We start from the raw sequence: 271,189 nt of genomic DNA, 5'->3' as shown, positions 1-271,189 counted from the left end.
AAGACACCGAGGGCAGACAGCGACCGATCCCAGCTATCCACTAGCGCTTGGTTCTGTTGCTTTGCTGTTGAAAGGGAGCGCCAGGGCTCCACACGGCTCAGAAACAGCCCTGACAGCGAGGCAGGCTTCCTGACGGATCCTCAGACCCTGCAGCCACGTGGATGACACCGTTCTCTCCCCAAACCTCCCTTCCTCCCCCAACTCTGGCAGCAGCCAGGGCCTCAGCTGCAATCTGCCCTTGCCATCAGGTAGGACTCAAATGGCATGGGCTCCAGTCTGCCACGGAAAATGGGAACGCTTTGCTAATTGCCTGTTCGAGCCACATGCCGCTTTATGGTACGGGCTGTTCAGGGGGAGCAAGACACCGAGCCGAGGCAGCCCCTGTTACAGCAGACCACAAAGCCTTTCTTCCATGGACTGAATAGACGGTCTACAAGGAATGAATGGTCCTCCCCCCTTCTGGTGATCATCTCCCAGCCACTCTCTCTTCTCTCCACCCCATCAGCCCGCCTCCGTCCCTCCCTTCTGGCTCCATTCAGACAGGTCACCACCAGTCCCATTCACAGAAATCTTTCCCTCAACCCCTCCTGACCCTCCACTGTCTGACCTTTTCAGCCTCTTGCCTGGTTGATGCGCCTGGAGTGAGCTACTGACTCCTACAGACTTTCTCTCCTCAGTTCCACCCTTGGCCCTCCACAATCCAGGTTCACCTTTCAGCATCCCAACGAAACCGACCTTGCGCAAAACTCCAACGATCTCTTCCCCACCACATCCGAGGGTCCTACTCTCTTTCTCACACACACACACATGGATACAAAGGGCCATTCCTTCCCGAGGCGGCCGTCCTTAGTCGATTCTCTTCCTCCGTGTTTGTTCTATGTGGCAGGGCTCTCCAACCTTTTTGAACCTGCTGGCCCCTTTGGGATTTTCAGAGGGGGTGGTGAGCACTGCCCCAAAATGGTTGCTTGCAGGAGGTGGAGCCAAACCCCAAATAGCTGCTGCAGGAGGAGCAGCAAAAACTCCCTTTCCCAAAGATTTTCAAAAGGTTCACAAGAGGGGAATGGAAAGAAATGAAGGAAAGTGGGCAAGGGGGAGGGAGAAGGGGGAATGAAAAGAAAGGTAGGTCCTGCCCACATTCTGCAAAGGAAGTACTGGAGGGTGCCATGGGGCCCACTGGCACCACGTTGGGGAACGCTAACATATGGGGAGTCTCTTCCTCTGCTTTCCTTCTCTCTGTTGGATTCACCCGGGGACCTGTCCGTCTCCCTCCTTCTGCTATGCTCTCCTTTACACATTGTGTGACCTTATCAAAGGCCATGGCTTCCAGCACTACATATATGCAGGTGACAGCCGGCACTCCCTCTCTGCTCCTGAACTTCCCCCTAAACTCGACCCTGAATCTTCAACTGCCATGCTAATGTTTCCACTGGGATGTCTGTGATGGACTTGCTATGTCCCAGATGAAATTTCTCATCTGTCCCTCATAAGATCCGTTGATGACATCGCCACCATTTGCCTAGGAGAAGAAGCACGAAGCCTTGACTTTGAGTAGTTTTGAAAGACAGCTGGTGGCAATCGCTCCGAAGTGGACGGATTCTCTCACAGCCCTCTGCCGCCACTGGCATGCCGGATTGTTCCCCTTCCAGAGTTTTTACCCTACTGACCTCGCTGCTTAAAACTTTGAATTAACCAAGCCTTGGCAGGGCAAAGTATCTGGAAGGGGAGATGCCAGAGGCGGTGGAGGGCTGTGAGAGAATCTGTCTCCTCTGGAGTGATCTCTGCCGGCTCTGTCATTTAAAACTACACTTCCTGGCTAACACTGAGTCGCCCGACACATGAACATGTGTCAAAAGTGTTGTGTAGAGACAGACTCTTTGTTTCAGTGCCTTCTTGGCTGTTCTTCAGCTACGGCATCAAGCCATGCCTTACCTCCTTACACAGCACCTCCACCACAAAACTGACTTCAGCTCTACCCCTCGGTGAAAGGCCAGCTTCGTGCTCTGGCCATCTCCTAGCTGGACTATTGCCGTCACCTTCATTTTGGCCATCCTTCATCCCACCTCAGTCTGCTCCTCTACCCTGAACTCCACCTCTCTTACAGTTCTGACCGTTCCCTGGACACCCCTCTCTGTGGTGACCTTAGCTTCCAAACTTTCCTGTTTCCTCTGATGTGGCAAACACCAGCTTCCAAAACACTAGATTCCCAACAAAGCATGGATGTGATCAAAGGATTCTCCTGTGTGTCCCCCTTCTGGCCTAAGAAAGGAGGCGATCTGAGATAAGAGAAAAAAATACTCATATAATGCAGGCAAGAGTGAGCAACTTTAAGCGTTTGCTAGGGGATGGGGGGTGGGATTGTCTATGTGGCCCAGCGAAATACATGGCCTAAATGAATGCCAGCATCTGGGCCTACAACTGTGACCCAACTTCCATATGGCAGTAATTCTAAGACTGTCTCCTAGGACTGGAAAGAAGTGCAAAGACGTTGTTCAGGTGAATCAACCGTACTACCTCTTCCCCAGGAATCCAGTGAATTGCAAGTTGATTGAAGGGGTGGGGGTGACAGTTTTGTGGGAGTGCCCTTTTTGTGAAAGAAAGAAAGAAAGAAAGAAAGAAAGAGAGAGAGAAGAAGGAGAGAAAGAAGGAAAGAAAGAAAAAGAAAGAAACTGAAGCACAAGGGGAAAAGCCAGTCTCTCTGCCCAGCAGATCGCCACGAGCCCCCAGCCATAAGTTTGCCTCTCCAGTGGCAAGCGCTTCAAAATACTCTGCTAGCTCAATCCTCTTTTACCCCTTGCCTGCCCAAATCCTTTTCCCCATGCCAGCAGTGCTTTCTCCTGTGCCAAAAGAATTGCCTGTTTCTTGGCAGCCTACACACCCCTGACAGCCGCAGCTCCTTTTCCATTTGACCAAACCACCCCACCCAAGGCTGGTTTCAGCTGCTTTGTTACCCCAAACATGATACACCCATCCCCTCCTGGACCTGCACTGCCGGTAGCCAGGGCCAGGCCAAGCCCCTGTGGTGTATTGCTGCCCTCATTAGGTCACCCCAAGCAATCACGTTGGGCCAAAACAGCCCCAGCTCCACCCAGCCATGCCACACTCTTTTCCCGGGCACAGTGCAGGTCACGCTCTCTTGGCACCAGGGCTTTTTTTCAACTGGAATGCGGCAGAACGGAGTTACGGCACCTCTTAAAAATGGTCACATGGCCGGTGGCCCTGCCCCCTGATCTCCAGACAGAGGGGAGTTAAGATTGCCCTCTGCCACTCTGTCTGGAGATCAGGGGGTGGGGCCACCAGCCATGTGACCATTTCCGCAGAGGGCGATTTAAACTTTAAAAAAACTCCCCCCTTGTTCCAGCTGACCCAAAGTGACATCATTGTGCAGTCCTGGGGGCATGCGCACACTTTACACGCATGCATGTGGTACCAGGGGCACCACTTCCTGCCAGGAGTTGCCCCCTGTGCTGGCAACCCACTGAGTTCCACCACCCCTTTTCCCAGAAAAAAAAGCCTTGCTTGGCACTCTCTGCCACCAGCACTGCTAGCTGAAGTGGAGAGAGCCATGGGCTGTCCAGGCCTTTGTCCTGCTAGGGAATCATTTCCCAGCCCCAGTTCCTCATTGGTGCACTATACAAAGGCATGCCAGGCTCAAGCTGCCCCCCCAGCAGAATAGCCCTCACAGACCCAATTTCCTGCCGATGAGTGGGACATCAGGCCACATCTGAAAACACACATGCTAACAACAACTACAGCATTGCAGCTGACCTGCACCTAAGAATGGGCACCGGTGCGCACCTTCAGCACGTTGCAACAGCTGCTTCCCAAGCTTGTCAGTGTGTGAGCAGCAGTTAAGAGCAGAGAGATGTAATGCCAAGCATGTGGAATCCACAGAGCGATTCCATTCTTTCTAAACAAAACCAGTGAGACAGTCCTTGGCCAAGCCCATAGGCAAAATCAGACAGTCTTTCCCTTCCGCGCTTGAAAATGACACCAAGTCTCTTAAGGAGCGAGGAGCAGGGCTTTTTTTCAGCTGGAACGCAGTGGAACGGAGTTCTGGCACCTCTTGAAAATGGTCACATGGCCGGTGGCCCCGCCCCCTGATCTCCAGACAGAGGGGAGTTTAGACTGCCCTCTGCACCGCAGCGGCGCGGAGGGCAATCTAAACTCCCCTCTGTCTGGAGATCAGGGGGTGGGGCCACTGGCCATGTGACCATTTTCGCCAAGGGCAATTTATACTTTAAAAAACTCCCCCCTTGTTCCAGCTGACCCAAAGTGACGTCATTGTGCAGTCCTGAGTTCCACCACCTCTCTTCCCAGAAAAAAAGCCCTGGTGAGGAGCGAGACCTTCGCTGACCCTCGAAGCTTTCTACTGAGTTCCAATATGGCCCCACATAGTCCAGAACTGCCCTTACAGTCCTTACATCAGCTTGGCAAGGAGTTTTCTTTATCTGGGATCCCTGATATTCTTAACAGAAGACACCAGGGACTGAATATGGGGCCCTCTGCATTCAAAGCACGGGCTTGGCTCCCATTAACCTGTTCTGCTAGCGCTTGCATTTTTCTCTAAGGTGCCCTGGCACGAGAGGCGATGAACGCCGAGCTTTCAACATTCTGAACAGCTTCAGAATCAGGCCCACCCGCAAGCCCAGACCTGAAACACGGCACCAGCTATTCACTTTCTTCTCTCTCCCTCTCTTTCCCTTAATTTGGAGCTCTGCCTCTTGAAAGCTCACCCGCTGGAAACCTAGTTGGTCTTTAAAGTGTTACTGGACCCCAATCTTGCTCTTCTACGACAGACCATCTGACACCAGCCTTTTCTTCCTATATCTTGTCTTAAATTGCGGAGGCATTGCTAATGCAGCCAACTTTAGGTCCAGGTGCAGTTCACTCACAGGTAGCATCACCCACTGGAGAAGGACAAACATTGTCCTGGGCTAGAGATTTGCAAGGGATTCTTAAGCGAATTCTCATTTGGGACCCTGTTTGGTGCCTGTATTTTCCTTCACTCCAGGGAGCTAAGCACACAGTCCCCTCCCCACACCGCCCTGTGTAAGCTGTGGCTGTGATTCATCTAGAATTGGCAGCCGGGCTCTCTTACTTAACCGGCCTTATTCACCTTGTTAGTTTCTCTCTTTTTGTGTGCGTGGGCTGAATTACGCTGATATACACAAGAGCCAGCTTGGGGTTTGGGGTTGTAGCCGTGGACTGGAATAACAGGGTCTCCTAAAAGATTTTTACTCCATGGCTGAGACGCCTTATCTCAGTGGCAAAAGGTTTCCAGGCTCAGTCCTCAACAATTCCCACGGAGAAGGCACGGGAAAGATCTCTGCCGGCGACTTGGACGGCCACAACCAGCCAGAATAGACGGGATTGATCTGCCAAGAGCTGATTTGGTGTAGTCAGTACAGCGGCCGGGGTCACTTAGGACAGCAAAACCTTGACTGGATCTTGGCGCAGAGGACAGAGCCCTGCTTTTCAACCACTTGTAAAGTGAGAACGCTGTTAGGCAGCTTGCTACCTTGTTGTACATGTGTCTACGACTTCCCAACACGGTCCATTGATTTGTAGCCCGATGAAGTCAATTCCTTCTTAGATTTTTTTTTTCTAACCACTGGGAAAAAAATATTCCCTACACTCAGCTTTGGTGGATTTTCTGGGTATGTAAACCACCCCCCCCCTTGAATTTTGTTTTTTGCTTTGAATCTACGCCTGAAGAAGACTGCTGTGTAACTCAAAAGGCTTGCCCAGTGTTCGGAATGACAGTCAAATAAGAGGCATCCCTGAACTTGCTCTATATTTTGTTCCAGGAGAGAATGGATGCTAGAAGTGGCCAGTAACGATGCGCCTTAAAAATCACTGCCCCCAGAAAAGCCTTTGGCTGAACTCCCCCTTCTCGTCCTTCACCCCAAAATGAAGACCTGCATTTGTTCCCAACCTTCCTTTGTTACCCTGACCTCTCTCCCCCCTCCCTGCCCCCCTGTTTGATCAGATTGTAAGCTGCCAGGGGCAGAAAATTGCCTTTTTGGGTCATGTTACAATAGAGCAAGCACTGACAGTGCCCCGCAAATAAAATATAGCCCTTCCCTCCCACCCTTACTCAAGGTCACACAGGTCACGGGGCCACGGCTGCTGTAATCACCTTTTTTCAATGGTGGTGGAAGATAAGAAGCAGGAGACAACTCTGGTGGGGGAAAAGTGCTTTCCCCCCGTGGTTAAAATAATCAGCCACATTCCGTCCACAAGAACAGTCTCAGCGCCTTCTTAAAGGATGCATATGCCTATGGCACATGCCAATTTTAACCATCGCTCTCTCCTCAAAGGGAAACCCGGGAACTGTAGCATTGCAAGGGAGCGAGGGCTCTGTCCTCAGCAAGCAGACTACAGTTCCCAGGATTCTTTGGGGGAAGGCATAACAGTGTCGTCATACCCTTACAACTGCCCCTTGGCTTGGCATCCTAACAACCCCCCTTCTACCTTCGGGCTTAGGACAAGCTCAGCAGTTTCTGGAAGCCCTCAGTGTCAATTTTACATCTATATACATTTAAATAAATGGACATATGCAGTTGTTCTCTTCCCCTTGTCCCTCCGAGATACCCCAGACGTGTTGTCAATATGCCTGTATTGTCCCATGTGGTACCGTATAGCTATGCCTTGATGTTAGGGTTGCCAGCTCCAGGTTGGGAAATTTCCGGAGATTTGGGAGGAGGAGTTTGGGAAGGGCGGAGTTTGGGGAGGGGAGCGAGTTCAGGAGGGGTGGGGTGCCATGGAGTTTACCCAATGAAGTGCCGTTTCGTCCAAGAGATGTGATCTCAGTTGTAATTCTGGGAGAACTCCAGGCCCTACTTGGAGGCTATTATAGAAACAGAAAAACCTGTGATGACCTAACTAATGACTATTTTGAATAAAGTAATCCGTATGTGTTATGTGCCGTCAAGTCGCCTCTGACCTATGGCGATCCAATGAATGAGAGACCTCCAAAATGTCCTATCATTAACAGACTTGTAATCTAACAATTTAAATCAAGATGGGTAGCCGTGTTAGTCTGTCTGTAGCAGTAGAAAAGAGCAAGAGTTCAGTAGCACCTATAAGACCAACAAAATTAGTGGTAGGGTATGAGCTTTCGTGAGCCACAGCTCACTTCTTCAGATGCAACTAGAAGTCTTTATATCTTGGCTTCTGCAACCACTCCACTCTCCAAGATACAAGGACAGATGGACTCACATTCTAGCTCTATCTGAAGAAGTGAGTTGTGGCTCACCAAAGCTCTCACCCCACCACTAATTTTGTTAGTCTAATAGGTGCTACTGGACTCTTGCTCTTTTCCACTGTAACAATTTTAAATTTACTTGATTCAAAATTGTCATTATTTTTACTTTTACTTAATTCGATTTATATTCTTCTAGCTCACAGGTCTTTCTGTCTCCATAACACCACTTGCACCACGACTCTCTTTTTTCTTTTCTCACCTGGAGGTTGGCAACCCTACTTGATGCCACTTTCACGAGGCTGTGCTTGCTTAGCCTTTAAAGCCATCCGAATCCCTCAAAGTAAAGGCCGGTGTTGGGTGGGAGCACGGGGCTGTTTGGGGATGCTAAATGCGGACTCGGGTTCTATTGTTCAGCCAAGCTGGTCGCCTTCCTTTGCTTTAAGAAGCCTTCTTCCAACGGAGGTGGCCCAGAAATGCTGGCCTGGGCCAGAGAAAGGCTACCAACTTGGCTGGGCAGTAATGAAACACAAGCCAATGTCTCCCGTTTGGAAAACTGATAGCGGCATGCCCCACCCGGCAGCCCTTGTAGCCCTCCGTCCATGCCCAAGATTCCTGGCAACAGACCCCACAGTGTATTATAGTTACCAGCGTGTGTTACAGATTCTGGTCTTATAGCCACTTCCCCATGGAGTTCATCGTCCTGCAGTTAACTCTACCGCCTGCCCCATGTAGTGTCTGTAACCTCCCTTCCCCGTGCCTGGTGACCAGAGGTAACAGAATCCCTGGTCGTAAGTGACCTTGACTATCTGGGCTCAGGTAACAGGTGAGGTATTTCAGGGGAGGACTCAGCCTCCTTTAGCCCGGAGGAGGACGGGGTGGGGCGGGTCCCCTCTTTTGGGGCCTGTCGGTGATGTGGATTTGGGGGGCAGAAGCGGAGACAGCATGGCCTGCCCAAGGGGGAGGCAGCGGTGGTGGAGAACCTCAGCTCAGCATAGCCTGTACGGTGAGCTCGTAGAGGAAAAAATAGCACCAGCTGGCCTTGCTAGTCATCCCCCCCACCCATTCACACACAACAGAGGCAGGGGCCAGCACAACAGAGGGGAGGAGCGGTCAGTGCGATGGGGAGTACGAGGGACGAACCGAACTTGCTAACACGAGACGGGAGGGCCCTGCTGCTTACTGGACCTCTAGCACCTTGCCCGGGAGACGATGGGCAGGGAATACAAGGCCAGCTTGCCCTGCTGGCGGAGAGGGCCAGGCAGGGCCCTCGGGCTCTGGGGGGGCCCTTGTAGCCCCCCACTCAGGTGCTCCACAGCTCCTGGCCATGTTACACTGTGGTCTCGTATTCCAGCAGCTCCTGAGAGGCCCCTATGCTGCGGTACTGCAGACGTGGCGTCGCCGGAGAAGTGTACTCCAGTGCCAGGATGGTCTTTCGGAGGCGCCTGTCAATGAAATGGGCGTCCCACGCAGGATACTTCTTCCTAGGCAGGTCAATGCGAATGACGGGGCCCTCTGTCCGTGGGGCACGGGCAATGGGGGTCGGGGGCACGCTGGGCCGGACCTGAAAGACTGGCACACAGCTGTCTCTGTCTCCGGGCACCCCCTCCCTCTCAGCCCCTGTAGTCCTCGGCAAGGAGCGTGGGGGGCTGGTGACGACGTCCACGGGGCCTCCCGCGGCACAGGGGACGGCCGTGCGCTCCTCGCTGCAAATGCAACCTGTGTCCTGGGGCCGGAAAACGGTTCCGTTGGGGTGCAAGAGACAGTAGTAGATGAACATAAAGAAGACCCCTAAGGCGAAGCTGGAGGTGACCACGCAGACGATGATTAAGGCGTTGGATTCGGGGAACCCGTCCGTGTCCCGGTACCAGTACCAGAGCCCTGTGAGGGCAGCGTTCTCCGACAGGGTGATGACGTAGTAGATCGACATGCGGCACCTGCTGCGGCCTTCCTTGACGTTGAACCAGCAGAAGATGTAGATGATGCCGACCACCATGTTGTAGATGATCTCCTCCCACTTGGACATGCAGAAATCGGTCTCGCCTTGGATGATCCAAAAGGTCATGATGCACCAGTGGGTGACGATGAAGATGCCGAAGTAGAGCTGGAACACGGAGGCGAAGAGGGCGAAGGCGATGGCCCGGGCGGCGATGGTGAAGAGGTGCCACAGGATCTGCACCACCGCTCCCTTGTAGGACATGGGCAGCTTGTCTTCTCGGGAATCACGCAGCACCTTCTGGTAGGAAGCCAGCGTCCAGGCGAGGGAGACCAGCGAGGCCGAAGTGGAGAGGCCTGTCCGAGCAGAAAGAGAGAAAAGGGAGGCGGGGAGTTAAGGGGAGAGAAACGGCGGCGTTACTGGAGGGAGGGATCGAGGCGGAGAGAAACGGAGCGGGAGACGGAGGGAGGAAGAGGGCAGGACAAAGATGGGAAAAGGATCGAGGCAAAGGCAGAGAGGGAGGAAGACACGATGGGGTGGAGACAGGGTGGGCCAGCGGGCGTGGAGATGGGAAGGAAAATGGACGGCAGGTTGCACATGGGCATGTGTGAAAGACCCAAGATGGATGAGGAGGACATGACGGAATGTGAGCAGCGGACGTGAAGATAACCAGAAACGTGACCGGAAGGGGGGTGAGAAGGAAGAGAATAATGTCATTATTTGGGTGCATTTGTTTTTCTAGACATTTCTAGACAAGGAAAAGGTAGTGAAGCTGGAGAAGGGCTGGAGAAGGATGGTGGAAGCGCAGAAAGGGGGGGGGGAACAACAGCATTAGGGGAAAGATCTTTCCCTAGTGAAACATTTTATCTTTGGGCATGTGTGTGTGCAAAAGAGAGAGAAAGAAAGGACACAATGCATAAGCCAGTTTGGCGTAGTGGTTAAGAGCGGTGGGACTCTAATCTGGAGCCGGGTTTGATTCCCGACTCCTCTGCTTGAAACCAGCTGGGTGACCTTGAGACAGTCACAGCTCTCTCAGAGCTCTCTCAGCCCCGCCCACCTCACAGGGTGATTGTTGTGGGGATAATAATGACATACTTTGTAAACCGCTCTGAGTGGGCATTAAGTTGTCCTGAAGGGCAGCATATAAATCAAACGTTGTTGTTATGAACCTACAGAAGTTATTCCACGGGAGCCTCTGATGGGCTCCCATGGAATAGCTTTTAAAAGGTGACCAGAGTGACACGAAGATGTGAAACTGCTTTTGATCAAGGCGGAGCGTTGGTCTGTCTCTTTAAAGACGAGCCAGTTGTTACACTCTTGCGGTCCAACGCCCCCTTCGGCAGATGCACGAGGCGGACCCTCAGTTGGCAGACATACCTATGGGACGAATGGAGCGAATATGTGTGGAATGGACCTGGAAAGAATATAGGGACACCTGAACCTGCCTTGGTCTTACACGGCTGGTCTTGTCTCCTCTAACTGGCAGCTGCTCTTCACACTCTCCAGACAGAGAAAGGTAATTTGCATTGCCTGCTGCCTGACCCCTTTTTCACAAGCAATGCTTGCGATTAAATCTGCAGGCAAAGCAGATGCTCAGCTCCGTGAACCACGGCCCCAGCCCAAAGAACTAACTGATCACTCTGTACTGCTATATGAATTTCAGCCGTCTTAATCTCTGCGGCTCCTAGTCCCCTATCTTCCTCATTCATTCTCTTCAAATTTTCTTCCCCCTTCAAACTCCTCCTAGACCGTTCCTCTGGAACCACTCCCAGCCCCCCTCTCCTAGCCCCACTCCCCAATGCTTCTCACGTCCTCTGCCTTCCCCAACACTTGCTCTTCTTCCTTGCTTTTCTGAGCAGCTCAGCTGGAGAAATGTTTGGCCTGCCAGACTTTTCTGTGACCTCAGAGCAGCTCAACCAATCATTGCCAAAAAGGTTCTTCTTCACCATCTTCATCGCCACTTCTTCTCCACACTACAAAACAGATTGGACGATTCCACAGAGATTGCTCTCTCCACAGTTACTGTGGCTGTGGACTTCCTCGCATCTCCTTCTCCCGCACTGCCACTGACTGGGTCCCCAGCTCAGGTCTGGTTGTTGGGGGTGCAGGAGAAGGCAACGCATGGGCCCGCATCTATCCCCGCCCCTCTCCCCTGCAGCCTGGGTTTCTTCTGTGTAGCCAATGCCTTGGCAGACTGGATTTGGCTCGTGCCTGGCCTCCACTGGCCTTCCAAGTCAGGGCTCCTCCAGGACTTTTCCTGCCTCGTCCACCCCTGAGCTTGCAAGTGATGGAAAGAAGGAAGACAGAAAGATAAGAAAAAATAGGGGAAAGAGAATGGAGACAGTCACAAAGGTGGGAGAGAACCGTAAGACTGGAAGAAAGGGGGAGAGAAGAGATAAAAGGGGGAAGATGAAGTGGCAGGAGAGATACGACAGTTCTGAAAATCTTGAAATGGTGGCGGAACAGGGGTTTTATTTCTCTTTTATTTAAAAAAATGGAAATGTCTGCAAAATTTGAAATACTTGCTGCTTTTACTTGGTAGCTCAGAATAACCTGCCAGGACGTTAGAACAAAGATCCAAAAAGCAAGCTGGATTTATCGATGGGGAAAGAGTCCAGTAGCACCTTTAAGACTAACCAACTTTATTGTAGCATAAACTTTCGAGAATCACAGCTCTTTTCGTCAGATGCATCTGACTAACCAACTTGACTGTAGCAGAAGCTTTCGAGAATCACAGCTCTCTTCGTCAGATGCATCTGACGATGCATCTGACGAAGAGAGCTGTGGTCCTCGAAAGCTTATGCTACAATAAAGTTGCATCTGACGAAGACAGCTGTGGTCCTCTAAAGCTTATGCTACAGTAAAGTTGGTTAGTCTTAAAGGTGCTACTGGACTCTTCAGTTTTGCTACTACAGACTAACACGGCTAACTCCTCTGGACCTAGTGCCATCCTCTGCAGTGTTACCCCCTTCTAAGCCCATTGACTTAAGAACATAAAAAGAGCCCTGCTGGATCGGACCAGGGGTCCATCTAGTCCCGGAACCTGTCCTCTCACAGAGGGGCCAATCAGTTTCCCCCGAGGGCCAGCAACGGTACAGAGAGGCTAACAGCTTCCCCTGATCATAGACTCATAGAATCACAGGGTTGGAAGGGACCTCCAGGGTTATCTCTGTTGACCGTCCTGAAGCTACTGCCCATCAACCTCCTTGGGTGCCCTCAAAGTCTAGTACGTTGGGAGAGGGAGAAAAAGTTCACTCTGTCCAGTGTCTCTGCCCCGTGCAGAATTTTATAAACATCTATCAAGTCTGCCCCTCCCCCAGTCATCTCTTTTCTAAACTGAAAAGTCCCAAACGGTCCAGGCTTTCCTCATGGGAAAGGTGCCCCAATGTTTGGTGTAGTGGTTAAGAGTGTGGGACTCTAATCTGGAGAGCCGGGTTTGATTCCCCACTCCTCCACTTGAAGCCAGCTGGGTGACCTTGGGCCAGTCACAGCTCTCTCAGAGCGCTCTCAGCCCCCCACACACCTCACAGGGTGATTGTTGTTGTGGGGATAATAATGGCAGAAAAGAGAAGTTTCCCGTGTGTTATTAATGTCTCCTCCCAGTAACGGACCTTTATGGGGATCTGCACTGTCCGTTAGAAAATTCATGGTCATAGAACTACCAATGTACACCTAAAGAATACTATCAAGGTCTACATGTGATCTGTGACCTTCACAGTGTCTGGGATTACCTTGGACTGTACCCATATTGAACTGAAATATAAGGTGAAATTGACTCTACAAATGATAAATTGTGTCAGGTGACATCAGAAAGCATTTGCACTTTAATAGTAACTACTATAGGATTTGGAGCACGGGACACTTTAATTGACTGTTTTGGAGCATATATGACGCCTGTATAATTGAAGCTATTTTGCATTGTAATATGTGGTATATGTCTTGGGTATATAATAGGAAATAGGTTAACTTATTAACAGATATATTGTTGATTATAAAGAATAAATATATTGTTGATTGTAAAAATTACTGGGAGGAGACATTAATAACACACGGGAAACTTCTCTTTTCTGCCATTAATATTTACCGTGTTGCTCTGTATTTATCGGTGGGGATAATAATGACATGCTTTGTAAACCGCTCTGAGCGGGCATGAAGTTGTCCTGAAGGGCGGTATATAAATCGAATGTTGTTGTTGTTGTTGTTGTTATTTACTATGTTCGAGACTGTATCTAAAACATTTTGAGAAGACCACAAGAGGTCTTTTTAGTACTTGGTCAAGAAAATGAATGGCAGTGTCCACTGGGGTCAAAGAGGGAGGATGCACATTACGGAAAGACAAGATAACATCTCTCTTTTTTGCTGTTCCTCCAACCCTGACCCTCTGCCAGAGTTCTGGATACAGAACAATCTGGGCCAGGGTGCTGTGGGGTGGGGAGTGGAATTTGCCTCTCAGCCGCTGGAGATGAACCCAGGGCTGGGCCATCTCCTTCCTGCCCGGCTCGTGGGCTTCCCAGGGGCATCTGGCTGCGTCTGAGCCAGCCAGCCAGCTCTCGCCCTCCCACTGGGCTCCGCTCACCTTGCAGCGGCAATATGTTTCTCTGTTGCACCATGATGCTTAGCTGCAAGACCAGCTGGGGGGCGCTCTTGAGGAAGGTCTCCAGAAGCCGCAGCATGCTGATGTCTGCACTTTCAAACATCATCCTCCAGTAGAAGTGGCGCCGGCGATGCTCCGACTGCCAGCGGCTCTGGAGCCCCAAGTAGAGGGCTCTCAGGTACCTAGAAGAAAGGGCGAGAGAGAAGACAGCGGTGAAAAGCTTGGATGGGCCAGTGTGCTCTGCCATTGGCTCCTGGATCAAGAACTCCTACAGCGTGACCCAGAGTTGTTTGCACCTCCTGGACAGCTTTCCATAGTGGGGTGGGGGGGTGGGGTGGGGGTCTCCTGGACTGAGCTGTGTGGCTCTACAGTGCCACCTCTGCAGCTGGATGGAAAGGGTACTGCAACTTTCCAACTAGCAGGGAGTTCCAATGGGCCATACACAACTGCTGCCTCTGGGCTGGCTCCTCAGTCTAAGCAATGCTTGGTGCCGATTGGTCTCTTCACATAACTACTTTGGCCCTTCCTTGGAGCTCTACCGAACGGGCAGCTGCCCGCCCTTTCAAAGAGCAAATTGGCTTCTTGGTGGATCACGAATGTTGCATAATGTTTGGACAGGAGGGTCCTGGCTCGAGTCCAGCGGCATCTAAGAGACCAACAGCGCAATCCCTAGAAGAATTATTTCAGTCTAAACCCATTTAAATTAACAGGCTTAGACTGGAGTAACTCTTCTGAGGGCTGCATCGCAAGAAGATTTCTAGGATGTGCTTTCGGGAGTCAGAGCTCTACATTTGTGTCTGAAGAAGGGAGCTCTGGCTCTCAAAAGCTTGCACCCTGAAAATTTTGTTGAGTCTCTAACCTGCCACTGGATTCAAATCTTGCTAGAACAGAAAAAAAAAATCTGTCTGCCTATGAAATGCAGCAGAAGCCAAAAATTGCTTCTAAAGAGACCTCCCCCTACAAATAAGCATTGTGACTTGTGGGCCAACCTACATATCTTAGTAGAAGCCAAGCAGAGCTTCAGATTGGGGGCACTGTGTGGTTTGGAGGGAGGTCTGAATTTTTTCCACCATGTCATTTTATGGTTTGAATTGCCCTACTAGGTTGTACCTTCATTCCTTCTGCCAACAGGTAAAATAGCCAGATTTTGGTGGTGGGGCTGATCGTGAAAATGGTACGTGGGGAAAAGGACTACCTCCCTAAACACACTCTGGCCCTGATTCAAATTGCGGTCCCGGGAGTCTGCAATTAAGAACAAAAACAGACACAGGCAAAATATCCATTTCTGCTTTCGCCCTCAATCCAACAGAACCCAATAAAAGCCGTTACGACACATTTCCTTCCTATTACTTAACTTATTTAGTTGGTTTTAATGGTGTCTTAGTCAAGGCTCACAAATACCCTTAGCTGGATCAGGGCCTTAATATTAAGATAACAACTGGGAATACATTTATAAATTAAAAAGGATGGAAAATTAATCCACCCAATCTGGGCCCTGGTTCCCCCAGACTTAGTTAACAGCATTTCTAACTACTTCAACTTTGTCATGATGCAGTAAAACTTCAAATTCTTGAGTTATCAAAGGGGAAAAAGGATCCTTTAATTAAGAAAAGAGGAAAGGTACTTTGATGTCTAAGATCAATGTAGACGGCAGCTGAAAAGATAAAGAGAGAGGTTGGCAAGGCTTTTACTCTAGTGGGACATAATTGTTCATCCTAAAATCTACATTACTGGCTCTCCTTCAATGCAAATATTAATATAACTCCCCTAGATGGTTTTCTTCTCTTTGCTTTCATTATGGCTGAGGGAGGGGTGGCACGGGATCTGGACTTCAAGGATGGGAGGGGGCTAGAGGTAGGGTTGCCATTCCCCTGCGAGTGGTGGGGGACCCCCCCCCGCTCCCACCCTCCACCCCCTGCCCCTGCTTACCTGGCTGGCGGAGGAGGCATGGGCCTCCGAGGGCATGTACCCATGGGGCGCAGCTCGCTCCCACAGGCCCATTCCGGGCCAATTCAGGCCACTGCAGAGCATGGGGGCACTCCTGTGCTCCGCAGCAGCTCAATCCAGGCTGAATCTGCCTAATCCGGGCAGATTCGGGACCAAAACAGGCCGATTCGGTCCCGAATTGGCCTGCATTGGGCCAGATCAGGCAGCTGTGGAGCTCAGGAGCACTCCCACGCTCTGCAGCAGCCCGTTCTAGTCTGATATGGGCCCAATCCAGGCTGATTCAGCCCTCCCTGTGCGATGATGTCCCTTCCTGGAAGTTACGTCATTGCGCAGGCCCGGGAGTGTGCGCGCACCAGTCAGCAAAGCATGTCAGTGCCAGGGCCCCCACCTCCCGCTGGGAGGACATGGGGACCTGGTAACCCTAGGTAGAGGCAAAGGGCCCGATTGTCAGATAAGCCCTGCGTATCTGCCATGCCGTTAACTGTATCTGTCCTGCTTCTGAGTAAGTGCAGAGTGAAGCTGATTTCTAGTGTGCGATGACTATTGCTTATTTTTCATTTTGAGTTCCTGCCAAGCTGGGAACTCGACCTTGGAGAAGGTGAGCTCCCTTTGCCCTCCTCCCTCCTCCCCAGGCCTCTTCTCAGACCTTACCCACCCAAATTCCTCATGAACCGTTTCTCTGTTGGGGGTGGGGACTTCATCCTATAACTATCTATATTCTATCACCTTTGGGCATTCCAGCCAATTCCATGGTCTGAGCTGCTTGATATGGTATTAATCCTTAATAAACATTTTAACTCCTTCACTCAAGTGATGCAGGGAAGTGTTTTGGGGAACTACCTGGCAAGTCCCGACACCGATCCTAACAGTGCAATGTGTGTGTGTGTGTGTGTGTGTGTGTGTGTGTGTGTGTGTGTGTGTTTGTGTGTAGCTGTGGCTGCCCTTTCCCTCTGAATTTCCTAACAGAGCGGTCCCTCAGTGGAACAGGCTTTCTCGGGAGGTGGTGGGCTCTCCTTCTCTGGAGGTTTTTAAGCAGAGGCTAGAGGGCCATCTGACAGCAATGCTGATTTTGTGAAATCACGAGAGGGAGGGCAGGAAGGGTTACGCCAGGGCTTAGTTCTCGTGGCCCCTTCTTACATGCCCAGGGTAATGCCAATTGCCACTTTGAGGTTAGGAAGCAATTTTCCCCAGGCCAATTTGGCTAGGGATCCTGACGGTGGTTTGCCATCTTCTGGGCATGGAGCAGAGGTCACTGGAGGTGTGAGGAGGGGGGATAGTTGTGAATTTCCTGTGCAGGGGGTTGTACTAGATGACCCTGGATATCCCTTCCAACACTATGATTCTGTGAAACCATGGCACCAGAGGATTTTTTGAGTCTTTTTTTTAAAAAAAAGTAATTGCTATAGCACTGTTGCATACTAATATTCTTACAATCTCTTTCCACAATCTCTGAATTCCCAGCTCTCATTTTTTTTTAAAAAGTAAGCTTCTAGCTTCTAGCCCTTTTCATTGTTGAAATATAAGGCGTAATCTCCACAATGAAAAGGGCTAGAGACCTATTTTTAAAAATGAAAGCTGGGAATTCAGAAATCGAGGGAATTGATCATTAGAGAACAACCGTGCAATAGCAATCACCATTTTTAAAAAAAGCTAAAAAAAAACCTTCAGAGGCTCTGCAGGGGGGGAATGCCAGGCAAAAGATAGATCACTCTATGGATGCAGCCATAGACAGTCAAATCAGTCACACATCATATCAATCAGTCAAAAACGAATGCTGTCTTTTTAAAGACACCTAGCCTTCACTCATCAACCAAAAAGGAGACTACGGTCAAATCCACATTACTCATTCTAAGTCGCATGTTCCCCGCATTCCCCATGCAATCCCGAGTGCTGGTCACATTACCTCATTAAACAGACGCATTTCATTCGCATTTCTCCCGAATATGTGGTCACAGGTTTTCAACGGGAGTTTCACGGTGGCCGTGAACGGGCCAATGCACAATTTACGTGGTTTTTTTAAAAACCACCCCCCTTCCTGTCTCTCCGGCCCTTCTGAGAGTTCCTATTGGCTGATTCAACTTGCAAGTGCTCCGTAGTCTGCAAAAGACTGTTTTTGACTTCATAGCATTGGATTTATTGATTATGCTGTTTCTGAATCAAATCTGGTAGTTTGAAAAATCATTTTGGGGTGAATCCATCCTCAGAACGGACTCGCGAAACTTCATTTTTAACTGTTTTTTTTTTTTATTTTATATTACTGTAATATCGAAATTACGAAATATCGAAATAATGACACTCCAAGGAAGTGAAACTTCAGTAAAATTCAGGCACTGAACTGTCCTGCATAGGAAATGCCCACGAAAGCTTCCCACATGCTTCCAAATTTCCAAAAAAGAAATGGGAGAGAGCCATCAGTGCTGTCAGTGGGGGAAAGAAAGGCATCATTATCTTCAATGATGTTTCTTTATAAGGCAAGATCGAAATAACGGAAAAGTGCGCTCAAAAAAATAAAAAAAATGGGCGGGGAAAAAAGGTCCCCCTCAAAAAAGCGGTTTTCGAGCGGCCGTGTGACCGGAGGGACGCGCGAGAAAGACGGATTGGAAGCAGGAATGTGAACGAAGAGGGAAAAATCACGGATTGGAGGCAAATGGAAGATATCCGATCAACATGCAGGTAATGGGTGAATGTGGATTTGACCTACAATGAAGAAATCAGAAGAAGATTGAGACTCGGAAGAGCGGCTATGAGGGAACTTTAAAAGATCCCTAAGGATAAGGCTGTCCCTCTGGCGATCAAGATCAAGAAAGATAATCCAAACTATGGTATTCCCCATTACTATGTATGGATGTGAAATTTGGACAGTGAAGAGAGCTGACAGGAAGAAAATGGACTCATTTGAAATGTGGGACTGGAGGAGAGCTTTGTGGATACCATGGACAGCCAAAAAGACAAATAAGTGAGTACTAGATCAAATCAAGCCTGAATTCTCCCTAGAAGCTAAAATGACAAAATTGAGGCTATCGTACTTTGGTCACATCGTGAGAAGACAAGATTCTCTGGAAAAGTCAAGAATGCTAGGAAAAGTGAAAGGCAGGAGGAAAAGAGGAAGACCTAAAATGAGATGGCTGGACTCAATAAAAGAAGCCACGTCCTCCAGTTTGCAGGATCTGAGCAAGTCTGTTAATAATGATAGGACATTTTGGAGGTCTTTCCTTCATAGGGTCACCATAGGTCGGAGGCAACTTGATGGCACATAACACAAAGACACACACACTTCTTTCCTGCAGAGGGCCGTCACACTTGCGGTGGCCAAATATCCCTGAGCAAGTCTGTTAATGATAAGATGTTTTGGAGGTCTTTCATTCTTAGGGTTTCCATAGGTTGAAGGTGACTTGACAGCACATAACACAAACACAGCTGTCAGTTGTATTGTCGAAGGCTTTCACGGCAGGAGAACAATGGTTGTTGTGGATTTTCCGGGCTGTATCGCCATGGGCTTGGCATTGTAGTTCCTGACGTTTCACCAGCAGCTGTGGCTGGCATCTTCAGAGATGTAGCACCAGAGGTGTAGCACTGAGAGATCACTGAGAGATCTCTGTCTTTTGGTGCTACACCTCTGAAGATGCCAGCCACAGCTGCTGGCAAAACGTCAGGAACTACAACGCCAAGACCATGGCGATACAGCCCGGAAAATCCACAACAACCACAACCATCAGTGTTTGTCTGAGTAGTCCTTTGCAACATAAATGGCAACCAATCTGTTTGGATCAGCAATGTTTTTTTGCACATACAGTTTTTTTGGGGGGGGGGGGGAGCTCAGGCAGGCCTATTCAGTGGGCCCTAAAGTCGTTTGGTGGGAACTGAACAGACCAGGTGATTGTCTTACATCTGATTGTCACAGACAAACACTGCAAGGCTGAGCGCTAAAAACGTTCGATGCAAAACTTGCAGCTTCCCTGCCTTTGACTAAGGTGGACCTAGGTCAGTCCTGTCTCTCGGGTTGCCAACTCCAAGTTGGGAAATTCCTGGATATTTTAGGAGTGGAGCCTGGAGAGGGTGGGGTTTGAGGAGGGGAGCGACCTCTGATGGGGTATAATGCCATAGGGTTGCCAGGTCCAGGTTGGGAAATTCCCGGAGATTTTAGGGGTGGTGCCTGGAGACAGTGAGGTTTGGGGAGGTGAGGGGTCCTCAGAATAGTATAATGCCATAGAGTTCACTCTTCCAAGGCAGCAGTTTTCTCCAGGGGAACTGACCTCTGTCACCTGGAGATCAGTTGTAATTCCGGGAGATCTCCAGCCCCCACCTGGAGACTGGCAACCATACCTGTCTCCTTTGGCTGGCAGCATTCTAGGATCCTTCTCAGCCCTGACACATGAGTGTAGAGATCTGCCAAGTAGCTTCCCTAAAGATTCCACTGGGTTAACAAAGCTTTACTGGAAAGTTCTAGTATCACGATCTTACGACTCGGGTCATTGTCAGGAATAGATCTACTACTTTCAGCCCCCACCCCTCAAGATCTCCTGGCCTCCTGCCTGCTTGCCACCACACCTGGAACTCTTTCCCAGATAGATCCAGAGGAGTTAGCCGTGTTAGTCTGTAGCAGCAAAATCGAAAAGAGTCCAGTAGCACCTTTAAGACTAACCAACTTTACTGTAGCATAAGCTTTCGAGAATCACTTGATTCCCGAAAGCTTATGCTACAGTAAAGTTAGTTAGTCTTAAAGGTGCTACTGGACTCTTTTCGATTGTCAGGAATGAGGCACAACCAAATATCAAGAACATATATTATTTACAGGCTAACATCCCCCCCCCCTTCCTAGAGGCTGGCTAATTCTGCTGAGAACTATCTGCACAGGGGAGGACACAAGATTCAAGGTTATGTGGGATCCTTTCCCAGCAGCTAGGAGCAAGCATAGTCTAAGAGAGAGAATTCCAGGAAGAATTCACATCCTGGGAGAGTGAAGAAACGCAGCTGCAACAGACAATCATAACATCATAACCTCCAGCTCCAACCCACACCCACCCCAAGCATGGGTATGGCAGATGCTGCCAGCTTCTTGAAAATATTCGATGCAAAATTTGCAGCATTCCTGCCCTTTGACTTAGGTGGACCTAGGTCAGCCCTGTCTCCTTTGGCTGGCAGCATTCTAGGATCATTCTCAGCCCTGACACGTGAGATCCTTTTAAGGGGGATGCCAAGTCAAGGCTTGACCACTCACCCATTTGTCCCATGGTGCCTGTGGAGCCATATTTCCTGGGGGACTGCAAGAATAAAGTCCAGCAGCACCTTAAAGGCCCTGACCTGGGCAGCCTAGGAGGGCCCGATCTCGTCAGATCTCAGAAGCGAAGCAAGGTCGGCTTTGGTTAGAAATTGTATGGGAGATCTCCCATGAAGACCAGGGTTGCAGAGGCAGGCAATGGCAACCCACCTCTGTTAGTCTCTTGCCATGAAAACCCCACCAGGGGTCGCCATAAGTCAGCTATGACTTGAGGGCAGGACTTGATTCATTTCATTCAACGCCTTACAGGCCAGCAAGATTTCCACAGTGTAAGCTTTCGAGATTCAAAGCATCTGATAACAAAGGGTATCTGACAAAGGGAGCTTTGATTCGAAAGATCCACTAGAAATCCTGCTGGTTTTTAAGGTGCCGCTGGACTCACGTCTTGCTTTTCTACTGAAGACCAACACAGCTACCTACCTAAAACTATCTACATGTAGGATTATAGCCTCCACCTTAAAAAATCTCTCTTATGCATAGGATTTGTCACTTGCAGGATTTCTGCCCCCTCTCCTTGCCCGCCGCCACCAGCAGAGATTCTGTGACTCTTTGGGCAGGCTGAAATCCAACAGCTGAAGCGTATTTTCCATTACTGTCCACAAGAGGCAAAGCATCACTCAGTGGGTTCCTGCTTCTCTTGCAGCTATTAAAGCACAGAAGCCCTGCTATAAAGCCAGCAACCCTGAATGTTTGGGGTCAGAGCTGGAGAAAGGCCAGCCACGCCGGCTGCTGTCCCTTGGCCAATCGGCACTTTTCCTGTACAGTGTGCTAGGAAAAGTGGAAGGCAGTAGGAAAAGAGGAAGACCTAAAACGAGATGGCTGGACTCAATAAAAGAAGCCACATCCTCCGGTTTGCAGGATCTGAGCAAGTCTGTTAACGATGGGGTGTTTTGGAGGTCTTTCATTCATAGGGTCGCCATAGGTCGGAGGTGATTTGATGGCACATAACACAAAGACACACACACTTCTTTTCTGCAGTGGGCCGTCACACTTGCGGTGACCAAATGTCCCTTATTTGCGCAGTACATTTTTATCCCACTCTTTGCCCATGTTATCCTCTGAATAACCTTGGGAGGTAGGTTAGGCTGAGAGTGAATAACCTGCCCAAAGTTACCTACTGAGTTTCTTGGCAAGCAGGGATTTGACCCTGAGTCTCCCACATCCCTGTTCAGTGCACTAACCACTGTGTGGTATCAACACATGAGGCAGCCTTACACTAGCCCTCTATACATATGCCTTCCATGCATTGTCTGAATGCGTGGAGAGGGAGAGCATGCGCAAGTATTCTGGCCCCGCCCCCACTTCTATGTGATCTTGGCTCATGAGTATGGTGAGAACATGTGGAAGAAGTCTTTGCATGTACGCTCCCTCCTGTGAGTGGCAGTGTTGGAAAGAAGTACTTCTGATCACGGGAAGCACACTGCCTCTGCATGTTCACACCATGCTCACGATGAGATGATAATACTGCAGAGGGAAGGTGTGGCCAGCACACTTGTGCCTGCTCTCCCTCCCCACACGTTCCTTCTCTGCATAGAGGGGTCTGTGTAGAGAGGGATTTGTCAGTGACTCAGTGGAAGAGCCTCTACTTTGCATGTCGAAAGTCCCAGTGTCGTCTGCCAGCATCCATGCCATTATTGTGTTCTGCCAGCATCCATGCTATTGTTGAATTCTGCACCCATGCCATTGTTGTATTATGTTATATGCCATTATTGTGTTCTGTAAGCATCCATGCCATCGTTGTGTTGTGCCTCTTACACTACATCTTAAATCCATACTGATATAATGCCAAAGTTCGATACTGTATCTTATGCATTTTATATAAATCACCCGAGGGTGTCTTGACTGCTAAATACTAATTTCCAGAGGAGCAAGCGGCCTCTTTGTTATCTCTATGCGTTTTCATTTCTAAGTGGCCTTGCACCGAAGCTGCAGCTGTATGTTGAAAGGTATCTTTTTCACAGGAGGGAATGATTCCACTCTGTACTTTGTCTAGACTAAACTGCTTTGTTCCCATGTAACTTTTTGGGGTTTCGCGCCTGAATGCAAAGGGGCAGGAGAACGTCCCCCTATATCAGTAGTTCCTTTGTTTGACTAATCACTTCTGCCAACTTCTACCTATGAGTGCATACCTGAGCTGAATAGATCTCTAAATAAAGTTTCTTCAACCAATGCACCTGCCTGCTTGCTGTGAGGGACTTGGGGATCTAAACCGCCAGGGACTGCCACCCTAGGACTGACACCCAGGTTCAATCCCTGGCATAAAAGAACCAAGTAATGTGAAAGATCTTCACTTGAGCCCCTGGAGAGATGCTGCCAATCTGAGTAGATAATACTTTGATAGACTGAGGGCCAAGCTACACATGACGAATGACACTTGAACGGCAAGTGGATTGAGTGGAGGGCAAGTGAACAGGGAGAAATACACTTGCCGTTCAAGTGTCATTCGTCATGTGTAGCTTGGCCCACAGGATCTAAATTCAGAATAAGCCAGCTTCATGCATTCAATGCGTTCATGCGAATACTGAAACTGTCTGTCAGTCCATCAAGGTCAGTATTGTCAGCTCAGATTGGCAGTCTCTCTCTTTCTCTCTTTTGCATAATCTTTTAGAATCAAATCATACGTTATAGAGCTTACTTAAATGTACTTTTTAACATTTCATTTCTCTTTCAACACCTTTCTTCTATTGTTCCCATTTATCTTCCTATCTATTGATATGCGTTACCCAAGTCTTTCTTTCTGCCATTCTCTGTTTTAATTTAATTTTAATCTTGATTTTCAGTTATATAATAATAATAAAAAAACACTTTCCATTTTTCTTGAAATTCTGAAACCGGTCTGTGGCATATAAAAGATGCTAAAATGGAAGACATTTCACTGTCTTCCATTTTGCTGTGAATATCACTCTTGCTGCTGTCACCATCTACTTAAATAATTCCCTGTGTGTTTTTATAATATCATTTGGTAAGCCATTTAATAGCAGTGTTTTTCCAGGGGCTCAGTTAGGAGGTCTTGCCCATCCCTTACTCCCGGATCCCTTGAATTGGAGATATCAGGGATAGAACCTGAGACCTTCTGGATGCTAAGCAGGGGCTAAAACACTGAGAGTTTCACTACATGAGACGCTCGGCTCATGTTCATCAAGTGTAGGGAGACGCAATGTTAGCCAAGAAGTGTAGTTTAAAAAGACCGCCGGCAGAGATCACCCCTCAGAGGGTTTGTTAATTTCATCTTTGCCTCCTGAAGGCTCTGTCAATGTCACCTTTTCAGTCTAAAACTGGGTAGGATCGCAACCAGAGGGCAGCGAGGAATGGAAAAGGGCTGGAGCTGCTTTCCAGAGCCAGGCGTGGACCTGGAGAGGTTCTAATGGACTGAAGTTTCCCTTCGGGCATTTCACAGCCCCTTCAGACAGCTTCAGCATATAGCAAAGCCTTTGCCCTGCCACCGGCTCTGTCTTTTTAAACTACCCTTCCCAGCTACCATTGCATCTCCCGACACGTGTTCTTCATGTGTCAGATGTCTCGTGTGGAGGGACTCTGAACCACAGCCCCTCTCGATACACATCATACCAGTATTGCAGGTGAAATGCAGCTCGAAAGAGGGAGAAGGGATTCCAAGAGGACTCTGGGCCCACCCTGGCTAGCTCCAGAATCAGCCTTCATGGCCCATCTAGCAAAACACCATCAAGAGGATCGGCATGTGAGGCATTTTGCTAGACGGTGACATTCCTCGCGCCGATCCAATGTGCCGCAGAGAAAGGCAGGAACAGCTGGTCTCACGGAGCCACATGGAGCTGGAGCACTGAACTCGCAGGGCTGGATGACGGAAGACACTTGGCTCCTGCTGCCGAGGACTATGTAGGCCATCTGTCAGCCAATCTGTAGTCGATGTAGGTGTTCGGGGAGATGCAGTTCTGATTGGCAAAGGGGAAAAAACCTGCTCCTCTAGAGCCCTCTAGATGCCTCCCCCCCCCCTTTTAGCAGATCAGCCCTCTGGGGCTCTCTTTGCCCTCCCACCTGTCCCTCTCTAAGGTCCTCTGGCCTGGAACAGCCTTGTAAGACTGCTGAAGCCTAGAGGGGAGGGGGTAGCAATTCCCGGAGGTGCATCACAGATTCCTGTTTGGAAAATGAGCTGCAGATTGTGAGAAAGCCCCTTTCCCAAATCTGGTAAGGAAGGTCGTTGCCGTGTCACACAAAGCAATCACAACCCCTGGCAACTTCGCTCATCTGAACTGGGTCACCTACAGATGCCACTTTGCGCATGGGTGAAATCAACAGCAGCCCGTACACAGGCTTTCTCTGTGGTGGCCCCTACCCTGTGGAACGGCTGGCCTGAGGAAGTCAGGAGAGACCTCACTCTCCTAGCTTTCTGCAAAACCGAATTATTCAAAAAGGCTTTTTATTCAGATAGGAGAGTTGTAGTGTAGGGAGGGGGGGGGTCTCAGATGCTTCACTAATGTGTTAGGGACCATAGACTTCGCCACTATGTTGACTTACGTCCCATCTGTTGCTTTAAGTATGTGCTCCTATGTGCTACCTGTGCTTCACGTTGTCTAATGTCAGCCCTAGAATTGCTTATGTCCTGTTTCAGCATTTCTTCAATTCCGCATTGGATTCTTGCTAACACTATTTCTTTGTAAACGTGCATTTATTCACCCTATGTCCTCGAGAAATGTCCTCGATATTGACTGTACTAATCTCCCACTGTATAATCCGCCTTGAATCTCAGTGAGAAAGGCAGAGTATAAATGACATAAACAAACAAGGTGTTGGTGTTGATTTTAACCTTTAAAGCCCTAAAAGGATTGGGACCAGCATACCGGAGGGACCGTCTCTCATACGTGCCCCAGAGAGTGCTTCGTTCAGCGGGTAAGAACTTACTGGCGATCCCTAGCCCTAGGGAGGCTCGTTTGGCCTCGACCAGGGCCAGGGCCTTTTCGGTCCTGGCCCCAACCTGGCAGAACTCTCTGTCTGAGGACACTCGGGCCTGCCAGGATCTTGTATCATTTCGGCGGGCCTGCAAGACGGAGATGTTCCACCGGGCTTACGGCTGAGGCCAGCATCAGGACCACTATTGAGCCTCTCACCAGTCTCCGGTATTCGAGTACAACTCATGTGTCTGCCTGTCTCCTCTTTGTATGCTGGGGGCAGGAACGTGTAGCCAACTATATCAGGTTTTTGTATATATATAATCTTAATTTCTGAATTTTATTGTAGAATTTGCTATGCAATTGTATTTTATGACTGTTGTACCCCGTCCTGAGCCCGCTTGTGGGGGGGGGGGGGCGGGTTAAACATCGAACAAACTAAACTAAACCCCATACCAACACATTCCACAAGCACAATGTTGGGTTTTCCACGGACTATGATTAGTAAAAACCTCCCAAAGTTTTTATTCTCTGTCTTTCTGCAGTGTGAGGGATGGTGACGGGCCAACCCATCTTGAACGCCTGTGATAGCTGCGTTTGCAAACAGAAGTTGGGTGCCTTTATACTTTGCACATATTACATCAGTCTGCCCCTTGCTCCCCATGTTCAGAAGCAGTGTAGCTCTGAGCATCAGATGGTAGAGAGGAACGATGCGCTAGTCAGCCCCTTTGAGTCCTGCTTCGTAGCTTCCCAGCAGCATTCCGTGGGCTATTTGTGGAAAAAGAGTCCTGGCCTAGATTTATTTTATTTATTTATTTTTTGGCTCTTGGTTTGATTCCATTCTTGTGTACATCCAACAGTTAAAAAAAAAAGAAGTCCACGCCAATAAAAGAGGAGGGAGTAAAGAGAAGAGGAGACAAGAGGGTGGCGTAGGCAGGTTGTCTAAAGACAACCTGCCTACACCCCCTTCTTCTGTTGACTGATATGCAATAGAGCATTTTAGACTGGGGAAAACGAACAAATAAAACCAAGCCAAAAATTAATGCTCCCTATCAGTAGGAGAGCTGACAATGATTTGAACAAAATCTAGACCGCATGAAATATGAAAAAGAAAAACCAAACAGACTGAGTTTTCTATGTAGGCTGGTGCTTTTAGCGATGAAATGTTTGTGTTCTGAGACTATTGAAACACATCAAGTTTGAGCAAATACGTATTTCCAAACAAGAGCACTTTGGAGAGAGGGTGGATTTGAGTTTTTCTTCCAAGATTTTTATTCTCACTCGGCTTTCGGATGTTTTAGGGGTGGTTACTGGCCAATGCCGCTTTGCCGCTTTAGCAGGATTCCCAACAGCCTAATGTCTGTTTACCATTTCCCCCTCCATTCAAACCTCCCTCTCACAGGTATGTGTTGCATTGAAACTGAGCTGCCCCCCATGAAAAACAGCTATGCATAGCTCCCAGTTTGTGTGTGATCCTATGTGAGTGCAAAGGGTGTTTGTCTCACCAGAATTATGCATTAGACGATGCACATGGCTTGCAGACAGACACGGTGTCAGTAAACGGATATTCCCAAACACACCAAGGCCTGATTTGGCTTGGGAGCATGGGGGCGGTGTGATCAGCTTTCCCTTCTATGCCATTTACGGGTGCCTCCCTCCGGGTCAGGATAACCCCATCTTGAGTTTCACACCTGCTCTGTCTCTCCTGGACAGCCAAGGAACTCCTGGCAACCTGCAGTTTTGGAATACTTCTACTGTTACTAAACTTCTACGGTTACCAAAAGAAAAGGGGGTTTTAGTGCTTGGGAAAACACAGCTACTTCAAAGGCAAAGATCCATTGGAGTTAGCCGTGTTAGTCAGTAGCTGCAAAATAATAAAGAATCCAGTGGCACCTTTAAGACTAACCAACTTTATTGTAGCATAAGCTTTTGAGAACCACAGCTCTCTTCGTCAGATGCATCCAAAACAGAGAGCTGCGGCTCTCGAAAGCTTATGCTACAATGAAGTTGGTTAGTCTTAAAGGTGCTACTGGACTCCTCACTATTTGAAAGGCAAAGAGAGCGATACACCTCTGGTGCTCCATTCCTGCTTGCATCTGACACAGGGAGCTTTGAATCTTGAAAGCTTATACCCTGGAAATCTTGTCGGTCTTTAAGGTGCTACTGGATTTGAGCCTTGCTGTCCAATGAGGAGCCCAGTTAACCAAATTTGGGCTGATTTCCAGGTGTGCCAGAGCCAATGGGCATAAGATTGCATAAGATGTGATTCTTGAATAAGAGGTGATTCTTCACAACGGAAAACACCTGCACGCACATGCACCGCCGAAAGGCACAAAAAGCACAAGGAGCCAACACTGACCTCCTCCTCCCCGCCCCCGGCCATCCTGCCAGGCCCTCTGCCTGGCTCTGGGGCTGGCCAGTTGGCTGCATGGAGATACGACAGGTGGATTCTCAGCCCACCACATCCCTTCCTTCTCCAACACAGCTGGGGGCTGGCCGGGAACTATGATTGCTGATCTCATCCCTATGGACTTGTTCCCTCATCTGGTCATAGTGCAGGGTCAAGGGAAGGCTGGGAAGGCTGGCTCCCTTTGCAGGACCCTGCTTCTCAAAGGAAAGGTGCCGGGCTCTCCATCCGGTGTGAGAGTTTCATATTCTGGCCAAAGTACTATCAGAATCCCAGTTGAACATTGTTCAAGGCACTTTGTGCATGTTCAAGGATGCTCTCGTGTTTTCTATTACTTTGCTGAGCCCTGCTGATTTAATCTCCTGCTTTTTGATCCCATTCCTCCTGCAAAGACATCCAGGTGGCATACCTGCTTATCCTTCATTTCTTCCTCATAACAACTCTATACAGTACATACAGGTGTGTGTGTAATTTGTACAAAAAGTCCCAAAATTTTGCAACAGAAAAAACTAAATTCTGTTACTGGTATAAAATACTGGATTCTCTTTCTGCTAAAGGCCAAACTAGACATGATGCGGCGAGATCCATGACCAGACTTTCCCAGCATTTTAATTTTTTAATTTTTATTTATGTCATTTATAGTCCACCTTTCTCACTGAGACTCAAGGCGGACTACACAGTGTGAGATCCATACAGTCAATTTCAAGGACATTTCCATAAGCATCTGAGAGCCCTTCCATACAATACAAAAGCCTTTTTGAATAATTCGGTTTTGCATCGTTTGTGGAAAGCTAGGAGAGTAGAGGCTCTCCTGACCTCCTCAGGCAGGTTATTCCACAGGATAGGGGCCACCACAGAGAAAGCCTGTGTTGCCAAGTAGGCCCCCTCTCCTGCTTTAAGGCCTGACATGGACTGTGTTAAAGTTTCCTGCGTTGCTGCTTTGCTGCTACACAAAGACTGCTTTGCAGGTGTGTGCTCTAATACACGTGTCAGTTTCCTGCCTGCGTGTTAATTACCTTGCTGCTGCAATAGACTGTGTAGTTCCCTGACTCCATGTTTGGATAACTGCACAAAGGACTCTCTTTCTGGGCAGCCCTGCCCTGACCTGTATCTGGACTTCCCAGTGTGTGTTTGGACTTTGTTACAAGTGTGCCCCGTGCCTGCATTGCCATCTGCCACGGACCGTGCCTGTTCCCTGCTTTGGACTGTGTTTTAAGTGCTGTTCCCCCTGCCTCCATGGAAGCCTGCCTCATATGGGCCCAAGCCGCTGCTAGCAGCCGGGCGCCTGCCGGGGAAACCTCCAGCGAGCCTGGCTAGGCGCTCCCTGGTCAGTTCCCGCCTGGAGCCTCCCGCGGGCCGGTTCCCGAGCTTGCCCTCGCTACCGGGCAACCTGCAAACAAGCCCCAGCTATGCCCAGCCGGCATCCATGTTCTCAGGCAGCCAGAAGACCTAGGGAAGAAGACTGCTTTGAGAAGCCATTTCGGTGAAGCGGGCACACCACGTCCGCAGCGAGAGCACCTCGCCCCGCTCTGCATATCTTAGGAGCCACCCCGGAGAAGGAACTAAGTGCCGACCATCCCAAGCACTTAGAGAATGCATCTCAAAGAAACCTCCGCATTCCAGAGCTGATGACATCAGGACAAGCCCTGTCCGCTGGAACATCCATTCAGCCCACTCGGATTTCCCCCTCCCTCTTTTGTCCCCTCTTCCTGAGGTGTCACTTATCACAATCTGATTACTAAAGTGGCCCATCCAAGCCATTAGAACCTTTGTTTTAATCTGTGAGAACCACCAAGTACAGCACCCGCCCCAGGGTACGTTTTGGGGTATTTAAGCCGGCCTCTCAGACCGCATGGTGCTCGTGCCATTCCCGTCCTGTCCCAGCCAGGCGCATGCCATCCTATCCAGAACCCCTTGCTGTCCGTCTGTGGTCCCAGTGCTGGCATTGGGCCACCTTGCTGTTGTGTCTCTGCTTCGCTTCAGGATAAGTGAGTATTCCCCCCACCATCGTTGGGAACCTGCTAATGCGAAATTCTCTATATTTCTGACTCTATATTTCTTAGACCTTGTATGTTTTCTTGTATGTATGTGCAAGTTCAGGCTTACGCCACACTATTAGAAAATACACGTGTTGGAACCTATTTGTAGTCTGTCTCTTTTTCATTAGAGTGTCTGGAATCGGGACCTCCGTAGACATAGGTTAGATCCGCGCTAATAATTTTAGTTACAGACTGCTAAAGCTAACTTCCCCTTATAATAAAGAGCAGTTCTGGTAACACCCGTGTATGGGCTGCTGCTGCTTTTGCCCACGCACAGGCTGGTACCTGCAAGAGACCCTGTTCAGATGAGCAAAGCTGCCGTGGGGGAACATAGGGAGGGAGGCAGTCCCGTAGGTATGCCGGACCAAGGCCGTGAAGAGCTTTGTATGTGATAACCGAAACCTTGAACTGAGCATGGTAACTGATAGGTAGCCAATGGAGTGACTGCAGAATGGGGGTGATGTTCATGCTCCTGCTCGCTCCTGATAGCAGTTGAGCCGCAGTGTTTTGCACCAATTGGAGTCTCCTAGTTAGATGGGAGACCTACATATAGTGCATTACAATAGTCAAGCCTGGATGTTACCATAGTGTGGATCCAAGTGGCCAGGTCGGCGGTGTCGAGATAAGAAGCCGTCTTCCAGGCTAGAGTGAGGTTGTAGAAAGCAGTTTTTGCAGCTGCCTTAACTTGTTTTTCTAGTAGTAGCACTGGAACCAATATAGCCCCTAGGCTCTTAACTGCACCTGCCAGGGTCAGACGAACTCCATTTATTGATTTACTTCATTTAAACCCCACCTTTCTCCTCAATGGGGGCCCCAAAGCAGCTTACATCGTTCTACCTTTCTCCATTTTATACTCACAACAACCCTAGGAGGTAGGTTAGGTGGAAAATCTGGGATGGTTGCCCAGCAAGCTTCCAGGGCAGAGTGGGATTCAAACTTGAGTCTCCCAGATCCTAGTCTAGCACTCTAACCACTAGGCAACACCTCAAACAAGGAAGTGGCAGCTGTACAGGGTCTCAGTTCAGACCAAGGCTGGGGAGTGGGGAGATGAGGGCCTTTGACCTCCCTCTGAAGCATGATGCTGCCTGTTAAAATCACTCCCCACCAGGGGTCATTTCGTAGAAAAAGAGCTGGAGGAACTCGTTAGCATAACTCATTAGCATAACTCATTAGCATATGCCACGCCTCTTGCCATCACCAGAAGTGTGTCATTGGCATAATTGATTTGCATATGCCACACCCCCTGACGTCACCTATTCTGTCTGTTTTGGACCCAATCCTGGCCATTCAGGGCCGAAATTGGGCCCAAAATGGCAAAAAGGGGCTGAAAATGGCCGAAAGGGGGCTCAAAATGGTCAGGATCAGGCCGCTGCTAAGTGGGAGAGTGATCCAGCACCCGTCAGAGGCCTGATCCGGGCCGTTTCAGCCCCAATCCAGGCTGCGTTCGTGCGCGTTCCCCCTCAAAATGAGCCCTGCTCCCCACCATAGTTATTAGCTCAGGAGGGAAGAGAGAGAGGCAACCACTCTCGGCCTATTTTGCTTTCTTTCCCTGGATGAATAAGAGCTGTGGTGAGAAGAGCTGGTTTTCACTGGTAAAACTGCTCCATGAGGAAAGTTTTTAAATCTCCCTCCCTTAAAGCAAGTTATTATTATCCGCACAACAATCTCCCTGTGGGGTGGGTGGGGTTGAGAGAGCTCTGAGAGAGCTGTGCGACTGACCCAAGGTCAGCTGCAAAACCGAACTATTCAAAAAGGCTTTTTACTCAAATGGGAGGGCTGCATTGTAGGGAGGGGGTCTCAGGTGCTTCACTAACAAGTTGAGGATCACAGACTTCATCACCATTTTTGCCTCATATATTATCTGCTGCTTTAAATATGTACTCTTATGTACAACCAGCGCTCCATGTTGTCTAATGTTATTGATTATGTTTTGCTTCAGTATTTTCTACTCTGCCTTGGATCCTTGCTAATACTATGTCTTTAAACTTGTATATGCTTACCTTAAGGTATTGTATTGAAATGGACTTACTTGATACTGGTTGTATTAACCTCATACTGTGTAATCCTCCTTCAGTCTCGGTGAGAAAGGCGGACTATAAATGACGTTAATAAATAAAAATAAATAAATAAGTGGAGGAGCGGGGAATCAAACCCGGTTCTCCAGATTAGAGTCCTGCCGCTCTTAACCACTACATCAAACTAGCTCTCAGATCTAATCACAGGATCTGCAAAAGGTCTGCCCCCCCTCACTTTTTCAACAGATTCCCAAAAGAGAGAGAATAATAAAGTTTAAGAGAGCTGAATATGAATGAACAATTTATAGGATCAGTGAAAGTGTCATTCTATCAGGGGCCCCGTACATATCTGTAGGACATAGCAAATATACTGGATGCTTATGAAAATAATTATGTTTAACCAGATAATTAAACCATCAATATTCCAAAAATCCAAATGTGCCGTTACCAGAGTCCAAAAGATAATTGCTTGTGTGCAAGTACCCCCCACCTCTTCTCCTGAGATGCTACTTAGTGTCTTCTGACTGGTCTTAGACGCACAATTCCTAGTCTACCTTTTCAGTCCTGATTTAGAAACCTGATTTAAAAAAAAAAAATGAAAACAGAGGTTTCCAGAGGCGGGATTTGACAGTACCTAGTATGCAATCCTATGCTTGCACACATGCACATACACGTTCCATGATACCACTCTTGCATCATGGTACGTGCATGCACACACGTGCACACATGCAACCCTGGCTGCAACAGCAGCATGGGTGTGGTCCCCTGCTTCTGCTCCCATCATTGTGCAAAGGGGAGAGAGATGATCACTGCAGAAAGAGAAGGATTAAGCAAGAGGTAGAGGGGCTGTAAAGCTCCCTCTTGACCTAGTAAAGCTGTCACCTAAATGGATGGCTTTTATATCGGATCTATAAAATGCTGCCGGTCGACTCCATTAGCCACCAAGGGCCAGAAGAAAACCTGATTCCAGCACTTTCAACCCATACATCAGCTCTAAAGAGGGGAGAGGCAGCTCCCCTGTACATTGGGGATCTACCACATTTCCTCCTGACCTTCCACACTTGAGGCACCAGATGCCTCAGGCAGCTGTCGGCAAAGTTCATTTTCTCGTGTGCCGTCGTAAGTCAAGGCTCCTTAGCACGTGTGACCTGGGAGCTAGTCTCCATGCTATGACAGACGTGATGGAAGGCGTCGATGGAAATGGAGCAGCATTGAGCCAGTGAGGTCCTCGGGGGGGGGGGGGGGCAACTGGCAAGGGACAGAAAATAAAAGCCACAATGGGCAGGGAACACCGAAGCTGAAAGTCTGTGTGGCCCAGATCTTCAGAGGCACTCAGCGCGACCGCCACCTGTTCTTGACAAGACTCTCCTCCCTCCTCCTTTTTAATTCAGATCAATTAAACTTTGATTGCTTTTATAAGGGAAGTTCAAGCCGAGTGTTTCTCTGCAGCACATTTGTGTATAATTTGCGCACACACACACCCCTGCCCCGTTCCCAGTACCCCTCCCAAATGTCTTTCTGGGCAACAAGAAATTTAGAAACATAAGACATGGTCTTCCCTGTACTGAAGGAGTATTGAAGATAATAAACATGGCAAATGACAATAAAAGCTGGGGAGGGGGGGAAGAGACTACAGGGGAAAGGCAAAAGTGGTATCCCACACTCTAAAGGCACTTCTAATTCAACACATGGAGCTGCCTTATACCAGGGTTGCCAACTCTGGGTTGGGAAATTCCTGGAGATTTAGCAGATGGTGCCTGGAGAGGGCAGGGATTGGGGAGGGGAGAACCTAAGCAGGATATAATGCCATAGAGTTCACTCCATTTTCTCCAGGGGAACTGATCTCTATGATAAGCAGAGGCTCAATGGCCATCTGACCGCAACGCTGATTCTGTGGTCCTAGGCAGATCGTGAGAGAGAGGGCAGGAAGGGTTACATCAGGGCTTAGTTCTCGTGGCCCCTTCTTACATACCCAGGGTAATGCCAATCGCCACTTTGAGGTCAGGAAGCAATTTTCCCCAGGCCAGTTGGGCTAGAGATCCTGATGGTGTTTTGCCGTCTTCTGGGCATGGAGCAGGGGTCACTGTGTGTGGGTGTGGGAGAAGTAGTTGTGAATTTCCTGCATTGTGCAGTGGGTTGCACTAGATGACCCTGGAGGGATCTTCCAACCCTACGATTCTCTGCTTCTATGTTCTGTAGATCATTTGTATTCCCTGGAGATCTCCAACCCTTTTTTGGAGTGGCAGACAGGTCTTCCACCGCTCACCACGTTCTCTCCCCTGACTTTCTCTTGCTTCTGTCAATCCTCAAAGCAGACCACAGATTTTATTATTGTTGTTTATTATTATTTATAGTCTGCCTTTCTCACTGAGAGCTAAGCTACAAGAGACGAATGAGGAGCACATGAAGGGAGTCGCAATGTTAGCTGGGAAGCTAAGCTTTAAAAGAGATCAGAAGGCTTTGTCAATTCTCCTCTCTACAGCCATTTCCTCTTTGCCTCCCAGAAGGGGAGGAGAAACTGACAGAGCCTTCTAAAGGCAAAGAGGAAATGAACAAACCCTCTGAGCAGCCATCTCCCTGGCTCTGTAGAGAGGGGAATTGACAAAGCCTTCCAATCTCTTTTAAAACTCAACTTCCTGGCTAACATTGCAACTCTTTTCACATGAATGTCCTCATGTAATTTGTCTCTTGTAGCTTGGCTCAGACACCCAAGGTGAATTATGCCCTGCGAGTGAATGTAGTATAACCCATATCTAGGACATTCAATAACTAGGACATTCACAGCAAAAATACAACATTGTAATCCAACGCCACCACTCCCGTTATGTTGTGTGTTACAAGTGCCATTCAAGTTGCAGCTGACTTACGGCCACCCCCATAGGGTTTTCAAGGCACGAGACGAATAAAGGGGATTTGGCATTACCTGCCTCTGCCTAGCAACAGTGGACTTCTTTGGTGATCTCCCATCCAAATACTAACTGGGGCCGACCTTGCTTAGCTTCACAGATCTGATGAGATTAGGTTTGCCTGGAGAGGTGGTTAAACTAGGGGAGCCCAGAGTACCCCTAACCTTCCTCTTTATTCCACCCCCAGCATGTCTTTATCATGAAGACTAGAGGAGTGATTGTTGCAGGTGGTTAGCCGTGTTAGTCTGCAGTAGAACACCAGGAATTGACGCCAGTGGCGCTTTAGAGACCAACTAGATTTTCAGGGTGTAAGCTTTCGAGAGTCACAGCTCCCTTCTTCAGATTAGGTTAGAGATCTGGGAAGGTTGCCAAAAGGAAACGAAATGGACTGGGACTATATGAGCTTCAAAGGCTATGTCATGTTACAAATATTGAGAAGAAGTCATGGAATGTCCACTTTTCATTCTCCCTGCCACCACCCCATGCAAACATGCGTAACAGTAAAATCCTAAGCAGAGTTACTCCAGTCTAAACCCATTGATTTCAAAGGGCTTAGACTGGCGTAACTCTGCTTAGGATTTCACTATAAATCACTTCCCCTAAGACTCCCACTATTGGCTTGCTCAGAGCCAAGCTACAAGTGACGCCTGACATAGGTTGGACACTTGTCAGCTTCCCTCAAGTTTTGATGGGAAATGTAGGCATCCTGGTCTTGCAGCTGTAATGGAGAGCCAAGCTGTAAGACCAGGACGCCTACATTTCCCATCAAAACTTGAGGGAAGCTGACAAGTGTCCAACCTGTGTAAGGCGTCACTTGTAGCTTGGCTCTCAGAGGCTTGATGGGTACAGCAAGCCAAGCAATGTTACAGATCTGCATTGGCCAGAGTCGAACTCAACCTGGTAAGATTGCACATTCTGCCACTCCATGGCTTGTCGGAGGAGGAGTTGCACATAGCCACGCTGGTTTTGCTGTGAGCTGTCCAAAATGATCCTACTAAAGCAGTTTGAGGAATGATCTCAGAAACGCAAAAAAGTGCACAGAAGCCCCACTTCCTGGGTGGAAGTAGGAAACACTGACTTCCCATTAGCATCAGAACTGGACCAAATTCTTGGTAGAAAAGAGCATGAGTCCAGTAGCACCTATACAACTAACAACATTTGAGCTAGAGTATGAGCTCAACTCACTTTGTCAGATACCGAGTGCAGATTTGAACTCAGGCCTAGTCTAGTAGCACTCTATCCTGGCTAATGCTCCAAGAATACTTATCTGAAGAAGGGAGCTGTGACTCATGAAAGCTCATACCCTACCACAAATTTTATTAATCTTGCTCTTTTCTACTGCTACAGACAGACAAACACAGCTACCCATCTTAATCAAATTCCTGGTGTGGAAGCAACAGATTTTTTTTTTACTTTCCCTGATGCCAGTTGGGGGTATGGTTGGAACTTGGGTGTGTGAGAGAAGTGTGAGGTGCTTGATAGGGGATGGGGCCACGGGGGGCAGTGAGAATCACTAAGTTGGGAAAGACTCCACAGCCATGCCAGGCAGTCACCTGCCACGAAGTAGGGCTATCCACACACCCGCTCCACCCCAGTCAGTCCAGGCCAAAGTGAATCATATGCAGAAAGCAGGAGAGCTGCAGAAAAGCCCATATAGAGCAAAGAATGTGAGATGCTGCGCCCATGAGTCAAGCCGCTGGTCTCAGGAACAGACAGACTCAAACACATACAAACAGGGTGCAGAGGTCGAATCCTGCAGATGCATTCCATTAACAGCAGCTCTTTCCTTTGGCACAACAAGCCTATCCTACCATAAGCAGATCCAATGCACGCACCTCTCAAGTTACCGTAGTAGTAGTAGTAGTAGTAGTAGTAGTAGTAGTAGTAGTAGTAGTAGGCAGGGGGTTGGACTAGATGACCCCGGAGGTCCATTCCAACCCTGTGATTCTATGATTCCATGATTCTTGTTGTAATAGTACTAATAGTAGCAGTATTAGTACCAACAACAACTTTCGATTTATATACTATCCCTCAGGACAACTTAATGCCACACTCTGAGCAGCTTACAAAATGTGTTATTATTATCCTCAGGACAATCACCCTGTGAGGTGGGTGGGGCTGGGAGAGCTCCAAGAAGCTGTGACTGCCCCAAGGTCACCCAGCTGGCTTCAAGCAAAGGAGCGGGGAATCAAATCTGACTCTCCATATTAGAGTCCTGCCGCTCTTAACCACTACACCAAACAGGCTCTCTACAAACTGACTTACAACATGCACGTAGGGTAGGCCAGTACATTGGCTTGCCCAAGACCACCCACTGAGTTGTGGCCAAGGGGAGATTCGAACTGAGATCTTTCAACTTGCACTCTCCTATGCATGTTTGCAGAAGAGCTCAGGTGGCCCATCCAGAAGGTGCTAGGGAAGACTTTCCTCTGCCTCAGGCTTCGGAGAACCACCGCCAGTCCAAGCAGACAAGACTCAGCTATCTGGTTTGATGTCTGACTTGGCAGAAGGCCGCTTCACATGATTAGAAATGCTTCAAATTCTTGCATGGCTAAGTTACCCGATTTGCACTTTTCCTGCTAATTAGCTAACTTGCCATTCTGACCACTGAGGTTTGGTAAAACTTGGCATGAACCGAAGAGTGGGCTCAAAAACTCAAGAGCATCCCTTTGATACACTTCAGTAACACAAAACCCTTTCCCGCAGCCAGCAAACTGTAGCCTGAGGTGGAAGGAGGGAGGCAGGGGGGAGACTAAAGAAGGGCTGCCCCCCCCCAAGACAGTCAGAGCCAAGACAGGTAAAGGGTTGACAAAACAGGTTAAAACACCCTGCAGCACTGAGAATATGTGACAGCCACTCTTCCACACCTCTGAATGGCTGTGTTACCAAGGACACTGCCATGTGACAGGCACCTTTAATCCCAGACTTCAGATATTCAGCAGAGAAAGGTTGGGAGGGAGAGAGGGAGAATTTAAAGGGCTTTGGGCAGATTCCCAGCCATTGGAAGGCTTCTGGAAAGTTGCTGCTTTGTTGCTAGATCTATAAATGGAAGCAAGCAAGCAGAAAGCTTCTAGGGGAGTCAGGACCATGCACATCACCCCCACCCCCTCCAAATACTCAACAGCTATTTTTCCACTTGGCAGTTTTATTTGGGGAGTGACTGCGATAAGGACTAGTTTTCTTCCGGACAGACACCCTGATCGGCAGTCACGCCCAGCCTTCAGGGCGTCGACTTCAGAGCCAAGTATGGGAACTGTTGAGCACCTTGGCATAAACCTGAAGACATTTCAGGTAGGTAGTCACATTAGTCCACAGTAGAACAACAGGCTTTGAGTGCAGTAGTACCTTAAAGACCACAAGATTTAAAGGGTCATAGATCCAGAGGAGTTAGCCATGTTAGTCTGTAGTTGCAAAATAGGAAAGAGTAAAGAGCCTAGTAGCACCTTTAAGACTAAACAACTTTATTGTAGCATAAGCTTTCAAGAACCACAGCTCTCTTTATCAGATCAGCATCTGCATCTGACGAAGAGAGCTGCGGTTCTCGCAAGCTTACGCTACAATAAAGTTGATTAGTCTTAAAGGGGCTACTGGACTCTTTACTCTTTAAGATTTAAAGGGTATAAACTTTCAAGAAGTCAACACACCCTTCTTCAGATAGGAGGGTGCATTGACTCTCAAAAGCTTATACCCTAAAAATCTTGTGGTCTCTAAGGTCCCACTGGTCTCAAAACCTGAACAAGTGTCAGAATCACAAAGATAAGTGCTTCTGATCATATGCAGAGCGCTACTATATATATGCTTATTAAATGTTTCATTCTGTTATTGATTGCTGTGACTCAACACTATGTGAGCCACCTAGAGTCTCAGAGAGAAAGGCGGACGACGAAGTGAACACACACACATATATACAAGGTGCTGCAGCAGGTCTCGGCAGTGTCTGCCTGCTTCTCTCTGTGTGCCTTCCAGACTCTAAAATCTGTCTTTTCTTCACATACCTGGATACATATTTGGCCCCTCTCCACTCTAAGCCCTAAGTGGTGCTTGGCTTGGATGGAGCCATTTCCCTCTGAGGCCCTTAGCAACGGATAAGAAACATCGCCTTTGCTTTAAACTTAGGCTTGACCCTCCCTCTAGCATGGCACATTATACCAGCTGACAGGATACAGCAAGAGAAAGAGTTGCGGAATGAGTGACCGATATTAAATAGAAAAAACCCCAGAAACTGTTTAACTAGAAACGTAAACAGCAGTAATTCAGTAAACCAAATTCTTAAGAAAATCAAATTGAAATTATAATTTCACAAGTTCATATAGGGGTTACACAGCTTCATCCTCTAATACAGAATAAGTAGGAAATGTTGTATCATCTGAAATATATAATCTCTCAAGTCCAAACAACATGACCCTACTGATATTTCTGATGAAGGTTAAAAGAGAAAGCGCCAACGCAGGATTAACGGCTGAACATCAAGAAGACAAAAATAACGACTACTGAGGAACTACACAGTTTTACAGTTGCCAATGAGGAAACTGAAATTGTTCAAGATTTTCTGTTCCTTGGGTCAATCATCAACCTACAGGGAGGCTGCAATGACGAAATCAGAGCCGGACCAAACGAGACATTTTTCACAAGGTGGGTCGGCGCAAGTTTACCTGGGAAATGTAGGAGACTCCTTCCCCTCTCTGCTGCTGCTCATCACCTGCTGCCCTCCCTGAACGTGTGTGTTTGTGTGTTTGTGTGTGGAGGGGTGGAGCCCCGAGGTATCCCCCCCTTCTCCTGCCTGTTGCCTCACAAACTGGAAAGGAAATGAGAAAAAGTGAAATCAAAAAGAGTCCAGTAGCACCTTTAAGACTAACCAACATTATTGTAGCATAAGCTTTCGAGAATCACACCTCTATTCATCAGATGCATGGTGGGCAAGAAGAAACTGGTCAGATATATAGGTGGAGAGGGGAGGGAGGAGTACTCCCCTCTCCACCTATATATCTGACCAGTTTCTTCTTGCCCTCCATGCATCTGACGAAGAGAACTGTGATTCTCGAAAGCTTATGCTACAATAAAGTGGGTTAGTCTTAAAAGTGCTACTGGACCCTTTTTGATTTTGCTACTACAGACTAACACGGCTAACTCCTCTCGAGAAAAACTGAGAAGTTTCTTTTTGGGGAGCTCCCACAGTCCCCTCTCCAGGGTCCTGAACAAGCAGGTGAGTATGACAGCCCTCTTTCAGGATTGTTTGATCTGCACCGTAGTTATGGGGCCCACACTTGCCATTAGATAGTATAGTATTTGGTCCCAATCCCAGGAGGTCCCTGGCTGGCCTTAGCCACTGTTCTGTCTCCCAAAGAATGGTTCCTTACTCGGTATCACCCTGCAGCGTTCCAACAGGGATGCGATGCGAAGCACCTTAACTTTAATTGAGTACGTGACATGAATGGTATATTCTAAGGAAGTGCCGTCATTGAAATCTGACCCACGTAAGATGTCCTTTGCATTTGGTCTTCCAACATCTTCGCCTTTACTTGGGGAAATGGTTGCTATGTTCTCTTTTTGAGCTCTCAGCCCAAGGCCCAGAGAGAGAACCGGTCAGCACAGCTGCTGTAGGGGACAAAGAGAGGACTGCTTCTGCTCATTTCCTTCCCTTCTCTGAGATTTAAACTACAAGTGACGTCTTACACAGGTTGGACACTAGTCGGCTTCCCTCAAGTTTTGATGGGCAATGTAGGCGTCCTGGTTTTACAGCTTGGCTCTCCATTACAGCTGCAAGACCAGGATGCCTACATTTCCCATCAAAACTTGAGGGAAGCCAACTAGTGTCCAACCTGTGTAAGACGTCACTTTTAGTTTTGCTCTGAGCTCCCGCAGTCCCCTGTCCAGGGTCCTGAACAGAAACTTGTACAGAATGAACCTTCAAAGCAAACTAACCAGTGTCCGTTCAGTTTCTTCTTGAACACAACTCACAGTCATACAGTCCAAAAATCAGGTGTGTAGACAGAGCATACGGGGGCAAAAGTACCCCTCGCTGAAATCCACTTCGATGCAATAGCCACTCGATCTGCACGGTAGTTATGGGGCCCCACTTGCTATTAGATAGATGATGATTAATTTGGCACCAAACTTGAAAGTCTCCATTAGAATAGCAACTTTGTAGACATGCTGAACCTTGGATGGGAGATATTGAAAGGAAAGTCAGAGAGACTATAGAAACGCACTGATTTTCTGAAGGCAAGCGTTAAAGAAAAAGGGATCGTTTTCTTGCCCAAATGGCAGGCCTTAATTTAGAAAATTCTGCCAACATCACAATCATTGTTAAAGAACTTTAGAAGTTACAACTAAGCACACCCCTCCATTCAACATTTAACACAATCATAGGTCACTTTGTAAGCAACGAATCCCCTCTACTTGCTTCATTCATTCATTCATTCATTCATTCATTCATTCATTCATTCATTAGTTCGTTCATTTGTTCATCATTCTTCATTCATTCGTTCGTTCAATTATTCATGCTATTTATAGTCAACCCTTTTCACTGATACTTAAGGCGGATTACACAGTATAAGTCAACACAGTCAATAGCTGGGACGTTCAATAAACATTCAATAGAGAAAACAATAGAGTAATAAATTTGAAAACAAACAGTAATCTGATACAATGTTGAAAACAAAACATAACCACAGTCATTCACTGAAACAATGCATTCTGACAGCGGCCGTTCCTCTTAGCATCACCCCCCCCCTACCAAGCCCTGCTTGCCGCACCTCCAGCTACTCCTTGACCAGTTCAACCAGAAATATCCAGGGCAGCCCTGCTTGCCCCCTCCCAACACTGCACTCAAGATCATCCTTGCAGAAGCTGAATAGCAGGGAGAGATGTAGCAAAGGCGGATGCCCCCCCCCTTCCATTTCACTGCATGGCCTCCCGACAAGGGCAAAGAGATGGATGAGATCTGTTAAAAGCACACTCTGTCACACTCAGTGCGTCCTGTGTCGATGAGCTAAGGACACGTGTCAACAACCCGTCCTGTGCCTTCTGCCCTTGCTCTTTCCATCCCACCTGCCTGTCTGGGCCTGTCCTCACAACGGGACGCCTGCTAGCTGATACAGGTGCAAATCAGGAGAGCATTGAAAACCAGAGAGTTGGTGTGTGAAAGTGGAGCCCTGGAAAAGAACTGCTGTTGCTGCAGTTGGCCAAGTTCCTTGGGGAGGAGGGAATGGCCTGTTCTGAATGGAGGGCAATCAATGGAGCTGGGTCACGTTAGCCCAGAGGGGCAGTCATTCACCTTTGCAGGGATATTACATCCTCCGGTTTGGAAGCCAGACATATGGAGCTGCTTGGTGGTCACCGGGCACCTGGACGGATATCAAAGATCCATCTGAATTTTTATATCTGCAATAATCTGTTTGCACATGCAAGTCATCCCTTGATGATACAGTCATCCCATGTGAACCAATCCCAGTTCTACCATCATTAGGTGTGGAGAAATCAGGAGATGTCATTATCTGTATGAATCAGCCCCTTCCCAGCCCAGGGCATTTGTTTCTACGGGTCTCACCACACGAGAGAAAATACACTAGAATTACACAGGTAATTCAAGTGTTTTTTGTAATTTGAGTGTAATTCGAGTGTATTTTGTCTTGTGCGGTTTAACCCTACAGCTCAACCTCCATCGAGCTAGGGTCCTACAAGTGGCAGTTCCACTGGCTGTACTTTAATTCATTCATTGCAATTCTTTTAGCCGGTTTTCCTCCCAAAGAGTGGAACCCAAAGCTTCCATTGGTCCGAGAGGAGGACGGTCCATATTCCCTGAAAAAATGAAATCATGTCCTCAAGTCATAGCTGATTTATGGTGATCCCTGGTGGGGTTTTCATAGCAAGAGACAAACAGAGGTGGTTTGGCATTGCCAGCCTCTTCAACCCTTGCTGGAGGTCTCCCATCCAATTACTAACCAAGGCCGACCCTGCTTAGCTTCTGAGATCTGACGAGATCAGGTTCACCTGGGCTATCCAGGTCGGGATCCATATTCCCTAGGCCCCGATAAATCAATTTTGCTTTCCTTTTTTAAAAATCGCAATAGGAGACCCAGGTTCGAATCCCCACTCTGCCATCCAAGTTCACTGGGTGCTCTTGGGCCAGTCATGCACTCTCAGCCTAACCTACCTCACAGGGGTGTTGTGAAGTTAAAACAGAGGTGAGAAGAATGAGGTAAGCCACTTTGGAGCCCTGTTGGGGAGAAAGGTGGGACACAAATGAAGCAAATAAATAACTTAAACGTTTCAGGTAGGTGGACATGTTGGTCTGCAGGCTGTGAGTCCAGCGGCACCTTAGAAACCGGCAAGATTTCCAGGGTCTAAACTTGCCAGGGTCAGGGCTCCCGTCTTCAGATACCTCTCTTCTTCACAGCTTTGTCTCTCAAAAACCTATACCCTGAAAATCTTGTTGGTCTCTAAGGTGCCACTAGCCTCAAATAAATTGAAAGCTGCGGACAGGGGTGTAGTACCCTGAGGGCAGAATGTGGTCTTGCCCCTGGCAGTGGCTGCCTGAAGCTGCCAGCTGCCGGCCTCTCCCACCCATGACCAGGAGCCAGAACGCTTAATGCTCTGCCTCCGGGTGCATTGTCTGGGATGGCCTAGTGCGCATGTGTGGCTGGTCCTGCCGTATTTCCCGAGGAACCCCAGTCCTTGGTGGCACATGGGAAATTCCTACCTGCTCTGCAACCTGAGCAGCGCTGGTCTGAGACCTGAGACCTGAGATGCCAACTTTGCTCTCATATAGATCTGAGCAACACCATCAGCAGAGCCAGCAACATCAGCCATACCCATCTCAGGTTCTTACTCCTGCTCATCCTCCAATGTGATTTATGCCATCATGCATCAGCAATTCCCTTCCACCCTCTACACTGGACAAACTGGCCAGTCCCTTTGACAAAGAATTAATGGACATAAGTCTGACATCAGGAACCAAAACATTCAAAAACCAGTGGGGGGAATATTTTAACCTTCCAGGACATTCAGTTGCTGACCTAAAAGTAGCAGTTCTCCTGCAGAGGAATTTCAAAGGGAGATTAGAAAGAGAGACTGCTAATTTGCAACTGATAACAAAGCTCAAAATGCATCCCCCTGGGTTGAATTGAGACCTAGGCTTCCTGTCTCATTACCAATGCTTATTTCTCTACACCCACTACCCCTCTGCATACCTCATCCTATCCAATCATGCCTGCTATTGTCATTCTTCGGCTTTTGTCATTCACCAGCTATTATCATTCGGCTTCTGTAATCACTCCAATCTCCAAGATATAAGGACAGATGGACTCACATTCTAGCTGTATCTGAAGAAGTGAGCTGCGGCTCACGAAAGCTCCTACCCTACTACTAATTTTAAGACTAATCGACTTTATTGTAGCATAAGCTTTCAAGAGCCAGATGCATCTGACAAGGAGAGCTGTGGCTCTCGAAAGCTTATGCTACAATAAAGTTGATTGATCTTAAAGGTGCTATTCGACTCTACTATTTTTGCTACTGCAGACTAGCATGGCTAACTCCTCTGGATCTACTATTAATTCTGTTAGTCTTATAGGTGTTACTGGAGTCTTGCTCTTTTCTACAGCTACAGACAGACTAATAGGACTACCCATCTTGGTCTGAGACTGATTCTGCTTGCTTTTGCAGAAGTGAGGGAGATGGAGCCACTTGAATCGAGGACAGGGCGGGGCTGTGGCTGAGTGACGGAAGGCCCCAGGTTCACTTCCCCACATTTCCAGCTAAAAGGACCAGGCAACAGGTGATGTGAAAGATCTTCTCACTGAGCCCCTGGAGAGCTGCCAGTCAGAGAGAAAGCTGACCTCTGTAGGCCAATGGTGGTTAAGAGCGGCAGGACTCTAATCTGGAGAGCCAGGTTTGATTCCTCACTCCTCCGCTTGAAGCCAGCTGGGTGACCTTGGGTCAGTCACTTAAGAGCGGCAGGACTCTAATCTGGAGAGCCAGGTTTGATTCCCCACTCCTCCGCTTGAAGCCAGCTGGGTGACCTTGGGTCAGTCACTTAAGAGCGGCAGGACTCTAATCTGGAGAGCCAGGTTTGATTCCCCACTCCTCCGCTTGAAGCCAGCTGGGTGACCTTGGGTCAGTCACTTAAGAGCAGCAGGACTCTAATCTGGAGAGCCAGGTTTGATTCCTCTCTCCTCCGCTTGAAGCCAGCTGGGTGCCCTTGGGCCAGACACAGCTCTCTCAGAGCCCTCTCAGCCCCACCCACTGTCAGAGTGCCAGTTTGCTTGTCAGTTCTCTAGCCAGAGTTATGCCATTTTTATTTGCTAAAATCTGTAGTTGTTTAGTTTTCCTACCTCTAGGCCCAGGTGGTGCCCAGGCTGCATATATCCATGGGAGCGAAGAGTTCTTATCAGCCCGTTCCAGCCGAAAACCTTGACGTCCTTGGCTTCCCATGCCTTCAAAGACAGGACTAAGGGGGGAGGCTGGGAATGGATGTTTGAAGTGTTGTTGCTTTCATTTCATGGGTCATTCTCAACAAAGCTTTCGTTCAGCCAAGAGTCGCAAACTCTTGGATCATGGACCGCTGTATCCTGAGCACAATCTTCCAATAAACCTTTTGAAACCAAGAAACCTTGTGCTTCTTGCAGAGGGGGGAGACGAACTTTGGATATCTGGGATTCCATAGTCTGACACCCACCTCACAGGGTGTTTTGTTGTGGGGATAATAATAACAGACTTTGTAAACCGCTCTGAGTGGGCATCAAGTTGTCCTGAAGGGCGGTATATAAATCGAATGTTATTATTATTCAGTAAGAAGTAGCTTCATATGTGTTCCTACGAGGAGGCAGGATGAGAACTACCGCAGCTGCTGAGAAGGCGGGGGTGAGGGTGAGATGGTGGCAGAGTGTGGTAGTGTGCCGGCATTCCTGTGGGGGTGGGTGGGTGGCTGATGGAGTACGCCATTTGATATGGCCGCTGCTTTGAAATAACGCTTTTGCTTTTCACAGGGCTTTTTTTCAGCAGGAACGTGGTGGAACGGAGTTCCAGCACCTCTTGAAAATGGTCACATGGCCGGTGGCCCCGCCCCCTGATCTCCAGACAGAGGGGAGTTTAGATTGCCCTCCGTGCCCAGTGGCGCGGAGGGCAATCTAAACTCCCCTCTGTCTGGAGATCGGGGGGCGGGGCCACCGGCCATGTGATCATTTTCGCCGAGGTCGATTTAAACTTCAAAAAACTCCCTCCTTGTTCCAGCTGACCCAAAGTGACGTCATTGTGCGGTCCTGAGTTCCACCGCTGAGTTCCGCCACCTCTTTTCCCAGAAAAAAAAAGCCTTGGCTTTGCACTCATGCATGGCACAAAAAATGGGGAAAGGCAATTAAAAACCATTTATGTATTTAGTTGCTTTACAGCGTGTCGTTCTTGCTGAAACTCAAGAGTCCCCCACACTACCAATCACTTTTATCCCAATCAAATCGCCTTTACAGTTTTCCTATACTGTCCCTAACATATTTTCCCTTATAATGGACTTACCTATGTCTTAATTTCACCAAGACAATTGCTTTTTAATTCATATAATGGAACATTTTCGCAGCCCACAGCACAGTCTCTGTCCTTTTCATGAACTCCTGAAAACGCCTGGCCGCAATTCAAGAAGCGTCTCAGTTGCTTCCAAGGAAACCTTTATTGTTTCTCTTAGGTTATAAACACCAGAACATGGATTGCGTTAAACTTGGCCTGGAATGATGTTTTCCTCCGTCTTTTTCTCAAACCACGGCTGTTCCCACTCACTGTGTTCTACACTGTTTGACATAACCATCTTATGTGAAAAGGGCAACATGAACCCAACCAAGATTCACTGGGAAAACACCCAAAGGAGAAAGGGTGTCAGCTTAAAGGCAGGCTTGTTGAGCCAAACAGGCTTCGATCAGCTGACAAAAAACTGCTGGTGGTCCCTGGGCCCAGAGAAGTTTGCTTGGCATCAACTAGAGCCAGGGGCTTCTCTGTCCTGGCGCCAACCTGGTGGAACTCTCTGTCTGTTGAGACCCGTGTCCAGCGTGACTTAGTATCCTTTTGCCGGGCCTGTGAGACAGAGATGTTCCACCGGGCATATTGTCAGGCTATGGATGACAGGCTATGGCAGATAGATCCCTGTACCATTGTAGCAAGAAATTCAGGCTCTTGGTTAAACGGCTTTATTCAGAAATCAGATCATTTCCACAGATACGTCCATAGAATTACCCAGAAGCAAGGTAAGCATCTAAGCAGTAAGAAACAGGATGACAGGAATAGTGACCTGTGGGAAAATCGTTCCTCTTAACCCACACGTTTGCTCCTTCCCCCTCCCAACTGTGAAACAGGATTTTTGGTCCAAACTCATCCTGAGAACATCTCACATATTTGTACTATCAAGTTGAGACACTGAGAAAAGCAAGAGATCAAAGTTGAGACATAGCAGTGCATGGGAGTGAGCTGTGTACAAGGTCAGAAGCACTGAGAGTTTCTACAGTCTGTTAGATAAGACACCTGGAGCTTCAGTAAGCCTGTGAAAGCAAAACAGTTATGGCACTGGCAATATGACATCAAGTTATAGCATGAAACATTGGTTCAGAAGCAACAGGTCAGCATTATGTATTGGCATGGATGGGGCACAGACATGACCCATATGGCCAATGCTGGGGCAGGGATGAGCCACCCAGCCAGTCTCCTGTTTGGGAAGGGGGGTTACGCAACCCCCTGCTCTAGTTCCCACCGGTTAATCTGTCACCTTACCTGGTTACCTCCTCCACCCATGGGTTGTGTTGGTTGGGGTCAAGAAAGTTCAGCTGCCATTTTGGCATGTTTTATTGTCTTACTGAATTTGAATTGTTGTGATTTTATTGTAGTTTTAAATTTTGTTGTATCCTCCCTGAGCCCATTCTTGGGGAGGGCAGAATATAAATCAAATCAATCAATCAAGACCATTTAGTCCAACCCCCTGCCCAATGCCGGAACAGCCTAAAGCATCCGCAACAAGGATCCGCCCAGCCACTCCTTGAAGACTGTCAATGAGGGGGAACCCAGCACGTTCCTAGGCAGCCGATTCCACTGCTGGATTTCTCTTAATGTGAAGAAGTTTTTCCCAGGGCTTTTTTTCAAGGGGAATGCGGTGGAACGGAGTTCCGACACCTCTTGAAAATACTCGGCAATAGTGCTTGAAAATAATATGATTTCAAAGGATCCCATGTGTTTCTTCCTCATTTCCCTCTTGAGAGTCCCGCCCCCTCTTTTCCCAGGAAAAAAAAACCATGGTTTTTCCTAATATCCAGCCAGTACCTTCCCTCCTGGTGTTTAAAACCATTGTTTCAGTCCTGTCCTCTGCTGCCAACAGGAACAGCTCCCTTCCCTCCTCCAACAGCCTTTTAAATACGTAAAGAGAGCCAAGCTACAAGTGACGCTTGACACAGGTTCGACACTTGTCAGCTTCCCTCAAGTTTTGATGGGAAATGTAGGCGTCCTGGTCTTGCAGCTGTAATGGAGAGCCAAGATGTAAAACCAGGACGCCTACATTTCCCATCAAAACTTGAGGGAAGCTGACAAGCGTCCAACCTGTGTAAGGCGTCACTTGTAGCTTGGCTCAGAGATCAATCACATCTCCCCTCAACTTCCTCCTTGTTATATAGCCTTAATGCAACAGCATACATACAACCTATGCATTATCTCTAGTCTAACAGTGGGACTGTGGCAGAGTGGCGAAGGCCCCAGGTTCAATCCCAGCCATCGCCAGTTTAAAGAACCAGGCAATAGGTGATGTGAAAGACCTCCACCTGAGAGCCCGGAGAGAGCTGCCAGTCTGAGCAGACAACGCTGACCTCTATAGGCCAATGGCCTGACTCAGTAAGAAGCAGCTTCATGTATGTTCCAATGAGGAGGCAGGATGACAGCTACCACGTCTGCTGAGGAGGCGGGGGTGAGGGTGAGATGGTGGCAGAGGATGGTAGCATGCCAGTATTCCTACTTGGGGTAGTGGTGGATCAGTTATGCCATTGGATATGGATGCTGCTTTGAAATAACACATTTGCTTTGCACACATGTGTGGGTCTGGGTGCAAAAATGGGAAAAGGCAGTCAAAAAATGCATTTATTTAGTTTCTTGATAGCATGCCTTTCTCACTGAGACTCAAGGTGGATTACGGAGTACATACAGAAAGAGAGAGAGAATGGAATCATGCGGTACAGGACATTGAACGAACAGTGTGATAGGACTTTGTTGCAAAACTTGCATGGCAGCGCAAGCAACAATGCATAGAAATTCTACTTAATCGCTGCTTCCACCCACGTTGGATAATCCACTTTCGATACTCTTTAGTGAACATTTGAAACTGATTTTCCACGTGTGGAACAAAAAATCCACTTCTAAAGGATTGCGAAAGTGCATTGAAAGTGCATTGTTCAGCGTGTGTGGAAATGGCCAAACTGCTGGTTGCTGATTAAATATAAGAATTCCTCCCTCATGTAGACTGATTTGTCCCCTTTTATCACTGTTTTCTGCCAATGGGTTTATGCTTTTCTGATTCGTGTGGCATTCCTTCAGTGATGCTCCTCTTCCTGTTTACGCGGACACGTCTATGCGTTTGTGCTTTGTTGAATTGTTTTATAAATACGTGCATTGTAAAATTTGTGTTAATGTTTCAACTGTTCGCTGCCTTGGGAACCCTAAACTGGGTGAAAAGGCAGCATAAAAATGTACAAGAAAGTGTTTTTTTTTTAAAAAAAAACAAGGCTGGGGTTAGAAGCAGGCACCTAATAGCCTATTCCCCAGTAAATGGATGCAATTTGAGTTTCAGTGAGAACGGTGGACTGCAAACAAAGTAAGTGAAATATATAGTCGAATAGAATGGGTAGAAGGGAAAAGCCTTCAGGAAGTATTGTGGGTGGGGTGGGGAATTACTCAGCGGTGGTCTTTGATATGACAACGGAAGGTTATAAGCCCACAAGATTATTGCTGTGCAGCAACTGAATGCCATCTGATGAGCTGAGTCTGCCCCGCCCCACCTGTAACCCAGCTAGCACATATTCACACACATTCCATGTGGGCTCGTCCACTGTATGTATTCCATAATACACACATGCCTGGGGTCCAGATGGGTTCGGCCAGGGCTGCAAGCCCTTTGCCTTCAAATGTCATAAGAAACAAACATTTTTTATTCTTTGATAACTCATGATATCATGAGCACGGGATTGGGTAATGCAATGGGGGAAGGAGATGTTACAACTTCGAACCCAGCCCAGAGAAACAACACTGGGGAGGGGCTGCGGGTCAGTGGAAGAGCCTCTGCCTTGCAGGTAGAAGGACTCAGATTGAGTCCTCAGCATCCTATACATAAAAGCCAAGCTGTATTCGCGACGACTCACCTCTTATCCTGGCACAGGCACACTGCGGGTGTGCCTGCATCAGGATAAAAGGTCGGTTGTTGGCACAGCATGCCTCTAAGGGGCCGCAGAAGCAGTGAGGAGGCACAGTGTGGTGGAGCCCTGGCCTTCCCGCCATCTCCGTGCTGCCAGCAGGGCCGTCAAAAGTCCATGCTGCTGGCCCAGCCAACCTGCCTTCCCCAGCCGGGATCGGGGTGCAGGGAGGTGTCCATGCTTGGCCTGCCCGCCCTGCCTTCCCCTGGCAGGAATTGGGATGCAGGGGAGGCATACGTGCCCAGCCTGGCTGCCCTGCCTCCCCTGGCTGGAATTGGGGCATGGGGAGTTGGCCATGCCCGGCAGGGATCAGGGCATGGGGGGGTCATCCATGCCTAGCCCGGCCGCTTTCCCTCCTCCAGCTGGGATCAGGGCGCGGGAGAAGTGGCCATGCCTGGCCCGGCCACCCTGCCCTCCCTCTACCCAAATTGGGTCACAGGGGAAGAGGGAAATGACCTGCCCACCATCCTGCCCTCCCCCAGCCCAAGCCTGGCCACTCAGCCCTTTCTAGAGCCCGTTGTATTCCCCCCCCCACAATGGGCTTTGTTGCTAGCCTCTAGATAAAAGGACCAGGTAGCAGGTAAAGTGAAAGACCCAAAACTGAAACGCTGGAGAGGCGCTCCCAGTCTGAATAGCAATACTGACCTTGATGGGCCAATAGCCGGATTCCATGAAAGGCAGCTTCATGTGTTAATGACATGCTCTCGATGTCTTTCCCCTCCCTCCCAAAGATGTAAGGGAATGCATCTTATTGGGGGGGGGGGCACAGAGGAATCGCTGGAGATTTGCATCTCTGCCTTGTCATCATGGAGCCCTCCCCTTCCCCCTTTTCTCTTTTTCTCCCAGGGGACAAATCCTCTCGCCTCTCCTTGCAAGGTACCCAGCTTTTATTAAAACAAGATTTCATCCTCGATCCGCTCCCCAGAAAAGGATGCTGATACTTTCTTATGTATTTGATCAGATAGCTTGCATTTCAATCCAAAATATTATGTTCACATTCAAGCTGAATGCTGGAAGGTGGTGGCAAGAACAGCATGCAAATTAAGCAATCAGGGGCTTTCTCTTGGTTTTCTTTTCTTTCTTTCTTTTTAAAAAAGCATTTAATTCTCCTTAGCTGATGATCAAGCAGAATCCCACAGAGAAGGCTCTCGCAGCTAATTACTATCACCATATTAACTAAGGTGCATGGAGAGGGGGAAGCTAATGAGCTTTATTATAACAATTAACATAAAGGTGGCAGATCTGAAATAGATTAAACCCTGAAGCTGTGGGGAGCACTGATTCTGCCACAGGCTGGAGCCGAAGCTCCGCTTTGCTTGCTCCTTCTGGGCTACTACTTTGCCCTAACTGAGGGCCACCCTTGGAAGGATTCTGAAAAAGTCCGCGAATTATAATGGAAGCGCTGCTTCTGTGACTGCCACAGTGTATAGCTGCAAGCAGAGCAACCACATGCACAGCCATGTGTGTGTTTGTGTGTGTGTTATATGCCATCAAGCCTATGGCGACCCTATGAATGAAAGACATCCTGCAAACCGGAGGACGTGGCTTCTTTGATTGAGTCCAGCCATCTCGTTTTAGGTCTTCCTCTTTTCCTACTGCCTTCCACTTTTCCTAGCATCATTGACTTTTCCAGAGAATCTTGTCTTCTCATGATGTGACCAAAGTACGATAGCCTCAGGGCCAAGCTACAAGTGACGAATGACACTTGAACAGCAAGTGTATTTCTCCCTGTTCACTTGCCCTCCACTCAATCCACTTGCTGTTCAAGTGTCATTCGTCACTTGTAGCTTGGCCCTCAGTTTTGTCATTTTAGCTTCTAGGGAGGATTCCGGCTTGATTTGATCTAGCACCCACTTACTTGTCTTTTTGGCTGTCCATGGTACCCACAAAGCTCTCCTAGACCCTTTAGCAAGCAACTCCTGGCTCTTTAGCATTGTCTTCTACTATTGAGGTCTCAGAAACCACCAGGAAATGCCAGAGGTCATTTCCCCACCCCACCCCAATTACAGGTTAAGGCCCACTAATGTAAAAGTCTGCATATTTTGGAGTTACTTCATATAGAAGAGTCCTGTGTAACTCAAAAGTTTTTACAAACCAGACTGGCTTGACAAAATATTCCACTTTGCATTCTCTGGCTCTCCAAAGGCACACCTTAGTACTTTTTAAATATATTACATTTTTTATTCTGCCCTTCCTTGGAACTGCATACGAGGTTTCCCCCTTACAACAACCCTGCTGTGCTGGCTGATATTTTACTGGGTGGATTTGAACCAAGGCTTCCCTAGTCCTAGTATGACACTCTGCCCACTACACCACACTGACTCTCACTTAGTAAAAAGCCTCCAGGATACTTCCTCTCACCCACCCCTCTGTTTACTACAGTGCCCTTGCATAGCTCCTGTTCCTATCAATGGAAATTCTGCTTGAGAATATTTCATTGCGCTTGAAAATTTTGCAGAAATACCGAATCAATGGTGGTGGTGGGGAACCATTCATTCATTCATTCATTCATTCATTCATTCATTCATTCATTCATTCATTCATTCATTCATTCATTCATTCATTCATTCATTCAATCGTACTTATTATGTGGATTACATCAATGAACATAGTACAGAAGCTAAAAACAAGGTAGCAAGACAATAAATCTACAACAATATAATTCAGTGAAAACACAGCAGTGCACATATTGCACAAACCCATCAACACAAAAAGCCCGTAAGGCTGGGTGACCAGCTGCCAGATGCATCGCAGACCAGGGGGTAGCATCCCCCCTCGTGGCAGGAGGCTGTTTGGATGGCTCGCCCGTCTCAACCACCATAGCCTGGTGGAACATCTCCATCTGACAGGCCCAGAGAAAAGATAGTAAGTTTTGCCAGCCTGCATTTCCCCAGATTTGAGTCTACGTTTCTGCATTGCAATGTTTTTGGGGGGGGGGGGCGGTTTAAAAAGGTGGGAAAACACGTCTGCTTACTTCCCCCGCAAAATCCGATGAAGAATCAATTTTTTAAAAAATTGGGAATTAGAACGTCAACGCAAAATGACTGTGTTGATGCGGAATTAAGGTGCAGCCAATCTGTGCAGCTCAAAAGTACAGAAAGAACGGTCAAAGTCGGTCACGCGGAAAAGGTCAGAGAACTCCACCAGGTTGGTCCCAGGGTCAAGAAGGCCTTGGCTGTGATCGAGGCAAGGCGAACTTCCTCGGGGCCGGGAACCACGAGTACGTGTTTTTCTGTGAGCACAGTGCCCTCCGGGGAACATACAGTGAGCAGTTTGGGAGGAGCAGACTGAAATATATGCAATTCTTGCTTATCGAACCTAAGCGTTTTTCCACTTCAAAGACAAAAAATGTCTCTTCCACGACTTTGTAGCATGTACAAGTGTATTATATGGCACGTAAGTGGAAAAACTCTTTGAACAGCAAAGGCAGAAAACTAGGTTCTCACTCTGTTCTATGAAGCCTGCTGTATAAAACCACAGCAATCTCTCAGCCTGGCCTACCTACCAGGACTGTTATAGCAAAGTAAGCTTCAGCTGCACTGCATTCTTCTAGCTTTGGGTGGTGGAGGTGGAGACATTGGGGTGAACTGAATTCCATTTTTGACACACCCTCCCCTGTCTCACCCACAGTTCATGATTTTTCTGCTCTCTGGCCTTGCATTTCATGGACTTGGTAAACAAATGCACAAGTAAATGCACAAATCCGGAGGCACCAGACTGTACTGGCTCACTTCTCTCAGCTCCCCCCCCAAAGTATGCTATTATGATCCCCCCACCCCAGCACATTGCAGCGCCTTTCAGATAAGCCACATTTAGCACGATGCTTAAAACATTCCCACATGGAGAGGGACTCCACGTGTGGCCTTCCCTTTGCGGGTGTTGCCAAGTGAGAAATGATCCTTTCCCACTGAAAAAACTCTTTGAACAGCAAAGGCAGAAAACTAGGTTTTCACTCTATTCCGCCTCCACTCCTTAACTTCACACCTCTAATTGTTTATTTTATACGGCAAAGAGCTCTGTCTTTCACTCTGGCATTTTTGCTACCCAATCCTTTGCCCTTTCACTCAGAAGTGAGTTTGTGTGTGTTATGTACTGTCAAGTCGCCTTTGACCTATGGCGATCCTATGAATGAAAGACCTCCAAAACGTCCTATCATTAACAGACTTGCTCAGATTCTGCAAACTGGAGGACGTGGCTTCTTTGATTGAGTCCAGCCGTCTCATTGTAGGTCTTCCTCTTTTCCTGCTGCCTTCAGCTTTTCCAAGCATTATTGACATTTCCAGAGAATCTTGTCTTCTCATGATGTGACCAAAGTACAACAGCCTCAGTTTTGTCATCTAGGGAGAATTCAGGCTGGATTTGATCGAGTACCCACTTATTTTTTGGGCTGTCTACAGTATCCGCAAAACTCTCCTCCAGCACCATGGATCTGGATAGCCCAGGTGAGCCTGATCTTGTCAGATCTCAGAAGCTAAGCAGAGTCGGCCTTGGTTAGTAATCGGATGGGAGACCTCCAAGGAAGACCAGGGTTGCAGAGCCAGGCAATGGCAAACCACCTTTGTTAGTCTCTTGCCATGAAACTCCCACCGGGGGGGGGGGTTGCCATAAGTCAGCTATGACTTGTGGGCACTCTCCACCACCAAGGGTACATAGGAGGGTTCAAAGCATTAACAACACCCCGAATCTGCCCCTGGTGCAACTGCCTCGTGCCAAGGGGAGAGCCTGGGTTTGGTACCACCACTGTTTCCATAAGAACCTTTGCTGGAACACAAGAAGAGCAGGGAAACCTCTTCCAACGAGTATAGTTATGAGTTCACGCAGGTACAACACCGAGTGCTTTGAGAAGGAAGAAAGCATGATCACAAAGCTACAACAGAGGGGAAACATCGAAGGAGAAAGCTGTGCAGATTCCACTTCTGCGGACCCACTGCAGGATGCTGGGCCTGTAGTGGCATCAGAGATGGAACGCACGAAGCTACTCTCGGCTCATCTAGCCAAGTTCTGATTGGGGGGAAACGGCTGCTGGTCAGAGCAGAGGAAGGTTTTTCCCAGCACCAGCTCCATGCAACCTCTTAAGTGGATATGCCAGGGACTGAAGCCGGACATCCTACATGCAAAGCGGATGTTCTAGCCTACACAAACTGGAGGTGAGTTGGGGGTTACATGTATTGTCGAAGGCTTTCACGGCCGGAAAACGATGGTTGTTGTGGGTTTTCCAGGCTGTATTGCCGTGGTCTTGGCATTGTAGTTCCTGACATTTCGCCAGCAGCTGTGGCTGGCATCTTCAGAGGTGTAGCACCAATGAGGTGTAGCACTCAATGAGGAAATTAATCATCTAAACCACGCACTTCAGGCAAATGGCTACTCCAGAAATGAAATCCGAAGAGCAATCAAACCCAGGATGTATCAAACAACCAAGGAAAAACAGTCTCCTACAGGAAAAGTGTTTTTGCCATATATCAAAGGAATTACGGATCAGATGGGAAAGCTTATGAAAAAGCATAACCTTCAAGCAGTATTCAGACCCACTCGAAAAATACAACAGATGCTACGATCAGCAAAAGACAGTAGAGACCCCCTCACCTCTGCAGGAGTATACCGTATACCCTGCAGCTGTGGACAAGTGTACATCGGGACCACAAAGCGTAGCATCCAGACAAGAATAAAAGAACATGAAAGACACTGCAGACTTGGACAACCTGAAAAATCAGCAGTGGCTGAACATAGCCTAACGCAAACAGGGCACAGTATCTTATTCCAGGACACCAAAATACTGGACAACACTTCCAACTACTTTGTCAGACTGCACAGGGAAGCCATTGAAATTCACAAGCATAAGCAAAACTTCAACAGGAAAGAAGAAACCTTAAGAATGAACAGAGCATGGTTTCCAGTTCTGAAAAACGCCAGGCTAACAAAACACTCTACACCCGACAATAGCCCTGCGGAAAAGATTAGCACATCAAGCACCAATCCATATGCAAAAGAACAGTGATACATATGCAAAAGTGATACATATGCAAAAGAACAGTGATACATATGCAAAAGAACAGGATACAGTGAAGCCTCCCGCCATTAGCATTCCACACCCTGGGAAACTCTTACAGGAGGACTCAGCTCAACCCCACCCCTCCTGAGTAGATACAAATGACCTGCCAACACCTTTTCCACACTGTGACATTGGGGGTTACAGTTTGTCACTTCTGGGATCTGAGAGATATCAGTGCTACGCCTGCCGTGATTCACTGTGTGGAGTGTGCCTAACACATTTAAAGTCGTCAAGTGGCAGGTTGTTCCCAGGCCAGGCTGGAAAATATGAGGGCAGAATAAGCAAGCAGTATATGGGAAGAGAGACATCGGTAACGGTATCATCTTATGCGGAACAAGGAAAGGACAGAATAGAGAAAGTCCTGGAGCGCTATGGGAAACAGAAGTGTTCCAGGTAGGAAATTAGAAAAGGGTCCAGTAGCACCTTTAAGACTAACCAACTTTACTGTAGCATAAGCTTTTGAGAACCACAGTTCTCTTCGTCAGATGCATCTGACGAAGAGAGCTGTGGTTCTCAAAAGCTTATGCTACAGTAAAGTTGGTTAGTCTTAAAGGTGCTACTGGACTCTTTTTGATTTTGCTACTACAGACTAACACAGCTAACTCCTCTGGATCTATGACCAGGTGGGAAATGTTATCCCAAAGCAGAGCCGTAAATATATAATACGAGAAGTCACCAGTTCATAACAAAATAACTGTTTTATCATGAGATTGACAGTTCATTTGGCAAACACATCTGAACCAGTAGAGTGCAAACCAGCACTCTACTGGTTTGAATCCCACTTCTGCCCTAAGCTCAGCAGGTGGCCTTGGGTCAGCCACTCCTCTCAGCCCAAGCTTCCCAGCTATATTGTGGGGATAGTAATAACACTAACTTGTTCACTGCTCTGGTGAGGCACTAATCTGTCTAGAAGAGTGGTATATAAGTGCAGTTGTTATTATTATTTATTATTAGTACTATTATGCTCACAAATTAGGGTCCAAGTTTGCAGGCCTCACATGGACTTCCAGCTCGACCTTGGCCTTAGGGATACATACAGGCACAGTTCCACAGGTGCAGCTTTCCTGCACACCTAATGAATGCCTGACTGCCATGTCCATAACAACAATAACAACAGCGACAACATTCAATGTATATTCTGCCCTTCAGGACAACTTAACGGCCACTCAGAGTGGTTTACAAAGTATGCTATTATGATCCCCACAACAATCACCCTGTGAGGTGGGTGGGGCTGAGAGAGCTCCAGAGAGCCGTGACTAGCCCAAGGTCACCCAGCTGGCTTCAAGTGGAGGAGTGGGGAATCAAACCCGACTCTCCAGATTAGAGTCCCATCGCTCTTAACCACTACACCAAAAAGCAACATGTTCCTTTACCACAGCAATAACTGTAATGAATGCCCAGGCAGAAAACCAACAGGTGAATCTTCCCCAGTTATTTGCTAGTAACGCACTCAAGGAGCACTCTTAAGCAAGTCGACATAGAAGAAAATCCCACGGAGTTCAGAAGGACTTACTCTCCGGTAAGTGTGCATAAGATTGCAGCTCTAATAAATTTCTGCTTAATAAGGCAGGCAGCTCAGAAGCAGAGATACACGTGTCAGCTCAATAGGATTGCTTGCCCACTTCTTGGAGAGGGTGGAACTAGTCTTTCATCCATGTTATTCTGTAAAGTACTGATGTTGCTACATTGACAATAACTTTCTTAATTGTTATTAGCATGCAATTCTTCTAGTATCCTTGAAAGATAGTAAACTGAGATTTTTATGCTATGCATATTTACACCTAGATCCAGAGGAGTTAACTGTGTTAGTCTGTAGTTGCAAAATAGTAAGAGTCCAGTAGCACCTTTAAGACTAACCAACTTTACTGTAGCATAAGCTTTCGAGAACCACAGCTCTCTTTGTCAGATGCATCTGACGAAGAGAGCTGTGGTTCTCGAAAGCTTATGCTACAATAAAGTTGGTTAGTCTTAAAGGTGCTACTGGACTCTATTTACACCTAGTAATTAGTCAGTCCAAAAGCAGTCCATTAGTGACTGGCGGGCCACCCTTATAAGCACAGCTCCATCCCTGGGCATCTTTTTCCACGCCGGTGTGGGTGTGTGGCTTTCTGTTTTGCCACAAGTGCTATTCACTTCACCCAAGAGCCACTTTAAATGTTGAGACCCGGAATAGACCTGTTGAAAAATACGTTTTCATATTCTAGTCATTGCCTAGAGATAAGCCTCACAGCGAGCGACCAGCTAAAGACCCTCATTACGAACCTTCTTCAGAGCGATATAAATAATCCACACCAATCTTGACGTCTCTCACCAGCTCTTTTTCCCGCCAGCAAGAGTTCTTAAGCGCTTCCAATTTACTACCTCCCGTTTCTGAGAGCGGAGGAGAAAAAAGTATCTAAACTCAACCAGCCCGTTATAACCAAATTCATTAATCACCATCTCAAGATTTTATTTTATTTTTTGCAGAAGAGGAAAGAGGCAATGTTAAGAAAGAGAGAGGGTAGGAGACCCGCTAATCTAAACCTAATTGATACAGAGTAGAATTTTCCTAAAAGGTAATTTGGGGATATTAGAACATAATCCTTTACTTAAACAAAGAGGAAAAATTGCTTCCCCCCCGCCCCTCCGGTTGCGTCCATTTTGCATCTTGTGAAGTCAGATAATTAGACAGGCCTCCACGCGGTAAGTCAGTCCGTATGATGTCACATCAATGCTTTGATTAAAAACTGCTTTCTCTCAAACCCAAGGAACCAGGCCGGCTGTGCTAAGCTCTCACATGCAAAGTGCCACGAAAACAACAGTTGGTGCATCTGGAAGGGCAGGTTAAAATGGCCAAATTGAGCACAAGAGGTAGGGTCTGAGCACTTCCAGCCGGGTCCGTTTGAGAAGTCCTGCTTTCTTAATAGTTGTCCAGACAGGAGAAGGCAATTCCCAGAAGAATTGGAAAAGGACGGTCAAAGTGATCAAGGGGTTGACTTACTTGCTATGCAGGGGAAAGTAAACATGTTTGGAGCTTTTTTCATTTTTGAAAAAAAAATGAGACAATTAGAGCCAAGCTACAAGTGATGCCTGACACAGGTTGGACACTTCTCAGCTTCCCTCAAGTTTTGATGGGAAATGTAGGCGTCCTGGTTTTTCAGCTTGGCTCTCCATTACAGCTGCAAGACCAGGATGCCTACATTTCCCATCAAAACTTGAGGGAAGCTGAGAAGTGTCCAACCTGTGTCAGGCATCACTTGTAGCTCGGCTCTTAGAGGTTTGTAAAGTTATGAAAGAGGCAGAGAAAATGAATATATATTTTTTTTCTCCTTAAAACTCAAGGTCACCCAGGAATGTGGAATTGCAGTAGGTTCAGCCTAGATTGAAGGAAGTCATTTTGCATACAACACACATCTGTTTTATACAACTGGCTGCCATAAGTTGAGGAACGTAATGGCCACTAGCTAGCTTAGTTGCCAAATGGATTTATCAAGTGTGAGCAGAGCAGGTCTAGAAAAGAGCAAGAGTCCAGTAGCACCTGTAAGACTATCAAAATTTGTGGTAGGGTATGAGCTTCCTTCAGAGGAGCTGTGACTCACAAAAGCTCATTCCCTACCTCAAATTTTGCTAGTCTTACAGGTGCTACTGGACTCTTGCTCTTTTCTACTGCTACAGACAGACTAAACACGGCTACCTGTCTTGATCCCGAGTAGGTCTGTTAGCTTAATAGTGGGATAAAACCTCCATGTTCAGAAGGAGTGTATCTCTGCATATCAGACACTGGGGATCAACACAAACGATTCCCAGCCGCCGTGGCCAGATATCCATAAACCTAATTGTAGAAATTGTGGGGCTCTTCCTTTTGGTGAAAGGCACTCTCTACATGCTCAGAGAGCTGCCTTTATTACTTCATGAGATCCAGGGCTGAGCCTAGGCTTTCTCAATGGTTCCCAGACCATCTTCCACTTCCCTTGGGTTCCTTTCTTGCTTCCCTCTGTTCCTCACAAGCCTCTGTACCTTTGCTTCTCCAGGCTGGAAGCAGCCCCCTTCCTTCCATTTCAACAGTCTCTGCCTTATTCTCCAATCCACTTTCCACTTCTCATCTCCCAGATCCCTCAAGCAGGGCTTTTTTTTCAGCAGGAACGCAGTGGAACGGAGTTCCGGCACCTCTTGAAATTGGTCACATGGCCGGTGGCCCCGCCCCCTGATCTCCAGACAGAGGGGAGCTTAGATGGCCCTCCGCGCCGCTCAGCGGCGCGGAGAGCAATCTAAGCTCCCCTCTGTCTGGAGATCAGGGGGCGGGGCCATCGGCCATGTGACTACTTTCACCAAAGGCAATTTAAACTTTAACCCCCCCTTGTTCCAGCTGACCCAAAGTGATGTCATTGCGCAGTCCTGAGTGCTATCACTGAGTTCCACCACCTCTTTTCCCAGAAAAAAAGCCCTGCCCTCAAGAATCCTTACACTGCAATTTCCAGGCTCAGCTCCCATCTTTCCACCCGAGTACACTGTATACCCTCTTGCCTTGTAAGTGCCATACAGCATCGTCCATTATCAATGCCATCCTAGGCATTCTAATTTTGTGGGTTTTAAAGATGCTATCAGGGTCAGATTTTGTTCTGCTTCTATGGACTAACACAGCTACCCACCTGAAACTATCCTGAGCCGAGTCGCATGCCTCTGAGCCCATTCAAAGGACTTGGAAACTTGCAATTCTCTTTTAGACAGCACTCCGTTTGCCTAACACGCTTTCTGACCAGACCTCAAATATTGATTTAAGAGTATTCAACTGTTGTAGATCACCCCCCATAGCAGCCCAAACTGTGCAAAGACTCACACAGCAGCTGTCACCACCTCTATCTTCTATGCAAGTCATTTCTGGGCTTTCATTCCTTATTCTTTGGAAATTGCATCGTGTAAAATTTGATCCAGGTGCGTTTATTTCCCCTGAAGTCCACCAAGTATTGTGAAAAAGCCCATCTCCGGTGATCACGGTGTCTTCAGCAATTTTAATGCAACGCGTGGCTTATAAATATCCTCGCCAATAAAGGCCCTGTCAAATAACTTTAAAATAGTTACACTTTCTGTATTTCCCTGAGCCATGACAAATTCCAGGAGCAGCACTTCAGGTCTTCATTTCCTTTGGATGAGAAAGCAGCAGGGGCTCAGGGTACCTTTGTTATAATGGTTTTATTTACAGATATACCAACAGAGCCTAATGGAATCACACAGGGAAAGTAGCAGAGCAGAACCACCAAACCTGGATTAAATTCCCAGAGGCAACCCTCCAAATCCACACCCCAGAACCTCTGCTAATTCCAAATAGAAAAACCTGCTTGCCTGTGTCTATAAATTCAAATGGCAAAACATTCATTTCTGGACCAGTTTGGTGTAGTGGTTAGGAGCACGGGACTCTAATCTGGAGAGCCTGGTTTGATTCCCCACTCCTCCGCTTGAAGCCAGCTGGGCGACCTTGGGTCAGTCACAGCTTCTAGCTCTCTCAGCCCCACCCACCTCACAGGGTGTTTTGTTCTGGGGATAATAATGACATACTCTGTAAACCACTCTGAGTGGATGTTAAGTCATCCTGAAGGGCAGTATATAAATCGAATGTTGTTGTTGTTATTATAAAACAATGAAAAAACACCCCCAAAGATCCATCTATTTACTCTTTATTCTTTGTCCTGACCTGGATGGCCCAATCTTGTCAGAAGCTAAGCAGGGCTAATCCTGGTTAGTACTTGGATGGGAGACCACCAAGGTCACTGAACAGAGGCAGGCAATAATAAACCACCTCAGCTAGTCTCTTGCTTTGAAAATCCCATGAGGGACTGTCGTAAATCCTCTGCAAATCAGCAGCTCTTCCCGCCACCATTTATTTTTTCTTGTAGTAAAAACTAATGGGAATTAAAATGAACAAATCTGCTTAATTAATTTCTCTGCTGTCCAGCAGTTTGGTTAGACTTGTAGAAGTTCAAGGCGGTTAGAGACCGGGGGGGGGGGCAATCAGAAAACAGAGGGCGATATGAAACTGATACCTACATTTTCCAACCACCAATCAGACCAATCTTGCAACAGAAAAGGTTCAAAATTGGGGGGGAGGGGAGTCAGGAGCAAGCAGGAAATGAAAACGCTCGTGATACCGTAAAAAAAAAAAGGAATAACAACGAACATAATGTAGTCAGCAAAGTTATTGAACGTAAAAAAAATTACACATTCAGAAAACTAGCTCCAAACCCATTCCCTGAGCCCCCTCCTAAAGGTGTATGAGAGACAAAGCCCTCCCTTCAACCAAAGAACAGTAAATTGTTTTGCCTGCCCCTCAAACTATCTAAGGAAGAAAAAGCAGTTTGCTACGTGGATGCCATAGTAACATTGAGACTGGACTACTGTAATGCTCTCTGCCTTGGTCTCCCCTCAAAAATGACTCTGAGACTCCAGCCGGTGCCGAACCCAGCAGCGCGTTTACTCTCAGGAGCTGGATGGAGCATGTGTATCACTCCCCTCCTGCAGTCACTCAGTTGGCTTCCTGTCAGTTACTGGGCTCAAATCAAGGTCACCTTCAAAGCCCTTTATGGACTTTATTCAACATGCTGTAACAATAAACCTTCGAACATTATACATGTTCCCCATTATTTTTATTTTGCTTACATTAAGGAATCTACGGTGATATCCATGGCAGTGGAGGAACCTCCTTCCTTAAAAATACAATATTCTCTGTTTTGCCTTTCTAACTTCTAGGGAGGATTCAGGCTTGACTTGATCTAGAACCCACTTATTTGCCTTTTGGTCCTCCGTGGTATCAACAGCATTAAAACAAAACATATCAGCATTCGTCTCTGGGAGAGGCCAAAGTCCATCTTGCATAGCATCCTGTTTCTTTCAGCAGCCAGACGTAATGGAAGTCCCCAAGCAGGTCAGAAAAGTAGTGGCTGCCCCACTGTTTTTGGTGCTCAGAGATATACTGCCTTTAAATATGGAGGCTCTATTTAGCTTAATATGTATTGATTGCCCTCATGAATGCATATAATCCTGCTCCCCCCACCAAGCCACGACTCAGCTTCAGTCGGTTGACCATTATAACCGCTGAATCCTTCTCGGAAGTCCCGCTGCCTTGCCAGTTAATACTTATTCCCTGTGACGGTGACGATGCCGAAATTGCTGCCACTGTCTGACCAGAAACCAGACAAGGGCAGCTGCACGACTCTGCTAAATGCTGTCTTCAAATGCAAGGTCAGGCTGTTGGTCCCACTCACCAGCACCCCTACCTAGAAACTTTTCCCACCTGTGCTGCCTTTGAGCTTTCTTGCTGGCAATGGCAGGGACTGAACCTGAGATTTTTATCACAGAGCTACTGCACTTCCTCTTTTGCCTCTGTAAACAGGGACAGAGTCTTCATAAAAAGATGGCAACTCTAACTGTAATCTGCATTGTGCCTAGGAGACAGAACGGTCTTCAAACAGGAGTTGCCAACAGGCCTGGAGAACAATGCCCTGGCTAGAAGTTTAATGTGTGGAAGCGGGCAGCTGAAGTTTTTCACGGCATGGAGGTAAAGAACATCACCTGGTAAATAGTATCCCTAGTAGCCAGTTTGGTGTAGTGGTTAAGAACGCAGGACTCTAATCTGGAGAACTGGGTTTGATTCCCCACTTCTCCTCTGCTTGAAGCCAGCTGGGTGACCTTGGGCTAGTCACAGTTCTCTGGAGCTCTCTCAGCCCCACCCACCTCACAGGGTGATTGTTGTGGGGATAATAATGACATACTTTGTAAACCACGCTGAGTGGGTGTTAAATCTTCCTGAAGGGCGGTATATAAATCGAATGTTGTTGTTGTTGTTGTTGTTGTTATTATTATTATTATTAAAGCTCTGTTAAAGGGACAGGACACTTCATGCTGTTGGTTACCTTACCTAATAAAAATAATAATAACATTCCATGTATTTACCGCCCTTCAGGACAACTGAATGCCACACTCAGAACAGCTTACAAAGTGTGTTATTATTATCCTCACAACAATCACCCTGTGAGGTGGGTGGGGCTGAGAGAGCTCTGAGAGAGCTGTGACAGGCCCAAGGTCACCCAGCTGGCTTCAAGCAGAGGAGCGGGGAATCAAACCCAGCTTGTACTGAGCTTTGGCCTCCCTGATGGCTGATCTGCAGTATCTAGTAACCCTCATATACTGCTCTTTAGAGGTCTGTCCTTCTCTCCATTTCCTAAACATTTCCTTTTTCTCCCTTAGCTTATTCTGGAGCTCTCTGTGCATCCACATCGGCTTCTTGGAGCCCTTACCATGTTTCCGTCTTGCTGGGATAGTGAGGGCTTGAGCTTGCAAAAGCTCGTGTTTGAGAAGGGCCCACCCTTCACTCGCTCCTTTCCCTTCCAGCACACTCCCCCATGGAATGACTCTCATCAAGCCTCTGAGTTCATCGAAGTCGGCCCTACGAAAATCTAACCTACGAGTCTGGCTACGAACTTCCTTGGCTCCCCAAGTATGCCACAGCCATCCCGATATCCACCTTCCAAGATATTACAAGTATTACAAGATATTACAAGTTTCAATGTTTTGATAATACACAATAATATGCATTTGAGTTCCAATTCCCAAGAATGACTGTGGAAATCACCCCAATCAAATAGCAACAATCGGCAAGTAAGCATCAATATTAGGTTCAAATTCAGTTCGCCCGGCACCCACCCGGTACACACAGAAAGAATACAGGTAGCCTCACTCTCCAGTAGGGTAGCCCAGTAAGCTTGTCCTTGCTACCTTCACAAAATACACATTTTAAAACCCTTTGGTGCCACAAATCTCAGTCTTTTGGAGTTTGCCACACATCTTTCAAACACTATAATTTTCAGACTTTCCAAACTATACACTAACAAAGTTGTACAAGCTGGAAGCAACAAGAAAGCAGCTGATATTCCATGCACCAGATTTGATCCAAGGATACGCTCTGGCATTCACAGCCTGATTTGAGTTAGGGTTTAACGCGATGTATTTTTCAACATCAAGAAATGTGCATGAATCCTATGATATCATAACAGAGGAACTCCCGAGCCTGCGCAAAGAACCATTCTGTTACTACTGTGCAACCAGATCTTTCAAATACTATAATTTCCAGTCTTTCCTTCCCCCCATATCTGCGGTTATTAGTGGTCCAAAAGCTTGACTGGGGGTTGCATCCTCCTCTGCTACTGAATAAGCAGAAATTCAACAGGTGCAGCTTCCCCCCAGCATGAAGATGCAATGGTAGGCACTTGCACTGATGGACTTTCTGCCTGTTCTGCAGATATTTATAGGGACTGGAATTTTGCCAAAATCTATAGGGGCAACCGCAGCGTTGATTTACAATCAGGCCCGAGGCCCCACCCCTCTTGTTTTAGAACTGAATGGAGCCCCTTTTCACGTGACTGGAAATGGTGGAGTCTCTGTAGATCACATGGAAAGGGAACAGAATAATGCAAGAGCTTTTCCTCCCTCCACGCATTCAACCTATGCAATAAGATACAAATTTGGACCAAGTATTTAATTATTTGGTTAACAGTAAAGAGTCCGGTAGCACCTTTATGACTAACCAACTTTATTGTAGCATAAGCTTTCAAGAACCACAGCTCTCTTCGTCAGATGCATCTGACAAAGAGAGCTGTGGTTCTTGAAAGCTTATGCTACAATAAAGTTGGTTAGTCTTAAAGGTGCTACTGGACTCTGCTATTTTGATGCATCTGACAAAGAGAGCTGTGGTTCTTGGAAGCTTATGCTACAATATAGTTGGTTAGTCTTAAAGGCGCTACTAGACTCTTTACTATTTTTCAGGGCCGGATCGACGGGGGGGTAGTCTGCCCCCAGCACCGCTAAAGAGGGGGCGCTGGGCGTGGCTGCCGCTGGGGGCATGCCGGAGCTGGCGGCAGCAGCATGGGCGGCTGAGCAGAGGGCTGGGAGGCTGCCTGCCTGCCCTGCCGACGGGGATGGCTTGCTGCACTCACAGGACAGGGATCGTGGGGCAGGCGAACACCGGGGCAGCCGGCTTGCCACACAAGCGGCACGCCTCCAGGCTCTCCGTGATGACATCACGGAAGTGACGTCATCATTCAGGGGTGGGAGAGCACGGGGGCGAAAGCCGGACTGGGGTTGCCCTGGTGCTGGCAACCCTAGCTTCGGCCCTGCTATTTTGATGCATCTGACAAAGAGAGCTGTGGTTCTCGAAAGCTTATGCTACAATAAAGTTAGTTAGCCTTAAAGGTGCTACTAGACTCTTTACTATTTTGCAACTACAGACTAACACGGCTAACTCTTCTGGATTTATTTGGTTAGTTATTTACTTCCTGTACTGCCTGCCTCTCTCCCGAACGGGCACCCAAGGTGGCTTCCATCATTCTCCTCTCCTGCATTTTATCCTCACAACAACCCTTAGAGGTAGGTTAGGCTGAAAGCGTGTGAGTGGCCCAAAGTTATCCATCAAGCTTCCAAAGCAGAGCAGAGACTCAAACCCAAGCCATTCAGATTCTGGTCTTGCACTCTAACCACTACACCATTTGCTGACATCAGGGCCTGTGCAAAGACATTTGGGCGGCTGATATAGGAAATCCAAATTGCATCCCACCCTACAATTTAATTTAATTTAATTTAATTTAATTTAATTTATTATATTTATATTCCGCCCTCCCCGCTTTCGCAGGCTCAGGGCGGATAACAAATACAAACATCACCCAACCATTAAAAACATTTTAAAGCATTAAATAATACATTAAAAACATTTAAAAGCATTAAATATTACAGTTCATACTGCATAGTAGTTCATACATGCCTCTGTGTTTGCATAGGGGCGATGGTTTAAACCCCCCCCTCCATGGGGGGGGCACCGCCCGGCGTCAACCATATGCCTGGCGGAATACCTCTGTCTTACAGGCCTGGCGAAATGCAAGCAAATCTTGCCGGGCCCTTGTCTCGCAAGACAGAGCATTCCACCAGGCCAGGGCCTTTTCGTTCCTGGCCCCGTCGACACCAGGCGGGCCTCCCTAGGGCCAGGGACACTTAAAAGATGTTTTCCACCAGAGCGGAGAGTCCTCCGGGGCTCATAAGGTGAGAGACGGTCCCTCAGATACGTCGGTCCCAGTCCGCGTAGGGCTTTGTAGGTTAACACCAAAACCTTGAACCTGATTCGGTACTCCACTGGCAGCCAATGCAGCTGGCGTAGCACCGGTGTAATATGCTCCCATACCGGTGCTCCAGCAATGACCCACGCTGCTGCATTCTGTACCAGCTGTAACCACCGGATCAGGCCCATGGGAAGCCCAGCGTAGAGCGTGTTACAGTAATCCAACCTAGAGGTGACCGTTGCTTGGACCACTGTAGTCAAGTCAATAATAATGAAATGATATATTAACTCACTGACAAAGCGCTGCCTTCCATGACACCCAGAATGCGTTGCCCAAAGGAGAAAGAGTGCAGGAACACCGGGACTGCGTCGGGTTGCCCGAGCATCTCCCATGACCACAACAGAGGGGGTTCCCTGGACTAGCAGGACGACTATCTACACACAACCAGGGAAAATAACGGTTACAAAATGTGTGGATTTTATAAATCTGTCAAACATGCAAAGTGCAAAGTCATTTAATATGAATATACACACAATCTAATCAAACAATACATAATAATATCATATCCAACAGGTAAGGTCAAAGGTCCATCCGATGAAAATCCAACTGGTGGAGTGTCATACAAGAGTCAATATTACTTGATCCTTTCTTTCATAAACAAAATTTTTCCTCCAGTTCATTAACGAATTGTAATGTATTCACATTTTGTTTATGAAAGAAAGGATCTGTATGACTCTCCACCAGTTGGATTTTCATCGGATGGACCTTTGACTTTACCTGTTGGATATGATATTAATATGTATCGTTTGATTAGATGGTGTGTATCAACTGACTTTGCACTTTGCATGCTTAACAGACTTATGAAATCCACACATTTTGTAACTGCTATTTTCACTGGTTGTGTGTAGATAGTAGATTCTGTCCCATTGGCTGTCCCATTTAAATGCCCCAGGGAGAAGTCTGCAATGGTGCTCACGTATCTCTCGTGGCTGTGTGTTTTTGTGTGATCCCCAAACATGCACATGTTAGTTCATCCAAGGGAATGTAGATGCTGTTCAGCTGCAAACAAAGAGACAAACCCTTCAGATCTGCTCGTAAGAACATGCTGGGTCGGACCAGAGGGCCAACCAGTCCAGCGTCCTGCCCTGCACAGCTGCTATCCCGCTGCCCCAAAGGGACAGCAAACAGAGCATGGAGCCTGAGGCCTTCCCCGATGCAATGTTGCCACTCCCGATGGCTTTGGTAGCCCCCGCCTGGAACATTGTTAGCCCAAGAGGCTTCTGGGTTTGCTTTTTCGGTCAGATTGCTCCTGAGCAGGGGTGGCCAAACTGTGGCTCGGGAACCACATGTGGCTCTTCTAGACATATTATGCAGCTCCTGGAGCTCTCTGACCGTGGCCGTAGCCATACATTTCATTTAATTTTAGTTTATTTCCCTCCCTCCCTTCGCTCCCTTTCCATGTCTTTCCCTCCCTCCCTCCCTCCCTCCCTCCCTCCTTTCTTTCTTTCTTTCTTTCTTTCTTTCTTTCTTTCTTTCTTTCTTTCTTTCTTTCTTTCTTTCTTTCTTTCTTTCTTTCTTTCTTTCTTTCCCTCTCTTTTCCTTTTTCCCTTCCTTCTTTCTTTCCAATAAAAATGTTTGGTGGTTGTTGTGGGTTTTCCGGGCTGTATTGCCGTGGTCTTGGCATTGTAGTTCCTGACGTTTCGCCAGCAGCTGTGGCTGGCATCTTCAGAGGTGTAGCACCAAAAGATAGAGATCTCTCAGTGTCACAGTGTGGAAGAGATGTTGGCAGGTCATTTGTATCTACTCAGGATCTACTCAACCCCACCCCTCCTGAGTAGATACAAATGACCTGCCAACATCTCTTCCACACTGTGACACTGAGAGATCTCTGTCTTTTGGTGCTACACCTCTGAAGATGCCAGCCACAGCCGCTGGCGAAACGTCAGGAACTACAATGCCAAGACCACGGCAATACAGCCCGGAAAACCCACAACAACCATTGTTCTCCGGCCGTGAAAGCCTTCGACAATACATCAAAAATGTTTGGGTTGCCAGGTCTGACTCAGAAAATACCTGGGGACTTTGGGGGTGAAGCCTAGCAAGGATGTGATGTCACTTCCGAGTCAAAGGTCAGCTGATGGCTCTTCCCAAGCCCCACCCCTTCCGATTATGTCACTTTCAGCATACTGCACCAAAACCCCACCCCTTCCGGTGATGTCTCTTTCAGGACACTTCCCCAAACCCACCTCTTCATCTTACATCACTTCAATGCATCATATCTTGTGGCTTTCAAACACCTGATGTTTACTCCATGTGGCTCTTACATTAAGCAAGTTTGGCCGCCCCTGTTCCGGAGTATTGCTCATGCTCAGGGTGTACAGAAGACACTCCCGGGTCAGAGTTCCTTACAAACGGAAACACCCACGTGGTCACACTGATTTATCCTTTTTCTAATGTAGGTATTGCATCCTGGCAGTGCCCTCAAAGCAGCTGACAAAAATTAAAAGCATGATACAGGATACAATACAAATTCTGAAATCAGTGGAAATATCAAAAGCACGACACGCAAAGTAGCAGAGCATCGACACAAACCTAAAAGAGAATATCTAACATGATCAGCTCCTTGGTGTTCGTGTACCCCTCACGCTGTGCTACTTCTCTAGCCAACTTTTCTCCACTTTCTGCAGCTGCCCGGTCCTGACCAGTTCCTCTAGCCCCCTTTCTTCCTCTGCCCATAGACTACAATCCTTATGAAATGCAGCGACGTTCCTTCAGGGCCCCTTTTCTGATTAGCCCCTTCTCAGCTCTCCAGCCTCATTCTTCATTTTCCTTTTTTCCTGATTCCCCTTTCTGTTTTTACTTTGCTACACCCTTTCATCAGCCTCTTGCCTCGGGGCTCCTTAGCTTTCTCAGAAGCTCTTCACAGTCCTCAGCTATCCCTTAAACACAGTTTGGATTCTTGCCAAACTGACAATTTTTACTTCCCTCACAGAAGCTGGATTGCAAACTGTTTAGTTCCCTGAGCAACTGAATGTTCTGTCCCACCAACCCAGCTCAGCCAATCAGAGACAGAGGATTCACAACCACAAATAAATCACAGAAGGTGGCGGGGTGGGTGGGTAGGTGGGAGAGAATGTGCAGGACTGGTGGAAAAGTATCCCAGACACACGCAAGAAATGCGGCGGTGACTGACTTAAATCTGTCGAAGGGACTGCAGCCCCTGAAGGACTTTTCCCTCTTGGCAATTTTTGGAAGAAGGCACAAGGAATTTCCCAACTTGGACACTTTATCATCCTAAGACAGACAGTTCAGGGCTTCTCATTTTAAGGTGCTTCATGATGTCCTTACAGGTTCGACTCAAATGGCGCATATTGCACTAAGCTGGAGAAAAACTTGGGCTTACAGCTGGATGGGAACATAAGTTACATTTCTCTTTTCAACCTGCTTCTTGCGAAGTCCCTTCACAGAAGGCATGTCTGTGCAGGAGTCAACATGCAACTCACATGAGGATCGACATATGCAAAGATTATCCACGTGTCTCCATGTTGCTAATAAATGCCCTGGGAAGTTGCAGTTGTTCCAACGTGCATCCACACACAGGTCACATATTAACTCCAAAGTGTGCACAGCTGTGTTGGTCTGCTGTAGAAGAGCAAGATTTGGGTCCTGTAGCACCTTAAAGACCCACAAGATTTCCAGGGTATTGACTTTTGAGAGTCAAAGCTCCCTTTGTCAGACAGGGAACTTGGGCTCTTGAAAGCTCATCCGCTGGAAATCATGTTGGACTTTAAGGTGATACTGGAGCTCAATATGTTTAGACCTCACCTAGAGTATTGTGTTCAGTTTGGGGCACCACAATTTAAGAAGGGTATAGACAAGCTGGAACGTGTCCAGAGGAGGGCAACGAAGATGGTGAGGGGTCTGGAGACCAAGTCCTAGGAGGAAAGGTTGAAGGAAATTGGTATGTTAAGCCTGAAAAGGACATGACTGAGAGGTGATATGATAACCATCTTCAAGCACTTGAAGGGCTGCCATGTAGAGGATGGCACAGAGTTGTTTTCTGCTTCCCCAGAAGGTCGGACCAGAACCAACGGCTTGAAATTAAATGAAAAGAGTTTTCGGCTAAACATTAGGAAGAACTTCCTGACAGTTAGAGTGGTCCCTCAGTGGAACAGGCTTCCTCTGGAGGTGGTGGGATCTCCTTCTTTAGAGGTTTTTAAGCACAGGCTAGACGGCCATCTGACAGCAATGCTGATTCTGTGAACCTGGGCAGATCATGAGAGGGAGGGGCAGGAAGGGGTGCACATCAGGGCTTCGTTCTCGTGGCCCCTTCTTACATGCCCAGGGTAAGACCGATTGCCACCTTGGGGTCAGGCAGCAATTTTCCCCAGGCCAGCGTGGCCAGGTGTTTTGCAATCTTTGGGGCGTAGAGCACGGATCACTGGGGATGAGGGGAGGGGAGGTAGTTGTGAATTTCCTGCATTGTGCAGGGGTGGACTAGATGACCCTAGAGGTCCATTACAACCCCATGATTCTATGACTCAAATCTTGTTCCTCTTAAAAATGTTATACATACCATTGTCACCAAGGGCTCTCTGGGTACTTTATGCATGATTCTATAAAGACACATTCAGGGCTTTTTTTCTGGGAGAAGAGGTGGTAGAACTCAGTGGGTTGCCAGCACAGGGGGTAATTCTGGTGGGAGGTGGTGCCCCTGGTACCACATGTGTGCGTGCAAAGTGCATGCATGCTCCCAGGGCCAATGATGTCACTTTGGGTCAGCTGGAACAAGGGGGGAGTTTTTAACAGTTTAAATCGCCCTCGGCGAAAATAGTCACATGGCTGGTGGCCCCGCCCCCTGATCTCCAGACAGAGGGGAGTTTAGATTGCCCTCCGCACCGCTCCAGTGGCACAGAGGGCAATCTAAACTCCCCTCTGTCTGGAGATCAAGGCCACGTGACCATTTTCAAGAGGTTCTGGAACTCCGTTCCACTGCGTTCCTGCTGAAAAAAAGCCCTGGACACATTCAACATTTCCCAAAGTCTGCTTTCTGCCAGAACTTCTAGGCCTAACCTGTTGCCCAGTCTCTTGACACTGGGGGCACCATCTTTTTCTGGGCTGATGGCTCAGACCAGATTGTGGGATCTGTGAGGAATGCAAGCACAACTGTTTTGGGGTCCATCACAGCTGGATCTACCCATGCCTGCAACAGACATGCTCCTTACAAAGGAACATTTCTCAGCAACCAGGCCAGCATCAAGCACTCCAAGCTGGTTATGAGCACATTCCGAAGTTTTGAAAATTAACATCTCGTGCTCACAGAAGCTGCCGGTCTTTGCAGCCCAACTGGCCAAGATGAAACCTAGGAGGGTTTACGGTGTACAACAGGCAGCGTCCCTAAGATTGTGCTAAAATGGATCTAAATGCGAGGTGGGGATTACTTTCTTCCTGGGCACAGTTCAGCCAGCAATAATTCATCATTTCTTAGAAACAACCACGGACTTCCTGTGCTGAATCCAGCCTTGCTAATCGGTTTAGCCGACCGCATTTAACCGGTCAGTGGAGCAAGTGCCACAAATCCTAGGATCAGGAGTAGACTGATAGAGAGCTTGAGAGCCGTTGTGGCCAGAAGGGTTGACTTTAATTGGCTTAAAGACCTGACTTCTCCGTAGCCGATCCGTGAGAGGCCCAAACTGGTGAAGAGAAAGGGAAGCTCCGAATTGACAGCTGCAGCATTTTAATTCTCAGGGCGAAGGAAGACGAATTCAAACCACCCTTAGGTTGCAGCGTGGCTGTTTGTTTTCCAAGCTGTCTGTGCAGAAAAGAAATAAATACGAATTCTGCGCCAGGCTCAGCTGGATTCCGCAACCTCTCTGCTCTACAGATTGAACAGCCTTGCTCAATCTTTTTCCTTTTGCACCATTCCTTTTGCATTTTTTTTCTGTTTAGCATAATTTATTCTGATTAGGTTGTCATGGAAGGAAGAGGGTGCTAAAGCACAGTACTGAAGCTTTGCCCTCGACCACCGGAATACTTATTCGGATGCCCCCTCTTTCTTCTGAGATTTCACTAAGAATCGCTTATGCTCATTCGAGCAGTCATGCAGAGGATGAAACGGGTCTCAGGAAAAGGAAAAAAAGAAAGCAAAGATACTCAGGAAACGGTACTCCGTGCCCAGTGCCGCTTTCTGGACCCCTGCAGAATGACAATATCCGTTCAGCTCTGCTTTTTTTCTGTCTAAACAGGCTGGGGCGAACCTGGTAAGATATTTATCTTAACCAATTATGGGTCAAGGTAAATAGCCACCTTGTCTGCAGCGGCTGCCTTTCTTTTCTGTACCTGTGATGGGCCAAGTCATCACCGAGCCATTTATTGTTGTTGTGGTTCCTTTCCCACTGAGATCCAAGGTGGATTACACAGTGCAACTGGAAACACACTATAGTCAACAGCTATGATATTCACTGAGCAAAGTGCTTGAGTGGAAAATCCAAAGGGCGCCTGTCTTCCCACCAACCAACCTGAAGCTCGATTTACCTGCACAGGTTCTGCAGGCATAATGATTGCCACATCAATGGCCTGTGCCCCTCCCTAACAAGCAGCCCATGTATGCCACCAATCACGGTTAAGTGACAGGTCCAAACTCTTGTCTAACTTTAGGGTGGCCTCTGCAGGTGGTTTTTCTGAGCATCACTTCCTCCATGGGACTATTGGAAGAAGAAGGGCTCATAGTCCAGGCCTCAGGAGACCCTCCAAGCCCATGCTGCATATGGTGCCTGTCAAGGGCTTGATGGATCTTTGGGTTTTCCTTTTGGTCTTGAAGCTGAGATGACAAAAACCAGAGCAAGCCACAGTACGTGCCTGGTAGTCTGTTTGGCTCGGTGGGTCACAAGTTGTGCGGCTTTGGCGTACCTTGAGAATTTGTTTCAGGTGGGCAGCCATGTCAGATAGGAAGGGAGCTCTGACTCTTGAAAGCGCATACTCTGGAAATCTAGTTGGTCTTTAAAGGGCCAAAGGACCCAAATCTTGCTCTTAAGAATTTGTGTGTGCCAAATGCTGATACAGAAAGGACAGCTAAGGCCACCTAGACAGGCCCTCAAGTCAAAGTGGCTTTGCAAATGCACAAATCAAATCAGAGAATTTGTGCCATGCCACTTCTAAAATAAGCAGGCCATAACACAAACCTGCCTGAAAGGGCCACCCTCCCCCAATCTCTCCCCAATTTTTTTTGGGGGGGGCAATCAGTGGGAGGGCTTCTAGTGTCCCTTCCCCACTGGCAGACCTCCTGAGGACACCTGATTTTTTTGGCCACTGTGTGACAGAGAGTGTTGGACTGGATGGGCCATTGGCCTGATCCAACATGGCTTCTCTTATGTTCCCCCTAGGATTGCAAGACTGTAGCAGAAGTCCCTTGTGGGTACGTGGAATATGTGCAGAGGGGTGTGCGTATGGTCATGTATGCACATGTACATGAGTCCTAGGACGCTGGAAGCAATCCATAGCCAACAGAGAAGCCGTGGCTAAGGATGGTTTCTTCCAGAGAGTTTGTTGTGCCTCCCTCCCTTCGCAGAAAATGGCTAGTCCCTAGAACTAAACCCACATGTGTGAGAGCAGACTGTTGTGCATTCAACTGCAATCTCTGTTAAGTGTCTCCTCGAGCCCAATTCAGTACTGCTCTACTCAGAAGCCCCAGTGTCTTCAGTGGCCTTACTCCCAAATAGCTGCACACAGAATTGCAGTATTCGCGTGTTTCTTGGGTGGGACTGGACCTCAAAAACCATTTCCGGTCTCTGCTCAGCTGGAATCAAGCCTTTGGCCATGCATTCATTCCCAGGTTTGAATCTGCACCCGTTCAGAACTTCAACAATCGCATGCAAGTCAGCATCCAAATAATTTCCTTAAACCGGCAATTAGCAATTTCCTCCATTCACAACCGACAGGCGGTACTTCATGAATCTGCAACTGTTGAGCCGTTCTCACAGCAGCTTAATGACTGGGGCTCATCAATGTCCAAACAGCAAAGAACAAAACCACAAAATCTTCCAATGCAAACAGCACAAAAGGAAATCAGTCAGCCCCTTTCGCAAGCTTTGCACGTGGCGTTCCCAAATGGAAGGCGAATTCAGATTTACGCGATGTGGCGAGCTGATGAAATCCACTGAGGCTGCATTTTGCTGCGAAGAGCGCATTACGCTGCTTTCTCTTGTCAATTCCCCTTGTCAGCAGCTGTGATAAGAATGGGCTGGAATCATCAATGGGAGGGGAGGTGCCCTGCCTGCTTTTCAATGGGAACTGTGCAGAAACGGCCCGGGAGCCAAACGGCTGCGTTTCATTGTAGCCTATGTGATTGAGGAGTTTGTCCAGCCTAATCAGGGCTGTGATAATAGATGAGAACACATCTGCATGAAATGCCAAGGAGCAGAAGAGGCCTCACCTTACAGGGACAGGACTCTCTTCTGCAGCCCCTGTTTGCAGGATCAATGGATGTATTGCTAAGCATCTCCTTTCAGGAATTCACCATTGTCTCTGTCCCAGCTCCCAACTTCCCCAGCAGAAAGATCCATTACAGACCAGTTGCACTGCATGGAGAGAAGGGAGCTCTACGACTCAGGGAAGGGAGAGCTGTCTGGGGCGGAGAAAGCAAGAGGGCAGCTCGATAGTCTGGCCGAAGGAAACAGATTTGCCAGGAAATGATCGTCTGAGAGCTCTGGGGTGGGAGGAAGGAGTTCAATGTGTCTTCCCCATCTGTGATGTCTCTGAAGCTGCCTCCCCTGGGCCTGCCCTGCTCTTGCTCATATCTCGGCTCTTTGTGGGGGGCAGGGTTTGGAAGGGAAGGGGGAGAGGAGCCTGAAAGAGGGGCATTTCGATAGAGGAATAAATTGCCCCCTCTGGAAAACCAGAAGCCTTTCACTTCAGTGGAATCACAGACACAGGCCATGGCTGTTTGAGAGCTGACCATGATGGAGGCGCTGAGCATCAAGAAGCATCGATCTCCCATAAAAGGCTCCTGTGGGGCCATGCTTCTCCTCCCCTGAAGGAAGTAGGCATCCTCGTGGAAGGTCGGAGGCTGGGCTGGGCGCTTTTGATTTCTTAGAAAGTCAGAAGCATGTGCGGGGGGATGGGGTTCTGAATGAGCATCTCATATATATATATATTTGCATGCGAAGCCGCGCGGTGCGGTGGACACAATGTGGATCCCAAGGACAGGAGAGGCCAGCCCTGATCCCAGACTCAGCTATAAAGCCTGCTGTATAAAACCACAGCAATCTCTCAGCCTGGCCTACCTACCAGGACTGTTGTGATAGCAAAGTAAGCTTCAGCTGCACTGCATTCTTCTAGCTGGTGGTGGAGGTGGAGATATTGGGGTGAACTGAATTCCATTTTTGACACACTCTCCCCTGGTTTCACCCACAGTTCATGATTTTTCTGCTCTCTGGCTTTGCATTTCATGGACTTGGCATACAAAGGCACAAGTAAATGCACAAATCTGGAGGCACCAGACTGTACCGGCTCACTTCTCCCAGCTCCCCACCTCCCAGCACATTGCAGCGCCTTTCAGATAACCCACATGTAGCACGATGCTTAAAACATTCCCACATGGAGAGTGACTCCACGTGTGGCCTTCCCTTTGCGGGTGTTGCCAAGTGAGAAATGATCCTTTCCTATTGGAAGCTGAGCCTCGTCCCTCAGAGAAAGCCTCTAAGCATCACCAAAGCCGGCTTGTCCCGCAAATACACACCAGGGACCAAGCAGGTATCCCAAATCCCCCCGTCTCAACCCTGTCCTGGCCCAGATGCCTTGGTTCTGTTTTGTAGGGCACAAAGGGTGAGAATATCCACATGCCCCCAAAGCCCCAGACCCGAGAACAAATGAAAACTGGGAGGGCAAGTGAAGAAACGATGGAAAAGCCAGGAGTCTTGGTATGGAAGACACATTCCTTGGTGGCACGCCGGAGGAGAGGACTCAGGTGCTTGTGGGCCTAACCTGGACCCTCCATCTGGGGACTATGCCAGGCCAAAAGGGGGGCAGCCTGAGCGCCGGGGGGTGGCGTGACCGGGGTAGAGCATTGGCCATGGCTTCTTGGCCACCCATGCCCAAACTGAGGCATCCAAAGCAGGTTTGCTGGCAGTGTGCTGGCCAGACAGCCAACTCCCACTGGAGGGGCACACCCAGTGGGGAAGAGAGGGTGGGGCACCCCTTGCACCGCCCTTTGCTTTCTGGGGTGCCCCAGGGAGCCCCTCAGCCTGATATTACATCCACCTCTCCCTGGTGGGGTGCACCCAGCAGGGCCCCCCTGCATCGCCCTCTGCTTCCCGGGGTGCCCCAGGGAGCCCCTCGGCCTGGCATTACATCCACCTCTGCCCGGTGGAGCGCACCCAGCTGGCCCCCCTGCACCGCCCTCCGCTTTCCGGGCTCGCCCGGCCGGGCAGCCGAGGCTCCCGCCCCCCGGCCAGCCCGGCCGTTCTCCTACCTCCAGACCTGTCCGAGCTGCAGGAGGTGGATGAGGGACTGGAGCAGCCAGACGCAGAGGCGGCAGCAGCCGCGGGGCCCGGGCGGGCGGCCGGGGGCGGCGCGGGGCGTCGGCGGCGGCGTCGGGGGTCGGCGGGCGGCGTCCTTGGGGCCGCCGGCGCTGTCCTTGGTGCTGAAGGCGGCGGCGGCGGCGGCGGGCGCGGCGCGGGCGGGCGCCGAGAAGTCGTAGACGAACCACCTGAAGCTGAGCAGCTGCACCACCAGCGAGGGCAGCAGCACGAAGAGCAGCGTCAGGCCGAACCACCAGTACTGGCCGCGCAGGTAGTAGTCGGCCGCCAGCCACAGGTCGCTGGCGCCGTCCGAGAAGAAGACCAGCAGCGCGCCCAGCACCCAGCAGCAGTCCAGCAGGCTGTAGCGCCGCCCGGGCAGCAGCAGCGCCGCGCCCGCCCCAGCCCCAGCCGCCGCCGAGGGGCTCCCCGGGCCCGGGGCCGGCAGCGCCGCCGCGCCCCGCCGCGCGCCCCGGGCCAGGCTGCCGCCGCCGCCGCCCTCGCCGCCCTCCCGGCGCGCCAGCGCGGAGGGCGAGGCGGCGGCGGCCGCTCCTCCGTCCGACTTCGCGGCCATGTTGGAGGAGAGGCGGAGGGAGAAAGGAGGCAGAGCCCCAGACTTCCGGATGGAGGGAGCGCCCGAGCCGGAGCCGGAGGAGCCGGAGCCGGGAGGGAGACGGAGGCACGCGGGAGGAGAGGAAGAGGAGGAGGAGGAGGAGGAGGAGGGAGGCTGCGCCCTCCCCCTCCCTTCCCAGCCCCCTCCCCCTCAACCGCCTCCCCCCAAGATCAAGAGGCGGCGGGGAGGGAGGGACGAGCGCGGGGGAGAGGGGGAGGGAGGGGGGAGGAGAAAGGCTGCACCCTCCTCCTCCTCCTCCTCCCTCTCCCTCCCCACCCCAGCCCCCTCCCCTCAATCGCCTGTCCAGCTCAAGAGGCGCCCGCCCCGACCCATTCAGCCCTCCTGCCCGGCTCCTTCACGGGCTCCTCCAGCGCTGCGCCAAGGGACGGGGCGGGGGCCGCCCTCCCCAGCCCAAACCCAGCCCTCTGGCGATGCACCGGCCACGCCCCCGCCCAGCCCCTCCAGCCTTAAGAGCCCTCGGCCCTCCCCCCTCCTGGCCCGCCCGGCTGGCAGGGCGCAACTTCGGGGCTCTCCAAATCCAGGAGGGCAAAGGTCCCCCCCCCTCGCCCGCCCGCTTGCAAGGCTGCGGCGTCTCTCCCCCGCCGCGCCCCAGGCTGATTGCTTTTGGCCCTTGTGTCGCCGAGGGGCTCCCAGGTGGGGGGCGGGAGGATTTACCCGTCGCCGGAGATGTGCTCGGGGCTGCACAAAGAAGCAGTGGGGCAACTCTCGCCTCCACAGGGCACATCATGGAGGTTGGATGGAAGAGATGGGGTGAGCATTCTGGGGGGCTTCCAATTTGGCTGAGGAGGCCGCTGGACTCATTTTTGGCACCCCCAAAGAACAGCGCTGCTGGATGGGCAAGCAGTGCCCTGAGGTGGGGTATCAGAGGATGCGCAATGTCTCCAGGATAGTGCAGCCAGGGGCATCTCCCCAGCCCAGCCTGATGGCCCAGGAGTCACCTGCAGGCCCAGGTCTTTGCAGGAGATGGAAAGATGTGCTTGAAGGGCATGAAAAGGGGCACCTTTCTTTGCTGTGACTGCAGATCTCTTTTATCCCATCACAGCTGCTTGAACCCAACAGCCAATGGATTATGAAGCACCCAGCTGTCTGGGTGGCAGGGCGTGCCCCTGTTTGGAAGGCATAACTATACAGTTAGTTGGTTGTTATGGGTTTTCCGGGCTGTATTGCTGTGGTCTTGAAAGAAAACCCACAACAACCATCGTTCTCCGGCCCTGAAAGCCTTCGACTATACAGTCAGTCAGTCAGTCAGTCAGTCAGTTCGTTCGTTCGTTCTAATCCACTGTTCTCATTGGGACTCCAAACAGAACCCATTCTTGAAAAAAAGAACCATAGTAGTTGAGGATAATTTTAGGTCGGTAGCCATGCTGTTCTACAGTCAAAGAGCATGGTCTGGGTCCAGTAATTAGTAACTGAAGTAGCAAGATCCGGGTCCAATAATTAGTAATTGAAGTGCCCACATAATTATATTATGCGGGCACTACATTTCAACTGTATGTTCATGGGAAATATGCCAGTCAGGGTACATCAATGACCTAGTTATTCCGTCCTAGTAGAATCTTTATTAACAGATCACAGGAATTTTGCAGCCCAATTCTCTGTGTTTACTCAGAAGTTAACTGTACCATCCTCAGCAGCTAGTTTCAGTTGGGTAGCTATGTTGGGCTGCAATAGAAGAGAAAGATTCGTGTCCAGTAGCACATTAAAGACCAACAGGGTCTGAGCATTTGAGAGTTATGCCCCCTTTGCCTGATATCTTCTTGGAAGCTTATATCCTGGAAATCTTGTTCATCTATAAGGCAGTACTGGACTGGAATCTTGCTATCCTAAGCAGAGTTATTATACCTTTCTAAGCAGAGTTACTCCAGTCGGAGCCCATTTTTAGGATTGCACTGGTGTAATCCACTGCGTTCAGTATTTTTACATGAGTTTTTATTGTTTGTTTTCTTACAGTTTTGTAACAGAGCCATAACGGGTAAAGGTAGTCCTCTGAACAAGCACCGAGTCATTACTGAACCATGGGGGGACATCGCACCATGATGTTTTCTTGGCAGACTTTTGTCATGGGGTGGTTTGCCATTGCCTTCCCCAGTCATCTACACTTTACCCCTAGGAACCTGGGTACTCATTCTACCAACCTCGGAAGGCTGGAAGGCTGAGTCAACCTTGAGCTGGCTACCTGAACCCAGCTTCTGCCGGGATTGAACTCAGGTCGTGAGCAGAGCTTGGGCTGCAGTACTGCCGCTTACCACTCTGCGCCACGGTGCTTCATCATGACGCTAACCACCCTACACCACAGAGCCATAGCAAAGGGCAAAACAAGAAATTAAATAAAAACATGTAGAATCAGTTCTCCCACCTGCATTAATTTTCATGGGGCAGGCCTGAACATTACACACACACAGCCTGTAAGCAAGGGGGGGAGGTGTTATTCATGTCTCCTCTAGTGATCACACCCACAGAGACCCCACAGGCAACGCTTCAGGACGGAGTTCTCTAGGGCAGGGGTGGGCAAACTGTGGCCCGCGGGCCACATGCGGCCCGCTACAGAATTTTTTGTGGCCCGCCAAGACAGTCAGAAAAATCCACCTTGAACCGAGATTTCCTTCATTTCCTTCATTCCTACATTTGTAGGATGATATGAAATTAGCACAATAAATAAATTGAATAAAACTACCACTGTTTTATTTAATTTATATTTATTGATTTTTATGATACAATTTATACCTTTTCTGAAATGCAAAGTTAACTAATGAATGCAATCATTTTAAAAGGTGCGGCCCTCCGCTACCCTCCGCTCCCACAAAGTGGCCCCCGAGCCAAAACAATTGCCCACCCCTGCTCTAGGGTTTCACAACTTGGAGAAATGTTGGGGGAAATAATTTTCCCATAATGTTTCAGTCCTCCATGGAGGTTCCTCTGGGCAGAGAGGCACCACACGCAATGCACAGGATCCATTGGGTGTCTGAGAAAGAAGTTCTCTATCGGACGCAACAATAGGAAGTGAAGCAAAAGCAGTCTTTTTTTAGCTAACAGGAGGCAGAATGCACAGAGCAGACCTTGAAGGCTCCAACCGGGAAGATAAGGGCTGAATGGAAGCCGCTTCAATGAGATCCGGCTTTTGATTCGCTGTCTGTCATTCTCACTCCTCGGCAAAACTAAGCCTGCAGAGTGGCATGTCTCCTTCACCAGGATGTGAGGGAAGCTGCCGTGTGGAACCAGAGAGGTTGTCACAGCAGCATTCTTTGGACAGGACAGGCGGCACAAATTGTCAAGGGTCTTCGGCCCACATCAGCATATTACTTCCTCCAAGGTAAATAGCTTTCATAACCTTACCAGGTGCTCTGGGAATCTTAATAGCATTAGGGCCCAAGCCACCGGGGCTGTTTGTCTCTCTACACGAGACATCTGCCATGTGAAGAACACGTGTCGGGAGAGGCAATGTTAGCCAGGAAGGGTAGTTTAAAAAGACAGAGCCGGCAGCGGGGCAAAGGCTTTGCTGTACACTGGAGCTGCGTGAAGGGGCTGTGAAATACCAGAAGGGAAAGTCAGCCCATTGGAACCTCTCCAGGTCCAAGCCCAGCTCTGGAAGGCACCTCCAGCCCATTTCCATTCCTCACTGCCCTCTGGTTGCCATCCCACCCAGTTTTAGACTGGAGAGGTAAAATTGACAGAGTCTTCCAGGAGGAGAAGATGAAATTAACAAACCTTCTGAGGGGCGATCTCTGCCGGCTGTCTTTTTAAACTGCGCTTCCCAGCTAACATTGCGTCACCTTACACTTGACAAACGTGCACCGAGGCGTCTCGTGTAGAGAGACTCAAGCTAACCCCATTGCTTTTAATGAGGCCTGCACAGGAAAACGTCCTGCTGGATAGTGCTCATAGTGAATTCTTACTGGCTCTTGGTGCATATTGGGCATGTCATACGATTGCTGCTGCTCTTATGGGAGCTGCTGAAGCGTAGTGGTTAAGTGTTTGGGCTGCGAATCAGCACTCTGCTAGTTTGATTCCCACTACTACCACGAGCTCAATAGGCCTTGGGTAAGCCTCTCCTCTCAGCCCTAGCTGCATCGTCAGGAGAATAATAACACTGATTTTGTTCACCACTCTGAGTGGGGCACTAATCTGTCTAGAAAGGCGCTATATAAGCACACTGTTATTAATATGATGGTGGTGATTGGACAGGAGTTTTCCTGGGCAGATTTTGTGGATTGTGTCTATACTGGGTTATTGCAAACTGCTGGACTCTTCTTGATTTTGCTACTACAGACTAACATGGCTAACTCCTCTGAATCTTTACAGAAGCAAACTGATCTCCATATCAGAAGGAGCTGTTTGCATCTGCATATCAGAAGGAGATGTTTGCATCTACCCCGCCCCCCCTCTCCTCCTCTATATCTGACCAGTTTCTTTTGGCCCTCCATGCATCTGATGAAGAGAACTGTGATTCTCGAAAGCTTATGCTACAATAAAATTGGTTAGTCTTAAAGGTGCTACTGGACTCTTTTTGATTTTGTCGATGCATATTGTGTGTTATGTTCCATCCAGTCGCTTCCGGTTTACGGCATCTCTATGACTTAATGACCTCCAAAATGCCCTACCATTAACAGCCTTGCTCAGATCTTGCAAACTGGAGGTCGTGTCTTTCTTTATTGAGTCAACCCACCTCATTTTGGGCCTTCCTCTTTTCCTTCTGCCTTCCACTTTTCCTTGCATTATCCACTTTTCCATGCGTATTGAGGGCCCTTTATTTCCCTTGGAGGCTCTTTCCCTTCATTGAGTACTTACACTTGAAAGAGGTGTGATGGAATTCACATCAAACCTCTCTGCCTCAGCTCCTCCTCCTTCCCCTTTGAAATCTTCCCCACAAGAAGAATTCCCGGCAGGAGTCCCTTTCACAAGTGAGCTCTGAGTCTCAGAAGCTCATAGCAAAACAAATGTTGTTAGCAGGGCTTTTTTTTCTGGGAAAAGAGGTGGTGGAACTCAGTGGGTTGCCAGCACAGGGGGCAACTCTTGGCGGGAGGTGGTGCCCCTGGTACCACATGCATGTGCGCAAAGTGCACGCATGCTTCCAGGGCCAATGGCGTCACTTTGGGTCAGCTGGAACAAGGGGGAAGTTTTAAAAAGTTTAATTCACCCTTGGCAAAAATGGTCACATGGCTGGTGGCCCCGCCCCCTGATCTGGCATGGAGGGCGATCTAAACTCCCCTCTGTCTGGAGATCAGGGGGTGGGGCCACCAGCCATGTGACCATTTTCAAGAGGTGCCGGAACTCTGTTCCACCATGTTCCAGCTGAAAAAAAGCCCTAGGTGTTAGTCTTTAAGGCACTGCTGGACTTTGGTTTTATTTTGCTCCAACAGACTAACATGACTCCCCTCTGTATAGTCATTCCAGCCAGCCAGCTACCATGCTGTAGCCAGTGTGGCACAGTGGTTAGAGTGTTGGACTAAGACCTGGGAGGCCCAGGTTCGAATACCAACTCCGTCATGGAAGCTTGCTGGATGACCTTGGGCCCCTCACACACTTTTAGCCTAACCTACCTCCCAGGGTTGTTGTGGGGATAAAAATTAAGGAGTGATATAAGTCATTTTCAGCCCCCCCCGGGGGAGAAAGGTGGGGTAAAAATGAAGCAAATAAAATTGATAAATATTGGACTGGAAGAATGTGCAGGTGTAGCTGTGACGCCATCTTGGTAGATCTCAGATGCAGTGAACCACCCATTTAGAGCCACAAACCCAATTCTGTATCTCCCAGAACCTGATACTATTTATGAAGGGAAACAAATCTCTCTCAATCTAGGCCGATTCCAGACGACTAACCTGAAGGCGCTGCATGCCGCCATGTCCCAGATCACGATGGGGAAAAAGCGAAATATCGCGTTTTCTCGCGCGAATTTGGTGCGACGTCGCGCCAAACTCGCGCGAGAAAACGCGATATTTCGCGTTTTCCCCGTCGCGATCCGGAACATGGCGGCATGCAGCGCCTTCAGGTTAGTCGTCTGGAATCGGCCCTAATGTGGAGTTAAATGGACTGGAGCTCACGGACCCCTTTGAGCTTCAGACCTCTGCTCTGCACTAGACTGGGGCCGTAATCTAGATCTTATCAGAGAGACATCAACACCGCCCCCACCCCCACGTCAGGACAGTATTTTAAGTTTCAGTAGGGCTTGCCGACATCTCAGTGGACATCTGCAGCCGTGCCTTTAAAAGGATCCAATTTATCTCCATGCTGAGATTAGCGTCAGATTTTTGCACTTCCTGCCATTGTGTGTGCAGACACAACACCAGGCATGGCTGGTCCCGCTATCTCCTCTTGGTTTGCCTGGGAGCCTTCCTGCCCCTTCCTGCTCAGGCTTCTTTGTGCAGACTTCGACCTGTGATTTTCTGCTTCCGAGTGAACCTTCTTGTGGGGGGGCTACACAGCTCCTTCCTGCTTGTCCCACCTCTCTGTAGGTTTTGCCCCACTGCTTCACTCTGACCCCAGCCAGTCCTGCCGCACCTTATACTTCTGGCGCAACAGCATCTGCTGTGAAATAATAGATTTATTTACTTTACTTTTACTTTACTTTAATTGAATTTTTATACCGCCCATCTCCCGAAGGACTCAGGGCGGTGTACAGCAAAAGTAAAACATACAAATATAAAACACTAAGAATATAAAATAAACATATTAAATAATTTAACTCAAAACAGGACAGTTCAGTTAAAACACATTTAGGCCAGCCCCGCTTGTTGGAATAATAACGTCTTAAGGGCACGGCGAAAGGTGTGTAGGTCAGGGACCATACGTATCTCCGGGGGCAATTCATTCCAGAGGGCAGGTGCCCTGACAGAGAAGGCTCTCCCCCTGGGGGTCACCAGCTGACATTGTTTGACCGACGGCACCCCGAGGAGGCCCTCTCTGCGGGAGTGTACCGGCCTCAGATAAATCTATTATAAATCTATGTTATTTGTAGTCTGCCTTTCTCAAAGGGACTCCTGGTGGATTACACAGAGTAAATCAATGTGATCAAGAGAATGGGGGCATCTAATAAGCAATATGATAGAAATCTGGAACGTGCAATCGGGTCTCTTCCATAGGTGAATTTCAGCTAGACACACATACCCCTTTGGCATTCCATACATGGGCTCCAAAGCTGTCTCGCTTGTTCATTCCCTCGCTGCCTGCATCACGCAGCTCCTCCTCTTCCTCAGCCTTCCAAAATGTTCTCCCAAAGCCAAACTGACCTTTCGTTTCGTTTACAGAAGAGTTTCTCAACATGCCGTCATTAGCCCTTTTGTTCTAAATAAGAATGTTCATGAGCGTTCTGTGACATCCAAGCCACTGCACCAGTGTCTAGGGAGGCCCGTAAGTGGAAAGTGAGAGGCAGGTGAACTCCCATTTTCATGTTTATATATAGCACTTTGGATTTGCTTGCGGTTGTTTTCCTTTCATGAAAACGCTTCATTGATGCGGGTGGTGCACTTTGTCAGAACTGGCCGGAGCCCTGATTCATGATAAGCTATTTTCTTGGCCAAGGTTCAGTTGGGGCAGAAATGCCAAGTGCCGGAGCTGGTGCCAGGAGCTGGTGGAGGGGCGAGGAGACTCTCAGCCCTCTGAGGAAAGATGTCGGCAGCACTGCTGTCCAAAGAGGGAAAGAGATGAGCATAGAGTCAGAACAAAAGGATCCCCGCTTTCTGCACCTCAAAACCATCTGCAAAAGAATGGCACCTGCTTTACACAAAGAAAGCCCTTCTGCATCAATGCCCAGAACCTCTCGGTTATGCTCCCAAGCAGCAGGGCCCAGGATGGCCTGGATGCTGATACAAGTTGCATTCAGGGCTGCTCAATTACCCACCAGTTTCGTTCTTGTCCTCCTTGTGCGTAATGATCATCAGAGCTGAAATTTGACAGGCCGTTCATCTACATCTGAACAGCTCGAATGTGTCCAATTACATGCTGCTTTCACACAGCTGAAACACACACACACACCCTCACGGCTGAACCTGGTGGCACGGCCGGCTGCCTCCAGCTTCAAAGGAACATTGTTCAAAGGGAGGGGAAAGAATGCTGGACATTTTCTGTGGCGACTTACTTCTTTGGTGTTTCTGTGTGTTCCTAAGTCCCCCCACCTGGCCAAAGAGATGAATCATGTGATCATGACAGAGGCCACTGACTGGACAGATAAAAAAAGAAGGCGGGTACTCTTGTCACTCCGGGTCATTTAAATGAAGCATCGTACTGTGCAGACATAAAGGGAAGATATTCCGGGTGAGCTGTGCTGGAGAAGCAGGTCACTATAACGATTCTACAGGATATGTGCCTGCTTACTTAGAATCATAGAATCATAGGGTTGGAAGGGATCTCCAGGGTCATCTAGTCCAACCCCCTGCACAATGCAGGAAAGTCACAACTACCCCTCCACGCCATCAGTGACCCCTACTCCATGCCCAGAAGATGGCAAAACACCTCCAGGATCCCTAGCCAAAGTGGCCTGGGGGAAATTGCTTCCTGACCTCAAAGTGGAGATCAGCATTACCCTGGGCATGTAAGAAGCGGTCACGAGAACTAAGCCCTGATGTAACCCTTCCTGCTCTCCCTCTCACGATCTGCCCAAGTTCATAGAATCAGCATTGCTGTCCGATGGCCATCTAGCCTCTGCTTAAATGCCTCCAAAGAAGGAGAGCCTGCCCCCCCACCCCCACCCCCCCCGAGGAAGCCTGTTCCACTGAGGGACGGCTCTAACTGTCAAGAAGTTCTTCCTAATGTTTAGCCAAAAACTCTTTCAATTTAATTTCAACCCATTGGTTCTGGTCCAACCTTCTGGGGCAACAGAAAACAATCTCCTTTATCCATCCTCTATATGGCAGCCCTTTAAGTACTTGAAGATGGTTATCATATCACCTCTCAGTCGTCTCCTCTCCAGGCTAAACATTCCGAGCTCCTTCAAACTTTCCTCCTAGGACTTGGTCTCCAGACCCCTCACCAGCTTCATTGCCCTCCTCTGGACACGCTCCAGCTTCTCTATATCCTTCTGAAATTGTGATGCTCAAAACTGAACGCAATACTCTAACCAGAGCAGAGTAGAGCAATACCATCACTTCATGTGATCTGGACACTATGCTTCTTTTGATACTGTCCAAAATCACATTTGCCTTTTTAGCTGCTGCATCACACTGCTGCCTCACAATGCTTCTTAAAAGGGACTTTGTGGAGAGGAGTCCCAAGCTGCAAAACTGAAGCAAAGGACACTTATATAATTAGGCACGACTCCGTGGCCACAAGACAGCCCCAAAGTTGAGTCAGGCCATTCAACAGCAAGATCCGTCCAATCCAATCACAGACTCTGTTTGAGAAGTTCAGTTAAGGGAATCTTGGCTAGCACTGACATTCACATCAACAGCCTAACCAGCAGTACTCAGAAGGCCTGTTTTATTCAGTGACATTTACTCCTGGGAAAGTCTTAGGACTGTAATCCAAGTCTGCAAATAACAGTATCTCACTGAGAAATATATTTAAACTTAAAAACATCCAGCCAGTCTTGTGTAACTTGAAAGCTTGCGCACCATGGTGAGATCTTCCTTGGATCCTGATAAAATTATTATCCTACCAAGTCTGTGCATGCAGTTCTGCCAAAGGGACTGGTGGGCTGATTTTAATCTTCTGGAAATCCACACAGGTGGCAGAGGTCCCAGGGCGCACTGGCAGAGCGCATGCTCAGGGTGCATAAGACCGCAGCTTCAGTCTCCAGGTAAAAACACACAGCATCAGGAAGAGAAAAATTCTTGCAATTAGATAAGTGCCAGTCAAAGCAGGCAGCGTGTGGCTGCATGGCCTGATCCAGTATCAGGCAGCTTCAACAGGATGGAGACCAGTTTCTTCAGAGCACGCTGAGGTTTTATTTGGGGGATGAATTGGGAACAGCCCAAATTGCCACGAATGAGGCCATGGATGTTTCTAGTGGTTAAGTGGTTGGGCTGCGAATCAGCACTCTACTGGTTCGAATCCCACTCCTGCCATGAGCTCTGCAGGTGGCCTTGGGTCAGCCACTCCTCTCAGCCCAGCTCATCAGCTGTATTGTGGGGATAATAATAACACTAACTTGTTCACCGCTCTGGGTGAGGCACTCATCTGTTTAGAAGAGCAGTATATAAGTGCAGTTATTATTATTCCCAGTCTCTCAACATGCACGTTGATAACTGTGGAGCGATCGGAATTCAAAGCTGTCGGCTTTAAGGCAAGATATTATTAGGGAATGAGTAATAATTTGCTTAAAAGCTTGTCTCCATGCTAAATGTGTGTGTCAAGGGCTTCTGGCCATCATGATTAACTAGCCCAGCGGCCGTCATTGAGGCAGGCAGAGTACGTGCCGGGGAGGGGAGGGCACGTGTACTGCAGGGACCGCAGAGTTCAGAGCAGAAGACCGATTTTGCTCTCATCCCAGCAGCATTTCACATGCAGTTTGTTACTTTGTCTACAAAAAAGCAAACGAATCCCAGAGGACTCTGTTTTCAAAATATACAATGCAATGAAGTATTGCAAGGGTCATTTCGTAGAAAAAGAGCTGGAGGAACTCATTAGCATAACTCATTCGCATATGCTGCACCCCTTGCCATCACCGGAAGTGTGTCATTAGCATAATTGGTTTGCATATGCCACACCCCCTATCCTGGCTGTTTTGGACCCAATCCTGGCCATTCAGGGCCGAAATTGGGCCCAAGATGGCAAAAAGGGACTGAAAATGGCTGAAAAGGGGCCCAAAATGGTCAGGATTGGGCCGCTGCTGAGCGGGAGAGTGATCCACCACCTGTCAGAGACCCAATCTGGGCCGTTTTGGCCCCAATCCAAGCTGAAACGGGCCCAAAATGGCTGAGGGTCAGGTGGGTGGGGCCACCTGACATGTGACCTCTTTGGGGAACTGCCGGAACTGTGTTCCGGCACGTTCCCCCTCAAAATGAGCCCTGCTTCATTGCATTGTATATTTTCAAAATAGAGTCCTCTGGGATTGGGATTGTTGTGGATTTTCCGGGCTGTATAGCCATGGTTTTGGCCTATAGTTCCTGACATTTCGCCAGCAGCTGTGACTGGCATCTTCAGAGGTGTAGCACCAAAAGACAGAGATCTCTGAGAAATTCCACAACAACCTGGAAAATCCACAACAACCATTGTTCCCCAGCCGTGAAAGCCTTCGGCAATACATCCTCTGGGATTAGTTTGCTTTTTTGTCAGTTTCCAGTCCCAGGGAGCACCCTTGGTTTCGATTAGAAGTTTGTCTACAAATGCAATAAAATGTTATGCTCCACCATAACAGCTTTACTCATCTGGGCAAAGCCGTCTGAAGGTGCCACCTTGCAAATGGGTAAGATTGCCAACTGCCAGTCGTTCGTGTGCATTCACTGTGGTGGCTCTCACGTTGCCAAACGGCCTGCCTGAGGAGGTCAGGAAAGCCACCGGGATCCTATCATTCCACAGAATGTACAAACCGGTAATGTTTAAGAGGGGATTTCTGTAAAGAAAATAGGGCTGTAGAATAATGGAATGGCTCAGGACATTTTATGAGGAGAACAGGATTATAGACTATTTGCCCATTTATTGTGTGTATTATCAAATTGCAATGTTTTCTACTTTGAAAATTCCATTTTTGGCATTTGTTTATGATATAATCTTGTTTGATGCTTTTTGCATTATTTTGATTTCTTTAAAAAAATTTAAATGATTTTATTTAAAACTGGAAATAGAGAGTAGACAGTATTAGAGTAACAAAAAAAATAGTAAGGCATGCACAATTTAACATTGTTATGAAAAGAGAACAACAAAAGAGTGATAAACAATGCATAGAGTATTGCAAACAAAATAAAGATCAGTTACATGAAAATAAAAAGCAAAAGTTATCATATAACACATGACTACAGACTATTTCTTCTCTCCATCTCATTACTTGCAAAATAAAGATCAGTTACGTGAAAATAAAAAGCAAAAGTTATCATATAACACGTGACTACAGACTATTTCTTCTGTCCATCTCATTACTCAGCATTTTCTATTCAACATTTTAAAATTTTAACATTACAATTGATCCACTTCGACAGTAGCCTAGCAATTCTTTGTTTTCCTTCAATTTCTATTACCTATTCAAAATCCTAGTCCTATTGCTTTGTTTATCAGATGTCTTGTTCTGTTTGATTACATTATTTCCATTGCTCAAACCCCATTCTCATTGAGAAAGGTGGGCTAGAAGTCAAGTTAACAATCAAAATAAAGCGAGCATTTTGGAGACACCCGGGGGCAGGGGGATGCCGAAGCCTGTGGCTTTGGACAGTTTAGCTCTGGATTAATCAAAATAAAGTTCTGAGTTTGGTTGGCAACTGCACCATCAGCTACTTGAATTAAATAACAGGAATGTGCCTTGGTAGTTGGGGACCTCTCACCAGCATTTTAAATGCTTCAGAGTTTGGAGAGAATGAATCAGTTTTGCTAGCTGAAATGTGCTGGAGACATCAGTAGCTGAAGTTAGCAGTGGAGCCAGTTTGGTGCAGTGGTTAAGAGCGGCAGGACTCTAATCTGAAGAACTGGGTTTGATTCCCCACTCCTCCACTTGAAGCCAGCTGGGTGACCTTGAGTCAGCCACAGCTCTCTCAGAGCTCTCTCAGCCCCATCCACTTCACGGGGTGATTATTGCGGGGGCAATAATAACATGCTTTGTAAACTGCTCTGAGTGGGTGTTAAGTTATCCTGTAAGGTGGTATATAAATCTATCATCATCATTATTAATAATAATATGATGACTGAGGGGCTCGTAGCAGTCCAAGGTAGGAGCTTGGCTGCCTACTTTTGGGAGTCTCATTGGCTTCGAGGCCTGTTTTGCTTGTATAGTTGTAAATAAAACACATATGAAATAAGACTCTGGCCTTTTGCATTCAAAGGGAACTAAACTCTTTTACTGCTGTCACTGGATCATTTGGGGAAGTGGGGGGCACTTAAGAATATTGCTAATTAATCGTACTGAGAGCTGATGAGCGCTGAGCCAAAATCCACCCCTGTTTTGCCAGTGAAAAAGCATCTTTCTTTTCTTGGCTGTGCAAAGGGGCAAAATATCTGCCCCACCTCTTGCTGGTGGCCATTGTGCTTGTCACGTTCTCTGGGCGCCGTCTCCCCAATTCTTTAACCGGAAAAGGCCACGCTGAGAGCAGGAAATGTTGCTTCTCTTTGGGCTTCAGATATCATCTTGTAGCCAAGTGACTTTCACGGGCTACGTGGCATAACCGTGAGGCTAAGGGCTCAGTTGTATTTTATGTTGGAAATCTCTGCTTGGCTCTCCTGATGTGTTTCTCGGCCCCCAAAAGCAGCGTGGTATACTGATAGAGGGCCATAGTGTGTGGTATAATGGACGCATCCAGAGGAGTTAGCCACGTTAGTCTGTAGTTGCAAAATAGTAAAGAGTCCGGTAGCACCTTTAAGACTAGCCCACTTTATTGTAGCATAAGCTTTCGAGAACCACAGCTCTCTTCATCAGATGTATCTGTAGCATAAGCAGGGCTTTTTTTCAGCTGGAACGCAGTGGAATGGAGTTCCGGCACCTCTTGAAAATGGTCACATGGCCGGTGGCCCCGCCCCCTGATCTCCAGACAGAGGGGAGTTGAGATTGCCCTCCCTCTGTCTGGAGATCAGGGGGCGGGGCCACCAGCCATGTGACCATTTTCACCAAAGGCAATTTAAATTTTTAAAAACTCCCCCCTTGTTCCAGCTGACCCAAAGTGACATCACTCTGCGGTCTTGAGTTCCACCACTGAGTTTCACCACCTCTTTTCTCAGAAAAAAGCCCTGCGCATAAGCTTTCAAGAACCACAGCTGTCTTCATCAGGTACATCTGTAGCACAAGCTTTCAAGAACCACAGCTCTCTTCGTCAGAGGCATCTGTAGTATAAGCTTTCAATAACCACAGCTCTCTTCGTCAGAGGCATCTGTAGCATAAGCTTTTGAGAACCACAGCTCTCTTCGTCAGAGGCATCTGTAGCATAAGCTTTCAATAACCACAGCTCTCTTCGTCAGCTGCATCTGTAGCATAAGCTTTCGAGAACCACAGCTCTCTTTCTCAGATGCATCTGTAGCATAAGCTTTCAAGAACCACAGCTCTCTTCGTCAGAGGCATCTGTAGCATAAGCTTTCGAGAACCACAGCTCTCTTCATCAGACGCATCTGTAGCATAAGCTTTCAATAACCACAGCTCTCTTCGTCAGACGCATCTGTAGCATAAGCTTTCGAGAGCCACAGCTCTCTTCGTCAGATGCATTGTCGGATGCAGGAACAGTGGACTATAAATTAAATAAATAAATACATAAATGATGTGGTGTCCAGGATTTCAATGCCAAAACTATCTTAGGTAGTTCTGGCCTCAGAGGGAGACGAGGTTCAGAGTGTCTGGCCCTGCCCTGGATTCTATTGGCTATGCTTGATATTGAGGGCTGGCTTTCCTAGACAGCGAGGCACATTGGCAGAGGGCTCAGCAACTTCTAGAGGATGGTTTATTAATTCACAGTGAAAAGGAAACGGTGCCCTAAGCCACCGTAACAAACCAGGCAGCCCAGGGCTGTACCCTGGGGTCCCTTGCCGCGTCCTTGGTGTCAGGGGAGCTCTGTTCACAGATTTCGCGTCATCTGAAAGCTGCACCGTCCAGAGTGCATTTCTTTGAACAAATGTTCATCCCTGCCGAAAACTGTAGCGGCATTAGACTGATTTAGAGTAATTACCTTCATTTCCTATTCATGGCTTCCCAATGCATCTTCTGAAATATTTACATAACCAATAACATGCCAACACGTCCTGGATGGCTGACTCAACCTTGTCGCTGTAAAATGCCCACATGAAGAACAAAGAAGTTGCAAATTGCCCAGTCAGGCCGGGTGTTTAGCAGACTGCCCGGAAACGCTGCACTCACCTTGGCGTCTTAGAACCGAATGCTGACTTACCAGCCGAGTTATAGAGTGATTCCGCACACGTTGGATAATGCACTTCCAATCCTCTTTATAGATCATTTGGAACAGATTTTTTTGTGTGCGGAACAAAAAATCCACCTCAATCAATTGATAAAGTGCATTGAAAGTGCATTATCCGACGTGTGCGGAATCCGCCTTAGTGTGGGTCAGTGGATGACAATGTTGGGCCTCGAACCCGAAGAGGTACGACTCACTTGCCCCCTCTGTGGCCTTGGACTGCCAACTCCGAGTTGGGAAATTCCTGGAGATTTGGGGGTGGAGCCTGGGTAGGTTACCAGCCTCCAGGTGGTGGCTGGAGATCTCCCAGAATTCCAGCTGATCTCCAGGCCACAGAGATCAGTTCCCCTGGAGAAAAACGACTGCTTTGGAGGGGGGGGGGGAACTCTCTGGCATTATATCCACCTGAGGTCCCTCCCTTCCCAAAACCCAACTCTCTCCAGGCTTCATTTACACCCCACTCTTTTCCTCCATGGGAGGACCAAAGCAGCTTACGTTGTTCCCCGTCCCTTCCATTTTATCCTCACGTCAGCCCTGTGAGGTAGGTTAGGCTGAGAGTGTATTAGCCCAAGCTAAGTGAGCTTCCATGGAGTAAGGATTCGAACCTGGGTCACACAAAACCCAGTGCAACAGTCTAGCTACTGCAGCTTTCTTGTAAAAAAATAATGTACATAGCTGTGGCAACTTCACCTTCCCAAGAAACTCCCTCCACTCCTTATACTCTACCCTATGGTTGCCAACTCTCCATGAGGCCTGGAGATCTCCCAGAATTGCAAGTGATCTCCAGACAACAGAGATCAGTTCCCCCAGAGGATATGGCCACCTTGGAGGGTGGACTCTGTAGCATTATACCCCATGAAGGTCCTTCCCCTCCCCAAACCCTGCCTCCCTCAGGTTCCACTCCCAAATCTCCAGGAATTGCCCAGTCTGTGGTTGGCAACCCTAGGGGTCCACCCAGGGCTGGCGCATCCATTGAGGCAGGTCTGGGAGCCGACTCGAGCGCTGAGGCTCCGGAGGGGGCATTGGGGGTGGGGGTGCACGCCACGGAGCAGGCAGCATCAGCACTGGTGGCTGAACGGGAGGGCTGGGAAGCCACCCGCACGCCTCCCCAGCCGCCTGCCATGCCTGGACCACAGCTGCTGCAGCCACCCAGCCCTCCTGCTCAGTTGCCCCATGCTGCTGCTGCCACCTGCACATAGCTGCAGGCCAGGCGTGGCAGGTGGCCGTGGCGGTGCAGGGCATGCTGCACGATGATGTCACATGCAGTAATGTCATCATGCAGTCTGGGTGCATGCACGTGGGGGGGGGCTGCAACAGCACTGAAGCTGCCCCTGGCCTCAGGCACCAGAAACTCTGGCACCGGCCCTGGGTCCACCCTCTCCATGTACTGCCCCCAATTCTCTAGGAATTTCCCAAGCCTTTAACTGGAGAAAAGCAAAGCAGGTGCGTCTACAATTGCACTTCCCCCATAGCCCCCCTGCAGCAGCATCCCCCTCCATTTCCAGGCCCTTCGTGAGATTTTCTCCTCTGATAAAATAACCTTCCTCCATAGCAGTTGTGCTAGTTACGAATGTTTCGTTACTGATTTTCCCCGCTCAGAATGTTTGTGAACATTCCGTGACTCAGAACGCTTCCTCCGGTGTGGCTCCCTCCTGCTCAGATCTCCTCCGTTGTGCCTTTGGTGAAGACAAGAGAAACTCCCCTTGGGGCCACCAGCAGCCTGAGCCCTGAGTCACCCCAGCTGTTTTTTCCTGGCCTTCCCTGGCTCATCACTCCAGCCTGCCCTGGGCCATGTTCCCGAAGCATTGCTGAACTAAGAGGAAACCCATTTATGTACGCTTGAAGCTGCTGACAGGCCTAATCGAGGCTGCCCTGAGAACCTCATAAAAAAGTCCTCTCTGGTCCTTTTATCTCAGGCAGGCAGTCAAATTAGAAGCATAACGGGATTGGAAAAGCTCCAGCTAGTGGAGCTTGGAGAGACTTGGCCCTCCAGCCTCCTTCCTGGCCCCTGCTCCCTCGCTTCAAAATGCTTTGGGGCATTCTGGGACTTGTTTGTTTATTCTAAGTTTATCTGTTAACAAGTTTATTTATAAGTTGGGTTTGTTTATTGTAAGTTAAGGCAGCCGCAATAATGCTTTCTACAACCACTCCCTAGCCTGGAAAATGGCTTCTTACCTCTACATAGCCGACCTGGCCACCTGGATCCGTGCTATGGTGCCATCGACACTTGACTGTAGTAATACACTGTATGTAGGTCTCCCGTCGAAGTTAACTAGGAGACTCCAATTGGTGCAAAACGCTGCAGCGCGACTGTTATCAGGAGCGAGCTGGAACTTGAACATCACCCCCATTCTGCAGTCACTCCATTGGCTTCCTATCAGCTACTGTGCTCAGTTCAAAATATTGGTTATCACTAGGGTTGCCAGCCTCCAGGTGGTGGCTGGAGATCTCCTGGAATTACAACTGATCTCCAGGTGACACAGATCAGTTCCCTTGGAGAAAATGGCTGCGTTGGAGGGTGAACTCTATGGCATTATACCCTGCTGAGGTCTAAACTCTGCCCACTTCAGACTCTACCCCCCAAATCTCCAGGAATTTCCTAACCTGGAGCTGGCAACCCTAGTTATCACATACAAAGCTCTTCATGGCCTTGGTGCAGCATACCTACGGGATCGCCTCCCCATGCATGCTTTTTCATGGCAGCTTTGTTTTTTCAAACAAGGTAGGGTTGCCAGCTCCAAGTTGGGAAATTCCTGGAGATCTGGGGGCTGAAACCTGGAGAAACCTGGAGAAAGTGGGGTTTGGGGAGGGAAAGGACCTTGGCATGGCATGGCATGAGGGTGGACTCTATGGAGTCCACCCTCCAAAGTAGCCATTTTCTCCAAGTGAGCTGCTCCCTGTGGCCTGGAGACCAGTTGTATTTCCAGGAGATCTCCAGCCACTACCTGGAGGCTGCAGGTGCCACCCTGCACATGGGCAAAATCATGTTTATGAAAAAGTTTTTAATGCTGACTGTGCTAATCTCACTCTGTGTAATCTGCCTAAAGTCTCAGTGAGAAAGGAGGACTATAAATGACATAAATAAATACATTTATTTATTTGGTGGTATCTGTCCTGCTCTCTCCAGCAGAGTCTTTCCAAGGCAAAAGAACCAGGGCTTTTTTTCAGCGGGAACGTGGTAGAATGGAGTTCCGGCACCTGTTGAAAATGGTCACATGGGTGGTGGCCCCACCACCTGATCTCCAGACTGAGGGGAGTTTAGATTGCGCTCCATGCCGCTCAGCGGAGGGCAATCTAAACTCCCCTCTGTCTGGAGATCAGGGGTGGGGCCACTAGCCATGTGACCATTTTCACCAAGGGCAATTTAAACTTTAAAAAACAAAATGGCTGCTGCAGGAGGCGGATCCAGCCACAAAATGTCACGGGCCATCGTCACACGGGCATCTCTTCCGTTAAATTTACAGCATATAACGTCCTACCTTTTATCGGCACAGTAACGTTTCTTTGGGTCACCTAACGGCTCTTCGCGCCACCAGCTGTCCACACCGAAGCACTCTGTTCTGTTCTCTCTAACCGCGCAGAAGCAGCTCCTCCCCCCCTTTTTTATTATTCTGGCGTTTAATTCCGCTATAACGGAATAACAGCATATAAACATTCCATTAGAGCAAAACATTACGACCCTTTTTTTTTTCCAACGTTGAAATTAGATAAATAGCCCTTTGCCCGCAGAAAACTCCCTGTCTGACATGATCCCCGTCGCTGAAGACTCTGCCATGGCGATTGAGTCATTTTTACTTCAGCAGAAAGTTTGCATTGTGTTATGTCGTTATGGCGTTATAAGGACATAATAAAATTTAAAAAAGGGGAGTCGCAGGAAGAAATGGATTCTGGGATTGAAGGGAGGGCATAGGACGTTGCGAGGCGAAATACATCGATGTGAGGCATTCACACTGAGGCACAAAATAGCGCGAGTATCAAGCACAAAGCAGAAGAGAGAAAATCGCTACAGTGTTGGAATAAGGTGGGTGTTTGCCGGGAAATAGCGCCATTTTAGCGCTAAATAAAAGCCCGTGTGACGACGGCCACGGAGCGAGGGTATGCATCACTCTAATAGTAGGTAGATCAAGATGGGTAGCCATTTTAGTCTATCTGTAGCAGTAGAAAAGAGCAAGAGTCCAGTAGCACCTATAAAACTAACGGAATTTGTGGTAGGGTAGGAGCTTTCATGATGACCCACCTGAAGAAGTGAGCTGAGGCTCACAAAAGCTCACACCCTACCACTAATTTTGTTAGTCTTATAGGTGCTACTGGACTCTTGCTCTTTTCCATGTTTCAGGCAGAAGCTCTGTTTAACAGGAAGCCTTTTAAAAAGAATATTGTTTAAAAATATTTTCTTGTATACCTTCACTGGATTGGGCTGCTGCTGCAGGCAGGAAGTGCCTCCGGGGGGGTGGGGGGAGGCAAAAGGTGCCCTGATGGGCTCCTGTGCCCGGCAGCAGCCCGTTCTGGCTTGCTGGTACCGGATCGGGGCCCTGCAGGCGTGAAGTGCCATGGGGGGGGGGGCTCCTGCTTCCAATAGCAGCCCATTCTGGCCCCATTGGGGTCGGAACATGCTGCTGCTAGGGCCACTGCAGATGGGGAGTGTCCTCAGGGGGCGGCAGCAGCAATGCATCTGACGAAGAGCGCTGCGGTTCTCGAAAGCTTATGCTACAATGAAGTTGGTTAGTCTTAAAGGTGCGACTGGAGCCAGTTTGGTGTAGTGGTTAAGAGTGCGGGACTCTAATCTGGAGAACCGGGTTTGATTCCCCACTCCTCCCCTTGAAGCCAGCTGGGTGACCTTGGGTCAGTCACAGCTCTCTCAGAGCTCTCTCAGCCCCACCCACCTCACATGGTGTTTTGTTGTGGGGATAATAGTAACATACTTTGTAAACCGCTCTGAATGGGTGTTAAGTCATCCTGAAGGGCGATATATAAATCGAATGTTGTTGTTGTTGTTGTTGTTGTTGTTGTTGTTGTTGTTACTGGACTCTCTACATAAGTCTTGGCTGAGTCTCGGGATCATCCAGGCTGGCTGCCTTGCTAGTGATGCTCAGGCCTCTTGGCTGTCACAGAGGGTGAGCCAGCCTGGGAAGGGAGAAGTTTTCTGGCCCCAGGAGCAAAAGGTGAGGTTGCCAACTGCCTGAAGAAAAATGCTCTGTCCCTTTAACAAAGGCTTAATAGGATGTTATTTTCTAGATGATGTAACTTAATTCCATGCCATGAAAACTTCACCTGTCCATTTCCATACATTAAGCCCGTATGAAAGGGATGTTATTTTTCTCCAGGCCTGTTGGGAAGCCTATCAAGAGGAACTAGGAAACTCCAAACAGCAACGTGTTCAGCTCTAAAGCCTGGGCTGCTTGTCGGATATCTGCTGGAGTGCAAAAAACCCTGCAGAAGAAGGGCACGAAATCTATCTTCTTTAGACTATCAACTGTCATTTTTTTAAAGGAAATCAAATTTCTAGCCTTAATCTATTACATTTTTATCTGGCTCATTCAGAATGATATATGTGGTTTCTCATCTCATTTTATCCTCACAGCAACCCCGTGAGGAAGGTTAGGTCCTTCGGGTCTCAGACAAACGAAGTTCAGGCCATAAAATGCAAATCGAGGCACATTTTTTTCATCTATAAAATGCTAACAACAAAGCAGAGAACCTGAATATTGGACAGTGAAACCAGTGGAGGTTTAGGTTTTAAATAACCCTCTCCCTTCCGTGCACAGCCTGAGGCAAATTGAGGATGCCGGAGTTGACATTTGGCATTCAATGGACAGATAAAATACTTGACTTCTATCTCATCTGTTAGAGCCCCTCAACTGACCATCCCAAGATCCAATTAGACTTGATTTCCCCAGTCCTAGTTTGGTACTCTAACTGCTGCACTCCACTGTCTTATGTCTGCAAAGAAATGATTGACAGTATGTGGGCAATGCCAGCTGAAATCTCAGCAGTCAGAGAAGTGGGTGAAAGCGAACTCTGGTGGTAAAAGGGGAGCTTTTGGGAGTCCTTGCTGTTGCCAGGGTAAGCTAAACCAGAGTGGGTTGTGCCAATCAGCGTAAAGCAAACAGGTTGTAGACTACCGCTTTCTCTGTGTTTAACTTGCTCTTCAAATCTGGTACACACCAGCCTCCTCGAGCATATGGTTATTCCAGAGTGAGTGGGATATAAATATTTTTAATTACCTGTGTCTGTGTCTCTTACATGTACGAAATATTGTGGCACACCATGTTAACATCCAGCACACATGAGTCCCAGAGGCCGAGATCGCAAATGAGATGCGGCGTTGACAGATGCATGTCAGAGCGTCATTTATGTAATTTTGTCGTGACAATAGAAACTCAGAATGGAAGCACACACAGGAGTAAATGCTGGCAAAAGCTTTGACTGCCCACCCCCAAACTCCTGAAAACAGCAGTCAGCTTTCGGGCACTGGAGGAAATATGCTCTGTCCATTAGTCTTTGGCCAGGTCAAAGAGGACAATTCTTACGTTCTAACTATTTATAAATATAATTGTTATAAGTGTATTTATAAACTGTGTTAGCAGTCAGCGCCGGATCTAGGGTTGCCTGCGCCCGGCCGCCCCCTGTCCTGCTGGGCAGGCAAATGGCGTGGGTGGCCCCGCAGCCCCCCGCGCTGCCTTTTGCCTGCCCTGCAGGGCAGGGGGTGTGCAGCAAGCTGGCCGCCCCCTGTCCTGTGGGGGCAGGCGAAAGGCAGCACGGGGGGGCTGCGAGGCTGCCCGCGCTGCTGCCTGCGCCCTCTGGCAGCTGGCAGCTGCTCCCAGTGCCCCCTCCCTGGTGGCACCGGGGGCAGACTACCCCCCTGCCCCCCCTCGATCCAGCCCGGTTAGCAGTAGAAAAGAGCAAGAGTCCAGTAGCACCTATAAGACTAACAAAATAACTAACAAAAGAACTCTGTCTGAGGAAACTAGGGCCCGGCAGGATTTGTGATCTTTCCGCCGGGCCTGCAAGACAGAGATGTTCCGCCAGGCATTTGGTGGGGGGCTCGGCTGTCCTCTCGCTGTCCACACCACTGAAGACCGTCCACCACCCATGCAGGAGCTCCTAAGTGTGGCGCAGGGCAGGATGTAAGAGCCAAGCCCTGCGCCTAAAATGCGGTATTTTAATATTTATATCCGCCAATTGAGAAATGTTATTGTATATGGAATAGTGTTTTAACGTTTATTTATAATATTTTTATTGTTTTTAAACTGTATGTTACAAATTGTATGCTGTTGCACCGTCCTGAGCCCGTCTGACAGGGAGGGCGGTCTAGAAATGCAATAAATTCAATTTGTTACTGGGGCGCAACTTTGCCTCTGATATTGACAAATTGGGTTTTTTTGGTTATCTGATACTGATTCATTTGTCACTACCAGAGTATCCCTGTTTGCCTTAGCTGCAAAAAAGATTAGGGCCAAGACTGTTTCTTCAAAAAATTAATTTTCTTCATAACTATCTGGTCTCACCTCAGATGCTTATAATCGTACTGTATTTTAATACTGGTCTGAACAATTGGATCTACTAAGGTTCTATTTTAATTGCATTTTATTTTGCCATTCTGCTAACTGTATTTTATGTCTGTATGATAAATTTCTACTTTTACTGTTCTTAACTCTGTATTGTGATGGCCTTTGGCCATATACAATTAAACTTCTAGTGACTAGTAACAAGAGGGGCAGCAGTTAGGCGCTGAATGTATGTTAACTGAATTGGAATTTCACGTTGTTGCTACCATTGTTGGGCATTATTCCATCGGTTGTAGTGTGTCCATACTTTGCGCTAGTTTTAATCTATTTTCAATCCTTCCTTACTTTATCTGACCCAGCCTGTATATACAGTATGTTCCTTGGCTGTGGTAAACCTGTGTACAGTAGTCACAAATAAATTTTTCCTGACATTACCTGCTGAAGGCAAGGGTGAATATAGCTGTACCACCCCACAAAAGTGTGTGTGGGGGACCTGCTGAAAGGTCTGCCCACGATGGCTCCTAGCTCCTTCTGGATTCCAAACACAGGCTCCATTGAGGCTGCAGGGGCATCTTGGAATGTGAAGCTCCTTGAATCTATTGACAAAACTGTCGACCTCTCCCACCCTTGCAGCGGAAGCAAACCCCATGGTCCACCTCAGAGTTGGGTGATCCAAAGAGGGCTGGAAGATGTATGCTATTCAACCTCTATGTAAAGCCTTCAGGGGAAATCATTTGTAACTATGGAAATGGATGCCATCAATATGCAGATGATATATCTCCGTATACCACTATCCAAAGCCCCCAGGGGTGCCATATTGGTACTGAATCGCTGCTTGAAAACTGCGGTCAAATAGCTGAAGAACGAAACTGGACCCGGACTAGATGGAAATGATCCTGGTTGGAAAGTCAGAGAACTTGAAGGACATTGTGCTTCCTACCTTTGATGGGGTAGGCTAACTTGGCTAAGAGCAGGGCTTTTTTTCAGCTGGAACACGATGGAACGGAGTTCCAGAACCTCCTGAAAATGGTCACATGGCTGGTGGCCCCGCCCCCCTGATCTCCAGACAGAGGGGAGTTTAGCTAGCCCTCCGCGCCGCATGGCACGGAGGGCAATCTCAACTCTCCTCTGTCTGGAGATCAGGGGGGCGGGGCCACCAGCCATGTGATCATTTTCTCTGAGAGCAACCCACTGAGTTCCACCACCTCTTTTCCCAGAAAAAAAGCCCTGGTTAAGAGCCATGGGGTTATAGCAGATCCAGTATTGCTGCTAGAGAAGCAAGTAAATGCAGCTGCATAAAGGGACTTTTCCCAACTCAGACTAGACCCGAAGATGGCCCCCTACCTTGATACAGCCAATCTAGCCACCTGGATTCATGCCATGGTAACAGTGAGACTAGACTACTGCAATGCACTCTACAAAGAGAGAGCCAGTTTGGTGTAGTGGTTAAGAGCGCAGGACTCTAACCCAGAGAACCGGGTTTGATTCCCCACTCCTCCACTTGAAGCCAGCTGGGTGACCGTGGGCTAGTCACAGCTCTCTCAGAGCTCTCTCAGCCCCCCCCCCCACCTCACGGGGTCTTTTGTTGTGGGGATAATAATGGCATACTTTGTAAACTGCTCTGAGTCATCCTGAAGGGCGGTATATAAATCGAATGTTGTTGTTGTTGTTAAAGACCACTTGGAGACTCCAGCTAGTGTAGGACGCCACTGCTTATTACTTCCAGGAGGCTGGCGGAGCAAACATATGCCTCCCATTCTGCAGTCACTCCACTGGCTGGCCATTAGTTACCAGGCTCACTCCAAGGACTTGACTATCACATACAAAGCCTTCATGGCCCTGGCCCCTCCTTTCTGTGCAACCACCTCTCTCTCTCTCTGCTCAGCCATGGCAGTTTTGCTCACCTGAATAGGGCCTTCTGCCGATACCACCCTGTAGTTTGAAAAAACCAGTTGCTGCCTGTACAAGTGCGATCTGTGTGGCAGACCCCACCTTACGGAACGGCCTGCCTGAGGAGGTCAGGAAATCTCTCTTGGCTTTCTGCAAACTATGCAAAACTGAAATCTTCAGGAAAGCTTTTTTAACTCAGATAATAGAGCTGTGTCATAAGAAAAAGCTCAGAGAAATGCCTTGGTAAGTGACAGGGACTGCAGACCAGGGCTCATTTTGAGGGGGAACGCACAGGAATGCAGTTCCGGCAGTTCCCCAAAGAGGTCACATGTCAGGTGGCCCTGCCCACCTTAACTCTCCGCCATTTGGGCCCATTTCGGCCTCGATTGGGGCCAAAACGGCCCGGATTGGGCCTCTGACATTTGGTGGATCACTCTCCCACTCAGCAGCAGCCTGATCCTGATCATTTTGGGCCCCTTTTCAGCCCCCTTTTCAGCCCTTTTTTGCCATTTTGGGCCCAATTTCGCCCCTGAATGGCCAGGATTGGGTCCAAAACAGCCAGGATAGCTGATGTCAGGGGGTGCAGCATATGCAAATCAGTTATGCTAATGACACACTTCTGGTGCTGTCAAGGGGCGTGGCATATGCTAAAGAGTTGTGCTAATAAGTTATGCTAATGAGTTCCTCCAGCTCTTTTTCTGCGAAATGACCCCTGCTGCAGACTATCTACTGGATACTGTCCGCTGATGTAGATATGCTCCTACTGGGTAGTTCCCATCATTAAAGATGTCGTGTTTAATTACCTACACTTTGTTTCTGAAAAGTTTCCTCTCTGTGTTCAGATTTATGCTTGTTAGCAGATTTCTGCAACCCATTCTCTATTGCATTTGTTCACTGAATGTTCGAGCTGTGGATCATATTTTGTTTTTGTTTATTGAATGATCATATTGATTTGCACAATGTAATCCGCCTTGGGTCTCAGTAAGAAAGGTGGACTGTAAATTAAAGGAAGGAAGGAAGGAAGGAAGGACATTGTTACTTTTATATGACACAAGAAAATACCATCCCGAGGAGTCAGCTGTGTTAGTCTGTAGTAGCAAAATAGTAAAGAGTCCAGTAGCACCTTTAAGACTAACCAACTTTATTGTAGCATACGCTTTTTATTTACTTATTCATTTATTTATATCATATTTGTATTCTGCCCTCCCCGCAAGCGGGCTCAGGGCAGATAACAACCTTAAAATAATTTTAAAATGTTCCATTTTGAGAAAATAAGAAGGGCCATCTAACTCAGCAATCTGTTTCCCACGGTAGTCAGCCAGATTCCCCCAGAGAGCCTGCAAGCAAGGCATCAGGCCTTCCCTCTGCTGCTGCCCTCCTCCCCCAGCAATCCGTAATGAGGGGTACACTGCCTCCAAACATGGAGGCTCCATTTAGCCACCTTAGCAGATGCAGAAGGGCCTGTCCCCCATCAATTTTGCCTAATCCCCTCTTGAAACTCTCTGAGGACTTTTCTACATGTGCTCCTCACCCACAGCCTGATGTGTTACCCTTCCCATGTGTATAGCCCAGACCCTGTGCCGGTGGACACCACCCCAGTCCCAAATTCTATCTGCCTTTATATTGCCACCCTTGCCTCCCAGGAGTTCAGGACAATGAATCTGGGACTCTTCTCTGTTTCCTCCTCACGACAGCACCATCCCATGTGAGCGATTGAGAGAGGCTGGCTGAAGGTCACCTGGCGAGCATCAAGGCACAGCAGGGATTTGAACCGGCAGCTCCTTGGTCTCAGTCCATCACTGCAGCCACTACACGTACTGCCTACTTGGCACTATAGGTTAGCTATTTCATTGTATGATGAAGAAATAGTAGATGAGTTAGCACTGATTAGACATGATTGCCCCTTGATGGAACAGTCAGCTGTTCAGTCGCCAGGGAGGCCACACTCCAGAACTCAGAGGGTGGCCATTGCAGTATCTTGTGGCAATGTGTTCCATAGGTTCGTGATGGTTTCTCCACGGGATTCTGAGCAGCTCTATGCTCAGCCCGCAGCCTCTTTCCAATCTGGATGGAAGCATCTACATAGAATTCCTCCCCAGGATTGCCAACTACTGATTGTTAGATTCCTGGAGATTTGAGGGCAGCACGTAAATAGGGCAGAGTTTGGGGAGGGAAGGATGCTTAGCAGGGATAGGATGTGCCAGAGAGTTCACCCGTTCAAACTGCCATTTCCTCCAGGAGAACTGATCTCTGGAGAACAGTTGTAATTCCAGGATCCAACTGAAAGTTGGCAACTTTGTCCTCCACCGCGAGTCTGGTTCAGCTTTCCTTTTTACAATGAAGCATTCCTATGAGCAATTCCTTCCTCTAACTGTCTCTCAACACATCTGACACATGAAGAACACATGTCAGGAGCTGCAACGGTAGCCGGGAAGGGTAGTTTAAAAAGGCAGAGCTGGCGGCAGGGCCAAGGCTTTGCTGTACACTGGAGCTGTGTGAAGGGGCTGTGAAATGTCAGAAGGGAAACTTCAGCCCATTAGAACCTCTTCAGGTCCAAGCTTGGCTCTGGAAGTCAGCTACATCCCATTTCCATTCCTCGCTGCCCTCTGGTTGTGATCCCACACCGTTTTAGACTGGAGAGGTGAAACTGGCAGAGCCTTTGGGGAGGTGAAGATGAAATTGACAAACCTGTCTGGTTCTGCCTTAGGCACCACTGGCATGCCTGACTTCAGCCTTAAAGGACCTTCAGGGAATATGCAGGATCCCGCTCTGTGGAAGGGGGGGGGCATATACCTCACCTCACACCCTCTCAGTCCACCTGCAGGTCCCTTCAACCTGTCAGTCCCAGCTGCCTTCCACAACAGCTGTCTCCATCCAGCTGTCAGTCTTACTCCTTCTCTACTTTTCGCCACCTCCTCTCCACTGCTCTCTCATTCTCTCCACCACACTCCTACACAACCCACCATGCCCTATGGGTGGATTCTCCTTATATCCTTTTCCCTATTCCCAGCTTCACCTGCCAGCCACGCCCCCCTCTGCACTCTAGCCACAGCCCTCGATGTCTCAGGCAGCCACACCTGGGTTTTCTCTGCTGGCTGCCCTGATCAGCCACAGCTGTGCTTTCCTGGCTGGCTGCCAAGCTTTCCCTGCTGAGTGCCTCAGGTCACCACACCTGGGATGGCCTTGCTCCCAGCTTTTCCTGGTCCTGGCTAATCCCCTCTAGCTTGCCTGGAGGCTGGGGCGTGGTCCTGAGCTGTCTTTGCTGCTGCTTTTCCTCCCCTGCCAGTAAGGTTGCTGGCTGGCTTGTTGGCTGGCTGCCCCTGCTCCCTGTGCCTTCTCACTCAGGTCTATTTCCCTCCTGATGGTCCTCCTCACTCTCCCTGCCCGGCCCCCTGGTCTCCCACTGGAGGGTGGAGCTAGCTGGCTTCCACCTGCTCTGCCTGACCCTCTGGGGCTTGGAAGCTGCTCCGCCCTCCTGTGGCTGGGGTGCCTCTTTCCTCCCTTCTATTGCTGGTCTGCGCTGGCCCTGGGTGTCCGTTGGGGTGGCTGGGTAGTTGTCCCCCAACTGTCTCCCACCCCCTCTTCCTGGAAAGTCTGTGGGCTGAGCCTCAGACTCCAGACAAAACCCTCTGAGGAGCGATCTCTCTGTCTTTTTAAACTATGCTTCCTTGCTAACATTGCATCTCCTTTACTTGATGAACATGTGACACGGTGTCTCATGTAAAGAGACTCTAGCCAATGGTGATAATTGTGGGTCCCAAGAGGTGCTGAACGATCCAGGTGTTCTCTTCTTGGTCAGTATTTGATAGCTGCTGATTTTTGCAAAAACACACCAGAACTTGCAAGCTTGCAAATCACCTTCCCCTCCTTTCTAACAATATCTGAGAGCCAAGCTACAAGTGACGCCTGACACAGGTTGGACACTTGTCAGCTTCCCTCAAGTTTTGATGGGAAATGTGGGCGTCCTGGTTTTACAGCTTGGCTCTCCATTACAGCTGCAAGACCAGGATGCCTACATTTCCCATCAAAACTTGAGGGAAGCCGACAAGTGTCCAACCTGTGTCAGGCGTCACTTGTAGCTTGGCTCTGAGTATTGGTGGCTTCTCTGCTGCAGTCTGGGGAGCAGAGCTCAGTTCCTTTGGGTCCTAGCTTGACAGGGGATAAAAGGCATTTTCACTTCAGGATCTAGGGCAGAACTGAGTTTGGAAATAACTTCTGGGGCTGAATCCCAGAGCAAAGGTCACTCCTCTGCCCTGCTGTTCAAGGAAAATGCTGAGCTTCATCTCTTCTTCATATGCAATGCTAAGACCGTCTGGATAATTTCCCCTTGCCGAGGGTTTAGGTTTGCAAACACCGGATGTCTGCCAGGCAAGCCACCTGATGGTGGTGGAAACGGTTCTCCATCTCCAGCCTCCCTCCCCATTTCCTGTACTGATCGTCCCAGGGGTGATTCAGAAGTGGCCAAGGCCTTCTCCAAAGCCACCTGCGCCTCCATCCTGTCCTCCCAGCCCTCTGAAATCGGTGGGTGATGAAACGCTCTGATTTTAATCAGGAGAAGCTGAGAGGGAATTGCTGTGGAAGGGGGTCGTAATGACAGTTCCACGGCAGCTTTATGCGAAAAGGCTCCCGAGGCACTTCTGGAATGCTAAATTGCCTCTGACATATTGCACGGCAGCCAACAGCTGCCGGAAAGGCAGGCGAGGGAGACCAGCGGGCTCAGGGGATCCGTAATGGGAGGCAGCCTGGGCCACTTTGGGTTGGGGCTATCTAATGGCTTCCTGATGGCAAAAATGATGGACAGGTCACGTTGGGAGGGGAAAGCTGAATCTCAGCAGGGCCAGTTTTGCAAGATCCACGGCTGCCTTGTGCCAGTCAAGAGCAGAACAAGGGGGTTGCTGTGAAGTTCCCCTGAAAGAGGTGGAGGCTGGAATTTATTTATTTATTTATTTAGATTTCTATTTGGCCCTCCCTGCAAGCGGGTTACATCATTTAAAACACAATAAATGACAAAATAAAATGATCCGTAGAAAATTCATAAAATTCATAAAACATTATAAAAATCTTGGTTAATTACAGTATAGGAGCCTAAGTGGCAGTACAGTAGTCCAAGCTCTGCTCATGACCTGAGTTCGATCCCAGCGGAAGCCGGGTTCAGGTAGCTGGCTAAAGGCTGACTCAGCCTCCCATCCTTCCGAGGTCGGTATAATGAGTACCCAGTTTCCTGGAGGTAAAGTGTAGATGACTGGGGAAGGCAATGGCAAACCACCCCATGACAAAAGTCTGCCAAGAAAACGTTGTGATGCGACATCCCCCCATGGGTCAGTAATGACTCGGTGCTTGCACAGAGGACTACCTTTACCTAATATATTGAAAATAAATATCAAGATGGCAGGCAGTGTTTGGAAGGGGGAGGGGAGGGGAGAGAGAGGGGGAGGGCTGGCTCCTATTGATCCATTCCACTGGCGGTGGCGCTCTCTTGCATCAAGCACCACTGCCAGAAGAACAGATCCACGGGACCCCAACCCAAGATCCCTGGAGCAAGACGAAGAAGCCACAGTTTCCTGACCAAAGTCTGGCAGTTGCCCAAGCAAAGGCATTGATTTGACCTGGGGTGGGGCTGTGGCTCAGTGGAAGCGCCTCTGCTCGGCATGCAGAAGTCACCTGGTTCGAACTCCGGCATCTCCAGTTATGAAAGGACCAGTCAGGTGTTTTGTTTTTGTTTCCTGTTTTGTTTCTTGACGACCTCTCTGTGTTTCTGGGTTATATGACCCATATGATGGAATAGGTGACTCGGCATGCCTTTGACACTGGGGGGCGCTGCACGTGTGTATGTATAACTCTCTTGATAGTAAGCTGCTTCTCTTTGCCTAAAGTGAGAACGCCTCCTAACTCCTTCTCTGTTTCGGTGTCTCTTGGGAAATATGGTGATAGAATAGGTGACACTGGGGGGCTGGGGGGCGGGGCGAACCCACCAATGTCCAACGCGTGCTGAGTCACCTATTTCATCACCATATTCCAATAGTAATTTAGAAAAACCAATGAAGAAGTCTCATGGGTGCATAGATGGAGCCAGCGTGATGGCGTGGTCAGTGTTACATTAGAATCTGGGAGACCCGGGTTCGAATCCCCGCTCTGCCACGGAAGCTCATTGGGTGACCTTGGGCCAGTCACACACTCTCAGCCTGACCTACCTCACAGGGTTGTTGTGCGGATAAAATGGAGGGGAGGAGGAGGTTGTAAGCTGTTTTGGGTCCCCTTCGGGGAGAAAAATGGCAGCATACATGATGGAAATAAACAAAATAAATAAACGAATATTTAAATATGCAGTTGTCCAATTATAGCAACATTAAAAAGAACATTTGCAAGAGAGAGTGTGTGTGTGTGTCCAGGCTGTTAAATCTAGGCAAGAACACTGAACAAACATTTGAAGATGGAGCGAATATGGAGGAGGAGGAAGAGGTGGGAGGCGGGCTGATCCTTCCCACGTCCAGGCCTGGCGAAAGCCAGGATGATACACCTTGACATTAAAAACCTGAAAAATGGAAAGGTTGCACTGATAACGCAGGACAGTCCAGCTGTATTATGGAAAACACACATTCAGTTCACATTCCCAGCACATCAAATCGACATCCGTGCACCCCCTCAGTCTCCCAGGGCATTCCATTTCTGGCCTAAAAGGCCACTATACAGAAGCAAAAGGTTGCGTGCGTGTGTATAATTTTTCAAGAGATCTTCCCTGTGCTCTTAGTAGCAAAGAGACTCCTTTTCAGACAGAAAGTCCCTCGTTCAAATCTCACGTTTTCTTCGCCATGAACTTGAGCCAGTGTAGAGTAATGGCTAGAGCACTGGACTAGGATCTGAGAAGCGCAGGCTCGAATCGTCGCTCTGCCATGGAAGGTCGTTGGGTGGCCTTGAGTCAGTCACACTCTCTCAGCTTAACCTACCTCACAGGGATGTTGTGCGGATAAAAATGGAGAACAGGCGACTGATGTCAACTTCTTTGGGCTCCCATTGGCATGAAAGAAAGGGTACAACTAAAGTAAGTAACTAACTAAATAAATAAGGAAGGTTATAACTGAAGGTGGGGGGCTCTCCTACTTTGGAGGCTTTTAAGCAGAGGCTAGATGGCCACCTGACAGCAATACTGATTCTGTGAACCTGCTGGGCAGATCATGAGAGGGAGGGCAGGAAGGGTTACACCAGTGCTTAGTTCTCGTGGCCCCTTCTCACATGTCCAGGGTAATGCCGATTGCCACTTTGGGGTTAGGAAGCAATTTTCCCCAGGGCAGTTTGGCTAGGGATCCTGACGGTGTGTTGCCATCTTCTGGAAATGGAGCAGGGGTCACTGGAGGTGGGAGGAGGGGGGATAGTTGTGAATTTCCTGCATTGCACAGGGGTTGGACTAGATGACCTTACATGTCCCTTCCAACCCTATGATTCTATGAAGTATGTAAATAAATACATTAGTAAGACTCTGTTCTTCCTGCTGTGATCTTACCTCCTTTTGGACTGGGATGGGGTCCTTTCCAAGTATTTTATCACTGCATGCAAACTATACCCATCATTTCCTGGGCCTGTGGTGCCACCACCTGAAACCAAGCTTCCCCGGCACCACAGGACCAACGACTGGCAACACAGATTCAGAACAAGATGGGCCCCTCCATTGCTGCTGATGGCTGAGTGAGCTGAGACCCTGTGGTATGTCAGTGCCCTTCCCATTGTGCCACCCCCAGAAGACACTTGAGCGACTGGGCAACGATCTTGTCCTGGTATGGGGACAATAACAATGCAGATTTTCTATTTATCGGATTTCCGAAGTGATGTATGGAAAGCTCTTTGATCACCAGATGTGATCTGTCCATGCCAAGTATCTAATAGGGAAAAGCTGCCTGCTCAGGGACTGGCCTTGACCCAGCGGTACGAAAGACCTGTGGTTTGACCCATCTGTGTTGAATCTTGTTAGCACTCCTCCATTATGTTTGGCCCGCTCCATCCACTCTGTGCATTTTGCAACGTCAGGACTGGGCAAGCCTGTTTCCTGGCCTTGCTAAAGTGTTGACCGCTATTGGAAATTGATGGTGATAGACACAGAGAAAGAGGAAACTGCAGCGACACTGCACCTGAATTTCACAGGTGCCACTTCAAGTCCTTCTTATGCTCTTGTGCACATGTGTGCAAATCAGACAGGCCATTTCAAACGTGCAAGAATCAGACTTGTGATAGGTGAAAAACAGGCACCTTTGAATGTACTTAGCCAAGATTTATGAACTGAATATGGACATGCCGAAAGGTTGGTGGAGAATCACATTTTGGTTAGTTTAGCTTTTACTATAATAGCGTGAAAAATACACAACGATGAAAAAGTGTCCAAAACGTGCAAACAGCATTTTTAAAAAAATATAAAAATGCATCAAAATTTGGGTTTCACCTGTGCATGCAGTAGAATGGAGTGGTAAAGAAATAGTAGAGCTGAGATGGCAGGACAGTTTGTCCCTGTTTAGACTGCAAGTTTGTACCGGTTTACACTTTTTGAAGTTACCCTGCATGAAGAAGTCCTAGTAACGGAAAACTAACACGGCATGCAAAGGCCTAGCCTAGAACCTTTCTTCTTGATGTGCCAATTTTCTTTGACATGGGGGAACATTAAAAATATCACATTTCCCACCTGCAGTCTGCCGTGTGGAACTGCTTATTGTACCTCTTTCTGGCGCATGCTTAGACCAGGCCTAAGAAATTCAAGACATAATTTGAGGATCCAGTCCACGCATTTCAACCTTCATACATTGCATTGCAAAGCCCAGGATTTCCGCCTGTATCTTTAGGATTGGGATTTTCCAGTGGAAAGCTACATCCGTCTGAGAGCTGCACAGTGGCTGGCAAATAGAGAACCTTGCAGTGGCTTCCGGGAGTGATAAAATGCCCCTGTCCTTGAAGCAGCCGCAACGGCAGCAGCCAAAATGGCCAGATTTAGCATTGGCAGGTCATCAATGCTGGATGAATGGAAGCAAGCGGCTGTTTGTCACTCTCGCCCATCTCCAAAATCCTGGCAGAATGGCAAGAAGAGCATGAGCTGAACAGCGAAGGAGGGAGCCTAATGCATCACAAGCTAACTAGTCCAGTATGTTACAATCCTGGACAGTACGCTGGGGCCGGATACGACAAAGGAAGGGTGTAATAGCCTTCCAGCTCATTAATACAGTACTCATGCCCCTGTCGATCACAATCTAATTGTGTTTTCTGTTAAAAATGCATGAGGGCTTTGGTCATAGTCATCACCAGGGTTTTTTTTTCAGCAGGAACGCAGTGGAACGGAGTTCCGGAACCTCTTGAAAATGGTCACATGGCTGGTGGCCCCGACCCTGATCTCCAGGGCAATCTCAACTCCCCTCTGCCTGGATATCAGGGGGTGGGGCCACCAGCCATGTGACCATTTTCACCAAGGGCAATCCACTGAGTTCCACCACCTCTTTTCCCAGAAAAAAAGCCCTGGTCATCACCCGAGAGCTGAGGGTATGGGAGAAAGCAGCGGCCTAGCCAGGGCCACTTAAACAGATTCTCGTAAGCGCCATTGCTGCTGCTATGGGATGTTAAAATTAAGACCACCAACCATGGACAAGGTGCTCTGCAAAATCCCATGGGGTGGATGTACCCCATAGACTGGGGGTGGTGGCAGTCAGAGGAGAAACAAGCAAGCCAAGGTTTCTTGGATTTATTCCTTTCCATGTTGATGATGGTTCACTTTTTTTAAATAAAGAATTTTTTTAAAAAAAGAAAAGATGTAACAGGAGAAAGTGCATAAAAACGTATACCAGCACTACATTTGATTAAACTGGTAGAAAAATACCTTCAGAATATATAACAATTATATAATAACTCTTCTTCCCTCTCCTTATAACCAAACTTTGATTTCAGCTATTTTGATTCATCATTTCCCTGTATTTTATCTTTTTATCTTTGCATCGAGTTACCTTAATTAATTTTAGCCTAAGTAGTCAAAGAAATCCTCCCATTCCCCCCCAAATTCAGCTATTGGTCTATTGTGTACATAAATAGTTAATTTGGCCATTGATGCATATTCATAGATCTCATCTATCTAATCAGGGCACGTGATAGTGCACTTTTAATGATTTGGATAGATCAAGATGGGCAGCCGCGTTAGTCTGTTTGTAGCAGTAGGAAAGAGCAAGAGTCCAGGAAGACTAACAAAATTTGTGGTGGGGTATGAGCTTTCGTGAGCCACACTTCTTCAGATACCTTGCGAGTTTCTTCACAAGGTTGATGGATTTCCATTCTGTACGGCTAAATGTGGTGCCGTCCATGGAGAGAGATCAAGATGGGTAGCTGTGTTCGCCTGTCTCTATCAGGAGAAAAGAGCAAGAGTCCAGCAGCACCTGTAAGACTAACAAAATTTGTGGTAGGGGATGAGCTTGGGAAATTAGGGTATGATTTGGAAGCAACAAAATCACACGTGCACAGCTGGTCCCTTCCGCTCTTTTTGATTTGATCGTGCAGTCAAGACCTCTGCAGGGGCACAGAGAAGAAATCTGAGTCGTTCCTCGCATTTGTAAGAACGGAACAAGTGCATGGTGGGTCAGGTCTCTCAAGCGCCGCTTCCAACGGTGGCTGTGCAGTTGTTTGCTAAGAGGTTTGTAACCAGAACAAGATGGGGACTCCCCCCACCCCCCGCACCGCCACTCCCAGTCTGGCCATCAATGCAATTCTTCAGAGATCTGCAGGGCAAAGTCCATCTTCATTGTCCTGCCAAAGAGCCATTGAGAGATCTGTCTTCTATGGCTCTGCTTAGTTTATCCCTTCTGGAGGCCATGGAGGCATGCGACCAGATGATGTGGTTGCCAACCTCTGGGCGGTGGCTGGAGATCTCCTGGAATCACAACTGATCTCCAGACCACAGAAATCAGTTCCCCTGAAGAAAATGGCTGCTCTGGAGAGTGGAGTCTATGGCATTATACCCTGCTGAGTCCCCTGCCCTTTGCAAACCCTGCCCTCTCCAGGCTGCACCCCAAAATTTCCTAGAATTTTCCAACCTGGGGCTGGCAACCCTATGCTATGCAGTAGTAGAGAATGTGCTCTGTGTGCAGAAGGCCCAAAGTCCAATATCTTGGAGGCCCAGTAAAAGATCATACTGGTTGGGAATGACCTTTCTCTGCCACTGAGTCCCAGGGAGCTGCTGCCGGTCAGAGTAGACAATACTGAGCCTGATGGACAAAGAGGCTGACGTGGAGCCGGTTTGGGGTAGTGGATAAGAGCAGCAGGACTCTAATCTGGAGAGCCAGGTTTGATTCCCCACTCCTCCGCTTGAAGCCAGCTGGGTGACCTTGGGTCAGTCACTTAAGAGCGGCAGGACTCTAATCTGGAGAGCCAGGTTTGATTCCCCACTCCTCCACTTGAAGCCGGCTGGGTGACCTTGGGTCAGTCACAGCTCTCTCAGAGCTCTCTCAGCCTCACCCACCTCACAGGGTGTTCGTTGTCGTGGGGATAATAATAACATACTTTGTAAACCGCTCTGAGTGGGCATTAAGTTGTCCTGAAGGGCGGTATATAAATCAAATATTATTATTATTTATTAAATTCCTGTGTGAGTTCAAATGCTGCATTACGCCACGCATGAGGAAATGCTTTCTTCTGATATTCCTAAAACTTTGTTTAACAAAAAAAAAATTGGCAACCCTGATTGATGGAGGGGTGCTTATGTATTGCCTCCCACCACTCTGATGACATCAGCAATAGCAGGTCACATAAGACGGGTTCTAACGTCTTCTAAAGTTGCAGCATGAATTTTGCTTAAAGAACAGAGGTAGTGTGGGGTAGTGGTTAGATCGTCAGACTGGGATCTGGGAGACCCATGTTGAAATCCCAGCTCTGTCAATGGAAGCTTGATGAGTGATCTTGGCTCAGCCTCACACTCTTGGCATAACCTACTTCACAGGGTTGTTGTGAGGACAAACGGGAGGAGAGGAAGAAGAGGACGAAAGCTGCTTCGTTGTCTCACTGGGGAGAAAAGCGAGGTATAAAGGAAGTCAATAAAATCAATTCCATAAAGCTCTATCATGACATAAAGCTGTATCATAGCCCTACCCTCTTTAATCCTTTATTTGTAGAGAAGACGCTCTGCCTCCTCCATCATATATTTTTCATTTCTTCGTTTGCTTTTTGGAGAGGGCCTGATACAATAACCTGAGCCACATGGAAACTAACCAGAATATTAGTGCGGGCTCTGGTCTCCTTTCCCAACAACCCACACTCTTCTCCAATCCAACCTTAGTATCAACAGTTGCTCTCTCACTCTTAACCTGACTCATAAGCAGGGCTTTTTTTCAGCTGGAACGCGGGGGAACAGAGTTCCGGAACCTCTTAAAAATGGTCACATGGCCGATGGCCCCGCCCCCTGATCTCCAGACAGAGGGGAGTTTAGATTGCCCTCCCCGCCCAGTGGCGCGGAGGGCAATCTAAACTCCCCTCTGTCTGGAGATCAGGGGGCGGGGCCACCAGCCATGTGACCATTTTCTCCTAGGGCGATTTAAACTTTAAAAAACTCTCCCCTTGTTCCAGCTGACCCAAAGTGATGTCATTGTGCGGTCCTGGGAGCGTGCGCGCACTTTGCGCACACACATGTGGTACCAGGGGCACCACCTCCCGCCAAGAGTTGCCCCCTCTGCTGGCAACCCACTGAGTTCCTCCACCTCTTTTCCCAGAAAAAAAAAACCCTGCTCATAAGTGTAATGTTCTCAAGGCATGGAGCCAAATAACATCACACAACGGAAAACAATTACAATCAATAACAAAATCTCATAAAACCAGCAGCAAACTCGTTAAAGTAAAAACAGTAGCAGTTAAAAAGCAATTTAAAAAAACCCAAACTCAGCAGCAGATAAAAACTGCTTTGCAGCAATAAAATCAGTAATTAGCAGTGCAATCCCGTGCGGAGTTATCCCAGCCTAAGTCCACTGAATTCAGTTGGCTTCGACTGGAGTAACTCTATACAGAATTTCCCTGTAATATTAGTATGACAACAGAATCACTTAGTAGCAGAAAAACTATAAACATCTATTAGGCAGCAGTAAAACAAGCAATTCGAGGTCATTTGAACAAAGGGGGAAACCTAGCTACACATACAAATTAACCACTGGGAGACTTTTTAAAAAATCTTCCACCTGGCTCCTAAAGTATAGCAAAGAAAGCACCAAGTTTCTAGTAACAAGAAGGGCAAACCACAGATGGGGTGCTACCACAGAAAAGGCCTTGGCCCTCATGGCTGCCCCTCTTTAAATGGTGGGCATGGAAATTGCCCTCAGTGGGGAAGGCCTCAGAAGCCAATGCTGACGTTTGAACAAGCTGATATTGGAGAATGTAGCCTTTAGAGAATTGCAGTCTCCTCTTCTCGGTTAAACCCAAGTGTCTGAGAGTCTCTCTGTGTAAGACGCCTCAGAGCATGTTTGTCAAGTGTAGGGAGACACAATGTAACCGGAAAGCGTAGTTTAAAACGACAGAGTAGGCAGAGATCAGTCATCAGAAGGTTTGTTAATTTCATCTTCGCCTCCCAGAAGGCTTTGTCAATTTCACCTCTCCAGTCTAAAACTGTGTGGGGTCCCAACCAGAGGGTAGCAAGGAATGGAAATGGGCTGGAGCTGCCTTCCAGAGCCAGGCTTGGACCTGGAGAGGTTCTAATGGACTGAAGTTTCCCTTCGGGCATTTCACAGCCCCTTCACACAGCTCCAGTGTACAGCAAAGCCTTTGCCCTGCCGTCGGCTCTGTCTTTTTAAACTACCCTTCCCGGCTAACATTGCATCTCCCAAGACGTGTTCTTCACATGTCAGATGTCCCGTGTGGAGAGACTCTCAAAAGAAAGACCTTTTGAAGGAGGGGCATGAAATTTCTCATCAGACAGAGGGTGAGTAAGTCAGGTAGAAAGGGTTCCCACCCCCCAGGGATTCCCTCCCAGAATTAAAACTGATTTCGAGGTGACATCTTTTCCCCTGGAGAGAATGGCTGCTTTGGAGGGTGGGCTCGATGACGTTATATACGCTAAGGTCCATCCCCTCCCCAGATCATGCCTTCCCCAGGCTCCACCCCGCCCCAAATCTCCAAGAATTTCCCAGCCCAGAGCTCCAGATATGTAGGGGCGGACAGGCTGGCCACACTGCCCTACTCTTGCTCGGGAGAAGGCAGCTGCAGAGGAAGAAAATGGGCCGCTGGCAGATCGTCAATGCCGAGTGATTGCAAGCAAACAGCTGCTTGTCACTCCACAAAACACCAGCAGAAAAAGGAAGAGGCGCGAGCATGAAGGAAACAGGAGCCGCTTCAGATGCTCGACTGACTTTTCCTCTGTGGGAACTCTGGCCAAGTGGCAGGTGCTGCCCGCCAGTCAGAGGCCATCAGCAAGTAAAGCTCCCTTGAAGGCCCCGCTTGCTAAACCTGCTTCTTTTGCTAGGAGCAACAGAATTTGGCCTTGATTTTTGTGTTTTTGCTTTCCAATGGAACACGGCAAGGGCAAAAGGAGGCCCAGCTCTGCAAGAGAGGGACAACTTGGTCCAGAAGAAATCTGATCTTTTCAGTCCAGCTGCTCTCTCCAATGTTCTCTCAATTACTCACTGCTAGACCCAGAACCAAGGAAGCCTCCCCCCACACAGGGCCGGCACATCCATTGAGCCCGGGCTGGCAGCTGCCTTGAGCACTAAAGTACTGGAGGGGTCGCCAGGGGCGGGGGAGCACACCACGGAGCTCAATTGCCCTGTGATGCTGCCGCCGCCGCCAGCACACAGCTGTGGGCCAGGCACAGCAGGCAGCTGGGGCAGTGCGTGGAAAAACTGAGCTGGAAGACTAGGAGGATGCACATGCGCTGCCCCGGCCGCCTGCTGTGCCTGGCTCACAGCTGCTGCACCCGGCCAGGAGCACATGCTGGCGGCAGCAGCTCAGGGCAACTGAGCAGGCAGCCTCCCAGCCCTCCCGCTCAGTTGCCCTGTGCTGCTGCTGCTGCCACCGCCACACAGCTGCGGGCCAGGCGCGGCAGGCAGCCGGGGCAGCGCACGGAGCAACTGAACCAGAGGGCTGGGAAGACGTACATGTGCCGTCCGAGCGGAATGCCCTGCATGTGATGTCACACACAGTGATGTCATCACGCAGTCTGGGTGCACACGTGCGTGGGGGAACAACAGCCCTGAAGCTGCTCCAGGCGCCAGAAATCCTGGCACCGGCCCTGCACCCCACACAACCAGCCCATCTGTTTGAGACGGGTAGATGGTTAGAAAGCGCAAAGATCAGCATGCGCTGCCCAGGTGGTGGTTGCAAAGGGAGGTGGGGGTGGGGAGGTGCACGCGACAAAAGCAAAAGCCACATATGGATGGAGAGACCCTGAGATCCGCAACCAGCTCTTCCTCCTGAAAGTGCAAAGGGACACACCCGTGGTTGACGTGGAAGAAACAACCCTCCTAAGCGCATACATGTTGCACGGCACCAGCCAGAATAGCTGTTATCTACCATTTATTTATTTGCTAAAATGGATCGGCTGCTCGTCAGCCCTTCTGAAACAGCTGACAGGATCATCAAGCCGGGCAAATAACAATAAAAACATAATCAAGCGTCATAAAAGGCACTAAAAGCTAACGGCGGTGGCTCCTGGCGGAGATGGGGGTGGCCACTGACTTTTAGATAGCTTTAAAGAGATGAGCCTGCGGCAGCCAAAAGCACAAATTTGTGGTGCCTTAAAGACTAACAAATTTATTGCAGCAGAAACTTCCGTGAGCCAGAGGCCGCTTGATGCAAGCTTGATTCATGTGGCTGATGGAATGCGTTCTGGCTCAGGGAAGTTTAAGCCGCAGTAAATTTGTTAGGCTTTAAAATGCCACAAGACGCTTTGTCATCGTGTTAGAAGGCAGCGCATGTCTAGATACCTGGGGATGGAGGAATGGGCGGTGGGGGCGGGGGGGGAGGGGCTGTTGCTTCCATGCCCTGCTTGTGGCTTCCTAGAGGCATCTCCTAGACTAGAGGGCCCTGGGCCTGACCCAGGAAGGCTCTTCTTGTGTTCACGCGGGGACTTTAAAGCATTTCAGTACCTGCTCCGCGTCCCATGTTTGCAGGGATTTCACACTTGAAAGGTAGTCATGGGACGCAGTACTGCTCTTTGTCCGTGGCATCCCTGATTTTTCTCTCTGTGGACATACAGCAATGTTATTTTTGAAGCCACTGCCGAGTTGCGGCTGGCCCAATTTGTATCAGTGTGAACACTTTTGCCCCCTTTTTTGCTTCTCTCCCCCCACTCCTTTTCCTCCAGAGCTGATTGTTCTGTGCGGAATTAACCACTCCCACCCTCCTCAGCTCTCTGAGCAAGGTAAGGGTTGTAAGGCTGCTTCTCCGTTGGCTTCCTTCTTCCCAGGTTTGCACGCACTCTTTTTTTTTTCCAAAGCCAAGAAGGAGTCTTTACATTGCTGCTTATTCCCTGCTAGCTTTAAAAGCCAGGAAAGGATTAAATGGCTGCTTTCCCCTTTCTCCTTCTAGGGTATGCCCCCCCCTTTTAAAGCCAGGAATGGTTTGTAAGTTGCTGTGTGGAAACGTTACTGCTGATCCCCTCCTGGCTTTAAAAGCCAAGAAAGGGTTAAATGGCTGCTTTGCTCTTCCTCCCTCAGTGGTATCAGCTCACTCTTTTATTTATTTATTTTCCAAGCTAGGAAAGTGTTGCAACGTTGCTATGTTGTAACGTTACTGCCCTTTCCTCCTGGCTTTCAAAGCCAGGAAAGGGTTAAATGGCCACTTTTCCCTCCCTCTTGGTAGGGAAGCTGCCGAGAATGAAGCAGCAGCATTTTAACCCTTTCCTTTGTCCCGGAGTTACCTCCCTAATTTTTGATGCATACAGGCGGAGTGTTTTGTCTCTGAGTGTCTTGCACCACTAATATATGAACTATAAGAATTTGATTGTATGTGAATATTGTATGTTTTGTAGAGGATGTTTTGAGCACTTTTGAGCAACTGAGAAAGAAACCAGCAGCATTTTAACCCTTTCCTGGCTTGGCTTTTTAAAAAAATGAGAATGGAACAAGCAGGAAAAGTATATGTTTTCCCCCAGAACTCCACCACCAATTGCCTCTCCCGTGGGCAGGGGACAGCCCAGTCAGCAAATACAGGTGGGGGATGGGTTCCAACATTGCAATGTTACTACGCATGCTCAAAGTTTTTTTTAAAAAATGAGTGACATGAATTGCAAAGCCCCGAAAGCCTGAAACTGCACCAAGGCTTCAAAGCCAGTCTAAAATGAAAAACAAAAACCCGAATCGAAACTGCCTCGGACTGTGTGGGACGTGGGAGTGTCATGCCGAAGCCATTGCGATTGAGGGGAATGCTCATAAACGGTGTTTTAAACCGTATGTGTGAAAGGGGCCTCAGTGTCCGTTCCTGCTTAGTTCAACAGTCAACAATAACAATATGCCAATGGAAAGCGAGGCTTTGGTCAGCTCTGGTTGCCAGCGTCCTCTTGCCTATCCCCCCCCCCCACACTCCCAACACACATACTGAGTTGGATTTCTCTTAAGTCTGGAGATTGTATAGACTGAACTGAGGACTTTCTGCATGCAGAACATGTGCTCCGTCTCTGAGCCGCTGCCCTGTCCCCAGCTGATGATACCAAGAGATTGCAGCAAGCTTAGCACAGAGAGAGAGAGAGAGAGAGAGAGAGCTCAGGCTTCTCTGTCCCCTGGTTCTTTCCCCATTACTTAATTCCCAGACTTTGCTTTCCCTCCTCCCTGTCTTTAGTCCTGGTGCTTCTTTGCAAGACTGCCGGGGCCTGGCTGGCCCTTGAATGGGAGGGGGGAAGTTCCCAGAGAGCTGCTGGCCTCCAGGGGCCACAGTCAGTTCGGGGCAAGCCAGGGCTCAACATTGACCACGGTGCTGGCTTCCCTTTACCTCCTCCCAGAGCCGCTCTGAGAGCCAAGCTACACGTGACGCCTGACACAGGTTGGACACTTGTCAGCTTCCCTCAAGTTTTGATGGGAAATGTAGGCCTCCTGGTTTTACATCTTGGCTCTCCATTACAGCTGCAAGACCAGGATGCCTACATTTCCCATCAAAACTTGAGGGAAGCTGACAAGTGTCCAACCTGTGTCAGGCGTCACGTGTAGCTTGGCTGTCAGTCAGGTCCAAGCCGAACAGTAGAGTTGCCAAAGCTGCGGGGGCCCCCGGGTTAGGCTCGCTCCTTGAAGTTCCTAATCCACCCCTCAAGGCTGTGCAGTTCTTCTCCTGTCCCTCCCGATTGCTTCCTGTGCCGGCATTCATCTTCCCTGGCCCTTTTCTACTCCCGATGTATTTATTGCGCTGGATGGTGCATACGGAAACCTGAGGGGATGCCGCCATTTATCTTCAAACCCTACCCGCTTCCTCTCTCCGCTCTTTCTCAGTCATTTCCCCCTTCAGTTTCACTGGAGTTGTCCTGCTGTTTCGGGGTGAAAATGTTACTTCCCTGACTTGGGTTTGGGATCACCAATTCAGTATGGGGGTGGCATAGGGTTGCCAGCCTCCAGGTGGTGGCTGGAGACCTCTTGGAATTACAACTGATCTCCAGACAACGGAGATCAGTTCCCCTGGAGAAAATGGCTTCTTTGGAGGGTGAATTCTATAGCAATATACTATGCTGAGCCCCCTTCCCTCCCCAAACCCCGCCCTCTCCATGCTCCACCACCCATATCTCCAGGAATTTCCCAACCCGGAGTGGGCAACCGTTACATGGCAAGGTCTCAGAGTCAGCTGGCTGGACTGGAATCTAGCACTATGAATCTTACCAGGATTCAGAAAGGGCCTCTGCCCTCCTGAGATTTCAGATTGCAGAGGGCTGGGTCCAGGGCTTTTTTTCAGGGGGAACGCGAGGGAATGGAGTTCCGGCACCTCTTGAAAATGGTCACATGGCTGGTGGCCCCGCCCCCTGATCTCCAGACAGAGGGGAGTTTAGATTGCCCTCCGCAGAGGGCAATCTCAACTCCCCTCTGCCTGGAGATCAGGGGGCGGGGCCACCAGCCCATGTGACCATTTTCTCCGAGGGCAACCCACTGAGTTCCACCACCTCTTTCCCCAGCAAATAAAGCCCTGGCTGGGTCCATTCTCCTTCCAGCCGCCAACCTGACCTAATGCTGGCTGTTCTGTAGGGTTATTCACGGTGAGCTGAAAGTTACATGGCAGGCTATTCCTGTTGATTGATATGTTGTTGTTTGCGTTTTCTTTTCAACTTTGCAGTGAAGCAGCACGGACCTTTAAAAACGCATATAAAATGTAAAATGCAGCTTTTCTGCAGCTGCTCCACAAAGAGATCGTTTCAGGTTTCAGAAGGGCTGAGGACACAAAGCCTGCAGTCGGGTGGGTAAGATTTTCAGGCTTGCCCTTTGACATCTTCACAGTTGCATTGCAAAAAAAGAAAAAAGCAACACTTGACATCTTCACAACTACATTGCAAAAAAAAGAAAAGAAAAAAGCAACAGTGTATTTTAAAAGCATGCATTGTGTTATTTGCAACTGTAGTAATGTTACCAGTACAGGTCAAAGAGGTGACACAAAGGATTTCTGTCTTTGGCCTAAATACTTACTGCAAAGGACTGTCCCACCGCTTACAGTAGCTGAGAGCCAGTTTGGGTGTAGTGGTTAAGAGTGCAGGACTCTAATCTGGAGAACTGGGTTTGATTCTTCTTATTATTATTATTGAGGAGCTCATAGCAGTCCAAGGAAGGAGCCTGGCTGCCTTTTTGGGGGGGTCTCATTGGCTTCCAGGCCCGTTTTGCTTGTATAGTTGTAAATAAAACACACATGAAATAAGACTCTGGCCTTTTGCATTCAAGGGAAGCTAAACTTTTTTACTGCTGTCATTGGATCATTTGGGGAAGTGGGGGGCACTTAAGAATATTGCTAAGTAATTGTACTGAGAGCTGATGAGCGCTGAGCCAAAATCCACCCCTGTTTTGCCAGTGTTGTAACATAGGTGGTAATAGTAACATAGGTGGTTGTTGTGGGTTTTCCGGGCTGTATAGCTGTGGTCTTGGCATTGTGGTTCCTGACGTTTCGCCAGCAGCTGTGGCTGGCATCTTCAGAGGTGTAGCACCAAAAGACAGAGATCTCTCAGTGCTACACCTCTGGTGCTACACCTCTGACGATGCCAGTCACAGCTGCTGGCGAAACGTCAGGAACTACAATGCCAAGACCACGGCGATACAGCCCGGAAAACCCACAACAACCATAGTTCTCCGGCCGTGAAAGCCTTCGACAATAAATAGTAACATACTTTGTAAACCGCTTTTGAGTGGGCATGAAGTAGTCCTGAAGGGCGGTATATAAAACAAATGTTATTATTACTATTATCATCTGGAGAGCTGCTGTAAGCATAGTGGTTAACTGCTTGGGTTGTGAATCAGCACTCTGCTGGTTCGAATCCCTCTACTGCCATGAGCTCATCAGGTGAGCCACTTGCATAAGCCACTGCTCTCAGCCCCAGCTCCCCGGCTGTACTGTAGGGATAATAATAACACTGACCATATTCGTGGGACACTAATCTGTCTAGATGCGTGGTATATAGGGACAGCTACTGAGAGCTGCTGTAGCATAGCGGTTAACTGCTTGGGCTGTGAATCAGCGCTCTGCTGGTTCAAATCCTGCTACTGCCATGAGCTCAGCAGGTGGCCTTGGGTCAGCCCCTCCTCTCAGCTCCAGCTCACAAAGCCAGCATGGTAGACAGTGGGTCTTACTAGGATCAAGGAGACCTGACTTCAAATCACTAGCTTAGCCTACCTCATAGGGTTGTTGGGAGTGGATATGTCTAGGGAAAGAGTGGGATACAAAAGTGAAATGATTATCTTAACCAGGCAGACTACGGCAGGAGCCAGAGTGCTGCCTGTATTTGGAGAATCCTGCATATTGTCCTAACATAAAGGGCAACCCATCGCTTGCTTCTCTGCGTCAGCTTCTTCATCTGAGCACAATTCCAGCCAGAGAGCTTGGGCAGCCGCTAAAATGTCTCCTTCAAGCCAAGAAGAGTCTGCAATCTCCTAATGACAACCGGCCGGCTCTTTGGCAGGGGGACATCTCCAAGAAGCCCCGATTTCTCACTTTTATTGCTTTTGCACATTTAGCAGATGCCTCTCATGAACTGAGCGCCCCTGTTTAATTACATTAACGTAATTTAGGACTTCATGCAGCAGAGTTGCCAGTTCATCAGAAGTTCTGCTGACTCGTTTCCACAGAAATAGCCTCGCCTCCCTCCACACCCCCATTTGGGCCTGCCAAATATTCCGATGCCGCCTCTGCGGCAAATAATCCATCACTGGGTGTACTGGCAAGGGAAGGTTGGCAGAAAAAGGCGAAGAAGAAAGGGGGGGGTTGCAGAGGGGTGGGGTGGAGAATGTGGGAAAGGCTTTATTCTGCAGAAGCAGTATTTTCTCTTCTTATACGTATCGGAAGATCATCTGTATGGGGCAGGTGAAGATGACACTCCTAAGCCCCTCCCACAAATGCAAAAATTAATTTTCTAGGGCTTTCATTGGCAAACGGCACAAGGTAGTCGATCAAGGGTCAGATGTGGATGCCAGAAGCCCATATCGCTGCTTGGTAATGAGGTGGGTAAATGGGATAAGGTTTCACAAAACATCTACAATGCAAACTTGCAAAAAAACTGAGCTCTGTGGGTTTGGTGATTGCACGCATTATCCGTGGTTTGCCTTGCCAGTGCTGGCCTCAGCCTCCTGGCTCTAGGTCTGCCAGTTCCCCCAGTGGGGGTGGGAGATCCCCCGTTCCCAGCCTCTGCCCCTACCCACCTACCTGGCCGACGGAGGGAAAGGCCTTGGGGAATGGGCCTTGGGGGCAAAAAAAACTCCCAGGCCAGTGCACGGTGGGCTTGCTTCCGCTGGCCATGATGACATCACTTCCTAACGAGACATCATCACACCCAGTGCCAGGCACGCTCCTGCACTTCATAGGGGCCAGGCTAGGGAGCATGCCCACTGCTGGGCGCAATGACATCATTTCCGGATGCCATCATGAAAAAAACTTCCAGGTTCACCCCGCTACTCCCAGGACGGTAAGGGATCTGGCAATCCTAGCAACTCAGGGAGGGCTCTCTGGTTTGGACTGCAGGGGTAGGGACTTAGCTGCGAGTGGTGGAGCTGCTCCCCTCTCGGGCTTCCCCATGTGTTCATATTCAATCTTCTTTTAAAATCAGCCTTTCTGTCAATATAGTGGTACAAATATGTGCAAAAAATAGTGTGTGTGTGTGTGTGTGTGTGTGTGCTGTGATGCCCCTGATTACGACAGCACCCTCACTGGAAAATCCTGGTTATTTAAAGCATGTGCAGAACAAAATGAACGGCACAATTCCACAACTGTAAAAATGCTGAGAGAGGGCAGATGTACGGAAGAACTGTACCCAAACCCATTCCAAGGCTTGGGGGTCGACTGCTAAGAAAATCAGGAATAAGTTGAGTGTGCGGAAAAGCCCCAAGTTGACTTTGAGAGGAGACCTGTACAGAGTGCATTATAGCAGTGTAGTCTCAATGTTACCATGGCATGGATCCAGGCAGCCAGATCATTCGTGCCAAGTTAATGGGCCCTCTTCCAGGCTAAACCGAGTTGGAAGAAGGCCTTTTTTTGTTTCTGCATTAACTTGCATCTCTAGCAGCTGTGTTACAACCAATATAACCCCTTGGCTTTTAACCAAGTTAGCAAGGGTCAACTGAACCCCACTGAAAATGAAAAGAACTTTGTCCTTTAGGATCTCCAGCATAACTTCGGTCTTGTCTGGGTTGAGGGTCAGTTTGGTCGCTTTTAGTCATTTGAACACGGCACTCAGGCAGTGACTCAACACTTCTACTGCATCACCAAGGGATCTGGATATAAGATACATTTGGATATATCTTTGAGTGTTATCAGCATATTGATCTCATCCAATTTTTAAAATATTTTGCAATTCACCTAGAGTCACAGAAAGATGGGCTGATAATAAGATAAATAAATCATCCCCCCAAACAGTGGACCTGAGTATCAGCAAAAGCCATCCACCAGATCCTTGGTGCACAACTGAATCTTAACCCTGGCCATGCACAACTACAGATCAGACCCCTCTGCTGGCTTTCCGCCCACACTAGGATCTAGTGCAAACATCTTTACTCGGAAAGCTCTCCAAAGCCTTGAACCATCCTATGCCCACTTGCCTTCTAGCCCAATGGAATAGATGCCCACACACCTGCTGCCTGAATTGTCCTTCTTCCTTCCCCTTTGCCGTCTCTATGTTCAGATTGGAAGCTCTTTGAGGGCAGGGACTTTGCCTTTCTGGCTCTGTAAAACGCCATGCACGCGGAGGAGGCTGCATCAACCATCTCCGTATCAGTAATATTCTGAACTGTGCATGGTCTGATGGGCCTACTGATTGATTGCTGTCAGCAGTCTTGACGTCTGTCCCCCACCCCCGACCTGAGCAGCAGCAGAGGGACTTGGGGCAGCTCCTTCCACGATAGAAAGTGCTCTTGGCTAGAGATGGGCACGAACCAGGAAAACAACGGTTCGTTGTGGTTCGTGGTTCATTGCGTTTCACAAACCACGAACCAACACGAAATTGCCCGGTTCACGAACTGGTTCATTTGGTTCATGAATATGTCACTTCCAGGTCAGCAGAAGGTCTGCAGAAAGCCCATCCCCCCGTTGCCTAGGAAACTGATTGATCGGCACCAGGCTGTCTACAGTGACGAACTGAAAAACGAACCAAACGAACTGCCCTAAAAATCATCATGATTCGTCAGAAATGCCCTCCAATGAACTGCTGGTTCGTGAACCACTAACCGGCCTGGTTCATGTTGAACTTTGGTTCATATTTCGGTTTGTGCCCACACGTACTCTCGGCCTCTCACCATCAGAAGCTCGCTCCGAGTTACGCAACTCAGTTGTTCTTTGCCGGTCTCAGCTTTTGTGCTGGAGTGAACATTTGAAGAGCAGAAGGGGAGAACGTATGCCAAAGCCTTTTTGTTCCAGAATATTACACCTCCTGCAGCCCAATCCTATGCACTCCCTTACTTGGAAGTAAGCCCCCCTGAACAATGTGAGACTTACTTCTGCGTAAGAATGCAGGGAAGCGTGCTGTACAGAACTCATTATCCAAACCAAAGATGCCGAGGAACAATTTTAACAGCACTTGGCCAATAAAAATGTTTTTGGTACAAGTTATCGACAAATATTTGTCTAGAGACGAGGAGGTGAGAAACTGAGCTTTCCACAAAATACTCTCATGTATCTGCGCAATCTGTCCTCCTTTCTGAGTTCTGCCACAATGCTGGGTGGTTTGCATAATAGCCATGTGGTCTAAGATTGCCAAGATGTGTTGTGTAGGGACTTGAATATCGCACTAGGAATAAGGGGAGATGGATTCGAACTCCCCCACGCTGCCATAAAGGCTTCAGGGGAACTCGGGCCAGTCCCCCTCTCTCAATCTAGCTAACAGAACTGTTCTGATCATAAAATAGGGAAGGAAGAGAAATGAATGCTGCTTTGAGCTCCTGGTATGAAGGGGAGAATAAAAATGTACAAGACAGAAGAACCAGAGAACAATCTTAAAATATGACTACTGAAAATCCTACTAAGATCTATTAAATTACACAAATGGAGGAGAAGAGAATCCTACTAAGATCTATTAAATGGAGTTTAGTCCCAGGAAAGTGCCCTTAGCATTGTACTGTCATTCACTCAGTTTTTACAGAACATCCAGATATTGTCAGTCCGTTGTATTTCAGTGTGTGTTATGTGCCGTCAAGTCACCTCCGACCTATGGCGACCCTATGAAGGAAAGACCTCCAAAACATCCCATCATTAACAGACTTGCTCAGATCCTGCAAACTGGAGGACGAGGCTTCTTTTATTGAGTCCAGCCATCTCATTTTAGGTCTTCCTCTTTTCCTACCGCCATTTTTCCTAGCATTATTGACATTTCCAGAGAATCTTGTCTTCTCATGATGTGACCAATGTACGATAGCCTCAGTTTTGTCATTTTAGCTTCTAAGGAGAATTCTGGCTTGTTTTGATCGAGTACCCCCTTATTTGCCTCTTTGGCTGTCCATGGGATCCACAAAACTCTCCTCCAGCGCCACTTTTCAAATGAATCAATTTTTTTTCTGTCAGTTTTTTTCACCGTCCAACTTTCACATCCGTACATAGTAATGGGGAATGCCATAGTTTGGATTATCTTGATCTTGGTTCCCAGGGCGACATCTTTATCTTTGTCTTCTGTAGCTCCCTCACAGCCGTTCTTCCAAGTCTCAATCGCCTTCTGATTTCTTCATTGCAATCTTCCTGTTGGTTGATGATTGAGCCAAGGAATAGAAAATCTTGGACAAATTCAATTTCCTCATTGTCAGCTTTAAAACTGTGTAATTCCTCAGTAGTCATTACTTGTATCTTCTTATGTTCAGCTGTAATTCTGTATTTCAGCACTTGATGTGTTTTCGCATTTTTTGCCCCACATCTGGGTTGTCGAGACCCTTTAAAGCTTGAAATGCAATTGCAATAGTGAGCTGTCCAATGTGGGCAGTAAAACTGCTATTGGGGTGTAACATAAATCTACTGTTAATTGTTAATTCTTGTGGTGAGTGTGTGTATATGGGTGTGTGTGAGAGAGAGTGCTATTTTTCACATTGTAGCCAGTCAAAGTCACTACTAATTTTTAAAACTTTGTTTTTATGACTGTTACTTAGCAATCTCACAATTACAGTAAGAAACAATAACATTTTTTTTAAAAAAATTAAAAATTAATGAGAACTGGATATTTCATGTTCTCGTGGTTGCAGCCTTCATGTTCAGCAGCCCAGGGTTCAAGAGAAAGGTAAAATCGTCCCATCTTCAGACTATTTCTGTCTTGAAAGTGCCTGGGATTACACCACATTTCAGCTTCCTCTCGTCATGAATTTAGGTGGCTGGCCATGTTGGTCTGTAGTAGAACAGCAAGATTTGACTCTAGTGGCACTTTAGATACCACTAGATTTTCAGAGTGTAAGCTTTTGGTGTCTGAAGAAGGGAGCTGTGACTCGCGAAAGTTTACACCCTGAAAATCTTGTTGGTCTCTAAGGGGCCACTGAACTCATATCCTGCTATACTCTTGTCATGGAAATACCTAAATCATTTTGATGCTCCCCACACAGAAAGCCTCTTAATACGAGACATCTTACACGGGGATGCAATGTTAGTCAGGAAACAGTTTTAAAAGGCAGAGCGGTTGGAGATCGCTCCTTAGAGGGTTTGTTAATTTCATCTTCACCTCCTAACCCTAACCCTTCCCCAGGCGAAGATGAAATTAACAAACCCTCTAAGGAGCGATCTCCGCTGCTCTTTTAAAACTGTTTCCCGGCTAACATTGTGTCCCCCTACACTTGAATGTCCCCACGTAAGATGTCTCGTGTAGAGAAACTCTGATTCAAGAAGTGACTGATCAGGTAAAACCTTAACACTTGAAGATGCAAAGTGAAGATACAAAGATCCGCCCTGAGCCTGGTGGAAATATGGAAATATTTATTTATTTATTTATTTCAATATAAATTGAAATAAATAAATAAATAAATAAACAAGTAAATAAATAAATTAAAAAGAGGGGGGAAGACACCCCTTAATGGAGCCAGTTTGGTGTAGTGGTTAAGAGCATGGGACTCTAATCTGGAGAGCCGGGTTTGATTCCCTACTCCTCCACTTGAAGCCAGCTGGGTGACCTTGGGCCAGTCACAGCTCTCTCAGAGCTCTCTCAGCCCCACCCACCTCACAGGGTGATTGTTGTGGGGATAATAATGACATACTTTGTAAACCGCTCTGAGTGGGTGTTAAGTTGTCCTGAAGGGTGGTATATAAATCAAATGTTGTTGTTGTTGTTATATGTAAAAGAGGATTGGGCTTGCTTGCTTGCTCACTGGAGGGGGGTTATCAAAATAGTTTAGGTCAAGGGGAGGCAAGTTATAGTCTAAGGGCCACATCTAGCCCTGGGAAGCTTTTCACCCAGCCCTCCAGTTGCTTAATAATTTGTTGGGAGAGAAAGGTTAGAGAAACATTACACTGTGGAAGAATGACAGACTCAAGGCCATCCAATAAGGTTCATGGCAAGCCAGGATTTGAACCCAATTCTCTCCTGTCTAGCCCAACGGAGAAAACCCACGTGGCCTTCAGGCTGAAAAAGTTTGCCCACACCCAATTTAGGCATTTCTACAATACACAACAAGCAAAAAGAAGGGAAACTTAGGACTGCCACCTTTTTGCTAGCCCCAGCTGGGTGCCATTAAGAGGAGAATGAAATACAGAAATTGGTCATGGAGGGGAAGCAAGATTAACTGGCGAGAAAATGTTTTTGTGTATGTCTAGTTGAGGCTGAAAGTACAGAAGTGGGGCTGAGGTGTTTGCCCAATGGAAGCGGCAAGGGGTGAAAAGGAGAAGGGCGATTTACAATGCATATATTATTACAGGCCAGTGTGCATAGTTCTCTTTTCCTCCGTTTATCCTCACAACAGCCCTGTGAGGTAAAGTAAGCTAAACTGGCATGAGTGTGTTTGAGAGTTGGGTCTTCTTTATCTCAATACAAAATAGTAGAGACCAGTAGCACCTTTAAGACTAACCAACTTTATTGTAGCATAAGTTTTCGAGAGCCACCGCTCTCTTCATCAGATGCATGATTGTAGCATGATTGGATTGTAGCATAAGCTCTCAAAAGCTCTCAAAAGCCTATGCTACAATAAAGTTGGTTAATCTTAAAGGTGCCACTGGACTCTTTTACTATTTTGCTACTACAGACTAACATGGATAACTCCTCTGGATCTTATCTCAATACAGCATCCTAAACCCCTACATCACATTGGTTCTCAAAAGTTTAATGACAATTTAAAAAGTAATGTTTCCCCTGTTACAATGGAATTCCTATATTGGCTCTTAATGCATTTGGTTTTTTAAAATTTTTATCTGGCTGTTGCCTGCCTTGGGTCTTGACTTGTCAATAGAAAAATGGTGTATAAATAAACTATTTAATTGTAAGCTGCTTCCTTTAAGAATACATGTCCTGTTTTCCCAACATTTGCCATAGGTTTGTGGGTCCCTGTGACTAAAACAGCAGAAAGATTATCCTGTGTAATCTGTACAATTGCTGTAGGGAAATTTCTGGAGGTTTGGGTGTGGATCCTGAGGAAGCCCCTCAGCTGTGTATCATGCCATAAAGACCACCCTCCGAAGCAACCATTTTCTCCAGGGGAACTGTTCTTTGTAGTCTGGAGAGCAGTTTTAATTCCAGGAGATTCAGCCACTACCAGGAGGTTGGAAACACTAGTAATCTGCTTTGAGTCTGAAAGAAAGAAAGAAAGAAAGAAAGAAAGAAAGAAAGAAAGAAAGAAAGAAAGAAAGAAAGAAAGAAAGAAAGAAAGAAAGAAAGAAAGAAAGAAAGAAAGAAAGAAAGAATATTGCTGTTTGGCTGTTGTTATTTTCATTTATAGTCTTCCTTTCTCCCTAGGACTCAAGGTGGATTACAAATATGGGGGGAGGGAACACTTTTCAGTCAATCAGCATGAACTGTTGCCATCTCCAGGCTGGAAAATTTCTGGAGATTTGGGGGTGGATCCTGGGGGGAGGGCAAGTTTGGAGAGATCCCTCAATGGGTCTCCCCTTCAAAGCTGCCATTTTCTCCAGAGGACCTGACGTCTATAGTCTGATGATTAATTAACAAGCCATGCTTGTCTGTCTACAGAAAAGAGCAAGAGTCCAGTAGCACCTTGACTCACAAAATTTGTGGCATCTGAAGAAGTGAGCGATGGCTCACAAAAGCTCATACCCTACATTAAATGTTTGTTTGTTTGTTTGTTATTTATAGTCCGCCTTTCTCACTGAGACTCAAGGCAGATTACACAGTACGAGATTAGTACAATCAGTATCAAGTACATTTCAATACAGTATCAAGGACATTTCATAAACAATACCATAGGGTGAGTCTTATAGGTGCCACTGGACTCTTGCTCTTTTCTACCAAGAATTTGGTCCTGATGCTAATGGGAAGCCAGTTTTTCCTACTTCCACCCTGCTTTGTGGGTCTTTTGTGCACTTTTTGGCATTCCCTTGGCTTTTCTGAGATCTTTCCTCAAGCTGCTTTAATAGGATCATTTTGGACATTTCACGGCAAAACCAGAGTGGCTATGTGCCATGCCCCCACCCCCACACAAAAATATTAAGTGGCTTAATATTTTTGTTAAGTATTTATCTATATTGCACACTATTAGCACTCTTTGATATATAAAATTCTAAAATATTGTAATAACAGTAGTCTTGCAGTATTCCTCCAGTGTTCATCGTAGTTTAGGTTTACTCTGCTGGGAGGCACCCCATTTGGTTTGGTTTAGCCTCCAGGTGGTAGCTGTAGATCTCCCGGAATTACAACTAATCTCCAGCCTAAAGAAATGTTCCCTTGGAGAAAATGGCTGCTTCGGAGGGTAGACCCTATGGCATTATACCCTGCTGAGGTTGCTCCCCACCTTCTCCAGGCTCCATCCCCAAAATCTCCAGGAATTTCCCAACCTGGAGCTGGCAACCCTACTTTGGAAAAACACCAGCAGGGTGCCCAGCTACTGGACTCCTTTTCTTCTACTGGCAATTAATTGCCATTCAGGGGGTTTTCCAGGCCCCGCCTGGAGGTTGGCAACCCAATGAAGAATGTCTCCATTGACCTGCCTATAACATCCTTTCAGGAGAAAAAAACGGGCATTGATTATCAATGCTCGTTTTTCCTCCTGAAAGGATGTTTGAGCTCACAGTGAAGCGGGGGGCGGCCTGTCTATGTGCCATAGCAGCCATTCAGGCACATTTGCTCTGCGGGGCGGCAAAGGGGCGGGGGGGGGGGGTGGCAGGACGGGAAGCCGAAGCAGACGCGCACAAAAGAGCGGGATTTCCACCAAGGCGGTCGGGCGAGGGCTGCTGGCCTCTCTTGCGCGGCCTGGTAGGGAGCAAAGCCGCCTCCTCAGGGCGGCCGGGGCGAGGCAAGAGAGGCCAGGCAGGCCGGGCCTAGCCGGTTGCCATGGCGACGGCCCCTACTCGAGGCGAGGCGCCTGCGCGGGCCGCGCTCCGACTAGGCCTCTCGGCCGAAGCGGCTTCTGCCTCCCTCCCCGCGGCCGCGATGGACGAAGGAGGGTCGGACCTCGCGCTCCGCTGCCTGGGCGAGGTGGAGGCGCTGGCCGAGGAGGTGCTGGCCGGGAGGCAGCAGGTAGGCCCCGGGCGGAGCGAGGCGTGGGGTGGGAGAGCTCCTCAGGCGCCTCTGCCGCCCCCCACCCCCACCCTCAGGCCAGGAGCGATCAGAAAATGCTTCGTGTGCTCGCGTTGCAATCCTCACGACAGCCCTGTAAGGCTGGCCACCCTGGGGTGGGGCTGAAGAGAGTGGGGAGTAGGGGCTGGGAGACCGGGGTTGAAAACGCCGCTGTTTAAGATTCTTCCTTCGCATAGCTGTGAGACCCAAATGAGGAAGGGAGAATTGGCATGGAACTGGAATAATAACAATAACAATAGTTGTTGTTGTTGTTGTTGTTGTAATCCGCCCTGAGCCCACTTGGTTGGGGAGGGCGAACTATAAATCTAAATAAATAAATAATAATAGGAACATCACGTGGAAAAGGTGCTGGAAAATGATCAAGTCAAGATCTTACGGGATTTTAGAATACAAACTGATCGACACTTGAACACAATACACCAGACATAACAGTTGGGGAAAAATGGAAAAGTTTGGATAATTGACATTGCAATTCCAGGGGGTGCCAGAGTCGAAGTAAAAGAACAAGAAAAAATGATTAAATAGAAACCACCCGACTATGGATGGAGAATACAACAGTGGTCCGCGTTGTCATCAGGGCACAGGGAAGTATTACAAAAAAATTCGCAACTTATATGGAAAAACTGCAGCTTTCTGACATAACACCTATAGAACTGCAAAAGAGGTGTTACTTGGAACAGCGTATATTTTACACTGATACCTGGCTGATGCTTAGGTCTATGGCGGAAACTTATATCAGCTCAGCAAGGCCAATCAATGATAACATATGATCTTTATTTATTATTGATTATGTTGTGTGAAATTTGAATAATAATAATAATAATAATAGATCCAGAGGAGTTGGCCATGTTAGTCTGTAGTTGCAAAATGGTAAAGAGTCGAATAGCACCTTTAAGACTAACCAACTTTGTTGTAGCATAAGCTTTTGAGAGCCACAGCTCTCTTCATCAGATGCATCTGACGAAGAGTGCTGTGAAAGTTCTTGAAAGCTTATGCTACAACAAAGTTGGTTAGTCTTAAAGGTGCTACTGGACTGTTTACCATTTTGCAATAATAATGATAATATGGCACCCAACTCTGATGTGGTGAATTTATGGAGATTTGGGGGAGCTCTGCTTGTGGAGGGGAGGAATCAAGGGAGGGGTTTCACCTCGAATCTATGATCTACCCTCAATTTTGATTTGATTTATTCAATTTTTAGCCTGCCCTCCCCAACAAGCAGGCTCAGGGCAGGTTATAAGATAATAGAATCAAAGGGTTAGAAGGGACCTCCAGGGTCATCTAGTCGAACCCCCTGCTCAACACAGGAAATGTAAAACTACTTATTTAGGAAAAATGGGGATGCATTGGGTGTGCTGTATTATTTATTTATTTAATTTTATTTATGTCAGTTATAGTCCGCCTTTCTCAAGGCAGATTACACACTGTGAGATTAGTACAGTCAGAATCAAGGACAATTTCATGAACAATGCCATAGAGTAAATAAATGTAAGTTTACAAAGATATAATATTAGCAAAAATCCAGTACAGAGTTGAAGAAACGCTGAAACAGAACATAAGCACTTTTAGCAATACGGAGGAAAAGCGCAAGAGTCCAGTAGCACCTACAAGACTAACAAAATTAGTGGTAGGGCGTGAGCTTTCGTGAGCCACCTGAAGAAGCAAGTTGTGGCTCACGAAAGCTCATACCCTACCACTAATTTTGTTCGTCTTATAGGCGCTGCTGGACTCTTGCTCTTTCCTACTGCTACAGACAAACATGGCTACCCGTCTTGATCTAGCAATACAGAGTTGAAGAAATGCTGATGTTTTAATATAATTGTAACTGCTACCATTATTTTTATCTTTATGGTTACTGTCATGTTGTTCTCCCCTCTGAGCCCGCTTGCGGGGACAGCGGACAAAATGTCTAATAAATAAATAAATAAATAAAATACCTCCCCCCGCCCCCAACACCACCTGTGACCCCTGCTTCATGCCCAGAAGATGGCAAAACACCATCAGGCTCCCTGGCCAAACTAGACTGGGGAAAATTGCTTCCTGACCCCAAGGTGGTGATTGGCCTTACCCTGGGCATGTAAGAAGGGGCCACGAGAACTAAGCCCTGATGCAACCCTTCCTGCCCTCCCTCTCACGAACTACCCAGGTTCACAGAATCAGCATTGCTGTCAGATGGCTATCTAGCCTAATCACATACAAAGATAAAATAAGCATATATAAAATCAAAATTAATAAATATGCAATATAAAATGCAGTTAAACAATAGTAGTTTAAGATATGGCATCTTTTTGAAATCTGAAGCTACAGTTTCCCCAGGGAACTGATCTCTAGGTTGGAGATCTGTTGCAATTCCAGAAGAAGTCCAGGTCTAGCCTGGAAGTTGGCACCCTTGGATAAAACTACTAAGTCCAGGGCTTGTAATTTTTATTTTTTTATATTTATTTTATCAAATTTATACCCCGTCCTCCCTGCACATGGGCTGAGGGCAGCTAACAACAGAGGAAAAAAACGTGGTTTCAGGTGGCTAGCCACATTAGTCTTTAGCAACAACACCTTAAAGGCCGGCAAAAATGTCCAGGGTAGAAGCTTTCATGAGACAAAGCTCTCTTCGTTAGATGCTACAGATTTGTAACCTCTCGCTCCAGAGCCAAATGTGGTCGTTTAAAACAGAAAACTCTCTATTTAAGATAAACTAAATGAGTTGCTAAAGTAACCAATATGTGACAAGAATGGCTGGCAAGGTTTTCTATGAGACTAAAGGGCTTTAAGATGCTTTACAGAAAGGCCTGTGAACTGAACACGATGCTGTCTTTTTTAGATTGTGGATCTGGACCAGAAACGGAATCAGAACCGGGAGGCACTCAGGGCTCTGAGCAAGGAGCTGGCCCGTTCAGGTGAGGGGATCTTCTGGAATATGTGAAGTTACTCTACTGAGCCAATATGAGCAGCTGTACCATAGTGGTTAAGTAGCTGGGCTGCATACCAGCACTCTGCTGGTTTGACTTCCATGACTGCCATGAGCTCAGCAGGTGGCCTTGGGTCAGCCCCTCCTGTCTGCTCCAGGTCCCCAGCTGCATTGTGGGGACAATAATATCACCGACTTCGTTCACTGCTGTGAGTGGGGCGCTAATCTGTTTAGAAGAGCAGCATATAAGTGCTGTTACTACTATTTGTCAACAGTGGCTGGCAGTAGCTCTTGGGCAGAGACCTTTCCCGGCCCTTCTAATTCCAGATCCTTTTTAAATGGAGAAGTCAAAGTTTACTTCAGTGCTTAGTTCTTGCGGTCAGTGCTTAGTTCTTGCAGCCCCTTCTTGCATGTCCAGGGTAATCCTGCTCGCCACTTTGGGCTCAGGAAGCAATTTTCCCCAGGCTGGTTTGGTTAGGGATTCTGACCGCGTTTTGTCATCTTCTGGGCACGTGGCAAGGGTCACTGGGGTGTGTAGGCGGGCGGTAGTTGTGAATTTTCCTGCTTTGTGCAGGGAGTTGGACTAGATGACCTTAGAGGTCCCTTCCAACCCTTTAATTCTGTGATTGTACTTGGGAGCTTTAGTAGGTGTGTGTGGTTTTTTTTAAATCCTGCCCTTCCTCTAAGTATACATAAGTGTACTTATGGATAAGTTGGTATCCATGACCCTGATTTTATCTTCCCAACAGCCCTGCAAGGTAGGTTAGGCTGATAGAGAATTAGCTCGAGGGCACCTTCCCAGTGAGCTTCATGGCTGAGTGGGGATTTGAACCCATTTTTCCTCAGTGTAGCTCTGGAACCAGTAAAGAGCACTGTGAAACACATGCTGTCTGGTTATTGCTGAGCTTATGGTCTCCTGTCCTTCAGGCCTGGAGTTCGAATCACTCCATTGGTGTCCAGTAGACATGGCGCAAGTCCAGATCTTTCTGTACTCTGATATGAGTGAGCGAGTGCTGCTTTGCCAGGCCATAGACATTTCCGCTGGTCTCAGTTTCCTGAATTCTCAGAGTTCATGCAAAGCTGACTACTGATCTGTCTAGCTTAATGTTGTCTCTTCTGCTGTGAGATTTATTTATTTTTTAATTTATTTTATTTATTCAATTTCTAGCCCACCCTCCCTGCGAACGGGCTCAGGGCGAGTTGCAGATCTTTTTGTGGAAAAGTGAAGTGCTGTAATTACATGTCTGGGTTTCAGTGGCTTTTCAGGATCTCAGCAGAGAAGGGTTTGGTGCGTCCTGAGATCATTTACCTAGAGATGCTGAATAGTAAAGAGTCCAGTGACACCTTTAAGACTAACCAACTTTATTGTATAAGCTTTTGAGAGCCACAGCTCTCTTCGCCTGACGAAGCTCTCGTGCATCTGACGAAGAGAGCTGTGGCTCTCGAAAGCTTATGCTACAATGAAGTTGGTTAGTCTTAAAGGTGCTACTGGACTCTACTGTTTTGCTACTACAGACTAATATGGCTAACTCCTCTGGGATGCTGGGAACTGAATCCAGGACATTTTGTGTGCAAAGCAGGTGCTTACACCAAGCTACAGACTCTACCTTGTCACTTTCCTCAAGGAGTCCAAAGTGGCATTTTAATGCTGATATATGGAGCTGAGAGCTGTGGATGTTTCTCTGGTCCTGAGAAGGGATTTGGTATTTGCATGCTGTGCAGGTCTAGGTCTTCGTGAGTGCCCGGCTCTTTTGTACTTGTGTGCTGAGACTAGGCTCCCTTCTGGCGCCTGTCATTTCTATATGGAGCTCTGTAGTATTACATACTGTTGGAACTACAGCAGGACATGCCCACACCACTCTAGATGCTTCCCCAGGATAATCCAGTTTGCTACTGCAAGGGGGTGGGGGGTGGGATGGCCGTTCCTAGCAGGAAATGAGGAACAAGCCCAGTACGGAGCAGAACTCTACTGGATCAGGCCAAAAGGGCCACCTGGTCTAGTATCCTGCCTCCTGCAGTGGTGGCCTACCGGATTCCTCCAGGAAGCGAACAAGCAGGGAACCTCTGGAGCGCTGGGGCTGAGATGAATTGGTTTGCCTAATGCCATCTAGTGAGTTTGTGGAAGAGGAGAGAGCCAGGGGGTGGTTCTCTGGGGTCTGTGCCACTTCTGGTTTCACGTGCCTAGAAGCACATAGTCTAGGTATGCTGTTGGCACCTATTCCCTGCTCAGCTAGTAAGTTTCAGTACCCAGCTAGTGTGGGCCCCCCTCCACTCTTTCACAGGACTTGTAGCTTCATCCCGATTGGCAGTGAGTGCCTTCTTTGAGTCTGCCTCTTCCTCCTATTGCCTGGAAAGGTCTGAGGGTCTTGATTTCTGCCCCACAGCTCGGGAGTCCCTTGCCAGAGCTGCTCTTTTGAAATAATCACTCGTTCTGGTTTGGGTGGGCGGGCTATTCTTCCGTGCCTAGATTTGGTTGACAGTTTTCTTTCTTTAAAATGCAAGGTATATCTTCTTGAAGCAGTGCTACTTGCCCTGAAACTTTGGACTGGAATGAACTGGGGGAAATTCCATCACCTGACTGATACTGGGTCTTAGGAACTGGAAATATTTCTCCAGCCCTGTCTAAATAAATACGTTGCTTTCAAGGCCAAAGGTATCAGTGCTCCTGGTGGCAATCTTTTGTTCTCAGACACGTACCTTTTTGCAGAATTTGCAAGAGGGGAACCTGCCTGTTGTGAGCTGTTTGACTGCACTGCTGGTAACTACTGAGCACTTCCTAAAAGCTGTAAACCGAGAGGGCCAGGACAGGAAAGAGGCCGACGGTGGTGGTTTCCAGCGATGCTTATAATAGTTACAGTAACTTCTCCGAATTGTGCCGGTTATTCCCTCCCTCCGTCCCATCACAGCTGAATGTTTTTCAGTAGCACATTAAGTAGGGTGACTAATGTCTGCTGCAAGTGGCAGCCGTCTCATCTTGCCCCTGGGGAGAGATTGTGAGCAGCAAATTGTCTTGCTTCTCTTGCACATGGTTAGGTTTTTGAATTAATGAAGGCAAGACAGAATAAATGTGCTCGACCTGTGGCCTCAGGCGGCTTTTTTTGGTTCCTGTGAGCCTTTGGGAAGGGCCCATGTCTGTTGCAGGACAGACTGTCTGGTTCACCTTTCTTGTACCAGTGATATATGGCTCTCCAGCTCTCTCCTGTCAAGCCTGTTTTTTAAAAAAGAGAGCATTTATTTCTCCTGCCCCCCCCCCCGTCAACATAATTAAATAAAATATTGTCCGTTTATAGGGTAGCTGGTGGGCCCTTGTTTGCTTTTGGAGGAACAGCCCCAGTGGAACCCTAGGTCTGCTTTCAGTCAAGGCCAGTAGGGCATATTCTGAGACAGTGCCCAAACCAAATACGCTTACATAACAACAACAACAACTGCGCTTATATACTGCTATTCTAGACAGATTAGTGCCTCACCCAGAGCAGCGAACAAGTTAGTGTTGTTGTTATTATCCCCACAACGCAGCTGGGGAGCTGGGGCTGAGAGGAGTGGCTGACCCAAGGCCACCTACTGAGCTCATGGCAGTAGCGGGATTCGAACCAGCAGAGTGCTGATTCGCAGCCCAACCACTTAACCCCTGTGCTACAGCAGCTCTCTTGGTTTCTTGGTGCATGAATTGGTCTCCTCGACACAGCCTTGTTTCTTTGCTTTCAGATAACGTTATGGTTTGCTTCGGGAACATGTTTGTTCAGCTTCCCAAAACAAAGACCAAGGACATGCTGCAGAGAGGTGAGAGGTGGTTCTTCTGTAATCTGCCTGCCAGGTCACCAATGTAATGAGCCATGTGTGAGTTAACTCGGGTAGATTGGCATGCAGGGACAATCAGGGTCGAAGCTTTCGAGAATCAAGTTCTCTTCGTCAGATGCATGATCCAAACTGGTCAAATACAGAAGAGGAGGGTAGAGAGGGGAGAGCAGGGGACATATATCAGAAGGGGACAAGATGCAATTAGCGGGGAGGCAACCAAAACATTCCTTTGCTAGTAAATGTAAACATCTCCTTTTGGTGTGGAGTCAGTTTGCCGTGTTAGTTTGCAGCAGTAAAAGCATCCACTTCCTATATAGTATAAGCCTTCGATAACCACAGCTGACGATAACCACACCATAAACCTCCGGTAGCTCCAGCTCTCCAGGGAGTGAGTCTTCTTCCTGTCTTCAACTATATTCAAGGGAGCACCAGAAACCTCAGCAGTGGGAGACTGGCTTACACAGGCGTTCTCTCGGCACAAAGACTGGAACCTACAGCCAGGATCTTAGAAAGCTGCTTCTGCGCCTGGCGATCCAGGAGTGGCGTTACAGGCCTTTTAGACACCTGCAGTTTTGTGTGAAAGAGAATTATCTGCTAAAGCATCTCCATCCCCACGGCTCTTTGCTTTCAAATGGTTTGCAGAAGCCTGCAAGCCGCGGTGTAGGATGGGTATGTAGGAGTGGGCCTGCTGAGCCCATCAGTCCCGGGGACTGAAATGTCTGGAGCAAGTGAGCTGTGTTGCGCAGAGCCCCCAGGGGAATATGCTCCCCCTCTTTTAGAGCAGCTTGTTAGACCTGGAGCGTGGAGCAAAACCCTTGTGCTGCTTTGTCAGAAATAAAAGTGATCATCAGGGCGATTTGCCCATGAGTTGGTCCCCGCCCCCCTCCACCTTGTATTTAGTGGTGATACTTGAAAATAACAATACCCTGTGACCTTCACCTTGTCAGTTTGGGCAGTAGCTGGAGGGGGCATGTGTGTGTCTGACTGTGCATTTTGGCTGAAAGGGGAATGGCACCTTTGTGCAAGATGGGCAACAGGTTTGAGGACCAGCCAGCCTGCAGCTGAGGCAGAGCCAGGAGCAAGAATGTGGAATAATTGCACGAACAAGTCTTGAGTGAGGCATCGTCTTCAATCATCCCACCGATTCAAGTTTGGTGTAGTGGTTAAGAGTGCAGGACTCTAATCTGGAGAACTGGGTTTGATTCCCCACTCCTCTGCTTGAAGCCAGCTGGGTGACCTTGGGTCAGTCACAGCTCTCTCAGAGCGCTCTCAGCCCCACCTACCTCACAGGGTGTTTTGTTGTGGGGATAATAATAACACGCTTTGTAAACCACTCTGAGTGGGTGTTAAGTCATCCTGAAGGGCAGTATATAAATCGAACGTTGTTGTTGTTGTTGTTGTTGTTATAAGTTCTGTCCTCCACCCTTTTTCCAGATCAAGAACTCTTAGATGAAGAAATAACCAGACTGCGGAAGGAGCTCAAAGTGAAGGTCAACCGCCTCCTAGAAGCTCAAGGTATTTACTGCTCTGGTTGTTGCGGATTTTCCGGGCTGTATAGCCGTGGTCTTGGCATTGTAGTTCCTGACATTTTGCCAGCAGCTGTGACTGGCATCTTCAGAGGTGTAGCACCAAAAGACAGAGATCTCTCAGTGTCACAGCTGCTGGCGAAATGTCAGGAACTACAATGCCAAGACCACGGCTATACAGCCCGGAAAATCCACAACAACCATCGTTCTCCGGCCGTGAAAGCCTTCGACAATACATTTACTGCTCTGGTTCGGACCTGGATTTGCAGGGATTCAAGGCACCCCGCAGCAGACAGGGTCCAGATTGTGTTCAGAGATAAGTTTTTTTCCTGGACAGCTCCACGCTTTGCAGCGTCACTAAACTTGGTCCTTTGCATTCGAACGTAGGGGCTGCAGATAAGCAGAGATGGTCTTTAAAGAGTGGGTGGTTATTGGGCAAAGTTATCATTTCCATTGTTCAGCATTTAGGGATCGGCTGGGGTCCTAACCCCAGTCATGCCCATCATGAATTGGGGAGCGATTCCTGCAGGAGGGGGCAGGTCACCTGAGACAGCTGTCAGGCCCAGAATCTTCCCTCCTGTCGGGGAAGGCTCTGAACGAACCTGGCTCATCGTCAAGGTCCCGAAGAGGCAAGTGCTACTGCGTCCTTCACAGAATGAGGCGACTTTTGCTGAACAGTGCGATTAAAATGAGAAACAGACTCTCCTCCTTGAGTTTATACCCTCTTCCCCTCCCAGGGATGCGATCTCATTGCTCTTCAGCAAGGCTGCAGCCACATGGCTGGTTGGTCTGTGCCCCTCCAAGTGAATAAGGGTTTTGGTGCCAGAGGATGTAGTGATGGCCGCAGGCATAGACGGTTCAGACTGATTCATGGAGGACGGGTCTGTCAGTGGCTACTAGCCAGGGTGACTAAAGGGAACCTCTGCATTCAAAGGCAGTAAATTTCTGAATACCCATGCCAGGAGGTAATGGGAAGGCCTCAGCTGCTCTGCCCTGTTTGTTTCCCTCCAGGGAAACTGGCTGACCGCTGAGTGAAACAGGACTAGATGGACCCCGGGGTCTGATCCAGCAGGGCTCATAAGCTCTTAATAATAAACAATAAACAAAATAGCAAAGAGTCCAGTATCTGCAAGCATCTGACGAAGAGAGCTGTGGCTCTCGAAAGCTTATGCTGCAATAAAGTTGGTTAGTCTTAAAGGTGCTACTGGACTCCTTGCTATTTTGCTACTGCAGACTAACACATGGCTAACGCCTCTGGATCTGTAATAAACAGGAACCCACAAGGTGCACCAACAACGGTGATGTGTCCTTACTCACCACTGTCTCTTTTCTCCAAGGTAAACCGGAGCTGAAAGGCTACAGCCTGAAACCCCTGAGCAGCGAGGAAATGTGGTTTATTAAAAAGGTGCTGGATGGCTGAAGCTGTGCCACCGTGTGGACTTTGCGCCTGCTTCCTGTGTAATACACTCACTGCTGTGCAAAAGGCAACTCCGTGCACAGACACGCTCCTGAAGCAGGATAGGTGCCAAGCCTCGGGCATCCTTTGCAGGAAGGACTTGGGCAGCTGGAGAAGCCCTCCTGCTTTTCACACAGAGGGGCGCTCAGATGTCCTTCTGCAGCTTTGACCACCAGGTCAGGGGTGCGAGCATCAAAACCAGAGGAGCAGGTTTCAGTTCTGTAATTGTCTTCGACTCGCTGTTGAATGCTCGGTGGCGGGAGAGTCATAGGGATAGAACTGTGAGCCCACACTGCTCCAGGGCATGAATGCCTCACCAGAAACTGTAGTATAGTGACAAATTAAATTATGCACAAATCTGAAATATGCGAGTGGTGGGAAAGCAGTCTTTGTTGTTCATCTTGCATGCATTCTGACCCATTAAGTAAAGCAGCAGTTCTCATGTGTAAAGCCCTGAAGGCTTTGGTGTCGTGGTTAAGAGCGGCAGGACTCTAATCTGGAGAACTGGGTTTGATTCCCTACTCCTCCACTTGGAGCCAGCTGGGTGACCTTGGGTCAGTCACAGCTCTCCCGGAGCTCTCTCAGCCCCACTTTGGAGGGTGATTGTTGTGGGGATAACAACATGCTTTGTAAACTGCTCTGAGTGGGTGTTAAGTTGCTGTGAAGGGCAGTATGTAAATCGAATATTGTTGTTATTGTCCAGCAGTCTGTCTTGCTGTATTGGGTAACCAGTGTTCCCTTCCAGATGGGTGAACGCACCAAATGGCTCAGCTGGGAACATCTGCCTGGGCCCTTGGCTGCAGCTAAACACCTATTGGTTCTTCTGCCCAGCTTCATCCATCTTAAAATTGTGCACACGGTCTGGGATAGTAGGTGCCAGCAATCCATTTTAACTCGGGCCAGTCAACCTTCATGGGAATCCTACAGCAGTGCGCCTGATTTTAGAGTAACTCCTGAGGAACCACGGAAGAATGCCTGCTTACTTGAATTACGTGGGATAAGGGAGAGGGTGGGAGGGGGAGTCCTAAAGTCATTGCTCATCATGAAGTATGCGGTGGGAGCTCTTCCCTCCCCACACGGTGTTTGTGTGCTCTGCTTCCACCAGGAGGTGGCACACTTCCCCACTCAGCTTTCAAGTACTATTTGCATCCGGATCGCAGGCTTTTATAGTTGAATGGCAACGTCAGCCATCAGTACTCATTTTTACACATTCTGCTTCCCTTTAGGGCCCAGGATTAACTAGTAATAATAGAAAAGGTTCCTCTAAGCTATTAAAACGCTTCCTGGAAAATTCTTGTGGTTCTATCCCTTTGGCGATCTAATCCCTGGAGAAGGCAGGCCAGGGGTCTTGTCAAAGCTAAAGGCATCACAATGATTTCTGGGTGCCCTAGGGGGCAGCTGCTGCAGGTGTGATTATCTGAGGTCAAAAGGGGAGTCTGTGAAACCCTGTGACCTGCGTAATTAGGCCCAGAACCCTTTGTGGCCAGTTTGGCCTGGATAAATCCATCCCATGTTTTGTGTCCTGGCTCTCTTGTGAGTGTGGCACCCTTTCCATCAGCTGAAAAACTTGCCAGGACGTGGCACTGAGCAGAGATCTTGATGTGCATCAAAAAGCAGTGGCCACGCTCAGGGTCAGCTTATGGGAGCTTCATCAAGGTACTGCCACCAGGTGAAGGTTGTGTGGAGATTGACTCAAGGATGATGCCAACACCAGTATTCTTACATCCACCCACCCTGAGTTCGTCCCTCCACGGGGCTTGTATCTATTAGCTTTGCTTGGTTGGGAAGCGCTGTGGGAGATTCCCCTTACCTGGCTGATGTGCAAAAGTCCTCTTCAAGGTTATCTATTCAACCTTTAAATTGCTGTCTGAGCAAAGCCATTGACTGAGGCTGGCAGCTTCCGTTACAAGTCAGTTACTCCCAAACTGTGAAATCCATTCATCTCTAGCTTTCCTTAAAATAGAGGTCTTGGCTTAGATAAGCAAGTTTAAATTCCTGTGTTTCAACTTCATTCCTAATATTACAGATATTTACCGTGTAAGAGAAGATAGGGGGCCGGGATCTGAAGGAGAACGCTTTTGTTTGGTGCTTTACTGCCAGATGGGAAACTTAAGGATTCTTCTTCGAAAAAGATCCAGAGGAGTTAGCCGTGTTAGTCTGCAGTTGCAAAATAGTAGAGTCCAGTAGCACCTTTAAGACTAACCAACTTTATTGTAGCATAAGCTTTCGAGAACCACAGCTCTTCATCAGACGCATCATCCGCTTTCAAGAACCACAGCGCTCTTCGTCAGATGCAGCTTATGCTACAATAAAGTTGGTCAGTCTTAAAGGTGCTACTGGACTCTTTACTATTCTTCTAAAAAGTGGGTTTTATCTGACGTGGGAGAGCATAATGTGCAGCAAGTGCTGGCTGGGCTGCCTCTGGGTGCCTCCCTGCCCACTGTAGGCATCCCAGGCCAGTAGGAGGATCAGTATACCCAGGGCAGGGGTCCCATGCCAACCCGGAATGGCTGCCACAGGAGGCAGGGCTGAATGGACTCCCTCCCTCCTAATGCCTCTTGGGAAGAAGGAAGTTCTGAAGGGGAGACGGAAGCATATGCGGACTAAAGCGCAGGTGGTTACTAGTCCTCCTGATCCTCCAATGGAAACCCCTTCATCTGAAACAAGTTGGCCAACAACAAGTCCTGCCTTTCAACGGTCCTACCCACTTTCTGAAAAGCTTGGTGGGCGCCACGTTGGGGACACCTGGTTTAGCATGGAGATCAGCTGTGCAAAATTGCATGCGCATGCCTTGCATGTCTGCCGAAGCAGTGGGCAGTTTAGATGCTGTCCCTCCCCCCTTCCCCAGGGCCCCCCCCCCATCAAAAACCAAAGGGGACTGCGTTTGGGTTCTCAGCAGTAAGAAGTCGTTAACTTTTATTAGCGCTCACTGCAATGCATTTGAGTCAAGGTGGCAGGTAGGGGGTTCTGTCAGGAAGCATCCGTGTCCTGCTCTCGGGGTAGCTGATGGCGGCTGCTCCAGTCTGATAAGGGGGTAGAGTGCAAATACTTCCTTCCCCCACCCCACCCCACCCCTCTGTGGTAGTGCTGTCGACATGGAGCACCGCTTACGCCGCCTCTGGTGCACAGCCATCAGTTTCTTGCAACCTTGCAATGCATCCGGATAAAAACAATTCTGTGCCTGTGGTCAGTCTGCCCCGGGAACAGCCGTCCTTGTCCGAGGGACTGGCCTGCCGCTCTCAAAAAGCAGGGGCCATCTCTCGCTGGCTGCACGCTTAGGCAGCAGAGCTGGCAAGGGGCCCAAGTTTAGCTTTGCAACGGAAAAGAGCAGCCTGCAAGCCCTTGGCTCGCTCTTGACAGTGTCCCTCTTGCAAGGCTCTGGCTGCCTGTTAAACTTTCTGTGGTGTCTGAATAGACTTGTAAAGCCGCTTCAGCTGTTTCTTCCTGTCATTGTTGTAGCCTGGAATGGAAGCAGGAACAAAGCATCATGTCGGGCTTGTCCCCTCTGTGGCGTAAAAAGACAATCGGCTGCTGTGCCTGAGCCGGGCTTCAGCCTGAAAGCACGGCTGGAGGAAACGCTGCCGGCGGCCCTTACCCTTGGTGCTACCCAACCGACTGGGAAGGGGTGAAGCCTGAAGGCGGCGGAGGTGGGAGGAGTGAGCCGATGCTCCTCAATGCAGCATCAGGTCAAGGCGGGAGGCCAGCCGCTTCGGCTGTCTCTCTCCTGGATCTTTCAGGAAATGTTTTCCAAGTGAAATGGGTGGAGATGAGTGGGCTGCCATGATACAAGTGGGCCATACAAAAGCCATCATCATCTTCGAATAACACATTCGGTTGGCTGAATGTCTCTAAACTGGGTGAGTGGGCGACAACGTGGCCAGTGATCAGTGCTGGGAAGCGTACGGTGATGCACACGGGAACAAAAAATCCCACCTAGCCGAGACTGACAGAAAGCTTTCGTTTATGGTGGAAACGTCAATGAAAGTGTCAACACACAGTACAGCAGCCCTGAAAAAGTAAAACTCTACTGGGGAATATTAAGAGTAGGGATTGAAAATGAAATATTTTAATGTCCCTGTATAAATGTCTGATGCAGCCTCGCTTGGACTACTGTGTACAGTTCTGGCCACCGTGTATCAAAAAGGATATTGCTGAACTGGAAAAAAAATTCAGAAGCCAACCACCAGGATGATCACAGGGTGGGGGCTCACCTTTTAATCAGGAACTATTCAGTGTAGAAGAAAGATGACGAAGGGGAGATGTGTTATAAAATTATGGACGAGATGGAGAAAGTGGATAGAGAGAGGCTTGTTTGTCTTTTGTAATACCAGGAATTGGCGGGGGTGGGGGTGGGGAGATTCAGGACAATAATTGACTTGTGAAGTTCACTACCAGTGTAGGTGGCGCCAGCCACGAGTACAGATGGCTTTAAAAGGGGGTCAGATGGATTCATGGAGGGCCATCAACAGCTGCTGGCTCTGCTGAATCGAAGGAAGCGCCACGTTCAAAGGCGTTAAACTTCTGGATCCCTGTGCTAGGAGGCAGCATTGGGGTGGGCCTTGGCGGCTATGCCCTGCTGTTGGCCCTCCAGGGAAACTGGATGTTGGATTAGCTGGCCCACCGGTCTGGTCCAGCGGGGCCTTTCTGTTGAATCTTAAGCAGCCATGCCAGCACTGAGTCCCAGAAGTAATCTGCCCAGGGTTTGAGGCTAACGCATTGCTCCCTGCCGGTGGGGAATTTGTATGCCTGGCCTGGAGTCGCAGAGGCAGGAAACAGTAAAAGTGGCAGGCTCCCGCCCGTTCCTGGGCTCTGCCATCAGAGTCCACGCTTGCCCCGGGCCGGCCAGCCAGCCACCTGCGTGCAGCGAAATATCTAAATGTGTGTTTGCCACAAAGCCATTCATGGGTGTGTCCAGGTTCCCATCTTCTCTGCTGATGGGACCGTCATTCCATATAAGGTCAAAGCCCCCGACACGCTTTTCCTTCCCTGTCAACCTGTAAGAACAAAGTATTTGTGTCAGCTCCCCAGGGGTTATGAGCGATGCGGAGGGAGCTGAGGCTCAAAATGCCCCGACTGCCGCTACAGAGCCGTTGTTTGAACGAACAATGGATTCTGATAACGCTGAACAGATAATGTCCCCAAGCACAGCTCTGAGTGCAAGCTGGGCGACTCTGCTCTTCTTACCTGCCTTCCATGTCCACTATGTTCAACGTGTCCTCAAGAAGATGGGTCTTGAGTTCGTAATCCTCCTGGCTGCTGGCGGTGAGGGATGGAGAAGCGTTGACTTCGAGGAGCCAGCTGCAGGGGGCGGGGGAACAGAAAAGAGGGGCGGGGCAAGAGTTGTGCTGCTAGTCTGCCGAACAGGCTGGCAGATAAAAGGGAGGACCTGAAGAGGCGGCTTGCGCGTGTAACAGTGGCTTGCGCAGAGTTCGGTATGAAGCGACACTGGAGTGCGTGGCCTGTTCTTACGGCAGGGCTGCAAAGCTGCCCAGGTGTGATCGCTGTGGGCACAGTTGTGGGCCCTGCTTACTGGGTCCTCTCCTAGGAATGAATGGCACCCATGTACCTCTCCTAGGAATGAATGGCACCCATTCACTTTTATGGCTGAGTGTAAAGGGTGTCTCAGAGGGGCCTTGATCTGCCTCTCGTGATCTCAGATGCTCTGGAGGAGCACATTTTGGCCTTCCTACAATCGAGCTGATTTCTGTGCCTTGTGGAACTGAACGGAGCCACTTAAAATTCGTCTTCATTGTCCCTCCTCAGAGTCTATCTTTTCTCATTCACACTTCAATGTCATATGTACAGACACAAATACAGAAGTGGAGCCGCTTCAAAAAGGAAATGACCCTTTGTGTTGCTCTTTATGCGGCAGCAAATACAGAAACATTTGCAATGGTGATTGCGGAATTGCTATTGCCTTAGAACAATCAACTAGTTACTGGTGCTCATCCCAGTGTGCGGCCTGTACCTTTGCCCTTATAACTATGCAATAAAAAAGGCTAGAGACTTACTGGGTTTTTTAAAATGAAAGGTGCAAACTAGAGTATTGTTACAATAGACTGTTCTAACACCATAGTATTAGACTGAGAGCCAGTTTGGTGTAGTGGTTAAGAGTGTGGGACTCTAATCTGGAGAACTGGGTTTGATTCCTCACTCCTCTACTAGAAGCCAGCTGGGTGACCTTTAGTCAGTCACAGCTTCTAGCTCTCTCAGCCCCACCCACCTCACAGGGTGTTTTGTTGTGGGGATAATAACAACATACTTTGTAAACCGCTCTGAGTGGGTGTCAAGTCATCCTGAAGGGCAGTATATAAATCGAATGTTATTTTTAAAAGGTAAAGGTAGTCCCTGTGCAAGCACCACGTCATTACTGACCCATCTAATTTTACTATTACTTAAAGAAAACTACTACTTAAAGAAAATGCTCTGGGGGAGGCAGGTGGGTCTAGACCTCCCCCCTCCAGCACTGAGGCTAGTGCATTAGACAGAATAATACCTCCTCTCTTATTTCCAACAGTCACCAATGAAAACCAAGCCAGCCCCTCTCCACGTAACTCTGCCCAAGATTCTGGTTATTGCTCTATTGAGCTCTGCCTTTGATAAGCAGATGTCTGCCAATGGGAAAGAGCCAGTAAATACAGCCCATAAATACGCAGGACTGTAGTTACAGGGGGGCTGTCTGGACTTCCTCCTCAAACTCTGTAGGCGGCTGTGGTGAAGTCCAGGTGGCTGCAAGCACAGCAGGTGTGAAGGCAGAGCTCAGGCCTGGCTGGCTGGATATTCCCCCTGTCCAGGCACCTGTCCTCAGACCATCTGCAGTGTCTTCATAGCAGGGCAGCCCACTGCAAGTTGATCATGTGAACTTTTATATCCCGACTGAGGCCCAACAGATAGGACAAGTTTTGCTATCTATCCAGCCAGCCCGTAAAATTTCCAGTCCTCTCGCTCTTGAGCTTTGCAGGGCTGCTAGATTTCACAGGAAATGCCTCTCTCTGTTGGTGGATGCACGCCCTGCCAATCGCCGTGTTCGCTACGTAAAGGATGTCTGATGACTGTCCCGTGTGCAGGGAGGCTGCAGTCCAGACCCTCCTGCTGGAACTTGCGCTTTCTGGAGTGAGGCTGGCAGGAACTTGCGGAAGGGGCGTTTGCTGCTGCCGCCGCTGCCCCGGGGGAGGTGGGGCTGTCCTTGGAGGCCCATCTGGAGGAAGCGCCTGAAGGCCTTGGAATGATTGATGCGAACAGGAGTGATGACTGCCCTTGAAACGTTTTCAAGTTGGTTTTAGGAGATCCTGGTTCTTATGCTGCTGACTGTATAGTTTTTGGACTGTGTACTCCACCCCCCTCCGGTGCCTTTTTACAGTACAAAGGCAGTAGAGAGGGGGCCAAAATCAATCCAGTCCCACAGCGCATGTTTAGTATGCAAGAAGGTGCCAGGTCTAGTGCCCCCCACTTGAAAAAATCTCCACGAGCAGGGCTGGGCAAAATCTTTCTCTGGTTGAGGCTCTGGAAAGTCACTGCCAGCCTAGGTAACCAACCTTGGGCACGGTGGGTCAATGAGCAGCCTTTGTAGAAGGCTGCTGACATCTGACCCCATAGGCAGGTGGCCATGTTTACTCATGCGGGGCATGAGCCTGCCCATCCCTGACACCACAGGCACAACTGCAGCACACGAGCGTGCCTGGCACTGCGTTGCCTTTGGCCGGTACTAGCAACTGGCCCTGCCGGGCATGCTGAGGGGAGGTGATCTGTGTGTCTCTCCCAGATCTCTCTTCCAAGGCTCTCCCTCCGCTCCTGTTTCAGCCCTGTCACTTCTCAACTGCTTCCTTCAGTGCTGTCTACCGCCATGACCACAATTTCCGCCGCCCTCTCCAAGCAAATACAGCAGCTCCAGCCACAATTGTGCCAGCAGATTTGTATTACTTGGGCATTCTGAAAGAGGGACGTGGAGCTGTCTCTAATGACCTTGACTTGTTTGGGGAACCAAGGGCCTTCTGGAGGACGCCCCACCCCCACCCCCAGTGGACCGCCAGCCCTGCCCAGAGCCCCACTTACGGCTTGAGGTCCTGGTCGATCAGGATGTCGTAGCCGTAGAGCTCGAAGCAGTGCTTGTCACTGATGATCACCTTCTGCACGCTCTGCAGGGTCTTGATGAAGATGTTGTCCATCTCGGCAAAGAGGCCTTCCACCGCTTCCGCCCCGTGCTTGGCTGTCAGGTAGAGGCGGAACTGCTGGATCATCCACTTGCAGCCCTGCTGGCACAGACAAACAGCCAGGACGGGAGTGGGCGGCTGGGCTGGGGTTGGACAGGGGAGAACCGGAGGCTCTCTCAGCCTAACAAGGTTCGGGTAACACTATAACCTGGGCATACGCCACCCTGAGCTCCTTGGAAAGGGACAGAAAAGGCAGCCCCATGCAGCTGCTGTGCCACCCACCCACCCACAACTGAGTGGGACACCAGAGAGATGTTTCACAGTTATGGTGGGCAACCAGTGAGTACTTCAGTGGCTAGTACAGCAATGGCGTGCTACGTTCTGCACTGAACCTCTGCCCCAAAGTGTTCCCATGGGGAGGGGCAGCCAAGAAACAGGAGGAAAAAGACTGGCCAACAAATAGCTGGGGGTGGGGTTGAGTGGAGTGGGGGTCAGATGGTTGTGGAGGTGTGGTGAGGCCCAGAGACCAAGAGGGCATGGTGGAAAATACATTACCGAAGAGGAACTGGGAGAAAAAAGGAAGAGACTCGATGGATACAACAGGAGAGTCTGTTTCAAGCAATCTGGGCAGTTGGACAGAAGGCAGAGAGGGGAGACAGAGAAAAGGGGGGCTGAAGACACCCGTCTTCATGCAGGGCGAGACTGCTTCTCAAGCTACGGGAGAAGCATGGAGACTGGAAACCCAAAGCGTTATCCCACACTATGCCAGTCATTTTGGGATCCAGAAACCACATGGGAAAAGTGAGATCAGGTGGGACCAATCTGGCCTTGCGGGAACGCATGGATCAAAGAGAGGAGCTGGGTAGCCCGGAAAAGAGGGCTTTCACAGCATCCGTCCGCAGGAGCCTGGAGCCCTAGGGAGCCAGTGCGGAGACACAGAAAAAGGGCGCTGTACTGTTGAGGAGCGGGCGAGGGAATACGCGGCAGGAGGTCACAAAGAGCCTTCAGGGGTTCCTGCTTCCGTCTCTCACTTGGTTGCCCATTAGATGAGCCTCTCCAGGCCTCCCAGCTAAAGAGGTGAGCCAGAGGCGGCAGACAGACATAGCATTTGCACAGCAGTGGAGGCCCTTTAGACGTGTCCACACAGCACACAGTTCCATTGTTCCCTATCCCTCCTGAGCTGAGCACGGAAAAAAAAACCCACGTTCTACAGTTCTTGGGAGTGGTAAAGGTTGAATGGGAATGTGTTTTGGATCTCTCTGCCTATTGATACGGTGGAAGAGGAGAGTATAGATACCGTTTTAAATGTGTGAAGGGCAGACAAAGCAGCTGACATGTGAGGGGAGGGGCAAGAATAAAGTTGATTTACATGGACGTCCCACGGCAAGGCAAACTGTGAAGCCGGGTTCACTGGGGAACAGCTAGATGTGAGGACAATGAAACATCCTGCCTGAGTCTACCATGAGCTCTGGGACTTATTTCTAGTGCAGCCACCAAGATTTTGAGTCTCTCTACATGAGATGCTTCAGACCATGTTTGTCAAGTGTAGGGAGATGCAATGTTAGCCGGGAAGGGTAGTTTAAAAAGACAGAGCCAGCAGAGATTGCTCCTCAGAGGGGTTGTTAATTTCATCTTCGCCTCCCCAAAGGCTCTGTCGATTTCACCCCTCCAGTCTAAACTGGGTGAGATGGCAACCAGAGGGCAGCGAGGAATGGAAATGGGCTGGAGCTGCCTTCCAGAGCCGGGCTTGGACCTGGAGAGGTTCTAATGGGCTGAAGTTCCCCTGCTGGAATTTCACAGCCCCTTCACACAGCTCCAGTGTATAGCAAAGCCTTTGCCCTGCCGCCGGCTCTGCCTTTTTAAACTACCCTTCCCGGCTAACTTTGCATCTCCCGACATGTGCTCTTCATGTGTCAGATGTGAAGAAAGACTCTGTGACTCAGGGTCTCCCCTAGGCAAGCCGTGCCTGCTCCAAGGCAAGAAAGATTCGGGGTTGCTGGCTTGCGGAGCCTCCCTGCTCACCTTCTCAGGATCGTAGTCAGGGGCTGTCTTCTGCACAGCTACGTTTGTCAGGTGAACATCTGGCAGAAGGTAAGGATCGTGCGTCTGAAAGACAAATTTTGCTCCTAAACTGCCCCCTTCCCACCCACCCCTGCCACAACCCAGCTCAGCTTCCTGCTAGTTTATTTCTCCATCCATTTGTTCAGCCATGCAACTTCAGGCCCCTAATTACTGGATCAAGAGCAAAGAAAGAAGTAAGCGGATAGCTCATCACTGTACATCACTGAAAATACAACCCCCCCCCCCCAATGAAGCATATCTCCTGCCCTAAACTACAGGAGGGCTCAGCCTGAAAGACCACCGTTCTTCAGGGTCCTAACGTGGACTCAGCTTTCCAAGCCATCCTGCCCTCCTATGGGAGCTGCAGGTCACTCCTCTTGCTGTGCAGTGCAAGGAAAGATCAGTAGCTGTGAGCAAACGCTTCCCTGGAAGAATTTCTGCCAGCACCAATCACATTCCTGAGGCACCTGCATATTCTTACACAATTTGAAAATTATTTCTGCAGAGACCGTGGAAGGTGGTCAAGGCTCAAAGGACGACGCAAGTGACAGGGTGGTCCGTATCCCGAATGAAGCAAAACTGCAGATGCGCAAAGATGCCCCACCTTAATTATCATGCCCAAATGGCAGGGCTGCTGCCTCCCAAGCTTTCCCACTGGGTTATAGGGATGGCCTTTACTCCACACGCTAACAGCCACTGCAAGAGTGGCCCCGCTGGTTCTTGGCCTGGCACATCGGCTGCAGGACTAACCCATGCCCTCTGCAAGGCAGCCATCATAGCCCCCCTGCCTCTCTTGCCGGGTGCCTTCTCAACAGCTGCTTTGCATGTCCACAGCGCTATGCTTTGCTTTATGACCAAGTGCTGACGGCATAACCTGAAACAGAGCACAGTGGCGCCCTCTACCTGTTCTCTTGCCCCCCACCCCCCCACTACCGTCTCCCAAAGGCCTTCCTTCTAACTGCCTTAGCTTTTCGGGGACCAACATCTGAAAGCGAGCAGCAACAACCAGTGAATTGGAAACCCTGGCTGAGTAGAAGCTTGTGAGCCTCAGGTGACGGAACGGATGTTATTCCCCCAGCACCTCGGCAAAGAAACGGAGATATTCCATTCCGGAGCATCCCACGCCGGGTGAGGATGGGTCAGGATACAGTGGTCATCGATGGTATTCAAGGTGAAGCGCGTGTTGGAGAAGCGAGCAAAGCCGTCTCGGTACAGCCAGGCTTTAAGTGGGAGGTACTATGACAAAAAGAAACTTGAGGTGAGGGTACAGATCTTCCAAGCTCTTGCTTGCACCCGTGTAGCGATGGGCATGGGGGCTGCTCTCTCACTCACCGACATCACGAGGACATACACCCGCAAGTCGAACTTCCGGCCTGTGAGCCAAAGAGAAACAGCTTCAGAGAACCCCGTAGATTGTAAGCTCCCTGGGGCAGGCACCTGCCTACGCACCATGCTCATAAAGGTGTGGTTATGATGAAGACGAATGACTGAAAATGGAATCCACAGCTTGAAACCGGGATGCTCAGAGAGCCTCAACAGATGGAATAAGGACAAAGGCCCACTGGTTTTCCCTAGGACAGCGTGCGCGCGCATGCACACACCACATCCTGAGCTTTGGGCAGGAGAGAAGTGTGGCAGCTCCCTCTCCCTCCCTCACCATGCTTTCTCCAGCACAGCAGTTGTGCCTCTTCTATTCAGACAAAGGTGTGTGCGCGCACGCTTGGTGCAGAGGCCGCCAGCAGGCAACTTACCACCTATTAAATACGGGTTCTCGATATAGCGCTGAGCCACATAATTCTCTACTGGGATCTCATCTTTCTGGTCATCTAGGCGGACGCCATCCTGCAGAAGAAATCACAGGACTTGCTAAACTGGCAAAAAACAAGACCAGCATCCGGGGTCCTCCTGAACTTGGTTCCTGCTGAACGCTCTCAAGTTTCACACTCATTGCTGCATATGGGGGGGGAGGGGGCTTTCCCCTGAAATCAGACTTCATGTGGGCTCTGGGAAGAGTGTGGCCTTTGCCTGCAATGTGTGACTTGGCTCACTTGCTTAAGACATGTGTGGTTTCTCTTACAGGCAGCTTTTCTGTTACCATTTCATGGCATGCTATTGTATGAATAAATGAAACGTAAGATCACGGGACTGAGGGGTGGGGTGGGGATAAGGCCATCTAACCCACATGCAGGCCCGTGCCCCACACACTGACCTAGGCACCAAGACCACAATATGCAATAAACAATGTGATCACATACAACACAGTAATGCTGCAGTGCAAAGCAAGCCTGCGCAAGCCAAAAAGAGCCACACTAAACAGTAAAGCGCACCCCCGCATCAACCCATGGCTACTACCTGACCTGACCAGGGGGAAGATTTGTTCCAAACTTCAAATATGGACAGACATGTGTCATGGCCTGAGCATGATTTGAATGACCACCACATTTGGGGTGGGAAGGGAATAGATTAGGCAGCCTGCTCTGTTAGGACTACTGGAAGACTATGACTCGATATGCACATATGCAGATCAGGAGAGGGAGGGCATGAGGGGAGGAGCTGGTGCGAGGCTCTGGCAGCCCTTTCTTACATGCCCAGGGTAATGCCCATCGCTACTTTGGGTCAGGAAGGAATTTTCCTCCTGGCCAGATTGGGTGGGGATCTTGGACTTTTTTTGCCTTCGTCTGGGCGTAGCACAAGGATCACTGGGGGAGGTGTGTGTGTGTGTGGGGGGGGGAGATATCTGTAAATTTCCTGCCTTGTGCAAGAGGTTGAACTTTCTCTATAGGGGACATCTGACACATGAAGAACACATGTCAGGAAATGCCATGGTAGCTGGGAAGGGTAGTTTAAAAAGACAGAGCTGGCAGCAGGGCCAAGGCTTTGCTATACACTGGAGCTGTGTGAAGGGGCTGTGAAATGCCAGAAGGGAAACTTCAGCCCATTATAACATCTCCAGGTCCAAGCCCAGCTCTGGAAGGCAGCTCCAGCCCATTTCCATTCCTCGCTGCTCTCTGGCTGCCATCCCACCCAGTTTTAGACTGGAGAGGTAAAACTGACAGTCTTCTTGGAGGGGAAGATGATAATTTCATCTTCCCTCCCATCTTCCCTTCCTTCACAAACCCTCGGAGGAGCAATCTCCACCTGCTCTGTCTTTTTAAACTATGCTTCCCGGCTAACATTGTATCTCCCTACCCTTGACAAACATGTGCTGGGGTGTCTTGTGTAGAGAGACTCTAAGATGAATGAAGTGAGATCCCAGGAGTGATGGCCAGCATCTTCTCAAGACTCTAGTTCCCAAGTTTCCCTGGCAGCAGAAGCCATGACGTTGCCCTGACACTCCCAAGAAGGCAACATCCACCTCTCCCTGAGGGAGCCGTGATGTGGGCCAGGAAAGACTGAAAGGTCTCAGAACCACCCCCTGACCCAAGGTCGGATGACCCGCACTGTAGACCCCTCCCAAGATTAGCCCGCAAGCAGAGAACAAGAGGAAAGAAGGGGTGCCAGCCTCTAGCAGCTGATGCAAAAGCGTTGCTCACCCAGCAAAGCTTTAAGGTGGGCTGAGAGGTGAGAAGATGGAGGCATCTCACCTTCCTCCAGTCAATCACATCCTTGAGTTTCCGGAAGAGAAAAATGCCTCTCCCTTGAGACCTGGCAACCTGCAGGAAGGGGGAGAAAAACGTCATTCTTCTTTGATCGCTCACAGGCCCCCGCCATCCTGCAGGAAAACAAATGACATCATGCGCACCGAGCTGAGCAAACACACTATGCGCCACCCAACCAAGGAGACGGGGGGCTTTTATGTGTGAAAGAGCTGATGTGGCATAGCGGATAGAGGGCTGGACTTGAACCAAAGCCAGGGAGACCCGGTCCTTGGTCCCTGCTGACCTGTGAAGCTTCCTGGGATGCCCGAGGCCAGTCACTACCTTTCGGCTTGATCTTTTTCAGAGGAGGAAATGGCCTAAGCCCCTGCGTGCATTGCTCTCAGCTTCTGGGACAAAAAGTGGGTTATAAACAGGGCTTTTTTTTCCAGGAAAAGAGGCGGCGGAACTCAGTGGTGGAACTCAGGACTGCACAATGACGTCACTTTGGGTCAGCTGGAACAAGGGGGGAGTTTTTTAAAGTTTAAATTGCCCTCGGCGAAAATGGTCACATGGCCAGTGGCCCCGCCCCCCCATCTCCAGCCAGTGGGGAGTTGAGATCGCCCTCCGCACCGCTGGAGATCTGTCTCCCCTCTGTCTGGAGATCAGGGGGTGGGGCCACTGGCCATGTGACCATTTTCAAGAGGTGCCAGAACTCTGTTCCACCGCGTTCCAGCTGGAAAAAAGCCCTGGTTATAAATGCAATAGATAAATATTAATACCAATTACTGGGAAAATGGCAAAGATTGGCTTTGGAAGAAATGATGCAATCAGCGTTACAAATGGGTACAATTTAAATGACTCTTCATGCAGAACCTGGACCCATTTCTTGCTAAGGGAGAGAATAACTCTCAGACCGCCCTTCCTGTGAGGATTTCTGTCGCTCAGAAGCCCTCCCGAGGCCTTGGCGATTTAGATTTTTGTGAAGCACCGAGAGAGCAGTCTCGTTTTTGGCCATCCACAGTGTTTCCCGCTGCGGCTCCGCAGAATGCCTGGCTCTTCTTGCCTTCGACTGGCTCTAAAGCTGACGGTGCTGTTTTATTTAGCAATATAAAAGCAAATGCTTGATGGTGTGCCGGGATATAAACGTTTTACAGGCAGGAATTTGGGAGGGTGGCATTACTCATGAGTGGCAGTGCCACGGGTGAGTTACACTGGCCATCCCCAAGGAGAGCTGGTAAAATCTTTACGGCGCCGTGTGTTACCAGACTGTCTGTCTCCTCTGCATTTCAAGCCAAAGTCTCCTTTGCTTTTGCAAGGAGCTGAGAAATTTTCTAACTGGGACTGTCTTTTCAGAGCTGTAAATCCAGGCTGTCAGAGTCATCTTTGAGTACTAGCAGACTAGGAGACAATCCAAAACGGTGCTCCTCTCAGGCCATCAGTGGTTTTTGGCATGTGGGAACAGCGCATGAAGGCTAAGGGTCTGTTTCAGAGAGAGGCCAGCCAGATGCTACTGGCTTGCTCACAGGTCAGGGCATGACTGTAAGATGTTCTCTGCTCCTAGCATCTGGTCCACTGCTTCGGCACATGGAGGCTCCATTTAGCTATCATGGCTAGCAAGTGCTGACAGATCGAGCCTCACTCTGCTTAGAAGCTGTGTGCCACATCTGGTGGCCAATACGTTTTATGGGAAGGAGGGCTTTCATCAATACCATCAGGTGATCCTATGTGTTTGTTACAAGAGGAAGGATTCTCTTCATCCACACTCTCCATATCGTTCAAGATTTTATGTCTCTCTTTTGTGCCCCCCCCCACAAGTTGTCTTTTCTTTTTTCGAAAACTGCAGTTGCTTTTCCCTTTGGAAAGCCCTTGAGCATTTTGGTTGCCCTGCTCTTAAAGAAGCAAGCCAGAAAGAGAGCAGGGGAAATTCTCCCCACAAACAAGCGTCTATAGAAAACAGAAGTGGGGAGAACAATGTAGAGACTGTAGAGACAGCCCGGAAAATCCACAACAACCAATGTAGAGACTGATCTTTAGGGAGGGGCTACGCTTAGTGGTACAGAATGTGTAGTGAAAGTGGAAGTGGAAAAAGAAAATCTCTGGTGACGGGGATGGTAAAGGCTCCTACCCAAGACTTTGGAAAACTGCTGCCCATCAGAGAAGACAATACTCAAACAGGCCAGCTGGTTTGACTCAGCATAAGGCAGCTTCATGAGAACATTTAAACAGCACTTTCAAATGCTCTAATTGCTTGTGATCCTTACAGCAACCCGGTCAGGTCAGTAAGTGACGCGTGATCCCCATTTTGCAGACGCGAGTAGGGCTGAGGCTGAGAGTGGCGGAGGTAAGATTCAAACCAGCTTCCTGAATCGTAGCTCAGTCTCTGAGGTTTCTTCCATATGGGGGAGAATTCCCCATGGTGCTCTCATTGTCACCGTGAATGCAGAGGCACCTTCATCCCACCGGAAGGCTTGCCTGTGCGTTTTGCCCTTGTGCTTGTCCCACCCCCATGCCCTTTTTGTGTTTTCACTACAGTATTACAGTGATACATTTGCAACTGATTTTTTTTAAAAAGCTGGCAAAAAGCCTGCCAGGGGTGGGGAAGAATAATGGACACCAGGGGTGGGTGGGGTGGGGGGAGGAATGGAGAAGAAATGGTGCTAGATATGGGCAAGGAGATGCAGAAAGCTGAATCTTCTCATTCACATGGACCCCCAATTCATTTTAAGAAGGATCTTTCCAGAAGAAGTTTGGAGGAAAAAGCTGCAAAGCTGGGGAAAACCCAGAAGGTGGACAACTGCATAATAAAGTTGCATAGAAGATACCCCTCCCCCCAATAATGGCCAATGGGGGGGGCATGGAGCAGGACCTCCCCGTGGAAGCAGCCTGAGCCAATATCCTGCACCAGCTGTCAAAAGGAAATGCTGAAACGGCATGTGAGCAGAATTGTTTAAAATATCTGGATAATTCCCAAGAAGCATTATAATACACAAAAGGGAATCGAAGCAATCTAAAAGTTCTGTAGAGCTCAGCCTGGCGAACACCAAAATATCCCAGACACTATAAACTGCCAGAAATAGCTGAAACAGCTCCCTGTCTAGCAGAGCAGCAAGGTGGGGCGGGGGGGGGGGTTGAGAGGAATGCAAAATGACAAAGCTGCAAAGAGGCTCACAAATCCTGGGCACCTCTGCAGATCACCAGTTGCTTTCTGGCCCATTTCTAAGCATGGCGGTTGTGGGCATACGATGAAAGATTTAGTCCAGATGCAATGCCAAGCGAGGGACTGGAACAAAGGGAGTGAGCTTTTTGTTCATACACATTCTTCCTTCTGCTTCTTCCTCCTCTTTCGCAGCACAATTCAGTTAGTTTCCTCTACAGTACAAATCATAGTTTGAAACTAGTTTGCAATCCTGGTTTGGAAACCATCGTTTGCGAGGTCAGATGCTTGTTTATTTGTTTACTTACTTCATTTATACCCCGTTTTTCTCTCCAGTGGGGACCCAAAGTGGTCTACAACAACGGTAACCTATCAGAGATGTGGTAGGCAGGAGAGAGCTGTGATGAACCTTTCCCCTGCCTTCCGCTTCCAACCAACACCCTTTCCATTGTCCCCTTTTTGCAAGCCCCCACCTTGTGGAACGGCCTGCCCGAGGAGGTCAGGAAGGCTCTTACTCTCCTGGCATTCTACAAACTTTATAAAACAAAATTGTTCAGAAGGGCATTTTTATAAAGACGAGAGGCCTACTGCATAAGAGAATGGTTCAGGAAAACGCTTTACTGCAGGAATAGGGCTGTGGGCTATACTACTGCATACAGTATGTATTATCTGTTCCTGCGTGGATTATCTTGTTCTCAGTGCACTGTATTTCAACTTATGTTATACCATTTACGGCTTGCTTAACATGTCGTGCTTAATTCTTAGGCTTTATTCAGATTTCTGCTTGTTTCAGATTTCTCTTATCCCAGTCCTATCACATTGCTTATTAGCGATTTCATCTTACTGACTGCATGAACTGACACTATATAATCTGCCTTGCGTCTCAATGAGAAAGGGAGGTTATAAATGGCATAAACAAACAGGCAAGGCAGGCCCATTTCAGTCTCGGAGCCCAGCAAAGAGAAAGGTGGCGGTGTGTGTGTGTGTGTGTGTGTGAACTGCAGGGGGAAAGCAGCCAATAGAGAAAGGGTTGGCATTCCCACCCAGCCCCTTCAACCCCTGGAATAAGGTTCAACACAGGTACTACCTCTGGATCTACAGTTATGAGGATCCGGTTCAGCCCAAACAGCCAGTACCTCCTGCTGGGTCTTTGCCCTTTCAGCCTCCACAGCACTAGCTCTAGCAGCGCAGCTCTCGGTGGCCATTAATAAATGCCCTTCCTTCTGTCTGCCCACCTTCTGCTCCAGAGCTAGTTTGCTGATTCAGAGAGACTGGGAAGAGGCAAGGATCCCCAGACAGGAACTGGCCAAGGAAATAAGAATACTCTGCATGCGTCTGGTATCGTTCATCTCCTTGGTTTTTAAAATGGTTTAACTTTGTAAGCTGCTTCGAACATTTCCACAAAAAGCGGAGTTTCTAAAGAAATAACTTTTGCATACATTAACTCAGTGATCCTTACAACCCTGCAAGGTAGGCCAGTACAGCTATTACCTCTATGGGGGATATGTGGGTCGGGGAGCCAACAGAGTGTGACTTCCCTAAAACCACCCAAGGGAGTTCATGGCAGAGGATCTGAATCCTGGGCTGCCTGGTTCACAGTCCCAAAAAGGAAAGCGGAGTAAAGCCTGCTGGGGAAGGAAGTTGGGACGTGCAGCCAGTGGTGTAGTGTGTATCGAGAGCGCCCTGGGCAAGGCAAGTATCACGCCTATGTTTCGTGCTCCCTTTTGCGCGTGCGTGCTCCCAGGTCCACACGATGACATCACTTCTGGGAAGTGACATCGCACAGGGTGCAGCTGCCCCCCTCTGCTGCAGCCACCCATGCTGCTGCAGCCAGCTCGGCTAGAGCTGCTAGCTTGGTGTGCTCCTCAGCCAGCAGCCGCTGCAGGAAGGCCAGCTCAGCGCCCAGCGAGCTGGCTGCCCCGTTGGCGCGCAGGCGGTGCAGACAAGCCTCCCCAACGGGCGCAGCGCAGCCTCTCCTTGGCCTCTCCTTGGCCAACCTTTTGAAATTTTGCGCCCCTATGAATTTTGCGTCCGGGGAAACCACCCCTGTGCCCCCCTCCATGCTACACCACTGCCTGCAGCCCCTCACCTGCTCAGCAACATCCCCCTTCATTTGCCACATCACCAGCTCCAGTCCCACCATGGGACAGACACTGGCTGATCTCTAAAATATAGGTGGAATTGCACTGGGGTGAGTAAATAAAACAATGAGTCTGGTGATACCCTGAAGGCTAACAAGTGTATCATGACAGAAGTCTTCAGGAGCCACAAGTCACGGCCAGTGAGGCTCTCACACTGGTGGCCAGCGCAAAGCACATCCCTCCGCTATGCCACGAGGCTCCTGCCAGTCAAGAGCAGCTCTGCGGCCTCCCAACAGCAGCCGCCCTGCTGGAATCCGGCTCTGCAAGAATCCCCGCCCCGCCCCCAGCCCCCCCCCCCCCGTGATAAAGCAAGCTCTTCTGAGCCTCGCAGGAAGTGAGATATTGGGCTGTTAAAATGTCCCTGGCTCAGCCTCATATATTACCTTTCCGATTTTAAGGCCTGCATATTTTTCCCCCAGCAGATCGTTTTGCAAGGAAAAGAAAGAAAGATTGTTATTGCCGTTTTTTTTCATGAGATTTCCCCCCCTTGTTCAAGTGGCAGCTGCTTGAAAGCTGCACAGCCCTCAGCCCCATAAGGCTGAAACGGCATGAAGGAGCATGAGAGAGGCTGGCCTGACACCCGCCCCCCCCCCCCAAAGATGGCCCATCTCCTCTGTGCCTGGCCTACACTGCAAGTTGTTTGTTTGCAGCGCTAGTCGGCATGGTTTCAGGTGGAAGCTTGAAGGTGGAAGCCTTGAAAGCTTATACCATGGGAAATCTCATTGGTCTTTTAAGGTGCTACTGGACTTGAATCTTAGCATCGTGTGCAGAGAAATGATATGTGGCCATCTAGATGGACCAGTGAGCCAATTAAAGACAGGGGCTTTAAATCAATTAAAGGCCAAGGGCTATGTCCTTTCCTAGTCCCCCTCCCTGCCTGTCTTGGATGGAGGTGGGAGCAGAATAAAGAAAGGGTAGAAGAAGAAACCTCCAGGCCACAAAGCACCGGCCTTTCCCTACCAGCAGAGAAGAGGCAAGTGAGCTCTAAATGGCTCCTGTTATCTGCTGGGAGAGCACTGAGCCACTGGGTCTCTTCCATGGGCTCTCTTTGGCCCGTAGGTTACCTTCTGCTGTCTATCACTGAAAGACAGAACAAAGCGTACCTTTAAACCACTTCTTGTGGGTCTACTAGTCTTATTTAACTCTTAGGCTTCTAAAGTAATTTAAAATAATGTCTGTATTAGGCCATGCTCCTTTGTCTCGCCTCCTGGATCTATCTGCAGCCTTTGACACAGTAGATCATGCCATCCTGTTGAGGTGTTTGGAGGCAGATGTAAGCATCAAGGGATGTGCTTTGGACTGGTTTGTACTGCTCCTCATGGAACAGACTCAAATGGTTGCTGTTGGGAATTATCTTGTGGAGGCCCACAGGGCGCAATCAGCTCATACCCTGGAAAGAGTCCAGTAGCACCTATAAGACTAAAAAAATTTGTGGTAGCCACTTCTTCTGAAGAAGTGAGCTGTGACTTACGGAAGCTTGTACCCTACCACAAATTGTATTAGTCTTATTGGTGCTACTGGACTCTTGCTCTTTTCTACTGCTACAGACAAACACGGCTACACATTTTGATTTATCGCCCAGGAAATTAAGTTGGTCTTTAAGGTGCTACTGGACCCAGATCTTATCCCTAATGTTATTCAATCTCTATGTAAAGCCTTTAGGAAAAATAGTGGGTAACTTTAGAATTGGATATCATCAATATGCAGATAACACCCAACTCTTATCTCTCTCTGTCCAAATCTCCTGGTGATGCAGAAGATGCCTTGAGTTGCTGCCTGACTTCCTGTGGACAAATGGCTGAAAGTGAATAAATGGCAACTGAGCCCATGCAAGAAGGAAGAGATGCTGGTTGGAGGGCAGGGACCTCGAAAAGCACTGGGCTTCCCTCTTTCTATGGGCTTCAGCTGACCCTTGCTGACTCAGTTAAGAGTCCATGGGTTATACTGGATCCATCATTGCTGTTGGAGAAACAAGTTAATGCAATTGCAAGAAATGCTTTCTACCAACTCAGCCTAGCCTTGAAGATGGCCCCCTACCTTGACATGGCTGACCTGGCTACCTGGATCCATGCACTATGTATGCCACAGTAACATCAAGGCGAGATTATTGAAATGCACCCTATAGAGGTCTCCCTTTGAAGTCAACCCAGAGACTGCAGTTGGTGCAGAATGCTGCAGCTCAGTTATGATCAGAAGCTAGGTACAGCATGCACATCGCCCCCCTTCTGCAATCACTCCATTGGCTACCAATCAGTTACTGGGCTCAGTTCAAAGTTCTGACACATACAAAGCCCTTCACACCCACAGATATGAGGGACCACCTCTCTCCCTGTACTCTGCCACAGCAGCTTTGCTCACCTGAGCATGGCCTTCTGCAGGTGCCACCCTGGAAATGGGCAAAATCAATAATTGCCTGTAATCATCTGGACTATAAATAACATTATTATAATTGGTGGTGGTGGTGGTGGCTATTAACAACAGCAATAATAAACAGTGACTGGACCTCTGGACAGAAGATGGCTGACAACCAACCTTGCATGATTGATTTATTATCCTGCACTTCCACCAAGGAGCTCAGGAAAGCGCATCCACGGCTCCCCCTTTCTCCGTTTTATCCTCGCAATAGGGGTGGGTTAGGCTGAGAGTGGCTGGCCCTAAATCACCCATGAATATGACTTAGCAGAGACCAGTTACAAAAGGATAAGGCTGAAATAAAAGCAGGAAAGGATACCATTAGCCTTAAATCGAATTTACTTCTAACAGTGGAAATAAAGAAGCGGGCATTTATTTCCTGTGTTTAAAATATTTCAACCTGCTTCTCTCCCAGACCCCAAGACTTTGACAACTCCACCACATGGGCTCTCAATCTCTGGTGCGCCTTCCGAGAGGCAGATCTCTTTCTCCTTCCTGCCTGGCAAACTGATCTGGCTGCTTCCGCATGGACATTTTTCTCCACCTTGGCTTTCCAACTGGAGTGCTGTTTGAAGGGCCATCTATAAAACGCCGTCCTCTACGTGCACGTTTTCCAGGTTTTCCCTGCCTTCAGCACGCTCTTTCTCAAACGTGGTTTACTGCCATCTTTTTGGGAAGAGCGATGTCCAGTCTTGTCATCACACTGCCTGGGTGGGAAGCTGCATTCTTTTTGTTAAAGTCCCAAACACATCAATGCCATTTACCTTTCATCAGCCCTTCATTTCCCTGCCACATCCTGGATGGTGCTCTATGGCACATCAGGGGAAATTGCAGGAGAAATGGTGGCTGACTAAGGAAAGTACACAGAAAACTACTATGTGAACGCGCCACTGCAGCGGCACTGGCGATGAATGAAGAGCAGAGTCTCTGACCTTGGTTTCCACCTCTCCGAGGCTCTTCTGCTTGCCCAGTCTCTCTCTACAATCTAAGTAGTTCAGCCAATGGCAACCAGGGGCTCTTTGGATTGGCTGATCCTTCTGTGACAGGCAGGCAACTGAGCCAATGATCGCAAGATGCTTTACCATCATCACAACTGTCATTTAAAAAGACGCCCCCGTGCATTACAAAATCTCTTTTGTATTTCATCCCGTAAGGTCAAGACAGCAACAACAATATATTCTAACATATTGTGGGCATAAAGTGTGGGATTTCAGCTTGAAGAATTTGCCACGTGCAATTTAGAGCTGCATGCCAGTCATGGCCTAATCTTGCCTGCGGCAAAGAGACATCGCAGGTGTTGTGCCTTTCATTTGTTCTCACAAAGCCTTTCCAAGGTGTGCAGCGCAAGAAGATATTTAAGATTAGTTCTTAATTCATGACTACCTATCACCCTGAAGCTCTGGGGAAAGGATGGGCTATACATTCAGACGCATTAAACAACATGCAGAGGAAGCCCCGTTCCCACCACGCCCCCTGTGACCTGCATCCTTCCACCTGTCGACAGAAAGTTGGCAACTGTAACTTAAATATATATCTGGTTTTCCCCACATGCTAATTGAGGACGTGGGCACAAATCGGCTTAATGCAAGGTTTCTTGCTGGCAATTAACGCAAATTATCATTTGTAGACTTAGATAATCGCTGGCTGTTATCCTCCTGGAAGTAATTCACAAGCTAGTTTGCATAATTGCCTCCACTTCCCCCACTCGGAAACCCACCCCTTATTTGCTCCATCTGTGGTGGAGTTAAGGCGAAACGGCTGGTGCCGGCTTTCATCTGCCCAGCAAACGACCTGTCCTGCTGTGAGCCTCGCAGATGGGTGTTGGAGGCAATTAGGCGTGGGGGTGCTGTCATCTGGCAACAGTGCAGCATTTCCTTGGCTCCGATCAGCATCTTGCCACCCCCCCCCCCAAGAGGTGGAGGGTGTCCAGCTATCATGGGATGGGTAAGCCAGTGGAATCGAGGGCAACATACAGGAAAATCTTGTTTCTGTTCCATCTTGGTAACGTGTGAAAGAATCCAGCAACCTGCCAGACTCTTCTTTTGTTGCGATCTAATCCTGCTTACATCCCATAGCCAAGGGGTGATGCTTCACCCAGGCAATGCTTGGAGTCAGGGGGAGCCTTTCTCTTCAGTAAGGTGAAACTACTGGGTAAAAACAAAAGTCATGTAATGCCTTTGGGTGGCTGTGCTAGTCGGTAGCAGCAAAAATAAACAGGAGTCCGGTGGCACCCTAAAGACAAACAAAATGTATTCCAGTTTAAGACTGAGCAGATTCAGTCAGCTCTGACTAGCCGTACAGTGGAACAAATGTTGTTAGGCTTCAAGGTGCCAGTAGGCTACTGTTTTGTTGGGCTTCAGAAAGTGTTGGAAAGAGAATCTGATCCCTCGGGGAGGAGGGAGTCCCTGGGAATCCTCCCAAGGTCCCGTAAGTAAGGAGGAGGTGCGTAACAGAAGGTGCTTCTCAGGACTCTTCATCGAAGGCAAGGGCAGCAGCCGAGGCTCCCGAAAGGCACCTGGGGCTGATGATGGACGAGATGAGTGCTAACAAACTGAAACTCAACCAAGATAAGCTGGAGGCAGGGATGGCATGTGAATTGCAGCCCATTCTTGGGGGGGGGATCTCTCCCCCTTAAGGGTTTCATTTACAGCCCGGCGGTACTGCAGTTCTGCTCTGGGATGCTTGGCCTGAGCTTCCTTTCACCAGTTGCGGCTGACATGCTAATTGTGCCTTTTCCTGCCAAAGAATGACCAGCTTCCATTGTCCATGCTTTGTTAATTCCTGGACTGGATTTCTGGACTGCAGTGCGCTCTGTGTGGAATTGCCTTTGAGAAAACGTACAGAATTTGCAGCTGCTCAGGAACATGGGAGTTGCCCTATAAAGCCTAAAATATTCAGGAGAAGGACAGCTGAAAAACTGCCTTCTTCCCTGTGAAGTTGCCCACATTCAGAGGCCTTGGTCAGATGTCTGGCTTCAGGCGTCCCCCACAAATAAAGTGAGGATGGGGGTGACCAGAGACAGAACTTTACCCCTGGTGGCATCTGAACTTCAGAATTCCCTCCCTGGACTTGTTCACTTGCTTCATGTCCCTTTTTTCCTTCCAGTGATAAAATAAATATTATTTGCCAGAGCTCTGGAGAAGAAACGGCAACAAGGCCTTGGGCCTTAATGTTTGCCTGCTACATTTTTTTAGAGATGATATTTAATTAATTTTAGGGCTCGTGTTGTTTATGCTTTCGTTAGGGCTGTTAGCCAGCTGCATTAGCTGGAGGCAGGTACTGGGGGGGGGCGTTATTCGGTTTTAATCTATAATGTTTAAATTATCATTCGTAAGTGGCCTTGAGCCAAGAGGAAAGACAAAGTATAAATATTTTAATAAATAAAAAGGTTTCGAAAGTTGAAAGCCATGGTAGAAATATTTTAAATAAAGCAATAATGAATGAATGAGACTAGGGAGGGGACGAGCACTCTTGCAGGATTAGAAAGCAGGGTGTAGAGTTTTAGATGAATGAACTAACAGATGAGTATGTTTCCTTAGGACTATGTAATGTGCACAAGTTTCGTTCTGAGGATACACAGGTTTTTACACTCCTCTTCATCACATTCACACGATTAGGTGTACTTTTTAAAAAATCGAAGTCAATGCCTGAAAAATGAAAAACGCCCCTTGTAAGGCCAGCCTCCTCACCTTGTTTGCCCTTTAAAGATCAATAGCAGGACACTGAATTGTGCTTGGAAATAGAGCTGGCCTGACTGAGCACATGATGTGAATCATCCACTTGTTCACTGAGTCTGGCAATTATTTCTGGGGGCAACGATGAAGCAGCTGCCTGCACTCAGACGGGGGGGACTCAGTATCCTTTACCATACTGTACTGGGACCTCCAGACCACACTTTCTGAACTGTGCAGGGCAACTGCTCAACACAGCCACTGCCCCCACCTTTCGATGTTTTGAGTGAGTTTTTACTTTTGAATTTTCACAGGACACACACATGTTTACCCACACATTCCTCTGTGATTTACACATCTACCTTCCTTTGTGGTGAGCAACAGGGCGGCGCTGCTAGGCAGGAACGCTCGCTAAGCAGATCTACGATATTTCCAACTACCACGGACATGGGTAGGCTTCACTAGGAAACATTCATGTCCAACTTCTGAGTGACATTTTTAAAAAGGAAATCCTTGACAAGAACTTGATGTGAATCCACTCTATGGAGGAAGGTGAACCCTAGCTTGCTTTCATGTGGTTGTAGCTCATGTTAGCACTGGGAATGGGGGACAGGAGGGGCTATGGGCAGCTCAAGAAGGAAGAGTGCCCCCCCAGCCCTGCTTGTCACTCAACTGCCCCTGTGCCTATTCTCTCCCAAAGTTAAACGTGGGTCCTTGAATGCCAGTGAGGATGTACCCACAAAAGATGCTCCGGGATGCTCGAGCTGGCTGTTGAGGGATTATCTACATGCGCAGTTAATGTTCGCCTGCTGGCAAGCCGCACTCCACCGTGTGCCCCCTGCTGGAGTGATGAGGCAAAGAACAGACCCCCCAGTTGAGAAGAGGAAGCCCTCTGCACGTGCTCTGAGGCAGTAAGGGCACTAGCATCATCTTGGAACAGAAGGACGTTTTATAAGAAAGGGGAAACGGGCTTTCCAGAGCCTCAAACTTGTCACTGGTTAACACAGTTCCTTTTTACTCTCTCTACCCTTTCCCCACTGCACAGAAAAGCAGAGAAAGGAGCCAAGTGAGCCTTTGTAAGCACTGCCTTGTGACCCTTGAGGGCAGGATCAACTTGCAGGCGGCTGCAGCTGTGGGCAGAACAAGAAGAATAGATGGCTGATTTATTCGGGGGCGGGGGGAGCCTAGAAACACTTAGCACCTAACAACAGTATTTTTAATAAAGGTGCTTTATAGGAAGGAAAGTGCTAATCCACCCACCAAGGCTATTTATACTTAGTACACATTAAGAAAGAAAAAGAGTGTCATACTAGGATGCGACGGACCCAGGTTTAGATCCCCACACTGTCATGGAAACTTTCTGGGCGACGTTGAGCCAGTCATTTTTTCTCGACCGAACCCAAGCAGACTCGAACCCTTCCAGATCCAACGCAAAGCTCTATCCAATGGTCCACAAGGTAAAGTTATATTGACCTGGTGAGCCAACAAGCAGGCAAACCACTGTGAGGCTGTAACAATTATGGCTGAGAAGCAATATACAGAAACTGTAGATAAATACATGTCAAAAAGTTTTTCTTTAGCTCCGGTACCTGAGATCATTTCAACGAAGGTCTTGGAGACTAAACCTGAGACCTTCCGCATCCAAAGTCTGTGTTTTACCTGCCTGATCTTTGATTCGTGGCCAGAATTTCAAAACAAGGGTGGGCTGGCAGCCTAAGTGCAGAAAGCCTCGCGCACATGCTCGCCTCCAGTTGTGCTGGGGGAACTGGGGGTGTTCCTGCCTGCCCTCGGACCACGGTTCTCTTACCGGCTTCATGATCCAGGTGATGCCGGGGTTCTTGCGAAACTCTTCCACAAACAGATGGTATTCCGAGGGCATCTCAAAGGTCTTGGGGAAAAAGTCACACTTCGTGGCCTCCAGCTTCCCAGAGTCCCGTTCCAACTGCTTTCGAAACCGCTTCAGATTCTTCACTATGTAGTTCTTCCGAGTCAGCTGTAAGCAGGAAAAGAAAAAACGGGCCAGGCTCAAGAAATGGCAATAGAAAACTACATCAGGCTAGTGCAGTCCAGTGATGAAGGCTAAGAGAATCATAGAGTTGGAAGGGGCCTTACAGGCCATCTCGTCCAACCCAGTGCAGGAACAGCCTAAAGCATCTCCCACAAGTATTCCTCCAGCCACTCCTTGAAAAATGCTAAGGAGGGAGAACCCATCACACCCCTAAGCCTAAGCCGATTCCATTGCTGAATTATGCAGTTTCAACTAGCAACTGAAAGTCCTGGGTTCAAATTTCACCACAGCCCTGAATTCGTCCCAGTGTCTTAAGCAAGCCTCTTAGCCTCCAAACCCCATCCTGCTCTGCCCCAGTCCTCAGTATAGGATAATATCGGCCTACTTTACAGGACTCTTGTAAGGACAATCGTTTTAAAACTGTTCATTTTCATTTTACAAAATGACATAAACAATCCATGTAAACATCCATTCCCTCCCCACCCTCTTTTCATGCTGCTTACTCATATCACTATTAGAGTATCATGCTTGTTGTAACAGTAATATAGAAGTATCACTTTTTATTAATCTGGTTTTTCCCAGTTTAGCATCCTTCCCTACAAAAACGGAATCACTGGGCATTGATTCTCCATAAAGTGGTCCTTCTTTCATCTCCCTGGTTGAGTCATGATCTGGTGTGACAACATGAGGATAATTATAAGGTCCCATACTCTCTGAATCCAATCATGCTTAGATGGGAGAGTTCTGGTTTTCTTCCACAATTGTGTAATACAAAAACATATCAAACATAAGAAATGCGGTCAGGAGGAAAAGCAACCCAGTGTAAATTACCCTTCAAAGGTACCCGCCAGAGAAAAAGGGCCCTATTCTATTTTTATAAGTCCATTAATAATAATAGCTGAACCTATGTGGTGGACTTGTACAGAGGTACATAAATTTTGAATAATGGTGCATACATTATTACAAACAATTTTACAGATCTTAATTCCCTTTAAACCAGAGGTATTTTTGTTAAACTGTATACCACAAGAGCTGAACAAAGACCAGAAATTTAATTTATTATATTTATATTCCGCCCTCCCCGCTTTCGCAGGCTCAGGGCGGATAACAAATACAAACATCACCCAACCATTAAAAACATTTTAAAGCATTAAATAATACATTTAAAAACATTCAAAAACATTAAATATTACAGTTCATGCTGCATAGCGGTTCATACATGCCTCTGTGTTCGCATAGGGGCGATGGTTTAACCCCCCCCCTTCATGGGGGGGGCACTGCCCGGCATCAGCCATATGCCTGGCAGAATAGCTCTGTCTTACAGGCCCGGCAAAATGCCAGCAAATCTTGCCAGGCCCTTGTCTCGCAAGACAAAGCATTCCACCAGGTCGGGGCCAGGACCGAAAAGGCCCTGGCCCTGGTCGACGCCAGGCGGGCCTCCCTAGGGCCAGGGACACTTAAAAGATGTTTTCCACCAGAGCGAAGAGTCCTCCGGGGCTCATATGGTGAGAGACGGTCCTTCAGATACGTCGGTCCCAGTCCGCGTAGGGCTTTGTAGGTTAACACCAAAACCTTGAACCTGATTCGGTACTCCACTGGCAGCCAATGCAGCTGGTGTAGCACCGGTGTAATATGCTCCCACACCAGTGCTCCAGCAATGACCCGCGCTGCTGCAAATATTTCTTAATACATGTAGTAACAGCGGCAAGAATTCTACTAGCGTTTTATTGGAAAAGACCAATAACACCTCAGCAGGAGGAACTAATAACGAAGAGAATGGAAAATGCAGAAATGGACAAACTAACTTTACTAATGAAAAGACAAATGGAAGAAGATTTTGCTGCCCCGTGGACCCCTTTTTACAACTGGATGAAAAACAAGTATAAAGACCTGAATGTAGTAAACATATGAAGGCAGTATTGTAATTTGTTACTAGTAACCACAGTCGAACAATTGGTAGTGTGAAATGATATATGTAGATAAGTAGAATGCTGATTCAAGCAGACTTTATGACTTCTCTGTTGTCTCCTTTTCCTACCCCCCTTTCCCCGATTCCTATCGTTGTGCAAAAACTAATAAAACATTTTTAAAAATAATAATAATTATAGCTGAACCATACTAAACACTCTAAAAACGCTAGATGCTATGTATCAGGATAATAGGCGTCAACGTTCAATTTATTAGGCTGTTTCATTCGTCTGGCTGCATGCTAGTATGTATTTTTTCCTACAGATGTTGCCATCCTTCTCCTCAATCATGAGGAGAAACTTGCTTGTTTTTAAAAAACAGGAAAAAGAGAAGGCATGCACAACCGATTAACAGGATGAATTCGTGGGGAATAATCCTGTAGAAACACGGCAGAAAGTTTTAGTCCATGCCCTGATCCCTGAACAACAAAGCAGTGGTGCTCTCTCTCACCTGGATCTCTGTTCTCTCTCACCTGGATCTCTTACCTCATAGTGATTGCGGAAGTGACTGATGCGAACATGATCGTCCATATAGGTGTGGTCAAAGTTCTCCTGAAGCCAGCGGACGTCACACCAGTAGAAGTCCCAGTCACCTTCCCTGTGAAGAAACAACCAACGTCACTCAGGAAGGCTCTCGTTCCCTGCCTCTCTTTGCTGCTTTTGTGACTCTGATAACTAATATTTAACTTGTAAACATCAAAGGGCCTTTGATCTTAAGAGTATAAAGGCTGCTTTTATTCTATAAATATCAGTTTTCCATCAATATCCATAAGTGTTGTTTTCCGTAAGTATAGTTATCGTAATGCATGCATATATATGACACAAATTTTGTTAGCCTTACAGGTGATATCAGACCCTTGCTCTTTTCATAATTTATAAATCACCGTTTCATGAAACTCCTGCTTAGTGTGATGTCTGAATGCAACATATCTAGCAAATTCTGGTTTGTACACGAGCGCTAAGATGGGTTTTTAAATGGGTGCTAAACCATGGTTTGTATCTGGCTTGTTAACTGGGGCTTGCATGTTGTCTGAATGCAGAAATCCTGTTTTGTCCACTGGGACTGCTTTTCGCAACCTCCTCAATGCAGGGACAGAAGCGCAAAACAACAGAAAAGCTTTCTGCTACAGATGCATTCTGCTGCAAGAGAACTTTCTCAGGATGCTCTTTCCCTTGGCCTTCTCCCCAGACACGCCTCTCTGCTAGTGATGGCTGTGGCTCAGTGGCCGAGCACCTGCTCTGCATGCAGAAGGTCTCTGGTTCAGCCTCCAGCCTCTCCAATTAAAAAGCACAGCTGATGTAAGTGATGCCTGCCTGAGACCCTGAAAAGCTGCTGCCAGTCAAAGCAGACAATGCTGACCTTGAGCCATTCAGAGCCCAGTTCAGCGGAAAGCGGCTTTGGGACTTGCCAAGCAGGTCTGTGACTTCTAGCCTGAGCTGAGGGGAAGCTTTAAAAGCACCTGGAGAAAACATCTTGCTCAGCGGCCTGCTTCCATTCAGTTTGCAAATGCAAAAAAAGAGTCTATCTGAGTAGGGGCAGAGTGTGCTTCCCTTAGCAATAAATCACCCGTTTATCTGAGACTAGGAAGAGAAAAGCATCCAGTCTGGCATGTGAGATTCCTGGGAGCTGAGGGCTCAATGTGGTTCGCAGTCATACCCCTTCTCCTAACCAAAAGGGCGGTTTATGAATATGGAAGATCATAAACCCCTTTTTCTTCAGGTGACAAGCACAAAACACTGCCTGGCAAGGCAGAACAGATGCCAACCCCAATGGAAGTTGGAAAATTACCAGAAGGTGTGTCAGATTGACTAACTTCTCCTCTACGCCCCAGAGAAGCACTTAAGTGAGACAAATAGTAAAGAGTCCAGTAGCACCTTTAAGACTAACCAACTTTATTGTAGCATGAGCTTTCGAGAACCACAGCTCTCTTCGTCAGATGCATCATCTGCATCTGATGATGCATCTGATGAAGAGAGCTGTGGTTCTCGAAAGCATATGCTACAATAAAGTCAGTTAGTCTTAAAGGTGCTACTGGACTCTTTACTATTTTGCAGCTACAGACTCACACGGCTAACTCCTCTGGTTAAGCGAGACAAAGAGGTCTTCCTGGAGTTCCTGCTTTATCTCATCAACACCCTTCCACACCTTCCCTAACCCACCTTCCCAATCAGGGCTCTTCAGGAGCCCGATAGGCCGTCCCCATTCGACAATCGCGGGGCATCAAGCACCCTTCTCACCTACAGTTTCTCCCAGATACGCACAATCAAGCCTTTCCCGCTTTATTGTTTCACCTCTGGAAAAGCCATCAAGCTATTGTCTCAGCAGCAGAAGACGTCATTCTGCCCCAGGGTACGCTTTGCACTATAACTGGGCAGCTCCCAGCCGTGTGCTGTGTGTGTTTCTTGGATTCATATGTGCACCCTCAGATGCACATCTGATCCTTCTTCTTCTTGCCGTGAAGCACTGGTTGCTCGCGCTGCTGCCTTTGCAGATGTCCTCCCCCTCTTAGACTGGTAAATATTGCCTTACCCTGACTCTCTCGTCCTCTTCTTCCATTATTTTCTAGTTAGCCCTGTGCGTATGCTGTGTGTGATTTTCTGTGTGTTTGCCTTTTATCGCTCTGTTAATAAAGAAACCTTTCCTTTAGAACATCTGCCTGTTCATTTAAGAGCTTCTCTAAGGGAACAATCCTGTATCCCTGCGTCTTCTTGAATGCTAATCCCCTCAACTCACAAGGAGACCCCCTCCCATCTGAGTAACAGTAACATGCATAGAGAAGAGTGACCACTCCTCTAGAGAGGGAAGGAGACAGAAGAACGAATGGGATGCATGGAAAGGGGATGGGATTTTGCGAAAGGAACTACGCATGTTGAAGAGGGGTATGATTGGAAAGGGAATCCTGGGCAGGCTGAGAAAAAGAGAGGGGTTTTTATCAACACGAGAGGTTTAAGGGAATGGGATTTAGCTGAGGAGCAAAGGTGAACTTGGATTGCGATGCTGCAAAGAGAGGCTTGGGGTTGGGGAATCCATCTAGCTACTACATGTTTATTCCACTCTTCCTCTAAGAAACTCCACATATTTCTCTCCTTCCCGAAATTATCCTCACAATAACCTGTGAAGTAGGTTACACCGAGAGTGCCTGGCCTAGGGCCACCTAAGGTCACTCAGAAAGTATGGAGGTCAAAGAACCACATAAAAATCCCGATAGCCTCCTTACAGGAGTCCCTTTTGCTTCCTGGCCCCCAGGGCCTACCCCCGATCCGCAGCACACCCCCTCTACATCCACCCCCTCCAGATTCTAACCTCAACTGAGCAGGAAGTTCAGAGTTCTGCTTGCCCTGAACAGCTAAAGGCCTTCTGTGCGATTGAAAGGCAGGCTCGATAAGCCACCGACGTGAATTCCAAGCAGACATTTTTAGTATTCATGCAGTAGGAAGGATCTGGTTTTTGCAGACCAAGGGACTCATCCAGGTTTCAAGGGGGCTGGTGGGAAAGTTAGCTGTCAGGAGGACCTGGCATCGCTGGGGCCAGCAGAAGGCTCACGGTGGGCTCAGGGAAGCCAGATGTCTGAGCCTAGGCTGGCCAAGAGATGTCCAAACGCAGGGCTGCCAAGGAATCGTCCCCACTGAGGTGTGGTGGCTAAGGAAGGGGATCAGCAGTGTGGCTCAGAGCCAAGCTACAAGTGACGCCTGACACAGGTTGGACACTTGTCAGCTTCCCTCAAGTTTTCATGGGAAATGTGGGCGTCCTGGTTTTACAGCTTGGTTCTCCATTACAGCTGCAAGACCAGGACGCCTACATTTCCCATCAAAACTTGAGGGAAGCTGACAAGTGTCCAACCTGTGTCAGGCGTCACTTGTAGCTTGGCTCTCTGTCACAAGGGCACTGGCCTGGTCTGCCTCGCTCAGCCACACCTCCTTTCCCTTTGGCAGGGCTGGGAAAGAATTAAGGCTTCAGGTTGCAGAGGGAGGAAGGGAGATAAAGGAAGAGACAAAGAAGAGTAGGATGGGATGGAAAGGAGACAGAGGGAGGAGGAGGGAGACCAAAAGGTTCAGCGGGAAGGGGAAGGAGCAGTCTGTGGAGGAAAGCCGGATGGAGGAAGCCCAGCCAGGGGAAGGTTTATATTCCAGTCAGAGGGGTCCAGCCCAGAAGGAGTCAGGGGCTGGGCAAGAGACTGGAGTGGGAACAGGCAAAGGAAAGGCAGGCTGCTCTAAGAGGGCCATCCCATCACCAACTTGATGAGCAGCTTTTCCATGAGCGACTCTGCTGCTATGGATGGGAGGGGGGATCAATAAGCCCCCCCCAATGCAGTTTACAAGGCTGCTATGTAAGATTTTCTTTGTCAGGGCAGCACGAGGGGGCTCTTGAAGCTGCTGAATGAGAAAGGGAACCTCCACTGAAGTGGCGTCCTTAGCACACTTGCTAACGTCTGGCACCAGAAAACTGAATTCTGCATTTGTGCCGTGGCTTAGCTACGGAGAGGAATTTGTGCCCCGACTCTCCCGAAGTCACAATGTCTGGAAGAAGCAAAACACGAGCCTTACTCTTTCACTTCTACCCATCCTGGTCTCTGACGAAGGACGTCCAAGATGGTATTTGTGAGGGCACACTTAAATCGGATGCAAGCGCGGCCTTCTCTGTAAAAAAAGAAACATTCCATATGAAACTTCCTTATACCACTGGCCCATCATTTAGGTAGGAATTCCCATTGGCAACACATGTTATGACCTTGTCTTCATCCCCCCCGCCCCCCCAGGGCCAGTCTAAATTCTTCCCAGGGCCAGGATGGGCCTTGGCCCGGGGCTTTCCAAATCCGACCCTTCATTTATTGGACCACAACGGCTTTTAAAAGCTTCTCTTGACCTCTGGTTTCCACAGGACCCTGGGAAAGAAGAAAAAAGCTTCCTGCACAGCACAGTCAGGACCCAAAGCACTACTTTAGGGCGGGGCTATGCCTAGGAGAACTTAAGACTATTTCCCTCCAAGCAGACCTCCCACTTTGAATGTGAAGAGGCTCAGAGCTTCCAAAGAAGTGTGTTATGCAGCACAGGGGCGTGACATTTGAAAAACACAAGTCCAAATTTCCCTTGGGTACATGGAAGTAATTGCACGATTTTTTGGACCGGGCAATATCTCCTCATTACAAGACATTATCGTTCATTTGCTTAATCGTACTTTCATTTTAAGCATGACGTACCATTGTTGGCAGGAGAGACTTCCGCAGTTGTTTTCCAAACAACGTGCACTGGCTAAGCCAGAGATCCGGAGGAGTTAGTCTTGGAGAGATCGTAACTCAAATTTCGTTCCGCCTAACTGGAATGCGTTTCCACTTAGAGTCTCTCTACATGAGACGTCTTACACGACAACGCTCAATGCTCGCCGGGAAGCGTAGTTTAAAAAGACAGAGCCAATTTCACCTCTCTACCGAGCAAGCAAAGATCGCTCCTCAGAGCCAAGCTACAAGTGACGCCTGACACAGGTTGGACATTTGTCAGCTTACCTCAAGTTTTGATGGGAAATGTAGGCATCCTGGTCTTACAGCTTGGCTCTCCACTTAATTAAAGTTTACAGAACCCCCACCTCCCCACACACACACACAGCGGAGGGAAAGGGGGGTACCCGGCGAGAGCCCGACGCCTGCACTCCCCTCCCAACCGCATGTTCTCCCTCCCGTAGACTGCCGCTCTGTAAACCTCTGAAAGCTGCAAGACCAGGATGCCTACATTTCCCATCAAAACTTGAGGGAAGCTGACAAGTGTCCAACCTGTGTCAGGCGTCACTTGTAGCTTGGCTCTGAGAGAGTCTGTTAATTTCCTCTTCGCCTCCCCAAAGGCTCTTTCAATGTCACCTCCCCTTCAGGGAGACAAAGGGGAAATTAGCAAACCCTCTGAGGAGCGATCTTTGCTAGCTCTGTAGAGAGGTGCTTTTAAAACTATGCTTCCCAGCTAATACTGCATCTCTCTACACTTGAGCGTTCTAGTGCCAGATGTCTTGTGTAGAGAGACTCTTAGATTCAAGTGGGTCTGGTTTTCTGTTGATAAAGTGTCATAAACTGCATAACTTATTTGAGCCAGATGAGTGAGCAAACAGCTGGACTGGCATTTGAATCCAGCTCCTCTACAGCCTCAGGTCTGCCTGTTGGAGGTGAGACCATTTATGAGCAAGCAATGCTGGGCCTGGCAGATGTGGGATTTCCTTGATCTGCCCCACCTTCCAGATTCCTCCTACAATCTATCTGCTGAACATGTAAATTTGCTCATTCCTGTAAGCAGAAGTGCTTCACTCAGATCCACCACATCAACAATGACTGCAGGATTTGAGTCCAGTGCCACCTTAGAGACCAACAAGATTTTCAGAATAGTAAAGAGTCCAGGAGCACCTTTAAGACTAACCAACTTTATTGTAGCATAAGCTTTTGAGAACCACAGCTCTCTTCGTCAGATGCATTATCAGTTTTCAAGAACCACAGCTCTCTTCATCAGATGCATTATCAGCTTTCAAGAACCACAGCTCTCTTCGTCAGATGCATCTGATGAAGACAGCCGTGGTTCTCGAAAGCTTATGCTATAATAAAGTTGGTTAGTCTAAATTTTTGGTGAAGATTTTTATTGGTTTTCTCATATAGGGGTAAAGGAAACGGGGGGATGGGACGGGAATATCCAATATATATCATATAGTCTGCTTGAGTTAGAATTCTACTTATCTATATATTTTCATCATACCACAGAAACAAACATTTAACTGTGATTATTAGTAATACATTATAATGTCTTCATATAGTTATTACATTCAGGTCGCTATATTTGTTTTTTATCCAATCATAAAATGGTGTCCAAGGGGCCGCAAAATCTTCTTCTAATTGTCCTTTCATTAGTGAAGTTAGTTTGTCTATTTCTGCATTTTCCATTATCTTTGCTATCAATTCTTCTTCTCGGCGTATTATTGATCTTTTCCAGAAGGATGCTAATGGAATTCTTGCGGCTGTTACTCCATGAATTATAAAATATTTCTGACCTTTTCCCAATTCTTCTGGTACACATTATAAAAAGCTGGTTAGTCTTAAAGGTGCAAGTGTACTTTTTACTATTTTGCAACTACAAACTAACACAGCTCTCCAAGATTTTCAGAGTATGAGCTTCCGAGAGCCAGAGCTCCCTGTTTCAGATCAATGACATACATCTTAACTATTCCAAATGCTGACTTCTTGGATGTCTTGACTTTCTGCACTCCAGTTTATGTCAGCGTGGTTCTTATTTAGCATGTGCAGTGTGATGCAGAAGTCTTTCCCCCGGGTGTTCCAAAATATGTGTCAATCCAATTTTTATCCCCCCCCCTTCCTTCAAGTAGCTCAGGCTGGCACACATGGTTCTCCCTTCATCCATTTGTTTCTTACAACAACCCTGTGAAGTAGGTCAGCCTGACAACTAGCGACTGGCTCACATGGACACTCAGTGAACTTTATAGCTTGATTGCCTGCCTCCTAGATCAAACTCTAGCCACTACACCACACCATTCGGCTATAGAAGTGATACTAGACAAGACTGGAGGGAGAGATCGGGTAGCGGAGATAGAAGTAATGCAGTCCAACAACAGATCTGATGAAAAAATGGGTTATCAAAAGATACGCTCCCCGTCGGCAGAACTCTTGCATGGATGAGTTTGTCTGTTCCTTTTTTCCAAACTCCGATCCCACTTTTTCAAACCCTCCCATGGCATATTTTTATGACCAGAGCACTCTGCAGTTGACCTGGGCTGCAGACAGGCACTCACCTAGTTATCTGCGGGAAGTGAGAGCTGCCTCCAGGTGACCAGGCAAGAATGCTTTACAAAAGTTGGCTCCCCCCTCCCTTTAGGCCACATATGGGTAACATAATAAGTATGTCTGAGCAGGCAGGGCAGTAAAAAATGTTGCAGGCTAGTAACTTTTATGGGCTGCATTACAAGGATATAAATACTTGGCAGCGGAGGAAGGAGGGATGTACTTATCCCGTGCACCCTTGCTTTGCTTACCCTTGATGGATCTGTCTCTTGTCTGTGCCTAAAATCTGCTGCATACCACACTCCATTTTTTAGAAGTCACAAGAGAATCAATACATTTCCTATATCAACAAACTACCAAGGTTTTCTGTCCAGAATACCCTACCACAGTCCCCCCAGCAGCCCATAAAAATACCCCCCCTGCTCTCCCATTCACGTAGAAACAGGAAGGGATTTTCAAACTATTTGATGGGCGTAGGAGAAAACTCACCGTTCTTTCAGCTTTTGGTAACCATAGGGCCCTTTGTAGCTTATGTTCTGCAATGAGAGAAGCAGAGAAGCAAGTGTAATGGGATACTAAAATATAGATTATGCTGAAAAAGCACTGATCCCTTCGTGATGGCTGAAAAATCCCAGAGGCCCTAAAATACGATGCAGGTACTGAGAAATCAAAACTATTTCCGCAGCTCTGTGTGGAGCTGGTGGTTATAAACACGAGGCCAGCTCCTGAAAATTTAATGCTGCTACTAGCAATATGAAAGATTTGTCCTGGCCTTGCTTCTGAGATCACCCAGCCAACCTAGATAAGTGACAATGTGATCTTTGGGTGTTTTGTCTCTTTCTCACCCTCTTTCTTGCCTTGCTAGAGAGAAAGATGCAAGTCTCCCTTGCTTGGCTGCATTCAGTCAGCCATGCTATACCAGAAGACTCACTGCTGGTTTTTTCTCTTTCTCCCTGATGGCTGCAGAAAAACTGGGGCAGTGGAGCGCAGGAGTGGGAAGGAAAGCACAGCTGAGTGCAGATCAGAGGTGGCATCAACACCCTGTGATTTGTTTATCGGCAAAGCTCTTTTAAATTTTAAATTATCTCATATTTTTGACATGCTGTCACCTTCATTTGAGTGCTTCAAAAATATCTTCATTGAGGTTTCACAATATGTACATTTAATTAGTTAATTAATTTATCAGCTGGCTGAAAGTGAGACAGTTAATTGGCTGAAAAATCTGCCACCCGTTGGCACTGTGGCTGTTTATTCATCCTAGATTCCCCGACTATGCAAAGAAAACATACATAAAGGCCGGATTTCACGAAGCAGGAGAGAGCTGTGATCCATAATTCCCCTGCAAGTGAGGGGAGGCAATTCAGATCAGCGCTTCTGTGCAAGTAGAAAAAACACTTTAAACCCTTTTCCTTAAGGCATTTCCCCCTGTCATTGCTGCTACTTGTCTAGTGGGGGAAACACACATCTACCCAATAGTTTCCAAAATGTCCCCCCTCCACCCGCCCCCCATGGTGAGGAGAGAAGAAAGGACAAGCAACTCAGGGAGGAGAAAGGGCATCCATCAAGAAAACGGGCCAACCACACTTCCCGTCTTGTTTTTACAGGATGTTGTACAAATTGTCCATATGGCATATATTTCATTAGGGAACGAGGCTGAAGAGTCATGCACAGTCTTAGATTTAGCAGCAAGGTTACTTTCAGGAGAATCATTTGTAGAGTAAATGGTTAGCACATTCAGCTGTCCCAGAAGGGAATCTTACTCCATAAAAAGGTGAGCCGTGTTGGTGACGACTCACTTTTTATTTTTGCGCAGCCACAGGAAGGCCTCGCACACCTGCACTGCCTTTCCCAGCCCCATCAGGCCAAGCCAGTGGTGGAAGCGGGAACGCCTGGCCTGGCCGCCCGGCCCTCCCCTGGCTGGGACCGGGTACAAGGGAGGCAGCCATGCTTGGGGGGAGGGGGTAATGCCCAGCCTGGCCGCCCTGCCCTCCCCAGCCGGGATTGGGGCGCAGGAGAGGCGCCCATGCCCAGCCTGACTTGGGGTGTGGGGGAGGCATCCATGCCCGACTGCCCTGCCCTCCCCCAGCCAGGATCGGGGCACGGGGGAGGCAGCAATGCCCAGCCCGGCCACCCCTGCCCTTTTCAGAGCCCGATGTGTTTTTTGTCACAATGGGCTTTGTTGCCAGCAAACTATATTTATGTTTTATTTTCGGTAATGGAACACCATTCTTTCTACAAAGGATGCAAATTAGGAAGCTCCTGGGAAAAGCAATAGATAATAGGATCATTGGGAGTCAGGTTTCTTCAGGTGTATGTACAGCCATTAAGAAAGCACTCAGAAATCTCTTCAGCTGAGACTATGCAGAATACCAACAACCTGCTCGTCTAACAGGACAGCCAAGACATAACCAGGTCTGCATCCCTGAAACACATCTAGACACTTTGTTCCATCTGGAGTTTTGGATCTTGACAAAACAGGGGGACGAGATTGGTCTCTTCTGGGATAGTTCTGCCCTGTCCTAACTAGACAATCCAATTCTCCTCTGTATCGTTTCTGATAGCCATCTGATCAGGGCTGGATCTATGGGGGCAGGGGGGTCACTTGCCCTGGGTACTGCCAAACAGAGGGCACTAGAGCAGCTACAGGCCAGGAGCACGTACCCCCGGCCCTCCGGTGGCAGAGTGGGCAGCGGCGCAGGAGGATTGGGAGGCCGCCCGCGCTGTGCGCCTGCAGCGCTGACGGGGTGGCTGGCTTGCCACGTGCTCCTGGCCCTCCAGCAGCAGCACAGGTGGCGGCATAGGAGGGCTGGGAAGCCACCCATGTTGTGTGCCTGCAGCACTGATGGGGCAGCCAGCTTGCCACATGTTCCGGCCCTCCAGCGGCAGCGCAGGTAGCATGCTCCTGGGAGGAGCGCATGCACACAAAGAACCGTCGCACTTGGGATGCCCCAGGTGCTGCCAACCCAAGATACGTCTCTGCATCTGATTGGGATTCCCTTCAGTCCTCTTCTGTTCATTTCTCCGCAAGACTTCAAGAACGTGTGCGGCTCCCAAAGGGGCCAATCAGGGTTCTTTGGATCTTGACATTGCTCCAGAGATGAGAGAAGTTTTAAAGCACTAACAAGGAAGCATTAACAATGAAAGGCTGAAATCTCCAGGGACTTTTAATTTAGAGAAAAGATGACTAAGAGGGAGGAATAAGACTGAGGTTTATAAAATGATCTTTGGGGTGGAGAAAACATATAGAGAACGCAGGGAAATCCAATGAAATTGATGATCAATAGATTCAGGAAAGATTAAAGGAAATGCTTATGTTAGATTGAGGGATTTATTGCCAGCAGACATAGGGCTAGGTTTAGTTGGCTTTGAAAGGATGTTAGACAGATTCATGGAGGACAGAGCCATCAATGTCTACTAGTCATGGTGGCTGAAGGGGGTTTGTTGATCTTTAAGGAGCTAAAGGACTTAAATCTTGTCCATCTACAGAGGCAGCAAGCCTCGGAATGCCACTGCTGGGAGGCGGCAACAGCAGGGAAAGGCCTCGGCCTCTGTGCCCCCTTTGCTGGCCCTCCAGGGCATTTCGGAGGCCACCGTGTGAGACAGGATGCTGGACTGAAGGGGCCACTGGTCTGATCCTGCAGGCATATCCTGTGTTCTTATGTTCATTTTCCATCTGGCCAGTGTATGTCAGCTGGGATTCCCAGGCAGGGCAAGACACTCTGACTTACAAGAATAAGAATTTAACCAAGCCAAGGAAAATGAGAAGGAGAAGGGCGGGCAGGCAGCTGGCTAAAAAGAGATCCTACCTGGGATCGTAACACGGATAAATTTGGAAAGAGAAAAAAGCAATGCAGAGCAGGAGGCCAGGGAGACATGATGGAAAGATCCAGGCAGCCGGAGACAGAGAGGCCCCGGAATGCAGACGGGAGGGCCAAATCATGCCCCCTCCCCCCCAGACCTTTCTGAAACTGTTGCTAAGAGCACCGAGCACAATAAGGTAGGGGGTGAGGCACACCCTGCCCCCCTGTAATTCGAGCACTGCTGAACACGCATGCAAAGGTCATATCAACGCACCAGAGCAACTTGGGAGAGTTGCAGCCAACACACATGCTGTTCTTCCCTCAAGCAAGTGCTTTCATGGTGCGAATATCACTTTTCCTGAGCATTCAAAGCACAATATTTTGCAACCAGGAAAATATGAAATTTTCCCACCACCAGATTGCACATTTTTTTTTAATACAACGGTGACTGCTGCATGAAATGTGTTTGTTACAGACACCCACTCAATGTTTGTTTGCTCATATGTAGCGAATATTGAAACATTTTGGTGAATATTTCAGTGGCTGACAAAACAGTTCAAAGGAATGTGACTTCTAAAGGGTGGCTTCTTAGTCCAGGGCAGTTTGGACCATGAGTCCAGGCAGAGGTCTCAGTCTCGTTTGGCTTGATGGGACATCATGCCATGAATCCCTTTTACGTTTTGCAGAAAATGAGGGGACCTTCAAATTTTGGGTATTATGCAAGACAAGGATTCACTGATCACCACACATTATTGTCTGTAAGGTTTTTCAGTGAATATGGGCTTATAGTATCTATGTTTAGAATCTCTACAATTGTAGTTGCAAAATTGTAGAGAGTCCAGTAGCACCTTTAAGACTAACCAACTTATTTGTAGCATAAGCTTTCGAGAACCACAGCTCTCTTCGTCAGATGCATCTGATGAAGAGAGCTGTGGTTCTCGAAAGCTTATGCTACAAATAAGTTGGTTAGTCTTAAAGGTGCTACTGGACTCTCTACTAGAGACGGGCACGAAACAAACCATGGAACAACATTCCGTACGGAATGGCCAGTTCATTTGTACCAAAACACGCGTTCCGTGGAAACGCGGTTTTTTGGAACAAATGAATTTTTCCAACCGTTCCGTGGCTGGTTTCAGCCCTCCTGCCGCTCTGGCAGCGGGAGAAAGAGGCTGTCAGTTTCACAGACCCCACATTGGGTTCAGCAGATGGGCTGAAATGGCGCGGGGTCTGTGAAACTAACAGCCTCTTTTCCTGCTGCCCAGGCTGTCAGTTTCATGGACCCCGCGCTGGAACTGGTGCGGGGTCTGTAAAACTGACAGCTCGGGCAGCAGAAAAAGAGGCTGTCAGTTTCACAGACCCATGGCTGAACCCAGTGTGGGTGGGGTCTGTGAAACTGACAGCCCCTTTCTCCTGCCGCTCTGGCAGCGGGAGAAAGAGGCTGTCAGTTTCACAGACCCCATGCCGGGTTCAGCCCATCAGCTGAAATCGGCACAGGGTCTGTAAAACTGTTAGCCCCATTCTCCTGCTGCCCGGAGAGCAGAAGAAAGGGGCTGTCTGTTTCAAATGCCCCACACTGGCTTCAGCAGCCGGTGCAAGGTGGTTGAAATGCCATGGGACCATGAACCACAAACTGGGAAAAGGTCAGAAGTTCGTGGTTCGAGGTTCCATGGAATTCGAGGGACCCAAGGCAGATAACAAAGTTAAAGCACGCAGTTTCAATCACAAAACAACTAGACACTCATTTTTATGCGTTCCAAGACCCCTTCCCTCCTCCAGTATTGGAGCAGGGGACTGCAATATAGAATTCACTGATACAGGATAGGAAGGCAAAAGGTAAAGGTAGTCTCCTGTGCAAGCACGGAGTCATTACCGACGTTTTCTTGGCAGACTTTTTGTTACGGGGTGGTTTGCCATTGCCTTCCCCAGTCATCTACACTTTACCCCCAGGAAACTGGGTACTCATTTTATCGACCTCGGAAGGATGGAAGGCTGAGTCAACCTTGAGCCGGCTACCTGAACCCGGCTTCCGCCAGGCTCGAACTCAGGTCCTGAGCAGAGCTTGGGCTGTAGTACTGCCGCTTACCACAGAATGGGAAGATGACTTCTTAAAAGAGGATGTGGGCCTTGGGGGGTGGGGCAGGACAGGAATCTACCAACACCTAGTAGCCACTGTAGCAAAATGAACCCTCTATATTCAGAGGCAGGCTACCTCTCTGAGCACCACGTGTGGGGAAGAGAAAGTGGCAAACACCAGGGGGAGGCTATTGCCTTCACGCTCTGCTTTCTGAGATCCTTGCAGTAGCATCTGACTCCTAACAGTGCGATCCTATGAAGAACAAGATCCCAGTCCAGTGGCACCTTAAAGCCCAATTAGATTTCCAGAGTGTGAGATTTTGAGAGTCGAACGCTCCCACTTTGGAAATCTAGTTGCTCTCTAAGGTGCTATTGGACCCACATCTATCTATCTATCATCTGTCCGTCCGTCCGTCTGTCTGTCTATTACACAGTGCGAGATTAGTACTGTCAGTATCAAGGACATTTCCATAAACAACGCCATAGGGTAAATAAAGGCAAGTTTACAAAGACGTAGCATTAGCAAGAATCCAGACTAACAGAAAAGGATACAGACCAACACCTGCAACTATCCTATGAAGAGTTGCTCCAGTTTGAGTCCACTGATTCAAATGGGATTTGACTGGAATAACTCTTCATAGAATTGCACTGTTTGCATGGAGGTGGGGGAGGGGTCTTTCTTTCAAATTAACAGTGCAATTCTATGGAAAGTCAGAGACATCCTAAGCAAAGTCACTCCAATCTGAAACTATTTCATGGGCTTAGACTGGAGTAACTTTGCTTAAGGCTTTCACTGCAGGTCCATTGACTTCAGTGGGCTTAGACTGGAGTAACTCACCATTGGATTGCATTGTAACTCTGTTAGGCTATTTCATTGACATTGCTACTTAGAGTATACCTGTGGGGGCTGGCTTGTTTGTTACTGTTTCATTGTGATGGTGTTTTATGGCATTTTGGGCTGGGGGGGGGGTGAGCTGGGATTTGTTTTAAAAAAAGAAATCAAATAAATCAATGAGGGGGGGGGCCTTTGGCCTGATCCTGGGAGGGGGCTCCCCACAGTGTCTGTGAGAAAAAAGGCAGCTCAAGCAATGAAGCCAATCTTTATAGCCAACGCTATCTCTACCACCCATCTCCCCCCCCCGTTCTTTCTTTTGAGACCCCCCCCAGCCATTTCTCCTCCCCCGCGGTATGAGCCCCCTCACATGAGAGGGGGTGTCTTGTGGGCTCTCCCCCACCTTGTTCTTGGCCATGGCGCTCCCTCAGCCTAAGCCCGCCGCCATCCGGCGCGTCTCGTCTCCATGGCAACCGGAGTAGGCCGCGAAGGCGGGTGGGCGGAGCTTCGTGGCCGAGCGCAGGAGATGGGCGGGGCTTCGACCTGCCTGTCGCTCGGCTCGGCCTCCGGGTTTGGTTTAGGCGCCAGGCCGAGGAAGTGTGCGGGGATCCGAGCATGCGCAGATTCTGCCTGCCACGATAAAGTGCCTGCACAGCTGACCGCGCATGCGCATTCTCTGCCGAGGCCCTAATAGATTGGCCTGGGTGATGAAGTTAGGCAGGATTTTTTTCTCTCACTCTTTGCACAATTGTGCAATTATTCAGGAGGGCTTTTTTTGCACAGGTAAGAGGGCTATGCTGGAAGGAAATGTTTCAGAAAGCTGCTTTAGTAAAGGGGTAGAGGCTGTATATACTACTGAACACTGCCTGTTGCTGTAATGTATGCTCCTACTGTGTAATTTTCTGCATTGTTTAATTAATACCTCATGTTTAATTACTTATGGGTGGTTCAGCATTGCTTTAGCTCTGGATCAGATTTCTGCTAGTCTTCCAAGTTTTCCGCATTCCAAATCCTATTGCATTGTTTATTGGATATGCAATAGGATTTGTCTTATGTAATCCACCTTGAGTATCAGGGAGAAAGGTGGACTATAAATAAATATTCCCTATAGAGGAACACAACTTTGGGTTGTGAATTTGGAGGAGATTTGGGGGTGAAGTCTGGGGAGGGTGGCAACTCAGTGGGGTATAGTGCTATAGAGTCCAATGCAACTACTTTCTCCAGAGGAGTTGTTGTCTGTCCTCTAGAGATCAGTTGTAATGCTGGGCGACCTCCCAGGTCCAACCCTACTCCTCCCCTGCCATATAGTACAGTTTTGATCCTGCACTTCCTCAAAGGAGCTGAGTGGTGTTTGTGGTTATCCCCTTCGCTATTTTATCCTCACAACAACTCTGTGAGGTAGGTCAGTTTGGATTAGAGAAGATGACTGTGGGCACAAGATCCCCCATTGCGCTTCATGGCAGGTTGGGATTTGAACCCAGATCTGAGACACCATTTCTGGCACCACATTGCCCCCCATCAAGTATTGCTTTCTCTCTCATAGACTCAACAGTGAGTAAAGTTGGTGGCGCTGCTGAACCTCCACGCACAAGCTGCCTGTTGGGATTATGTTTGCGTATTTTAGAGTTGCAGTATATAAATACATCAAATAATAAACTAACTATTAATATTCCCATTCTCATGGCAGAATGGCTGAGTTCCTGATCGGCTGGAAATGGATTCTGGTAATGCTCTGCAAAAACAAAAGGAAGTCTTGGGCAATGGTGGGGGGGGGGTGCTCCTGTTTCCAAAAACTTGTCAGTCCTGAAAGTGCCACACGACTCTTTTTTGGCTTTGCCGCAGCGGACTCCCACGGCTGTGCTGCTGCAACTGCCAGTAACTGACAGATTTCAGGGCAGGAGCAGGTGGAACATAAAGAGAGAAGGATTCCCATTCAGTTCCAAGCCTCCAGTTTTCCTTCACATTGCCCCCTTCCCAATTTCTCCCCAGCCACTCCCGAGCGCTCGCGTCAGGGCCCTCTTCCTCCTCTCCCTTTGATGCGGCCCCGATTCTCGCTTGCAACAGCTCTTCTCCACATCAGATCGGAATGCTGACTTCAGGAACACATTCTGGGAACGCAACAGCAGAGTGGGCGTGCATCAGACAACATTTTTGGGGGGTCGTGAGAGGCACACAGCTGCAATTTGAGATTGGTTTTGTGCACGGCAAGAAAATCCTACCATGCCACCTGTTAGGTTTTTAGCTCTCTGCCATTTGCAGTTTACACTGCAAGCCTAAGAAAAGTTACTAAACTAAACAAAGTTACGTCAAGTCGCCTCTGACCTATGGCGACCCTATGAATGAATGACCTCCAAAACATCCTACCATTAACAGATCCTGCAAACTGGAGGACGTGGCTCCTTTTGTTGAGTCCAGCCATCTCCTTTTGGGTCTTCCTCTTTTCCTGCTGCCTTCCACTTTTCCTAGCATTATTGACTTTTCCGGAGAATCTTCTCATGATGGGAGCAAAGTACGATAGCCTCAGTTTTGTCATTTTAGCTTCTAGGGAGATTTCCCTGTGCTTATACTGGAGTAACTCTGTTTAGGATTGCAATATTTATTTTTATTTTATTTATTTCAAATTTCTATTCCGCCCTCCCCGCGAGCGGGCTCAGGGTGGATAACAACATATTAAAATACAATAAACATCTACATTAAAACAACAGTGTATTAATACACATTTAAAACAGGATGGCCTTCACAGGGAGGATTAAGATTTTATACACCCCTTTTTTCCAGGCTGGCGGAGGCCCAGCCTCAGCCATATGCCTGGCGGAACAACTCTGTCTTGCAGGTCCTGCCGAGCCCTGATTTCAGCAGACAGAGCGTTCCACCAGGTGGGAGCCAGGACCGAAAAGGCCCTGGTTCCAGTCGAGGCTCTGTAAGTTTGACCTTGTGAAGGAAACAACTCCGCTCTTCTCAAGAAGCTACACAGATATTCTGCTGAGGCTCAAATTGTGCAGATGTCATCTCTGGCAGTTTTAATATTATTTTTGCTTACCAGCCATGGAGCTTGAGCGTGGAGCAACCTCGGGCAGGTCACTGATCACTCAACCCAACCTTCCCGACAGGGATGTTGTCAGGAAAAAAAAAAACCCAGATGTGTACTAATCCTGTCTGCTGTGGAAGAAGGTTGAGATAATGTGTTGTACATGTGTTGAGATACATGTGAGAGCCAGTTTGGTGTAGCGGTTAAGAGAGCGGGACTCTAATCTGGAGAGCCGGGTTTGATTCCCCACTCCTCCGCTTGAAGCCAGCTGGGTGACCTTAGGGCAGTCACAGCTCTCTCAGAGCTCTCTCAGCCCCACCCACCTCACAGGGTGTTTTGTTGTGGGGATAATAATGACATAGTTTGTAGACCACTCTGAGTGGGCATTAAGTTGTCCTGAAGGGCAGTTGATAAATCAAATGTTGTTGCTGTATGAGAGGAAGACTGCATAGTAACCTGGAAGGATGTCAGATCCCGTGGCTCAGTATGCCCTTAAAACTTCCCTGTAAGGTAGGCCAGTATGATTGCAGACGGGAGACAGAGATGGAGAGAATGGCATTACCAGACTATGTTGACGGCAGAGACAGATTCTGTGCGCTGTGTAAAGAAGAGTTGCATCTTATTTTATTTTTTTGTCGCTCAGCCTTTCGGTTCCTGATCGGTGTTGATTGCAGAGGCCAGATTCAAAGTAGGGGCTCTCACTGAGTAGACTATACTGGGCAGAGGAACTGAAGTGGATGGAGGGTAGATTTGCTCAGAGAAAAGGGAGCTGCAAGCTAATCCAGCAGAGACAGGGCAAGAAAGAAGCAGCCGCTGCAGGATCCAGTAGCCAGAAAGCAGGGGGGACTGGCATCGAGGGTGCTTGAAGAAACTGCCGTCTACCTGGTGAGACAATCACTCAGGGAGGCGCCCCAGTAAATGCCAGGGCTGTGAGACACATCCAGAGCGGTTAGAGCGGAGACCTGCTGCCGCTTCGCCCTGTTGCCTTCTGGTGGCGCTTGGCTTGAGAAGGGGATGTGGCTGGATAAAAAGGTGTGCCGCTTCATTCCTAAAAGGGGAGGTGCCGCTGCTTGGCGGTCTCTGTGAGGGCGGATTGGCATGTTCAAATGGGCCAGGGACAAGCTGGAGTCGCTTGGCTTGGATCTAGGCCAGAGTTGCCCTTTTTCTTGTCCTGTTTCATTGTGTTGGCATGACAAGCATACACCTGTTGTTGCTGCTACAGTCTGACTGTGAGGCAGCTGGCCCAGCAGGGCTGGTAACACCATCGAGATCGGTTCCGCTTGCTCAGGGCAGCCGTCGGCCTGTCGGGCACTTCCCCAGTCAGTGGAAGGAACCCCGGGTCAGCAAGTCCGGCACTGGCTCTGTGGCTAGAAACTCTTCGCCCTAATCCCAGGAGGGCAGTAGCAGCTGGCGATAAAACTTGCGGGTCTCCTCTGGATCTGACTCGCCTCTGAGGTCAGCTATGCCAAATAAAAGAGTCAAAGTATATATATTTTTTTTAAAACCCAGAGGCGGCCCTACCAGGAGGTGAGTGTGGCAAATATTGAGTGCCATGTAAGGTTGCCAACCGTTTAGAAAAAGCAGCCTGGCCTGCTCTTGTGTTGCGCCTTTAACCACACTTGATGTACAGAAATCAGCCAGTGAAACTTTTCAGAGCGTGGCAATTTATATTTATTTTATTTATGTCGTTTAGGTGTATTTGCTGCCATTAATCTTGGCTTATGTTTAATACATGTGAGCGACTTCCAATTCCTTGAAAAGTCGGCAGCCCTGGTGCCGTTCAGGGTGGCCGAGCAGGAGGCTGGCGCGTCTGACCCAGGCAGGTTAAGTGATCCAGACGTCATCCTGTCCAAGCCCCACTGAAATGAAATAGTGGGAGGGGAAAGGGGAAGACTGGCTCTTTCCTTTTGGCTTTCTGCCTTGGGCCAGCGAGAAATCATCACGTTTGAGCGCAAGCCCAGCCTCTGCAGTGAGCAGTTCACGTGTGGGCAGTCTGGCTAGCATTGCCAACCTCTAGGTGGTGCCTGGCGTTCTCCCAAACTTTCAACTGCTCTCCTAACCACAGAGACAGCAGTAGCAGATTCACCCTCAACGGCACCGTATCTCTGCTGAGATTCCTTCCCTTTCCAAACTCCACCCCCGACTCTGCAGGAGTTCCCTAGCCTGGCATTGGGAACTCCTTCTGGCCCTGAGGTTGCACCCCGCCCCCCCAACGTGCTTCATCAGTATGGGGGGGCCACCCTGGCTACTCATACTGCTGTTACCTGGATACTAAAGGCCAATCGCTGTGAAGGTGTCCAGCTCCCATCCCAGGTGGCCTCGTGCGTGCTTGCAGATTCTATTTTTGCCGTGTGACACCCGAGGAGGTAACCAGATCTGCAGCAGTCCTTTGCTCGTACATTCCCCTGGCAGAGGAGAAAAAAAAGCTCGTACACGCTGCACACTTGCTTGGATGAATCACACAGATTTTTAGCACCAAAGGGGGGCCACACGGAGCCAGAGAGGCCTGCGCACGGTGGGACAGATTGTCCTAAAGTTCAGGGATGCCCTGGGAGTCAAGAAGGCAGCGCCAACGTCACGCCTTCACTGCCTCTGCTTGTCAGAGAGCCGAGATGACAAAAGGCTTTGTTGTTCTCTGCACACAGGAGCTTTGTGTGTTTTGACTTGTGGAGCAGTACCGCCTGCCCTTGACACACCCACACAATTGCAAAAGAGGTGGGGTTTTTCCTCTGCTCGTCAGCGTGCCAAGATCGGAGAGCAACCAAGGGGAAAGCACTTTCTAGAGTAGTTTCTTGGCCATCTTGGAGGAAAGCACCTTTTTTTTTCCAGAGGAGGAGAAGCCGGGCAGTGGCCCGCTGGGAAGATTGACAGCTTCCCCTTTGGTGCTCAGCTGCTGCCACGGGACCTTGGGGAGCACCAGTCTAAAGAGGAAGAAGGTGGTGACAGACGGACGGTGCTGGGCCTAGAGGCGTAAATCTCACTGGGTTGTTGGGCACCGTGAAGGAGAACTGCGCACAAGGACACCTCCTCTCGGCTACAGCTGCCTGCGTTAGCTTCGGACCATGGGCAATGGCATGAACAAGGTACGGCAAAGAAGACTTTATTCCTCTCAGTCCAGGCAGTTAGTAGTGGGTGCATGGTCGGAGAACTTTATTTCAAGACCTGAACGTTCCTCGGCCAAACTGCCCAAAGTTTGAGACCACAAACTGCCTGTTCAGCCCCTTAATGTACTTCAAGGTGGTTAGCCCTGTCAGTCTGTTTGTAGCAGTAGAAAAGAGCAAGAGTCCAGTAGCACCTGGAAGACTTAACGAAATTTGTGGTAGTGGATCCAGAGGAGTCAGCCACGTTAGTCTGTAGGAGCAGAACAGTAAAGAGTCCAGTAGCACCTTTAAGACTAACCAACTTAATTGTAGCATAAGCTTTCGAGAACCACAGCTCTCTTCATCAGATGCATCTGACGAAGAGAGCTGTGGCTCTCGAAAGCTTAAGCTGCAAGAAAGTTGGTTAGTCTTAAAGGTGCTACTGGACTCTTTAAAATTTGTGGTAGAGTGTGAGCTTTTGTGAGTATCTGAAGAAGTATCTGAAGAAGTGAGCTGTGGCTCACGAAAGCTCATACCCCACCACCAATTTTTGTTAGTCTTCTAGGTGCTACTGGACTCTTGCTCTTTTCTGTTAATATACTTCAGCCATCCTGCTGTGCTGGAGACTTGGTGGCAGAAGGTGCCAGGGTTTCCTCGCTCCCTCGGTGGATACTTAGGGACACAACATTCATCTGGGGAGGAGTCATTTGTATGCAGGGTGGGGGTGGGGTGGGGACTGGCTCTCAAAACAATCCAACAGCAAGACAAAGCAAGGTACCTCTCCAGGCCTTACTGCCTCGACGCAGCGATGATGTCGGGCTCACGCATCGCGTCCACTCCGCTCAGACCCAGCCATCATGGGACGAGGTGATGGGCAAGCCGATACCTGTTGGCTGGATCCAAGGCTGGGGCTGGGCTTGGTGGGCACCTGATTGCCCGCAGCTTCCAGGGCAGCGGCCCGCTGGGAACTTTCCTAATAAGTTAAACAGCCAGCCTGCCCCTACTCTCGTGAACGGGTAGCTAACCTCTCTCGTAGAAAGAGATGGTTGAGTCTATGCACGGTTGTTCCTTGCACAGTCCTTCCGCGTACCTCTTGCTGGCCCTCCCAACTCATTCACGAGGGCGTGTTAAGTTTGCACTTGGCGCCGTACCCCGCACAGATGCAGCGAGGCTTTGGCTAGAAAGGAAAGGCTACAGCTAGCTCACCAGTTGCGCTCCTAGTCACAGCCATTATCTGGGAATCTCATAGCAAGGCGGACTTAAGGAGCACTGCCTAGCCAGGGACCTGCCTGGACGGGGGACGAAGGACCCCACCTAGAGCAGGCAGTGCCCTGGCTCCTCGAATCAGGCAGCCCACTCAATATCACCCCCTCTGTTCTGCCAGGATTTGGAATATGTCAACACAACCAATGGGCTTAATAGTAATTCCTTTTCACCAAGAAACCGTGGGAATGGCTCTGCTGCCTATGCGACGCTGCTGAACCAAGCAAAGCATTCTCAGTGCTTTCACCAAATGATGACCCCCCCCTCCCCTTGCTCAGTTCTTTGGAGAAAGTCAGGATGTTAAACTGGTATCAAACAATGCAGGTTTATCATGTAGGTAGCTCTCAGTGTCTTTTTTTCTTGTGCAAACTGTGCACTCTCGACAGGACTTGTGATATAAGTAGAAAGCTGTACATACACATTTTAAAAGAGGGACAGCATAGGGAGGGCTTAAGAAATGGGGGGAAGAGGGAAGCCAACTCCTGGGGTGCTGTTTATGTGTTTCGTGTCACGGCCCAGCACATGAGAATGTTTTGTAAGCAGGTGGCAAGGGAAGTGGGTGTTATTTTATTTTATTTTATTTTATTTTATTCTATTTTATTTTATTTTATTTTATTTATACTCCGCCCTCCCCACGAATGGGCTCAGAAAGTGCACCCAAAGCACTCCACAACGCTGGCTTTGTATCAAGCCGCTTGGCCTCTTGGTATTTTGTTAATTCCAATGTCAAAACTGTATTTGGCTTAAAGCATAAATCTGTATACTTACTCAAAACAGCAAAAGTAACTGAAGAGTTTATGAGCATTAAATCAGAGCAGCAAATCTAAAAGTTGCAATCTGTGGACTAGTTGTGATTTCACCTGTTAAATTGAAGTATTATGTGCTAATAAGCATGCTTGAATTGAGCATTGTAGCTTTACGCAGTTGTGGACTGCCACAAAACAGAAACGTTAGCACAGGGACGGTGGAGTTCCAGCAAGGATGAGAAACGGCTCAGAAGGGAGAGTCGGTCCAAAGAAGCAGAGAGCTTATCGAATACGAGGCTCTCTCGGAAGAGCGCAAAGGGAAGGCGAACTTTGCCTGGGAGTACATGCTTTGGCTGCAACGCCCAAAACGTCATGCAGGAAACTCGAAAGGGGAATCTCCCACACTCTTCCCCGAGAGCAAGCCCCGCTCTGCCCTCTCCTGCATTTCAGCACATCTTTGGATGTGTCCAGCGGAGGCCAGGCGCCTTTTCACCCTAGAGGTCGGAGATATAAGAGTCACACAACCACTGCGCTCAGATGCGGTGGACTGGTCTCAAGTGGAGTATCCAGAGCCCAGCATCGTACACGGTCGAGTGGCTGTCCCATCCCAGCCCTATCTATCCCAAAAAGGGGATTAGATAGATGCATGACGGGAGAGGTCCATCTTGCTCTGTGATTTTTCCCTGAGATAGCTCTACGGTTGACTTCATCCAGAGGAGAAAAAAAAGTCTCTTGAATAGGGTGTCAGACTAGAATCTGGGAGGCCCAGGTTCGAATCCCCCCCTCTGCCATGGAAGCTCACTGGGTGACCTCGAGCCAGTCGCATATTCTCAGCCTAAACTACCTCACAGGGCTGTTGAGAGGATAAAAAGGAGGAGAGGGGAAGGATGTTAAGAGTCCCCTTGGGGAGCGAGTCAGGGTATAAATGACAGAAGTAAATAAGTCTTTTCAAGTTGCTTTTTCCTCCTTCTGTATGCAACTGCTGGCTTCATGGGAAGGGAAAGGTTAAACGCTAAATGAAAAGAAAAACTGGATTCTCAGGACAGGCAGCCAGTGGGAGGCATGGCGGCATTTGTGCAGGGCCGGGAGGCGATGATGTGAGGCGGGGAGAGGCCAGCCGCCGACGAATTCAGCCTGCCTAAGCTGCCCTGTTCCTGAACCAGAAACGCAGCTCACACCGACTCTGCTGTTATATATTGCAGGTCCTGCCTGGACTTTACCTCGGGAACTTCGTAGGTGAGTGAATGCACGCTGCAGACCTGGAGTGGAGCTGGGCGGGAGGCCTGTATCGCCTGCAGGTCCTTTTACCTGGGAGGGACTCCTGCGTTTTTAAGAGATGCCGGGCAGGAAGAAAATACCACTCGCTGCATTTCCACGGCAGGGCAGACTTTCCCTGTTGCCTTTCTGCCTGTCAGGCACCTGAACAAAATAGCATAATGTAAAAACATAAGAAGATCCCTTCTGGATCAGACCAGCAGTCGTGTAGTCCAGCATCCTGTGTTGCACAGTGGCCAGCCAGCTGTCCTAGAGGGCAAACAACCAGGGTATAGAGGTCAAGGCTTTCCCCTTCGTGTTGCCTCCCTCATGGGGTTTCAGAGGTTTGCCACCTTAATTCCCTTGATTCACTGTAGCAAGTCCATGAATCTGTCTGGTGGTGGAGAGTGCCCTCAAGTCATAGCTGACTTATGGCGACCCCTGGCAGGGTTTTTATGGCAAGAGACTACCAGAGGTGGTTTGCCATTGCCTGCCTCTGCAGCCCTGGTCTTCCTTAGAGGCCTCCTGTCCAATTACTAACCAAGGCCGACCCTGCTTAGCTTCTGTGATCTGATGAGATCAGGCTCTCCTAGGCTAACCAGATCAGGGCTGGGCTAGCTAGGTCAGAGCAAAACCTGCTCTCAAGTCAGAGTTGACTTATAGCGACTCCCGGTGGGGTTTTCATGGCAAGAGACTACCAGAGGTGGTTTGCCATCACCTGCCTCTGCAGCCCTGGTCTTTGTTGGAGGTCTCCCGTCCAATTACTAACCAAGGCCGACCCTGCTTAGCTTCTGAGATCTGATCAGATCAGGCTCACCTGGGCTCTCCAGGTCACCTTTTAAACCTTGTGGCCATCACCATATCAACTGGCAGTAAGAGCCAAGTTTAATTACTCATTAAGTAAAGAAGTATTTCATTTTTTCTTTCTCGAATTTATTGCCTATCAACTTCATTGATCACTGCTAGTATAATGGGACAAAAAGTTCTCTCTACTCAATTTCTCTCCATCCCGTGCACGATTTTATAAATCTTCTCCTTAGACATCTTTTTCCCCCCTAAACTGAGAAGTCCCAGACTCTTGAGCCTGTCCGCATAAGATCTAACAACCCCTTAAGCGTCTTGATTGCCCTTTTATGCATTTTTTCCAGCTCTGCAATATCCTCTTTGAGATCCGTCAGCCAGAATTGTACATAGTTCCAAATAAGGCCGCACCATAGGTCTGTACAAGGGCATTGCAACACTGGCTGTTTTATTCTCAGTCTCTTTCCTAATAATGCCCAGCTGCCATCTTTTTTGGTCATAGACTCAGAGGAGTTAGTTGTGTTCGTCTGTAGTTACAAAATAGTAAAGAGTCCAGTAGCACCTTTAAGACTAACCAACTTTATTGTAGCATAAGCTTTCGAGAACCACAGCTCTCTTTGTCAGATGCATCTTTTCTCAAAAGCTGATGATGCATCTGACAAAGAGAGCTGTGGTTCTCGAAAGCTGACGATGCATCTGACAAAGAGAGCTGTGGTTCTCGAAAGCTTATGCTACAATAAATTTTATTCGTCTTAAAAGTGCTACTGGACTTTTTATCTTTTGGGGTGTATCTGGACAGGGGCTGTTTGGTTTCTGGCAGACTGCTAAATACAGCCCTCCTAGTGGCAGGTCAGGTATTTCCAGCTCAATGTTTACTATTTGCTGCCCTCAGCGTTTGCTTTGGACAGAATGTCAAGCGTGTGTCACAGAAGGGGGGAAGAAACAGCCTTGGAGTGTTGCCACTTGCTTCCTCTCTGTCTGAAATAAAATCTGGGCATCCATCCATCTGGGACTCTAAGAACGGCTGTAGAATGTTATGCTGCCCTCTTCAAATTTTAAAAACACGTACATGGAAGCAGCCGGACGTGCAGGGAAAGTCAGGGGCGAGGAAATCTCTGGAAGTCCTGCACGGAGGTTTGTCTCTGTTGGCCATGCTCCGTCAGTTGCCCAATACCTACAAACCACATCTTTGTTACCTGCTGAGCCACACCAGGAGCATGTGGGTAGCGGACCCTCCAGGGATCAAACAAGGAACACTCCAGTGCGCGCGCCCCCCCTCCAATTTCCCTTCTCCAGTGGCTTTCAATTAAGCCAAAGAGGTGGAAGTTTTCTCAGAAACGTATTAGAGGAATTCACTAGGATATCTCAGTCCCAGAGGTCCGTCTCTCCTGGAAAATGGCATGCGCATCACCCTGCAATGCTCTGCACTCCAGCACAGCAGCCCTTCAGCCTTGTTGGACCAGGGCTCACGCTGAAGCCCAACCAGCCCGTTTAAATTCTCCTCTGCCTTCCTCCCGTCGCTCTCCTTTTCCCGCTAGGGTGGCCAGGTGCAAAGGAAGGTGGCAGCGAGCTCTTGCTCTTTTGATGGTTCTGCAGAAAAGGGGATTTCGGCCAGTGCAGCTGGCTGGAGAAGAGCCAGAAAAACTCCCTCTCCAGAAATGTAGCAGAGACCTCCTTTGCTTCTGGCCAAGATCCTTCCAGTTTGGTGTAGTGGTTAAGAGCACGGGACTCTAATCTGGAGAGCCGGGTTTGATTCCCCACTCCTCCACAAAGCCAGCTGGGTGACCTTGGGCGAGTCACAGTTCTCTTGAGCTCTCTTAGCCCCACCCACCTCACAGGGTGATTGTTGTGGGGTAATAATAACACTTTGTAAACCGCTCTGAGTGGGCATTAAGTTGTCCTGAAGGGCGGTATATAAATCGAATGTTATTATTATTATTATTATTATTCCCTCCTTTGGCTTTAAAATTACCTGAAAAATAAAGCTGGAGCCACTGGTGCAGTCCAGTCAGGGGTTCCTGCCCAGCATATCACCCTTTTGAGCCGTGTGGGGTGATGTAGACAAGCTGGAACGTGTGCAGAGGACGGCAGCGAAGATGGTGGAAGGTCTGGAGACCAAGTCCTAGGAGGAAAGGTTGAAGGAGCTCGGAATGTTTAGCCTGGAGAGGAGACGACTGAGAGGTGATACGATAACCATCTTCAAGTACTTGAAGGGCTGCCATATAGAGGATGGCGCAGAGTTGTTTTCTGCTGCCCCAGAAGGTCAGACCAGAACCAACGGGTTGAAATTAAATACAAAGAGTTTTCAGCTAAACATTAGGAAGAACTTCCTGAAAGGTAGAGCAGTCCCTCAGTGGAACAGGCTTCCTCGGGAGGTGGTGAGCTGTCCTTCTTTGGAGGTATTTAAGTAGAGGCTAAACAGCCACCAGACAGCAATGCTGATTCTGTGAACCTGGGCAGATCGTGAGAGGGAGGGCAGGAAGGGCTACATCAGTGCTTAGTTCTTGTGGCCCCTTCGTACATGCCCAGGGTAAGGCCGATTGCCATCTTGGGGTCAGGGAGCAATTTCCCCCAGGCCAGTTTGGCCAGGGATCCTGGAGGCATTTTGCCATCTTCTGGGCATGGAGCAGGGGTCACTGGAGGTGTGGAGGGATAGTTGTGAATTTCCTGGACTGTGCAGGAGGTTGGACTAGATGACCTTGGTGGTCCCTTCCAACCCTATGTTGAGTTCTGCTAGACTTACAAACTGTATGCACCCTCTGGAAGGTGTCCTGAACTCAACGGGTTGCAGAAAGAAGGGTTGCCAGGCTCCAAGTGGGGTCCTGGAGTCCTCCCAGAATCACAACGGATCTCCAGACTACAGAGATCAGTTCCTCTGGAGGAAATGCAGCTTCAGATGGCAGACTCTACGACTACCATCGATTCCCTTCCTAGATTTCCCCCTCCACGGGTACGACCTCCAAATCTCCAGGAATTTCCCAATCCAGAGTTGGCAACCCTACCTCTGACGAAAGTATAGAAAACACTGGGAATTCAAAGCTGGGCTGCCTTTCTGGTCCTGGGAATCGGGAGATCTTGAAGAGCCGATCTTGTGCCTTTGCAATACCCCTGGAGATACTCCGCTCCTACGCTCTGGGCCAGTTATCCAAGAGAAAGCCACCAGGCCCATCCACCAGCCATTCCTACATTTCTGACGCCTCTCCAGCCTGGGGGCTGAGTTTCAAAAGCCTTCGGAGCGCTCAGCAGTGGAGAACAGCAGGCTGCACACACGGGATGAGCGGCAGGCGCAGCGTGGCCTCCGACCTCGGCCCCGGCAGCCAGCTGCTTCCCCTGCGCCTGTCTCATTAAATATTGACCACCTCCCATTAGCACACAACCTGTCTTAATGTTGCCGCTCATGTGCCAGGCTGCCGAGAGGTGCGCCGCCCTCCAAGGCTGCTACATGCATTAGCACTCAGACACCTGGGGCCTTCGGGAGCGGCAACGGCTGCGCTCACAGACGCTCTCCCGAGCACCGTTTCGCAACCAGCACCAGAGACAACTCTGCCTTAAAGCGAGGAATGGCCAACCGCCCCCTGCCCCCAAGGCAGGAAATACCACTTGAGTGCCATTGAGAGGGGCCGGCAGACCCGTCTTAGGGCACAATCCACCGGGAAACTGCCCTGCGCAACACCAACTACGTTTTAATCCTGCCGTTCTTCTGCAGAACTTGGGGTGACATGCACGGTTCTCCCTTCCCTTATCTTCACAACCACCCTGTGTAGTAGGAGAAGCTGAGATTTGCTGGGTGGCCCCAGGTCACCCGCTGTGCTTCGTTCATTAAGTGAGGGAGTGGAGACACGAACACGGTTTTCTCTACTCTCTGACAACCTATCTAGCATGCTTTTATCTAGTCCTTCCTCAAAGGACTAAGGTTGCCAGTTTCCGAGTGGGAAATTCCTGGGAATTTGGGGGTGGTGCTTGCTGAAGGCAGAGTTTAGGGAGGGGAACAGCAGGAATGGGAGGCCATACAGTCCCAATGTTACATAATCTGGAGATGAACTGACATCTGGGAGAACTCAGCCCTCCCTCCCTGAGGTTGACGTCCCTGCAAGGAACCCAGGGCAGCGTGTACGGTTCTCCCTTGCCCTTTTTATCCATACAACAACCTTGCGAAGTAGGTGAGGTAGAATGAGCGAGTGACTAGCCCAAGGTCACCCGGCACACTTCACAACCAGCAGTCTGGTGCAGCAGAGAGTGGCTTCCTACATTGTATGCAAAAGGCTGTTATTACGGATGTCATTCTTTAGGGCTCGCTCTGCCCCAAGCAGTTCTCTCTTGTTTCAAGGCAAATAAAAAGACTTAACTGCTTGGCTGGAATTTAACCCTGAAGCTCGGACTTCGTGTGCACCCTCCTTATATGACCCTCCTCCAGGGTCATCTAGTCCAACCCTCTGCACAGTGCAGGAAATTCAGTTACCTCCCCCCTGCCACACCCCTCAGTGACCTCTGCTCCATGCCCAGAAGATGGCAAAACATCTTCTGGATCTCTAGCCAAACTGGCCTGGGGAAAATTGCTTCCTGACCCCAAAGTGGCAATTGGCATTACCCTGGGGGTGTAAGAACTAAGCACTGATGCAACCCTTCCTGCCCTCCCTCTCGTGATCTGCCCAGGTTCACAGAATCAGCATTGCTCTCTGATGGCCATCGAGCCTCTGCTTAAAAGCCTCCAAAGAAGGAGAGCCCACCACCTCCCAAGGAAGCCTGTTCCACTGAGGGACCGCTCTAACTGTCAGGAAGTTCTTCCTAATGTTTAGCTGAAAACGCTTTTGATTTAATTTCAAGCCATTGGTTCTGGTTCGACCTTCTGGGACAGCAGAAAACAACTCTGTGCCATTCTGTATATGACAGCCCTTCAAGTACTTGAAGATGGTTATCATATGCGATGGTATGTTCTGTTGCCAAGGGAAATGATTGCAAGTCGGCATGCGTGCAGTTGCCTGTCTGTACCTGATGGCTGCAATAAGCATTCTATGGCTTATTCTTCCTACTTCCTTCTTTCTTCCAGATGCCAAAGATTTGGACCAGCTGAGCCGAAACGACATCACTCACATCCTCTCCATTCATGAATCCCCGCAGCCGTTTATTCCGGTACGGATGGGTACAGCTGTGTGACACAGGAGATCCAGGTTCTAGATTTCCCATGTAGAGATGCCAGCTGCCTGGAAGGAAAAAAAATGCCCCGTACCTTTTATAGAGAATTGATGAGCTGTTATTTACTGCCAAGCCATGAAAAGATACCACTGCCCATTTTTGCACATTAAGCCCCTGCTAAAGGGATTGGATATTTTATCTCCTGAACTGTTGGCAAACCCACAACAACCATCTGTTCCCATGATTTTTGTTTTTTAAAGCCCCATAAGCAATAGTAGTGGAAACTTGGGTCAGGGTCTTTGAAATTCTCTACTCCATTTCCCCAACTTTCAACTTGGCTTTCAACTGCTGTCTGCCCCATGCAGACAAAACATACAGGTAGTATATGGTGGCGGTGGTAGTGGAGAATGCTGTCAAGTCATAGCTCACTTATGGCAACCCCTGGTGGGGTTTTTATGGCAAGAGACTACCAGAGGTGGTTTGCCATCGCCTGCCTCTGCAGCCCGGGTCTTCCTTGCAGGTCTGCCATCCAATTACTAACCAAGGCTGACCCTGCTTAGCTTCTGAGATCTGACAAGATCAGGCTCGCCTGGGCTACCCAGTTAAGTGAACATAAGAACATAAGAGAAGCCATCTTGGATTAGGCCAATGGCCCATCCAGTCCAACACTGTTACACAGTGGCCAAAAACCCAGGTGTCCTCAGGAGGTCTGCCAATGGGGAAGGGACACTAGAAGCCCTCCCACTGATTGCCCCCCCCCAGACACCAAGAATCCAGAGCTTCACTGCCCAAGACAGAGTTCCATCTATACCTTGTGGCCAATAGCCACTGATGGACCTCTGCTCCATATGGTTATCCAATCCCCTCTTGAAGCTGTCTATGCTTGAAGTTGCCACCACCTCCTGAGGCAGTGAATTCCATGTGTTGATCACTCTTTGGGTGAAGAAGTACTTCCTTTTATCCGTTCTAACCCGACTGCTCAGCAATTTCATTGAGTGCCCATGAGTCCTTGTATTGTGAGAAAGGGAGAAAAAATCCTTCTTTCTCTACCTTCTCTATCCCATGCATAACCTTGTCAACCTCTATCATGTCACCCCTCAGTCGTCGTTTCTCCAAGCTGAAGAGCCCCAAGCGCTTTAACCTTTCTTCCTAGGGGAAGTGTTCCATCCCTTGAATCATTCTAGTTGCCCTTTTCTGCACTTTTCCCAGTGCTATAATCTCTTTTTTGAGGTGTGGTGACCAGAATTGGCCATACCATTGATTTATGCAGGGGCATTATGATACTGGCTGATTTGTTTTCAATTACCTTCCTAATAATCGCCAGCATAGTACAGGTAGTGTATAGCCCTATATATTTTCCCCACAAACAACTGGGAGGTGGTGGACAAATAGCAGCTGTTAGCATTAAAAAACATGCATCTCCCATTTCAGGTGATTTGGCCCTCAAGTGGTACCTTTGGGGAAGCAGAGACAGAGAGTGCACCACAGGGCCCCATCTACCTGGAAGTTCTCTTGTGCAAGCTGCATTGAAATGTGACGCTTCTGCAAGGGGACGGCAGAGTTGATCACTTGCAGAGAATTCAGAGCAACCTAACTATGTGTGTGAAATGTCCTGGCCCAGGGCAAAGCATAGGCAATTTCAAAGCGGGCAGAATTCATAGCAGGGATGGCCCTTGGAGTCTGCCACAGTATCCTTGGGTTCTTGCTTTGTGTGCCTTGCTGGGAAGAGGGCACTCATCCCACCCTCTCTGTGTGTCTTTCTAGGGAATTACCTACCTTCGAATTGCTCTGCCAGACATGCCAGAGGCTAACATGTAAGTATCAATTGGAAAGAAAAAGTTTGGGGGAGATTAAGAGGGTTGGCAACTTCCAGGTGTGGACTGGAGTTCTCCCAGGATTATAACCAGGGCTTTTTTTCAGCTGGAACACAGTGGTACGGTATTCCGGCACCTCTTGAAAACGGTCACATGGCCGGTGGCCCCACCCCCTGATCGCCAGACAGGGGATTTTAGATTGCCCTCTGTGCCGCTGGAGCAACGCGGAGGGCAGTCTAAACCCCCCTCTGTCTGGAGATCAGGGGGCGGGGCCACCGGCCATGTGACCATTTTCGCCGAGGCCAATTTAAACTTTAAAAAACTCCCCCCTTGTTCCAGCAGACCTAAAGTGACATCATTGCGCGGTCCTGAGTTCCACCACTGAGTTCCACCACCCCTTTTCCCAGAAAAAAAGCCCTGATTATAACTGACCTCTTAGCAGCTAAAATACTAATTACCTCCTAGGGTTCCTGGAGATCTGAGGGTGATGGCTGTGGAGGAGGGCACTGGGGGAGGGATTTCCCCTGGAATCTATGGTTTACCATAGAGTTGGCTCTCTGAAGCTACCGTTTTCTCCAGGGAAACGGATTTCTGCAATCTGGAGGGCACAACTTGGTTACAGTTTGGGAGGAAAAAATCCTCATCTGTACCAGTTTCAAAACTGAAACCATTTCTTGTCTCCCCGCAAGCTGCAGCTTTTTTTGTTTAGCTTCTTTTCAAAGGAGAGAGTAAGACAAGATGAAGCGCAGAGGAGACAAAAGATCGTAGCTCCTTTCCTTTCTCTGTGCTGTAATAAAAAGCAATTCCATCAGCAGAATTTCATCCAGCGTGACGGCACCTGCCAAAAATCCCCTCCTTTGCATCTAGCCACTCCGCAAAGAGGCAGGAAAACAACGCAAAGCGGGCCTTGGCTCAAAGGCGAGGCCTGCCTCTGCGAAGTTTGAAGGCTGCAGCTGTGGGAAACGGGCTGTGCCACGTGCCGAGTCTCGGTAAACAAGTTAACTTGTATAATCCAGTTGCTGGGAGCCAGATCCAGCCAGTATCGTTTGGCTCAAGTTTTGCAACGGTGTGCTTTGCCTCTGCCTCAGCCCCGGTATGCAAAAACAAGTCGGGCAGTTTGATTCCCTGGCCAACGAATGTGGGACTTTCAGCTAAACTCCGGTTCCAAATCTGGATGGAAACTGGGCATTTCGCAAGCAGCTCTGACCTCCTTGTATTTTTGTTTACTTCGCTGATTTCATGTGACTGGCCCAAGGTCACCGAGTTCCCATAGCAGAGTGGGGATTTGAACTCGGGTCACCCAGAGAGAAACAGTTGGGAAGAGAGATTCAGGCGGGTTTCCATGTTGGTCTGCAGTCGGAGAGCAAGATTCAAGACCAGTAGCTCCTGGCTTATGTGAACCTGGGCAGATCATGAGAGGGAGGGCAGGAAGGGTTGCATCAGGGCTTAGTTCTTGTGGCCCCTTCTTACATGCCCAGGGTAAGGTCGATCACCACCTTGGGGTCAGGTAGCAATTTTCCCCAGGCCAGTTTGGCCAGGGATCCTGACAGTGTTTTGCCATCTTCTGGGCATGGAGCAGGGGGCACTGGGTGTGCGTGGGTGGAGAGATGGTAAATGTCCTGCATTGTGCTGGGGGTTGGACTAGATGACCCTCGAGATCCCTTCCAACCCTATGATTCTGTGTGCTACAAAATTACCTGTTTACAAAGTTATCTATTTACAAAGTTGGTAAGAGTGTCTCTTTGATTGTCCCTGTTGTGAGCAAGAGGCTGTGTAGAGTGTGCAGACTTAGTAGTCTGGATTTTTTTTTTTTTATTCAGCAAAATGAGCTGGGAGAAGACACCCTCCTCTTAACCCAATGATTTAATTAATTAATTTAATTTGTTAGACTTTTTACCCGCCCTCCCCACCAGCAGGCTGAGGGCGGTTCACAGTGTTCTAATACGATAAATTAAAAAGATAACAATACACAATAAGAACCAGAGGAGTTAGCCAGGTGAGTCTGTGGTTGCAAAATAGTACAGAGTCCTGTTGCACCTTTAAGACTAACCAACTTTACTGTAGCATAAGCTTTTGAGAACCACAGCTCTCTTCTCTCGTCATACATCTAACGAAGAGAGCTGTGGTTCTCTAAAGCTTATGCTACAATAAACTTGGTTAGTCATAAAGGTGCTACAGGACTCTTTACCATAATACACAATGATAAGAATAAAATAAAACAAGTTAAACCTCTGCGAATAGTTCCCTGTTCACACAGTGTCCTTGGGGCAGATGAAGGAGGGGGGAACAGAAGTTCCCTTCTCAAGGAACGGGGCATGGGGGACCCTTCTTCTCCCAGCACCCCCTGGCAAAGGGCCCTCCTGGATTTCATTAGGACATGTGGGGGGAACTGCGTCCCCTCTGCCTGACCTGGGAAGAAGGGAACTACAGCAGAGCTGGTGCATTGCTCTTAAGGGGGCAGCCAGGAATTCTCCTTTTCTATTGCCCTTTTATGCCACTTTTGGATCAGAGCTTTGTACGTGGCTTCCAGGCAACTGGGCGTGAGGATCTTAACACATGCAGGACGGTGGAACCGTATGGCACTTTGTGGTGGGAGGATGAGGCAGAGGAAATTCAGTGCGGGGGACAGCTCAAAAAGTCTGAGCATCACTAGCTGGAACATAAAGCGTTTTGTCTTTCACATACAGCCGTGTGCTGACCGGCGGGACCCACCGGGGCTTGTGATGACTCATGAGCCGCAAATCTCTGTTCCTACAGTTGTCTTTTGTAGCTATGGCTTAAATTTCCAGGAACGTCTTTCAAATGTGTTCTGCAGATTTCCTTTGAGGATAAAGACTGAGAGATGAAAGGTGCCCAGGATGTGCATGAAAACACCATGATCTGGTGCGAAATTAGGAGGGGGGATTCCGCTCCCCAATAGCATCCATACTGGGGGAAGGGGAGGGACAGCAGGCATATAAATTACAGGTGGGGTATGGACAGCTTTCTTTTGTTCCACTCGGTTCTGGTCTCCTTTGTAGTTTTTGAGCAGATAACTGTGGGATGAAAGGAGATCTCTCTTCCCTTTCTGATGCCCCTTAAAATCTGGTGTTCTAGACAATCACCTTTGTTCACCCAGAGGTTGGATTGGCCCTGCATTTTAGGGGCTACCCCATTCTCTCCTCCTTTGACAGCTGACATGCAAACATGCCACATGTGCAGCCTGTAGCATCATGGTTAAGTGGTTGGGCTGTGATCCAGCTCTGCTGGTTCGAATTCCACTCCTGCCATGAGCTCAGCAGGTGGCCTTGGGTCAGCCCCTCCTCTCAGCCCCAGCTCCCCAGCTGCATTGTGGGGATAATAATAACACTGACTTTGTTCACTGCTCAGAGCGGGGCACTAATCTGTCTAGAAGAGTGGTATATAAGGCTTGTTGTTGTTGTTGTTGTTGTTGTTGTTGTTGTTGTTGTTGTTGTTGTTGTGTGATCCAGTGACTCTGTCTTCAATATTTGGCTTTGCTTCCACCCCTCTAGCAAGAAGCACTTTAAAGAATGCATTCATTTTATCCACTCCTGTCGCCTGCGTGGAGGAAACTGCCTCGTGCATTGGTACGTTCACTTACTGCGTTAGCAAAGATGGAGAGAAGGCTGGAGAGCCAAACCAACGTACAGCCCATTCGAAAGATCAGGAAGCTGATCAAGAATATCTTGTGAAAAATGGTCATCTGAACCCAGCATAATTAGAGCGAAAGTAGGGTCTCACATGATACAGGATAAGAATGCTGTTTCCAGAGAGAAGAGAACTTTAGTTTTTAAAAACGCCTCTTTGGAAAGATTTTGTGATGGAGAAGAAGCCTGATGGAACAAGTTTGAGAAAAAACTGGGTGAGAGACTGACCCTCCAGACTCTAAGAACAGTCTCCAAGGGAAACAGAGAGATGGTTTGTTAACAGCAGTTCAGTCCCGGAACAAATGAGCGGATGGTCATTTGACAGTTTGCCCGTAGCCAGGGCTCATTTTGAGGGGGAATGCACAGGAATGCAGATCTGATAGTTCTTCAAAGAGGTCACATGTCAGGTGGCCCCGCCCACCTGATTTTTGGCCATTTGGGGCCTGGATTGGGCCCAAAATGGCCAGAATTGGGCCTAAAACAGCCAGGATTGGTCTGAATACAGCCAGGATCGGGCCTCTGACGGGTGGTAGATCACTCTCCCGCTCAGCAGCAGCCCAATTCTGACCATTTTGGGCCCCTTTTCAGCCATTTTCAGCCCCTTTTTGCCATTTTGGGCCCAATTTCGACCCTGAGTGGCCAGGATTGGGTCCAAAACAGCCAGGACAGGTGAGGTCAGGGGGTGTGGCACATGCAAATCAGTTATGCAAATGACACTTCCGGTGATGGCAAGGGGCATGTCATATGCTAATGAGTTATGCTAATGAGTTCCTGCATCTCTTTTTCTACGAAATGACCCCTACCCATAGCACGGCAGTGTTGCTTCCACGTGGAGCTTTTGATATCAAAACTGAAGCTGGGGTCTACTTTCTAGGTTTCCCCCTTTGCTGCTATCTTTCCCAAACCTGGGTTGATAAGCTCATTTTGGAAAGATGACAATCAAAGTGTCTTTGCTTGCCATATGGCTGGGCAGGTGCATTTTTAAAAAATATATATATATTTCAGTTTTAACATGTTTAACATTCAACAGGTGCGTTTTTTGAAGGTTCCACCCCTATTGGCACCGTTTTCCTTGCCTCACCCTCTGCTCCTGTTGCCACCAGTTTCCCCCCCCCCCCACCGCTGGAGAGCATTTGGGGGGCTTTTATCTAAAAAACTGGCGTTGGTCAGATTGGAGCAACCTTTCCGCAATAGGGGTGGCAACAGAGCAAGATTCGGGTCCAGTAGCATCTTGAAGACCAACTAGATTTCCAGGGTAGGAGCTTCCAAGGGTCAGAGCTCCCTTCATCAGATAGGGGTGGCTATAGATAGTTATAACCAGGGCTTTTTTCTGGGAAAAGAGGTGGTGGAACTCAGTGGGTTGCCAGAACAGGGGGCAACTCCTGGCGGGAGGTGGTGCCCCGGTACCACGTGTGTGTGCGCAAAGTGCACGCACGCTCCCAGGACCGCACAATGACATCACTTTGGGTCAGCTGGAACAAGGGGGGAGTTTTTTAAAATTTAAATCACCCTCGGCGAAAATGGTCACATGCCTGTCTGGAGCGGCGCGGAGGACAATCTGAATTCCCCTCTGTCTGAACATCGGGGGCGGAGCCATCAACCATGTGACCATTTTCAAGAGGTGCTGTAACTCCGTTCCACCACGCTGCAGCTGAAAAAAAGCCGTGTTATAATGCTATTGCTGTGGCCTAGCAGTTCCTGGTTTTTTTAAACGCCTGAGAAGGCCCTCCAATGCTGATGGAGAGAATTGTAGCTACTGGGGCAGGGGTGAAGCAAGCAGTGTGTGGAGAAAACTGCTGGGTGGGTGAGACTTGTTGCCATGTGGAAGCAGGCATAAATCAGCCTTTGAGAGGTGGGCACTCAACTGTGATTATTGCACCAGTTGGGATGCAGGAAGAGGCATTGAAAGGCCCAGTTCAGCTGCGGCTCGGCTAAACATTACTATGTCTTTCACGGTTATTTTAAATGATGTTTTTGATTGGGGAGAGGTAAAAGAGAAAGACAGTTAACCCTTTCCTCTTGCGCCATTTTCTTGCTGGAAAGAACTTCTGATCTGCTTTTATTCCCACTGGAGAAAAAAAGACACCTGTAAGTTTTCCCCAGGGGGTGAAAGAACAACTTGGAGGGGGGCTTTTTCTAACAAGGCAGGGGAGGAAAGGGTTCCGGTCCCCCCCACCCAGAACCAGTGCTGTTCTCTTCTTGATAAAGGAATACTGGCAGCTAAACTTGCAAAAGAAAAAAAATATTTAAAATAAACAGGGAAGAAATCTATGGCTGAGTCTTTAGCCATAGAACTTGTGTATGAATCAGGAAGAAACGGGTGCCTCTGAACATGAGCAGAATGCATTGGCCCTGAGCAGGTCCAGCAAATCTTCTAACATTTGGGACTTGATGGTTGTTCAATAGGATGCAATTGCCAGTCAAGTTTGAGCTGGGTACAGTTCTTTGGGCAAGTTAAGTGGCACTCTTTGCCGATGTGTTTGCTGCTGTCCCTCTTATCACAGCCCCAGTGAAAAGGGGCTCTGAAGGAGTCTGACCATTTACCATTCTGGCCGTAGCCTTGCCGGGATCTCTCGCAGCACGACGATCGTCCTCGTCTATGTCATGGCGGTGACGCAGCTGACCTGGCACGAGGCACTGGAAGCTGTCAAGGCAGTGCGCCCAGTCGCCAACCCCAACCTTGGATTCCGTCAGCAGCTGGAGGAGTATGGGAAGAGCAGGTCTGCGCAGAAGGTGAGAGCGAGAGGCTCCATGGGGGCCCAGCCTGGGATGGGAGGGGGAGTAGAAGCCAAGTGGGCAATTATTAGGGTTGCCAACTCTGCTTTGGGTAATTCCTGGAGATTTGGGGGTGAGCCTGAGGAGAACAGGGTTTGGGAGACCAAGTGTAGCCATTTTCTTTAGGGGAACCAATCTCTCTAGTCTTGTGGATCGGTTGTAATTCTAGGAGTTTCCAGGCCCCGCTTGGAAGTTGGCAACGCAAGCAGTTATGATCTGGTTTTGTTTCTACGAAGCGTGCACTGGTGCCTCCTTTAGGAATAGCTGGTAACCTGTTCAGGTCCCACATCCAGTTATTCCCATTTGGCCCAGAGCAAGGGTGGGAAAGACACAGGCCGAGAGAGTCAGCAGGTTTAAGGCAAACACAAAAAAGATCCAGAAGGGCCTTTTCTTTATACTGTTAAAAGTTTTACGGGATGTCAGAAACTATGCTTGGGGTAGAACTATTATTTATTTATGTCATTTATAGTCCGCCTTTCTCACGGAGACTCAAGGGGGATTACACAGTATGAGATTAGTACAATCAGTAGCAAGGACATTTCCATAAACAATGCCGTAGGGTAAATAGATACAAGTTTAAAAGACATAGTATTAGCAAGAATCCAATACAGAGTAGAAAAAATACTGAAGCAGAACATAATTAATTCTAGGACTAAGATTAGAAAACATGGAGCACTGGTGGTACATAAGAGTACATATTTAAAGCAGCAGATAATATGTAAGGCAATATAGTGATGAAGTCTATAATCCCCAACTTGTTAGTGAAGCACCTGAGACCCCCTCCCTACAATGCAGCCCCCCCATTTGAGTAAAAAGCCTTTTTGAATAGTTCGGTTTTGCATCGTTTACGAAAAGCCAGGATAGTGGGGGGCTCTCCTGACCTCCTCAGGCAGGCCGTTCCACAGGATAGGGGCCACCACAGAGAAAGCCCGTGTACGGGCTGCTGCTGGCTTCACCCACGTGCAGCCTGGCACCTGCAGGAGACCCTGTTCAGATGAGCGAAGCTGCCATGGAGGAATGTAAGGAGGTAGGCTGTCCCTCTAGTCGTGACTAAAGGCTATTGCCAAAGCCAAGGTCAGCTGCCTCACTTCTCTCCCCCAATACTGGTCCATCATGCTGGGAATTTCCCTGTCCGTCCTTTCCACCACCATCCCCCGTTACTGGCTGCTGCTGAGCAGGGGGAACGTTCAAGGAGATGCCTGATGGAGAAGGAGACGGGGAATTCAATCCACAGCTGCCGTTTTTTAGGGCAAACCTAGGCTTTTCATCTCATCCAGTGCGGCCCTAACCACATTAACTGGAAAGTCTCTAGTTCAGATCTCCCCAAACGCCGTGCTGGAGATGGGCTTAGGAAAGAGCGAGCTCAGCCTTAAATCTCTCCATAACTGATCTTTGTGCCACACTGCAGGGCTCTTGTAAGAGTTTCTGAGACAATGGCCATTTTCACGTGTCCTTATTGAAGCGCCATAGTATTGCAATTGTTCCGCTGTACTCACAGCTGCACACACATCCTCGTAATCCACCTGTGAAAACGGGGCGGGGAGCACGGTCTAGAAATGTAAGAAATAGATGAATAAATAAAATCCGTCATCCTCCTAGATCCAGAGGAGTTAGCCGTGTTAGTCTGTAGTAGCAATATAGAAAAGAGTCCAGTAGCACCTTTAAAACTAACCAACTTTACTGTAGCATAAGCTTTCGAGAACCACAGCTCTCTTCATCAGATGCATGGAGGGTAAGAAGAAACTGGTCTGATATATAGGTGGAGAGGGGAGGGGGGAGTTGATGCAATCAGTAGCTTCTGATAATGGGATCAGTTTGCTTCTGATAATGAAATTGGTTACTTCTGATAATGAAATAACCATTCATAGTCCCTATTCAGTCCAAGCCTGACTGAGTCAAATTTACATATGAATTCCATCCTCCTCCTGTAATCGTTGCACTTGCTTCAAGAATGCAGATTTCCCGTTTTTTCTACTGTGTAACACTTCTTTAGCGCTTTTTTTGCCTGCATGAGACCGCTTGGAAGTGCTTCTCCAGAGACCGGCCACTCAACTCCTCCTCCATTTTCGTTTTCTGCACCCTAGGATGAGATTTTCCCGCCCATGACCAGGAATCCCGCAAGCCTTTGCAGGCTCCTGGCAACAGTGATCTTGGTTCCTGTTTTTCCAAAAAAGGCAAAATGGGCGGGAAGGTGCTTTCGTCAACTGTGACGTGAGCTCACCCAACACCCACAATTGCACTTATTCTGTGGAATGTGAACTTCTGGACGCGCAACGAAGGGGCACAAGCCAAGGCAGTGTGAAGGGTGTGTCGTAATAGCCGGATTACAACTAACAGAATCATAGTGCAAAATTAGCGGAAAATTTAGGAATTGTGAAAACAGCCAATGTATGTGAAGTCCTCTAAACACTCGGATTGCTTCTGCCCCACCCCGCCTCCCCTAGGCATTGCAGACCCCTTCAAGCTGGTCTGTGAAATCATTTCTAAAACGGCCTTTTTATTTTAAAAACTATCCCACAGCCTGGGCTAACCCCAGGGCCGTTGCCGGCATGCACAGATGTCTGCCGGCTACTGCATCAAGAATGTCACTAACTGCTCTTTGTATGTCCTTCAAAAGAAAAAATTGGCCATGAAAAACTACAAGTACATTACTTATCCAAAGGCATGAGACCATTTATATAACAAAATTCTTCCAAATTCATTTTGTAAGGTGCATTTGTATACCATTTGCAAAGTTATTTTTGTATCCCTTTTTCTTAAATCCAAAACATGGAAAGACATCAACTGCAATCTTTCCATTTTTTAGATATAGGAAAAAGGGATACAAAAATAACCTTGCACTTTGTAGCACTTTACAGACGGAATAAAAATGCACTTTACAAAATGAGTTTTGACATAAAAGAATTTTGTTAGATAAAAGGTCTCATGCTTTTGAATAAGTAATGTACTTGTAGCAGTAGAGAAGAGCTTGAGTGCAGTAGCACCTGTAAGACTAACAAAATTGGTGATAGGGTATGAGCTTTCGTGAGTTACAGGTCACTTCTTCAGATATAGGTATCGGAAGTGACCTGTGACTCACGAAACTTCGTACCTTACCACCAATTTTGTTACTATTTATTTTATTTATGTCATTTCTAGTCCGCCTTTCTCACTGAGACTCAAGGCGGATTACACAGTATGAGATTAGTACAATCAGTAGCAAGTACATTTCAATACAGTATCAAGGACATTTCATAAACAAGTTTAAAAGACACAGTATTAGCAAGAATCCAATACAGAGTGGAAAAAATACTGAGGCAGAACATAATCAATTCTAGGACTAAGGTTAGAAAACATGGAGCACAGGTGGTACATAGGAGTACATATTTAAAGCAGCAGATAATATGTAAGGCAATATAGTGATGAAGTCTGTGGTCCCTAACTCATTAGTGAAGCATCTTCCCTACAATACAGCCCTCTCATTTGAGTAAAAAGCCTTTTTGAATAGTTCTTATAGGTGCTACTGGACTCTGGCTCTTTTCCACTGCTGCAGGCATACTTACATGGCTACCCATCTTAATGCAGAGGAGTTAGCCGTGTTAGTCTGTGGTAGCAAAATCAAAAAGAGTCCAGTAGCACCTTTAAGACTAACCAATTTTATTGTAGCATAAGCTTTTGAGAATCAAGTTCTCTTCATCAGAACTTGCATCTGACGAAGAGAATGTGATTCTCGAAAGCTTATGCTACAATAAAATCAGTTAGTCTTAAAGGTGCTACTGGACTCTTTTTGACCCATCTTAATGTACTTGTAGTTAAGTTTTTCACGGCCAATTTTTTCTTTTGAGCTGCTTTCCGTGATTCTCTCTGTGTATTATATCTTGTATGTCCTTGGCAGATCCACCGGCAGCTTGAGCGCAAGTACGGACCAGGCCCGTTCAACGACGAGGAGGAGATCCGAGCCTTGCTCCCGGATAGCAAAAGGCAGGATGGCGATGTGCCTCAACAGAGGCTGGTGCCAAAGAGCCAAAGCACCAAGCACACGGAGCCCTTTCTGCAACGGCTAAAGCAGACTTTCTCCTGCCTCCCTGGATGTCTGAAATGAGCCTCTCTCAGGCACGCTGGGAAAGCACTGAGTTTAAGCACATTGGACTGGCCAGAGCTCAAACCTAGCAAGGAATGTGCTTGCCGCTGGAACCACGTGAGGAAAATTTAAGTGGTAGTGGACACTGCAGTCAAGAGAGAGGGAAATATCCACGGGTGACAAGCTGTGCCTTGGTTGCATTCACCTGTGGAATGGAAGCAAGGGTTAGAAGAAGAGGGGCCCAGGAAGCGCTCTGCAGATGCTAACGGCCCTCGGATTCATTTCTGACCAGAAGGGCCATGAGAAATGGCTTGTCCTGCAGTATTCGTCGATGCCGCCTCTGGGACTTGCACCCGTCTGCTGATCAAAGACTTCCCAGCGTAGGTTCTTTGGCAGGAGAACAAGGATTCTTCAGTTAATTGTTGCATAGAATTGGAGAGGGCGGGGGGGGGGATTTAAAAAACAAGAAAGGCTGACAGAGAAGGTTTTTGCACAGTTAAATGATTTTTCTATCTGAGGGCACATCAGGTCTTCTTGTGTGCATGCGCAGATGTGAAATAAGAGCCTGCATTGTAAAAATAGGCAAATCAGTCGAAAGAAAATGGGGAGGGGTGCCAGCTTCATAATGGGTGGACGCTCCAGTTGCCTTTTAATATTTGCCCCAGTGAAAGAATTCTAGCTAGTGTAGAGCCCTAGAGTAGTGGGACAACGTTGAGAGAAGTTTCATCTGCCAAGATTCTCCTTCCTGCCCAACTATTAAAGATTTAGGTGTCTGAAGACAGGAGCTCTGTTGCACCCTGAAAATCCTGTTGGTCTCTAAAGTTCCCCTGGACTCAAATCCTGCTTTTCTACAGCAGAGCAACACGGCTGCCTACCTAAAAAGATGCCCAAGCACTGGCCACCAATCTGCTCTTTGAACAGGTGAGAGATTGCAGACTGGGAAGGACAATAGGAGCATAGTGCATTCCCTCAGCACGGAGAAGGAAAAGGAGTTCTAGCCTTTCCCTACTGAACTGACAGATGCAGTCGGTGGGAAGAGGGGCTTTTAAAATGCCTCCATACAGGGCCTTTTTTCTGGGGAAAGAGGTGGTGGAACTCAGTGGGTTGCCCTCGGAAAAAATGGTCACATGGCTGGTGGCCCCGCCCCCTGATCTCCAGACAGAGGGGAGTTGAGATGGCCCTCCGCGCCACTGGAGCAGTGTGGAGGGCAATCTAAACTCCCCTCTGTCTGGAGATCAGGGGGCGGGGCCACTGGCCATGTGACCATTTTCAAGAGGTGCCGGAACTCCGTTCCACCACGTTCCAGCTGAAAAAAAGCCCTGCCTCCATAGGACCCTTCTCTTTCACAAAATGCAAAAGAAAGGCACCATTCCTCCCCTAGTGGAACACAAATGATGAACTTGCTGCTTCTTTTCCTGAGTGCTTCAGCAGCCTAAATTGCTCTCCTCCAGGGAGTGATCATAACGAATACGCCACACTAATAGTTTGGGTAAAATACGATGTTGCTGTGCGGTATGCAGCCGTGCTGGCCCGTTGTGAATTGTGGGAAGTTCCGTCCCCTTGGCAGTTGGTGGTGAAGCTGGCTTCTCGTGTCCTCTTGATTTCCAAGAAACTGGCCGAGACAGCGGCTGCCGACCCCAGGTCAGAGTTAGGTTTCAGTCCTTGCGTCACAAAGGCAGAGGCCGGATAGAATCCCCCAGCTAAGCCGGGCGACCACACAGCTGTTTCCCCGTGACTGGAGAGATGATCCCTGCACGTGGCTCTTTGGAGCACAACGGTGATACCCGAGTGCATGTCAATCGCATAACAAGTCTGAGCTCCGCTTCCCCCATTGTGCGTCAGCCTTGGGGCATACACAGCCTCTTACAACATGAGACTTTGCAGGTTTGCTCAGACCTAAGACCCACATGGGTTCAATGGGACTGACTCCCAAGCACGCATGTATAACATGAATTTCCCCATAGCCCTGTCAACACACTCTGTAACGGCAGAAATGGCTCACTGCCTTCACATTTGTGCAACCTGGATGCAAGTATAGTCCAGGACTAATTAGCAGGATTTTAGTCGAGTGGCATCTTAGAGACCAACAAGATTTTCAGGGTGTAAGCTTTCGAGAGTCACAGCTCCCTTCTTCAGACACTATAAGGTGCCTCTGGATTCAAATCCTACTGCAGACCAACACAGCTACCTGCCTAACTATCCAGGACTGATTGTTCAACTGGTCCAAAAATAGCGGTTAACTGTGCAGACAAACACTGTGAAGTAACAGTTAAGAATAGAAAGAATTCATTAGCATTTATCAAGTAACAGTTCAGAATAGAAAACGTTAATGTATCAGCAGTGCAATGGAAATAGACAGTTGCAAACGTTTTTAAAGAATCGTATGTGTGTTGATATTCAAGAAGTAGAACTTCTTGTCCTTTATTTCAAGAATAACCCACCTAACAATTAAAAGCACAATTAAAACTTTTTTTAAAAGTCTGAAGTGGCATAAAGACTAAGTTCAGTTGTTAGTTATAGGTACTATGTGAAATTCCAGGAAAGGAATGTCCAATTCTGCATGGAGTGTTTTGGTGCATGATGGGGAGAGGAGATACTGAGTCCCAGTTGCCTGGGAGAAAGACGGGCTTCTAAATGGTTTTACATAAGAAAGAGCCCTCATGACGCAGAGTCATTTAAAATTAATTAAATATAAGACAGCCCTCCATTTTAACACAACACGAAGACCACCTTGACTCTACGGAATATTTGACCACGGTCAAATTAAAGGCCCCAGGGGGATTCTGTTGGAACTTTGCCTCTGTGCATGCTGGAAGGCGGGCTGATCAGTTTCTGCATGCAGTGGTTATGTGATCGCTTCACCAAATAACATAACCAAATTCTGATTTTTTGGTGTGGGCATTCCCGCCTCACCGTGCTGCCCCAAAGACTCTCAATATCTAGATCTGACCAGTTTCTTCTTGCCCTCCGTGCATCTGACGAAGAGAACTGTGATTCTTGAAAGCTTATGCTACAAGAAAGTTGGTTAGTCTTAAAGGTGCTACTGGACTCTTCTAACCTGTGGGTGAGAACCCCAAAGCGGGCAGCGACTCTCTCAAAGGCTCCTGACCTGGGAGAAGAGTTGTGCTCACCCTAAAAGCAGGGAAGGATGGTGTTGTATTCCCAGGGCTGCAGAAGGGGACAGCCATAGCCTGTGCCCCTTCCTCCACCTCCTAGAACTGCACTGCTGGTATGTGGGTCTGGGCCAGACCGTCACTTGCAGGGGTTCTGCCGGCCTGAAGGAGCTTTGACTTTTCCCACCAGCGGCAGCACGAGAAGCAACAGGCAGAAACTGCACTCCCAGACTTGCGACAGCCAAGTTGAGCTCGAGGCAGGCAGCTCTGCAGCCGTGGGTCTGGAGAGGGAAAGCAGGCGTAGAAGCAAAATCGAAAAGAGTCCAGTAGCACCTTTAAGACTAACCAACTTTACTGTAGCATAAGCTTTCGAGAACCACAGCTCTCTTCATCAGATGCATGGAGGGTAAGAAAAAACCGGTCAGATATATATAGGTGGAGAGGGGAGGGGGGAGTAGACGCAAACAGTAGCTTCTGATAATGGGATCAGTTACTTCTGATAATGAGATAACCATTCATAGTCTCTATTCAGTCCAAGCCTGACTGAATCAAATTTACATATGAATGTAAGCGTAGAAGAGAATCCCACTTCCAAACAGTTGAGATCTGCAGCTTTTATGCAGATCCTGTGAATCAAACCAGGACTGAGTCGCCACAGCCCCCTTTTGCTGTCTAGGGAGTTTTCATACTCCAGCCCCCTAGAATGAGCGCTGGTTAATAATATGGCTGGGAGAGCCGTCAGTCACGGATTGCATGTCTTGGTGCGCAGAACAGCTCTGGCCCACCCTATCGGCCTTCTCATAGCCATGCTTTCCTTTCACTGGTTCTTTGCCTGCAGATCGCTTGGGTGATTTATGTCACATTTTGGCAAGAAGCACAGTAGATCAAGGCTCCAATGACTCGAGAGCCCTCTGGTGGAGAATCCAGGCTTCATCGGCAGATTTCCTAAAATGTATCCCTGCTGAACAAGCGATTTGACAGTTTCTTAACCTTTTTCAGCCACTGGTGGTGGCGGAGCATGCCATCAAGTCATAGCTGACTTATGGTGACCCTTGAAGGGGTTTTCACAAGAGACTCACAGAGGTGGTTTGCCATTCCCTGCCTCTGTAACCCTGGTCTTCCTTGGAGGTCTCCCATCCAATTACTAACCAAGGCCGACCCTGCTTAGTTTCTGAGATCTGATGTGATCAGGCTCATCTGGGCTATCCAGGTCAGGGCACCCTTACAGGGTTGTTGTGTGGATAAAAAGGAAAGGACTAGAGAATGAGAATGTCCAGAAGTGGCCTTCTCCTTTTTCTTCCTCCTAAAGAAATGGTGAATTCAACAGCTGGAGGCATTACTATCAGAGACCACACGCTCGCATTCTCTGAGATATTTCCTGTTGTATTATAAGTGGCTATTAGCCATGATTGTTGGTGGAACCTTCAGTTTCAAAGGCAGTATATATTAAATGAATATTAAATGCTGGGTCTGTCTCTTATTTTCATGCCCTACTTATGTGATTATGGAGGCACATGGCTGGCCTTAGCTGGAAACCATATTGAATAGTGGTTAGAGTGGTAGACTAGGACCAGGGAGTCCTGCATTCAAATTTCAGCTTGCCATGAAACTGACTTTGAGTTGCCTGCGCCTAACCTACCTTGCAGGGTGGTTGTGAAGATAAACTGGAGGAGCCACATAAACAACCCCAAACACTTCATGGCAAGAGACCAACGGAGGTGGTTTGCCATTGCCTGCCTCTGCAACCCTCGTCTTCCTTGGAGGTCTCCCCTCCAACTACTAACCAAGGCCGACCCTGCTTAGCTTCTAAGATCTGATGAGATCGGGCTCACCTGATTATAGTTCGGCGTTCCTACCTGGCGATGCCAGTACAGTGTGCTACTCGCAATCTTCTTGAGATGCGCTGTCATTGTTTTGTGTGCATATGGCATCATGCATATTTTTCCAGCTTTGGTATGCACAAATGTGTACCCTCAAAAAAGCAAATCTGGGATTCACAAAATTGGTACTCCTTTGAGAACCCCCCAAAAACTGTTTAAATGTTGTATAGAAGCATGAACAGCAAAACAGAAAAGAGTCCAGTAGCACCTTTAAGACTAACCAACTTTACTGTAGCGTGCATCTGACGAGTCCAGTAGCACCTGACGAAGAGATCTGTACTGACACGCACCTGACAAAGATAACTGTGAGTCTCGAAAGCTTATGCTACGGTAAAGTTGGTTAGTCTTAAAGGTGCTACTGGACTCTTTCTATTTTGCTACTACAGACTAACACGGCTAACTCCTCTGGATCTATGAACAGCAAAACGTTTCTACTGGCACCAAAAATCAAACCTTTTGGCCCTAAGAAGCCCAAGGGTGTGAAGTGTAACCTGGCCTCGATTAGGGCCATGGCACCTCCCACCCAGCCATTTTCCGGATCAAAAGAGAGCCAGTTTGGTGTAGTGGTTAAGAACAGCAGGGCTCTAATCTGGAGAGCCAGGTTTGATTCCCCACTCCTCCGCTTGAAGCCAGCTGGGTGACCTTGGGTCAGTCACAGCTCTCTCAGAGCTCTCTCAGCCCCACCCACCTCACAGGGTGTTTGTTGTGGGGATAATAACACACTTTGTAAACCGTTCTGAGGGCATTAAGTTGTCCTGAAGGGCGGTATATAAATCGAATGTTGTTGTTAATAACAACAAAAACAACTGCACTTATATTCCGCTCTTCTAGGCAGATTATTGCCTCACCCAGAGCGGAGAACAAGTTAGTGTTATTATTATCCCTACAATACAGCTGGGGAGCTGGGGCTGAGAGAAGTGGCTTAGCCAAGGTCACTTACTGAACTCATGGTAGTAATTGGATTCGAACCAGTACAGTGCTGATTCGTAGCCGAACCACTTAACCACTGTGCTACAGTGGTTGTTGTTAAGATTCCCTGGATTTGAACTTGGGTCTCCCAGATCCTAGCCTGACACTCTTAACTAGTACGTCGCACTGACATATTCCATTTTTTTGCAGGATTTTCTTTCTTGCTCTGTTCACATTTAAAGGTTGCTTAGATAGCTCATGCCAAATGGGATCCACTTGTCCTACCCCTCAATTCAGTACTAAATTTATTGATTCGCTCCATTTATACCCAGCTGTTCTCCTCAATGGGCATCCAAACCAGCTTACATCATTCTCCTCACCTCCATTTTATCCTCACAACAACCTTGTGAGGTAGGGTAGGTTGAGTGTATTTGACTGGCCCCAGGTCCACCAGCATGTTTCCATGGCAGAGGGGGGATTCGAACCTGGGTCTCCCAGATTGTAGTTCAACACTCAAACCTCAACACCGCGCACAGGTTTGAAATATGTTTGGAAGCCTGTCAGTTGTCGACAACTGATTGTCTACTGACCACCCTCGGCCAGTATCCACCTTGCACAAAAGAGCAAGAGTCCAGTAGCACCTATAGATAGCACTGAAGAAGTGAGCTGTGACTCACAAAAGCTCATACCCCACCACCAATTTTGTTAGTCTTATAGGTGCTACTAGACTCTCGCTCTTTTCTACTGCTAACATGACTACTCATCTATCACCTTGCATGAAGCCTGATATAAAGCAAAGCTCCGACATAAATTGTAGCTTCCCTGTTGAACAGTTGTGCAGCCAGCCACCACCGCATTTAACAAGACCAGAAGCATGGACCTCATTTTCCATTCCCAGCCTTCCAAGTATGGACACACACTCATAAACAGCAAGCACCGTCTGTTTGGAAGGCTGCCACACTTTCCCCGCTCTGTTGAGCGAGCGCCTTCTACTGGCCATACACTGGTTAGGAGTAGAGATGGGTACGAAACGGAAAAGAACCATGTGGTTCGTCAAATTTCATGAACCACGAACTTTCATGAACCTCCCCCTCCCCCCCGGTCCATGAACTGGTTTGTTTGGTTCGTGAAAATGTCACATCCAGGTCAGAAAATCGTCACTTCCAGGTCAGCAGAAGGTCTGCAAGAAGTCCATTCCCTGTTGCCTAGGAAACTGATTGATCGGCACCAGGCTGTCTGCAGTGACGAACCAAAAAACGAACCAAACAAACCAGCCTAAAGTTCGTGGCGGTTCGTCAGAAATGGGATCTGACGTAGCACTGGTTCGCAGACCACGAACCACCCTGGTTCGTCAAGAAATTTGGTTCGTATTTTGGTTTGTGCCCATCTCTAGTTAGGAGCATCTCTGAAGGGAAACACAAATACTGTGTCAGGGGGACGCCAGAAACAAGCACACATGAGCTGCCATTACATCTGACGCAGAGCAGGTGGACTTCATACAATCTTGCTGGCTTCTAAGAGGCGGTTGCTGCAGCCCCTGGCTGAATCCTCTCTTGCTTCTCTGTTACTGTTCTAATAAATTATTCAGGTTTCCGATGCTTGACTATTATTAGATAATATTTGAGTTTCGATTGCCCGATTGGCCAAATGCCCAGCCGAGTTCGAATTACATGTCTTTACACCCTGGGGACCGTTTTGGATTAAATGTTGCATGTGTTTGTGAAAAGGCCGAAGTCCCACCACCGGATTCAGTCACCCTGCTGTGGCAGAATTGCTCTGTGTTGCAAGAGAGCTCTTAGCAATTACCACGCAAGAACTGCAGATGGCTCCTCCTCACCTCACCATAATCCGGCAAGGCATTGGTATTCAGGGCCATCCTATGAAGAGCGTTCAATTATTCATTCCAGCTAATTGCCACGCGGAGCCTGAAGCGCACATTAATCGCCTCATCAGCCTGAGAGTTTCAGATGAGGTCACCCGTTTGACTTCCCCGATACGCTCTTGCCCCATTTCTAATGATCTTCCGTCTTGCAGCTGCTGAGTTTCTACCACTGACATCCACACAAATGGATTGTGCAGGGTTTGGAGGGCCAAGCAGCACTTTGGGATCTGAGGTGGGCAAATTTTTCAGCCAGAGGGCCACCTCCGAGTCTCTGCCTGAGTCTCTGCCCGCATCCAAGCAGGGCTCTGGCTCTTCTTGTTTCCAAAGTGTACCTTAAAAAGTGGCCAGACAATCAGAGATGGCCCTTTTCCCCACTCCACTGCTCTCCACGGTGTTTGCATCTCGAGCCGTTTAATGGCTTTTGGGGTGTGTTGATTTATCAGTTTATTTGAAACATTCGTTTCCTGCCTCCTCATCTTTAGATACATTTGTAAACACGTTTGGTACAAGTACTCTCATCGCAGAGCCAAGATTGGCTGCATTTCTACCATTATTAATTGCAATAATTACAATTACAAAAATGGAATGTTTTTTGTAATTATCCTCATGAATATGAAAATGAAACAAATTCCCCATATAAACAGCCTATTTCGTGTTTTTTGTTGGGTTCGTTATGGTATGTTTCGCTATTGAAGTCTCTGACTCTTATCAGTTTCATTTTTACAACGCAAGTCAGCATTTTCCTAGAAGAGCGCAAGTATTCTTTACAGGGGCAGGGAGAGACTCCGGACTCTCATTTGATAGCAAACTGTAGCCACTAGGATTACCTACCTGTGTGGGGTGGGACTTTACCCTCTCTTCCCAATGCCTGCCCTGAGGTGCCAAATTTCCCTTTTTAGTCTGCAGTCCCATAGATTACCTGCTGCTCTCCAAACCTTATCTGCTGTCCAAACAAATGTACCTCTAATACCTCCAGCTGCCACTTTACCCACAACACTGTGTCAGTCGGTCTTTCTCATCCTACCCTTCTTCAAGCTCAGCGGCTACAACGATGTCTGTGTTACTTTTTGGAATCTTTCCTAGTCATTGTCCCAAAGACTTTACTATTAAACATGGGGTGCATTTCATTGTTTCCAAGGATGGAGGTATTCTATCTGTCTGAAATAATGAGTTAGGAATCATAGACAGGGCTCATTTCAAGGGGGAACACGCCGGAACACAGTTCCAGCAGTTCCCCAAAGAGGTCACATGTCATGTAGCCCTGCCCACCTGACTCTCAGCCATTTTGGGCCCGTTTCAGCCTGGATCGGGGCCGAAACGGCCTGGATCGGGCCTCTGACAGGTGGTGGATCACTCTTCCATTCAGCAGTGGCCCAATCCTGACCATTTTGGGCCCCTTTTTGGCCATTTTCAGCCCCTTTTTGCCATTTTGGGCCCAATTTCGGCCCTGAATGGCCAGGATTGGGTCCAAAACAGCCAGGATAGGTGATGTCAGGAGGTGTGGCATATGCAAATCAGTTATGCTAATGACACACTTCTGGCGATGTCAAGAAGCGTGGCATATGCTAATGAGTTATGCTAATAAGTTATGCTAATGAGTTCCTCCAGCTCTTTTTCTACATGACCCCTGATCATAGACTTCACCATTATGTTGCCGTACATATTATCTGTTGCTTTAAATATGTGCTACTATATACTACTTTTGCTTCATGTTGTTTAATGTAAGTCCTAGAATTGATTGTGTTCTGTTTCAGCAATTCTTCAACCCCGTATTGGATCCTTGCTAATGCTATGTCTTTGTAAACTCGTATTCATTTGCCCTATGGCATTGTTTATGGAAATGTCCTTGACACTGTATGGAAATGCCTGCCCTTGTCCTTGCTACTGATTATACTAATTTCACACTATGTAATCCACCTTGAATCTCAGTGAGAAAGGCGGACAATAAATAAATAAATAAGAAAGCAAGCAAGCGTTGATGTCCAATGGGAATTCTACAATCCCCACCCCCAACCCCGTTTTGTCCCGTTTGGATGGGTACAGACCATCCATGAAGGTACAGACCTGAGAGTCTATTATTTCCAATGGAAAATAACAATGGAATAGAATTATGAAGATGAAAAAACAGTAATGAAACAGTCCCTTTTGAAATTAATAACAAAAACAAAATAAACTAAACCTGTTCCCACGCACGTCTAGCTGCTGCTCCCTCTGGAGATAATCCGTGGCTATGAGCCACAAGGTATAGACGGAACTCTCTGCCTAGGGCAGTGAGGCTCTGCATTCTTGGTGTTTGGGAGGGGGGGCAATCAGTGGGAGGGCTTCTAGCGTCCCTTCCCCACTGGCAGACCTCCTGAGGACACCTGGTTTTTGGCCACTGTGTGACACAGAGTGTTGGACTGGATGGGCCATTGGCCTGATCCAACATGGCTTCTCTTATGCTCTTAATCCAGCACCACAGCCAGGTTTACTGCTGTGCAATATGTGAAATGCTCCCAAACAGGGAACAAATGATCGCACCGACAGCTAGCAACATCCTCCAGTATCTGTTACGCCGCCGTCATAAACAGAAGCGAGGCAAATTGCGTTCACTTTCTTTCGCTGGTTCATCTGGAGACAACTGAAAAAGACGTTGCGGTCTTTGCGACTGACAAACGGCTTATTCTGCGCCGTTCGTCAAACAATTTAGCAAATGGATGTTAAGTCGGATTATTTTTTCCCCCATGGAGCAAATGGCAACTTTGCTTTGTGCGATTTAAACTGAGGATGAAAAGGTTTAAGATTTCCTCCCAGGTGCCCCTTCCTGGATTTTCAATACAGCCCTGGATCTCTCACATCCTGTCTCCCTGTGGACAGCAAATCTCAATCAAGAACGGAAGACCCGAATCAAATGCATGTTACAAAGCACAGGAAGTTGAAATGCGGGAACCACATTGGTAGGAAATGTGGGGACCCCTCGAACTTGATGCATAGCCAGTTTAAAAGGGTGTTTTCTGTTATATTTTTCATGTGTGCAGATCAACCATATTAGACGGGCAATGAGCTGCCACGTGTGAATGCTGCTTAAGTGAGAGAATCACGGCCAAGGATGGTTTGCAATGCAAAGACACATATATTCCATTCCGGCCTTCTCTTCCCCAGGAGCAGCTTGAGGAAGAGGGCTTTTTGTCCAGTTGGATTGCGTCTGGATTCTCTGAGCTACAAAAGGAAGCGGAAAGGCTGAGGCAGGGGAGAAGTCCAGGTCACTGTTGGGAATTTAGCAAGTGTTTCCATTTCAGTCATGAAAGGGTTAAACTGATTGTGTTACCTAATTAGTAAACTTATTTGCATGTAACCACTTAGGCTTCAAAGCTAGATTCCTGCCATAGAAATCGGAGTCTCTCAGCATAATGAAACAGAACTAGGATTTTCTATTGGGCAACTTGTTTATTGTGGGGGGCAATTAAGTGATGCTATATACTGAATTTTTATTGCGCTTTGTTCCGTTGCTTTCTTACTCTCTTTCAGTTACCTTTTAGCAAACTGTAGTCATCTTAGCAATTTATTATTTTTCTCCAAATGTAACCCTAACTTTTTATCCTTTAGTAAGGTATTCTTACAGAGCTACACTGGAGTGTGTGTTTATTCTCATCACTTCCAATGCGCAATCTTTGCACCAACAGCCACTCTATCAGGCTGCTGCCTCCTCCCCAGAAGAAATGGAGGCATGCTGCCCCGGCACTCCTGTGAAATGACGCGTGGCACAGCTGGGAGCGAAAGGGGGCAGGCAGAGGGGGCCACGGGTGACCTTTCCCATCCCTCCGCATTGTTAGAGCTCTGAACAAAACTCACAGTAATCAAGTCTCTGGAGATTATGAGTTGAGAGCTTGCAGCCAGTCTGGGAAGACCATCAACCAGAGATGAAGGTAGCAGCCGTCCCTTGTTGTTCCACCTCAGCCTCTGTCACTGGAAGAGGACTGCCTCTGAACATTCAGCTATCATGTTTAATTCATGTATTATACATTTATTGTTGCCCCCCACCCAAACAAAACTGACCTAAAAATAGGATTCACAACTAAATTGGAGTCAGGCATAGTTGATAGAGAGCGGTGGGGGTGGGGGTGGGGGAGCATTGGGCTTAGCCACTTCCTCAGGGAATGTCAGGCTAAGATCTGGGAGACTCAGGTTCGAATCCCCACTCTGCCATAGAAGCCTGTTGGGTGACCTTGAGCCAACCACGCACTCCCAGCCTAACCTCACTGTGAGCTAAAACACAGAGCCGGCAAAGATCATTCCTCAGAGGGTTTGTTAATAATTGGCACAGCCTTTGGGGAGGCAAAGAGGAAATTAAGAAACTCTCCAAGGAGCGATCTTTGCCGGCTCTGTAGAGAGAGGTGAAATTCAAACTACGCTTCCCGGCTAACATTGAATCTCCCTTCACTTGAGCGCCCTTGTGTCATTTGTCTCGTGTAGTTTAGCTCTGAGATTTGAGGCAGTTTACAAAATATGAAAGGCAATTCAGTCAGACAGCAAAGACCTCCAATAAACAATGCAGCATGGCTAGGATTGGCAATGGTAGAAAGTGCCGTCAAGTTGCAGCTGATATATGATCAAGTTTTCAAGGCAAGAGATGGACTGCGGTAGTTTGCCATTGTCTGCCTCTGTGGAGCACGCCTAGACTTCCTTGTACTAACCAAGGCCAACCCTACTCAGCCTCCAACATCTGATGAAATTGAGCTTGCCTGGGCCATTCCAAGTGGGAGGGTTACAGAACTGGAAAAACAATGCAAATGAAAACTGATCTAAGGCATATCGTGAAGAAAGGGGGTTAAAAGGTAATAATAATAACAACTACTCTCTTAGAGAGATTACTGCCCCACTCAGAGCAGTGAACAATCCAGAGGGGGAGCTGGGCTGAGAGGAGTGGCTTGCGCAAGGTCACCTGCTGAGATCGTAGATCCAGAGGAGTTCGCCGTGTTAGTCAGTAGCAGCAAAATATTAAGAGTCCAATAGCACCTTAAAGACTAACCAACTTTAGCATAAGCTTTCGAGAATCACAGTTCTCTTAAAGAATCACAGGTCTGCTGAACTCACGGCAGTAGAAGGATTCGGATTCGAACCAGCAGAGTGCTGATTCGCAGCCCAACCACTTAACCACTATGCTACAGTGGCAGGTAGAAGGCTTTGCGATGAAAAGGAAGGTAACATGTACAAGAAGCAGTGCAACAAAATACATCGCTATCTCTGTTCCATTATACTACCATTCTAATCCCTTTATTGAAAAAACCCTCTCGACACTACAGAGAATGCACGCAAACTGGCAGCTGCCCATCTTACCCATTTGCAAGGCGGCACATTCAGGAGGTTTTGCTCAGAGGAACAAAGCAGTAGAACATAACATGAGAGGCGGTCCTGCAGGTATGTGGGTCCAACACCACGAAGGGATTTGCAGGTGATGGCCCGACCAGGAATTGAACTCAGTAACTGATTGGTAACTGACAGAGTGACTGCAGAATGGGTGTAGCATGCATACTCCACCTAGCTCCAGAAAGCGAGCAAGCTGTGTCATGCTGTATCAGCTAGAATGAGTGGACTCCAAGGGCAGACCCATGCAGAGCGCATCACAGTAGTCAAGCCTTAAGGGTACAGTGGCATGGATCCATGCTGCCAGAGCCAAGTTAGGGAACCATCTTCCAGTCTAAGTGAAAGTGGAAGGAAGCATTTTTTGCTGATATATTAACTTGCTTTTTTAGTAATAACTCTGGTTCCAGCATAACCCCTAGGCTCTTAACTGAGTCAGGTGGACCCCTTCAAAAGTAGGAAGCACAACGTCCTTGCAAGACCTTGGACTTCCCAGTCACCATTACTTCCGTGTTCTCGGGATTCTGCTTCAGCTTTTTCTCCCTTTAGCCGTTTAGTCACAGCAGTGGGGCACGTCAGAACCTCTACAGCAGCACCAGATTTGCATAAGGTCAACATACTGATGACGCCAAATTCCCAAACGACAAGCGATTTCCTCCAAGGGCTTTACACAGGGCTTTTTTTCTCGGAAAAGAGGTGGTGGAACTCAGTGGGTTGCCAGCACATGGGGCAACTCTTGGCGGGAGGTAGTGCCCCCGGTACCACATGCACGCGTGCAAAGTGTGCACCCGCTCCCAGGACCGCACAATGATGTCACTTTGGGTCAGCTGGAGCAAGGGGGTAGTTTTTAAAAGTTTAAATTGCCCTCAGTGAAAATGGTCACATGGCCGGTGGCCCCACCCCCTAATCTCCGGACAGAAGGGAGTTTAGACTGCCCTCTGTGCCACTCAGCGCAGAGGGCAATCTAAACTCCCCTCTGTCCGGAGATCAGGGGGCGGGGCCACCGGCCATGTGACCATTTTCAAGAGGTGCCGGAACGCCGTTCCACGGAGTTCCAGCTGAAAAAAAGCCCTGGCTTTACATAAAGATCGAAGAGCATTCGGGGTGTGTGTGTGTTATAGGACTGACCCTTGTGGAACCGCTCAGGGTGTGTCCCACAATTACAACTGGTGTCCTACAACAACCTTTTGAGTCTGGCCCATACGGAACAATTTAGACCAGTCCCAAACAGTTGGAAAGGGGGTCTCCTCTGGAAGTGAATCTAAGATGGGGGGGGGGAATATGCCTCACTGTATGTAATCTGTGACAACATTTGTTAGTGTGTCTCAATTACAGAAACTGTGACTCAGATGGCTCAGGCAAGCCCAGTCTTGTCAGAAGCTAAGCAGGGTTGGCCTTGGCTAGTAATTGGATGGGAGACCTCCAACGAAGACCAGGGTTGCAGAGGCAGGCAATGGCAAACCGCCTCTGTTAGTCTTTTGCCATGAAAGCCCCACCAGGTGTCATGTCTGCACCTCATCCATGCCATTATTTTAAGCTGTTACAATGAGCCACTGCTGTTGCTGTGAACCACTATTGATGCTGTACCCTGATGTCATATTGCCAATGCCATAAATTGCCTTGCTTTCCCAGGCCTACTAAAGCCACAGGTGCCTTATCTAACTGCTTTGAAGCTCCCAGAGCTTCTGACCTTGTAAACTGTCGTTTCAACTTTAATCTTATACCTTCCGAGTGTCTAGACTGGGTATATAAACTATGCCAGCAGTACCAAAGACCGTTTCACGCCACAGGTTGTTTTACTGTTGGGAGGGGGGAGGAGTAATTGTGTTTCTTCTATAAGAAGAAGGGTTTTCATGCATTTAGGTATTCCTGTCAACTTGCCTGTTTGCTTGCTTTTCTTCCGAGCAATCCTATGGACATATCTGTGAACTGGATGTGATCCTGAGTAGAGCCTTTTCCACCAAGATTGTGGATTTCTTGCTGTGAGGGTACAGGGGTCTATCTTCCATAGACTGACACCAGGGGTCGCCATAAGTCAGCTATGACTTGAGGGCACTCTCCACTACCACGTTATGGGAACTGGGAGCAGGACAGCTCAGGCAAGCCCGATCTCACCAGATCTCAGAAACCAAGCAAGGCCAGCCCTGGTTCTTCCTTGGGTAAGAGAGAGAGACCACCAGGTTTTGCTCTTGCTATGGACCTAGGTGGCCCCTCGGTTGGGCGGATGGGGTTCACAGAAGAGAGCTGGGAGACAGGAAGGGCAATGGAGCTCCCATGTTCTAAACGCCAGTTGCTGGGGGCAGGAGGGGGAAGAGCAAGAAGGGGAGCTATGTGCCTCTCTCCCAGTTACAGTTGCCAGCTCTGGGTTGGGAAATTCCTGGAGATTTGGGGGCTGGAGACTTGGGTGGGCAGAATTTGGAGAGGGGCCTCAGCAGTGTGTAATGGCCACAAAGCCCATCTTCCAAGAGTACCATTTTCCCCAGGGGCCTGGAGATCAGTTGTGATTCCGGGAGATCTCCAGCCACCGCCTGGGGGCCGGGCTCCACCGCTCCCCGAAGCGTTCCTCGCCGGGAGAGAAACTTCTCAGCAACCCCTTCGGGGCCGGCCTGTCGCGAAACTTGCCCCGCCCGGGCGCTTTCGTTTCCGCCCCTCCGGTGGTTTCGGTTTCCAACAGTCCCGTCCCGTCCCGTCTACCCCCCGGCGGGGTGTGTGTGTGCGTGTGCCGGGAAAGGGTCGCCTGCCTGGGCCGCCCCCGCCCGCCTCCCCGCCCTGCCAGGCGCCGCTCGCTTTCCTTTCGAGCCGCTCGGGAAAGGGGCGGAGAAGGGCAGGAGCGAAAGTGAAAGCGCCGCGGCGGCCGTCTCACTTTCGCCCGCCAGCAGCTCGGCCGGGCCGCGGCGTCCGACGGCGGCCTGGCACGGAGGCGGCGAGGCGGGGGGTCGGGCGGGCCGCGCTTCCCCGGCGGCGCGCATGGTGGGCCGGGCCGGGCGGAGGCCGGGGCGATGGGCGAGCCGCGCTCGGCCTCGGCCTTGCCCATGCGGCTGAAGGAGTGGCTCCTGGCGCAGGTGGAGAGCGGCCGCTACCCGGGGCTGCGCTGGGAGAGCGCCGACAAGCGGCTCTTCCGCATCCCCTGGAAGCACGCCGCCAAGCAGGACTACCGGCAGCGGCAGGACGCGGCGCTCTTCAAGGTACGCGCGGCCGCCCCGTCGGGGCCGGCACGGGCGGGCGGGGGCGCCCCGCAGCTCGGCCGGCCCCCGCTCGCCTGGCCCTCACCGCCTCCGCCTCCCCGCAGGCCTGGGCCGTCTACAAGGGCAAGTACCACGAAGGGCTGGACAAGGCGGACCCCTCGGCGTGGAAGACGCGCCTGCGCTGCGCCCTCAACAAGAGCGCCGACTTCGAGGAGGTCCCCGAGCGCAGCTGCCTCGACGCCGCCGAGCCCTACAAGGTCTACCGCCTCGTCGACGCCGGTACCTGCGCGGCGGGACGGGGCGCGCTCGGCGCCGGCGGCGGGCTCCAGGGGGCGCTCCAGGGCGGCGCGCCAGGCACGTGGCGGCCAGGCGCCTCGCCGGCGCGGCCCCGACGCGGTTGCGGGGTGGGAGGCGCGTGCCCGGGGAGGGGGCGCGCAGCTCTGGCAGCCCGAGGGCCGCTTCGCCTTCCTTGACGCGTGCTGGCCCCGCTCCGGCCTGCCTGAGAAGGGGCGGAGCTGCACGATCGGGCGCGCGGAAGGTCCCAGGTTCGATCCCCGGGTCTCCAGCTGGAAGGGGCAGCCCGCGGAAAGACCCTGGAGAGCCGTCTGAGAAGACGGGACTGGCAGATGGCCCAGCAGAAGGGAGCTGCCCGGGTTCGCCTGGGCTCTCCTGCGGTTGCCAGGCCACATGGCCTTGCACCCCCCCCCCATGGCTTGCCTGGCTCACTCCCCTCTCTGGATTGCCAGAGATTACTAGAGGACACCCCCAGGAACACCTCTGCTGCCATCAGCACTGTGCCCAGAAGCCGCCGATCCTCCTTTGCTCTGAGTTCCCCAGCTGGCTGCCATCCTAGCAGGACAAGCTGTGCCTGCCCCAAAGGCCTCGCCAGCTCTTGCGTCCTCTTGTTCTGGCCCAGTGCCCCAGGGCCAGTCCCAAAGCTAAGCCACCCAAGCGACTGCTTGGGGCAGTGCCAGTGCCTTTCCCGGGCTCCCGTAGCTCCTGGCCATCAGCAACGTGGGAAGGGACTGGCTGTTGGTGCCACAAAACAAAAAGACCGGGAATTGGCTTTGTTCTTTCGACTCGCCTGAATTAATCTTCTTTTCCTTGCCTGATAACCCAGAATTCCTGGCCTGGTGGAGGTGGAGGTGGAATTCCTGGCCTGGCCTGGTGGAGCCTTGCCTGGCTAACGGAAGTCCTCCAGACAGGGACAGTGTCGTTGTGAGTAAAGAGTGTGTTGCTCTCTCTCCCTTCAGACAAAGAAAATGGCAAGGAGACCCCCTTGGAGCCAGGCCAGCCCTCCACCTCTGTGCACCAAGAGAGCAAAGGGAATCGTAAGCCAAGCAAGGTAGAGGCATTATTCGTTCATTTCATTTGTAGCCCGCCTTCCTCAGTTAGGAAGTATAGAAACCGGTTCTATCAAACAGCACAAGGCATCCGATCAACGAAACAATTGGATGTGGATTATAGAATTAGAAAACAACACACGGAAAGCAAATTTCACTTGAGACGCTGCATTCGATAGCCCGGACTAGTCAGAGCTTGGAATCTAAACAGAAATACAATCACACTAGAGAAATGTTTGCCTGCCAACCTCTCCAAGACAATAGTAAAGAGTCCAGTAGAACCTTTTAAGACTAACGAATTTTCTTGTAGCATAAGCTTTTGGGAACCACAGCTCTCTTTGTCAGATGCAACTGATGGGGGGGGTGCATTTATTTATTTATACACCACCTCAATTTATACACCATTCTCCTATTCTCCATTATATGCTCACAACAGCCCTGTGAGGTAGGTTAGGCTGAGAGATGCGTCTGATGAAGAGAGCTGTGGCTCTCAAAAGCTTATGCTACTGTGAAGTTGGTTAGTCTTAAAAGTGCTACTGGACTCTTTACTATTTTGCAGGATGGATAAAAATCAATGATTTTTTTAAAAAAAAATCAAAAAAATTGATTTTTTTATTTTTTTTATTTAAAGCGGATTTTTAAAATTTAAATCTGATTTTTTTAATAAAATGTTTTTTGAGGAAAAATCTATCTAAAGATAGTTTTCTGTCTAAGAAAGGTTATCATCATAAAATAAGGATTAGTTTTTAATTATATAGCATGAGGCTGTATATTCATGCAATGTTTAAATTTGGGGGTAAATGAATTCCATTAATCCTTTCACAATGTCATGCCCTTCCAGAGGTTTCTGTAAGATTATTGGGCAGTTTTTCTATCTAGAAGATAATATCACAGATGCTTGGTTTTACAGTTCTCAAACCTGTGAATGTGTGGCTGCAGAGATCACGTCTCGATAGCAAAAAGGTTATAAAATAAACATAGATCCAGAGGAGTTAGCCGTGTTAGTCTGTAGTAGCAAAATCAAAAAGAGTCCAGTAGCACCTTTAAGACTAACCAATTTTATTGTAGCATAAGCTTTCGAGAATCAAGTTCTCTTCGTCAGATGCATGATCCGAACTGGTCAAATACAGAAGAGGAGACAGTTCGGATCATGCGTCTGACGAAGAGAACTGTGATTCTTGAAAGCTTATGCTACACTAAAGTTGGTTGGTCTTAAAGGTGCTACTGGGCTCTTTTTGATAAAATAAACATACACAGTTGAGAAAAGGACCTTAATCCCATTTTTAATCCCATGATTTAAATCTAGTCTTACTGACTAGTGACTTAAATCATGATTTAAATCGATTCAATTTAAATCAAATCCACCCTGCTATTTTGCAACTACAGACTATCGTGGCTAATTCCTCTGGATCTATCCCCAAGGAAACGTTGTGACCCACCCTGAGCCTGCTTGCGGAGAGGGTGGGATATAAGTCTAATAAATGAAATGCAATGAGTGCAGGGCTGCTGTTTAGAGGAAAACAATAGTAAACCGCCTCTGCTCCTCTCTTGCCTTGAAAAGCCCGTGAAATGGAACTTGATGCTGTCACCATAAGTTGCTTACCAGCTGATAGCGCAGCATACTTTATCTTAATGGCAGCATTAGGCTGTAGTAGTAGGAAGAAAAATGAAGTCCAGTAGCACTTGAATGACCAACAAAACGTTTCATACCCTGGAAAACTTTGTTGGTCCTTAAGGGGCTACAGGACTCGAATTCTGTAACGCAAACCAAAGATTTTTCTAATGCATGACGTAAACAGTGCTGGATGGCAAACTACAGAAAAAGCTAGGTGATACATACAATAAACGTTGCAATAGGTTTCAAAAACAAAATCCAACGGGAAGCTGCTGAATTGGAATTCATATGTAAATTTGACTCGGTCAAGCTGGGATTGAATAGAGACTATGAATGGTTATCTCATTATCAGAAGTAACTGACTTCCTTAACAGAAGCAAACTGATCTCCATATCAGAAGCTACTGTTTGCATCTACTCCTCCCTCCCCTCTCCACCTATATATCTGACCAGTTTCTTCTTGCCCTCCATGCATCTGACGAAGAGAACTGTGATTCTCGAAAGCTTATGCTACAATAAAGTTGGCTAGTCTTAAAGGTGCTACTGGACTCTTTTTGATTTTGCTACTACAGACTAACACGGCTAACTCCTCTGGATTTATAATTTGGGGATTTGTTGCAAGTTAGTTTAATGTTGCAGGCATTCTGCAAATCTAGTTTTGTCAAGAAATCGATTGTACGCCTACCAACCTGTCGCTTAGCATCTGAAGATCGTTTACTTTTGCTGCTTCGTTGGTAGTTAGTCTTCCTGTAAAGTGATAAAAATAATAACTTTTAAAGATTAAGGGTTTGCTAGAGAGAAATTGCACATCTGGAGATACTACATTAAGGCCTGGAGCATGGAAGCGAGTTCTGAATTTCACCCGATCTCGGTCTCTCTGCAGGCCAGAATGTCCTTGGAATCAGGCCAGGATAGCATCGGGGGCCCAGCGGGCAGCTGCCAGGAGTCCTCAGAGCCGCAGGCTTTGCAGAAGCCAAACCAGGAAGAGCAGCAAGGTAAGGACAAAGCTTCTCTACTGTGAAAGGTTTGTGCAGCCCTAAGGGTGTGTCTGGAGCGTACCAAACCACACTAGCAGGGGGTCATCAGCAGTGGAGGGCAAGCTGACTTTGAAAGGTGTTTGTCTGCGATTACTGAGCAGCCCTCGTAAGCTTCCCAGAGTTCTCAGGGCCAGAGCTTGAAGGCCACCGCTGTTGTCTAAAGGCTTGCCCATATGACGGCTTCTCGCCCTCTCAGTCTGTCACCTAGATGATTGTTAGCCAACTGGCAATTTATCCCAGAGTGTGCTAAGCCACTCAGAGCTAAACTACACAAGACGCCCGACACTTGTTGGGTTCCCGCAAGTTTATCTGGGAAGTGTAGTTGGGCTCATCCCTGAGCTCTGGAGGAAAACCTGAGCAGAGAAGATTTTTGCAAGAGTGTCTCTTGCAAAAATCCACTCTGCTCTAGTTTTCCTCCGGGAACGTGGTGGGGGCATGTCAGAGCGGCATCAGCCGGACCGGAAGGACAGGGGCGAAAGAATCGGTGAGGGATGCTCAGAGAGAGCCAAGCCCGAAGCTGACAAGATGGACCTGCTGTGGCTGCCGCCGCAACTGCTAAACTCAGTCGTCCCTTCCCACAGAGCTCCCAAGGTCGGGGGGGCTCAGGTCTCCTTCCCCCTCTGTGGGAAGGGATGGTTGAGTCTACAGTTGACGTCATGCCAGGTGATGGAGAGACCTCCGAGAGGGGTTGCTCGACTTTGCTCAGGAGAGTATGGTGGCTCTTGTCCAATGCCAGTGTTGGGCTGTGACCTTGTAGTGGAAATCACGGGGGATGCTGGAGTACCAACAGCGTGTTGTCTGCTGGCCTACAGGTTGCAGCAAGAGCTCTAGGTTCTTCCTCGCTTCTGAATTTTGCTTCATTTTGAACAAACTCTAGGCAAAAGTTGCAGGGGGGGGGGATGAACCCATAATTTGGGTGGAAGTAAAAGGTTGAAAACTGACAAAAATCTTTCTTCATGGCTTGGCTTTTGAGGGCCGGGATTCGGGAGCACCTTGTGTGGTGAGTTATGGGGAAGATTTAGGTAGCACGCTTAGTGCTACGGGGCGGGATTTGGTGATGCCGCCTCCAGATGCCCTCCAGGGGAAATGCCAAGCCCCCTTCCTCCTTCAGCAGCTGTAGCTGGAATCCTCCCAGGGATCTACCATAGAGACCAGCCCTGCCAGATGAGTTTGGGATAGAGTTGGCAATGGGTGGTTGTAAAATATCCCATTGGCCCTAGCCAGGGGTCATTTCGTAGAAAAAGAGCTGGAGGAACTCATTAGCATAACTAATTAGCATAACTGATTTGCATATGCCACACCCCCTGACATCACCTATCCTGGCTGTTTTGGACCCAATCCTGGCCATTCAGGGCCAAAATTGGGCCCAAAATGGCAAAAAGGGGCTGAAAATGGCCAAAAAGGGCCCCAAAATGGTCAGGATTGGGCCACTGATGAGTGGGAGAGTGATCCACCACCCATCACAGGCACGATCCGGGCCATTTCAGCCCCAATCCCGGCCGAAACAGGCCAAAAATGGCCGAGAGTCAGGTGGGCGGGGCTACCTGAGATGTGACCTCTTTGGGGAACTGCCGGAACTGCGTTCCTGTGCGTTCCCCCTCGAAATGAGCCCTGGCCCTAGCTATTGCTGAAGGTGAGATTTAAACGTGCAACCCTCGGAGCCAAGTGGAGAGGAACTTCTGCATTTAAATCGCCATGCTACATCAAATAGGCTGGGTAAATAAAAGTAAATTCTGTGGCTTTTACTTGTTTCTCTCAGGCTACCAAATAAAAGGGTTTTTTTACAACTGGAGCCCAGCACAAGTTTGCTGTCGTTCGAGTCTTTGCTTCACAAGTCCCAGTTCCCGACATGGCTACTGTGAAAACATCAACTCAGGTATGAAAATATTTATTTATTTATTTATTTATAGTCTGCCTTTCTGAGACTCAAAGCGGATTACAGCACAAGATTAGTGCAGTCAGTATCAAGTCATTTCCATAAACAGTGCTATAGGGTAAATCAACGCAAGTTTACGAAGACGTAACGTTAGCAAAAATCCAATACTGAGTTGAAGAAACGCTGAAACAGAACATAATCAGTTCTAGGGCTGACATTAGACCACATGAAGCACAGGTAGCACATAGGAGCACATACTTAAAGCAACAGATAGGATGTAAGGCAACAGAGTGGTGAAGTCTGTGGTCCCTAAACAGAGCATAAGCAATTCTAGGACTAGCATTGGACAACTAAGTACTACCCAATAGGATCATGTTTGAAGCACAAGTAGCACATACTTTAGGCAACATAGTGGTGAAGTCTGTGGTCCCTGACTCGTTAGTGAAGCCCCTCTTTGAGACCCCCTCCCTACAATACTGCCCTCCTCTCTGAGTAAAAAGCTCTTTTGAATAATTCAGTTTTGCGTACAAGTTCTCCTGACCTCCTCAGGCCGTTCCACATGGTAGGGGCCACCACAGAGAAAGCTTGTGTATGGGTAGCTGTTGATTTCGCCCATAGGGCAGGAGCCACCACAGAGAGTGCCCCACCGCAGGAAACTTCCAGGCACCTTTTTGTGCTGTCCATAGCACCAGATGCCTTCTTCCGAACTGACGCGCTTCCAGAAGTATTACGGTCCATCCATTCCCCAATGCACAGACCTGAGAAGATCCAGAGGGGTTAGCCATGTTAGTCTGTAGTAGCAAAATAGTAAAGAGTCCTGTAGCACTTTTAAGACTAACCAACTTTATTGTAGCATAAGCTTTCGAGAGCCACAGCTCTCTTCGTCATATGCATCTGACAAAGAGAGCTGTGGCTCTCGAAAGCTTATGCTGCAATAAAGTTGGTTAGTCTTAAAGTTGCTACTAGACCTGAGAAGAAGGGACTTTAGGGGAGTTGGCTAACAGCCGCATTCACAATTTCCAGTCCTTCCAGAGACCCGATCCCCGGCACCTTTTTTTCAACACCCAAACAAAACGCTGGTTTAAATGTGAAAACCCAGTCAGTTGCCATTTCTTTCCCAAGGAACTCTGGACGTGGTGATTATCTTCACTTCCTATCTCCTCCTGTCTTCTTTTTTTTTTTAAGATGGAAAATGCGTAATTGGGATCCTTGTGGGATTTTAAATGATGCATGGGGCCTGGTACATTTCGAACACTTTTAAAAATATGATACGTTAATGATAGTTTTGTGAAGGGACTGGGAATTCTTCGTTAAAGATCTCTGCTGTTTGCAGAACAAAAATCCCCAGGGTTTTTCTTAACCTCCACAAGAGCTTTCCTTTATGAATCCTTGACTAAAAGTCGTAAACAACTATGAATAATTTCTTGATCGGAGTCCAGTTCGCAGATTACAGGGCCCAGCTTTTTCTTGGCACAGAATTTTGATTTAAAAAAAAAAAAAAGCTTGGAGTCAGGTCATGTTTTATACATTGCATCACTCCACACAAATTTCAGCGATTTTAACAAGGGGACTGGGGAGATTGTGGGTAGTGCTCCGGATTTTCTGAGCTCTAGTTGGATAGGTCAGAGGTGACTTGATGGCACATAACACACACACAGTTGGATTGGGGCATACATGCTATTTAAGTATGAAAATACTTCTCAGCAGTTTTTCCTGCAAAAGTTAGTTTCCTGCAATGTATTTTCTTACTCGAATAGAACAGGAAAACCCAAAATGTTGCTCAGTAAACAGCAAAATCATGTAGGGATCAAACAGTAATTCAAGGTGTTGGTTCTTACCTTTAAAGCCCTGAGTGGGTTGGGACCGGCATATCTTCGGGACCGCCTCTCCTTGTATGTTCCCCGGAGACCACTTCGATCAGCGGATAGATGTTTACTGGTGGTCCCCAGCCCTAAGGAAGCCCGCCTCGCTTCAACTAGGGCCAGGGCCTTTTCAGTCCTGGCCCCGGCCTGGTGGAACGCTCTGTCAATGGAGACCCGGTCCCGGCGGGACATATTATCATTCCGCCAGGCCTGTAAGACAGAGCTGTTCTGTGATGCGTTCGGTGGTTAAAGGGGGTGGTGCCATGTGGGCCTCCCACCTTTGGGGTGGGGGGTTCTCCCCACCATTGCACTTTAATGTACTTGGTTAATTTATAGGTTAGTGATTTATAGGTATAGTGATTTATTCTTACCTGTTGGTCTAGAAGTGTTTTGTATTGCAAGTTGATGATTTGATACTGGATTGTAGCTTTGTATATATGGTTACATTATTTATTTAAGATATTTATTTGTTTAACCTATTTATGAATTTCTCAGATGGTATATATGTAATTAGGGTGGTTCCTGCCATTGTCTATCACGTATAATTATTATTAATATTTATTTTATTTATTTATTTATTTATAGTCCGCCTTTCTCACTGAGATCTACCGCTGATTACACAGCGCAAATGTGATACAATATAATTGACAGCTAGGACATTCACTGAGCAAAGAACAATAATGAACGACCGTTAAAGACATTCAGGGAAACAGATACAATAGAGTAGGGGAATGGAAAATTTGAAAGCCAAGCATAAAGCCGAGCACAGAGATGAAATCTTTTTGAAACAAATTATGACTAATCTACATGGCTTGTTTAGCAGTGTGGAAACTCCCTAGTAGGCGCATGTCTACATCAGGTAGTACAGTAGTGTGTAGTTCCTGCCCCCTCCTATGCAGTTCTCTAAGCTACTTCTTACGACACAGCCCTATAATCTGGATAGACTCCTCCTGGATAAATTGTCTTGCATAGTTGGCAGAAATCTGGATAGACTGCTCCTGGATAAATTGTCTTGCATAGTTGGCAGAAATCTGGATAGAATCCTCCTGGATAATTCTGTCTTGCATAGTTTGCGGAAATCTAGATAGAATCCTCCTGGATAATTCTGTCTTGCATAGTTTACGGAAATCTGGATAGAATCCTCCTGGATAATTCTGTCTTGCATAGTTTACGGAAATCTGGATAGAATCCTCCTGGATAATTCTGTCTTGCATAGTTTGCGGAAATCTAGATAGAATCCTCCTGGATAATTCTGTCTTGCATAGTTTACGGAAATCTGGATAGAATCCTCCTGGATAATTCTGTCTTACATAGTTTACGGAAATCTGGATAGAATCCTCCTGGATAATTCTGTCTTGCATAGTTTGCGGAAATCTGGATAGAATCCTCCTGGATAATTCTGTCTTGCATAGTTTACGGAAATCTGGATAGAATCCTCCTGGATAATTCTGTCTTGCATAGTTTACGGAAATCTGGATAGAATCCTCCTGGATAATTCTGTCTTGCATAGTTTACGGAAATCTGGATAGAATCCTCCTGGATAATTCTGTCTTGCATAGTTTACGGAAATCTGGATAGAATCCTCCTGGATAATTCTGTCTTGCATAGTTTGCGGAAATCTAGATAGAATCCTCCTGGATAATTCTGTCTTGCATAGTTTACGGAAATCTGGATAGAATCCTCCTGGATAATTCTGTCTTGCATAGTTTGCGGAAATCTGGATAGAATCCTCCTGGATAATTCTGTCTTGCATAGTTTACGGAAATCTGGATAGAATCCTCCTGGATAATTCTGTCTTGCATAGTTTACGGAAATCTGGATAGAATCCTCCTGGATAATTCTGTCTTGCATAGTTTGCGGAAATCTGGATAGAATCCTCCTGGATAATTCTGTCTTGCATAGTTTACGGAAATCTGGATAGAATCCTCCTGGATAATTCTGTCTTGCATAGTTTACGGAAATCTGGATAGAATCCTCCTGGATAATTCTGTCTTGCATAGTTTGCGGAAATCTAGATAGAATCCTCCTGGATAATTCTGTCTTGCATAGTTTACGGAAATCTGGATAGAATCCTCCTGGATAATTCTGTCTTGCATAGTTTACGGAAATCTGGATAGAATCCTCCTGGATAATTCTGTCTTGCATAGTTTGCGGAAATCTGGATAGAATCCTCCTGGATAATTCTGTCTTGCATAGTTTACGGAAATCTGGATAGAATCCTCCTGGATAATTCTGTCTTGCATAGTTTGCGGAAATCTAGATAGAATCCTCCTGGATAATTCTGTCTTGCATAGTTTACGGAAATCTGGATAGAATCCTCCTGGATAATTCTGTCTTGCATAGTTTACGGAAATCTGGATAGAATCCTCCTGGATAATTCTGTCTTGCATAGTTTGCGGAAATCTGGATAGAATCCTCCTGGATAATTCTGTCTTGCATAGTTTACGGAAATCTGGATAGAATCCTCCTGGATAATTCTGTCTTGCATAGTTTGCGGAAATCTAGATAGAATCCTCCTGGATAAATTCTTTCTTGCATAGTTGGCAGAAATCTAGATAGAATCCTCCTGGATAATTCTGTCTTGCATAGTTTACGGAAATCTGGATAGAATCCTCCTGGATAATTCTGTCTTGCATAGTTTACGGAAATCTGGATAGAATCCTCCTGGATAAATTCTTTCTTGCATAGTTGGCAGAAATCTAGATAGAATCCTCCTGGATAATTCTGTCTTGCATAGTTTACGGAAATCTGGATAGAATCCTCCTGGATAATTCTGTCTTGCATAGTTTACGGAAATCTGGATAGAATCCTCCTGGATAAATTCTTTCTTGCATAGTTGGCAGAAATCTAGATAGAATCCTCCTGGATAATTCTGTCTTGCATAGTTTACGGAAATCTGGATAGAATCCTCCTGGATAATTCTGTCTTGCATAGTTTACGGAAATCTGGATAGAATCCTCCTGGATAATTCTGTCTTGCATAGTTTACGGAAATCTGGATAGAATCCTCCTGGATAATTCTGTCTTGCATAGTTTGCGGAAATCTAGATAGAATCCTCCTGGATAAATTCTTTCTTGCATAGTTGGCAGAAATCTAGATAGAATCCTCCTGGATAATTCTGTCTTGCATAGTTTACGGAAATCTGGATAGAATCCTCCTGGATAATTCTGTCTTGCATAGTTTACGGAAATCTGGATAGAATCCTCCTGGATAATTCTGTCTTGCATAGTTTGCGGAAATCTAGATAGAATCCTCCTGGATAAATTCTTTCTTGCATAGTTGGCAGAAATCTAGATAGAATCCTCCTGGATAATTCTGTCTTGCATAGTTTACGGAAATCTGGATAGAATCCTCCTGGATAATTCTGTCTTGCATAGTTTACGGAAATCTGGATAGAATCCTCCTGGATAAATTCTTTCTTGCATAGTTGGCAGAAATCTAGATAGAATCCTCCTGGATAATTCTGTCTTGCATAGTTTACGGAAATCTGGATAGAATCCTCCTGGATAATTCTGTCTTGCATAGTTTACGGAAATCTGGATAGAATCCTCCTGGATAAATTCTTTCTTGCATAGTTGGCAGAAATCTAGATAGAATCCTCCTGGATAATTCTGTCTTGCATAGTTTACGGAAATCTGGATAGAATCCTCCTGGATAATTCTGTCTTGCATAGTTTACGGAAATCTGGATAGAATCCTCCTGGATAATTCTGTCTTGCATAGTTTGCGGAAATCTAGATAGAATCCTCCTGGATAATTCTGTCTTGCATAGTTTACGGAAATCTGGATAGAATCCTCCTGGATAATTCTGTCTTGCATAGTTTACGGAAATCTGGATAGAATCCTCCTGGATAATTCTGTCTTGCATAGTTTGCGGAAATCTGGATAGACTGCTCCTGGATAAATTCTTTCTTGCATAGTTGGCAGAAATCTAGATAGAATCCTCCTGGATAATTCTGTCTTGCATAGTTTGCGGAAATCTAGATAGAATCCTCCTGGATAATTCTGTCTTGCATAGTTTGCGGAAATCTAGATAGAATCCTCCTGGATAATTCTGTCTTGCATAGTTTGCGGAAAGTCAGGAGAGTGGGAGCTTTTCTGATCTCAGACAGGCCGTTCCATAGATAGGGGGCACCACAGAGAAAGCACTTGGGCAGGCAGCTGTTGATTTTGCCCAACTGTAGGGTGATACCTGCAGAAGGCCCTTACCAGATGAGCAAAGCTGCTGTGGTGGAACATAGAGAGAGGGGCGGTCACACATATATGAGGGGCTGAAGCCATGAAGGGCTTTGACTGTAATAGTCATAACTTTGAATTGAGCCCAGTACCTAATGGGAAGTCAATGGAGTGACTTCAGAATGGGAATTCCCTGGTTTCAGTCATGTGCCCCTGATCTCACATGGGTTCCTGTCATGTGCTTAGATCCAGAGGAGTTAATGGTGTTAGTCTGTAGTTGCAAAATAGTAAAGAGTCCAGTAGCACCTTTAAGACTAGCCAGCTTTATTGTAGCATAAGCTTTTGAGAACCGCAGCTCTCTTTGTCAGATCCATCATCAGATGCATTTGATGAAGAGAGCTGTGCTTCTCAAAAGCTGACGATGCATCTGACGAGAGCTGTGGCTCTCGAAAGCTTATGCTACAATAAAGTTGGTTAGTCTTAAAGGTGCTACTGGATGCTTTACTATTTTGTTATCTGGCTTTGTGGATCTCAGGTCTGGAAAGGCTGAAGACCACAGCACTGGCTTACTCTCCCCCAGGCTCTAGAGGGTATTTCAAAGCCGGGAAGGAGCATTCAACTGAATCCACCATGAGTTTGTCAAGTCAAACCTTCATGGTAATCAGAATAGTCAAGGTCATAACAGTACACCGGTGCAACTTTTATATTCTGCTTTTCTCCCATGGTGAAGACTCAAAGAGATGTACGTGCAAAATGAATTCTCCCTCCAAACCCCACAATTAAAAATAGAGATATTCAAAATAGGCACCCAGGACACTCGTCCTGCAGATGATAGGATATAGAGAGGCCGTAATACCTCTTACTCTCCGCTCGCATCAGACAGAATATGTTACATCTGAGAAAACCTGCCCCAAGCCATAAGACGCTCGGCTTTGCTCCAAGCGCAGCTCTTGTACAGTAAATCAAGAGCACCAGGGTGTTTGGAAGACTAGAAACCGGGTGTCTGGAGGGACTCACAGCTGAGAGAATTGCTGCAGTCTGATTATCCTATATTCTGACCCTCACCCCCAGTCAGTTGAGTTTTGTCAGCTGGTGCTCTGCTTGATACGCCTTCAGTAAAAGCAACAAAGTTGGTTATCAGACACAGCAAGGCGTTTTCTGTGATAGCCCCCCTAGTCTATGAAACTCCCTGCCCTAAGAAGTTCACCGTAACCCTCACTTTTGTTAAATTCTTCATTCTGGAAGGACTTTGATGTTTTTATTATTCCTTAGCCTCTTTTTTTAGGCCGTTCTGGTTTCTTTCTGTATCTTTTTATGCTATGATGATGTTACTGCTTGACATTTCGTATATCGTGAATCACTGCCACCTTATGAATTTGCTTTTATTGGTTTACTAGCAACAGAGCTCATTGTGGGGGGAAATACAACAGGCTCTAGAAAACTGATTTAGCAGGGCCTCTCCGCCACCTCTATGGCCCACATCGGGTGGCTCAGGAGGTTGGGGGCGGCAAGGGCCCTGGAGCGCTCCTGTGCCCCACAGATGCCAGATTTGGCCCCAATTGGGGCCAAATTGGGGCCTGCAGAGGCAAAGAGCACTGTGGTGGGGGAGAGCCGACCTCTGCAGGTCTAGCCCTGTAAAGGAATGGTAGACTTGGCCTCTGTACTCCCGGAGGCCAGGTCTACCCAGCTGGAAGAACCATGGCAGGTAGATCCGGCTTCCCTGTGTCCAGAGGGTAGGTCTACCAGCCCAGCCAAAGAAAGGGAAGGTAGACCTGGTCTCTGAGGGAGCAGAGGCTAGGTCTATCACCCTGGTAATGCTACGGGTGGTAGACCTGGCCTCCATGAGTACAGCGCCCAGATCTATCTAGCCGGCAGAGCCATGGCAGGTAAACTTGACCTCTGAGGGTCCAAAGGTCAGGTCTACCAGCCAAGGAAAGGGACACTAGACCTGTCTCTGAGGGAACAGGAAAGGCTGGAAGCAAGGGGGGGGGAGGAGGCAGGCACCCAGCCCATTTGGGCAGCTGGAAAGGTCGGGGGGGGGAGGCAGGCACCTGGCACACTCTTGCACCAATTTAGGCACCTGAAAAGGCCAGGAGCATGGAGAGGGGGTGAGGAAGCAGGCGCCCAGCGCTCTCTTGTGCCCGTTTGGGCAGCAGAAAAGGTTGGGAGCGGGGTGGGGGCAGAAGAGGCAGGCGCCTGGTGCAATATTGTGCCATTTGGGCAGCAGAAAAGATTAGGAGCGGGGGAGGAGGCAGGCGCCTGGCATGCTCTTGCGCCATTTGGGCAGCTGGAAAGGCTGGGGGCACGGGATAGGGGGGAGGCCGTCAGGAGTGACTCTCTGCTTATCCCCACTAGGGGTGCTCTATTGCGCCTGCACTCTGGGATAACTGGTGAGTCGTCTCGAATAAGCTTAGGCTTTTATGCAGTAAGATTATTTCCTGTTACAGTCTTACTTTGTTTCTTTTTTGTTGTTGTTAGACTTGTTTTGATTGATCTGAAACATTTTGTACTGTTGTTAGTGTTAAGACGGATTGACAGGAGGGCAGGATGTACAGTTTCCAAAACGAATAAACCCGTATCGCTTGCCTCCCGTCTCTCTTTGTTCTCCAGATTGTTGGCTGCATGTCCGCATATACTATTCAGACGTGCTGGTGAAGGAGGTCACCACCAACTCAGCAGAGGGCTGCTGGATCACCTACCGCCCGGTGCCAGCGGAGGACGAGTGCCTGTACGGTCTGAGCAGCATAGAGCAGATCCAGTTGCCCTCAATGGAGATGCTGGCTGGGAACAGCCAGGCGACCAGAACTGTTGGCATCTTGCAGCGGCTGCTCCCCCATTTGCACCGAGGGGTGCTCCTGTGGGTGGCCCCTGAAGGGGTCTTCATGAAGCGGCAGTGCCAGGGCAGGGTCTACTGGAAGGGTCCGCTGGCGGCTCACGACGACCAGCCCAACAAACTGGAGAGGGAGAAGACATACAAGCTACTGGACACGCAACAGTTCCTCCAACGTGAGTGCGTCAGGCGCCGTCTGCGCAGGCAAGCCTTCCCTGGAGGGATGTGGCGGAAAATGCCTTTAACTGGCTGAGGGTGCAACCCTGGCTGCTGGCTGGGCTGCCGCAGGACCGGGGCTTCCAGGCCTGATCCAGAAGGACGTGGAAAAGTCTGGAGGAGGCCGTGTTTCCAGCACACACGCACATACCCTGCCACATTGGAGGCCTTACACCATGCCTGGAATGACACTGGTTTCCAGGGGGCAATAGGCGGGTAGGAGGAAGGGTTAAGCCGCTTTGCCCATCCTCCAGGCCTCTCATGACTGGATGAGGACAAAATCGAGAGGATGCAGAGGAGAGCGATGAGGATGATCAGGGGTCTGGAGACTGAGCCCTACGAGGAAAGGCTGAGGGCCTTGGGAATGTTTAGTTTGGAGAAGAGGAGGTTGAGGGGGGACATGATTGCTCTCTTTAAATATTTGAAAGGCTGTCATTTGGAGGAGGGCAAGGAGCTGTTCCAGTTGGCAGCAGAGGGTAGGACGCGGAGCAATGGGCTAAAACTACATGCAGAAAGGTACCGGCTGGATATTAGGAAGAACTTTTTCACGGTCAGAGTAGTTCAAAAGTGGAATCAGCTGCCTAGGGAGGTGGTGAGCTCCTCCTCACTGGCAGTTTTCAAGAAGAGGCTGGATGAATACTTGTCAGAGATGCTTTAGGCTGATCCTGCACTGGGCAGGGGGTTGGACTAGAAGGTCTGTATGGCCCCTTCCAATTCTATGATTCTATCCCTTGCTGTATGTGTCAGGTCAGAACCTCCCATGTGTTGTGTAATTCTGGCCTAAGCTGCCTCCCTGCTGGGCTTCGGAGGTGGCTTTCTGGAAGGGAGGTTGCAGCCTCGTGATTGGCTTGAGGTTCTCGGGGTGTACTCTTGATTTGGTGTAAGGCCAGCAAAGGCATGGAAAGTGGGCTGGAGCTCACACCACCCTTCCAGCTCTTAAGACTTCCAAGAGGACAATGCTTGGCCAACCTTGGAAGGCGTCACACTGAAGTTGGGGTGGGTGGAAGAGGAGGTCTTGAAAAGGATTTTCAGTATTCAGGGTTGGCTTCAATGCCGTGTGTGATTCCTGAAGCAAAGAGCTAGATAGAACCTTGCTTGGTTTGCATAACATGTCTCATCTGGAGAATTTAGCTCTCCTTGGAGTTGCAGGATGGGGCAGAATTTTTTTAAAGTACGTATGATCCACAGTCTAGCTTACCTAGAATACCTGCATCACACATTCTGGTTCCTGGAGCAGCACAACATTCAACAAGCTACCTTTGGATGGGTCAGTTTCCTTGGGAGGAGGAGAGAGAGAGGTTTATTGCTGGATAAAGAACCAGTCTGGTGTCGTGGTTAAGAGAGGCAGGACTCTAATCTGGAGAGCTGGGTTTGATTCCCCACTCCTCCACTTGAAGCCAGCTGGGTGACCTTGGGTCAGCCACAGCTCTCTCAGAGCCCTCTCAAACCCACCCACTTCACAGGGTGATTGTCGTGAAGATAATAACACACTGTAAACCGCTCAGAGCTGGCGTTAAGTTGTCCTGAAAAGGGGGGGGGTATATAAACCATTTGATTTATATAGCAGTGGTAAATATGTAAATTTTACATATTTAAATAGCAGTCATAAATATGTAAATTTTACAAGAGGAGTACAGGGGAGGTACCTGGACGTACAGTGCTTTAAAGAATGTCCTACTGCTGAAAAAAGCAGAAAGCACTAAACAAATTGCTTTTATATAAGCATGGCTGTCTAGGTGGTACGTTGCAGAAATCTGAATTTTCAGAAATGCAGTCTGCATAACCTCTTGTTATTATTTCATACGTCACATCAGGAAAAACCAGTTCTCCCCAAAGCAAACGGTTTTCCCATTCCAACCTGCAGAAATCTGATCTAACCACATCCCAGTTTCTAAAGTGGTTCCTTGCAGCCTCTGACGGGGCCGGTGGGCTGTGCTTCTCTGAGTCAGTGGCTACTACCCACCCAGAGGCTTGAAAGACACACAGTTAGCTCTTAGTGCTAAGCGAAGAAGCCTCTTTAGCTAAAGAAATGGCTTGATATGACTGTCTCTTCCCTTAAGGCAGCCCTGTAGCGTTCCTCTCCCAGGATAATTGAGAGGGCACAGACTGAAATTGATGTTAATGACCCTTAAATTAAGCTGTTGTCATTTCCTCCTCCTCTGAATGCAGTGCTCCTTAGAATCATAGGGTTGGAAGGGACCTCCCCCTGCACAATGCAGGAAATTCACAACTACCTTCACCCCCAGTGACCCCTGCTCCATGCCCAGAAGATGGCAAAACCTGACCCCAAAGTGGCAGTCGGGATTACCCTGGGCATGTAAGAAGGGGCCACGAAAACTAAGCCCTGAGCTGCTTGCTTGCTTTTCCACCCAAGAGGGGGCACGCCAGACACCATGACCCTTTCCACTTGTCCTCCTCGCTGTGTTCAGAGATCTGTGGCTCATTGCTGGAATCTCTTGTGCCACCCAGAGTTACGAGGCTACCTGAGCCATGGCGAGCCACCCCCCCAGTACCAGATCCACCTTTGCTTCGGAGAAGAGTATCCTGCCGCCCCCGGTCAGAAACTCCACAAGTTTGTCATGGCCCAGGTAAGTATCCTAGCAGTGGATGAGTACAGTGTTCCTGATCTGAGAGCTAAACTACACGAGACGCCCGACACGTGTCGGGTTCCCGCAAGTTTATCTGGTAAGTGTAGTCAGGCCCCGCCCCTGAGCTCGTGGAGGAAAACTGTAGCAGAGGGGATTTTTACAGGAGTGTCCCTTGCAAAAATCCGTGCCACTTGGGTTTTCCTCCTGGGGGGGGGGGGGAGATGTCAGAGCAGCAGCAGCTGGGCCAGGAGGATGGGAGGGAAAGAGTCAGCGAGAGAAGCCCAAAGAGCCGAGTCTGAAGCTAATAGGTGGCTAGCAAGTGGCCAAAGGAGCTACTGAGGCTGCCCCCACAGCTGCTAAACTCGACCATCCCTTCCCACAAAGCTCCGTGCTCGAGGGGCTCAAGTGTAAACTTGTGGGAACCCCACATGTCGGGCGTCTTGTGTAGTTCTTAAGCACACAGGTCAAGAGAGTTGCCCCAGGGACCGCCCGTGAAAACTAATCAAGACCTTTGCAATGTAGGGAGAACCAGAAGTCGGCTCTTCTCCCTGTAGGGAAGGAAAGAAGAATGCCCTACTGATTAGGACGTGAATTATTGCTGTATCTCTACTATTATTATTACTTATTAATTATAGTCTGCCTTTCTCACTGAGATCCAAGGTGGATCACACTACAAGTGAAAATGCAATATAATAAACAGCTAGGACATTCACTGAGAAAAGTACAATAATGAACAATAGTTCGGACATTCAGTGGAAGAGATGAAATAGAGTACGGAAGTAGCAAAGTTTGAAAAACAAGCTTAAAGTTAAGAACATATAAAACTCTAATTTACATGGAATGTTTTATAATTTACTGTTTCCTCAAATTAGCCGTGACATTCCTTAATTGATACTTAATTGCTGATGGGGGGTTTTAATCATAATTTTTCCCTTTGTAGTTGAAGCAGTTGCTCGTTATTTTTTTCTTTTCTATGGTAATGATTTCATAATCTCAGAGTTGCAGTAATTAAAAAAAAGAAACAATAATGTGCATTCATTTTGGCTGCAAAGTGAAAAACAGTCATTAAAGCCCTCAACCCACAGAACAGTAACCAATAATGATCAATTCAGAAATGCTACAGAAGGGAAGCAGTTTCAAAAGGGGCAAAAAAAATGAGAGGAAAAGGTAGCAGTGGCCTTAGGAGACCTCAGTAGTGCATTGCTAGTTGAGACTAAACAGGTTAGTGTGACATAGCTGCCTTTTTTTTAAGTTTAAAAAAGCCACAAGTCAGATCTTTGAAAAGACAGGGAGGACGGCAGGAGAACCACAGAGATGCAGTGGGATGGCAGTGGCATTGTTCCTGCGAGCCAATGTGGCACAGTGGTTAGAGTGTCTGACTAAGATCTGGGAGACCCAGGTTTCCATCCCCACTCCACCATGGAAGCTCGCTGGGTGACCAGGGGCCAGTCACATGTCTGCCTAACCTACCTCACAGCGTTGTTGTGAAGATAAAATAGGGGAGAGGAGAATGAGGTAAGCAGCTTTGGGTCCCCTTTTGGGGTATAAATGAAATAAATCTGTGAAAACAGAGTTAATGAATGATCAAAAGAACTACTTTGGAAGCAGCTTCAGGCCACGCTTCCTGAGCAACGTAGACGGCTGCAGGGATGGGAAGGGAGCAGGGTACCAAGACGAGTCATTTGGCTAGAAGATAAAAGTTTGCACTTACCCCATGTACCTGCCTTGGAATGACGTTGCAACTGTTACTCCCCAGGTGGAACCGGTATTTGCCCGTGATCTCTTCCACCATGCCCAGCGGCTGGGGCCAGGGTCATTGCCAGACTCGGAGTCCTGCCGTGCGGATGTTCCCGAGAACATTGTCCAGATTCTGAAAGACGTGTGTCCCCCTTGATTCCGCAGGGAGGGCAGCGGGGGTCTGGGAGAGTGGCTGTCGACACAACATCTCATCTGGAAGAGAAGGCCTTACCGCTCTCGGTAGCTGCTGCCTCTACTATCTTTGGTGTGTTTGCCAGGCATGGTCCCGTTCTGCTTTAGGCTGTCACGTTTCTGGAAGGCATTCACTGAACATTTCTAAAAAATCGAGCCAACTAGAATGTGTATATATATATTTTTTTAAAGAAAAATGTCAGAGAAATGTTTTAAATAAATAATAGGCTAGGCTTAGTCCTTGCAAAGAGCAGTGGAGGACAACCCGTTTCTGGACTGTTCTGTATTCCCTGGCAGAACAGCTGCGTCGCAAGCGCAAAATCCATTTTTTCAGTCCTGGCTGGCTCAGGTTACAGGATCTGAAATAGCTGCTGTTGGGAAAGACCCTGAAGAGACATCGGGAAATCTGATTTAAGTATCGGGCCGCTTCATTGGGACAGGCAGAAACTGGCTGGCAGTCCCTGTGAGAGATGGAGAAGGTCCCCGGTTCGTTGTGGTTCTTCACTTTGTAAGGGTCCAGGAGACAGTGAGAGCTAGATGGACTGAGAATCAAATTCAGAGACCCTCTTCGGTTGGCATAGCCAGAGACAAGACAGCGCACACAGAGAGGGAACAGATCAAGATAGGTAGCTGTGTTAGTCTGTCGCAGTAAAAAAGAGCAAGAGTCTAATAGCACCTGTAAGACTAACAATTTGTGGTAGCGTGTGAGCTTTCGTGAGCCACAGCTCCCTTCTTCAGATACAGCTAGAATGTGAGTCCGTCTGTCCTTGTATCTTGGAGAATGGAGTGGTTGCAGAAGCCGAATGACAATAGCTGGTGACTGGCAATGGCAGGCGTGATTGAATTGGGTGGGGCATGCAGAGGGCTAGTGGGTGTGAAGAAATTAGCATTGGTAATGAGACAGGAAGCCAATGTCTCAATTCAGTCCAGGTGGATGCATTGTAATAAATGTGCAAGCCACACCTGAACACGACTGCTGGGACATGAGTCATGAGCATGCAAAATGGAAATTGCACGTGCGTAGTTCCACCCTCTGACTGGGAACATTTGAAAAAACTGTTATGGGACAGAGCCTAAATCCCTTACCACGTTGCTATGCTTAGGCAGTGTGTTCACGTTATAGCTATGGGGTGGTGGTGAGACCAAATCATTACTAGTAGCAAATAGTAAAGAGTCCAGTAGCACCTTTAAGACTAACCAACTTTACGGTAGCATAAGCTTTCGAGAGCCACAGCTCTCTTCATCAGATGCATCTCTCAGCCTAACCTACCTCACAGGGCTGTTGTGAGCATATAATGGAGGATAGGAGAATGGTGTATAAATTGAGGTGGTGTATAAATAAATAAATGCACCCCCCCTCCACAAGTCTGCAGTTTGTGACAAGGGCCATGTTAGAACACTGGATTGGTTTGAAACGGATTCAATATCTTGGCTTTATCTGCTCTTGAGAATTCCAGAAAGTCTAGGTTTGCAGTTGCTTAGAGTTCACAACAGCGCCTTTCGTTCTTTGTGCATGGTTTAATAATAACTGCGCTTATATACTGTTCTTCTAGACAGATTAGTGCCTCACCCAGGGTGGTGAACAAGTTAATATTATTATCCCCGCAATACAGCTGGGGATGAGAAGAGTGGCTGACCCAAGGCCACCTACTGAGCTCATGGCAGGAGTGGGATTCAAACTAGTAGAGTGCTGAGTCTCAGCCAAACCACTTAACCACTGTGCTACGGCAGTGTTGTTGCCCAAGCCCAAGCCTGAGAGAAAGGCTAAGAGAGTAACCTGCTTGCCCAGCCTCATTCATGTGAACTTAACAAGAATGAAGGCGTCTTAAATTCTTGCACCAAAATGGGTATGCAAGGCTTGGCCTAAATATTCGTTAGGACTGCAAATTATAACAGATCAAGCAAAAACGGGGGTGAGGGCTTGAAGGGAGAGAGAGAAGGCGCTTTACCACTTGCACTGGGGGATCTTGGGATCTGCCACTTTTAAAAAAAAGTTAATAGCAATGATAGGAGGCATGATTTGTATCAGGACTGTGGCGCTGGGCGGTGGGGGTGTGAGATTCTGGGAGGGCGAGGCACCACCATACACTCGGGATTTTTCTTGGCACGGTTTCAGTTTTCTAGCTACACTGCTATATTGGGGCTCTCGGCAGGAAATTATAAAGAAGACTATAAACTGGGTTCGAGGTTATAGGATCCAGTCCTGAGTTTAAAAACAACAACCACCCAAGCCGAGAATGTTCACTGATGTAAAACTGACCGACACGGGATGGTTCCTTAAGTTAACAAGAACAAAGTCTCTTTAGAAAGAACGTCCGCTTAAGATAAACATTAACACTTCAGTTAAACTAAAAACCAAAACACGACCTCCTCTCAACCTTAAAATCTCCCCATTCCCAGCTTGAATCCACCTGCCCCCTGCTGCTATTAATATTTTTTTTAAAGATGATAATTATCATAGCTCTTGGTTTTCCTGGCTGTGGCCTGCAGAGGATACATTAGTATTTTCACAATGTCACAAGGATGAAAATAGTTGCACTTTTGACACCTGCTCTAAAACAATATCCCTCCAAGCGCATTCTTCAAGAACTGTTCTACAGGAACATTGTATGCGCCTTGGATCCCGTCTGGGTTGACAAACGGACAGTTTTCTCTTTGGGCTCCAGTTCATTTCTCGCACATGCCACTAGAGGGAACCAGGAACCCACTTAGCAAGAGCCTCGTCTTTATACTACAATCCTAAAAAGAATTATTCCGCTCTAAGGCCGTAGAAATCAATGGGCTTAGACTGCAGTAACTTTTTAGGATCGCACTGTTAATGTCTTTCCCTCTTGATCTTTTTTCCCCACTGACGATTTCACTTTCTTGGGGCTTTTCCAGATGTTTCAAAAACTTTCTGAAGTGGTTGACCCAATCAGTAGAGAATTTTTACAATGCTCGGAGCCTTTCTCAATTGACTGTGAATGCAAGGGGCCATTTGTAATGCCGATGAGCCCTCTTGGTTATAAACACGGGTGATGGGGAAAAAGCTGCTTTGAGCCTTCTCTAGCTTAGAATAGTCTTGATGTAGAGGGTGGAATATTTGTGCTGCAGCGCATAGTTCGTTGTTGCTGTTAGAAGGGTGTAATTGTGCGTGTTTTGTTCACTTGCTTTTTGATTGGTTGAATGTGTACCTCAGAACTGGATTGGATGAGCATATAAAATTAAAACAGCCATGACAAGAGCAGTGTTTTGTCTCACACTGCAAACCAAATCAGAAAAGAGCAGTGCATAGTCATGGGATGTGGGGTACGCTGGCTGGCTGGCCTGCCTGCCTTCTGGATCACAGGTTTCAAAGGGATACACGTTCTTGCGACACATCTGAATAATTGGGGAGGCGACTTGGTAGCCCTTGAGTGCCTGGACTGAATTTCATCGATCCATTCTGCGAACAGCAGTGCCTTCCACCTGTCACAAGAAGCCAGAGGAACCTGCCACTGTTAGCAGAAGAGACCTGTGAGATCCAGCCGACAGATCACGTGCTCTCTTTCCATGGCCTCTTGATTTTTGAAGCCTTCAGTTTGAATTGCATTTTGTGACTTTTTATATTGTTACGATTTTGTACATTTGGGGTTTGCATTATTAAAAGGATTCTTTGTAACGTGCATTTTTGTTTTACTTGACCTGTAGTGATTCCTCTTCCGTGGTTGCCATAAAGACCCCCCTCCCCAAAGATGAGCAAAAGATCAAGGAAATAATAGACTCTTGTATCAGGAAGAGATTGCTTTGCTAGCTTGTGTCTCTTTTTTAAAAAGTCTTACGGCTACATCTTCAGTTGAAAGATATGGGGACTGATTGCTCCACCTCTAGAGAATTTAGAAAATAAATTACACAATACACCCAATAATATATTTAAACGTTCACAAAATGAGAAAGGATCCTAGGCTTCTATCCATTGATACTGCACTGTCAAATTTACAATGCAGTTGAGATAAAGTGCGTCCAGCACAGCACACTCGACTCACTTGTTGGCAGGGGGGAAATAATTCATAGCATTTATCACGTATAACTCGTGTTGAATTTTTGCTGTGCTTATATGTTTACAAAGGGAAGGAAGGGGAAATGGTATAGCCCGCTCTCGTCAGATCTCAGAAACTAAGTAGGGTCTCTACTTGGATAGGAGACCACCAAGGAAGACTCTGGAGAGGAAGGCAATGGCACACCCCCTCTGCTTCTCCCTTGCCTTGAAATTCCCTTGCTAGGGTTGCCGTATGTCAGCTGTGACTTGATGGCAGTTTACACACACAGTCCTTACAACAAACATGTAAGGTAGGCCAAAATTATTTCCATATTGCAGAAGAGAAAAAGCTGCGGCCAAGGTGGGGCTTACCTAAAGCCATCTGTGGAGTTGATGGGCGAGGCGAGATTTGAACTGGGGATTTACCATGTCATAATATTTGGGCAGAGATCCAGAGGAGTTAGCCATGTTAGTCTGTAGTTGCAAAATAGTAAACAGTCCAGTAGCACCTTTAAGAATAGCCAACTTTATTGTAGCATAAGCTTTCGAGAACCACAGCTCTCTTCGTCAGATGCATAATATTTGGGGGCTTTCCATAAAGGGAGGAGGGGAGGGCCATCTGCTCTGAACATTGGAGGAGGAGTTTCTCCTCAACAGGAGAACGGCTTCAGAGCAAGGGGTGATGAACTTGCCAGAGTAAATTCTATGCAACAGGCGGCCTTCTGGAAAGGCCTCTGGGCTGACCCAGCAGTGGCTTTCGATACCATACTTGTGGTTGTCTGTAACTTGCCCGGCCCGGTTTCCAAACGTAACGGGAGCTTTGGCTGTGTCACTGCAATCTCCGTCCTCGGCTTGCCCCCACCCACTCCGTCTGGGAACAGCGCTGATGGCGGAGGTGGTGTTTCCTCCTTCCCTGTGAGCTTGGGAACAGGAATCTCAGCTGCCGGCCCCTCCTCTGGGTCTCTGGGCAGGAGGTGGAGCTGGTCAGCCCTTCTTTTGCCTTTTCCAGAAGCAGAAGGCTGGACCACTGCAGAGTTTAAACCAAGTGGTGGGAGAGAGTCCGTACAGGACTGGCAGCCGGTTAGCAGTGCGTGGCTGGCTGCTGCCGGTGGAAAGAGGATGCAGCTGGAATATCCCACGGTGGCAGCTTCTTCCCGGGCCAGCCTGCCTCCCATCAGTGAGCCAGGAGCGAACAGCCACCTGGGCATGGGGCTCTACTCCCGCCTAGAGCCTTTCCAGGGCCCTTGCGTGCAGGCCAGCGACGGCACCAAGCCGCCCTACAGTTACATCGCTCTGATCACCATGGCGATCCAGAGCACCCCGGATAAGAAGATCACCTTGAACGGCATTTACCGGTACATCATGGGCCGCTTTGCCTATTACAGAGACAACAAGCAAGGCTGGCAGAACTCCATCCGCCACAACCTGTCGCTCAACGAATGCTTTGTGAAGATGCCCCGCGACGACAAGAAGCCCGGCAAGGGGAACTACTGGACACTGGACCCAGAGTGTTACAACATGTTTGAGAACGGCAGCTTCCTGCGACGGCGAAGGCGCTTCACCCGCAAAAGAGGCCCGGGGCGGTCCTCGGATGGGGGCAAAGGTGAGAAAATGCCACCCAAATGCCAGTCCGAGCAACCAGCCCAGACTCTTCCCGCTAAGGCAATCAAGGTGGAAAACAATCAGTCTCCACCAGCTCCCTGCCCGGAGATGCCAGACCCTGGCAAATCTTTGCCCTTGGAGGTGCCCACTGCACCCCTCTCTTGCCAAGAACAGCCAGGCCCTGGAAGCTTGGCATATGCCAAGCTGTACACGCCAAGATCAAGGCAGCTCTGCCTGCACCCACAGGACCTGTCGGGGTCTAAACCTCGTCTCTTTGAGAAGGATCCCGGCTACCCTTGCTTGATGGCGAGATCTCAAGCGAAGGAGGTTCCTCTGGGGAATATGCAAGCCAACCAGCTTGGGTCAAGCCCCCATCATGGCGAGAGGATGGCCCAGCAGCCCACCCAACCACACCTCGATGTCAAGGAGATCCTCCAAAGCAACCCCAAACTGCCCCAGGGCTCTCCCAAGACTGGGCCAGAAGGAAAGGAGGCGTCCCAGCCATTCTGCCAGTTGAGCCCGTCCTTTGCATCTCTGCTGGGGCCCGGCAAGGCCTCCCAGGTGTGCAGCAGGCAACATTCCCCCGACTGCCTGCCTGCCTTTGATGGTGAGAGCTATGCCAAATCATCGGTGCTGCCGGTTTTTGGCTCTTTGGGGTATTCCAGCCCGGATACTCTGAGCGGGAACTACCAGTGCCGTCTGCAGGCCTTGAACTTCTGCGTCAACGACCACGGGTGCAGCACAGCCTTGGAGCACCTCTTGGCGGGTCCCGCAGCCCCCACCTCTGCGGCCCCCATCCAGCCAACCTCCTTCATGCAACTTCAAGGAGAGCAGGAGGCCTGGGCAGGGACCCCCTTCTCCCTCCAAGGAGGAAATGGCTACCAGCTGGGCCTCCCCCATTGCCTCTACAGGACACCTGGCATGCTGTTCTTTGAGTGATGGGCGGGGAGGGGGGAGCACGTGCTCCAGTTCTGCTCTGGTCAGTGGCCCCCGTTGACTGCTGGAGGGTTGGTGCTTGAGTACCCGGACATCCCATGTAAGTTATTGACTCCTGCCTGGCGGACCTGAGAGGACCGCAAGAGAGACCACTCCATCGCTGCCCGAACAAAAATCTCCCATCTGATGGATGATTAATTTTTGTTTTGCTCTTAGCTAGTGGAATAAATACACATTCCATTCCTCATTACGCTTCTACCTGGGGGCCTTGGTGGGAACTGAGCGGGGGGATGTATATGTGAATGTATGGGAGGCAAAATCGGATTTCAGGATGGGGTCTGTAGGCTCTTGCGATATTATTTCTATTTATTTATTTATGTCATTTATAGTCTGCCTTTCTCACCGAGACTCAAAGTGGATTACACAGCGCGAGTTTAGTACAGTCAGTACCAAGGATATTTCCATAAACAATGCCACAGGGTTAATAAATACAAGTTTGCAAAGACATACAAAACTGAATTATTCAAAAAAGGTTTTTTTACTCGGATAGGAGGGCTGTATTGTAGGGAAGGGGTCTTAGATGCTTTGCTAATGAGTTAGGGACCATAGACTTCACCACTATGTTGCCTTCCATCCTATCTGTAGCTTTAAGTATGTGCTTTTATGCGCTACCTGAGCTTCAAGTATAATTCTACTGAGTAGCAGTAGAAAAGAGCACGTGTCCAGTAGCTCCTGTAAGATTAACAAAACTTGTGGTAGGGTATGAGCTTTCATGAGCCACAGCACACTTCTTCAGAGAGAAGTGAGCTGTGAAAAAGTGAGCTGTGGCTCACGAAAGCTCACACCCTACCACAAGTTTTGTTAATCTTACAGGAGCTACTGGACACGTGCTCTTTTCTACTGCTACAGACAGACTAACACGGCTACCCATCTTGATCTATCTACTGAGTAGACCTATGTTGTCTAATGTCAGTCCTAGAATTGCTTATACTCTGTTTTAGCATTTCTTCAACTTTGTATTGGATTCTTGCTGATGCTATGTCTTTGTAAATTTGCATTTATTTAAAGGCTTGTCCAACGTCTGGCCAGCCTACATGTCTTCGTGAATTGGGTTCATTTTGGTGGGCAGGCAGTTTCGTTTGCAGTCCTCTTGGACATGGCATGGGCTAAGACCTCAACAATGTGATCTATGGAGAAGTCCCTTTGTCTCCCACGTCAGCTGTCAGATGGCAAGAATTCTACTGGGCTGGTCAGCATGTCACTCTTCTACTCAGAAATCCTGAGCAAGGGGGACATTTCAAGTTTTGTATTTCCCCCCTTTACGTCATACAAGATTATTTAAAAGAAGAAGTTAAACGGCAACTTTAAGGAGAATGTACTTTGCACAGGCTCAGAGGCACTCTAATCTCACATCGATGTATTTTAAAAGCGGCTCTCTGTCAGTGAATTAGAGGCAGCTTGCATGTACTGAGAGGTCTTCCTTAAGTAGTTTTTAAAAAAAGACTTTTAAAATCCCTTTTTAAAAAGTGCTCCCTACAGGCCTCGTCACTCCATTCCAGGCGCCAGGTGAATGTTTTTATAAAAATTTAACCCAGCATTTAGTGGGAACTAAAATTGTTCTGCTGACTTCAGCTAAGCTTTAGCTTGTTAGGAGAGCCAGTCTGGTGAGCTGATTAGACTGCTGGGCAGCCATAAGTGATCCAGATTCGAAATCCCCACTCAAGCCTGTTGTTTCCAGGGCCAGCCCCTCGCTCTTGGCTTAACCTACCTCACAGGACTGTTGTGAGGATAAAATGAAGACGGTGTTTTGCCATCTTCTGGGCATGGAGCAGGGGTCACTGGGGCAGTCGGGGGGGCGGGTAGTTGTGAATTTCCTGCATTGTTCAGGGGGTTGGACTAGATGACCCTAGAGGCCCCTTCCAACTCTAGGATTCTATGATTCTGTATGGTCAGATGCACTCAGCTCACAGGATCCCACTTCCATCTTGTGGTTGGTGATCGCAGAGAATGAGAGATTATTTCTCAGCATTAAGGTAGGTCATGGTCCAGACTACCTCATCAGATCTCAGAAGTTCAACAGGGTGGGCCCTGGTTAATACTTAGATGGGATACCAACAAGGGAAGTCCATATTCACTGCGCAGAGGCAGGCAATGGCAAACCACCTCTGCTCATCCCTTGCCTTGAAAACCCTAAGGGGATGGAGTTGGCATAAGTCGACTGCAAACTGACAGCACTTTACACGCAGGTACACTATCCTGAAGAAGGGAGCTTTGACCCTCAAAAGCTTCTACCCTGAACATCTTGTCAGTCTCGAAGGTGTGCCACTGGACTCAAATCCTGTTCTTCTGCAGACCAACACGGCTACATACCTCAAACTATACACGAACCTGATCTTGCGCCCAATTATCCTGTCTACATGCAATTGGCAAGGGAGGAAACCGGCTTTAGTGCAGAAGCAAAACCAACGAGGGGAGAAACCTCCACCGGAGACTAGACAGTTAAACTCAATACATTTTTTCCCAAACATTTCTATATATAAAGTGCAAGTCCTTTAAGTGCATATTACAAACAACAAACCATGCTTTCAAAATAGGATTAAGCATTGTTGATAATGAAATAGTGTTTGTGTACAACCCTGTGAAAGAATACATTCAAGTACGGTTTGTTGATATTGGTGGTTGAAAAAAGAAAAAGGAATATATAGCAATTTGCACAATTTTGTAATACGCACTTTGTAGCACTGGCACTTTATATGTAGAACTGTTTGGAAAAAATTTACTGAGTTTAACTGTCTAGTCTGGTGGAAGTTTCTCCCCTCGTTGGTTTTGCATTACTCGGAGACAGGCCCCTTTGTGGCTTGTGTTACTGCAGAAGCGGCAACCCTGCCGAGGAGCAGGGAAGGCGAATTGCAACATGGAGCTTTGTCCCAACTACTTTGCCTCCAGCTATGGATTTCAGTGTACAAAGTGTATGGCCCACCTGCCACATCTGGCCCCCCCTTTGTGCAGGTGGGACGGGACGACCAGTTTGCTGTTTTTCTCTCTATTAAATGGGGTCTTTTTGGACTACTGCACAGCAGAGAGAGCACCCAGCCTCACCCTGAAGAACTGGATGGGGGGGGGATGTGCATGAGAGAGAGAGAAGATCCACAGCAGGGGACCGCTGCAGTGGTGGTGTCTTACTGCAGCCTCGTGTGTGACCAGCAGGTATCGTTTTTCAACTGTGGAAAGCCTTCCCAAGCTGAGATTTCCTTCGCCCTCTCCTTCCTCTGCACTTTCCATAGGATTTGCCAGTGAAAACGCCTCTCTCCAAGCTATGGAAATCTGCCTGCTGCTTTCTGCAGATGCTGCTGCTGTTAGAGGCACAGGGTCAGACCCAGATGGGCTTCCCCCCCCCCCGGTCACTTGGCAAGGCTATCGTGGAATTGCAGTGAGGAACGGGGCATAGAGGGACCAGCGGCACGACACCATATAAGGCAGCTTTCTACACTGAATGGGTTCTCATGCTTTTCCCTGGCCCTGATGCTATACCCTCAACAGCAGTCTGGCAAATGGATATTGAGCAGGTAAGGCATTTCCTAGGTGAGGCATTTGCTCCTTACATCTCCTTGCTTTGGAAATGTCCCCTGCTGGATTTCTGGGTGCCAAACGGCGGTTAAATGCACAGGAGAGATGAGGACAGCAAGCCCGATCGTGCCCGAAGGACAGCGAGAGATTTGGGAGATGCTAGAGCTTGCTTGGGATGCCTGTCAACAGCTGGGCTGCCAGATGTTAGGAAAAAGCAAGTCGCCCGTTTCCTTGTGCTGTTTGCTGAATGGCACCGGCTCAGATGGTGCGTGGTCAGAGGCAGCCTGGCAGGCGCTGTTGTCTGGCAGAAAGGGAGCCATTGTATGGGCCAGCCCCAGGGCTTCCTTCACGTGAGCTCTGGGGTCTGTAACCTTTTGCAAAGGCAGCAGAGACAGAAGGGGACATGGAAGCAGCAGCAGGGTTCTGGCCTTAAGCAATCCTGGTGCAACGGCTAACGTGCTGGATGCAGATGGAAAGGGCAGGGCAACGGTCCCTGCTCAGCCACAAACCTCTGCCAGCCATTCCCCTTCCGACTTAGGAACATCTGTGCAGGATCAGACCCAGTGGGCCGTCACGTCCAGCACCCTGTCTCACACAGCGGCCAACTGGGTGCCCCCTGGAAGGCCTTCAAGCAAGGAGGGGCAGCCAAAGCCTCTCTCTGGTGTTTCCCCTCAGCACTTGTATTCAAAGGTATACTGCTCCTAACTACAGAGGTTCCATTTATTCATTGCAGCTGCTTGATAGGCTTCTGCTTCATGGAGTTGCCTAAGCCCTTTTCAAAGCCAACAAAACTGGTGGCCATCGCTACATCTAGTGGCGGTGAGTTCCACAAGCAGCTGTCACTCTGTGGAAGCTATCTTGTACTCCTGGGGGGCGGGGAGGGAGTTGCCAAAATGATAAAGAAGGGCATCTCCCAGGGTGTGCTGGGGTCTCCCCATGTCAGAGGCTTGGGGCACACCCTCAAGATTCAAAGGTGCCTCCATTCGGGCCAGGTGCCAGGGAATTAGAGCCACCTGGGCTCTTCTTGATTTCGTTGGGCGGTTCTCAAGTTCGCTGAGCGCTCCTTGCAACGGCAAGGGCTTGAACATGAGATGTTGAACTGCACACTTGGGCTGCACCTACACCGAGAAGATCCTCCATCTCGCTCTCGCCGCTGCTGTGACTGCAGAGCTGGGTTTGTAGCAGCAACCGAGCCTCCACAAGGCAATTTTCCCCGTGCTTTCCTTGCCTCAGCCCACCCCCTCTTGTGGCTGCCATTCCCCCCCCCCCTCTCACTCTACATATGCCGCTGGAGATCTTTAGGGGGGCTCTGTTTTAAGCCAGCAATTGCTAGGTTGATATAGCACAATAATGCAGTGGCAACAGATAAATATAACATTTTGCAATTGCCATTTTTTAACCCCCCAAAATTCTGGTGGTGGGAAGGAACGGCAGGCCACAGGAGCGGAGGCAAGGAAAATGGCAGAATGGAAGTGGGGCCTTCAAAAATAGGCGCCTTCTCATCCCCAAGGCATTGAAAGCCGCTTTGACCGAGATGTTTCCAAAAATATCATATGGAACATGATTGCAACAAAGCAAGGGGAAACCTCGAACATGGATAACTAGGGTATGACGTTATGTGGATGCTTTAAAAAAAAACCAGTTTATTATTATTTATTATATTAGATTTTTAGTCTGCCCTCCCCACCAGGCGGGCTCAGGGCGGAGTACAATATTTCAATTTACATAAATAAGAATTAAAAGCAGATAAAACATTATACAAATAACATTAAAACCGCTTTATGCAGTAAATACAATACAGCTTCTCTTCAGATGGCGACGATAAAATACTGGTTTTCAAGCCCTGGCTGGTTTGGTTGACAAATCAGAGCAAAACCTCCCTGTGGAAGCAAATTCAGTTGTATATAATGGGATACGGTGAGATTTGGTTCTAGTTTCTTGTATCTGCCTGATACATCCAGCAGCATTCAGTAACCACGGGCGTTGCAGGCAGGACGTTTGTTTGCAGTTAAACCACCCAAGGACGGAGTTTGGTATGAGACACAAAATGCAAGTGTCCTGGGAACATGGGCTCTCTCAGTCCATCTGAAGATCGGCTGGGGGTGATGCTGGGAGAATCTCCAAAGCGGGAAGAGGCCAGACGAGGATTTCCACCTTCAGAGCTGGGCAGACCTCTTCCACCGACACCCGCTAACCCGTAGAAGCAGAAGGCATGGCTTCAGCCAGCCCCAGCAGTATCAGATTCTCAGATCTGCTCTTTATTTACACTCTCTGCTCAGCAGTGTGGGGATGTCACCCCCTCCCCAAACCCTGATGGATGTTTGGACAGAGCCATTTCCCAACAATGAAAGACTACAAAGGGTTTAAGAAACAGTCTGCCTTTTGTTATAGCCCCCCCCCCAGCCCATAGGATATACCCATTTCCTGTAACCTGATTCCAAATGCACAACACTATGAGCATAGATCCAGAGGAGTTAGCCATGTTAGTCTGTAGTAGCAAAATAGAAAAGAGTCCAGTAGCACCTTTAAGACTAACCAACTTTATAGTAGCATAAGGTTTTGAGAATCACAGTTCTCTTTGTCAGATGCATGGGACGAAGAGAACTGTGGTTCTTGAAAGCTTATGCCACAGTAAAGTTGGTTAGTCTTAAAGGTGCTACTGGACTCTTTTCTATTTTACAACACTATGAAACTCCGCAGATGCCAATGCTACATCCAGGGGACAAGAAGGCGGGAGTGGGAGCCAAGTCACCCTTGCTTGGCATGGCCGTTGCCAACATCCGGCCAACCGGTCAGTGTGCAAACTGGACAAGTTCTCTTCTTACTGCCGTTGGGAATCTTGAAAAGTGGCATCTCAACATGCAGTGAAGGAGGCTTCACACAGAGAATTCATACATTTAATGTATTAATTTATTTCGTATTTCATAGTCACTCAGCTTCCAGAGCTCTCAGGGCAGCATATATGCGTTTGCATTTTTTTATGCTTTCTTCCCAATAGATGGTCGTTCTCCTCCATTTTCTCAAAACCTGCGAGCTAGGTTAGGCGGTGACTGTATGCTATACTGGCCCAAGGTCAGGGCTCATTTTGAGGGGGAACGCGCAGGAACACCTTTGGGATTGGGCCCAAAATGGCCAGAATTGGGCCTAAAACAGCCAGGATTGGTCCAAAAACGGCCAGGATTGGGCCTCTGACGGGTGGTGGATCACTCTCCTGCTCAGCAGCGGCCCAATTCTGACCATTTTGTGCCCATTTTTGGCCATTTTCAGCCCCTTTTTGCCATTTTGGGCCCAATTTCGGCCCTGAATGGCCAGGATTGGGTCCAAAACAGCCAGGACAGGTGGGGTCAGGGGGTGTGGCATATGCAAATCAGTTATGCCAGTGACACACTTCCGGTGATGCCAAGGGGCAGGGCTTTTTTTCAGCGGGAACGCGGGGGAACGGAGTTCCGGAACCTCTTGAAAATGGTCACATGGCTGATGGCCCCGCCCCCTGATCTCCAGACAGAGGGGAGCTTAGATTGTGGCGTGGAGGGCAACCCACTGAGTTCCACCACCTCTTTTCCCAGAAAAAAAGCCCTGCCAAAGAGCATGGCATATGCTAATGAGTTATGCTAATGAGTTCCTGCAGCTGTTTTTCTACGAAATGACCCCTGCCCAAGGTCATCCAGCAACGTTCCGTGGTAGTGTGGGTCTCTTAGGATCCTAGCCCAGTACTCTATCCACTGCACTGTGCTGGCTTGATGGTTTCCTGTTCCTCCATTTTGTTGACACAACAACCCTGTGGAGTAGGTTAGGCTGCGAGCGTGTGATGGATTTGTGCCGATGCCCTCTGCTTTCCGAATCACTGCCTTATTGAACAAACCCATGCAGAGGTTTTGCGCTGATGTTTGGTTGAATGTGTATGATTAGAGGTCAGCATGAATTCCCACCCCACCCCCCAAGCACCCTCTACGAGCGTTGCCTGTACATGGCTATGCTGTTTCTTACAATAGCAAAGGAAAATCCACTGTTCAGAAAAAGGGGACTTACAGAAATGTTTGGGAGGCAAATGAAGAAGTGTTCAGTCAGTGCCAGTCCCAGGTGCACATACAAATACTTTAGGGGTGGGTGATGGATCGCTTTAAAAAACCAAAGGTAAAAGAAGTGGGACATATGTGTATACAGTCCCAAACTGTCATAGCCCCCAGGCACAATCTCTATTTGTGCTCCTTGAAAGTTCTGGACCTGGTACTATTTTGTTCCTATTTCCCCTACTAGGGAAATTAAAAACCTTGACAGAGTGTTTTCATCTGCAACAGCTTGGGAATATGTACAAAGAGACAGACCTCCTTATTTTTAAAAAAAATGTTTTATTAAAACAGAAATTAGCATTGGACTGTAGAAAAAATATCAAAAGCAGACTATATGACAGAAAGTAACACTAGATAGTAAACCTAATATTGAAAACGAAATATGTAATAAAATATTAAAATGACATCACAATGTAACAAAAAGTAACAATAAAGGATAGACATAATATCAAAAACAGAATATGAAGCAAATTATTAAAACTACATATTTCCCCTCCCTATCCCCCCACTTATTTATGTTAAAATACGTTATACTTGCCATTTTATATTCAGCATATTAAGAAAAAACTTCCAGCCACATAGGCCCTTTTCACACTACTTACCTGCTCCCGGAACGTTGCGAAATAGCACGCAAAAACCGCAGAAGATAGTGTCTTCTCGCAAGAGTTTTGCACGATGTCGCGCAAAACTCTTGCGAGAAGACGCCATCTTCCGCGTTTTTTACACGATATTTCGCAACGTTCCGGGAGCAGGTAAGCAGTGTGAAAAGGGCCAAGATCAAAAAAGACGTTCCATTTTTCATGAAATTCTGAAATTGGCCTATTACGCATATAAGAAGTTAATTTAGCCATTGACACATAAACATATGTTTATGTATGTTTATCCCTCCCTATTTTTCCGTTCAAACCTTGCTCCTATTTGCGGATCCCTCATGGACAGTACAAAAGGAAGTGCCCCCCCCCCAATCTCCTGCTACGGAGCTGATCTGCTCCCGTTAACCATTCGGCTTTTCTCTCTTGATGTGAGGAGGAATTCGAACTCAGGATTCAAGTTCAGCACCAGGGCTTTTTTTCTGGGAAAAGTGGTGGTGGAACTGAGAGCCAAGCTACAAGTGACGCCTGACACAGGTTGGACACTTGTCAGCTTCCCTCAAGTTTTGATGGGAAATGTAGGCATCCTGGTTTTACAGCTTGGCTCTCCATTACAGATTCAAGACCAGGATGCCTACATTTCCCATCAAAACTTGAGGGAAGCCGACAAGTGTCCAACCTGTGTCAGGCGTCACTTGTAGCTTGGCTCTCAGTGGTGGAACTCAGGACTGCACAATGACGTCACTTTTGTTCAGCTGGAACAAGGGGGGAGTTTTTTTAAGTTTCAATCGCCCTCGGCAAAAATGGTCACATGGCCGGTGGCTCAACCCCTGATCTCCAGACAGAGGGGAGTTTAGATTTCCCTCTGTGCTGCTGAGCGGTGTGGAGGGCAATCTAAACGCCCCTCTGTCTGGAGATCAGGGGGCGGGGCCACTGGCCATGTGACCATCTTCAAGAGGTGCCGGAACTCCGTTCCACCGCGTTCCAGCTGAAAAAAAGCCCTGCTCAGCACAAAGGCCAACCTTTCTGACGCTAGAGTGGAAATGAAGCAGAGCTTCCAGGTACTGGCTCCAGAATCTTTGCTGGGCATGAGCTCCACGCAGAAGATACCAGCTGGGGATTGTATCTCCAACGGCTGCTGGCTCCAAAGGCCAGCGCCTACCTCCAAAGGGAGGAGGGCAGGGCTGTGAGGGAAGAGGACAGGCAGGAGGGCTGCCACATGGCTCAGAAACCCAAACCCTTGTGTGTTGCTCTGCCTCTCCCAGGTCCCCCGTGCACCCCCCACAGCCAAACCCCTGTGTGTCCCAGCATGCCCCGGCACGTGCTGCACCAGCAAACTGAAAACTCGGGTCCAAACGCTGCTGTTATCAGTCCCTTTGCACTCTCCTTCCTTCTCCTCCTCACGCCCGAGTCGTCAGTGAAAAACAATATTTTGGGACATACATCATATTGGCGTCTGAGACGCGGCCGTCTGTGCAGGGAAAGTTTGGCTACAGCTCCCTCCTTCCCACAGTCCCTGGGGGCACGGAAGGAAGCCAGCCCGGATGAACTGTGCCCGGGGCTGTCTGGTTCTCACAGACCCAGGCTGGGCCTCAATCACCCGAGTCCTGGAGGCTCCCGAACCGGGGCTGGGAACGGGATCTCTGAAACACAGCTGCCTGCCTCGCCAGTCCCCTGTCGCTCCCAGGGCTGGGAAGCTCACAGCATGAGAGAGGCTGCTCAGAGAACAGGATCCTTCGGTTCCTTGGGGAGCAGAGCTGTGCTGGCAAGAAAAAAACTCCATAGAAGGGGGCACTGCTCGAGCCTGGCAGGGAGCCAGGGCTGGCCACAGAGCTGGGGTGGTGTGCGGCGCATTGGTGGGACTGGATTTCCTAGGGTCCCCAGAGCCCTTGAGCATCGGCCCGGGGCTGTTGTTTCAGAACTGCGCTTCGTTCCTGTGGAGGATCTCTGACTTACTCGCACTCCTGCCAAAATGTCCAAATCCAGTTCATGTAGCTCTTGGGAGGCCATTTTGGACTTGAATGAAGAATTAAAGAATAAGTCGATGTATTGTCGAAGGCTTTCACGGCCGGAGAACGATGGTTGTTGTGGATTTTCCGGGCTGTATAGCCGTGGTCTTGGCATTGTAGTTCCTGACATTTCGCCAGCAGCTGTGACTGGCATCTTCAGAGGTATAGCACCAAAAGACAGAGATCTCTCAGTGTCACAGTGTGGACACACCCTGGGAAGAGTTTTCCACACCCTGGGAAACTCTTACAGGATGACTCAGCCCAACCCTACCTTGCTGAGTAGATATAAATTACCTGCCAACTTCTTTTCCACACTGTGACACGGAGAGATCTCTGTCTTTTGGTGCTACAACTCTGAAGATGCAAGTCACAGCTGCTAGCGAAAAGTCAGGAACTACAATGCCAAAACCATGGCTATACAGCCCGGAAAATCCACAACAACCAAAGAATAAGTTGACAACACAACACCTGTCTAGAGTTGCCAGCTCCAAGTTGGGAGATTCCTTGAGATCTATGGGGTTAAACCTGGAGAAACCTGGAGAAAGAGGGGTTTGGGAAAGGACCTTGGCATGGCATAATTCCATAAAGTCCACCCCCAAAGTAGCCATTTTCTCCAGGGGAACTGATCTCTGTGGCCTGGAGACCAGTTGTAATTCCAGGAGATCTCCAGCCACTACCTGGAGGCTGGCAACCCTATACCCGTCGCTTTACATCCCTGACCGATCAAGGGCTCCCATGTTAGTCACTGTGAAGTTGCGTGTTTAGAGAATCATTTCTGAGCAATGAGCAATTGCTGTGTGTCTGGGGAGGGGGGAGCAGAGGGGAGAGCAAATACCTTCCTACCTTTCGTGGGCTCTTCCCAGAAGAATCCAGTTGTCCTTCATAGAAAACAGGATGGACAGAAAACTAGATGGACGCTTTGTCTGGGTCTAGCAGTTAATCATGCTTGTTTGGAATGGAGCCTTCCTGTAAAGAAGCATATCAAGATGGGTAGCCGTGTTATTCTGTCTGTAGCAGTAGAAAAGAGCAAAAGTCCAGTAGCACCTAGAAGCAGGGCTTTTTTTCAGCTGGAACGTGGTGCAACGGAGTTCTGGCACCTCTTGAAAATGGTCACATGGCCGGTGGCCCCGCCCCCTGATCTCCAGACAGAGGGGAGTTTAGAGTGCCCTCTGCGCCGCTGGCCCCTGTCTGGAGATCAGGGGGCGGGGCCACCAGCCATGTGACCATTTTCGCTGAGGGCGATTTAAACTTTAAAAAACTCGCCCCTTGTTCCAGCTGATCCAAAGTAATGTCATTGTGTGGTCCTGAGTTCTACCACTGAGTTCCACCACCTCTTTTCCCAGAAAAAAATGCCCTGCCTAGAAGACGAACAAAATTGGCGGTAGGATATGAGGTTCCATGAGTCACAGCTCACTTAGTATCTGAAGAAGTGAGCTGTGACTCACGAAAGTTCACACCCTACCACTAATTTGGTTAGTCTTCTAGGGTTACTGAACTCTTGCTCTGTTCTACTGTAAAGAGGCAGTCACGTTACACAGGAGAGGAAACACATATGGGAGAGACGGATCAAACCCTCTGACCTCACTTCTCCCCCACTACCACATATGCTAATTATACCTTGTAATCAAGGTCTTAATGTAATTAGTTAGAATGTCCCACTTGGGAGATCCGAGTTCAAATCTCCCCTCTCCCATGCTTGGATGACTTTGAGGCAATCATTGTCTCTCACCTTGGCCTTCCTCCAAGGACAAAAGGGGAGAGAAGGCCCACGTGCCCTGAGATCCTTGGAGGAAAGTTATGATTAAAATGAGAGAGGTTGATGGTCTCGACACATCCAAAAGGACCCATCTGCCAGGGATCCTGATCAGACCTTCTAAGGCCATGCACAAGGTACACCTGTACATAATAATAATAATAACAGCAACAACAACTGTGCTTATATAACACTCTTCTAGACAGATTAGTGCCCCACTCAAGGCAGTGAACAAGGTCAGCGTTATTATTATCCCCACAATACAGCTGGGGAGCTGGGCTGAGAGGAGTGGCTGACCCAAGGCTACCTACTGAGCTTGTGGCAGTAGTGGGATTTGAACCAGTAGAGTGCTGATTCGCAGCTGAACCGCTTAACCACTGTGCTACAGCAGCTCTCATGGGCGGCAGGGAGGAGGGAGCTTGCAAATGTGCTCCATATCCTCTTGCATGCATTCCAGCTTGTACCTTGTGAACAGTTGTGGGGAGAGGCCATGACTAGACATGGGCACGAACAGCATTACAAACAGAAAAAACCCACAAACAGCCCAATCTGCTGTTCGCGAACAAGTTGTTCATGAGGCCCCATCCTAAATGAACAGGTGGTCCTTGCAAGCCTCCTTCCTTGCTGTTCGTCAAACCAGACAGTCTGGTACCTGCAATCAATTCCCCTGGCAACGGAGGCAGGGACTGAACTCTGTCTGAACTCCTTCTGGCTTTCCTTCTGGCTTTAACCCTTCAAAGTACTTCCAGCAGAGAGTCCCGTTTTTGCCACTGTGAAGAGAAAATGACAGCCAACGGGGAGACCTGTGGATCATGCCTTTCCCGGGGTGCAATCTCTCTGAAACTTGGGGGGTCTTCGGAGGACAGTGAGGACTATGTCCCCTGCAAATTTGGTGGGTATTGGACATTGGGAAGGTCACTTTTGTAACCCCTCAAACTAGCTGCCCGCAGACACTGCTGTTTTTACCAGGACAGGGCCCTTTAAAACTATCAGCTGGCAGGCGGCAGGGGGGAATCCAGCTGATAGTTTAAAGAGATCTTTAAAGGGCCAGGTAAGTGGGTTTGAGGGGAGAGGGCTAAGTGTGGGGTTGGGTGGGGTTGGTTCTGGCCCCCACAAACAACGAACAATGAACATGTCCAGGAACAGTTCATGTTCGTCCATGTTCATTGTTTGTTGTTTGTGGATGACAACGAACGACGAACAGGGTGTTCGGGTCCCCCCCCCCCCGTTCGCGCCCATGTCTAGCCATGACTCAAGTGCAAGAGCATCCACGTTGCAGGCAGAAGATTCAGGCACCACCAGTTAGCCTCGCTAGGTGCACACCAGTGGCAGCAATCTCCTGGCGATTTGGGTCTTTGCTGCCAACTGCCAGCTGATAGGAGGAAGCAGGCTAGGGGAAATGGGTGCGTAAAGAATGAAATGAAAGAATTGGCCCTGGTTTGACACCGTCACTTCCGGCTCACTCTGGATGTGAGTTCATCGATTGGGGCCATGTTCACATGGGCAAATACCTCCTGCCAGTTGCCAGGGGGAATTGGCAGCCCTTGAGTTAAAAAGGTCAGGTAGTGGATGATGTGAAAGAACTCTTTACCTGAAACCCGGGCGAGCAGCCATCAGTCGTAGAGTAATTGTGAGAGAGTGGTGGTCTGATTTGACATGCATTCATATGTTTGTACACCTCTGAGTGCCTTGCATATCTTGCTTTCATGTCTTTCAGAGCCAGTTTGGTGGAGTGGTTAAGAGCAGTGGGACTCTAATCGGGAGATCCGGGTTTGATTCCCTACGTCTCCACTGGAAGCCAGCTGGGTGACCTTGGCTCAGTCACAGCTCTCTCAGAGCTCTCTCAGCCCCACCTACCTTGCAGGGTGATTGTCCTGAGGATAATAATAACACACTGTAAACCACTCTAAGTGGGCATTAAGTTGTCCCGAAGGGCAGTATATAAATCGAATGTTGTTGCTGTTGTTCTATAGCCACTTTGGAAAAAGTCGTGATGGATTTTCTTAATCAAGAAACCTCATTGGACACATCCACCACCCACTCCTATGTGAATTGTGCCATTAGGAAGAACTTCCTGACAGTTAGAGCGGTCCCACAGTGGAACAGGCTTCCTCAGGAGGTGGTGGGCTCTCCTTTGGAGGTTTTTAAGCAGAGGCTAGACGGCCACCTGACAGCAATGCTGATTCTGTGAACCTGGGCAGATCATGAGAGGGAGGGCAGGAAGGGTTACATTAATGCTTAGTTCTCATGGCCCCTTCTTACATGCCCGAGGTAACACCAATCACCACTTGGGGTCAGGGAGCAATTTCCCCCAGGTCAGTTTGGCTAGGGATCCTGGAGGTGTTTTGCCATCTTCTGGGCTTAGAGCAGGGGTCACTGGTGGTGTGAGGAGGGGGGATAGTTGTGAATTTCCTACAATGTAAAGGGGGTTGGACTAGATGACCCTACAGGCCCCTTCCAACCC

The 271,189-nt window shown here is 48.4% G+C and overlaps 6 protein-coding genes and 1 long non-coding RNA gene across 10 annotated transcripts; 4 read left to right on the top strand and 3 right to left on the bottom strand.

The window, feature by feature from the left end:
• Positions 1-8,534: 8,534 nt before the first annotated feature.
• XKR7 (XK related 7) lies at positions 8,535-78,822 on the bottom strand. Its single transcript, XM_054980480.1, has 3 exons — positions 78,203-78,822; positions 13,717-13,916; positions 8,535-9,496 (listed from the first exon to the last, which is right to left on the bottom strand). Exons 1-3 carry the CDS (start codon positions 78,820-78,822, stop codon positions 8,535-8,537), a joined length of 1,782 nt encoding a protein of 593 aa, XP_054836455.1.
• A 54,337-nt stretch (positions 78,823-133,159) lies between these two features.
• On the top strand, positions 133,160-143,788 carry PDRG1 (p53 and DNA damage regulated 1). The gene is made up of 5 exons (XM_054979275.1): positions 133,160-133,469; positions 136,348-136,423; positions 140,140-140,214; positions 141,667-141,747; positions 143,096-143,788. Exons 1-5 carry the CDS (start codon positions 133,284-133,286, stop codon positions 143,176-143,178), a joined length of 501 nt encoding a protein of 166 aa, XP_054835250.1. The 5' UTR covers positions 133,160-133,283; the 3' UTR covers positions 143,179-143,788.
• Positions 143,789-146,371: 2,583 nt separating this feature from the next.
• On the bottom strand, positions 146,372-187,305 carry TTLL9 (tubulin tyrosine ligase like 9). Of its 4 annotated transcripts, none has more exons than XM_054980245.1 (14): positions 187,225-187,305; positions 180,606-180,652; positions 176,902-176,994; positions 172,843-172,954; positions 170,189-170,374; positions 156,959-157,078; positions 155,177-155,267; positions 154,758-154,798; positions 154,574-154,661; positions 153,387-153,445; positions 151,267-151,466; positions 148,399-148,512; positions 148,089-148,208; positions 146,372-146,676 (listed from the first exon to the last, which is right to left on the bottom strand). In XM_054980245.1, the coding sequence occupies exons 1-14, from the start codon at positions 187,237-187,239 to the stop codon at positions 146,604-146,606; spliced, it is 1,359 nt and encodes a 452-aa protein (XP_054836220.1). In that variant the 5' UTR covers positions 187,240-187,305; the 3' UTR covers positions 146,372-146,603. The 4 variants fall into 4 exon arrangements, with proteins under 4 accessions (XP_054836220.1, XP_054836221.1, XP_054836222.1 ...); XM_054980246.1 differs by having other exon boundaries at positions 151,267-151,463; XM_054980247.1 differs by having other exon boundaries at positions 157,010-157,078.
• A 217-nt stretch (positions 187,306-187,522) lies between these two features.
• On the top strand, positions 187,523-215,544 carry DUSP15 (dual specificity phosphatase 15). The gene is made up of 8 exons (XM_054980249.1): positions 187,523-187,604; positions 192,679-192,932; positions 196,141-196,174; positions 202,041-202,123; positions 203,891-203,940; positions 207,453-207,527; positions 210,146-210,320; positions 214,237-215,544. The coding sequence occupies exons 2-8, from the start codon at positions 192,912-192,914 to the stop codon at positions 214,441-214,443; spliced, it is 645 nt and encodes a 214-aa protein (XP_054836224.1). The 5' UTR covers positions 187,523-187,604; positions 192,679-192,911; the 3' UTR covers positions 214,444-215,544.
• On the bottom strand, positions 191,520-194,072 carry LOC129330234 (uncharacterized). The gene is made up of 3 exons (XR_008597054.1): positions 193,708-194,072; positions 192,114-192,254; positions 191,520-191,708 (listed from the first exon to the last, which is right to left on the bottom strand). It is a non-coding gene; the product is annotated as an uncharacterized LOC129330234 (long non-coding RNA).
• A 14,886-nt stretch (positions 215,545-230,430) lies between the features above and the next one.
• LOC129330480 (interferon regulatory factor 4-like) lies at positions 230,431-253,829 on the top strand. The gene is made up of 8 exons (XM_054980519.1): positions 230,431-230,731; positions 230,836-231,010; positions 231,985-232,076; positions 234,572-234,683; positions 236,485-236,601; positions 245,249-245,644; positions 248,154-248,272; positions 250,029-253,829. Exons 1-8 carry the CDS (start codon positions 230,546-230,548, stop codon positions 250,164-250,166), a joined length of 1,335 nt encoding a protein of 444 aa, XP_054836494.1. The 5' UTR covers positions 230,431-230,545; the 3' UTR covers positions 250,167-253,829.
• Positions 253,830-255,317: 1,488 nt separating this feature from the next.
• On the top strand, positions 255,318-256,911 carry FOXS1 (forkhead box S1). Its single transcript, XM_054981216.1, has one exon. The coding sequence runs from the start codon at positions 255,318-255,320 to the stop codon at positions 256,737-256,739; it is 1,422 nt and encodes a 473-aa protein (XP_054837191.1). The 3' UTR covers positions 256,740-256,911.
• Positions 256,912-271,189: the final 14,278 nt, after the last annotated feature.

This window comes from Eublepharis macularius, chromosome 5 (assembly GCF_028583425.1).
Source record: "Eublepharis macularius isolate TG4126 chromosome 5, MPM_Emac_v1.0, whole genome shotgun sequence".
Lineage (NCBI taxonomy): Eukaryota > Metazoa > Chordata > Lepidosauria > Squamata > Eublepharidae > Eublepharis > Eublepharis macularius.
The sequence above is the reverse complement of the archived record's forward strand: the minus strand, read 5'-3'. Positions and strand labels throughout refer to the sequence as shown.

Excerpts from the sequence above, each read along its gene's own strand:
- XKR7 (XM_054980480.1), bottom strand. The coding sequence starts at position 78,822 with ATGGCCGCGAAGTCGGACGGAGGAGCGGCCGCCGCCGCCTCGCCCTCC. Across the intron at positions 13,917-78,202 it reads CAGCTCGGACAGGTCTGGAG|GTACCTGAGAGCCCTCTACT; the intron begins GTAGGAGAACGG and ends CCTTTCTTCTAG. Across the intron at positions 9,497-13,716 it reads AAACATATTGCCGCTGCAAG|GCCTCTCCACTTCGGCCTCG; the intron begins GTGAGCGGAGCC and ends CTGCTCGGACAG.
- PDRG1 (XM_054979275.1), top strand. The coding sequence starts at position 133,284 with ATGGCGACGGCCCCTACTCGAGGCGAGGCGCCTGCGCGGGCCGCGCTC. Across the intron at positions 133,470-136,347 it reads TGCTGGCCGGGAGGCAGCAG|ATTGTGGATCTGGACCAGAA; the intron begins GTAGGCCCCGGG and ends TGTCTTTTTTAG. Across the intron at positions 136,424-140,139 it reads CAAGGAGCTGGCCCGTTCAG|ATAACGTTATGGTTTGCTTC; the intron begins GTGAGGGGATCT and ends CTTTGCTTTCAG.
- TTLL9 (XM_054980245.1), bottom strand. Across the intron at positions 157,079-170,188 it reads TCACCTGGATCATGAAGCCG|GTTGCCAGGTCTCAAGGGAG; the intron begins GTAAGAGAACCG and ends CCCTTCCTGCAG. Across the intron at positions 146,677-148,088 it reads TTTGTGGCAAACACACATTT|AGGCTACAACAATGACAGGA; the intron begins AGATATTTCGCT and ends TGCTTCCATTCC.
- DUSP15 (XM_054980249.1), top strand. The coding sequence starts at position 192,912 with ATGGGCAATGGCATGAACAAG. Across the intron at positions 192,933-196,140 it reads TGGGCAATGGCATGAACAAG|GTCCTGCCTGGACTTTACCT; the intron begins GTACGGCAAAGA and ends TATATATTGCAG. Across the intron at positions 202,124-203,890 it reads CCCCGCAGCCGTTTATTCCG|GGAATTACCTACCTTCGAAT; the intron begins GTACGGATGGGT and ends GTGTCTTTCTAG.
- LOC129330480 (XM_054980519.1), top strand. The coding sequence starts at position 230,546 with ATGGGCGAGCCGCGCTCGGCCTCGGCCTTGCCCATGCGGCTGAAGGAG. Across the intron at positions 231,011-231,984 it reads CTACCGCCTCGTCGACGCCG|ACAAAGAAAATGGCAAGGAG; the intron begins GTACCTGCGCGG and ends CTCTCCCTTCAG. Across the intron at positions 236,602-245,248 it reads CTGTGAAAACATCAACTCAG|ATTGTTGGCTGCATGTCCGC; the intron begins GTATGAAAATAT and ends TTTGTTCTCCAG.
- FOXS1 (XM_054981216.1), top strand. The coding sequence starts at position 255,318 with ATGCAGCTGGAATATCCCACGGTGGCAGCTTCTTCCCGGGCCAGCCTG.